General features: G+C 35.6%; 7 protein-coding genes, 1 long non-coding RNA gene and 1 other non-coding gene across 24 annotated transcripts in view; 6 read left to right on the plus strand and 3 right to left on the minus strand.

Moving 5' to 3' along the window:
* The window catches only part of mctp1a (multiple C2 domains, transmembrane 1a), a 256,389-nt gene extending 234,731 nt beyond the window's left edge, over positions 1-21,658 (minus strand). For all 4 annotated transcript variants that reach the window (XM_068221519.1, XM_073951401.1, XM_068221518.1 and 1 more), the window contains exon 1: positions 21,403-21,658. In XM_068221519.1, the coding sequence (XP_068077620.1) occupies positions 21,403-21,444 (42 nt within the window). In that variant the 5' untranslated portion in view covers positions 21,445-21,658. The remainder of the gene's footprint in view (positions 1-21,402) is intronic.
* Positions 21,659-48,557: 26,899 nt separating this feature from the next.
* Positions 48,558-54,593, plus strand: LOC141385603 (uncharacterized). The gene is made up of 3 exons (XR_012406347.1): positions 48,558-50,121; positions 50,659-53,477; positions 54,185-54,593. It is a non-coding gene; the product is annotated as an uncharacterized lncRNA (long non-coding RNA).
* A 46,031-nt stretch (positions 54,594-100,624) lies between these two features.
* Positions 100,625-137,007, plus strand: fam81b (family with sequence similarity 81 member B). Of its 6 annotated transcripts, XM_073951405.1 has the most exons (10): positions 100,625-101,528; positions 101,670-101,723; positions 101,811-101,862; positions 108,305-108,507; positions 111,662-111,780; positions 116,558-116,687; positions 121,837-121,943; positions 131,497-131,632; positions 132,857-133,052; positions 135,124-137,007. In XM_073951405.1, exons 4-10 carry the CDS (start codon positions 108,310-108,312, stop codon positions 135,246-135,248), a joined length of 1,011 nt encoding a protein of 336 aa, XP_073807506.1. In that variant the 5' UTR covers positions 100,625-101,528; positions 101,670-101,723; positions 101,811-101,862; positions 108,305-108,309; the 3' UTR covers positions 135,249-137,007. The 6 variants fall into 6 exon arrangements, with proteins under 6 accessions (XP_073807506.1, XP_073807508.1, XP_073807510.1 ...); XM_073951407.1 differs by lacking the exon at positions 101,811-101,862 and having other exon boundaries at positions 100,652-101,528; XM_073951404.1 differs by lacking the exons at positions 100,625-101,528; positions 101,670-101,723; positions 101,811-101,862 and adding an exon at positions 105,490-105,539.
* Positions 100,839-101,477, minus strand: zgc:194908. Its single transcript, NM_001135983.1, has one exon. The coding sequence runs from the start codon at positions 101,406-101,408 to the stop codon at positions 100,881-100,883; it is 528 nt and encodes a 175-aa protein (NP_001129455.1). The 5' UTR covers positions 101,409-101,477; the 3' UTR covers positions 100,839-100,880.
* Positions 136,656-189,551, minus strand: skic3 (SKI3 subunit of superkiller complex). Its single transcript, XM_002662098.7, has 41 exons — positions 189,499-189,551; positions 189,203-189,303; positions 188,045-188,188; positions 187,849-187,940; positions 186,889-186,964; positions 186,629-186,772; positions 186,416-186,514; positions 186,217-186,325; positions 182,608-182,748; positions 182,267-182,368; positions 182,056-182,180; positions 179,681-179,767; positions 179,202-179,305; positions 178,986-179,106; positions 177,180-177,359; positions 176,891-177,015; positions 173,946-174,196; positions 172,114-172,216; positions 171,779-171,961; positions 169,017-169,161; positions 168,848-168,926; positions 168,685-168,746; positions 167,560-167,616; positions 167,400-167,468; positions 167,235-167,309; positions 166,061-166,202; positions 164,343-164,436; positions 163,655-163,732; positions 163,412-163,536; positions 160,940-161,063; positions 160,615-160,839; positions 159,231-159,303; positions 159,065-159,118; positions 157,419-157,530; positions 151,393-151,521; positions 149,570-149,694; positions 148,350-148,514; positions 145,121-145,273; positions 141,035-141,165; positions 139,823-139,952; positions 136,656-137,513 (listed from the first exon to the last, which is right to left on the minus strand). Exons 1-41 carry the CDS (start codon positions 189,542-189,544, stop codon positions 137,436-137,438), a joined length of 4,758 nt encoding a protein of 1,585 aa, XP_002662144.4. The 5' UTR covers positions 189,545-189,551; the 3' UTR covers positions 136,656-137,435.
* trnas-uga (transfer RNA serine (anticodon UGA)) lies at positions 172,561-172,643 on the plus strand. Its single transcript has one exon. It is a non-coding gene; the product is annotated as a tRNA-Ser (tRNA).
* Positions 189,552-189,818: 267 nt separating the features above from the next.
* Positions 189,819-218,743, plus strand: nol6 (nucleolar protein 6 (RNA-associated)). The gene is given in 26 exon segments (NM_001161511.1): positions 189,819-190,006; positions 191,833-192,060; positions 192,148-192,264; positions 192,358-192,534; positions 193,860-194,028; positions 195,159-195,293; positions 196,581-196,744; positions 198,357-198,477; positions 198,569-198,627; positions 198,718-198,819; positions 200,298-200,413; positions 201,616-201,793; positions 204,853-204,975; positions 205,060-205,208; positions 205,390-205,465; positions 205,572-205,712; positions 205,807-205,924; positions 208,604-208,758; positions 208,864-209,027; positions 213,791-213,943; positions 214,491-214,588; positions 216,157-216,281; positions 216,378-216,467; positions 216,555-216,755; positions 216,861-216,962; positions 218,257-218,743. Coding segments are annotated over 26 exon segments (3,462 nt in total). The 5' UTR covers positions 189,819-189,955; the 3' UTR covers positions 218,407-218,743.
* Positions 218,744-220,641: 1,898 nt separating this feature from the next.
* Positions 220,642-288,358, plus strand: part of arsk (arylsulfatase family, member K) — a 183,928-nt gene continuing 116,211 nt past the window's right edge. The window contains exons 1-9 of one of the 7 annotated variants that reach the window (XR_012406016.1): positions 220,642-220,675; positions 220,805-220,973; positions 221,107-221,236; positions 221,333-221,492; positions 223,692-223,974; positions 225,503-225,674; positions 225,752-225,976; positions 228,320-228,535; positions 231,875-232,203. Coding sequence is in view for 4 of the 7 variants with exons in the window: in XM_021476254.3 (XP_021331929.2) it covers positions 220,863-220,973; positions 221,107-221,236; positions 221,333-221,492; positions 223,692-223,974; positions 225,503-225,674; positions 225,752-225,976; positions 228,320-228,535; positions 231,875-232,149 (1,572 nt within the window). In the remaining 3 variants the exon portion in view is untranslated. Of the gene's footprint in view, positions 220,974-221,106; positions 221,237-221,332; positions 221,493-223,691; positions 223,975-225,502; positions 225,675-225,751; positions 227,178-227,947; positions 228,536-231,874; positions 232,554-288,358 lie in introns of those variants that run through there. The other 6 variants (NM_001077157.1, XR_012406015.1, XM_021476254.3 and 3 more) reach the window with 6 other exon arrangements.
* cert1a (ceramide transporter 1a) lies at positions 234,563-287,170 on the plus strand. Of its 2 annotated transcripts, NM_001017914.4 has the most exon segments (18): positions 234,563-234,706; positions 238,414-238,548; positions 249,334-249,450; positions 263,968-264,075; positions 264,180-264,318; positions 268,908-268,991; positions 269,430-269,587; positions 275,949-276,041; positions 276,131-276,217; positions 277,353-277,442; positions 277,756-277,833; positions 277,920-278,015; positions 279,578-279,710; positions 279,846-279,916; positions 282,141-282,269; positions 282,372-282,501; positions 283,500-283,637; positions 285,961-287,170. In NM_001017914.4, coding segments are annotated over 17 exon segments (1,863 nt in total). In that variant the 5' UTR covers positions 234,563-234,619; the 3' UTR covers positions 283,628-283,637; positions 285,961-287,170.

Below are 288,358 nucleotides of genomic sequence, written 5' to 3' on the forward strand. Positions count from 1 at the left end.
CCCCTTCTCTTTATTTTGGCTTATAAAACTGTATTCTTTTATTTTATATTGACTTCAGTATGGTGATATTGAACGTATCATTACAACTCCACTAAACACTGATGACTATGGTAGGGATCAAAAATAGACTAACCTTTTAAAAGTAATTTGAAGCTTTACAAAGTTTGTATTAGATATCTGAATATTCCACCCAGGCCTGCTCCAAATTTGTCAACCGCTTCATTTCTGCCATGAAAGTAACTGTGGTGAATTGGTTAGAAATATCTTTGCCCTAAGAGCATCTGATTCCTGCATTGCAGTGCAGTGTAAAAACAAACATGCTGTGGTAGTAGAAATAACAGAAGTTTAAATAATGTTATTAATTATTTAAATATGTTAAACATATTGTCAAAGCCAGATGAAAACCTGGTTTGTGCAAAGCCACTACTTTTCAGAAAATTTAAAAAAGTAGTTCATTTTTCCTATCACTTTCCTAGACAAAGACACTGGTCTCCTCCTCATGTGCATAAAACATTAGCACTGCAGACATTCTTGAATAATTCTTGAACAGAACTTATTGTATTAAATCATTACGTTTACCCTGTAATTTACTCTATAAATACATAAATACATAAAATGTATTTAATAAATACAATATCAAAATATCTATCCTTTGAAACCATTAATAATTGTAAAAATAAACAAATATTATAAATAAAATGGCATTAACATTACTGAGATTCTATAAAGCTGTCATGCCGAGGTTAGGGACAAATAGGGCAAGGATCTAATTGTGGTTTAAAAAGTGTATTGAACAAACACATGAAAGTAAATCAAACAAAGGACAGGGTCATCCAGGGAAAAAAACATAAATCCAAACACAAGCACAAGTAAGGACAATGCCATGAAGGACAACGCCAGACAAACAACAATGACAAGACACACCTGAGAAACATGAACAACAAAGACTACACAGACCACAACATGGTTGACAAACAAGAAATTAAAAGGTGCCATAGAATAAAACATACATAATCTATTTACAAATATATATATATATATATATATATATATATATATATATATATATATATATATATATATATATATATATATATATATATATATATATTGAATATATTGAATAATAAGACTTCAATATCTGGAAAGACATACTGTTTGTAACCCAGGCTCATTCTGAAAACGTCGCCCTATATACATTTCTGGAGAGCGCTAAATACGTTCCAAGAGGTACATTTTTACCATATTTTCAGATTTTACCACATTTTCAAACTGTTATTTACATGTTTATTTTATTTTTTAAATTCTGTTTTGGTCTTAGCCGGGAAAGCTGTCCATGTGGAGTAATGCGAACACTTTCAACTATGGATCACAGATATATTTAAGTTGTTTTCGTGCCATTTATTCAATGCTGCGCGAACAACTGCACAAAAACAATCCTTTAACGTTCGAGGTTACTAAAGTAACCCTTCGTTCCCCGAGGAGGGGAACGGAAGCACTATAAGTGGATTTGATTTGTAAAATCCACGCATAGGGAGGTTCGGTTCAGAAGCTACTCGTCTGAAAGAGTATTGAACGGGCCAATTAAGAATGAATTGGCAGCGCAAGCCTGCGCAGGTGAGCGGCATAAGCAATCAACTGAGTATATAAGCTCACCTGGCGCCAGCAGACGCTATCCTTTTTAAGCTGAAGAGACTTTCAACAGCTAAGGGACAGTCATTATGGCGACGGAGTATAGTGCTTCCGTTCCCCTCCTCGGGGAACGAAGGGTTACTTTAGTAACCTCGAACGTTCCCCTTCGGGGGGAACTTCAGCACTATAAGTGGATTTGATTTGTAAAATCCACGCATTGGGAGCCCATTGAAAGCGCCATAATGACTGCACCTTACCAACACCCCCGATGAGGAGATAGTCAAGCAAGCGTGACGCACCCGCATCATGGGGGGCGCGGTCCTCCAACGTGTCCCTGGCCCTAATTTATCCTACTTCAACAGAAGTTTTACGGATTTAGATATATTTTTTGGGAAGTCGTGAGCATCTAGATAATTCTAGGAAATACGACAGTACGTTGGGAAGCGTGCAATCCCGATAGGGAGGACGCTGCGGAGGCCATCCGTTACCCGAGGGGGGATAGATGGCAGAATTTACATATGGACTAGCCCTAAAAAGGGGGAGTACGCATAGCAAAAGAGTGGTTAGCGGGGAGGGAAGACACGGGTCCGCCCAGGGGGGGGACTTAACCGTGGCGGAATAAGCATATGGGATCGCCTAGTGGGGATCACGCATAGCAGGCACCTTTACCCAAAACGCGGGCTGACCAGCGGGCAGACCTACAACGTAGTGGGCCAGCAAGTGACTCCTCCGCTGAGTCAGTGCTGGGGGCCACGGAGGAATCTGCAGGGCTCACCTGACGGGGAACTTTACTGACAGATAAAAAGGCGCACGTATCTCCGTGTTAGGGAAAATGGCGCAGCAAGCGTGTTTCAACACCCTACCGAATTGTTTCCTCAATCACCAAGGGTTACCTAATACCCTTGAGGAAACCGGCTCCACTCGCAGATTGTAAAACCTTGCAAATGTGTTGGGTGTCACCCAGCCCGCAGCTCTACAGAAGTCTGTTAGAGGGGCGCCGCGTGCGCGCGCTCGAGAGGATGCGAAACTCCGAGTGGAGTGCGCACGCGCTCTCGGGGGACGCGGCTCATCTCGGCTCTGATAGTGAAAGAAAGGCATCCACAATCTAGTGGGAACTTATTTCGGTACGGCACTTCCCTGCTGCCGACCGTTATAACAGACGAAGAGCTGCTCAGATGATCTAAACTCTGAGTGCGGTCCGGATAATACGCAAAACGCGAACTGGACAATAAAGAAGGGCTGGGTCTGCCTCCTCCGAGGGCAGCGCTTGCAGGCTCACTACCTCGTATTAAAACGGAGTGGTAGGAACCTTGGGCACATATCGCGGGCGGGGTCTCAGGACGTGAGAGAAGCCAGCCCAATTACAGGCACGAGTCACTGACCGAAAAATGCCTCCGGGTCCCCGACCCTCTAATCGATATCAACGCGACTAGCAGAGCTGTCTTCAGGGACAGAAAGATACTGAGTCGAGGATCGAAGGGATCTGACGCGGCTTGTGTAGCGAGGGCGAGATCCTAAGAGGGCATGAGAGGGGGCGGGGTGGATTAATTCGCTTAACGCCCCTGAGGAACCGGATGATGAGGTTATGCGTTCCCACGGTGCTGCCAGCCACCGCGTTATGAGAGCGGAGATGGCAGCCACGTAACCTTGAGTGTGGAGGGCGACAGCCTGCTCTCCAACTTCTCTCGGCGTAAAGAAAGCACAACGCTGATCTGGCAAATTACGGGGGTCTTCTCAGCGAGAGACACACCATTCAGTGAATAGACTCCACGTCAGGGCATAGGCGCGCTCGGGGAGGGGGCTCTAGCCCGAGTGACAGTATTAGCCACCGCAATCGGAGGTTACCTAAGTCTTCCTCGCGTCTAAAATCTCTTCAAAGATCGGCGAGGGTGCCAGGTGGTGCCCTGTCCCTGAGAGAGTAGGTGCTCTCTCGAAGGGACTGCCAGGGGAGGGCTATCGCGAGGGAGAGCTCTGACATCCAGGTCCGGTTGAGCCAGAGGGGCGCAACCAGCAACCTGTTCCTCGTCCTCTTCCTGACCTTGCACAGTAACTGCGCGAGCAGGCTCACTGGGGGAAACGCGTATTTGCGCGTGCCCCGAGGCCAGCTGTAAGCCAGTGCATCCGTGCCGAGAGCACTCGGTCAGGGAAAGAACAACTAGCAATGAGCGATCTCGGGGGAAGCAACAGATCGATCTGGGCTTCCCCGAATCGCGCCATATCAGCTGAACAGACTCGGGGTGGAGTCTCCATTCTCCAGGACGCAAGGCTGCCGTGAGAGCGCATCGGCTGCACGGTTGAGCTTGCCTTAATATGAATGGTGTGCAGCGATTTCAGCCGCGGATGACTCCAGAGGAGCAGACGGCGGGCGAGCTGAGACATGCGGCGAGAGCGCATACCCCCTATACGGCTGATATACGCCACCGCCGCCGTACTGTCCGTCCTGACCAGCACGTGTTGCCGCTCCAGCACCGGAAAAAAACGGTGGAGAGCGAGGAACACTGCCAACAGCTCCAGGCGATATGCCAATGCAACTGGGTACCTTTCCACAGGTCCGCAGCCGCATGCCCGCAACGCACAGCCCCCCAGCCCGTGTTGGAAGTGTCTGCTGAAACGACAACAAGACTGGACGCCTGTTCTAGAGACACCCAGGCCTGTAGGAACGAGGGGTCGCTCCAAGGGCTGAGGGCGCGGCGACACAGCGCAGTAACAGAGACTCGGTGTGCGCGCGCGTGCCATGCGCGTCTGGGGACTCGATCGTGAAGCCAGTGCTGAAGTGGTCTCATATAGAATAATCCGAGCGGCATGAAGCGGCTGCGGATGCCATATGCCCCAGGAGCCTCTGAAATAGTTTCAGTGGGACCACTATTTTACTGTCGAGCTCTCTCAGACAGTACAGCATCAGCTGAGCGCGCTCTCCGGAGAGGCGCGCTGCCATGGTGACCGAGTCCAGCTCCAGCCCGAGAGAAGAGATCCTCTGCACGGGGGCGAGTTTGCTCTTTTCTCGGTTGACCTGAAACCCCCACAGGTGGAAGTGCCAGAGCACTTTGTCTCTGTGCATAATCAACTGCTCTGAGAGAGGGCAAAAATCAGCCAGTCGTAAAGAAATTGAGTATGCAGATGCCCGCGAGCCGAAGGGGCGCTGAGGCACCCTCCGCGGGCTTGGTGAGGACCCGCGGAGACAGAGAGAGCCCGAAGGGGAGGGCTTTGTATTGCCAAGCTCGACCTTCAAACGCAAACCGCAGAAACTGTCGGTGGCGAGGAAGAGTGGAGACATGGAAATACGCGTCCATCAGGTCTAATGCTGCAGACCAACCCAGAGGACGAACGCACCGGAGGATGCGCTTCTGCGTGAGCATTCTGAACGGCAGCTTGTGCAGGCAGCGGTTCAAAACGCGCAGATCTAGGATTGGCCGTGACCCACCGCTCTTTTGGGCACGATGAAGCGTGGGCTGTAAAACCCACTCTCCATCTCGGCTGGAGGGAGCGGCTCGATTGCATCCTTCGCCAGGAGGACAGCAATCTCCTCTCGCAAGACAGGGGCGGACAGGGGGCTGACCCTGGTGAATACACACCCGTGACTTGGGGGGCCGTTTCGCGAACTGAATCGCATAGCCGAGTCTGATTGTGCGTATGAGCCACCGCGAAGAGCTGGCCCGCGCTAACCAGGCAGGCAGAGCTCTCGCTAATGGACTCATCGCTACAATCGCTGACGTACCAGCAGTGGGGCAGCGCGGAGTGGGTGTGCTGATCCGGGAAGCTCGCGGGTCCCACGGAAAAGCTGGAGGTGAGATATTTGCTCTCACTCCAAACCCGAGCTCCGGAGGGGAGGCTCGAGGGGTGGGAGAAAGGAGACCGTCCTCCCAGCGCTCGTGAGCCACTGGCGAAACGCACCGAATCTGCAAGCTAGAAAGCATAGCGTCCCAGACTGGCAGATTTCGGGCTGTCACATCTGGGGAAGTAAAAAGTGCCCTTTCATAATGTTTTCATGGCAGTAAAAAGTGCCGTTGGAAATGGGGCCCCGCCCTCCAGCGGGGAAAGAGCAAGTTTCCTCTTCTCCAGATGGCCTGTCCCAGGGGCGCTTCGCGGTCCGTTGCCGGACTTAGCGGCGTTCTGGGCAGGGGGGCTGCCTGCTTCCGAGGTGCCCGACGCGCTCGCTTCGCCTGAGGCGTGTGCGGGGGCGGAGCAGCTCTCGTAGGCGGGCGCCTTCGGCGAGGAGCAGGTATGAATGGCACGGCGGGCGGAGCGGGCTACGGACCGCCGATAAGACATCACCCACCAACTGCTCTCTCACCGCCTTGAATTCCTGGGTGAATTCACAGACAGTGTCGCCGAACCTGGCTGGGGATATGGGGAAGTCAAGAAAGCGGACTTTGTCGACTTTGCGCATATCAGCCAGGGGTGGCGCTCCTGGACCACTAATGTGGACATCGTCCTCCCCAACGCACACGCAGCGGACTCAGTAGTCCGAAGAGCTAAGTCGGCGGCGGTGCGAAGCTCGTAAGCCTGGGTTGGACCCACCCTCGTGCAGCTCGGCCAGCGCCTGCGCTTGGTAGCGCTAGTAGGTGGCTATCGCATGCAAGGCGGAAGCAGCCTGGCCCGCAGCTATGTAAGCTCTAGCTCCGAGGGAGGTAGATAACTTACAGGCTTTGGATGGGAGACGAGGCGGATCCCGCCAAGAAGAGGCGCCGCGCGGATTTACCGCCATCGCGCACTCAACCTGAGGAATCGCCACATACCCCCTGGCTGTTTCACCGTCAAGAGTGGTTAGGGTGGAGGAACACGCAGCACGAGCAGAAAAAAGTGCTTTACATGACCGCGTGAGCCTACTGTGCACCTCCGGGAAGAAGGGAACGCCCCTCTAGTCGGTCCGGCCGCGGAGCTGGGGGATAAACCATCTCCAACCCACGGCCGAAGCAGCCCGGGAAAGCACGGCTAACATGTCTGTTTCAGGATCCGTAGTGACAGCGCTCACCAGCCCGAAGGGGGCGAGCGGGTCTGGATCATCATCGGACAATGAAAGCCCACCCTCCGATGCCGCGGTGGACATCTGGTCTCCGGTGTCATCGGGCGTAAGGGCTACCATCTGTTAGACGGATCGCTTCCCCCGCCCGAAGCTTGGATGGAGCGCTTAGAGGAGCGGGAGGTCCGCGGGCCCGTGGGCGACGGATTATCTCTCGCTGAAACCCTCAGATCTGCCCGAGTGCCCGCTGCAGAGCAGGGGACAACTGGGGTGGTTCACCCTTTTGCAAAGGCTAACCGCGATCTTGCGCAACAGTCATGGCATCGCAATGACGACATGAACTGCCCGCGAGCAGCGCATTAACATGCTGGACCCCCAGACATGTAACGCAGTGCCCGCGCCCATCATCCGAGGACAGGAAACCACCGCATCCAGAAACGCACAGTCGGAGCGCCGTCCTGATAAGGACGTGCTGCACGACTGTGTTGCTCTTTCTGTGAAGTTTGCAACTTTATACGCACCGCTCTGGAGGACCGGACCCAAAGAACGCCAGGCAAGGGAGAAACCCAGCTCGACCGTCTGCCACTGCGTGTACACACTCTGGACCGGGAGAATGCTCTCGTTCGCTCAGAATCGCTGGTCACAGCAGGAGGAACCCTCATCGACTCGATCAGAAAGTCTCTGAAGCGAAAAGGATAGCGTCTGCTGGCGCCAGGTGAGCTTATATACTCAGTTGATTGCTTATGCCGCTCACCTGCGCAGGCTTGCGCTGCCAATTCATTCTTAATTGGCCCGTTCAATACTCTTTCAGACGAGTAGCTTCTGAACCGAACCTCCCTATGCGTGGATTTTACAAATCAAATCCACTTATAGTGCTGAAGTTCCCCCCGAAGGGGAACTGTTGATACCCTGCTGAAAAAAAAACAGCTTTAACCAGCCTAAATGGTTTAGTTCGTTGACCAGCCTTGTTTTAGAGGGGTTTTGGCCATTTCCAGGGGGTTTCAGCTAAAACCAGTTAAAACCAGCTTGACCGGCCTGGTTGAAGTTGGACATATCTGGTTTTGGCTGGTCATCTAAAGCCAGTCTTGAAATGGTTGAAACCAGTCTGGAAATGGCAAAAACCTTTCTAAAACAAGGCTGGTCGGCCAACTAAAACCAGCTAACCAGCTTAAGTTTAAGCTGTTTTTTTCAGCAGGGTAATGTGTCCCTGTAAATGTTTTTCAACTGTAGTGTGAAAAGAAACAAAAGTTGGCAGTCTCACATCACGTAACAGCATTTGTTTTACATGGAAAATGCAGGCAAATAAAATGCTGAGGCATGTATTTGCGTTTTTTCGGAAATATAGCCCTGGGCACGTATTAACATTGAACCTGGGTAGTAGAACTATTGAATACACAAGACATGTATTGTTTTGAATGTAACGGTTAATATGACGAATGAAGCCACAGTCAGTGAATAAGTGAGAAGTTAAATGTGCATTTTACCCTAGCTTTTAACAGTATGCCCTTGTGCTATGACAAATTATTTGATGATCGGTAACATGGCTGCATTTTATCTTTAAAACGAATGCTACATGGCGGTATGACGACGTCCCTTTTCTCGCTTACCAGCTGACCGTTTACCTTTGTATGGATGGCTTTCCCGCTGTGGCCAGTTTGTCCAGTTAGCTATGTAACCATGTACATCGGCAGATTTAAGATGCAGATAGGAGTTGACCATGAAGATGGGGTTCGAGTCTGGCGAATAACAGTTCCAGAAAACAGGTTAGACAAAAACAAAAGCTAAAAAGTAATATAAACAAATAACAGTGAGAATGTGGTAAAAACTAAAAACGTGGTAAAAATCAGGTGAGGGCTTTTCTTTTTTGTGGATTGGTATTAAAAACTGTCGATTGGGTTAAGAGAAGTGGGTGGGCGGGTCAATCTGTGCTTTTGAAAACACTAGGTTTAGGTAAGAAAAAGGATCAGCGACAGAGATCTCTGGTAGAGATATGTGAGAACAGCAGTCTTGAATGGCAGTCAGGAGAGTGAAAAAGTATACCCAGCGGCCTCTGGTGGATTTGCAAAAACAAAAAATGCAAAAAAAACATAGCTCCTGGGACGCATTTGGTGCTCTTCAGAAATGTATATAGCGGTACGTTTTTAGAATGAGGCTGGGTTGATTTTTAGTCAATGGTCACACCGACTTCATGTAACACAATATGCAGGCACTCAGATCAGGATGCTGAGTCTGAGAAGGAAACTACAGGTGAGGAAGGTCGCATTGACCCAGAATAAAGCTGAGCAGCAGGGAAGCGCCGCAACAGAGAGACAATCCATCCCACAGGCCAACACAGCTCCACAGGACAAACACGGCTGGATCTGACACACATTGTGCACATGAATACACGGACAGAGATAAAGAGAAAGGTGTAAGAAAAGAAATGTGTTACAGAGGGGGATGTGAGAAAGATAAAAAAAAAAAATCTGTGTACCGAATAGTCACGGCAAAGGATTCAGTCCTGAAATATCAAGTGCAAACTGTGGTGTGCTGTTATTGAATTCATGGATGTCAAATGAAAGTTTGTAGGAAAGATAAAGGTCACACAGTCAAATAAAATATATAGAGGGGTGACCTGAGAAAATGTCCTTAGCTTCTGACAGGAAAGATAGGAATTTTAGAGTGAGAAGCCCTTTAGAAAAGACATACTGGGCAGCAAGGGACAAAACCTTCCTGAGTGACAGCTAAAACTGTACAACCAAGACAGGTGAAACAGAGAGAGTGACAGAAGAGATGAGGACAGATAGAAAGAGACAGACAGCACTGGCAGACCTCCAGCGTGAGAGCGACTATGAATTTTCAGACGTGTGGGTGACTTATAAAAGTGTCATGTTGTTGACAGTGCACAAAAAATGTGTATGTCACAGCACATATATTTACCCATGCAAGATGTTTCATTAAATGCTTGACATCTGCTAAATGAATTTATGCTAAAATACATTTACTTTACATAACACATTGATCTGAAGCGTCTAATCTATACAGCCCAGGCTCATTCTGAAATTGTACCCCTATGTACATTTTTAGAGAGTGACGAATACGTCCCAGGAGCTACATTTTTTGCAGTTTTTGTTTTCACGAATCCACCAGAGGCCGATGAGTACACTTTTTGAGATCTCAAATTTCACTCGCGAGAACCATTCGTGCATGCTGTTCTCACATAAATCCACCAGAGGCCGCTATTACAGTTTCTGTGTGGAGTTTGCATGTTCTCCCCGTGTTCATGTGGGTTTCCTTCGGGTGCTCCAGTTTCCCCCTTAAGTCCAAAGACATGTGGAACAGGTGAATTGGGTGTGCTAAAATCACCATAGTGATTGAGTGTTTGTGTTTCCCAGTGATGGGTTGTGGATGGAAGGGCATCTGCTGCATAATACATGTGCTGGATAAGTTGGCGGTTCATTCCACTGTGGTGACCCCAGGTTAATAAAGGGACTAAGCTAAAAAGAAAATGAATGAATGAATAATTTAACTAACTATATGAACCCTCACTCCCACCTAAACACTAGCTACGTTTTCATCCACCTGTTTAATGCGCATTCTGGATATGCGCATTAAAAAAAACGGTTGATAGAAACACCAAGATGTGCATAGATTTTGAAAATTCACATGAAAATAACTGAGTACGATAAACTTTTTCTTTGATAAGAAAAGATGCATATAAACTAATTTTACCGAACAAATTCCAGTATGTGCATTAAACAAGGTCATGTGATTTTGTTATCATGTGATGATAAAAATGTGTGTGAATAAACAAACCAGCAGGCTGAGCACATTGTAAAACATCTGGGGCCTGTTTCAGTAAATAGGATCAACCAACTCAGTGTTTAAACTTGAACTCTGATTTGACTTACTGAAAGATTAAAAACTCAAGTTTTCGGTTTCAGAATAGCCGATCTAAGTTGGGTCAATCAACTTTGGGTAGACCAACTCAGAGTTAAGCGCGCACACCGCAACTATAAAAAGGCATTATCAATGGAGCGCAGATATTACAAGTGACTATGGTAACATCTTAAAACAGAGATCACTATTTCTTTCTCCAGCTGAACTTGATGTGCTCATGCAAAGTTACAGCAAATATGACCATATATTTTAAAAAGCAACACCATTACATCAGTGAAACAGAAACAGTTAGTGTGGGAAAACAGCTCAAGTTAATGCATTATTTTACATTTAAAGTATTTAAACATTTAAGTATGATAAAATAAATAATGTTATGTGTGACATTTGTTAAACTTATTACACACGTTTCCACTTTTATACACATTGATCAGTTTTAATAGATTTAAAAGTGCACTTGTGTCTGCCTTTTTTATTGATCAAGTGATAGAGGTTGATAGGATTTGCTAACATTTAGAATGTAAGCAAAACTAAACAACAGTTTTTATATTAATCCCAATAATAGTAACAGTACATTTCCCTGTTGAAAGTCAGTTAATTTAAGCTAATTATTTATTTAAAAAGGACAAGATATTCTTATATGTGACTTTGTTCTTTGTGTGACTGAAATGTAGGCAATAGCTATGTTTCCATCCAAAAATATTTATTAAATGTATGTGCAAAACTAGAATAACGAGTAAAAGATGTGCAAATAAAGCTGCGTTTCCATCCAACAAGTCAAAGAGAACAAAATTGTCACTTCCTGATTAAACGGGTGCCAAATATCAACAGTAAAAACAGAATTTACTGCGGTAGAAGAAGCTGCGTCAATCTTTTCTTTACTTAATAAAAGTACTTGCGCCTCAGAAGACAATGCTGACTTACAATGAACGCGTGGGGGCATTTGAAGCCATGAGACGCAGAGAACAGACACTCTTAACATGCTCCAGATGCTCTGGAGGTCATTAATAATACAATAACATTAATACGGAAACAGTTAAGGGATTTTAGAATGAATGAACAAAACAACATTTAAAGGGCCATGACACCCCCCACTTTCGGTTAAAGTCTACTTCAGAATTTTTTCAAAAGATGCATGATTAATGGGCGTGGAGCTCCACGAGCATCAGGCAGGAGGGGGCGTGGCCAGCAGGGGAGAAGGGGAGCGAATAACTGTTGTTGACAGTTAGCTCACAAACTGAGACACAAACCGTGAGGAGACACATGAGTTTATAGTTCACAAAGTTAAAATGCAAAGAAATAAACAGTAATTTAATGCCCTGCTACATTTGTTATTCGTAATTTCATATACACAAAACCACAATTTATATCATTATAAAGACAAGTGTGTTTATTTAAACACAATAAATGTGGATTCTCACTCGATCCCCGTGTCTAAATTATAGATCTTGAATGCAGACTCAGTGCAGCAGGTCTCCTGACCTGTCTTTTTTAACCATTAGCCCTGCTGGTAATATAGAGGATTTAGGCAAACAGCAGCACGGCGATGTGTCTGAATGTGAACGAACTCCTGATAAAAGTCAACGTCCACCATTCTTCAATTCTCGCACTGCTCTCCCAACAAAAATATTTGAAAAAACATGCAACAAACCCCGTGGATCATAGAAACAAACACATACGAGCCTTCATGAACGGCTACGTGACGTTGGTCTGTGTCTCACAGCTTGCTTGAAACTGGCAGGTCTGCCTTCGGAAAGCAAGTGCTCTCATGAATAATTAAGCAGCCGGCTCTTCTTATAGGATAAGAAAACTCCGCTATGAATAATAATGAGAAACCGATGCGTCATCATTGCACTTGCAGTACTGCGCTACGTCGCCGATTTTGATCCCGCCAAAAAAATCATTTTAAACCCAGAAGCTGAAATTAGCTGACAAAAGCTCAAAATTATCTAGTTTTCCCCACAATTAAAGCTGACAGGTGCTAACATTGTCTTAACTGATGCTCAACACACACAAATCTGTTATAAAAAAAAAAGTTCTCCAGGGTGTCCTGAACCTTTAAGATGTGTTACAGTGTGCTCAGCCTGCTGGGTTGTCCATTTACATACATTTTCGTCATCATATGATCTCTTATAACAAACTTTTTATTTTAATGCACATACTGTAATTTTTTTCAGTAAAATTGTTTTCATCGTAGTTTAGGCGCATCTTTTCTATCGAATAGAAGTTACTTCTAATCATTTATGTGCGTGTTTTTATGCACTTTTAAAAGTTACGTGCATTATGACGTTTCTATCAATTGTTTTTATGCGCATCTCCAAAATGAGCATTAAAATGTATTTCTAAAAAGGATCCACCGTTTCAGTATTGGTGTTATTATATTATTAATGACAATCAAGAGCGTCTGTGCTTCCCGTCTCTAGTCTTCAAAAACCCTCACACGTTCATTGCGTGTCTGCGTTTGTCTTCTAAGGCACAAGTAATGTAATAAATGAAGAAAAGATAAATGCAGCTTCTCCTATCACAGCAAATGTAGTTTTTTACCTTTGGTATTTGGCACCAGTAAATCAGGAAGTGACAATTTTGTTCTCTTTGACTACCTGGATGGAAACGCTGCTGTTTTCACATGTTTTATGCGATAATCCAGTTTTGTGTATAAATTTAATTATCATCTTTGGATAAAACTAGCTATTGTAATGTAAAACGCACATTGTATTGATCACATTTTAAAATCATAACAGTTTGAAACAGTTTGCACTTTCTTACATACACACTCTTTCGCCTCTGATTCATCTACTAGTATTATGTGAATTACTATGTTTGTTCTAAGTGTTTAGAAGCAAAGAAAGAAAGAAAGTCATAAACATCCAGGACAACATAAGAGTGAGTAGATGATTACAGAAGTTTCCTTTTTAGGTAAAATAACCTTTTGAAGAGACCTCATTTGTGATTTTTCTTTCATACAGTATGTGATACTCTGTAGTCGAGTGTAATCTAGACCATGCCATGGACCAACCTTTCCACCCCCACAGCAATCAACAGACTCACAGCAATCACAGCAAGCTCGCAGCTGATTGGCTACTGCACGCTGATCTATGAGAGAAACGCCACTACAACCTTTTTCGCTGCACAGCTTTACCGCACAAAACAAACACGGGATACTTTTACAAAGATTTCAGATTAAACATCAATAAATGTTATGATCGCTCAAGTGTGATATTGCTTTTGTACTGTATTTCCAAAAACAAGTTAATATCAAATAGCTGACCTTTTAGAGGCAATTTTCTCTGGTTGTTTGCTTATTTTTGCTGTGACAGTGAAATAGTTCAGTTACAAACTTGTGATTTGCTGAATTGGAACGCAGACATGTGATACAAACAGTGAATGTTTTACTGCTCTGGAAGTCTTGGCAGATTACTGAACTACAACCGATTTCTGCATTATATGTCCATCAGAGCAGGTACATTAGACAAACTATTAAAATGCCAAATAAAATGAGTCTTTTCTATCTAAATACATACAGGCAGATTATCAGAAGAAAGGACGGAGGGAAGGAAAGAGAGACTGTGTGGAAGGTGAGACAGGGTCAATCCACCTGGAGAGTAGCTGTATATCAGACACATGAATTAATAATCCCAATGCCAAATCTAGTTATCAGACTCCTTCTCTATGAGACAGAGATGGATTTAGCAAATTAATTAATTCATCCTGAGAATAGCACTCACATTAGCGTTTTCTCTCTCTCTCTCTCTCTCTCTAGTTTTTAAAGCATTTGTAAGGTCCAGAGTTACAATAGACTTTAAGTATTACAAGGCCCTTAATAATGTTGAAACTTTTGCACAACAGTGGTGTTATGGGGATGCTGTTTGTAATGTGGTGGAAGGAGAGTTGTGTTTTGATTTGACGTGGAGTTAAATTTGTGAAATGAAAAACTGATGTAATAAAGTCTTTTTGTAAAAAATCAAAAAAAATCTCTCTCTCTCTCTCTCTCTCTCTCTCTCTCTCTCTCTCTCTCTCTCTCTTCCACTATTCTGAACAGAAGGAAATCTTTTGAAATCTCTGCCCATTTGTATGTGTCTAAGTGTGTATGTGTAAGTGTGGCATAATCAATACTGATTCATAAACAGTGGGAAAGTGACAGACTAGATTTGCAGCTCCTCGGAGACTCTGTTACTGGTGATTAAACCAGACTGTTTTGAAGCATCAGCATTTTTATATTTTATAAGTCTGTGGTTTTGAACAACAGTGGACCGCAGATACATTCAACCAAGGCTCATAGTGATTACGTACCCCTATATACATTTCTGGAGATTGCCAAACACCTCCCAGGAGCTACGTTTTCTTTAAAGTTTTTGTTTTTGCAAATCCACCAGAGGCGGCTGTGTATGCTTTTCAGATCCAAATTTCTCTCACGAGTGCCATTGGTGCCTGCTGTTCTAAAGTAGATCCACCAGAGGCCGCTGTCGACTAACTGACTTACTGACTGACTGACTGACTGACAGATTGACCGATCCTTCCACCCTCCCCTTTCTCTAAATCCAATCAATAGTGTTTTAAAAACCACTGATTGGCAGTGATGGGAGTAATCACTCACTTTCCTAAACCCAATCGCAGTGTTTTTAAAAGTAACACAGAAAAAGAAATGTCCTCGCCAGATTTTTACCACATTCTCAACTAGGGTTGGGTGATGTCAACCAATTTAGTGTCTAATGTGAAACATCGTGATGGAGAATGGCATCGACATCATAGGCTTTGGGGGGCGGGGGTGGAGTCTGTGTTTGACAGAGTGCGAGCGATGTGTCTAAAGAGCCAGGAGGGACTTATTTGAGAAGGGACTTATTGCACGATTTCTTTGACCAGGAGGGAGACACACAATTTCCAGGAGATTGTCACTCGTTTGTGGGCGTCCGGGAGTCTCTATGCATTTGTGGGAGACTCCCTGAACTTCTGGGAGACTTGGGATGTCTGAATATCACGTTTAACAACTATAGTGAGACACGATTCAGCGGTACATCATTGATAAACTATCTGACGTGTACTGCTCATTGGAGCTCAGACAAGCGCAAGACAGTGTGTGTGGCTGTGTATGCGTGTGGTCGTGTGATTTCCATTTTCAGCGGAAGGAGGGCTGTTCAGAAATGCTAGGTAAAACACGGTGTGTATGTGGATCATTTTCGTTCTAAAATGGCATTTTAACAGTAAGACGTATTAGTGTAAACCGGGTCTAAGTATGTATTTTTCGTGAGCGGGTTTGCGACGGGGGCGGGGCGGAGGATCGGTGATGCTAGCTCAGCATCATATTGTTTATGAACTATCGACGATGGATGATGGCATTGTCTATCAGCCCAACCCTATTCTCAACCTGTTATTTAATCGAAAGTCCGTTGATGTACATGTCGAGCTAACAAACAAACTGGTAACAGCGGAAAAGCGTCCTTTTGGAGGTAAGCAGTTAGCTTTTAAGCAAGAAAAGGAACGGCGTCATACCACCCCATAGCGTTTGTTTTAAATACGAAATGCAGCCATATGTAGCTCTGGCTACCTAATTCACGATCTCCAGCTATGTATATGGTACTAAATTTTCAGAATGAGTCAAAAAGGTATTTAACAGAAAAAATCAATGTTAAATACAAATGATGCAATGCACAAAATCCTAAATAGTTAGGAAATAAATATTACTATGCAAAGGCCATGACGTTCATAATACTTTGAGCAATAAGAGCTATTAGCAAATAGAAAAAACAGGCCAAAATCAAGTTTACAGCTTATGAAAGCTACTTTTCAGAAAAGTTAACTTTAGTTGGTAAACACCTTCCAACTACTATTGGTCTATGATGATTATGTCATGCGAAGAGGTTTTCTGCGGCTCCGCCTGCTTTGATGTGGAAATCTCCTCAGTTGATGCATATTCATTTTGATGCTCAAGCTGCTCTCAGCATTGAAATGTTCTCTCAAAGTATAATCTCTGCAAAGGCATTTTATAGTCTTTAAGAACAAAAAAGAACTTCACTGTGAGTATTCAATTCTTGGTCCTAACAGGATTTTAATGTGGGCGGAGTTAATGAACCCTGTGCAAGGCACCTAACCCCTAATTGCTCCCTGGGCGCTGGAAGCAATAGCTCCAGGTGTATGTTTGTGCTTTCACTCTTCACTCAAAAATGAGTAGGTACTTGGATTAAACATGGATTAAAAGCAGAAAACCAATTTCGAGTATGGGTAGAGCCATACTTCACAAAGGCTCACTTCACTTCAATTTGTAAAGGCCACCATTGTTTGTGTGTTTTGAGGGTTTTCACTGTGTAAACAATTGTAAATTACACAAAGTTTTCCACAGGCACACACAATTCTTATGAAATCATATAATATAATATCATATCATATGATATGATATATAATATCGTATCATATCATATCTTATATCATATTTAATATCGTATCATCATATCATATCATATATAATATTGTATCTTATCATATCATATATAATATCGTATCATATCACATATCATATCATATGGTATCGTATCATATCATATCATATAATATCGTATCATATCATATCATATCATATCCTATCATATCATATATCGTATCGTATCATATCATTTCATATCATATCATATCATATCTTATATCGTATCGTATCATATCACTTCATATCATATTATATCATATCATATCATATCATATATTGTATTTGTATTGTGTCGTATCATATCATTTCATATCATATCATATCATATCATATCATATCATATCATATCATATCATATCATATCATATCATATCATATTATATCATAGGCTTGCTTTTTGTTTAATCTCCAAAAAAAAAAAATGTTTTACAAAACTCTGGACTGCCTAGATCATTATTTATCAAAACAAACAAAAAAGAAAGAAAAACTTTTCCCTTAGAATAGCTATGCCTGGGTCATTTAGAAGTTGAGTGTTGACAAATATACTAAAATACCTGTAATTCATAAATTAAAACTCCAATCTTGAAGTTGGAATGCCCCCCATACACCATTTGATTGCAAATAAGTGGCAAAAACGTAATGGGATCTGCCTATATTTGGTGTTTTAAATTTTTAAAAGGTGAATAATGCTGTTTTTTATTCTAATTTACTATAAAATAATAACTAAAACAATAGTTCTCTTTTTTAATTAAAGCAGTTACAAATTGTTTAATAGGATATTACCACTTTGTAAACTTTCAGGATGCACACCTTGTATGTCTTGAAAATATGAAATTGATTTTAGATTTTTTTAAATTCTGACTTCATTTTAGCTATTCAAAGATTATTTCTCACAATACCGATCAAGAAAAACAACTCATTATTCTCTCTCTCTCTCTCTCTCTCTTTCTTTCCCCTTGGCTCAGAACAAATATACAGTATCACACTTGAGGCTTTTTCCCTGTAGACAAACTCACACTTTATTCACTTAATTTGAGTTATAAAATCCTAATTAGGAGATATAAACTTGCATTTGTGAGGAAAAAACACATCAGGATTGTTCAACAAAACAATGTTCATAGTAATGGGTTGAAATAATGTGTTTAATACTGCTTTAAGGCTAAAGGGATAAAATACAACCCCTATGCAGTATATGTGATTAGACCTATAGATTAGCTATGAGTATAGCATGTTAAAATACGTATACGTATAGTATATACATTAAAACGTATAGTAACCATAGCCATTTTAATGCACAGTAACATTTCTGTTTAACACTGGGTCTAAGGTGGTCTTTAAAATTATTTTTAAATTGTGTAGTTTAATAATTCTTTATGAAATAAAACCCATATACTGTAAATGTGTAGTACCCTGCCCTTTTGTAAATGTATAATTTATTGTAACATTGTTATTTAAGCAAGATTTCAGAACACAGAAAAGTGTATCATACAGTACCTCGAAAAAAATGTATACGTACAATATATATATATATATATATATATATATATATATATATATATATATATATATATATATATATATATATATATATATATATATATATATATATATATATTATGACTTTTATATTAGAACGATACAAAGCTTTGGACAGAGTGCACAATGACATTTTTAAACATTCGACTTTCTATGAAATGTATAGTATGTTTTTTAATTGTGAATGCTCTACCAATCACAGAAAAACATTGTTTCTCTTCTGCATGATCCTGATTTGCTTGCAAAACCAATAACTTGTTTCAAATTCAAAATATCCACAGCATGCTTATATGAAATATGACTCCTACTGCACTACAGCAGTGGATCACTTTTTCATAATCTCACATTTTTGCATATTTTCACTTACAATTTCTTCAGTTGATTTGCTTACAATTTCAGGTTAAAATGATTAATAATAACCCATCTGAAGGAAACAAATTAAAAGCCACATCGGCTTCATTCCAACACCTAGACATCCATCATCAAACACAAAATCTAAATCCTGCAGTCTGGGGTGTTTCCTCCACATGTGTAGCATGAGAAGCAAAATTCCCTTTGAAATGTAATAGACCCTTTTCACATTTCTGGGTTTCTCGGTAAAGGAAGTAATCAGAGTTTGGTAAACTTAGAGTGCAGTCAATGGGAGAGTACAACAAATATATTTTTTTACAATCCTATTTGCTGAAATAATAAAAGAAAAACACCACAACGGTGTTATCAAGACTTTCAGAAAAAGGAAAAATAGTGTGAGACTGATGCCGGCAGCCAGAGAAGAGAATAACGTCAAATTTACTTTCAGCCCCATAGACGCTGCATTAGAAACACCTCACATAAGCGATAACTCGTTTTTGATAGATTTTTATGTTTTTGATATAGTACATACTGTACATAAATGCATTTACATGTTTTTTTGTTTTGTTTTGTTTTGTTTTTTAAATCAAAATATTAAAAACTTTCAAGGATTTAAGATTATGATGCCCGTCAAACGTCATGTGAAAAGGGTCCATATACAAAATGGAAATGCTATATTTCAAATGGCAATGTTGTGCATTTTCCAAAATGTGGTGCAAAATGAAAATGAAAATATAAAATTTACATTTTCCATTTCCAACCAGTTTTAAAATCTAAATTACAAACTAATTTGATAATGATTTAAAGTTGCAAAATTAGACTGAAAATGCAATATCCAAATTGAATTCATGTGTGCAACACAGCATTCAACAGGCCAATTAACATTTAAAACCATTCAGAAACTGAATACCGTATATGCAATCTAAGGTTTTTGTTGCACAATTTGCAAATCGCCTCGTCCATATTTACCAGAAATACTGCCAAACTGCAGAAGTGTTTAAAAAAAAAAAAAAAAAAAAAACAGGTCACTTGCACGCGAATCGCCATCTTCCCTCACCTCTCTCTGTCTCCTCCACTTTTACTATAACTTTGGCTCAGAATGCATTTTGGATTAGGCTTGGGCGGGATCCAAATTTTGATTCCCTATATTACCTCGTTATGCGGTATTATCGTGCATTACAAAACAAGTATGCCTAATTGTGCCTAAACTCAGGGATCCCCAAACTTGTTCTTGGAGGTCAGGTGTCCTGCAGATTTTAGCTCCAACCCTAATCAAACACACCTGAACAAGCTAATTAAGGTCTTACTAGGTATACTTGAAACACCCAGGCAGGTGTGTTGAGGCATGTTGGAGCTGAACCCTCCAGGGCACCGGACCTCCAGGAAAGAGATTGGTGACCACTGGCCTAAAACATTCAGAAACTGAATACCATATACGCGACCTTAGGTTCGAGAAATTTACGTCTCTCACGGTCACCCTTTTTGTTGCACATTTTGTAAATTGCCTTGTCCGTATTTATTGCTTCTCCTATCTCGTTCAGTCGAAACCCGAAATACTGCCAAACTGCAAAAGTTGTTTTCTTTTTCGAGACCTGGTCACATAGTGTGCAACTCTTGGGACCACATTTTAGGCATTAAACAAATTATATTTAACATTTAATCATTGTCCCATATATAAATGCATTGTTTTTTATGGTGGTATAACGGTACTAAACTGATACCATTGCTATTTTTTGACCATACTACCGTATTGCCGCCCAAGCCTGTTTTGAATAAAACATTGAATTTTGCTACAAACAACCCACGGTGCAATGCTGCAAATGCAATCCTACTTTTCCTATTGCTAAATGCAATTAAGGCAAATAATTTAATTAAATTACATTTTGACTTTTCTACCATTTCTGCTTTACACACATTAATTCAATGTGAATATTACATTTTCAATGTAATTTTGCAAGTTAAAAAGCATTAAAATTAGTATTAGTAATTTGTTTTTTCCTTTTGCAGCCTAACTTTGCACGTGCCATGGAGAATGCAAATTTAAATAAAGAAATGCATTGCTACTTTACATATTGCATTGCCATTTTGCATATTACACATTTCAAAATGCATTTTGCAACTCCTATTATGCTTCCAAAGGTGCAAATGCTTCTCACTGGGCTTTACACAGGATGCCACCTCCTTATTCTGCTGCTGTTCTCCAGTAATCAGCTGTCTGAGTGGCTAAAAAAAACAACAACAGCTGTCTTTATGAAAAACCCACACACAAACAGTAGGAAACCCCTTTTAGTTTTTTCCTTCTCCACACCTCATCCCTCTTTTCTCACTCCTTTTGTGTCACCCATCCGTAACAACCCTCTCAAGTTCCCAACACACGCTCATGGAAACCAAACACCTACCCAAGAATAAACACAGTCCCTAGTGCAAACAAACCACAGAAGCATTTCCACAACTGCTTACATTTCTCAAATGCAAAAGACTTTTCCGATTACCTAATGCGGCTGAACGCACCGACGTTAACACAAGATTAAAGTCCCCATTCATGCCACACATGTCACACATAGCACTCCATCTCAAATACATTCATCACAGGCGCCGCTGAAAGAAATGGGATGTAAGAGAGCATACATACAGACAAGCTTTGTCCCACGGAGGAAAGCGAGAGTGCTAACATCCAGCCACGGTGATGAAGTGTCCACACGCTGTTCAGTCTGCCTCTGGTTTGCTGCCCCTGGATGAGCGAAAGCCCGCCTCGCACACGCACATATGCATACAGTGCACGTAGCAAGCAGCTGTCAGAAGAGACAGGGAGGTTTTTCTGCTGTACTTTCCAAGCATCTCACAGAAACACCACGAGCCTGCTGATTCTGAGAGAAACTATATGCACTAGACTGTACTGTAAATTCACAGTTAAAGTGCTGTTATTCAGGGCTCTGGGGATGAAGTTTAATGAGCTGCTGCAGAGCATTCGAGGGTCAGAAAGCCACTCTGCTGTGTCTCAGAGGACATCTGTCACCGTTTTTACCACTCCTGTCCTCTTTTAGTCCTCATCACTCTTTCATTTGATTTCCTTTTGCTGCTTTGTAATCTCTGGAAACCCCACTTTTCACCTAATGTTTTTGTTGTGCCTCTTTGAAGCAGCCAGAATTGACAGTTCTGTCAACATTTATGAAGATATCAAGAAAAATGACAGTTTATATTGACTCTATATTCTTTTTATTGTATATGAAGGGTCAAAGAAGTAAAAAAAAACAGTTCTTTACTGGCAGTGATAGTTTTAAATGTATGTAAAATATGCTTTTTTATAGTTTTCATTGGTCTGTATTTGTTGTGAATGAAGACATAAAGACAGGGGGTTGGATCTCAACGCAATTTTGAGAGAATGGTTAGACAGGCAGAGTTGAAAACTAGCATAAGGGCTTCAAATTTTACCCTAAGAAATGGGAAAGCACTATAACACCTGCACACATCGTCATATGTCATCGTGATCTCTTACTTCATATGAGATTGGCGACTGCTGTAGTTATTATTGTTTTGGTATAATTTTTATCTTCAAAAAAATCACTGAAGGCAATATATAATGTGGCAAAAAGACTGTAACTGTACTGTTTACACTGTGGCCATATTCATCAATGTAAACGCACGAAAACAACATTAACATTATACCGGACACTGTAAAAAAGCTCATTTACAGCCACTGGACTTTTCAGACAAGTTATTCTAATGTCATCAAGTGTTGATCTTTTTTTTTTTTAAGCATGATGGTAAAACACCAAGGCGGTTATCAATATATATAAAAACATATGCTTGTTTGTTTTAAAAAATCTTGATAATACCAAAATACTTATTTGTGCATCTCTAGTCTTCCATATGGAGCCATGCTGCCGTTGTAGATGGTACCCCTTGATTTCGAATGTAGTCCTAAAAAATCCTTCCCCTTAGCCCTACGAAAATTAGGACACCCCTACCCCATCTAAGGTCTAAGGGGTAAAATTGGGATTGGGCCCATATAAACAATAAAAAAAAGTTAAAAACACAGATTGGCTAAGAAACCGCTTGGAATTGTAGCAACATTAACAAGTAATTTATTTTAACTAACAAGTATTTATTGTACAAGTAATTAATGATAATGCCCTGTGTGTCACCTGTGTATAATCAAGGTGAATTTAAAACTGGTGTGTGAAGGCAGGGTATAATGGGGTATGTATTTTAGGTGACTGACAGTGAGTGTTCTTCAGCGATCTGCGAGTGCTGCATTGCTGGTGATCACAACTGTATTAAGGGTGCTGTATGTAAGTTTTTGACTCTTCTAAAGTCTAAACCTCCCATAATAAGTTTACGCATACACATTACAAACAATGTGAGCACTGAAGTGAGCATTATGAAAAAACAATGTTAAAGTGAGTTATTCTGCTTAAAAAATGTGCGTTAAGTGCCAGAACCGTTGCCTTTGTTTTGCTTGTTTAACCCACCAAATGCCAGTTTAGCCAATTATATTTTAGCACCCCAGGTTGCCTCAGTAAAAAACATTCATTCAGTCAGTCAGGAAGGCTTTCAAAGTGTACGTCCGCAATCGAAATGCGACATCCAGTGGACAGTAACAGCCTACAAAATGAGACGCAGGTTCAGAGTTCCACATGAGGTTATTTATTAGCAAATAATATGAATATTACAAGCATAAACATTAGGTGAGCAGGTTACATTGTAACCCTGTGTCCTAACAACACACTACGTGATGAGATTTCCAGTGATAAGCAATTTGACTGTTTGGACCAGATGGAAAACGACTTGTTTTAAATACAGCCATTCAGAAGCAAAGACTAGTGCACTTACTGTACACCAACGAAATGGTATGGTTTATTATCTACTTAGATTATAAACTTTATTATCTTGAAAATAAAATGTACTGTTTGAAATTGAACTTTAAAACTGTGAGCCAGTGCAAACAACAGATGTCAGTGAATAAGCATGTACATTAAATAATGTTAATGATCTATTAATTAATACATAATAAACCTATTTAACATTATTAAATGTAGATGTAGATAAGTCAAAGTTTAAAAGTTACATTTCAAACGATTTATTCTATTTTCAAGATCTGCTGCTGCTTTCAGTAGTATGGCAATACAAATTAATATTAGCATTTAACACAACAGCACAAGAGGTGTACCTGAGGTGATAATTGCAATAGTTTCATGTTGTTCAGCTGCAAGAAATAAAAGCCATTTCTAAAATACAAATTTGAGGTGTTGTTTAGAAAAAAAAAATTCCTTTTAATATGGAAAATATTCCTTTTAACGTGTGCCGTTGCTGTTATTTAGAACACAATTTAAATCAGTCTTTAGGCTCGATAGTAAGACACACTGCTGTTAGTGACATCAATCTAGCAACTTGCACTTGCATGTGTTTTGAAACAGGTGTGCAACACCTAGTTCAACCACTGGGTGTGAAACTTACATACTGCACCTTTAATATAATCAAACAAAAATTACATTATAAATTCACAGTGAACAATAAATTCAGTCACACACGCAAACATGCACATGACACTACGATCAATTTGGCCTGTGATAACAAAACAACTTACAAAACTGTGCTTATTCATTTTTCTAATGTTAAATTAATAATTACTAACTAAATATTAATATTAAAAACTATTTTTACCTTTAAATAAATGGCCAAATAAAAAAATGGAATTAACATAGCATGCATATTTTTTTATTTGAAATGTTTGTTTAGCAGTAGATGGCAATAAACATTACATATAGTGAGAGCGGTTACGACTGAAATACACATTTTTGTTACGCTGCTGAGTCTAATGGCAATATGTTGTTCTGCCCTAAGTAAACACGCACCCTGAACTGTCATAGAAGAAAAGGCAAAGGTGAACAAAGTAATTTTTACAGAGGTTTTTTGGCACACAAACGTGTTCTGAGGTGTTGAATGGTTACAGATAAACCACTGAAGTCACACAGAATGTTTTAACAATGTTTTAGTTCATTCTGGACTTTTTGCATCTCTGGTTTACTGCAGTACTGTGTCACGTTAGGCGTGATCAAAACAGCAACAAAACGGGAACAAAAGAAAGCGGATTCAAGTGCAGATTTTAATATATTAAAGTGCAAAAAAAGTGAACAAAAATCCAAAAATATCAAAGTGCAAAGTAACAAATAAACAACAAAACAAGAAACTAAGACAGATAAACATGAACTAGACTAAAGCAAGATACGAGGCAGGATCAGGAACAACAACTAGGAAATACAGACTTACTGGTTACAAGAAAGACAAACGACGCGATGACAAACTGTGGTTGAATGACTGAATATATAGTCCTGGTAATCACGGAGAATGGAGACAGCTGTGGTTGTAATCAATGTAAATGACAGACCGGGTGTGTGCACGAAAGAATGTATGGAAATGTAGTCTTTATGGGCGCTGTAGTTTCACTCAGTGTCCACTGAACTACAGCGCCCTCAGGTGGTCACTGACAGATGTGACATTACCCCCCCCTCTAAAGAGCGGCTTCCAGACAAGTTCCCAGAGGGGGGGCAGAGCGGAGCAGGAACAAAGGGAGGGATGGGAGGACCAGATCAGGGTGAGTCTGTGGGTCAGGCACCTGGCAGGAAGCCAGGGTGCAGCCGGGGAATCCGTCCCAAAAAATGGTAAGGGCCACCAGGGAGGGGCGGGAGGGATGACCCACGGAGGATCCGTGGATGTCTCCGATAGAGAGCAGACAGGATTACAGAGACAGCACGATCAATGAAAATGCTGATGACATTAATTCCCATGTGAACACAATAGTCAATGTCTGTTATCATCAAAATATGTTCATATATTGTGTGATGTGTAGTTGTCATGCAATAATAATTGCCTATTTTATACTTGTTAAAATGAGAGCTTTTAACCAAAATCACAACACATGCATAAACATAAACTTGTTCTGATGTTCTTGAACTTGGAGATAGAACATCAGAACTTATTCCAAATGAGTAGGAATCTGCACAAGTTTAATGACCAAAGCCATTTTTTATAAAATTCCTTATAACTTTAGCTACAAGAGACTTTTTTTACTGTTTCATAGACTATAAATTTGAGTGACCTATTCCTATATCTCTTGTGTCATACATACTTTCAGAGCTATTCCTTTAAAGTTACAGATCACGCAGAAATGACTCTGACTCTGTAATGTATTTTATGCAGGCACATAATGACTGGAACAAAGGTTAAACAAAGGTGAGCCAATGTGGTTCGTTGGATTTGGACTTATATAAAACTATTCTGGGTTGTACTTGGTTCTGTCTGCACAAGCGAATGTGTAGCTTTGTAAAATGAAAAGCTAGTTTAGTGAAAGAACATTGTCTATTATTGTTTATAACTGGCATGATTATTTCTATGGAGGACCAGGAGTGCCAATTAGAAATCGAAAGATTGAAATTATCAATTTAATAATTGAATCATTAAATTGTGTATAAAATAAATCACAATTTAATTAACAAATAATGGACAAAAATTAGACATAGTTAAATGTGTTTATTTAATTTGTGTCATTTAATGCATTTATAAATAACTTTTAAATGTACAACTAAATAAAACCCTTTCTAAATGTTTATTTGAATCATGTTTTAAAATGCTGATTGATCAAACAATAAAAAGTGTATTAATAAATATTTTAAAATGCATTTAAATGCACAATTTAAATAGCTTTTTAAAAAGGCATTTGCCACTTGTATTTCTTATTCTTTTGCTACATGCTTTTCTCAAGTTAGAAAACAAGTAGAGTTTAAAAAAATGGCATTAGACAGCACATGTGGAAGCAACCAATCAACTATTGCCTCAATTTGAGCTAAACCCTCTCTCGCGCGCATTATCATTGGATATATAGTCCTGGTAATCACGGAGAATGGAGACAGCTGTGGTTGTAATCAATGTAAATGACAGACCGGGTGTGTGCACGAAAGAATGTATGGAAATGTAGTCTTTATGGGCGCTGTAGTTTCACTCAGTGTCCACTGAACTACAGCGCCCTCAGGTGGTCACTGACAGATGTGACATTACCCCCCCCTCTAAAGAGCGGCTTCCAGACAAGTTCCCAGAGGGGGGGCAGAGCGGAGCAGGAACAAAGGGAGGGATGGGAGGACCAGATCAGGGTGAGTCTGTGGGTCAGGCACCTGGCAGGAAGCCAGGGTGCAGCCGGGGAATCCGTCCCAAAAAATGGTAAGGGCCACCAGGGAGGGGCGGGAGGGATGACCCACGGAGGATCCTGCAGAAAACACAAGGCAGGGGAGTCCAGGAGAGCCAGCTGGAGAGGCAACTGGACTGGAGCCGGCGGGACTGGAGGCAGCTGGGCTGGTGCCGGCGGGACTGGAGGCAGCTGGGCTGGTGCCGGAGGGACTGGAGGCAGCTGGTCTGGTGCAGGAGGGACTGGAGGCAGCTGGTCTGGTGCAGGAGGGACTGGAGGCAGCTGGTCTGGTGCCGGCGGGACTGGAGGCAGCTGGGCTGGAGCCGGCGGGACAGGAGGCAGCTGGGCTGGAGCCAGCGGGACAGGAGGCAGCTGGGCTGGAGCCGGCGGGACAGGAGCTGCCAGAGCAAAGAGCCCGAGCGAGGTCGGTAGAGCAAAGAGCCGGACTGAAGCCGGCAGGGCAAGGAGCTGGGCTGGGGCTGGCAGGGCAAGACGTCTGGGAGGTGCCGGCAGGGCAAGACTTCTGGATGGTGATGGTAAAGCCAGGAGCCGGGCTGGGGCCGGCAGGGCGTGGAGCCTGGGTGGCGCCGGCAGGGCGAGGAGCCTGGGTGGCGCCGGTAAAGCCAGGAGCCGGACTGGAACCGGCACTGTACTGCGCTCTGGGGCTGGAGCCGACACTGGCGAGGGCTCGGGGGCTGGAGCCGACACTGGCGGGCGCTCGGGGGCTGGAGCCGACACTGGCGGGCGCTCGGGGGCTGGAGCCGACACTGGCGGGCGCTCGGGGGCTGGAGCCGACACTGGCGGGCGCTCGGGGGCTGGAGCCGACACTGGCGGGCGCTCGGGGGCTGGAGCCGACACTGGCGGGCGCTCGGGGGCTGGAGCCGACACTGGCGGGCGCTCGGGGGCTGGAGCCGACACTGGCGGGCGCTCGGGGGCTGGAGCCGACACTGGCGGGCGCTCGGGGGCTGGAGCCGACACTGGCGGGCGCTCGGGGGTATGCGCAGTCCTCTTCCTGCGCGTCCTCCGTCTGGTCATCTGAGTACTAGGAGGAGCGTTGTAAACTGGAAGAGAAGCATGCTCTGGGACTGGAACCGACACTGGCGGGCGCTGAGGGACTGGAGCAGACACTGGGGTTTCACAGAGTTCCAGGAGCCTCTCCAGAGGCTCAGAGAAGGGTGGTCTCCGCACAGCCCGACGCGGATAAGTCCGCAACTTCAAAACAGCTCTTTCCCTCCCTCCCGCAGATAGATCCGCCGGCCTCGAGAACAGATTTTGATTACCCCTCAGGCCTCCCTCCTGAGGGTTCTGCTCCACCAGGGTGATTGAGAGAGGGGAGCCAGAAATCAACAGTGCATGTTCCATAAAAAGATAAAAGCTCCACTCCTCCTCATATGTTGGCATCTGGGAGCGGACGGGTTCTAAAAGTCCTCCCCGAAAAAACATCATTAGCAGTAAATCGCTAAAAGTACTGCTTGGGGCCAGATCCAAAAACTTCTTAACAAAACGTTCAACGGAGCGGTTACCCTGCTTTATTCGCACTAAAATATTATCAGCTGAATCCATGTTGATCGCGTCGTTCTGTCACGTTAGGCGTGATCAAAACAGCAACAAAACGGGAACAAAAGAAAGCGGATTCAAGTGCAGATTTTAATATATTAAAGTGCAAAAACAGTGAACAAAAATCCAAAAATATCAAAGTGCAAAGTAACAAATAAACAACAAAACAAGAAACTAGGACAGATGAACATGAACTAGACTAAAGCAAGATACGAGGCAGGATCAGGAACAACAACTAGGAAATACAGACTTACTGGTTACAAGAAAGACAAACGACGCGATGACAAACTGTGGTTGAATGACTGAATATATAGTCCTGGTAATCACGGAGAATGGAGACAGCTGTGGTTGTAATCAATGTAAATGACAGACCGGGTGTGTGCACGAAAGAATGTATGGAAATGTAGTCTTTATGGGCGCTGTAGTTTCACTCAGTGTCCACTGAACTACAGCGCCCTCAGGTGGTCACTGACAGATGTGACATACTGTATATGGAGTATGAGAAAGCTCTCGGATTTCATCTAAAATATTTTATTTGTGTCCTGAAGATGAGTGAAGGTCAAGGAATAGCATGAGGGTAAGTTATTAATAACAGAATTGTCACTTTGCGGTTAACTATCCTTTAATTTATTTCATTTAGCAGATGCTTTTATTCCAAACAACAAAAATAATCTAATTATAAAAACTGTAGCATTGTCAGTGGCGTGAGCTATCTAACACAGAACACATGGCAATTGTTTTTAATAAAAAATAAAATAAAATTTGGAAAAAATAAGTAGAATAAAATTCAAACAGGAAATGGTAGCATTAGAGATACATCTTTAGCTGGCTGTATAGTGAATGACTTTAAAACTGTGAGACTGAGGCATTCCATACTGTGATCAGATCTCCTGTCTATTCTTCCATAATGTTCCTATTCATCAGGAAAACACAGAATACTGCATTGAGTAATGCTTTCTCTTCACCTGTCACTATCTGCTCTGTGCATGTGGATGAGCTGCCAGAGCCTTGTGCATGTCTCCGATAGAGAGCAGACAGGATTACAGAGACAGCACGATCAATGAAAATGCTGATGACATTAATTCTCATGTGAACACAATAGTCAATGTCTGTTATCATCAAAATATGTTCATATATTGTGTGATGTGTAGTTGTCATGCAATAATAATTGCCTATTTTATACTTGTTAAAATGAGAGCTTCTAACCAAAATCACAACACATGCATAAACATAAACTTGTTCTGATGTTCTTGAACTTGGAGATAGAACATCAGAACTTATTCCAAATGAGTAGGAATCTGCACAAGTTTAATGACCAAAGACATTTTTTATAAAATTCCTTATAACTTTAGCTACTAAAGACTTTTTTTACTGTTTCATAGACTATAAATTTGAGTGACCTATTCCTATATCTCTTGTGTCATACACACTTTCAGAGCTATTCCTTTAAAGTTACAGATCACGCAGAAATGACTCTGACTCTGTAATGTATTTTATGCAGGCACATAATGACTGGAACAAAGGTTAAACAAAGGTGAGCCAATGTGGTTCGTTGGATTTGGACTTATATAAAACTATTCTGGGTTGTACTTGGTTCTGTCTGCACAAGCGAATGTGTAGCTTTGTAAAATGAAAAGGTAGTTTAGTGAAAGAACATTGTCTATTAATGTTTATAACTGGCATGATTATTTCTATGGAGGACCAGGAGTGCCAATTAGAAATCGAAAGATTGAAATGATCAATTTAATAATTGAATCATTAAAATGTGTATAAAATAAATCACAATTTAATTAACATATAATGGACAAAAATTAGACATAGTTAAATGTGTTTATTTAATTTGTGTCATTTAATGCATTTATAAATAACTTTTAAATGTACAACTAAATAAAACCCTTTCTAAATGTTTATTTGAATCATGTTTTAAAATGCTGATTGATCAAACAATAAAAAGTGTATTAATAAATATTTTAAAATGCATTTAAATGCACAATTTAAATAGCTTTTTAAAAAGGCATTTGCCACTTGTATTTCTTATTCTTTTGCTACATGCTTTTCTCAAGTTAGAAAACAAGTAGAGTTAAAAAATGGCATTAGACAGCACATGTGGAAGCAACCAATCAACTATTGCCTCAATTTGAGCTAAACCCTCTCTCGCTTGTAAATGAAACGCGCATTATCATTGGATAGAGCTAAAACCATAGTTCATTTTAGTGGAAGTTTAAAGATCAGCGAAGCGACATATATCAGGGCAATATGAACATGTTTGGGGATGGTTCGTTGATGATTTATTAGCTTCAGTTGATTTCTGTAGAAGAAATTCTCATCTGGATTATCACTGTATAGAATAGTTGAGGGGTGATGGTAAATCAAAAGTACCCAGTCTGGGGTGCATTTCCCAAACAACGATGTAACTGGTGGCTAAACTATCATAGTATGATGCATTGTTTGGGGAAAGAATGATGAGTGTTTCCCAAAACCCGTAGTTTCTCTGTCGCAGATCCATTGTTTATACCACGTTAGTTTAACGTAAAATGCCCATAATGACGCTCTAAACAGGGTGGTAACAACTTCTTTAGAGAAGAACCCCATACATTTTTTGTGCATATTGTGTTGTTTTTCACGCATTAAAAAAAAAATATTATATTAGTTTTGGTAAAAACATGCACTCGCTTTTTAATTTAAATAAATGTAAACGGCTCATTTAGGACAGTTTCCTTTACAAATATTATTGAGAACATTACATATTCTATTCTAAATTAACATAAAATCACACACAAAAGCTAACACACATTCTAATGTCATATATAAATTATATAAATAAATGTTAAAAAATGAAATATATTAAGAAATGAAATGTAATATTTCCTATTTATTAGTAAATAAAAATAATCATACTTTATTAGGCTACAGATAAGCTACTTAATAAATAAGCTACTATAAATTAAAAACATTAATGTATGCTGTTTTTTGCTTTCACAAGCTTTGAAGACTGTAACTTAAGTTCTGCTTTTAAATAATAGGCCACATACAGTATAGCTTTCACCATGAACTATGACTGTGTTCCAAATGATTTCAATGTTTTCAAAGTGCACAGCGAAGAGAGCAAAATTGTAAACATGAAGATCTAAATTGAGCTGTAAAAATGCTTTGAAAGCAAACTACACCTAAGAGTGATAACTTTAATGCTTTATGTTAAAAAATCATTACAAGTATAAATGTTAGAATGTTCTAAATGGATAGGGCATAGGGGGATAAGTGGGAATAGAACACAGCCAGGAACTCTGTTTCTAACTACAGCTCCAGGGGTGTAGTTGCAAGCATAGAAGTTTACAATGCAGTTTGCGAATGTTCATTGGAACGACAGATTTGGGAAACACCAAATCAACAAACTATGTTTGTAACGACACAACTTGCGACCTTAGTTGGCAAACGATGGCTTTCAGAAATGCACCCCTAATCTGAGCACAAATACTGCTACCCCATTCTGTCATTATATATATCACAGCCCCACACTGTCTGATGATGAAATATTAAATAATAACGAAACAAATAACAAAGGGAAGCTCCAAAATAACAGGATTGTCGAGTTTGGTTTATTTATAATTATATTTCATGAGGTACCACAAGGTTCGGTTCTCACGGTAGGTCATCTATTGCTTTCTGTTTATAAGACTTCACAGTCAGAAACATGTTAATTGCATCTATTGCTCCACATATGACACTAAGAGATCAGTTATGACTAAGGACTTTCTCATATTACATTTAAGACACTTGGAAAAAACATTGAAAATATCATAAAAAAAGAACTGTTAAATGGTAGGAAACCAAATATGTTTAAAAATAGCTTAGGCTAAATTAAAATAGCATAGTGTTAGGTAAATCTTGCAGTCTACTTTTCATCTAGACAGTGATATAAAATGTGATTTAGTGAATTTTGTTACATATTTCAATTTATTGTCATATATTTGAATGATGTTTCTTATTTAGAATTTAGAATAGCTTCAAAATGTTACACAATAGACATAAAATTAGACTTTTATAAATATCTTAACCTGTTAGCCAGCACTCACTTTTAAGGATTTACACCTACCTAACATTAAATAGTAACAGTTTTTGACTCCAGTTAGCTACAAACAAAAAGTATGTATCATTGGAAACAAGACACTGAGCTTTACTATGGTCCATCTAGAAAGTTATACATTATAATAAGAAAAAAATGTGTACTATGTCTAATATTTGTTCTTCCATATACAAACAGATGAAATCAGTCATGCAATCACCTAGGAGGTTAAAGTGATGCCTATATTTTGATGTCCAGCACATACCTGAACTTTTTACATCAACAATTTTCATGGCACTGTTTATTTCCAAGCAGAAACTTTGCCTTAATGTACATAATTACAGCTATTTGAAAGCCTGATCAATAGCGTTAATCCCAGAATCAGCAGTTACTCATTGGAGCTTCAGTAAACTGATGCCACCGTAATTACAACTTTTATGGGCCTTGAGTGTGTGCACGATCTGTAAGAGGCCATTAATCACCATTAATCTCTGATCCTCGGCACAGGTGTTCTTGAGCAAATGGATTGCTGTAGAAATGCCTCCACAGAGAGAGTGCGGGTCTCCCACATTATGAAAATGGGTCAGCCGTGGTGCATGGAAAAACCCACACCTATGACTCTCACTGGCTGAATGTGAAAGAAATGGAGCGACTGAAATTCGTACAAATGGAGGTGGTTTGGTAAATCCAAGCCACTGACAAAAGAAGGTGTTCAACTAATACATGCTGCATTTCAAAACGTACTTTGTATGATAACAAACCTAATATTATATATAACAAATGTAAAAGTGCCATTGAATGCAATGATACAAAATGTTAAAGAGGACCTATTAAGCTTGTTTTACAAGATGTAAAAATTAATCTCTGATGCTTCTAGAGAGTGAAGTTTTAGCTTAAAGGCTTTAATATAAGTTGTTCCGTTTTGGTGACTCTCACTTTAAATTCAAATGAGACTGTACTCCCAGCCCTCTTTCAAAAGAGAGTGGAGCTACAAACATCTATGCATCAGCATACAGGCAGATTCTAAACAGGACTAACATTATCTCAGTGAAAAACTGAACAAGTCAAAAAAGTGGTTCATTTGTGCATCATAAAAAGGGCCAGATTAACAAAAGGGCTAGATGGGGCTGAAACCCCAGGGCCAGGGAAGGAGGCCCTTGATTGGCTGAAGAATTCATTTGTGCTATGATGCCAGGAAATGCCTCTTTGCATTATGCTTTTGCTCGTCAATAATGTGAAGTATTCCTTTTGGTTTTCAGTGCTAAACTGGGACTCAGAGTGACTGTAGCCTAATCAGAATATTAAATAGCCCTGTTTTACTCACCCATTCGAGTGATCATCCACTTAAAGGTAAGCTAACCAAGCTCATCATAGAACAAAAATTTTAATTCAATCACTAATATCATTGATTGATTTGTACATGCGTAGTAACAGAAGTTGTGACAGGCAGAATTATACTGAATGCATAACTGAGTGCAAACTGAAGTGCAGTCTCGGCTGTGTGGCAGTTACAGCAGAACTTTAAAAAATGGTAATCCTTCCATCACACAATATAATCAAGACAGTGTGCGAACAAATAAAATAGCCTACACAAACAGTAATAAAAATATCCATCTTTGCGGAGTATGTATCTCAAGTAAATACACTCGGCTGTGCTTTACAGTTAGTCTAACTGTACTTTTTTGTTTTTATAAATGTTTACTTTGTCCCTTTTATGAAAACGACAGTAGCCTAACAATATAGAATAAGGAAGTACATATATGTACCCAATGTGTTATTAATCTTGGCCTGATCATAAAAATCAACATTTATAATGCTTCTTTGTCATTCACATTACCTACGACAGGTATAGAGCGAAAACACTAATGGCGGACGGCTGCTTCTCACTCAGGGCAGTCGATGCTAATGAGAGAGAGATTGTCATTACTTCTCTCTCCAATGGCATGTACAAATAGAGAATATCAATGAAAGCGTTTCTGCAGACACCATTAGAGGCTGGATATATTCACATATTTTTGCCACACAATTGTGTTCAAACCCCTTTGTAAAACAGATTTTTGCATAATAGGACACCTTTAAACTGTTTGCTAATATCCAAGTTATGTGGTTTAGGTAAGTCCAAAAAGTCTCAGGAAATGAATGTAAATGTAAAGGTGTAAAAATTTTCCGAAAGAAAGAAAAAAAAGAGTCTGCTCAGAGTCATTCAATTGAGTTACTATGAATTTGATACATTAGCAGTTAAATTGTGATGTATGAATGAAACATTGACCCAGGAAAACTTGAGCCTGCCCTCCCCTTCAAGAACTGCAAATTACGGAGAATAGGATTGAATCATGACATGAAAATGAGTGATCATTGATGACTGTAAGATGCCTAGAGCTTAGCAATCTACCCTACAAAGCAGGATTTATTATGTTTGAGTGGTGTTTGAGGGGTGTTTAAGGCTAATTGTATGAAATTTCAAAGTACCAAACTTCTAGTATTGAGCAATCCCTAAAACCTGGTTTTCATCCTATGGCACCTTTAGGGTGGCATCAGTGCAAATTACCACTCAAAATTATGCAACACTTCAGTATAGCAGTACAACATACTGCAGGGGTTTGGCCCACACTAGTTATCACTGAAAAATAAGCTATCAAAAGCTTTCACTTTTGGTGAAACAAGTCATGTCTCATTTTATGATTGTACAGTATAGTAAACTAACAGTGGATGGAACTTCTTTAATATCTCAATTGAGGATTCCCTCTGACTCGCATCACAAGAACAGAGATTCAGAGAGCCGTCTCCACTGAAGCACTCTTATGTAATGCAATCAAATTTTCATCATGCAGAACTCAAGTGTCCTCTCTGAATCTCCAAATGTCAGTGCTGTTCGTCATTTGGTTGTGTTGTCTAGCACATCCACCATATGGCAGCTCATTAAGTCAGGAAGATCAAAGGGAAGCATCCTGTAGTGTGGAACAGAGGAATCTTTGGCACTGTTCTCAAGGTAGACATTACACTCATAGTTCCCGCCAGCTCACTGCTTGATGTGTATCAAAACCCAGCTTGAAAAACAGGTAAAACATTTCTTGTGTTTGTTGTTTGAACCATCCACCATTTATGATTGACTCATTTAAATACTAATGAAGCATTTCCATCTACAAAGCAGAATGAAAGTATTTATCTTTCAACACTGACGTGATTGAATCACAAAATGATAATCCCTTAAATAATATCTGATAGCCATCTACAATTTACACTGAAATTTACTATATCAGTGTCCACTGCTTATTCTGCAGCTAATCAGATTTTAACACTGAAAAAGTGTTCACTTTAAACAAGTCCAGCAACACATTATCAGAAACCATCCTCTGCATCTACTGGCAATAGCAAATACATACATGCTCTGGAATAGCAGTATGTGTAGCAAATGTAGGTCCCCGAAGACTAAATGCATTATTTCAACCCCAGCTCATTCTGAAAACGCACCCCTATGTACATTTTTGGAGAGCGTGAATTACGTCCCAAGAGATACGTTTTTGTGCAGTTTTTGTTTTAGCGAATCCACCAGAGAGCACTTTTTATGGTTTTTCACAACTCAAATTTATCTTGTGAGTGCCATTTAAAACTGCTGTTCTTGCATAAATCCATCAGAGACCACTGTCGACTGACTGACTGACTGACTGACAGATCGACTGACCCACCCTTTTTCTTCCCTAAACCCGACCAATTGTGTTTTCAAAAGCCCTAGTTGACTAGTGCCCACCCACTTCCCTAAACCCAACCGGCAGTTTGGAAAAAAAAAAACCTTCACCTTATTTTTACCTCATTATCAGATTTGACCAAATTCTGACCTTGTTATTCACTTTTATTTGATTTTTTGGCTCTTGTCTTACCTGCTTTCTAAAACCGTTCTTCACTGGACTTCTCTGAATCGTAAGTGTGTCAACGTACATGTCGAGCTAACTGGACAAACTGGTAACATCGGGAAAGCCGTCCACAGAGAGGTAAGCGGTTAGCTGGCAAGTGTGAAAAGCATTATAGAATTTCTTTTAAAAACAAAATGCAGCAGTACATACTGTAGCTCTGACTCCATAATTCGCCAGAAATGTATATAGGGCTATGTTTTCACATATGTTGATTATTTATATTGTCATAATATTATATGATTATATATATAGACTAACAATCAAAATCAATTTTTGTTTTTTATTATTATTATTGTTGTTGTTGTTGTTGTTGTTGTTGTTGTTGTGCACCTACATTATGTAGGCCTATCCCACCAAGCATTTTTGTGTTTAAAAACATATGGATGTCCAAATATAGATGTCTTGACTAAAACAAGGCTAACATCTAACAAAATAGACTAGTCATATCAGACTAGTCAGTAATCATGCATTTCTGTCTATTTGCTGACTAATCTATTTTTTGTACTATTGTTAGATGTCTACTAGATTTTCACTGACATATTTTCTCGTTTCTTTTATCCAAGAATTTAATGTTTGGACATCTATCAAATGTCTTTTAAACACAAAAAAAGTCTGTTTTGATATCTTTAGGGGGAAAGTACGGAAGTTATTAGTTAATTGGACAGCAGCTGGTGTTGTGCCTTGCTGTCTTCACATCTAAAAGCTCATTCAGAAATGACAACCTGAAAAAACTAATTATTAAAAAAAAAAACATGCACATTATAAAAAACATTTACAATTACAAAAAACACCAGCAATTAAAAAAAAGATCTTCACAATGCAAACAAACATATTATTAAAGTGTGCCGCATTTTCACACAATGCAAACAAATTAATAAAACACAATGCATTTTCTCACACCACGAACAATTTACGTAAACGTGCTGCATTTGAGAGAGAGACATGGAGAGCTTTTATTAATTTGATCTTTTTCTCTGAAGCAAAGTCAAATGAAACTGAAGAAAACATTGTAGTATCTGAGTCAAAATAGGGTTCAAGGTAAAATTTATATCACTCTAAAATAAATTGTACTTGTTGTTTCTTTATGGCAGCAGCAGTTTGGACCCAATCTCTATATCTGAAAGATCAGAATAAGAAACATGGCCTACAATGCCATTACATCACATTCTCTTTTTATACTCGTTGCCAATCATCGCACAGTTTCCCGTTCATCACTGGCTGTGCTCCCAATTAATACTTGATATGGCCGGAGCCTTTGCACTTTGAGCCATGAGGAGCTACAAAGTCAAGTTTGTAGGTACTGCTCCAGCAAGCCTTTCAGTGCACTCTACAGATTGACCTATCTGCTTTCAGGATCTGTTAAGTACAGGGGTATTCAATTAAAGCTACAAGAGGTCCCATTCTTTCTAACAATGGTCTGGGCAAGCAAAGACAGCTATTGCATAAATACTTGCTTTCCCATTGTCAATGGCAGCTCTCAGTCGTTACAGTAAGCAGTTTATAATTTAGTTGTACAAATACATGCTTCAGCTTACATATTTGTAATAACGCAAAAAGTACTTGCAAGTGCTGTTATCAAGCATTCTGCATAATTTCACATTTATTTTATTTAATTTGTTTCATATTTAATTCTTTAGTGATTTAGAGTTATAATATTTTGTTTTAATTCAGCATAAATCTACTTATGAATGCAAATGTGTAATGATTTCATATGGTGATATTTAATAAGGTATTTAATGTGGGAACTCGTAATATTTTTATTACTCTTTTATGAATAGAATGTTTTTTTTTAAATATAGACTTTTTTCTGATTCAAAAAATAACGGAAAAATGCATGGACCTGCTGGGATACATCACATCCGGTCGCATACGATCTAGTTGCAGGAGTTCAAATATTTCAACGTATCCGTAGCTCAAATTGGATCTTAATTTTCTGCATACCGAGATGATCGGAACTCCACGCAGCTTCTGAACTACTCTCTATTGGAAATGAATGACTTCCGGTCTGTCGCTTGTTGCTTGTCGTGTGCAGTGGAAAGGAGGCCTAACTTCAGCAAAGATCAACTGGAGCCTCAACAAAATGCATCAGCACTCTTTTCAAACGGCAAGAGACTGTAAGTATCAAAATTAATCTCGGTAACAGATACATTAGGTATCATCTTAACCAGGGGTTTCCAAACTTTTCAGCCCGCGACTTAAAAATAACAATGCCAGTGACTCCCAATACCCCCCAATATACAGAAACCTTGCATGCAATAGCGCACACACAGCAATAGACCCAAGTCTATTCTTCGTTAATTTTTTTTTATGTATGTTACTGCTGTAAATGTGCCAGAAAGGTTAACCTGGTGATATAAAATCAATCTATTGCATCCGACACTATTGCTGTGTCTTTAATATAATGTAATTACCCCAGGGGGTATTGGCAATCCAATAGAACTAGTAACTATAAGCTTATATAGTAACTATATACAGTAGTTTTAATAAAAGTTGTGGTTTAATAAAAATAAACTGATTTTCGGAAATCACCAGGCGACCCCCCCTTCATTGTCCCGCAACCCCTCGGGGGGTCCTGACCCCCACTTTGAAAACCATTAACCTAAACCTTATTTCAAAGGTGTTTTTTTTTTAATTTTTTTTTTATGAAACTGATGTTTCCTTCAGGCTGAAGATCTGCTAAATATCAAATACTGCTATAACATCATGTTTGTATTCTTCACTCTACTGCCTTTTCTTATACCAATTGAATGTGTGTAATTGTTAGATTATTAAGTGTTTAGTGTAGTTAATGAAGCCTTATTTGTATCACACTTGAAGTTGTCCATTATTTGCTCATAACTGGTGTGCCTAATCCTGCCGATTTTGCCACATGCTCTGTGTAGTTTTATAATTTAACAAGGTTATTTCATATGACCCATAAATTTATGTTATTTTAACAAAGAACACTTGACCCAAAGATATCAAGTAAAAGCGTATAGCTTATGTAAATATTAAATTAATTATAACTTTATTCATTCATTCATTTTAGTTTTGGCTTAGTCCCTTTATTAATCAGGGGGCACCACAGCAGAATGAACTGCCAACTTATCCAGCATATGTTTTATGCAGCAGATGCTCTTCCAGCAGCAACCCAACACTGGGAAACACCCATACACTCTTGCATTTACACACATACACCACAGCCAATTTAGCTTATTCAATTCACCAATAGCACATGTGTTTGGACTATGGGGGAAACCGGAACACCCGGAGGAAACCCACTTTCATGATCATCAGTATTCTAACCACCAGAGGTCACTGCTAAACACTCACACAAACATAGGACTACAAACCTGCTTGAAATGGACTACATATTCAGTCATGCAACCCACACACAACAGGTTCCTGATCCTGACTGATTGCATACACATAGCTGAGGCTGCTCAAGTACTGATTACTGATTACACGCACATGCATACAGCTCACATTAGCAGCATTTCCACTATCGGGCCAGTGCGAGCCAGGGCTTTAATCGGGCCGGGCCGGGCCAATAGCCCGGGAGGTTGAGAAATGAGGCCGAAATCATGTCGCGTTTCCACTGACTGGCTAGTAGCTCACAGCGCGTCACGCAAACTCTTCATTTAAAGTGTAATTTATAAATTAAACCACGTCATATAAAAACATAAACATTTGTTTGAGGATATAGAACACATTTTGTGTTTGGACTTTTCCCCAATGTGTTTAAGGCTGCGATGCGCAGGACTGGGTGACAGAAAAAAAGGTATAGGCTAGATGCTTTCACTCACCCAAATAATGCTCTGTTTGCGCGATTTGATTAATATCATCGCATCCAAATACTTTATAAATATTATTTCAAACCTTCTCCGGTGTTTATTGTTTTTAGAAAATATCTAAAATCTTTTTTTTTTTTAGATAGGTCTTTGTAAAATGAAAGTTAGGCTATATGTGGCATTAAAACGGTTTGATTTATGTATTGTATATAGGCTACCTACATTGTTCTAGCTAGCTTTTGTTTATTTTATATTGGTTTATTTATTTAATGCGATTTTATTATATCTGTCTTTAATATGGTGTAAAGATTATTATGTGTTATTGAAACATAAAGGAGGACGCAGCAAAGAACGTCACTATAAATTAAAACTACTTTATTATTTTATGCAACAGCCTTACATTTAAAAGGGAAACATAAGGGTGATCATACGCAAAAAGACCCCAGACCATAAGGCTAGATGTTTTCTTTCCCTTATTTATTTATTTGTTTGGCGCATGTACTCATGTGCGATCAGAAAACTGCCCGCCTCTCCTTTCACTCCGCCCCGAAGCCCCAGCTGGCCCTCCTTGGCCCAAGGTATTCGGCGGGCCGAAAAAGGCCTGCAGCTGGCCCCAAGAAAGCCCCGCTTTGGCCCGATTAGGCCCCGGAAACGCCACTGGCCTTGGCTCGCCCTGGCTCGCTCGCTTTAGGCACGATAGTGCAAACGTGGCTATTGAAACACTCATGGCTGAGTCTTGTTATCTGCTACAGTGATACTACAACGCGTTTCCTTTGTCTGCCTTTGCAGTGTTTTGATCCGTGCCTTGTTTATTTATTTAAGCCTGTTTGCCGCCTGCCTTCTGACCATCTGCCTGCCTTTTGACTATGACTCTGGATTACCCTTATACATCTGTTTGCTCCTGTATTGACCACTGCTTGCCTGACCATTCTAATAAGCCTGCATGTGGATCCTCGCCTCTGTTGTCAGTGTCATCCCCTGGTTACACCCACGCAAACACAGGGAGAACATGCAAACTCCACAAAGAAATGCCAAACGACCCATCCAGGGCTCAAATCAGCCACCTTTTTGCTGTGAGGCAATTGCGCTACCCACTGCGCCACCGTGACACCCTTAATAATAACTTATTATGATACATTATTAATGATTCCCCCTTGAGCTAGTTTGCTACAAATAGTTACCTCCCTTTCTAATATTATATACAATATGAGTACAATAATGTTCTCTGTGCTGTACATTCAACCCATAGACACACAATGCAAATGAATTACTGTAAATTTCTCTACTTTCCATAAGCAGATGGATGAATTGAAATCACTTTCTGTGGTAATGGACAGCATGCCACATACAGTAGGATGTCAATAGAGCTTAAGCTGTGTTTAACCCAGAAAATTGCTTTAATATGCTGTAGCCTATACATTATATGAACAGTGTAATGCCGCACATACAAACATGCTCAAGCAAAACATCCTACTCCTCTCTGAGGAGAAATTTCTCAGACATTCATATGCACACCCACACAAAACATATCAGTTGGTGCTCGTCTGGATTTTTGCAGAAGGTAGGAGTGCACGATTCATCCGAATCAGCAGTGCATTTGTTTAGTTTTTATATAAATAAACAGTAATACACAGCATTTCCAATAAATGAGACACTTCGCTGCAGCTATTCAATTCTCAAAACCCATTTAAACAAACATGTGCACATTGCTTTTTCTCCTTTAGGCTTTCTTCATTCTCATTTACCATCAGAGCTCCTTATAAATTCATTAAATGTCTTGGTGCAAACGCTAGGCTAGAAGCTGTCTTTAGTTGCCAATAAAACCAGCAGAGAGAAGGCAGTATCATTTCCTGTGGTCCACCTCCTGCAGGTACATGATGATATCAGTGTGCTCAGAGATAACGTCTGCTTCATTCACTGCGGATGATGCACAGGGAAATGGCAGATCCAGCACACTGTATTCTGAGAGCCTCTTATCCATAGCAGGGCTCGAAATTGCGACCATTTTGGTCGCATATGCGCCCGAAAATTAATCTATGCGACCTCATAATATATTTGGGCGTATTAGTGCGACTGCAGATAATGGTTGTAGTGCGACCTGTTTTGATTTTTTGTAAAAACGTGCTGAATCGCTCTTCCCTGCCGCTATACTGGTTCATATTAGCTGTCATTCACTCACGGTATTGCGCTGTCAGATGACAGGGAAGGAGCTTTTATGACCACGGGAAATGCAAACGGCTGAAGAGTAAAAACTTAAAGCACACAGGTTTGCAAACCCCACCTAAAATTGAGGTGCAGATGAGAGCAATCATGACACGTCACGTGGTGAATAATGATCCGCCAGCTGAGATCAATCGAGTACGCGCTTCTTGGAGAAGGCGCCCGAATCTCCATGCGTCGCATTCACTGCGTGTTCAGCGCAAATGTCCGCTAAAAGTCAAATCTACTACTGTACATATCATCGCCAAAGCAGCTCGCCTTTACTAAGTTTACACTGAAACTGCGTCTCATAACAAACAGCGGTATTACGCCGGTGGTATTCGCAAGAATCTTGCGCTGCCTGCTCATAAATTGGGTCGGCTGACTCGCCAGCTTTTCCACAAACATGAAAAGACAAAAGACTGAACCTTTAAATTGACACAAACTGAAACCAAAACTTTTAAAGAGTGATAGAAGTGAGACTTACTTTCTTTCTTTTGTCTATTCTTTTTTGAGGTGTATATTATTTTTATTTTTATTTTTTATTTATTTACTGATGACTGCTTTGCAGCTTTCATCATTGAATTGAATGATTTATTATAATCTTTTGTTTGTTTTGTAGCAGAAATATTATTTATTAAATTGACATGCATATAAAAACAGCAGTACAAAATAAATATTTCTTACTGCAATGCTTCATTTTTGTTTGATGCAAACTATACAATTATTTTTCATAAAGTAACAGACTTTTTATAGCAGATAACCTACATTCATGCACATTCAAGGCAGTATCATAATGAGAAATGTAATTCATTGTTATTATTATTGTCATTTTCATCATCATTATTTTCTATGGCCTAATTATTAGACATTCATTTTGGATTTATTGCACACAAATATCAATGTCTTCGCAGCATTAGTTAGATAGTTGTTTCTGTTTTTTGTCAGTCCTATTGATGTTGTTTTAAAATACAATAAATCCTTTAAAAAGCAATTTGCAGCGGTGCTCATTCAGTTTTGGCGGGTGCTCCTAAATTTTTTCTGGTGCTCCTAAATTTATTTTGGTGCTCCTAAATATTTGAAGTTGGGAGCACCGGTGCTACCAAGTAAAAAAGTTAATTTCTAGCCCTGATAGCTGTCGGGCTGCTGTAACTTGAGGATTTTAGTAGATATTTTACATGGTTTGTTTAAAAAAGGGCTGCATGGTAGCGCAGTGGGTAGCCTTACAGCAAAAAGGTCGCTGGTTTGAGCCTCGGCTGGGTCAATTGACATTTCTTTGTGGAGTTTGCATGTTCTCACTGTGTTGTTGTTTTACTTTCACTTTTAGTTTGACGGCAATCTCTGTCAGGAGCTGTCGTCTGTTTGTTTTATTTACTGATTATAAACTGTTAGGTTGTCGGTTCTCCGCCTCCTTCTTTCCGACAGCCAGGAGGCCGTAAATTTCATTACACTCATAAAAGTTAAGAGTACTCAAACAAAAATAACGTAGTATGGCTTCAATAATGCACTTGAGTTAGAAGCAGTGATAATTTTACAATTTGCATTTAACTTAGGGGTGTAACGGATCACGATTGATCCATGATTTGTACAGACCACATGCTTCGGAACACACATGACCTGTGGGTTAATACATTTTTTTACTTTACTAAATTTGTAACAATGGCAGAGAGATTGCCTCTCGCGTCATTCAAATCACATGTGTAAAAGCATTTAGGAGCATTCTTGGAAAATATAATGATAACAGAAGAAGTTGTGGTAGGTTTTTGGGGATGTGGTGGGTTTCTTGGGTTATTATAGGTGTTTTCTGCCACTACTTGTTAAGACTGCAATAATGCATTCATTCAAATTATAAATGATGATGATTTGCATGTTTATTATTCCTTCGAATCGCTGCATTCAAATCTGTGCTTGAAAAACATGAATTTCAAAAAAGAGATTGACTCTTTAGTCTTTTGAGTTAGTTACAAAGTTACAAACAGTCAAACAACACAGAAGTACTGGGATAACAGTTTATAGTTTAGATAAAACCACTGATATTTATGGTAAAGGTTAAAATCACGTTCATATTCATTTAACGCAAAAAAAAATTAAGTTGTAGGCAGCAATTACATTATTTAACCAAAAGGTGGCAACAACCAGCCATCAAAAATATGCCATTGAATATGTCTATAAAAAACGATTCGTCTAGCAATGAAACATGAAGTTTTATGAATGAATTACTGAATCATTTATTGAAAATATGACCAAAAATATATATGGGTAGTACAAATTTTGTTAGATTACTACATTAAGCGTCATCAGCAACAGTAGAAGTAACCGTGAATTTTTAAGAGTACATTGAACGGTACAAAGAATATGCATTTTTTTAGTATAAAGAACATTTTAATTTTATAAATACATTTTTCTCCACCATTAGGGACCCTTTATGTATTATAACAGCTCTACTAAAACAAACAAAAAAAATTTATTCTTTGTATCGTTTAATGAAACGTTCTTTATAAAACCCTAAATAGTTTGCTGTATATGCATACAACTCAATATAAACTAACCGAAACCAACCTAAGGATTAACAAGATACAAGTTCTCCCAATGGTCACTAATGCTGCAGAATTAGACATCACACAATTTATCCAGTTAGGTATCAAACGCTCTTTTTAAACTTGTCTACCTGAATGTCAGCTGTTTTTAAAGCATCTTTAGTTACAGATTGGAAAAGACAGCCTTTGACAACTTTACTTGCCCCCTGGCTTAAATGGGTTACAGTGCGAAACAAGAGGAGAACGTCTGACTCATTGAGCAGGAAAGCATCAGATATCATACAGTCTGCCAGCCTGAATCCTGCCTCACTGCATGTGTTTGTATGTGTTTGTGTTTAGTGGGCTGTGAGTGAGCATTCAGATGCATGTGCCTGCACTCTCTCTCTCTCTCTCTCTCTAGGTTATACTAATGAAAGTGGCATAAGAAATAACAAGTCTTCTGCCATCTGCACAACCTCCACTTCTACAAACAATATTCTAAGAGGATCATGTGCAGCTTTCTCTTCTTCTGCTGTAAATATCAGCACAAACGCACAAAGATAGCTCTTCATCAATACCAAACAATTCTTAATGACTCATATAATAATGGACTCACAAAGTAGCAAATATTCTGACATATATGCCACCCACAGACATTTATAAAACAGAATTTTAAGAGTCAGGAAATTGGGCTGTTAATAGGTTTGAGAGAAAAAAAAACATCAAATCTTTTCAAGTATATAGTGTGGTACATGCATCCCTCATATATCTGTATTATATGTCAACATTAATGTGAAAGTAAGGAACCACCATTTAAGTTACTTACACTGTAGACCCATGCTGCATCCCAATTCACATACGCCCTAAAAGTATGTATTTTTTTTGTAAAGGAAAAGTTTATACTTTTGATTGTGTAACAGAAGAGTATGCAAGCTTTGGGACATACTACTTACTCATTAATTGATCGCTTTGTTGCTTAGTTATGTCCCCTGCCAATTATTTCGACACATTGTCCACGTGTTTTTCATATTTAAATACCTTCATTATTGTAGATTGAGCAGCAGGTTAATCTGCCACTCGAGAGTCTTTCATGCAGAGAAATCTCCTCAGGTCTTTGGATATTTATGCATTTAGATGGTAATGTCCAAACATATCTTGATATTAGTTTACATTGTTGTTACAGATGAAATATACCATGAAAAATGTGGTTTAAATTTGTTCCAGTTGGCTAGATATTGATTAACAGTCATTCAAATAACTTCACCAAAGTCTCTCTACTTGACAGTTGGTCTCGCGTGTCCACCATGTTTGCAGTTTGTTTATATTTTTATTCAATTTGTAGTTCTAATTAAATTCTCATCAAACGTGCAATGTATTGTGGGCAATATTAGCAGTTAGAATATGGGCACTTCTTGTCACAGAACCCAGCCTGTGCAAATAACTGAAGAACAAAAAATCTGCCATTTTAATGAACTACAAATGCCACCATGCACTTCTCTCATTTTTTTTAAATGCATGTGCAAGTAAAACAATATAAATTACACAAAAAAAAAATTAGTTTTTCTCTAAAGAAGTAGCTACTTCAGCCCGTTTAGAATATCATTTTGGACTTTTTAAGTTATAACTAACATGGTTCAAACGATGGATCTGCTACAAAGCAACTAAGGTTTTGGGAAACACTCCTCACTACATCATTCTTTTCCCTAATGATGCATCGAACTATGATAATTTAGCCACGAGATGTCGTTGTTTGAGAAATTCACCCCAGATTGATAATGACATGCATTAGATTGCTTTCCCAATGTTGATGATAGACATGGCAGCTTTTTGAGCAATGTTGCTGGGCAACTTTGAGAAATAATGCCATAAATGAGCAATCAGGGGCAACTAATTAGGACAATGGATACAGATACAGATAGTGTTGCCCATTCTTAAAGTAGCCAAGCAACATAGCACAGCAAAATCGGGCAGCAACACTGTTCAAAAAGTTGCCATGTGCATCATATCAGCAAAACTGTTTATGCAAATTTAAGACAAAATTAGCCGTGTTTAAAATAAAACGTGCCAAGACAGACATGTTTGCACATTATTATGTGTATTTGTCTGTTTTAACACACACACCCAAATCCCAAAGCATAATTCTCTTGAACAGCACTTGACATTACATAACATTTGAGAGCAAGGGCATCCTTACACTGTAAAAAATCCTGGCTGCATTAATTTTTTTTAAGCTGAATCAAGTTAACCTTATAAGTTCATTAAACCTTTATTATGTTAAACTGACTTAAAACAGCTTGCGTAACTTATTGAACTTAATAAGTTACAATGAACTAAAAAACATATGCCATAATGACTAGTTGTTCATATACTTTTTTACAATGTAGTTGCTGATGGTAGTATGTGTAGGGAGAAACAGCCCTATGTTGATCTTACTGACACCTTTCAAAAAAATTTTAAAAATATATACTAATAAATATACTATTAGTTATAAATATACTGAGGTGATAGTGGGATAGATAACATGGTAAAATACGTGAGAATTCCAAAAAAACAGGAGGGTTGACAGATATGGTGCCACACTGGAATCACTGCAGTATAGTGAAATTGTGTTGTCTTGTTTGTTGACATTCAGACAAACCATGATTATACTCAGTGTATTTATGAATTGTTCTCTTAGATGACAGGCATTAAAGCAACGAAAATATCAGCTGATAAATTTGGGAAATCATATTTGAATTAAATTACTTTAGATGTAATTTATTTATTTGAAAAATCTCATTTTTAATTGAAAAAGACTTCAAATCTGAAATACAAGTTAAACCCTTTGTATTTTTCAGACATTTTTAATCATTGCAAGAGCTTGCAGACAAAATCCCTTCGAGAATACTGTAAACAACTTTTATGTAATTTGTTTGATGTTTACTTTAAAAAGAAGCTTATAAATTAGGAACATGTTTTATGCAAAGAAGCTTACCGCAGAAGAAAATCTGTAACAGAGCCAGCAATAAACTCAGCATACACGTTATTTTAATGTATTGGTTAAATAAAAATTATATTGTATTAGCATTAAATACACAAGTTTATTGCATTGCATGCTTGAAAAATAAAACTTTTCATTTTTAGAGGGTACATACTGTATGATTATAAACAACTGAAAGCAAAATGATTAGCCCCTCTTTGAATTTTTAACTCTTTTAAAAAAAAATTCTCAAATGAGCGTGGCTCGGTGGCACTGTGGTCGCCTTACAGAAAGAAGGTCGCTGGTTTGAGTCTCGGCTGGGCCAGTTGGCATTTCTGTGTGGAGTCTACATGTTCTTCACATGGGTTACCTCCGGGTGCTTCAGTTTTGTTTTTTTAGGGCGAGACAAAAAGCGAATGACAGACAAATAGAGGGAGAGTGAGAGCGAGGGGAGACCAGCAAAAAAAGAGAGGGAGAAAGCACAAAAATACAAACTATCATGGACCGTAACAAAAGCAATACAGAAAAAGAAAAGCCCTCACCTAATTTTTACCACGTTTACAGGTTTTACCACATTCTCATTCTGTTATTTACTTTTTCTTTTCTTTTTATTTTAGCTTTTGTTGTTGTTTTATCTGCTTTCTGGATCTGTTCTTTGTCAGACTCAAACCCCGTCGTCGCGGTCAACTTCTCTTTGCATCCTAAGTCCACCAACCTACAAGGCAAGCTACTGGACAAGAGAGATTTTAGAGAGATAAGCGTTCAGCTAGTAACCACAAAATACCGCCTCTTATCGTTTGTTTTAAAGACGAAATGCAGCCATACCTACTTCTGGCTACATAATTCGTGGCCTCCAGAAATGTATATAGGGCTAGGTTTTCAGAATGAGCCTGTGTTGAAATTATGATGTATATTGTCATCATGACAAAGACAAAAGAAATTAGTTATTGAATGAGATATTGAGATTATTATGTTTAGATAACTCTGTTAAATATTTCAGGGAAGGGATAATTGTTTTAGCTTACATATGTATTGAACCTTGTTTTGCAATGTGAAAGTGTGCGAAAGTGGTTTTTGCGATTGCCTTTGAATTTCCGATTCAGTTGGCTAAGGCAAAAATGAGTAGGAATAATAAAAGGATAAAAACATTTAAACTGCTTGCTGTACAAACTAGTGTGTTTATGACTATACATGAAAAAGGAGAACTGCATGAAAAAATTATCAGTTTGCAAAATCAGAAGCTTAACAGGCTGTTTTTAACTTCTAAAACACAATGAAAGTGAATTAGACCGGAAGTCTTAACCCAAAAAGATTCCATTGGCTACGCCTGCTCATACATGAAGAATAAGAATAACATGTAAAACAAGCTTGCGCAATTGCCTATAAGACCCATGCTGTTTGTGTCTGTCTGGGCTTCTTTCTTGTGCTGTCCACAACGGAAAATGCAAGACTAAGTGTTAGAGCATACATGGCGAACACCATCTGCTTTGTTGTGTTTTTGGCTGGAAGCAAAAGCGCATGGCGAGAACACAAATACACCAAGTTAGTTGCTTTCAACTGAAAAAATCCAATGCACTTTTACAGTGTTGATCGAAAATTATGCTATAATCTTAAGTCAGACAAGTTTCTTTAATGTGACAAATTTTAATATATACAGTATTTTGTAGGGACAATCCTCATATACCTTGCTGTACTTGAACCTCTGTTTCAGCAACTACATTAGACCAGATATTTAATCACATTCTAGTTTCAAATCCAATCCATTTGTTAAACCTGATGTAAGTGATTACAGTCTCTGTTTGCAGGCATTTCAGTTCAAATGAGTAGAGGCTTGGATCCAGAAACAGTATTTCATACAGAGCCAGCTAGGTGGCCCCAGGCCCATGGAAGCAAAGGAGGGGGCAATTTTTTTCCAAGACAGTCCAGTATTTCAGCTGTACCACAAGTACCGCCTAATCAAAGGTAGGCTAATCAAGTTCATCATATAACAAAAAATAAGATTCAAACACTATTCATTATTGATTTACATTTAGTAAAAGAGAAGCCGCTGGCACAAACGGAATCATGCTGAATGGCCTCATAATTGCCCCCCCCCCCCTGAGGTCTGAGGTTTTGTGCTCAAAGCACCCGGTGACTGCTGGAGCTTAAACACAGGCATATCCTAATGCAGCACATGCTAGAGTGTGTGTATGTGTGTGTGTTCAAGTGATGCGCGTTTTCAGCGGTGTAGTGTGGATTGAGAGCTGTTCAGAAATGCTTGCTAAAATGCCAGTGTGGACGTGGATCGTTTTCATCCTAAAATAAAATAAGTGTAAACGGCACTTGAGTATGTGTTTTTGGCAAGCGGGTGGCTGCTGCGACAGGGACGGGCGAAGAATCGCGATGCTGGGTCACATTGTGATGTCTATAGGCCATCTGCCGACCCAATCCTAGAGTGACGCGAGTAAGTGGTGCTACCCAGTGGAAAACTTTAGTCACGTACAAGAACTGACCAATTAGCTTCATATTTTGTATAGAACACACAATTCACTAGACTAATTATCTCAGACAATCACTACATTCATCATTCATTTATTTTCTTTTTAGCTAAGTCCCTTTATTCATCAGTAGTCGCCATAGTGGAATAAACCGCCAACTTATTCAGCATATGTTTTACCTTCCAGCTGCATCCCATCACTGGGAAACATCCATACACTCTCAATCACACACCTGGAGGAAACCCACACCAACACAGGGAGAGCATGCAAACTCCACACAGAAATGCCAAGTGACCCAGCCAGGACTCGAACCAGCAACCTTCTTGCTGTGAGGCAACTGTGCTACCCACTGCGCCACCGTGCTGCCACAAACACTACAGTGCTTTTTAATTTTCTCCATAATTAAAACTTGCATCAGAGGTTCAGCAATGTTTTGTCATCTTGTCTTCCTCTGAGAAAAGGGTTGATGGTTGCCAAGCACTTACCCCGGGTTGCAGAAAAATGGTCAAGTATTGAGCGGTCTGCAGTGATAAAAAGGTTGGGTACCACTGTCTTAAAGGGAAAACAATGCATGCATGTTGTGCACAGGTTGTCAGATTCTTTTTAATTAATATGTTTTTTATTCTATAAAAATTTTTGCATTAAATACACAGTTGACTTGGATATATAAAACATAGCATAAGTTAGTCAACTCTATTGAAAGCAAACATTTTCAAAAGTGTCCTCCAATATTTAATAATCAAATAGTAGAAAATTAGATCATAATAATTTGCAAATGAATAATAAAAGCATAAAAATTATAAGGTATACTTGGGAGATGGGGTAATAAAAATGGCAACCTTGGGTTCTTAATCAAGCCCTAATTCCACACATCACAGTTTAGCAAGCAAATGTAACCAAAACATTGACTTCTACTTGGTTACCTATTAACACCTTGAAATGATTCAGCCTCATTTTACTCTTTGCAAAGTTACTAAGTGCCTCCAAGGAAAAAGTGTTTCATTCCTAATCGCTGTATGATCAGCTTCATGCAGGAAGTTTCCTCACACCTCCATTAGTCATACAGGGGAGATGATTGTGCCGTGGACTGAAACACAACCTTAACAAGCCTAATCATAGCATCCCTCCCTCTCTCTGCAGTCACGACCACATAATAGGCCCGTATTTATAGACGTGAGCTGCTCCTCCAGAAGTATTTTCCTCAGAACAGATCTGAGCCGTTGTCTATAAGCCATTGTCTGCCTTAACAGACAGAAATCAAAGTGTCAATGGCAGTTTTCAAGGTCAACGAAATTATAAGATTAAGAGATTCTCTATTGGAATTCACAAATTATGTCTTAAATAGATGCTCTGCACAGTTAAATTTAATTAAGTAATGAAAATTGTCATCATATTATTATACTTATTTCAAGCCAAACCTATGTGGCTTGATTTCTACTGTTACTGATTTCTACTTACTTCTGTTACTGGTTCTGGAATCTGATTGGCTGATAGCCGTGCAATATTCTAAAATCTCAGCACTCGTACAGCCTCTTCATCGTTCTGAATTACAGCAGATTAATAAAATCACTACAGTTTGACAAATATTGCAGCTGTTGGACAACATAATGTACTTTTCAGGGGTTTTTTTTACTTTTGAGTGTAACAATGCAGTTTAATTATAAGAACAGTGCCTATTTTAGATATTTATAATTTCTGAGCGACAGCGTGTCGGCATCCATCAGCTAGTCATACTGAGCAGAGTAAAGACAATTGGCAACAGAGACCGCATAATAAGCCCTTAGAGAAGAAAAACTACAAACTACAACTGATCAAATCATTATAAAACAGGAAAGTGGCTTTCTAAGTCGATATCTCTCTTTTCTATGTGTTAGTGGTGTATTTATACCATAGCAATCTGGTTTGGCTTTTTCAGGGTTAATTATTGTAAAATCCCGATTGCAACAGAGAAAAACTGGGACATCTCTGCAGACTGATGGAATTTCATGCTGTTCAGCCTTATAATTTTAAAATGTCAGCCACATCACGTGTTTTTTCATCACTTTAGACATTACACTAGATAATCATTCAAACACTAGCTCTAAAATCCCGCTTGTGAAGTAGCAACGTTTTCTGCTGTTCTGACGCCAGCTGCAGATGTGAATGAATGGCGGAAGAAAGTAGTTCCTCATACAAAAGTGTTTTTAGACATTTTTGATTATCTGTTTTATATACACTTAATATGATTATGCCGTCAAACAATTGTATTAACTGGCTGTATATCGTGTGTACGCCTCCCACCAGTGCCGATATACAGCCATATCACACTGCTACTCATGTGATATTGCACTGAAAACAGTTCTCTGCAAAAGACACAACAACACTGCCATTCAGAATGACACTACATGAGCTAATAGGCCAGTTACATGTGCCACCTGGCCAAAAACCTCAATGGTTAATTGTTAACACTTCAATCAAGATGTAAGCACTATGAAAAGACCACTGGTGAGAACCTGGAGAGGGAGGTTGAGAGTAAGAAAAGTGAGAGGTAGGGATAGAATAGGTAGAGGACTTCATGCCCAAAGAAGACAAACACTTTCAAATTAAATCAGAGCAAGTTTAGTAGATCATGTCATCAACTATGGGTTAACAACAGAGAGTCCAGCCAAACATGAGTCGTTTTACTGTCGTATCTGTCATCCGGACTTTTAGAGAGGAGAACAGTTATGTAAACAAAATTTCATGTAGTACACATGTAGTATACCTCTTGTCATAGTGTATTAGTTTGATTTTGATAATGCTCTGTGTAGTTTCTGTTGCAGTACTTTAATTTGCAGGATATAAGAGCTATTTTGCAGTTTGGGTTTTTGGGTTTGTGAATTGTGTTAAGTATTTTGATAAAACCAGACAAATTGAAAAATTGTGTGCTAGCAATTGGAAAAAAACTGTAAGCGAGTTAACCCTCTCACAAAGTGAAAATTATTTATAAACTAATTTCGAGAGGATCACATAATTATGATTGCTTGCGGCTGGTCCCGCATTGTCCAATTTATGATTCCCCAATCAGACGATTCCTAAGCCACTATAAATACCCAAAGTCCCATCTAACATCCATCTTCATTTGAAGAATCCCCCCTTTAACCCCTACTCCTCCTCCTTTTCTAGATGGGTGACACGGCAGCCCAGTGGTTAGCACTGTTTCATCACAGTAAGAACGTCATTGGTTCTAGTCCTTACCAAGCCAGACAACGTTTCTGTGTGGAGTTTACATGCTCTCTCTGTGCTTACATGAGTTTCCCCATGGGTTCCCCGGTTTTCAAAAACAAGCAACCTAAGTTAATTGAATAATCCAAATCAGCATCATAGACATGCTCCTAGTAAGTAGTTATCTCTTAAGAGCAATCTGTTCATTAGCTACTACAGCCGGGGAGTTCTCGAGATCTACCTGAGCTTAAACTTCCCTCTCTCTCTGCAATTGGGGGGAGCCCCAGGCTCGAGGATCTTATGAGCTCAGGGCTCTCTCCAGAGACAGCATGCCAAACAAGTTTATAATCAAACATCAGCTAAGTGTGGACTCTTGAATCTAGTAAAACAACAAAAAAAATTTAAATAGTGAAATATGAAATTCTCCAATACAAGAATACAAGTCTTTTGGAGAATAAAATAATGAAATAAAACCCTAAATGCATATCTTTTTGACATATAATTTCAACTATGTAGACATGCAGTATAATCAGTTACAGTTGCATTTTGCCACCATTTTTTTAGCATCTTGCACCACAAAAGTGGACTTTCCAACTGTAGTTCAACTTTGAAAAACATTTTGATATTGTTATATTTACAGTTTAAAGACAACATTAATAAAAATGATAATTTATTTCACAAATGTATTCAAAATATGGTTTCAATCAGTTTATATCTCAGTTGCTACAGTTTCCTACTAGTGATGGAATGTATTTGATTAAAACATGCTGAGTGAACTCATTAGTGTTCAAAACACACTTAAGGGACTGAGAAAATTTAGTTGAGATTAGGAAATGACAGTAATTACATTTATGCCATGTTTGTTAATGATTAGCATAGATCCTCTGTGTGTGTGTGCGTGTGTGCGTGCGTGCGTGCGTGCGTGCGTGTGTGTGTGTGTGCATGCTTGCATGCGTGCGTGTGTGTGTGTGTGTGTGTGGCGCATCTTGAAAAAAAACACTAATGTTCCCCTTAAAGCACAATGCATGCTTTTCCCAGAACACATAATGTACAAACCCAACATAAACACACTAACAAAATATGCACCATTAGAATGAACATAACAATGCTATGATGTGTTGAATGTGTTGATTCAGCTCTACTAGAGGCGCTAATTTAACGTGTTTGTTTCCCAAGTTCGTTTAACCACATGGGAAAACTAGGTTGCTGCTGAAAGTGGTGTTAGTGTACCGCTATATACATTTCTGGAGAGCACCAAATACCTCCCAGGGGGTATTTTTTTGGAGTTTTTGTTTTCGTGAATACACCAGAGCCACCCAACACCCCCACCCCACCCCCATTCCCTGAACCCAAGTAATAGTGTTTTCAAAAGCACCGATACCAGTAGTTAAAAAGCATGGCAAAAAAAAAAAGCCCTCGCCTCACGTTTTTAGATGTTACCACATTCTCACCCTGTTATTAACTTGTTTATTTTATTTGTTGGCTTCTGTCTTTGTCTTACCCGCTTTCTGGAACCGTACTTCGCTGGACTTGAACCACGTCGTCGTGGTCAACTCTGCTCAGTGTCTCAACGTACATGGCAAGCTAACTGGACAAACTGGTAACAGTGGGAAAGCCGTCCATACGGAGGTAAGCGGTCAGCTGAATGTTTTTAATATTTTTGCGGGAGATTGACGCAAGTGGCTCTCTGTGTGAAAGCAGAACAACCGTGATGTGCAGACATTTTTCCATTTTGGGACCCTGGCTTTCGTGGCCATCCATCACCTTGCAACAGCTGTACACACAACAGCAGCATGATGATGCAAGCGTACTGGGGTTCAGAAGGAAAAAAGAGGGTGTGAACACAAACCAGCCGAGAAGGTGACAAGGGGAGACAATCAAACTTGGAATCGGTCCATGCAAAAGTAAGAAAAACACCATAAAATGTCAAGAGTTTGTAACTAAGGAAAAATTTTAAATCTGGCTACATTGAATCTGATATATCCAGTGTTCAGATATTTGTGAAAGAAATATGTTTAAACATTTATTTTACTATATTTACCTGTGTTTAAATAAGTCTTCCTTTCTAGTGGTTCCACTATCCCTTTACGGCACCTACATTTTACTCTTAAAAATTGTACTAATTTTAAAAACAAGGCATATAATCTGCATTACACAATATTATTAGCATAAATTAGAGTGGAATGAACATTATGAGGACACGATAGAATGACTAGAAATTATTTGGCTGCATGGGAAACTCCTGAAGTTTAATTTCATGCTCTGCTACATTTCTGTCATTCAGACTTGAAAGATGTGGAAACGCGGCATCGCCCTCATTTAAGTAAGTCAGGAGAAATGTGCTGGAGAATCAGGGAAAGAAGAATAGGACAGATGGCAGTGACGTGCTGAGTCAGGAAGTGAGTGAACAGACTGGATTTCTTCACTTATGCTTTAAAAGAATACTTCACTCATACAAACACAAATGTATTTGTAATCAATGGCTATGCTTCCATGCACCCTCATAATGTGATTATAACTGTAAAACTCCCAAAATATATCGATAGAAATGTGGTTTGTATTTGAAGTAGATTAAAACCATGACTAGTAACGTGAATAAAGAGGGTAAAATAACCACACTTCTTAGCAGAAAATCTGAATGATTATATTACTCTAACAAGGACCATAGAAAAGCCATAGAGATAAACTTTTTTATTAAAAAGCAGTCCAATTCAGAGAAAATAGGAAGAGAAAAGCTGTAATAATTACATTGGATATATGTGCCTCAGCCTGCAGTTTTGCATAATGTAATACACATTGTCCTGGGTACAATTTGAAACCTGTTTCAGATGACAAATCCGCTAGAGGGTGCTGTCTACATTTTTGAGAATCTGAAAAATTTAATTTATGGTATTTTGTTGTTACATTTCAGATACAAGTCCTTCTTTTTCTCAAATCCTTCTTAAGTCCACAAGAGGACAGGGCTTGCCATACAGATCACCCTGACCTAAACGCAACCAATGTTTACAAATGTACGGTAACTGTAAGAGAAAAGTGCACTGCAGCCACATACAGTAGTTTTACCTTGATTTTACATTGCTTTTTCGACTTTAAACCCATGCTCTGAGTCAAGTACACCACACAAAGTGAGCTACAGAGCAAACTGACCAAGCCACAAAATTTGTCCATAGGAAGACAGATAGGTGATGCAACCGATAGTCTTTTCTTGAAATTTGCAGCAATATTTGTGACATGTTTGTCTCTTAAAGGTGTAGTATGTAACAGTATGTCACCCAGTGGTTGAATTAGGTATTTCACCCCGGTTCAAAACACACATGCAAGAGCAGGTTGCCAGATTGAAGACACCAACAAAAGCTGATTTCAACTGCAACGACACACAATAGAAGGGATATTTTAGATATTAAAAGGAGTTTTTGTTCTAACCAACACCGGAAATTTATATTTTAGAAACGGCTTCTATTTCTCACAGCTGAAAAACAGGATAAATGACATTGATCATCTCAGGTTCACTGAATGTGCTTTATTTTAATTCAGTGTTAAATGCTTATAACGTGGGTTTAAATGCATTTTACAAGACAATTATTGCCATACTACTTACAACATAAAACAGCAGCAGATAGTTCACCTCAGATCTTGAAAATAAAATAAACCTTTGGAAATTGAACTTTAGAACTGTGATTCAGTGCGAAACAACGCATATCAGTGATTTAGCATCTACATTGAATTATGTTAAAGAATTAATTTGTATTAATAAGATTATAAGCTTATCATTTTGTTGAAGTGCAGTAAGTGCACTACTTTGTGCTTCTGAATGGCTGTATTTAAATTTCTGTCTTGTTTCGTCTGGTGAAAACATACAAATGGCTGCAATTCTTCTCATGTAGCATGTTGTTAGGACACAGGATTACAATGTAACCTGCTCACCTAATGTTTAAGCATGTAATATTTGTATTATTTGCTAATTAATAACCACCTCATGTGAATCTGCATCTCAGGCTGCTACTGTCCACCAGAGGTCGAAGTTTCCATTAAAATTATCATGTTGGGTCCTAGTGTCTGCCCCATGTGAAATGTATTCAGGGGCTGCTGTTATACTAACCAAAAGTATTAAGTTTATTGTTTTATCAAAGAACAAATCACCAGCTGGGGTCATATTGTCACATGTTTTAATTTATTGTGAGAAGCTAAATCTCAAACCTGACCCTGTAAATTAACATTCAAATGAACATTTCTTGAAAACAGAGAACAGAAAATATATTGGTTTCAACTCAGCCAAGTGGAGCTAGAAAATATAGGCAAAACTCCATAATTGTGCATCTCTATTCCCTACATATTTAACACGGTCCAAATCAAAGAAGAAAATAAAGGTGAGGACCTTTGTTTTATATGATAACACTTTTTTTCTGGAATAAATCTTTTCTAATAACTATTTTGTGAAATATATTGTTATCATGAACAAAATACACATAAGGTAAAATAGAATTTTGGTCATACCACCATGAGTAATATTGCAGTTTTGCACAATAAAAATACATTGCAGTTTTAGGTGTCATAGTTATTAAAATCCAAATTTGTTATTGTTTACATTAGTTAATGCACTCAGAGTTAACATTGTAACAATCAACCTTATTTTCATTAACTAATGTTAACAAATACCTAAAAATGTTTTAACAAATATATTGTTTATTGTTTGTTTATGTACATATACTTTATTCACAGAAGTACATACTAATACAAGCTCATTACAAATAGTAATAGTTTTACAAATAGCACTTAACCATAAAACATGTTATTACTCGAATCTGACTCATGCGTTTTTATGTCAGTGTCTGATGTAAGTAATCAGAGGTGATTAAACCAACACCTCACACCTGCCTAGATACTACAGCACACCCACACACACAAACACACACAAACAATGAGTACAAACAGAACAAAAACAAATATATCAGTGATAATTTGCATATCAGACTGCTGTGTCTACAAGGTACTGTCTAGAAGTATTTGCATTGAAATAATAAAACTCAAATTAATACATTGCGTACAGATAAAGATTTACAGGGTACAGGGTACGATTTAAAAATTTTCTATTCAAATCAATGTCTCTCATGCTCGCAATTATTTATGCATTGAAAAGCATGAACAAGATTTCATTTTTCAGTTAATAAAACTTAACAACTCTGTCCGTTCAAAGTTTTTTTGATGACTTTATTAGTCTTGAAATATAGCACAATTACTTGCATACTGGCTTTATTGGTTTTATGGTTTTATTCTGTCCTTGTCCTTTTTGTCATTGACAGCCATAGTTACACAAGTTTTACTAAAGTTTACAATAACATTTTACCAAGAAAAATACTTGTCTTGGTCTTAAATTGGTAAATACGCGTTGATAATATTAGTCATTAGCAAGTAAACATTGAAAATATTTGCTGACTACTGGCAACATTTCTTAATGACTATTGACTATGACCACAAACATAAGCATTAAACTCATGTTGTTTAGTTTTTAATGGCATTCCAAGCAATCATAAGAAGATTGCACTTTGGCAATTAGTTGCTTTTAATAACACTGTTGTAAGGTGTGGTAGTTCTGATTAAAGCTTTTAACAATCTGTTCCTCACTGCATCTAAATTAGCAACCATCTGAATGGATGGTGAGCTCTTTCACATCCAGAATGACAGCGCAACAACCAGAGCATGTGTCTTAGATGATAAGACACTGCATACTACAAGGAAGGACAGATGATATCACTTTTCCCTAATTGAATCTCAATTCTGTGGACAAAAGAACATCAACAATACAGCAAGTGTCACGTCAGTGTTAAAGGCATTATATCTCTAATAAATACTGCTAATTAAGAGTACTTTTGTAAAACTCTTCTCCCATGACATTCCCAACACACTGTACACCTCAAATGTATTAAAGAACATGAATGTGTTCATATCCAGAATTTCCATATGCGGTAAAAAATAAATGTTAAGCACACATTTAATCAAAGTGATGGTTACACAAAATGATTCTGTGATGAAGTACGTTTAAATTTTATTTTTTTTACATTTATTAGTTTAATTCAAGGCATTATTATTTTAATAATATATATGGAGTTGATTGCTATGGTTATAATAATTTCCTTGAGTAAATATAAAATAATAAAAAGTTACTCGTTGTCACAATTGCTGGAGAATTACAAATCTGTCACTAATAAGAACTACAAATCCCGTTATGCACCTCATTCACACACCAGTTCTGGTTATCTCCCTGATTGCACTCACACAAACGTTGCAGGGTCTTGTTATTGTAACACCACAAAGCATTTTTTTTTCCTAGCCGTCTTTTTACCCTCTGCCTTGTTTTATTGTTTTGTTGTTTTCGCCGCCTGTCCTGAAAATTTGCTAAAGTAGTTTCTTGGCTACAATTCTTAATTTCCTAAATGTTTCTATTGCCCCCTGTCTTGACTGTTGCCTAAATTAATTAATTAAATAAATTGCACGTGGATCCTCAACTCTGTTGTCCAGTGTCATCCCTTACACTTGTAATGCTGTCACTGTGTATTGCGTAGCAATAATTGTGGTCTCAAGTTTGGTAAAGCACCTGATTACTTCTGTTATGTAAATTATATATATATATATATATATATATATATATATATATATATATATATATATATATATATATATATATATATTCTTTTGAGATTAGTTTAGGCCTTTTGACGCCCCACATGAAAAAAAAAATGTCACAGTATATGAGTTCACATACTGTAGTATTTTAGGATTGACCACATGATGGAAATTGTAGAATAAATGTAGATTTTACTGCAGCATACTATATTTTTAGCAATAATAAATTGATATATTGTAGTAAGTACTGCAGAATACTTTATTATTTACTACAGTGAACTAATCTAGTAAAATATTCTATAATGTGCCATTTTATAGCATTTACAATAGATTTTTTTAACATTTACACTTAAATGTAGACACCAAGGACTGTAATGAACTAATTACAGTATTTTATGGAAAACAGAGTTACTAAAGAGGAACAGTGTGTTCTTGTGTACATTACAATGAACTAAAATGATTTACTAAATTTTTATTATATTAACTAAATTATAATATATTTAACTAAACTATAATTATATTATAATAAACTGAAATTACTTTTTAGCAGAGATTTGTGGCAAATCTGACTGGCTAAGTATCTGATCACCAAACTGAAATGTCAAGAACAGTTACATACAATTGCTAAACTAAGATCTGAAATAATGACATAAATAAGTATTTCATTCATTTTCCCTTGACTTAGTCTCAGCTTTATCAGAGGTTGGCACAGCGGAATGAACTGCCAACTCTGTCAGAATATGTTACACTGTGAGGCGACAGTGTTAACCACTGAGCCACCGTGCCGCCCTAGGAAGTATTTCCTCACAGAGAATGCTTTTTAAGACACCATGCTCTTGGTTCTTATTTATTTACATACGTATGCTGTCAGACTGTTGTATAAATGAAATATCACACCCATAGTCATGCAACATGGCTGTATATCAGCACAGATGTAATTCCCAACTGTCTTATCACATGCTTCTTAAGAGACACATCGCACTCCTGCTTGTGTGAAATTGCTCATTTATAATTGTATGTGCCTGCTATGTGCTATTCATCTGCAATGTTGCTAAAGATTGATGTCACTTTGTACAATCTTCATATTAGATTTCTGCAAAGATAACAGATTTCCCCGCAGAACATGCAAGCAATTGCATTTTCAACCATATTATTAATGGTGATTGAGTGAGACATGAATTAGTGTACTTGTGTTATGAGTGGATGGAATTTAAGCGTCAAAATACAAAGTAGGATTTTAGTGTTGCCCAACAGTTAAGCATAGTTAAGAAACCTAAATATATATATACACTGTTTAAATCAATGTGCCTATGTGCTACCCTTTACTCCTCTAGGTATCAGTGGGCAGTATACAATTAATGCTTTTATTCATAAATTGTGCTTTAAAATGATTAAAAGTGAACTTATATCATGCTGCATATAATTTGAAAACATTTTTAATTCCATATATAGTTCTACCATTTGGACCAGAAAACCAGAAAATTGTCTGAATGATAAAAATATAATCTTTTATCAATTTCTTTAAATATTTCAAAACTTACTTCTGGATTAGTAATAGGTATTGTTAAAAAAACTAAATTTGGACAACACTTAACTTTCAGATATTTCAAATCTGCAGCAACTGCGTGATGCTATCATGTCAATATGGACCAAAATCCCTGAGGATTACTTCCAGTACCTTGCTGAATCTATGCTACGAAGAATTAAGGCAGTTCTGAAGGCAAAAGGGGGTCTAACCCAGTACTAGTAAGGTGTAGAGGAGAGAGAGAGAGAGAGAGAGAGAGAGAGAGAGAGAGAACCTTCACAAGTGCTAAATAAAGTAATGGATCTGCCAGTCTACAGTGAATAGCAGTGTGATTTACGTATAACTTTAAATACACACACACACACACACACACACACACACACACACGCACACACACACACACACACACACACTACAATAAGGCTTAATCTGTGCTCGACATTTGAAATTACAGGTTAATCTCTTGATCTGTCCCCTTTAAAAGCCAAGGCCAATGTCCAGCACCAGACCGACAATAAAACAATAAAAAGGTCAGTTATGTGAACGTCTGGGTTTGTGGTCATTTATTTTCTGTCTAAAGTACAATCCAATCTGAATAAGGACTGCAAAAATAAATATCAAACAACAACAGTTTTAGAGGCAAATGAAAATAGTTTCTGCTTATCAATGTCTCGCTGCTTAAAATAAGAAGCAGGGTGATTCATTTGTGGTTTTGCAGAAAAAATAATCTGAAAGCTTGAGAAAGGACTTTGTACTTTTCCTTTTGTCAGATGAAAAGTCTGCTAATTAGCATTATCAGTCTCTGAAAAATAGGGCACGAGGCAATATGCAGAGCAATACTTCATTTTTGCATAAAACAGAGACACTCTGGAAAGTGATGAGAAATCATCAACCTACAACCTGTGATCTATTCATTCATTCATTTTCTTTTCAACTTAGTCCCTATATTAATCAGGGGTCGCCACAGTGGAATGAACACCAACATATCCAGCATATGTTTTACCCAGCGGATGCCCTTCCAGCTGCAACCCATCACTAGGAAACATCCATACACCCTAATTCACATGCATACACTATGAACAATTTAGCTTATCCAATTCACCTATAGCGCATGTCTTTGGACTTGTTGAGGAAACCGGAGCACCTGGAGGTAACCCACGCAAACACGGGGAGAACATGCAAATTCCACACAAAAAGACCATCTGACCCAGCCAAGGCTCGAACCAGCGACCATCTTGCTGTGAGGCAATCGTGCTACCCACTGTGCCACTGTGACGCTCCATGACCCAACCAATGATTTGCTATTTTGCCACATGTATTGATCTCTAGTGAGCATACAATTCCAACTGTTCAACATATGGTTGTGTGTCTAAAATAATTTGCTCTGCATGCTGTCAGCACTTTACATTGAAACACAAACACACACGTCCTTGGATAAGATCGAGTTTGCATGCATAACCAGCTGGCCGCCCTTACAGTATGAGCCCATTTTCTGCTCTAAATTGGAAATCATGCTCTTGGAAAACTAGGGAAGGTCCAGATGGAGAGTTTAAAGACAGAGTAATAAGATCTGCTGCTAAAAAAACACATGAACATCCTCAGCACACAACAAACCTCTGTGCTACAAAGCGAAGAGAGAGAAATAAAATAAATTCATTCATTAATTCATTCATTTTCTTTTCAGCTTAGTTGCTTTATTAATCAGGGGTCACCACAGCGGAATGAACCACCAACTTATCCAGCATATGTTTTACGCAGCGGATGCCCTTCCAGCTGCATCCCATCACTAGGAAACACCCATACACTCTCTCACACACACTATGGACAATTTAGCTTAACCAGTTCACTTATGAAGCATGTGGTTGGACTTGTGGGGGAAACCGGAGAACCTGGAGAGTTTCAGCTTAAAACACCCATCATATTATCCTTTTCTGTCAATATACAAAATAGACCTGATTTAATGTCCACAAACCAAGATTGAATCGTCTTCTTTTATAATTGTACTGACATGTGGCTGTGGTGATAAAGTAAAGACGGTAAAATCGATGTAATTCATTACAAACATGCACTGTTGTAGAAACGTTTCAAACTTGTAAAACTCACTCTTGATCACATTTGATGATGATGGATGATCAAAGAGAGCTGAACACATCTTTTAATCCCAGTTGCTTTGTGCACGTCCTGTCTAGAATATTTGGGCCAATGAATTATGTTGTTTTAGAGGTGTAACAAAAATTTTATTTTTACAATTTTTGTCTTGTTTCTAGTCCAAATATCCACATTTTAAAGTGAAAACAAGATTATTTTAATTACGGCACTGGCAGATAATTTAGCTTATTTTAAGGAAAAATTGTTCATTTCTTCTGAAGGTGCAAACTAACTGGGAGGAAAACCGACGCCAACACGAGGAGAACATGCAAACTCCACACAGAAATGCAAACTGACCCAGCCGAGGCTTGAATCAGCAACCATCTTGCTGTGAGGTGATTGTGCTACTCACATGACGCCTATATTATTATATTATTACTTATATCTTGTGGTTTTATCATTTTTGATGTTGAAAGCCCTTTAAATCTTTAAATAAAAACAACAACTACAACAACAGAAACTTAAGTCATATGAGTTTGAACAAACATGAGTCTGAGTTCTTTTTTTAGTGAACTATGCCTTTAAATGTTGTATGAGGAAAAGCCCTGGCTCATATGTTGTGTCATGTTTAATCAATGAGCCTTCAGTGCATTTTTCAGACAAAACAATCAATAATTCAAATGAAAAGGCTTAAGTCTAAGAACAAAAATAGACAGATTAATGCAGTTCTGGGATTTCTGACACTACAGTGAAAATCACATGGATGGTTCTGGATTATCATTAATAAAGTCACTCCATAAGTCAAATATATATATATTAAAAAGTCCTGATAAATTGCAGTTCTATGGAAGATCCAGAAGGTGGAGCCAGAACTATTCATAAAGAGCTGCCTTTCTCTTTCAGTGATGAAACTCCCCATGATGAAACTAAAGCTGCTTTAAGTTATACATGCTCAGAGGATGTGATACTGCATCATGAATATTTAAAAGCGAAGCGAATGGTCTTACTTAACTGTCTGATTCTGACATGCTTGAATTAAGCATGACAGAGATTTGGAAACTGAAAATGAGCTTACAAAGGGACAGAATAAGGAAACATTATATAATATATGCAACATTTGTACTGCTCAGTTCTCACAAAAAAAAAAAAAAAAAAAAACTTAACCCTTATGTGCTGTTAGGGATGTTTTCATCTGTTCTGGGGTTGATTTTGAGTTTTATTTCAAATCTTATTTTGACTCTTATTTTGAGAAAATGCTTTGAAATGTTTTACGATACACTCTGGGCAAATTTACTAACCTTTTGCTGTTCATTTGAATTGAACTGCTGTAAAAATGCATCAGATTAATATTTTATTAAATTTTTCTTTGCATAAATCTGTTAATCAACATCAGTCCTGATCAAAACTACTAATTTGTTTAGAGAATTACAGGAGTTTAACTCTTTAATTGCCAGATTCATAAATGATGTCACTGATTTGGTGAAAATTGTTGGTTTGGTGAAAAAACACACAAAATCACATATTTTCAATATAAAAAGTAATTGTGGACTGGATTTTTTTTTCTTTTTTATACCTCAACATGTGAACGATTAGTAACAACACTGCCTTTGATGCATTAGTTGAATTATGCATCAAAGGCAAAAAATTAACTAATTAATCACACTTTTTTTGAAAATATTAATCACGATAAATCACATTAAAAAGACTGAAACTTGTAATTTTGGCTATTCAAATGTAAAATTAATGTAAATGCAAGACAAAAACGTTTTAAATTCTAAATATAATTCATTATTAGAATTTGTGTTTAACTTGTAACACAGATTTCTTCATGTAAAAACAATCAATGCCAATAAAAAAAAAGTTTGATTTCCAAGTTAGATTCTAAGCGGACTGCAAAAAAATGCCAAAATGCAGGCATTGCAAAAATGGAAAATAATAATAATAATAATAATAATAATAAAGCATTAAATACAAACAATTGTACTCATTGAAAAGTTGTATTGCTGTGAGTTGAGAACATTAATTATAAAGCAGAAACAATTTTGCTTATTCCTCCTTTACATTCAGACAGTTGCTAAGACAGTCCAGTCTGTTGACATTATCAGGGGACAATGTAGACCTTTTGTTTTGAATGATGTGAGCGGAGAGTGAAAACACGCAGGATCACAAGCAGGATTAATGAATCAGCTTATGCATGTAATGGAAATTAATTTTTAGATAAGCTTTATATGTTAGAAACTTGTCTAAGACTTATTATTACATATGTGTGTATCTGTGTTCTCCATATGTTCATCATAAAACCTATGTGTACATTTTTATAGATAACTATATTTCTTTAGGTGAAAGCTTTTTCATTATCCTAAGAAGGATGTGTGGTTGTTATGAGCATATCGCACGAACAGCAGAAGACGTCTTACGTAATTGTAGATGAGGCCTTATTGGGAGTTGACCTCGTAAGCAGTAAAAACTAGATAAAAAGGTGAACACACTTTGCTTTAGTATCTCACTCTGCAGAAACTGTTGTTGCTGTATGACTGTGATCTTCTTTATAAAGAATAAAACTTGTAAAAGACATCCCGGGTAAGACTTTGTTTCTTGACCACTGAGAGAGCCTCCTTAGAGAAAATAGCCACTACATGCATTTCGGTGCCTAACTTTGTGGCCACTGGTGCTGCGACAAGGATGAAAGAAGCATCAAGCCTTACATCACTTGCACTTACAGGTACGCGTTGAGTCACACCAAACCGCGCGCACACAAACAAACACACACACCATGCAGGACAGCGCAGCCTAAGCGACTCCCTTCAGATTCAACACGCATGATCGCATTCATCAAATTTGTTTAAACTAAGCGTTCTTAAGTATGGTTGTATTTCACAAGGATTCTGACACAACAACACAAAGCAGGCACTTTACAAAACTTGCGATATAAGGAATGCGCTGACTTTGACAGCTCTTGACTTCATCTGGCACTTCATTTACATGGACACCAATACTCCGATTTTAATATGATTAAGATAATACTAAGGAGTCTACCATGTAAAAACAGCGATTTTTGATTACCTTAAAGGACCACCGGGTCACGAAATGCTGAGGTTTTTCTTTCTGTTGGCCATCAGTATCAAAATCCATTAAAACAAAAGTCAAAAATTAAAAATGAAACATGTGAAATAGATGGAACTCTGGAGGAAACTTTGGAGAGCCTTGTAATGCGACATTATTATTTTATACTGAAAATTGCCTTAAAAAAGTGCTTCCTTGGTCTTATTCATATTTCTTTGCATGTTAAACACACCACTGCCACAACAAGAAAAAAGAAACTACAACTGTGTAAATTTTTTTGAATGCGTTAATTATTTCAAATTAATCGCATGCGTTAACGCACTAATTTTGAAAGCACTAGATGTAACATAAAATTCTAATGTACATCAATGATGAGGGGAAAAAAGCATTTAGAAAACTTACTGTTTAAATGACCTCCAAGCTAACAGACAGGCTAAAATCCATTAAACTCGTTTGAATTTCACGGAGCCTTAAACTAAGAGGGATTAAAACACACGGTTTAATTAAATAACTTGTACATGCTCACACTCCACACAGCCACAGTTTGACATTTATAACAATCCGGCTTCACAGCTTTTACACGGGGCAGCTCTAATTACAGGTTATCGGAGTAAAACAGACTCGGAGTGTAATCTGAGACCTGTGTGTGGGACATCACTTCAGAGCTTCGGCTCACTACAGTCTGAAGGCAGGTATTAGGGAGGAAAGCACAAGCACTAGATGACATTTTACTGTATATAGAATCTGTGCTTGTAACTGCTACATTTTATAATTGTGCTGGAGGATGTCTTTATGTCTGTGGGGGTGGTATGGTGGTTAAGAGTTGGTCTGGTAACCAAATCAGTATGATAGTCAAATCTGTACTGGTCATTTATATCACTAGAACGTTCATGAACAAATTCTTTAATTTGTAAGCAAGTCTGTCCTTGTAATTTTACTATAATAGCAAGGTTATAAAAAACATTTCACTTTTTTATAATTTTCAAGGGCAACACACACACATATAATAAATATACCACTAAAAACACTAAACATAAGAAAATTTGCGATTTGTGATTATGCCTTAAAGTCTCCCAAAGATGGGTTGCAGCTGGAAGGGCATCTGCAGCGTAAAGCATGTGCTGGATAAGTTGGCGGTTCATTCCGCTGTGGTGACCCCGGATTAATAAAGGGACTAAGCCAAAAATAAAATGAATGGATGAATGAATTATGCCATAAAAAGGCTTGCATTTATTTCTTATTTATCCTAGCTGCTACAGTTTTGGGCTTTATGCTGACACCTATTGGTGTGGAGGCATAATAAAATCTGTTTATGTTTGAGAACTGGCTAAAATCCCCAAGAATATTTACTTCATATAAAGCCTTTGTTTTACTGAACTGTAGTTCAAAAGGAACTGTACTGCTCCTTTCTCTCTTCTACTACAGTGATTCAATGTTTGAGAGGCATATTGGTAAAAAGGGGAATTCACATTCAGTGGTTTGTGTCCACAAAGTTACCAACATTTCACTTTCAGTAATTTCAGAGATGTTGATTTCTGGTGACACGAGTAGTTAAATCTAACTGTTTAACAAAAGATTGGATGGGTGGAATTATTGATGCTCATTTCTAATTTTGCTAACCGACAACAGCTGCTCGTTAACAGAATATTAACCGTTAACTAATCAGATTGTTATCAAATCATTATTTTATTAAAAATAATAATTGAGGTGTCATTTATTTCTCACACATTAAATATAAAATTTTAAAATACAGACATATTTTAACATGCAAACATATTAACAACAGAACATCGGAACAGAACATCTTCATGCACTTACAGTTTTTCCAAAAGCATAGAAAAACAGAAAAAACTAAATAAAAACAATAAAACAATAGTCCTGCCCTAGATATTTTTCACTTAAATGACAAATTTAGATTACAGGATGAAAACACTGACTGAATCCTTTTTAAGAACCGGCATAGGCTGTTTCTCCCATCATACTGTATGTTTTTTTTTTTTTTCCGTCAAATAAAAATAGCAGGCTACCTCAAATTGATCGATCTATGGAATACATGCATTTAATTAATGTTCCGCTGTTATTCTTATGCCACAAAACTCTGTCAACATTTTTTATTAGAAGTCATTAAAAGATTATGTCTTGAGCATATGATTTAACCTTAAAGCTTCTATGCTTTTATTTTTCTCTCTCACTTGCGGTTCATGTGATGAAAGACAATGACAATGCGCACATATGTTGACGTTTTGTAAAGTATAGGCTACTATAGCATATAACAACTTTGTTGTTTACATATGACATTGCATTAATTTGCATACATGTTTTATAAGCTGTAAAATGAAAGCCTCAGTTTGGTGCAGAGTTATCATTATGCAAAAATCAAGAAAATCTTTGGATTTGTTTGCTTTGTAGATTATGTAGGCTATATTAAAACTTGGATATTTTATAAGAAGTATTAATAATTGTAACAAATTTCCAAATGGAGAAAAGGTTGGTTTGTTGGTTGTACACAATATCATCAATAACTTGTTTGTTGTGTTTGTGAGCGGTGCTGCAGCACGCTCTGATGGAGAGAAAATCCAGACACTCCAACGTGTGGCCGGCTTGTTTCCACATTTCAGAAAATTTTGTTTTGCAGCTTCTTACTCCAACTGTGCAAATAAACAGAAGTGTTTATGATGCAGATCCAGGACAGAGGCAATCAGCATCAGCGCTGGTTTGGTATTAACTCGTCTGTGTCCAGCAGCCTTTCGGTTAACGGTGAATTGGTTATTATGAGGATCCCTAGGTGGAATGCATCATATTTATAGTTTCCAAACTCTGAACAACCAAACTCATTTGAAGCTTATTATGTTATATAATTCTGTTGTGAAGTTTAGCACTCTCTGTACAATAATTATGTTATGCTGCCTCCCAAAATAATGAGAAATCAAAATGCAAGATTGCCCACATGCAATGTGTGTACTTTTTGACAGTTCCCTACCCATTATTTTTTCATTTACAATTTTCATTTATATTTACACATTTGCCACAGGCTTTGAAGCATGACTTTCAGTTTAATCTAAGTTATGCATTTTAAAAATATTTGTTCATTCTGACAGTATGATAACCTTGGATAATAATACCATGCTTTTACAGTATCATGATTACTACTCTACACTCTCAAAAAAAAAAGGTACAGGATCTGTCACTGGGGCAGTACTTTTTCAAAAGGGTCCATAATGGTACCTTAAAGGTACTTTTTAGATACATGCGGGCACAAATGTGGACCTTTTAGGTACCACTTTGGACTTCTTGTGTACGAATATGCATCTTTTGAAAAAGTACTGCCCCAGTGACATCTTCTGTACCTTTATTTCTGAGAGTGTAAAATAAGTTCTTTTTAAAAGTCTAGGTAAAACAAACAAAAAATTGTTTTTACCAATTGAACACAATTTATTTAAAAAAAATGTATAATATTTTGGAACAGTAAACATGTCAGGCTAAATAGTTTGACTCTCTTGTTGCCTTCTCTTTTCATTAGTTTTCACTCTTTCACTGTGTCTTTACAACACATAAAAAATACAATAAAAAACGTACATATATCTTGGGAACGGTATAACAAAACATTGTAGCGTTATTAAAATCTTGAGTTTTCCAAACTGCAGTAACCGTTGAAACCGTGAAACCCATGATTACGCAATATACAATATACAAATCAAGATACACAAATACCAAATATATTAAGTTAACGAAAGGCTACATTATGTCGTAATTGCTGTAAGGGTACTAATTTAGTAAACATTTCAGTAAAAGAAGTGACATCATGCTCTGTAGAAAATGCAGGCTTCCACACAATTTATTCATGTTCTCCCAACACAAATCGATTAAGTTAACACTTTTAACAAATAAAAGTAATTAACAAATAAAAGTAAATAACAAATTTATGTGGATTGAACAAAAAAAATTAAGTTGTCCCAATAAAAACATTTTAAATAAGTAGTTTGAACGAACAAAAAAGATATATTTGTTTTTGAGTGTGAGGAGTTGGCACTACAGTCCAGCACAAGTCCTGTTTGATAAAAAAAAAAAATTATTCATGCATCTTGGTTAGACATTTGCAATGCGTTATGAGGCGGTTGCTCTCACTCTCAATCCTCTGGCATACGTTATGTGGTGAATGCCCTTCCAGTCGTAACCCAGCACTGGGAAACATCAATAAGTTCTCTCATTCACACACACACTCATACATTAGGGCCAATTAGTTCATCCAATTCACCTATAGCGCATGTCTCTGGACTGTGAGGGAAACCCAGAAGAAACCCACACGAACATGGGGAGAACATACAAACTCCACACAGAAATACCAAATCCACAGCTAGGACTCAAACCAGGTACCTTCAGCAGGTTGAAAATGCAGCTGCCAGAGTGCTTTTTACTACTAAGAAAAATGATCAAATTATTGTGGTTATGTTGGCATTGCATTGGCTCCCTATTGGACACAGACAAAATCTTATTGACTACTTACAAAGCCTTGAACATCCACTACATTTGATTAATTCTGGACAATTAGATTACTCCAAAGAATATAAAAATCACTGTAGGCGGTAGATCCTTTTCATATTTGGCTCCTAAACTCAGGACAGCCTTCCTAGCACAGTTTGGGAGGCAGACACATTCTGTAAATTTAAATCTACTTGCACTAGCATACACATAAAACCAAAATGCAACACTCTGAAATCTAAAAATCCTTTAGAGGGTTTGGGTTGCATTAAATCAAGACAATGTAACCAGGAACTCTTCCAAAAAAAGACTCTGCAATTTGAACAGCAGTGTTTCCTCTAGGATTTTTTTTCTACTGTGGTTGCAAGCCTTTTACACAGATCTTCCAACTACCTATGGCGTTATTTCAATGACATATGTCGTAAGCACATTCATCTAATATGCTTATGCTGTAATCTCTTTGCTTGCATGTCAATTTCATTCTTGCGCTCTCTAACAAATGCTGCTGAAGTGCGATTTATGCCGAGTTCAGACTGCATGATTTTAGCCCCAATTTAGCCCTAAAGGTTTTGAGAAATCACAGACAAATGCCTGAAATCACAGGCAAATCGTGAGTGACAATCATACAGTTTGAAGTATCAAAGATACGATATGAGAGAATCATGCTGCGTGAATTGAGTTTTGACTGAAAATAACATCAGTGAGATCAATGAGGGAGCAGCATTCACTTGTGTGTGTTTACCTGCAGGCCAGCGGGAGGTTGAGAGAGAAGTTAAAAGTACTCATTTTCGGTTTATTCGGACCAAAGAAATGGAGGAAAACAAGTGGAGGTTTGACAGAAGCACCAGTGTCTGTTAGACGTTTCATACAGAAAGTTAAAAAAGTTGAGGAGAAATTGCTAATTCCCTTAAAATCCAGGTGAGCCAATATGTACATTTTCTACCCCATTGAAGGCTTCTTTATAGTTATGTAGTTAATAACAAAAGATATACTACGTGTTTTTGGCTGTGAGACGTGATTTGGACAAAGTTGTCGGCAATTCTTCCTATTGTAAAATCATGCAATGTGAAAGGCTCTGTTGCCGATCTATCTTGCAGTGTAAACAAAGCAGCGACGAAACGCTAGCCCAGATAGTCATGCAGTGTGAAAACATTTGTGACACGACTACTTTGAAAATCATGCAGTCTGAACTCGGCATTAGTGTGTTTATGTATCGAGAATGTCTCTGTGATGAGGGAGCAGGGCCGAGAGCTGTGGTAATGTGGTAATATTTTAAAACTGCGTCGGTTCTCCGCCTCCTTCTTCCCGGTGGCCAAAGGGAAGTAAACTTCTTTACAGTCTCCAACAATTATTAGATTTGCTAGGAATATTTATGAATGTCTCCAATAGACCTACTGAAGGGCATTGATGCATCTTAAAGTAAAGTGAAACGGCCATAAACTCCAGCAAGATAAAGTAATTTTATGCAGAACCATAGACCTTTATCTATAAATAAAGTATAATTAGGGAATCTGTTCATCATAACTGAAAGCTACATCGTGTTTGCTGGCCTCAGGCATTGCGCAGCACTGTCAGTCAGTCAGCATCCTTAAAGGGTTAAACAAATAACACACAGCACTGCAACGATTACAGAAACGTTTGCTCTGCTTTATATCACTTACATTTTAATACATTTTGGTGCGATTATTAAAAAAAAACAGCAACAACTGAAGGGTTTTAAATGAGAAGCTCCAAAGTAGCTGTAGTGGGAATGAATTTTGATTTGGCGCCCCATGCCACGGAAGAATGAATGTGGCGGAAACACAGTAGCCTAATTAAGAGAACTCATGACCAGTAATCTAACACCAGAGCTAATTTAATTCCAAACAAAACCCATCCAGTTTCACATAAAACCACACCCGCATTATAAATATCATACATGAGAATGACATCAACAAAACTCATTTATTTTCTCATGTCATAAGCAATAAAGCATCGCAGATAGACTCTCTCTAGACCTTCCTTATAGACGTTTTCAACACAGTATGTAAAATCTGTAGGATGTACTTGTATATCAACAGCTACGTGTTATTAATGTGTCTAGTTGATGTGATATTTGCTTGTCTCCATACTAAACAAATGGAGTTTGCATGCATTTAAGCTTGTTATCTGTCTTGTCACCAACCATTTCAAGTGCCATGCTGCAAATCATGCTGAAGCCTAAGATACAGCATAAACACAAGCAGGGGACTGTTTGAATGCAACTATCAGAGCAAACTGAATTAAATCGAAATGTAAAGTTTTCGACTTTACCAAACTATGGTAACTGCCAAATTACTACCCTTCTTGTATCTGATTGCTATTACGTCCTGAGACGTATCTTCGGTGGGCACAATTTGCTTTGTTTTGTTTTTCCCTCTATCTCTCTCTGTCTGTGGATGCGTCCGAAACCCCATACTTCCATACTATATAGTACGCTAAAATCAGTATGCAAGCCGAGTAGTTTGCCCGAATTCATAAAATTCGAAAATCAGTAGGCGAGAAGTACCCGGATGACTTACTACTTCCGGCGAGATTCTGAATTGCGTTTCCCATGCACGCTGCGCTATCCCATAATGCCCCGTGAGAGAATTCATGAATGGAAGTGAGGCGACGCAACTGACGCACGTAGGTCTCGTGACCATGACAAAATGGCGGATGTAGTACGTCCGAATTCCATTTATACTTTTCACGTTCATACTGTATAGAACGTACTTTTCTAACGGCCGAGTAGTACGTTTAAATTCAAATGCAGTACCTACTGAGTAGTAGGCGGTTTCGGACGCAGCCTTTGTCTCTCTCTCCCTGCAGGTAATTGTGTCCACCTGGTAGTGATCATTAGATCTGTCCAGCAATTGGCTGTTGGAAGAGGAGAGTATTTAACCTAAGCTGCATCACAAACCAGTGTTGGTGGTGCGGTTCAGGGGATGAGCTTTTCTTCACATCGTGACCTGTTGTTTACTAGAGCTTTAAAGATTTAATTTAGCTTAAGTAGCTCATTTGTGTTAGGCTATTGAAGTGAAACTTCTACTATTAATAATATTCTTGATAACATCTAACAACACACCCAAAGAGAAGTGAGTCTGGTTGATTTATTTGTTTATCTTAATTTTGGTATTAACCAAATAAATAACCACAGATAATAACCATTTATTATATGGTTAATAAAGGGGTGTTTATATTTGCAGTATGCTTTATGTATGCATGTAAATGTTACTACATTTATTGCTGTTTGAATCCACATTTAGGCGACGCAGTGGCGCAGTAGGTATTGCTGTCGCCTCATAGCAAGAAGGTCGCTGGGTCGCTGGTTTGAGCCTCGGCTCAGTTGGCGTTTCTGTGTGGAGTTTGCATGTTCTCCATGCATTCGCGTGGGTTTCCAGGTGCTCCGGTTTTCCCCACAGTCCAAAGACATGTGGTATAGGTGAATGTGGGTAGGCTAAACTGTCCGTAGTGTTTGAGTGTATTTGTGAATGTATGTGTGGATGTTTCGCAGAGATGGGTTGTGGCTAGAAGGGTATCCGTTGCGTAAAAATGTGCTGGATAAGTTGACGGTTCATTCTGCTGTCGCGACCCCAGATTAATAAAAGGACAAGAAAATTAATGAATGAATCCACATATCAGCATAGATGTGTAGTGAACTTGCAGTAATCTCTCAAATGTAATAAACTCAGACAAGTTCTAAAACTGTCACTAAAATAACTGTGATTGTGAACATGAAAATAATAAATGGTCAAATTAAGTTGTTAAATTTAAAACAAAAGAGAAGCAGATCGGTTTGACTGTACAGGACAAATACCTCACACTTGCGGTGCTAAATCATATGCCATCAGTATGCAAAAGGATGATCTGCACACAGGCTGCAGGTGGGAGAGATTTCTGTGTGGGGGAGGGACAGATGGCATCACCTGCAGCTTAAGAAGAGTATACAGTTTGGACACATAAGTCTATAAAAATCTCCAGTAACACCAAAAAAGTCGCTAGATTTTGCTTTTTTTTTTTTATTTGTCACTAAGGGGGTTTGAAAAGTCGTTAAATATGGCAACAGAGTTGCTAAGTTGGCAACATTGGTTGGGTTAGGGCTAGACATTAAGAAAATACAATTAATGGGAAATTTAATAAATTATAGAAATGATTATTAACTTCTGCCACAGCCGAATGTAAACTATAACTGATTAACCATGTGGATGAATAACAGCCAACTAATAGGTGCAAAATATATGGGCCTACTGGCCCATATCTATCAGTTGATTAACAGTGATAAAGCCCGATCAATTGAGTGATTACATTCAAATCGGCTGAATTACAAGGTTAATGATTTGGTAGAGGATCAGAAGCCTGACACGCTCCTTCCCATCACCTAACAAATAAACATTATTATACCCATTATGCCAAAAGTAGCGGTTTACCTATGGGCACATACCCATGTGCAGGTTTCTGTGTTGCTCGTTTATCAAAATTAGTTTTCATATAAAATCTTAGTAGTGTTTTTAAATATGTTATTGTCTGTACATTAAGCTATTTCATATTTCTGGTTTGACTAGAATCATGCAAATTCTACTGACATAGGCTACTACTCTAGTACTCTCATAACAGAATATTAAACTCCACTTTATGCAAATTAGTTGGAGTGGGACATGCTGTCTAATATGGTTGAAACTGAGGTTGAGTAGGAAGTAAAAACCAGAAGCACAGTCTGTGACTGTCACTTCAAAACTGGTTGTTGAAAAGTTAAATTTAAAATGATTTCTATGCTTATCTATCAACCAGACATAATTTATTTAAGGTTGTTCAAGGACATGAACAAAAGAGATGCTTGTTTTTTTAAAAGGTTTGCCTCCATGTGCGGGTCACAACCTTGCCATAGAAAAATAGTTTGCTAATGTTAGTGTCTTACAAGAACAAAAGTCATACACTGCCAATAATTCAGCTTTTGTGTGAAGTGCAAATATCAAAAAATCTAAAAGAATGAACTCAAAATTAAGTGAGTTTTTAATTTAAACAAGCAAAATAATCTGCATGATGTAAGCAAAATAATCTTGTGTTAATAATCTTTAAGAATATTTAGATTTTTTTTAAGAAAAACTCAAATAAATTTGGCATTATTTTCTAAAAACTGGGTAATTTTGTCAGTATATATAACTGTAAATATAATTTTTCTTGGTTTAACCAATTAATAAAGGGCAAAACAGGAAAATGTGCAAGTTTCATTCGGTTTAGTAAACGTTTGCACTCCAATATGGCCAATTGATGATGCGTTGTGAATAGAGCTGGACGATTAATCAAAAAAAGATTGCGATCTCGATTCGACTGTACACACGATTCTTATTCAGCTTTTCGATGATTCAGCCAATAATATTTTCACGGTCTTTACATTGTTTTATAAACGTTGCTCAGCAACATAGACAACTCCAAATGGCATTAAACGTGTCACATACTGTATTCATAAGGTATTATTCACCCAAAAGTGTAATTTCTGTCTTAATGTAATGATGTATTCAAGGTTTGATTAATACCGTGAGGATGCGCATGTGCCCACCAATGATGTCTACTTTAGTAAACAGAACCAGCATAAACTGTGAATAATAATGGATCAGGGAAGGGGGCAAGTTGGAGCACTCACTCTGATCTCCAGGGCTCTACGTTTGGTTTGGGAAATTCCAAATTGAGTGAAACCGAAAAGTGAAACCGAAAGTTTGCACCTCACTTGAACGTTCATATCGCATTTTAAAGTTATGATTACGACAAGCATGTGATATGTTTTTTCTTTTATAGCGAACACAAAGTCTTGTGTATGAAAATAAATGCTTACTGGGTCAGTATAACTACTCTAGCCTATAATGTTGAATATAATGCGAGAGGGAATCTGATGGGAAAAATGTTTCATTTTACCAGTGAAATAAAAACTTCTAATAATGTTCTCAATGACAAATGACAAGCATATGTCTCAAACTTAATAATTCAACTTTAGAAATATGAATAGTTGTATTCTGATGTCATTACATTGCTGTGAATTAACAACCAGGACATTTAGTCTGTTCAAGTCTATACAAAATTTAGCATTTTAACCAACAGTAGATCTACACAGAAGGCCTAATCCTATTGTTGTTGTTTTACTATATGTTTATGAAATTAATATGTACCATATGTTTGAATAATAATGATCCACTCATGTTAACCTTCATTTTACATCTACAGAATAGTGAGAAAATCGTGATCTTGATTTTAGGCAAAAGAAATCATAATTCTCATTTTATCCAGAATCGTGCAGCCCTAGTTCCGAACACTATTTTTTTCTGCTTATTTCTTGTTTATCACTGTAAGCTGCTTTTACACAAGCAATATTATGTAATGATATGTGACTTGACTTCATGAGGTCAAACCAAATACATTACGTAGACTTTGACATAATTTAATGAATTATGCATTATTTTGAAGATATCTTTTTAATAGAGCTGGTTTTCTTGTGCAATTTTTGAGAACTTAACCCTCTACTGCACGGCGTAACCATATGGCAACATGATACTTATATTCATTTCCCTGCCAATGTTTCTTTAAGACCAACATATATATATATATATATATATATATATATATATATTTTTTTTTTTATTATTATTATTGGGAAGAGAAGACCTTAGTGTAGCCAATGATGTGCTTTGGTTAAGTCACATGACATCCAGTGTTTTTCTGTAGCAAGATTTCTGACAGACTGGCGTTTTTTGTGAGTTGCTAAATGCAAATGTAAACGTCTACAAAAACAAAGGATCAAATTATGTCAGATCCACAGAAAAGTCTGAAACATCACCTCCAGTAAGTTATGATGACATATTCATGACTAGTTTTTTTATCAAATTAGTTTTTTATATATCGATCAAATGTGTGGGTTACCAAATGGCAACACTGTGGCGCTAGCTAGCAAGGTCAGCTGTAAACATTTAAGTTGTAACAATAACAACATGAATGCTGGTAATATAATGTTGATTAGTCATGTGGTAATGGCATTTGCATTACGGATAAAATCTAGTTTTAAGGGCAATACTACTTTTGAATAGATATCAAATCAGGGAAAGTGAAACAAATCAATAAGTGAAACAAGAAAAGGACAGAACTGGTTCTTCCTGCAGATGAAAATGAGGATGAGATGGGTTTAAGTAACCATGAGAATGATGCAGACTGGACATTTGATAGAGACAGTTCAGGTAAGTTAGCTCAGATGCAGATAAGACAGCCGTAGTATAGGATATAGTATAATCTATATAAACATAGTAGCTGCATTATTCTGATGCATCGGGATATACTAGACTTGTTATTTATTTGTTATAATATTTACTGTATGTTGTACATATGATAATACAATGTTATGATTGTTTTCAATAATATTCAGTGAGATAATGCAATAAATAAAAGCTGTTGGAATATGAGTAATGGTAAAGTATGTAACGTTGTTATTTATAAGTTTTGTGTAAAAGCTCATAATGCTGCAACACCAATTCAATTATTTCAAACAAAAAAAAATAATAATTATAAGGAAAGTTTTACATTTGAAATTTCTAAGTTAGATCCACTGTTGGACGTTGTTGCTATATGGCAACATATCATATTTATTTTTACAGCACTTCAAGTTGAGCCATTTTAAGAAAAGAAAATGCGTGTAGTAGAGGGTTAACTGATCTGCTTAAAACAGTCTTGAGTGTTTGTAGAAGATTAAAGGCCTTTGTTAAAAAGATTTTTTTTGAAGACAGCAGAAAACCTGTAACCATTGCCTTCTATAATACTTGTTTTTACAACCTTGGAAGTGTCACAATCACCAGGAATCTATTCCTGGCATATCGCTGATAAACACGCAGATCGCTAAAGAATTACAAATCCGCTGCTATATGGACTACAAGTTCCAGCCATGCACCGCTCACACGCACCTGTTCCTCATGAAGTAGATTACACTCACTAACGGCTGGAATCTGATTAGGAACTTATAACAAGGACTATTTATACAGCACGCGTACACACACACCAGTGCTGAGTCATGTTTTACTATTTGTTGTCTTTTAGCAATCTGGGTGTTTAGCAGTAATCTGCCAGGATTAGATCGCTGGTGATTGTGACAGCAAGTCAAACGTTACAGGTTTTCAGTATTCTTCAAAATAATTTCAACAGAATAAAGAAACATATAAAGGTCTAAAGCCGGAATTATCCCTTTAAACTTGATTTATTGCAATATTGTACTGCGCATATTTATAATGTTTGGGAAAATAAATGCTATCACTTTATTTTTATGGTACATTTAGGACACTTTGTGGATTTGTTGTTAAAGTTACATGCTAACTAATTCTCTTTAAAATTTTACTATAAGACTGGGAATATGGCTTGGGTTTGTGAAAGTTGGTGTGTACTTGCAAAGTTGTTGATGGAACAGTATCACCAGATATTAAGCAGATACTGATAGTGATAGTGATACTCTAAGAAGAATTAGTCAGCATATAGTAGCTATGGAACAAAATGTGCAATAGGGACTATAAAAATAAAGTGACACCAAATAATTGTGATCAATAAATCAAGTGTTCTTGCTTTTTGTCACATTGTTTATGCATTACTGAAGAGAATGTGAAATTGGTGACGTGTATTGTAGTTTGTAGTGTAGTAATTTTGACTTTAAGGTATCTGTCCACACTCAAGTATGGTTTCCACTTCATCAAATATTGCAATAAACACAACCTACAGTCCAAACTACATGCCTTTCGATGATGACCCAAACTATTGAATGATTTTATTTAATGTGTGTTTTGTAGTCTACATTTCAACATGATTGGATCATTCTTCTCAATGGCTAAGCAAACAAACATGTGCCTGATCACATCCACATCATCATGTGCTCTAGTTTGTGTTCCACAAACAAACAGTGTAATATGGGCGTTTGTGAAACCAAGTGGAGCGTCTCATCCATCCACACAACTACTAATTGATGTCCAGTCTGCCTGAATAGTTTATATGGATCGCATTTTCCTCTATGCAAACATACTCAGCCCTGTGCAAATGAGATTTCACACAGCAGTGAACAGGCCTGCACGCAACCAGCATTTAATTATACTGTATGTAGACAGCTGATACTAGTTACTGTAGCTTAAGAGTGTCTCCTTTTCATTCCCTTCTTTTTCAGTCTTTCTATTTTTTTTAATGAGAGTAAATTAAATGTAAAAGGTATTTTGAAAAATTGCTTTGCATAATTTTAAAAAAGTGAGAGGAGGACCTCATACACCTTGACCCAAAAACACAGCAATAAATTTACAACCACTAAATCAACATGTGGGCATTAAAGATGCAGATTAAATTCATGTTTTTACAGTTATTTTATTATTCAGAGCCCAGACTAGCACAGTTTATTATTTTACAATTATTTATACACTGATGACCAAGTTATGTTACATTTAACTGTTCAATTTCTGTACTTGAATGCTGTTCGATGTCACAAAAAACTATAAAGCACTATTTATTTATTTTTACTTGTAATTTATGGTAATTTATGCATATGCATTGCATAGAAAAATACTTGATTATCCCAGTCAAAATCTAAGTCTAAATTAATGAAATATTTCTAAATATAGTTATTCAAACGATCTGGTAAAACTATATTTATATTGCAATATATAATCTGTCAAAGCCAAATATTGCAATTAGGGCTGGGTCGATAGACGATGCCATCATCCATCACCAATGGCCGACAGACATCATGATGCTGAGCCGGCATCGCCCCAGTCGCAAACCCTCTTGCGAAAAATACACACTTAGGCCCCGTTTACACTAATATGTCTTCATTTTAAAATGGCATTTCAGGACAAAAACGATCCACATCCACACAGTGTACACACACTGTATTTCTGACGGCAGACACGTGAACAAGGAGAACTTTTTTCTCGTATTTCTGACGCGCTTGAACCACATGTGACAGATTATAACGGCTTTAACAGACACATTTCTAAGTTGTGTGTCACAAACACACTCTGTTATCCATTAAAAACATTATTGAAACCCATTTTCGGAGTGCAAATTACCAGTTGTACACGCTGTAAACGGAAGTTTTTAGCATTCTACCAGAAGACGCTGGTCGCTATGGCGCCTTCCATGCAGCAGCCATGAAAAAGGTCTATACATGATAGAGACCTGTGGAAAAAGTGATTGACAGGTGGTCGTTCTTGTGTAACTTTATTTATTTATTTGGTTATGGGTAAAAGAAAGACCATGCGGGACAGGTAGTTGAAAAGGTAGGCTACAAATAATGAATTTGTAATGAATTAATTAATTGTTCATAAATAATTAATTCACCACCACCTATGACAATGATACTATTGTCCATCGCAATGTTTCACGTTAGAGAATGTACGATGTCAAATTGGTCAACATCGCCCAACCCTATTTGCAATGTTTGATTTTTCCAATATCAAGCAGCCCTAATTACAAGTAATTAAAGCAATATTCCCAAAGGTTTCCTCCACCGCAGCCTGACTTCTAAAATAAACAAGTTATCAAATACTGTAGGTATGACTCTCTTATCAAAATCTTAAATTAAATATGCTACTGAATTACCCCATTCCGCCACAAATTCAGTCACCCATCAGCAATGCTTTTAAAATGTAATTATTTCCTCCAAATGGCACTGCCACATTCACAGCTTCTACAAAACAATGAGCAAATCCTGATCTACACTACAGCAGACACACACACTCACCCCCACACACACAATAGCTTGGCTTTAACACTTACACACTCCATGCTGGATTGATACGCTCCTCTAAAACACACTGCAGTTCTGATGACAAAGGTAGAAAACCAAAAAACACGTTATCCATTAGGTCTTCATAATGCCAACTGAACACAACTAGCCATCACTTCCTTTTATAGAATACAGCTCATGCACATTCATTAATCTATTTTAAGACAGAACGTATTCAGATGAAAAGCATTGTGTGTGTTTTCATACAGCCTTATTTGCAATAGCATTCAGATCATCTCTTCTTCATAACTGCCATTGAACTGCAAATGTTCGAGCTGAATTAACATGTTAAAGCGTTTAATAAAGAGCCGCTTTATATTGTAAACATTCACTCCCCACCTGTTCTTTTTTTTTTTAACACGCTGGCCTGTACCATCCACCAGACATCAAATTAGTCATATGTAGCTTTAAATTGTTTTCTTCAATGCAGAATAAGCCAAGAAAGCCTTTTATGGTGTAATTTGTTAGTCACTGTTTGATAAAAATGAAAGCATAGAGGGGGGAAATGGTTTTAGAGCATGCAATATATGTGTTTTCAACAGAGCGACAAAAGAAGAGCTCTGAGCAGACTAATAAACATACATTACCAAGAAAACAGGACATTGTTTTGAACAAAAACAATTCTACATTCTAATTTATAATTAAATAATAACCATTATTAAGTGTTTGTAAGAACTACATTAATTTGTATATAGAAAGGCAAGTTTAACCTTTTATTTTGACTATTTATATATTTTTTAATTCACAAAAACAATTACAGAGTAGCTTAAAGAGCGCCTATTATGAGTTTTGAAAATGAGCTTCCATGCAAATAAAAACATGCAGCTGAGGTTTAAATCTGAAAATGCACCGTGTTTAAAACTATTGATTCTTTAATGAAATAGTCGACTCAGAGTCGAATAAATGAATCGTGTTGGGTTGGGATCTTTTGCCCGAATGCGTCAATGACAATATGATACATCACCAAATATGTAGTGTCAGATCGGTATAACGTGAACTAGGGCTGCATGATTAATCGAAAAAAGATCACAATCTTAATTCGACCTTACACACGATCTTAATCCAGTTTTTTTACGACTCAGCCAATTATATTTTCAAGGTCAGGAGAGAAGCAGAAAGGCAGTCGCAAAAGTCTTCACAGAAACATAAACACCTTCAAAGGGTGTTAAAAGTGTCACATACTGTATTTATAAGGTATAATTCACCCATAAATGTAATTCCTGTCTTCATGTAATGATGTATTTGCGGCCGCGAAATCACACGTGAGCTGACCATGAGTTAGCGAGAACATGCGCATGCTCGCAGCACGCCAATGACGACTACTTTAGTGAACAGAACCTGCATAGGCTGTGAATAACACGTAATAAAGTTGTAAATAACAATCAGTTTTTTTCACAGAGCGATCGTTTGAGAGCCGCGCTGAAAGAATGATTTGCATGTGTGTGTTTTATCACAGTGACGGCAGCCATGAGCCGCACTAGGAAGTGAAAATTAAACTGGCCGCACATCATTTAAAAGATCATAACGCATTTTTTAGTCATGATTACGACAAGCATTTGATATGTCTTTTCTTTCATAGCTAACAGTGTTGTGCATGAAAATACATGCTTTGCAGTTATAATATAGCTACCCTAGTTTATGTAATGTCGAATATAATGCAAAAAGAAATCTGATATTGACAAATGACTGATTTTACCAGTGAAAACAAATGGTCTAATAATGCTGTCAATGAAAAATGACAAGCACATGTCTCAAACATAACAATTAAATTTTATAATTACAAAAAGTTCAGTATTCTGATGTCATCTTTTTACTGTAAATTAACAAACAGGACATATTGAAAGTCTGTTCAAGTCCACCATAATAACTGTACAAAATGTAGCATTTTAAGCAACAGTAGACCAACACAGGCTTAATATTATTATTGTTGTTGTTTTGTCATATAGTCACTTTAGAATTATAAGGTTCTATCTGACATTTTTGTAAAAAAAAAAAATCAGTTGAGTTATTTAGTTATTGACATATTCTTATTAAATGACAACTTATTGTTTACATTTTAAGACTTGAAAAAAAATGTTGCACACATACTGTTTGCTCTATGGATTGCAAAAACTTTGAAGCTCTATATATCTTAAAATCATTTAGAACGCAGATAGAACCTTATAATTCCAAGGTGACGATATGTTTGAAAATTAACAATAATAATAGCCTACTCATATAAACCTTTATTTTACATCTAAAGAATCGTGAGAAAGAATTTTGATCTTGATTTAAAGCAAAAAAAATTGTGATTCACATTTTAGCCAGAATCTTGCAGCCCTAATGTAAACACGCCTTTCCCTTCAGACAGCAGTGGAGTGCGGGAGATCATGGGACTAATCAAAGTTCATTTTATATTAAAGTTCATTTTCACAACAATACCACGGTATAGACAACCGTGTGCTGTTTTTTCCTGTCATTTTTCTGATGATTGATTCAATAACCTACACTGCAGCGAGGGATTCGTCGGCCATTTGTTATTAAAGGAGAGAGCAGCGAAGACTACTTATGACTTTGTCAGTAACTGTTGAAGTTTATATATACCAGTTTTTTCTTCCTCCGCATCATACAATGAAGGTCTAATTAAAATTGCTGCCCTGTTTTCTGTAGTTTGCAAAATATGTGTTTAATTGTGTGGTGTAACTTGTAGTTGCTCTGCGTGGCCTGTAATCAAATACCTGTATCCCTCAGGTTAAATCTGAATGGGGCTATTCACATATCAGGTCCAAAACCATGATGAAAGTGTGACACATGCTTCTTTGGACTTGTGGACATGTGTGTGGATTTTGTGCTACCCACTGCGCCACAGTGCGGCCCTACCACTATAGGTTCACTGCATAATTCTATCTAATTCATTAATTCATTTTCTTGTCGGCTTAGTCCCTTTATTAATCCAGGGTCCCCATAGCAGAATGAACCAACAACAAGTTTTTACGCAGAGGATGCCCTTCCAGCCGCAACCCATCTCTGGGAAACATCCACACACACATTCAAACACACATATACACTACGGACAATTTAGCCTACCCAATTCACCTGTACTGCAAGTCTTTGGACTGTGGGGGAAACTGGAGCACCCGGAGGAAACCCATGTGAACGCAGGGAGAACATGCAAACTCCACACATAAACGCCAACTGAGCAGAGGCTCGAACCAGCGACCCAGCGACCTTTTTGCTGTAAGGTGACAGTACTACCTACTGCATAAATTATTGTACTTACTATAGTAATACCATAGCGCCACTGCTTCGCCCATAATTCTATCTAATATGAAATAATTGCAATTGAAAGATGCTATATGCTGCCATGCAAGCAAGCAGAGATATATATATATTGTTAACCACCTGACTGATTATTTAAAATAATATTATTATCGGTAACACCTTATTTTAAGATGTCCTTGTTACATGTTGCATGTATTACTATAGTAAGTACAATAATTTATGCAGAATTACTTATAGCTAACCTTAAACCTAACGCTTATTCTAACCATAATACTATATTGGGCTGCACAAAATATTGTTTCAGCATTGATATCGCAATGTGATAATTCGCAATAGTCATATCGCGAGTGTATGCAATGTTGAGTTTCTATTATAATTTATCATCTGCATGCATTTTTGATTCTTGTAAATGTATAATGACATTAAAATTATTCAGGTTTAAGAAATGGTACCACTTGTGGCCTCAACTACGATAACATTTTATTGAATTATTTTTATTTTCATCATTTACTTACTTTACTTAAATACTGTTAGACTCGGGAAATGATAAAACCCTTTATTTCAATTGTCTCATTTTCTTGATCGTATTTGTAGATTGTAATGTATGAAAATATTCACAACACATGCAAATACAGAAATGCACTGCAAATAGCACAGACCACAACACATGTGTCGTGGTACCCTAAAATGTTTATAGAAAATAATTATAATTCATCAATCTAATGACATATGCATGAAAATACAATAAATGCAAATACAGAAATACACTGCAAATAGCACAGACCTAGGGCTGTGTGATTTGGGGAAAATATATAATTGCAATAATTTTTTTTTGGCGGATATAGCGATTTTGATTTGATTTGCAATTTAATTTTGTAGTCAAGATTTATCTTAATATTCTGTATCAAAGCTTCTTACTGTTGAAATTCAGTGACCGTTAAAAAAGAAACTGAAAAGATATTAACTAACTACAACATTTATTTAAATGTTTTTAAATATTCAGAAACTCTCTAGAGCAAACAGTAAACACAAATAAAATCACCATACATCAAAACAGGATGATAGTGTAGCTTATTACAAATAATAATAATTAAAATTATATATACTGTAAACAGAACACTCAGTAAAACTAATATGGCTTTCTGTAGCTTATGTTGTCTAAAAACAAAATAATTATCACAGATGCTACACAACATATCACGACATTCAACCTATGTCAACATTTGGCAACAATTCTGCAACAGCTCTTACAAATAACCTGTTTTTGTTTGGTGTCTGTGACTTTGAAACCAAGATATTCCCATAGTACCATGGTAATGATTTGAATTTCTTTGATTTGAAACCGTCTATTAATGCTTCTGAAGTGGCAGACACAATCATCAAACTCGTTTGCACTTTACTGTTTGTTTGTTTTTTTATTGCGGGCGTTCCACATAGTTCAACTGCACAATTTTGATTGGCCAGAACGAAAGTGTGTTCACTTAATTAGCTAGTAAGACACACAGATGTCAGTCACACTCAGATGGCAGTCACACATTTGCTCTGTGTGGGGGATATTAAATTACATATATTTCATATTGCAGCCTCTGGCATTTAGCTAATCGCAATGATTCATTAAATCACACAGCCTTACACAGACAACAAAGAAAATGTGTCAGGGCCGCAAAAAATTTATAGATTGTTTATTAGATTTAATGGAGATGCAATCCCATTGCACAATCATCCTAATCCATCTAACATTATAAATTATTCCCAAATAGAGATATTAAGTTATCTGGTAAAATTGTGTTCATATCGCAATATATATTGCAAAATAAAAAAATATCAAAATGTTAGATATTGTACAGCCCTAATAATATGTACATGTATATATTAAATATTACTCAGTAGTTAAATAAATAGACTGTATAAAGCATATTTAAATAAACTGTTTACATTAATATCTGACGTAAATATTAATATATAAGCCTGTTATGAATATAAACCAAAAAAGGAGACAATTCAAATAACAAAAGAAAAACACTGTAACACTTGACTTGAAAGAAAATTACCCAAGATGTACAGTTGAAGTCAGAATTATTAGCCCCCCTTTGATTTTTTTTCTTTTTTAAATATTTCCCAAATGATGTTTAACAGAGCAAGGAAATTTTTGTAAACAACATTTTAAGGACAAAACTTTTAGCCCTTTTAACCTAACATTTTTTTTTAGATAGTCTACAGAACAAACCATCGTATACAATAACTTGCCTAATTACCTTATCCTGCCTAGTTAGCCTAATTAACCTAGTTAAGCCTTTAAATGCCACTTTAAGCTGTATAGAAGTGTCTTGAAAAAATATCTAGTCAAATATTATTTACCGTCATCATAGCAAAGATAAAATAAATCAGTTATTAGAGATACATTTTTTTAAACTATTATGTTTAAATGCTGAAAAAGTCTTCTCTACGTTAAACAGAAATTGGGGGAAAAATAAACAGGGGGGCTAATAATTCAGGGGGCTAATCATTCTGACTTCAACTGTAAATAAACATTTCTTTCAAACCAGCATTTTGTTTTAGTCCTATCTACTACAGCCACTGCTCATCAAATAAAAAAACAACAACTACATTTAAGATAACAACACTACACAGTCCACAGTATAGATCTAGAAAAACTCCTGAGTCATTCGAGTTTGTGCATCTATCTCATTCGGTCAGGTAATAAGGATGTTACTCTGTTATTTCTGCTCCAGGCGATAGAAATACTACAGTTTGAAGCCAAGCGGGCTCAGAGCAAATGTTCCACTGATGTTGTGTCTTTTGCACATTTGAGATCATTTCCTATAAGCCCCAGAGACAGGATGTTGATAGAAAACTTTGATGGTTAAGAGCATTCACACTGATGATCAAGAGTCACAAATAAACCCAACCTATTGTGGTTTACCATCTTTGTGTCAGGAAATGAATCTCAAACGCAGAAAATAAACCGACTGGAGTTGTTACTCATAGTACATTGAAACATTTGTGCCAACAGAATTGCACTGCTAAAGCTAAGCCAGCACTGTTTATTGTAACCATTGAAAAATACAAGCTTGATGTTTAAATCAGACTAATGAAAGAAAAACATTCAAAGACCACTGCAGCAGAAACCTTTAACAAAAATGAAGGTAGCCTACATGTAGTAGTGAAGATTCATTAGCCTTTGAATGACCCACTATATCCATTAGCATGTGTGTCAAAACATCAGAGATGATGTGGCTTCACAGAAACTGTATTAGGCTATATAATGAATACTGTAAGGCCATGAGTAAATTAAAAAATACTTTTTCTCAAAACAGTTTTTTCTTTAAAAAGCTGAAAATTTTTTTTTTTACAAAATGGCATTTCAAGTCAAAACACAGAATCCCAAGCAAGCTAAATTGTAGATGATTTTAATACTAGCACTGCGTAAATGAGCAATATCACACGAGTAGCAGTGCGATATGGCAGTATATTGGTACTAGTGGGAGGCCTACGTTAGCACGAGCCCGCAGGCTGAGTGCCTTAGTGTCCGACCAGTGACAATATACAGCCATATCGCACTGCTACAAGTGTGACATTGCGTTTATACAACAGTTCAATGACCTAATCATGTATATAAAAAAGAAAAATCCAACATGGAGAGTCTAAAAGTCATTTGTATGCAAAACTACTTTCTACCGCTGTTCATTCACATCTGCAGCTGATGTTAGATCAGCAGAAAATGTTGCTAATTCACAAACGTCACTTAAGAGCTAGTATATGAATGATTCTCTAGCATAATGTCTAACGTGATGAGAAAACAGATGATTTTGCTTACATTTTAAGATTGTAAGGCTGAACAGCATGTAATGCCATCAGTCTAGAGACATTTCCCAGTAGGATATTTCTCTGTTGCAATCGGGTTATCACAATAATTAACCCACAAAAAACCAAATCAGCGCAATCACTACCAAATTACTGTTATGTTTGCGAAGAGTACAAACAATAAACACATGAGGGTATTTCTTCTTTCTTTTTACTGAACAGGAAAAACAGGAGACTCATTAAAAACAAACAGATGGCCAGCCAAAAAGTAACTCAGGGTTATACAAAGAATGGCCAACACATACATACATACATTGCTGATATGTGAGTCTCATCTCACACTCAATACACTACTATTACCATGGTATAAATACAGCACTACAACATACAAAAGAGAGAGAGAGATCAACTTAGAATGTCACTTACCTGTTTTATAATGATTTGATTAGCTGTAGTTTGATATTAGGCCAATCTTTTCTCCTCTAAGGGCAAATTATGCTGATGCTGTCACCACCTTGTGACAGAATGTCTTTCCTCTGCTCAGTATAACAGGCTGATGGATGCCAACGCGCTGAATCACCAAAATTATAAATATTTAAAATAGGCACTGTCCTTATAAATAAACTGCATAGTTGCAATCTAAACAACTACATTCTTGCCTAAAAAGCCTCAAAAGTACATGATGTTGTCCAACAGCTGCAATATTTGTCAAACTGTATTGAGTTTATTGATCTGCTGTCACTCTATGTGGGTGGAATAATACATAAGGGTGATGAGGCTTTACGAGTACTGGCATTATGAGAATATCGCATGGCTATCAGCCAATCAGATTCGAGAAACAAACATAACGGTTCAATACAATTACTTACACATCTGAAACTGCTTTTACAAAACTTTGCAATAAACAACCAGTTAATATTATGTAATTTTACATTATATACAAAGTTTTTGTTAGCTTGCAATAATTTAATATAAGCATTGCTTTAACGGTGAAAACAGTTTCATATGAAATCTTTGAGCAGACAGTAGAACGATTTAGTGCTTTTGAATTAGTTTGTTAAATGAATGATTCAATGAATTATAAATGTATTTCATACAGCAGTGGTTCTCAAACTGTGGTACGTGTACCACTAGTGGTACGCAGGCTTCCTTCTAGTGGTACCCGGAGGAATGAAATATGTCATGTACATGCTACACACATTTTAACATTTATCAAAAATTATCTACATGACATACAGCCTATATTTCTGAGGTAATCTGCCACGTTTTTTTTTTACTGTGCAGAGTTGTAGCTGCTTTACTGGGCCTACTACGCTATTGTATTTCAATACTGCTCATTTTGGTGGTACTTAGAGAGACCATTTTTTTCTGAGGTGGTACTTGATAAAAAAAAGTTTGAGAAGCACTGTTATACAGTATTTAGAAATCCAAACACTGTATAAATTTGTTTCTATTAGTCACATTAAAAATTACAACAAAGGCTCATTTTGAAAACGTAGCCCTATATACGTTTCTGGAGATCGCAAATTATGGGGATGGGGGTTGGTTATGATGCCATTTCTTTTCCAATTTACCAGCTGACCGCTTACATTCGTAAAGACAGATGTATTTTCTGTTGTTATCAGTTTGTCCGGTAGCTCAACATGTATGTTGGCAGGCTTAAGACACAGAATGGAGTTGAGTGCGGCAACAGGGTTCGAGTCCGGTGGAGAACGGTTCCAGAAAGCAGGTAAGACAAAAACAAAACTCAAAAAATAAATTAATCAAGTAAATAACAGGATGAGAATGTGGTAAAATCTGAAAACTAGGTAAAAAACTAGATTAAAAAAAAACGGATTAATTGGTGTTCAAAGTCCCTCTATCGGCCCCTTACGATCATGGTCTCCCAATCATCCCCATCCACCGAATTGGCTCTACCACTGTCTCTCCACTCCACCAAAAAGCTGGTGTGTGGTGAGTACACTGGCGCCATTGTCCTGTGGCTGCCGTCGCATCATCCAAGTGGATGCTGCACACTGGTGACGATGTGGAGAGACCCCCCCTCATGATTGTGAAGCGCTTTGGGTGTATGGCCATACACAATAAATGCGCTATATAAATATACACATTACATTTTAATGTAAAGTTCTTTGAGTGTACAGCACTCACATTAAAAGAACTAGACATTAAAAGAACTATATTAATTAATTAATTTAATCATTTATTACTTGTTTTTGACCCTAACTTACTTTACAAATCCATACAAGGTGCAGGTCAGAGGCCATCAAAATTAGGTGACCGCACACTCTGTTAATAAGTTTCTTAGCAATGTTTCGGCCACCAATTACCTTTTCCAATGTATGCTTTCTTGCATGGTATAGAGAGACATAAATAGACACAATTACTCACAGGTGTGAACAATTTCAATTCAACCTAAATAATTAACCTTAAGAGAGACAATTATACGAACATCAAGAAAATAACATACTCCTCCACTTCACTTTTCACAATATTAAGTTCACTTTTTCCAATAGCATTGACATATCGATATGGCACACTGCATCAGGCATTTGGAGTATTTTACAGTATTTTATTTATGTATCCAATTAGCCTCCCCTCTCCGAGACACCTTTTCGATTCTTGTACATAATGAAGAGGGGTAATTGTATGGTTAAAATCAATAACATGTGCAGCTATAGGATAATTTACTATGATTGTCGACAGTAAGTTGACTTGAGTTCTTGACTTATTTTTCCAACATATGTATTAATGCAAAAGAATGTAATGAGGTAAACAATTATCATTATTTTGCCATTTAAAACCCCCTTCATGGAAATGGTTATAGGTTTACCTGTGTGAAGATTTTTAAATGTTGTATAATGATATCTATAAATATACTGACTACATGGAGGCTACTATAATTTACAGCACAATGCCATAAGTTAATGAGTCTTGTGATACAATAAATAACCATAAATAAATCACAAGATTAAAACCACACATAAGTCACAATTTCTGTTACAATACACATTCACACAACTGGTAATAAACAAATATAGCACTGCAGACTAAAAAACTAAATTTGTAAAATAACACAAAATATTCCTACATCTAATTCCGCTTTTTGTAAAAGAATTTACAGTACATGGGCAACCCAGAAAACTCCACTTTAAACGTAAAAAGTCACTTTATTAAACCTGAAGAGCTCAATTTTAAATATTTTAAACACATGAATCACAAGCTACTGACAATTTCTGTAAAAATATGCATTTACACAACTTATTGACTTTTTTACTGTACCTGTAATATTTTTTCTAACTGTGTAAAATTTAGGCCTTTTAAAACTACCAGTATAAGATTTGTTCAAAAAGAAAGTAACCGGAAATCAGCAGTTATATATACAGTGGGCGGAGAGAGCTTAACGTGCTGCAATTCAGAAAACCAGCCCAGGCTAATCTTGAAAAAGTACCCTATATACATTTATGGAGAGCGGCAAATACGTCTTAAGAGGTAAGTTTTTTAGCGAATGTTTTCATGAATTCCCAGGGATGGGTTGCGGCTGGAAGTAAAACATGTGCTGGATAAGTTGGCGGTTCATTTCGCTGTGGCGACCCCCGATTAATAAAGGGACTAAGCCGAAAAGAAAATGAATGAATGAATGAAAAAGTTTTCACGAATCCACCAGAGGCCACTGTGTAATTTTTTTAAGATCTTAAATTTCTCTCACGAGTGCCATTTGTGCCGCTGTTCTCACGTACATCCACTGGAGTCCGCTGTCGACTGACTGATTTACTAATTAAATGACTGACAGATTGACTGGCCCACCCACTTTCCTTTTACCACGTTTTACCACATTCTCACAAGTTATTTAGTTGTTTATTTTATTTTTTTGGGATTCTCTTTTTGTCTTATCTGCTTTCTGGAAGCGTTCTTGGCTGGAACTTACGTACATGACGTACTAACTGGACAAACTTGTAACAGTGGGAAAGCTGTTCATACGAAGGAAAGCAGTAAGCTGGTAATCAAGAAAAGGAAAGGCATCATCCCACCCTGTAGCGTTCATTTTTAAGACGAAATGCAGCGATACGCTATATTTCGCGAACTCCAGAAATCTATATAGGGCTACGTTTTAAAAATGAGCCTATGTTAAAGTAAAAACACATGCTATTACAAAAAAATCTTAATTTTAATCTTAACACGTGCTGCAAATCGTCACAACGCAAACACATTTTTAAAAAACTGCATTTGCTCACGACACTTTCAAATAGCACCGAACACAATGGAAATATTTCAAGAGGACCCAAAAACATGACAGACCCAGCTAATTAGGTTATGGTTTTTTTGACTAAAATACAATAAAAACAAAATACAAAATAAATAAAATAAAATACAAAAGACAAGGGAATCTGGATATTAAAATAAACAAACAAATAAACCTTTCAAAGATCACCTACAACTTCAGTGAGCAATAGTCATGGCACAGCGGCATTTTTTGGTCCACTTGAACCATTTCCATTGTGTTCCGATGTTTTTTCAAACAAAGGAAGATCTTTTCTTATTTGCTGACATCTTTTTTTAATTGTATGTGTTGTCTTAAATTGCAGCATGTCAAACTCTCTCAGCCACCGTACTTATAGCCTTAATCAATTTTCCCTAAACTTCTCGACCAAAATAGTCCATTATGAGTGGATGAAAATGAAAAAACACCCCACTTACTGTACATAGAGGCATAAGTAGATGATTTAATTTAAATGTTATTGTTTTTTTTATATCTATAACTACTTGTATGAACCTAAATGGACAGCCTTAATATTTAAAGACTATGCAGCCCTGACACTATTAAAACAAGTCAGCATTTTAGCAAAAATTATTGTTGTCTGAAAGCCAGAAAGTATTGGCTGCCAGGTGCCAGCAGCTTCTTCAACTCACAGTCGATGGCAGAAACCATCATGATGAGGTAATAAAAATGTGATGACGCGACACAAGAGCTGTAACGCTTGTACACGCACTTCACTTATGACCTTATGTAATCTGTTTTGCTCCAAACAGAAATCGAACAGATAGATATCTCTATAATTCATGAGAAATAAGCTCCATATCTGTTACATTTTCAAAACAGCACGCAGAAGAAGCTCGGTTTGACAGTCAGGTATTATATAATTGTTATAGAGGAAAAGATATGGTGGAGGGTTTAATTATGGATCAGGCTAAATGGGTCACGGATTCTTTCACTGCCTTCACAGAACTTCTCGAACCACATACTGTATCATATTTCATGCACAGATTTGGATCTTTCCATTAAAGTCTTCATATGAGAAACCTAATTCAAACTGCATATAAGCAATATGAACCTTGTATCCCGAGGCAATGGTGGACCCTTGTTACTGAGGCAAAAATCCTGTAGTGAAATAATTCTGTGCCTGTTATTTACTGATAAATGCTTGTTTGCCTATTGGGGTTTCCACGCACAGACCTGAAAGTCATTTTCCTTGACAGTATTTTAGCAATCATGTTGTAAGTTTGCTATCAGCTTTTTCACAGATTTACTGGTTTTGATCTAATCAGGTCAAGCTAGACGTCGATATAGTCTGATTTGTTCACGATTCAATTTAGTTGATTCAGACAATCATTTACAATGAACTGCAAGCAGTGGTTTCTCACTATAAAAACCAAAAGAGTGGTTGTTGATGTGGATATTTAGACGGTATTTACCTAACAGTCCATTTGTTCCATATATTTTATCAGCAAGAAAGGACTGGAAGCACCACTGGTACATTTAATTTAACCTAAAAGATTACATTTAAATGTTTAAAGCATACAGTCAAACTAAAGTTGTGAGTATGTATTGTTATACTGTATACTAGTAGTTATGCATTACATTTTAGATATAAGGACGCTTACCAGTTTTTAGACACACTACCTGACAAAAGTCTTGTGCCTATCGAAGTTTTGAAACAACAAATAATAATTTGACTTCTAGTTGATCATTTGGTATCATAAGTGGCTTATACGAAAGTCAAAGGCCTCTATATTATGCTTATTTTTAGTAAATAAAGTATGTTCATGCCTTAATTCATAATTATTTAATTAGGACAGTAAGGTCTGACTTGCTAAGACAAAAGTTCCTTAACAGGAATAATGTACAGTAAATAATATAAAGTCATGGTGCAGTGGAAAAGGTATTAATATTGTGTATAACACCCATGAGCTTAGAGGACTGCATCCATACATCTCTGCAATGACTCAAATAACTTAATAAAGCCATCTGGAATGGCAAAGAAACATTCTTGCAGGACTCCCAGAGTTCATCAAGATACTTTGAATTCATCTTCAATGCTTCCTCCTTCATCTTACCGCAGACATGCTCAATAATGTTTATGTCGGGTGACTGGGCTGGACAATACTGGAGCACCTTTACCTTCTTTGCTTTCAGGAACTTTGATGTGGAGGCTGAAGTATGAGAAAGAGCGCTATCCTGCTGAAGAATTTGCCCTCTCCTGGGGTTTGTAATGTAATGGGCATCACAAACATCTTGATACCTCAGGCTGTTGATGTTCCCATCTGCTCTGCAGATCTCTCGCATGCCCCAATACAAAATGTAACCCCAAAGCATGATTTTTCCTTCAACAAACTTGACTGATTTCTGTGAGAAGCTTGGGTCCATGTGGGTTTCAATAGGTCTTCTGCAGTATTTGTGATGATTGGGATGCAGTTCAACAGATAATTCATCTGGGAAAATCTGCCACTTTTCCAAATTATCAACTAGAAGTCTAGTATTATTCGTTGCTCTTACAACTGGGATCGACAACAAGACTTTTGTCAGGTAGTGTAAATGCTTAACCAAAACTAGTTGACTTTAGAAACTAGCTAATGTTAACAAAGATGAATAAACTCTGTAATAAATGCATTGTTTTGTGTGTGTGTTTACAATAGCACAAGAATAAGAAAATTATATGCTAAAATTTTCTTTTTGTTTTTCTTTCCACAACAAGGTCAATTTGAAAGTCAGTACTTTAACCAGTACTGTTAACAAGAGAATTGCTTTGAAATGCAATATTGCTTTCTCTAGCTTTTCTATTGTCTGAAATATAGCTGACAAATATAGCTATTGCTTAGTAAAACACCTGACACCTTTCTTAATCCTGCACAGAAGTAATTTTCTAAACTTCATAAAGTCCTGTTTATGCTGAGCTCATATAGCATTAATAAAATATTCACTGTGTGACTGCTGATTTATGGTTTCATTTTTTTTCCTGTTAATTAAAATTTGCCTGAAGGCGATAATGCCTACAAGGTGACTGTCACCGTATGCAGGCAAGAGAAAGCAGAGGCTTGGATTCAGGGAAGCAGATTTACCACATTAACAAAACCACTTCTCAATAGTAGAGCAAAGAATTTAAAAGACCACAAACTCAGAACACCATGACCTAGTATCTTAGTAAGTAACCTGAAAAAACAGTCCACTATATCATCTAGTACAATTTAGTACAATACATCTGACTAAATTAGTCAATTATCAGAAAACATATCAGCACACACTAGGAAAGTAAAGCAAATAGGAACTATACATACACAAAAAAACACACAAAATAAGAGTCGACAACTGTTACAGCTGACCAGCTTCATAAAAAAAGCATGATTTTTTTTTACGTTTTTCAAAGAAGTATATACTTTCAGTTGTGTAACTTTTGCCATTTGCGTTCAGCCATTTGTTTTGTAGCGTGTAACTGCTTCATTAAGACAGATGGTGTCATTTCATACCTCATTTATATGTGAAGTCCGTTAAACCACAAGAGCTGCTACTGTACGTGTTAATAATACCAACAGTTAAGGTTTCATAAGAAACAATAAAACTGTGTTATTATCCAACCTTGCTTTTAGGATACAATGGCGAAGAAATAGAAAAATAAATGCTCAAATTTGCATTAGTGCATTCACCTATGTCAAACTGTGAGAGAACTTACTATACAAAAGTAATTTTTTCTGTTGAGACATGCCGGGCCCACTCAGGAAAGTTTGGGAGTCACACTTACTAAATGTGTGAATGTCAAACTAATCCTCATTTCTTTTAAAGAAAATCACACTTTATAAGAAAAAAATGGGTTTGCTTCCAGACATTACAGTAAGGTTACATTTGTTGGCATTAGTACATTGTGAAAAAAGTTCTAAATAGGTGTCACTCATTCATTCATTTTCCTTCAGCTTAGTTCTGTATTTATCAGGGGTTGCCACAGCGGAATGAACCGCCAACTATTCCAGCATATGTTTTACGCAGTGGATGCCCTTCCAGCTGCAACCCATCACTGGGAAACCCATCTGTACACACTCATTTACACTCGTACACTACAGACAATTTAGCTTATTCAATTCACCTGTACCACATGTCTTTGGACTTGTGGGGGAAACCGGAGCACACGGAGGAAACCCATGCGAACCTGGGAGTCTTCAGAAATCACTCTAATATTATTATTAATAATAATAATAATTGTTATTATTATTATTATTATTATTAGTATTAGTATTATTATTATTGGTAATAGTGATAAAAGCAATTATGAATGGATTATTAATTTCATTTGAAACTACATACAATAAGAAAGCAGTTATTTAAATTTTTTTATAAATATTTAACTTTTTTTTTTACATTTAATAAATGTCACCTTGATTAACAGAATAATTTTCCTGAAAAAAAAAACATTACAAAAAAACCTGACCCCAAACTTTTGACCGGTAGTGTACATACATTCATACAACAATCACATAATAGCAACACTCTTCAAGCCAACCAAAGCCAAAGCCAAAGAATTAAAAACATAGCCCCATACATATTGCAGCAGATCGTTCTTAACAACAGCATCATTCACATCAAACAATGATCTGATTTAATACAACTGCAACTGGGATAAATGACTTTTTATAAGCATTTTTTCAGGCTCTAGGAACTTTAAACTTAAATCCTGATGGTAACATTTCAAAAGCTGATTGAAGGGCATGCGTATTATCTTTAAAAATTGTAAAGATCTGCAGCAAATGTTGTTTGTAACCAGTTTTCTTATTTGCCTGATTGATCATTTGCAATAATTTCTTCTTCTGTTTAAGTGTTGTGTTACCAAACCATGAAACAATACTACAGTATATGTGAGAACACCCTCTATTTATGATCTATATGCCGTGTTTAAAGTCTGTGTACTAACATCCAAAATTTTCAACTTGCGGAGGAGACTGAGCTGACTAGCCTTCTTATAAACAGCCTCTACTTTACAATCAAAATTCAGTTTATTGTCATTAATTGTGCCAAAATACTTCAAATTTAAGACCTGCACTACTATTTCTATTTATGGTGACTGGTTTATAAAATCTAGTATCTGCTACTTTTCTTTGACTCCCCAGACATAGTTCTTTTGTTTTTCGAATATTAAGATGTAATGAACATTTGCCTAGCCAATCTGTGATGCTATTAATACATTTGAAATATAAGGAGCTATTCATTTCTTCCTGACAGGAAACCAACGCCAGATCATGGGCATATTTTTTTAAGAGTGAGATTATCATCATTTTACCCTCATGTGGTTCCATACCTCCATGAGTTTTCTTTTTTCTGTTGAACACATAAGAAGTTAGAAAATTGTTGCAATTGACTTGTTTTTAACATGTTTCAAAATTACTTACTGTGTGTTCAACAAAAAAAGAAACTCAAACAGGTTTGTAACAGGCGAAGGGTGAGTAAATGATGACAGCATTTTCAGTTTTGGGTGAACTCTTGGTGAAGTTTGTTCCTTGCCACTGTAGCCACTGGCTTGCTTGGTTTGGGACTTGTGGAGCTGCACATTGATGTTTTTTAGCAGTGAAAATTAAACCACACTGAACTGAACTAAACTGAACTTAAAAATCTAAAAACAGGACTGACATGTCAAGACTTCTATGTTAAACTGCTTTGACACAATCTACATTGTAAATGCGCGATAGCAATAAACATTGAATTAAATTGAACTATCCTTTTCAGTCATGGGATATTTAATAGCATCAGACATTTACAGGCCCGTAGGGAGTTTGGTGAAAGGGGTGGTTCTTTGTTCTCAAAAGTAAATCTTTTTGCAGTTATGCACCTCATTTTCTATTTAATTAGGATGTTTAATACTGTAATTTAGGGTGATTTTTTTTTGCTGGATTAGCTTATCTGATAGTCACACTTTTTGATGTACCAAAAACATTTTCTAAAGATTTAGAATAAAAAAATATGAAAAATAGGCTACTTATTTTTAAGCTACTTTATGATGTATCACTAGGGGGGAAAATAGCAATCTGTTAAAAGTTTTAAATTTAAAACTGTGGCCTCAGAATTTTTCCATAAGTATATTAAAAATAAAAATTAAAAAATATTAAAAATGTAGAGCTTCACCATTTTTCTAGCCTCTCTTGTAAAAAGGTGCACTTGGAAAGTCGTGGATAACAACAATAGCCTAATTAGTATTAATATATTAATAGCTTTGGTGCTTCAAATCTTTTTATTGATCATTGTTTCTTTGAAGAATAAGGTCCAAGATTTAGAATAAAAGTTTCTCATAAAATGTTTTCTCTATAACAACAATACAGTGAAAGTTAACTTAACTTGCAACAGATTCTGCTTGGTAATAAAGCCTTTTTTGATGTATTATTTTGATAATTTATGATGGCATAACAGTCAAAAAAAGGACAAATTAGCTCATGTATGGAACAATACTGGACCTCTGTACGTGGGGAGGGGGGGGTCTTCTGATCCATCGGAACCCCCCCCTGGCTACTGGCCTGATTTATGATCTACTCTATAGACCATTTCAATGTGGTCATGTCATTGACCCATGAACATTTCCTGTTTGTTATCAAACTATTTCATAACTGTAACACCACGCAATTCAATCAACTTAATATCAAAACAACTTTCATAACATTATTTATTAATATGTGGCTCTTTTTGGATTCTCTGAATATATTAAAAAAAATAAAAACGTAAAACAGGAAATACATTCGGGCCATTTTTTGTTTTTTTTGTTTTTGTTTACATCCCTCAAAATAGTCTATTAAATTAAATCTGATCCAAACTGTGTTTGTAGTGCACTATATTTTTAAAAATAAAATTTAAGTCCCTTATCTGATAATAAATAATAAAAATCTAAGAACTGTTGTGGAAATGTATTGTGGGAATCCTGATGTGATGAACAATACATGTCTCTCTGCCTATTCGAACTTCTAAGGGGAAACAACATAATGTGATCACCACAAATCATATAGTTAAAAGTGATTGCAAAAATGTCTGAGAAAAGAGAAGTTAGTTTATAATAAGAATAGCAAATCATACTATATGGAACCATACAGTGTGTAGTGTGACACGTGAGTGAAAATGGTGAGTATTATAATAATGCACTGTAAACCTCTTACTTACTCTACTACTACATTTGTACACAAAAGAGGAAGCAGCAGCACCACACATTGACAGATCAGTCAACACGTTTAATGTCAACTGCTGTCTAAACCAATAACCCATAACCCAACTAAAGATGACAAGACAATATTCAGTTTTCGAATTAGAAAATGAAGAGATGTTGCTGTTAAACTTGATATAACACGAAAGAAATGTGAAGCTGAATCGATTTCATCTTCATTCAAAAAAAGCACACACTCGGGTCACTTTCTGATCACCTTGTGTTTTAAAATCACTTCACTCTTACCAGGTCACTGGCGTTTTTAGCAAGCTCGTCCTCGCTGGATGCTGCCGAGTCCACCACCAGCTTCTCGAAGCACGACGAGCCCAAGGACGAGCTCTTCTGCTGGGACATCGCCAGATGGGAGACCAGTAGCTTCGGACTCCCATGCGCGGATACGGAAATCTCCGGTTTACTGACTGACGCTCCATCAGTAACGGCCAGCGGTGAGATCCCGAGCCCTTTAGCGGCGCCGGAATCCGGCTCTTCGCACAGAGTTCTGGTCCCTGCGAAAGCCGGAGGAGTTGAGCAGCACAGATTGGGCTGCGAGGACGAGAAGACCCGGTCCAGGACCTGTTTCTTCTTTCTTTTAAACATCCACAAGCCGCTTTCTTTTTTAGCATCCGCGCTGCGTCTTTCGGATCCCAGTTTGGGGCTCAAAAACGGTTTGGTCTTCTCTTGGAAATTCCTCCACATTCTCCTCTGGTAGGACGATGACTGCGGGTCTTTGGCGCTTTCATCCTTGTGTTTCTCCTCCATAGTTGCCGTCCAGCAGCAGCAGCGGCGGCAGCAGGCTGTCAGCGCGCGGAGCGCCAGAGACACTGAAGCGCGCGGGCGAGCGCACAGGAGCGCGTGCTCTTGATCACCGATGACACTCAGGCACTTAAAACACATTCACTTTATCTGGATATATGTGTCGACACTTGTGACACAATCTAAAGTGTTTTCACAGCTTCTTAACATTTAAGTCTGCAGAGATACCTTATTATCTGTCCAATTGTTTGTTTGTTTTAATAAAAGAGCTGTGTGGTCAGATCTGAAGAGTAGTCACGGACGAGGATTACCTGAGAAAACGTGAATGTGTATCTGATTCACTCTTTAATGACTTAATGACCTGACAGTAACCCAAGAAAAAGCCAGTACACCAATATATAATTGCAGAGTTGAAAGATACGCCTCCCTCTGGTGAAAACCCGTCATTATAAGGAATTTGGTGAGTGTATGGATGACATTATATTACATAATGTGTAATAGTCCTATACAATCCATTTGAGATACTAACTTGTGCGTGTATTGCTGTAAACGTGCCGCTAATAATAGCAGATACAGCACTGGAAGGATTTGTCGTGACTAGGCAAAAAAGAATTCAGCATTACACATACAAACAGACAACGTCATCAGTGTGTTACAAATACACTTACATGATGCTGTAGCCTTAACATTACAGAAATACAAATATATACATTTTAATGGAAGAAAAAATATGAAAACGGGGAAAAAATAAAAATAAAAAAATAAAATAACATTATTAAATAATTTTGGGCGACACAGTGGCGTAGGTAGTAGGTAGTGTTGTCGCCTCATAGCAAGAAGGTCGCTGGTTCAAGCCTTGGCTGGGTCAGTTAACGTTTCTGTGTGGAGTTTGCATGTTCTCCCTGCGTTCGTGTGGGTTTCCTCCGGATGCTCTTTCCCCCAAAGTCCAAAGATATGCGGTACAAGTGAATTGGGTAGGCTAAATTGTCCATAGTGTATGAGTGTAAATGAGTGTGTATGGATGTTTCCCAGAGATGGGTTGCAGTTGGAAGGGCATCCGCTGCGTAAAACATATGGTGGATAAGTTGGTGGTCCATTCCTCTGTGGTGACCCCAGATTAATAAAGGGACTAAGCCGAAAAGAAAATGAATGAATGAATTAAATAATTTTAACATGATTTTTTTCTTATAGTCTACTCTGTAAGACAACTTAAGAGTTAATAAGTTGGCAGGCTTAAACTGTATAAATTTCATATTCGCTTTTGTTAATATTCCTAACAGCTGCCACACAAATAGAATTTCTATTGATTTAACAGGAAAGGAAGAGCCAAGACCACCCGCGAGCAAACCCACTCATGTGTCTGTTTAACCCTTAAAGACCGAGACAGCCGCCCGCGGCTAAAAATAAGTATTGCTCTTAAATGTTTAATAACTTTTGATCCGCTGATCCGATTCATACAATTCAAAGATTGGCATAAAGAAGAGAATCTCAGCTTTCCAGTGCTGTATCACATTACATTCGCGGACTTTCAGAGGCTCCGGAATCAGTGCGGTTACGTCATCAAAATTTGTCAACGCTGATTTGACAAAGAAACGCTCGTCACTGTGTCTCAGGACAAACCAGACATCATACATTGATGCATTGACCCTCCTCCATGCCCAGATTGGTTCAAACTCGCTATATCACAACCAATAAGCATAGGTTTCACTTTTGTTTCTGGACCAACAAGCTTTTTGAACAACACGGAATGAGAAATAGCCATACATTTATGCGCGGCTAAATAAAACGCAAAAAAAAAGTTTTGCATGAAATAATTCTCATACTAAGTACTTTTGCATGCACAGCAGCACAGAAAGATGACAAAACAGTGACACAGCAAAGACGAACTGCTGCTCTTGCTGTTTTCAAAAGACGCAAATGAAGGTGCAGCTGTTTGTCTGCATTGCAGACAACCATATCCAAATCCAAATCCACAGACAACCATATCCATGCTGGCACATAAAACCTAAAGATGTTCCATATTGAATCTAGTTTAGTTATATAACTATTTATAGTATAGTAAATATTTATATCTATTTTTTACTGAGGATTTGCACCATGTTTATTTGGACTTTGACACATTATTTATTATTTTCTTATTTTTTTATTTGTTCATTGTAAGTGGTGTTGTTTATAGTAACTGAAAATATATTATTTGGAAAAAGTGAAATTTGCTCCACTGTTCTATTATTTTTTAACATTTTTTTCTGTTTAGTTCATTCCCAGAACTTTTGAGCAAATACATTGTCAGTAAATAAATGCATTTTTTTCCCCCATAAAAAAACGCCTTGGAATAACATTGAAATAAATTGCTATAACTTGCTCAGGGAATTGTGGATGTAGACTAAATTTATTTTGGAAGTATAAAACATCATGGCATGTATTTCTAAAGAAAGAAAAACAAACTTCATAAGGTTTTGTTTGAAATAACTAGAAAATGCCACTTTTTTTAAAAATCGTTTCTGGAAAATTCTGGAATATTTTTGTTTTTGTTAATGTTTTTGGACCAAAAAATATTTTAGACTGGACCTTTAAATGATACAGATTGAAACTTCAGGTTCTCCTGTTTAAAATGATATATGACACTTGAGGCTGACTGCTAAAATAAAAATAAAACTGCTTTTTAAAAAAATAATAATATAGGCCCATTAGGTGCCCACAAAATACCTCTAGGTCTTTAAGGGTTAAAGCTCTTAGAATTTCACAATTTATTTAATTATATAAGGTTGTAACAGTTGTTGTAAAGACATCACAATAAACTCACACACATTTTTTGAAAATGTGCATGTTATTGCTGTCATAGTATGCACATTAAACATTATAATATATATAAATAATTTTCATTTAAAAGTGTAAAAATCCTGTAAAAGGTGTTAAAGTTTTTGATTACAACTAGGTTTATAGTTGGGTCCGTGGACAGAAAAAATTTATCAGTATACTGTAAAAACAAAAAAAAATATGTGACAAAAGTCATGATAAATGTTTTTATTATACTTATTTTAATACGTTAATCAAGTTTCAACTAAATGTTATGCAAAGATTTTTTTAATACTTAATAAATTAACTTAATTAACTTGACTTTGTCCGTTTAATTGATCAACTAAATAATGTAAGGCAGCAAGAACAGTTTTTTTTCATGGACTGAAAACCAACAGAAATTGAAGAAACTGCTGTTGTTAGTCTGGGAAGATGAAGTTCAGGGTTGTGTGAACTGGTTGATAACATTTTCTAGGAGACCACAGCCTGTCATTTAGACTGAACAAATTATTGATAGTTGTGGAAATATTGTCAAACTTATCTGAATTATTTTTGTTAATTGTAATCAATTGATATATCTTTCTATCCATGCTATCTATCCATGCTATCTTTTCTATCCATGCTATCTGCCATTATGAAGATGAATTTGTTCTGACAGCGATTAAACACCAATAACTGATCTATTGTAGACAGAGAGAATTTCTATAGTGTTTAAACTTTGATAATATGAGACATTTTGCAGGTGTATATCTTTTGTTTCAACTGGTATTGATTAGAATATCAGCATGCACATTAAAACATTACTTTACAAGTTTCTCTAAAGAGACCATGACCACTTTGCTTTGAAACATGAGAATACTGAGTACTATTGCATAATAGATGTGTTACAATTTACAGAATGGAAATCATTAGTGGCACTCTGGACTGAAAATCTCTTGAGAATGAATAAAAAGTTTAAAATGTCTGACCTCTTCAGTTTCTCAATTCTTAAATATGTTCTAATCAAATTATAGCATATTTATAGGCCATCATCCTCCTGAAATCAAATCATCCTTTGCTTAGTGAGTTAATAATAATAATAATATATATATATATATATATATATATATATATATATATATATATATATATATATATATATATATATATATATATATATATATATATATATATAGACAAGTAGATCAAAGTTTTAATACTGTATATATAAGTTATAATACTGTAAATTCAAATAGTCTAAGCTGTCAAGTAAATGACTAACCTCTGTTAGAGCATTACGTGGGGTAACTAAGAGATCAGAATAAACAAACATATCACAGACTACAGAGAAACAGCTCACAAGTAAGTACCGTTTGATTTTGTAATGAATTACATTTATTTTTATATATGTAGCGCATAATAAATTAGATCAGCAGTTTGTGAAATACTTGGGTCAGGTTCTGATACCAGCTCATCTGCCAAATTTAGTCCCTTAAACCCAATGTTTCCTAAAGAGGAGGTCAGGGGTCACTTGGTGATTTCCAAAATTCAAATTAATTTAGTTAAACTATTAGAATTGCCATATTTTAACCATAGCCCACAAAAGATAAAATAGTAGCTTTTAATAGGAAAAAACAACAACATGCAAATGAAAAGCCATCAGCCTTTAAATTATTTTATTTTCATGGGATCAGTGTGTTTACGTCAGATTAACAACACAGCAATAGGCTCAGCTGCAGCAGATTGATTTTATAGCACCAGGTTAAACTCCTTGACACCTTTATGGCAATCCAATACATTAAAAAATAAACACAGGCCACAACTGAACATTGAGAATGATCTCTGATTGGATGTCTCCAAAATGAAACCAAGAATAGACTTGTGCTGAACAACATTGTGTCCACCAGTCTGTTTAGTAGAGTTTAATATTAAATTAAACAAATGAATAAATAACTATAAAAATGAAATGGATGTTGGACTGTTGCACTTTTTTTGTGTTGTTAATATGCTTGTGTTTATCAAAGCCTATTGTTGTATGAGCAACATTTGCAATTTTCTAACCACCTAAGAGAAATTTGGGGGTTGGAAGTCACTGGCATTGTTATTATAGGGGTTGCGTGCTGAAAAGTTTGGGATTTCCTGACTTAAACCACCTTTCTAACTTCACTGATGCTCAGTTTAAAATACAGAAGTTCTGTCTTGACTATGTCTACAAGGCCTAAATAAACTGAGTTGCTGCAATGGGATTAACTTATTAGATAATTTGCATTAATGAGTCGTTGAGTTGTACACTGTTAATGATTTTTGCACTGTTAATGAATTTAACTGTAATATGAACTGTATTTTACTGTAGGATATTTATGCAGTATGTTACTGTATTTTAGAGTTGCATTGTTAAAATTGCTGTATATTTTACAGTAAGGATATATAATACTGTACATTTATTGAGCAAGTAAAATAGTGCTGTAAATGTAAGCACATTATTTGTGCTATAATTTATTTACAGTAAGTTACAGGCAAACTGCTGCCAGTAAGATACTGTATATTATACAGGAAATTGTCAACAGTGTATATACAGTACTGTTGTGTATAGGTATTACATGGAGAAGATGGCTTATAAGTACCTTGCCCATGTCATCATTTTTTAAAGGCTCATACAGAGTCATATTTTTATTTTATCTTATTATTATTATTATTCAGAAAGTAAAAACGTTGGGTTGGGTTCAGGAATTTTGTTGGGGAAGGGCGATACAAATTACATTTAAAAGTCACGTTTCCACTGTCATGTCTAAAGCAAACTAGCCAGTGGGAGCCAGGGCAAAACGGGGCTTCCTCTGTGCCAGCGGCCAGCCTTTTTCAGCCCGCCGAATACCTTGGGCCAAAGAGGGACAGTGGAGTGAAAGCAGAGGCAGAGCTTGCCCGAGTCTGGTAAAGATGGCATGCAGCCATTACAGTAGTTTTCCAATCTCACACAAGTACATGCGCCAAAAAATAAATAAATAAATAATAAGGAAAAAAAACATACAGCTGTTCATTTTAAGATAGGCTATTCCATAAAACACCTTATAGGCAAGGGGTCTTTTTTTGCTTAAGATCGCCCTTATGTCATTTAAATTTAAGGGTGTTTCATAAAATAATAGTTAAAGTAGTTTTAATTTAATAAGTGATATTTCTTTGATGCATCTTCTTTGTTGTTTCAATAACGCATAATAATCTTTACACCTGCAGCAGCCAGTAACTTTCATTTGTCAAATGTTTTTGTCAAGTTTAAAAGGTGTGTTTGTGCATGAAGCGTGCGCGTTTAGGATCTGCACTGCAAGCTATTGGCCCGACACAGTGGAAACGCAACATAGTTTCAGCCTCACTGCTCAAGCTTCCGGGTTATTGGCATGACCCGGCCCGAAAAAAGCCCTGGCTTGCACCGACTGGAAATGCAGCTATTGTATTCAAGTGTGTTTTTGTGTGAGAGACAGAGGGAGGTAGAAAGAGATAGGCCAAAAACAACACATTTCAACTGCAGTGAAATAATACACCATTACTTCTGTGGTCATTGTGGCTGTTATGATGAATACACATATTAAAACAATAAATGCTCTATCAAAAGGATTCACCTCGTTTAAATGAATATTTTATTCATGAGTTCATCAGGGTGAAACAGTACTCAGAGGCACATAATCAATAGTTGATGTACTTAGCTGGAGCCCTTGAGTTATGCCCACTACATTTAATGCGATGTCGGAGAAGCAGCAAAGAGAACACACACACTATGTTCCTCTAGCTTCAAAATGCATTTAATTCTGCTTCATTTTGACAACACGACTCTGTACTGTAGTTTCTTTTACTACATACAGTATTCCCAGATTAAATCAGCTACTATATAACATCCAATATTAAATGACATAAATCAAGTTCACATAACTGTGAAATTTGCTGTAACTGCCTGTAATATCTGTTTGATGAAGTTAGTCTTTCTGAAGACTGGCTCTAGGCTTTGAAAATAAAAATTCTTTACAGCCATATACCTGTAACACCCTGTGAGCTTGACTTATATTGTTATAAAGGCCAAACACAACAGGCTAGCAAATGGGTTTTAGTTTTGTGATTGTGTTTTGTTTTAATGCATATAGGATACATGGAGAGACGTGTAACCAACCAGGAACACACTCTAAACAGTCTACTGGAAAAAGCCATGAAGATCAGAGACGATGTGGTGACTGGTCTACATGCAGCTCAGGGTTCAGCCCTGATGGAGTCATCTGCTAGAAAACTACTTGAGAACCACATCCAGATCATAACTCACATTGTCAAGCAGCTCAGCAAAGACATCCAGGTGCAAATTGGTTTATGGATGTTCTAAGAATGCACTTATACATGCTTCCTTTTTCAACTCGCTGGTTCCACGAGTACTTTTTCCTATAACTTTTTAAGCCATGAGCAAAACCAACAAGCTACAAGGAGAATCACAACATTTTAAACGTTTAATTTGAAGCAGATAAATATTGAATTTAAACTAAAAGACTACAGAAACTACAATCCCATGAAGCATTGTGTGACAGTTAAATAAAAATGACAGCAACATATAAAACTCTATTTAAAGTTGCTTTGTATGTTAGAAACACCATTTTTAAAGGTGACATTAGATGCACATTTTAGTTTAATATATATTTTTTTCAGTTAAAAATATTTTTTTATTTTTTGTCTATAATCAGAGTCTGAAACTTAATTTAGTTATTTTTCAATAGTAGAGTAAATAAACACTAATTTACTCTGTCAAAACCACTTTAGTGTTTCTTTAAATGACAATGAGCTACTGCACACCCTGCCACTCTCTGAAGCTGAATCATGAATGGTTACTGATCCTTTCCTGATGTAGCATACGCTGTTCACCACACATAAAGCACTCAGTCAAGCCTCAAGCTTTTGCTTCCTTCAGTCTAAAAACTCACATGACAAACTATTTCAATCTGTTTTGACATTACAATAACAAATCTGAGATTGCATAAAAAGTTATCATAGCAATTGACGTTGCAGCCTGCCATTATCAATGTAAAATGTATTCAAACAGTATACAGTACATATACTAAGTGACATTGCTGGATTTAAATGTTCAAACACAACTTAAACTTACTGCTTAAACATTGCAGGAGCGTTCTGAGCACCCGAAGAAGCAAAAAGTCACAGCCCAGGCTCATTCAGAATACAGTATGTACCCCTATATACATTTCTGGAGAGCGCCAAATATGTCTCAGGAGCTACTTTTTTTGCAGTTTTTGTTTTTTACGAATCCACCAGAGGCTGCTGTGTATGCTTTTAGATCTCACATTTCTCATGCGAGTGGCATTCGCGCCTGCTGTTCTCACATAAATCCACAGAGGCCCCTGTCGACTACTGAATTATTAATTGACCGAGTGATCTCTTACCTGCTTTCTAGAACTGTTCTTTACCAGACTTGAACCCCGTTACCAATTAAGTCCGTCGACATACATGTCGAGCTACTGGATAAACTGGTAACAGCTGAAAAGCCATTCCTATAAAGGTAAGCGGTCAGCTGGTAAGCAAGAAAAGGAACGGCATCATACTGCCCCCTAGCATTAGTTTTAAAGAAGAAATGCAGCCATACTTATTTCTGGCTACATAATTCGCGATCTCCAGAAATGTACTCTATATAGGGTTACGTTTTCAGAATGCCTGCTCACAGTTTTTGTTTTTGCAAATCCACCAGAGGCCACTGTGTACACTTTCTTGACATTCTCAAATTTCTCTTGCGCATCGTCTACTCACATAAATCCACCAGAGGGTGCAATATACTTTTTAGCAAACCAGGCTAGGTTGGTGTCGACAGACTGACTGACCACCGCCCTTCTCTAAACCCAACCAATGTGTTTTCAAAAGCAATCTAGAAAAAAAGCTGCATGATTTCACCACATTTTCAGCCTGTTGTTTATTTATTTATTATTTATTTTTTGTTTATTTATAATTTATAAAACCGTTCTTGGCCAGACTTTCCCTGTAGTCAAGGTCAATTCCGCTTTGCATCCCAAGTCTGTTGATGTATGCAGCGAGCTACTGGGCAAACTGGTAACACCGGAAAATCCATTCACATGGAGGTAAGCGGTCAGCGGAAGCACAAATAGGAACAGAAGTTGACGGCAGTGTCACATTGCCCCATAGCGGTCATTTTAAAGACGAAATGCAGCCAGACAAACCTCAGGCTACATAAGTCGCGCCTTCTAGAAATGTAGACAGGGGTACATATCCACAATTGAACCTGTGTTGATAACTTTATTACTCAAAAGCTAAAAAACTAAAGGCGCCATCATTAACCTCTTTGCTATCTGTTTACAAAAAAGTGAAGAATATTTTATCAATATTTTATATTTTATCAATATTTTACTGGGCACATTAAAAGATCACATCACAACATCACAATAGGCATGACATTCAATCGGGTCAAATGATGGCACATATTTGCACTTTCACAGTTCTTAACAAATTAGCTTCATATTTTCTTTCAACACTTTTGACCAATAAATGAACAAAAATTACAAAAATTAAAATTTTATGTGATGTTACCGTTAATATACATTTTTTTCACTAATATATGATAAGACGCACCTTTAAAGTACCAAAATGTACCCTTTAAGGAGAAAAGTTACCCTTTCTAAATGGTATCTGTCCAGCGACTGTTTTTAAAATGTAATGTTACAAAAGATTAAAATATATCTAAATATAAAATATATAAAAATATATATATATATATATATATATATATATATATATATATATATATATATATATATATATATATATATATATATATATATATATATATATATATATATAAATTATTTAAAAATGAAACCCCATCTGACTATTTTAAGTCCTAGCTGAAATGTAAGTTACCACAGTCACTTGTAAGTTACCACCGTCACCCCCCAACCCCCACACCTCACCCCACCCAGGTCTAGTCTAGTTACATTGCTAAATTGTTAGATCAATGGCTCCATATAATCGACTGACCCCAAAGCTTAACATTTATTTTTAACGTGAAAGCAAAAATGTAACAATGCTTGATGAGTGAGGTCTAGTTTCTGTGAACATGCCAGCAGAGCCATTTACGTGATGAGATACATTATGCAGGGTATGTGCATAAAAAATGAATGAATCAAATAAATCAAAGGTCAGCAGCCAGTGCACCAAAAGAGCCTTTTTTAGTCCCTAAAGTGTGATGATGTAACCACACAGGCTTAATAGAAAGAAATTATAAAACTGTGAGGCCTATGTCTAAGGGCTGAACCACGTTTGTTTTTCCTTCCGAAATTACAAAATGGCGATGCATTTGTATTATCAAATTTAGAACAGTTTGCGGACAAGAGACACGTTTGTAAATAATTGCTCCATTATAATGGAAGATTACTGAAGTCTGTGAAGCGTGGTGAGTGATCTGCTGATATGAGCAATCACTCAATCTTCTGTCTCCTCAGGTGCTGGAGGCCCAGATTATGGAGAGAGACAACCTTGCTGCGGGGACGACGTTCGCAGTCAAGAGCTTGGATCACAAGAACATGATGGGTATTGGAGATCTCAGAGGCAGAGTGGCAAGGTCAGAAATTATACATCATCATTTTATTTTAACTCTGTGACCTTCATTTTCTAAAAAGAAAAACGTAAAATTTTAATTTCTAGTAAATTTGTGTTTTACTGATATTTTTACAGTGTATATTATTTTTTTTATTGCATAAAAACAATCTGGTGACACTTTAGAATAACAATCCGTTATAACTAGCTAATAGTCTATTAGTAAACTGTTAGTTAATGGGTTATAAATGACTTATTAAATAGTAGTTAATTTTTTGTTAATTATTTATAACAATGCCTTATAGTTAGCCAATTGATAACTTACAAGCTGTTAGTTAAAAGGTATTAATGACTTGTTAACTGTTTTTAATGATTTATAACTATACCTAATAAATTAGTAATAAATCATGAACAAGCTGTTGGTAAATTAAACCTTACTAAAGACTTGTTAAGTATCAGTAAATAGTTTATATATGTTATTGGGACGTTATTCTAAAGTTGCAACTATTCTTCATTTATTAACTTAGGAAATGATAAATAGTTGCAACTTTAGAATAACGTCCCAATAACGCACATAAGCTAATAACTATAACTTAAGTACTTTAGTTATAAGTTAAGTACTATAGTAACTCACACTTTACAAATCAGTTGTTCCTAGTTTGTTTACTAATAACAACAGTGAAACTTTTGTAAAACTTTTCTAATTAAAGACATTTTTATTTTATCCTTATGTTGAGCACAAAAAGTGCCCAAACCCTTATGGGTCTATACATTAAACACAATGTTCAACATTTCATCTGTTGAGTTTTTTTGTGGTAAAACAGCACACAGAAAAGCCCATGAGTGGAACAAGGTAAAGGTACAAAAATCTTATATTTTAAATATCACATCAAAGTTCTGTAGCTTAAACTTGTTTCATCCATTTGCTGTTCTACAAAGTTTCACTGGTATTAGTAGATGGTAAACAAACTATGAACAACTCATCTGTAAGGTGTGAGTTAGTATACTGGTTAAGTGTTAGTTAATAACTTATGTATGTTATTGGGACGTTATTCTAAAGCTGCAACTATTCCTCATTTACCAACAGTTAATAAATAAAGAATAGACTAACGATAGAATAACGTCCCAATAACATACATAAACTATTAACTGATACTTAACAAGTCTTGAGTAAGTAGTTTACTAACAGCTTGTTCATGATCTATTACTAATTTATAAGGTATAGTTATAAATCATTAAAAAACAGTTAACAAGTCATTTATAACTTGTTAACTATAACAGCTTGTAAGTTATCTATTAGATATCTGTAAGGCACAGTTATAAATAATTAATAAACTATTAACTATTATTTAACAAGTCATTTACAACCTATTAACTAACAGTTTATTAATGATCTATTAACTAGTTATAAAGTTATTTTAAAGTGTCACCAACAATCTAATACATAATAATCTTTGTGGGATTCTTTACATTTACAGTTATTTAGCTGTATTTATTTGTTATTAATAAGTCATCACCTTGGAATTGTAAGGCTCTGTCTGCGTTCTAAATGATTTTGATATTGAGCTTCAAAGATTTTGCATTCCATATAGCAAACAATACGTGTATAACAGTTCTCTTTCATACATTAACATGACAGAGACCCTAACAATCAAAATTCTTGTACATTCGCAAATTGGCGTGAAAAGCAATCCAAATGCAGATTGAAGCTTCTAATTCTAAAAAGTAATTTTCAGCTTGGAATTATAAGGTTGTATCTGGCAGTCATTTATTGAAGCATTACTTTTCAAAAAGTTCAATCACAAAAAAATATAAACTGGTGTTATAACAATATGTTGATGCTTGAGAAAGTTACATTTTTGCTTTCTATAACATTTATTTTATGTTTTAGGATGAATTTTTTTTCTTGTTTCAATTAAGCATAAGACTGTGCTAAATCCTTTGTCCAGCGGTGTTAATTTTATGTAACTAATATGGTCATATTTATTTAATTATATGCTATATATGAACTGTTGAATTATATTTATTGAATTATATGCCCCATGAACTACTATAAATTAAGTATTTACCCTTCAAGGCTTAGTATCAAATATACAGACTTTTCTCTATAAAGAAAACAGACAATGAGCAAATGAGTTTAATAAACACTGAAAATGTTTCACTGACTATATATGCACAAATAAAAATAATTCATATTTAATATATACATTTTTTTAATAACTGTCTCTTTTTCAACAATGTAAAATTAAACATTTCGTTTTAATGTAAAAAAAAACGCATCTAAATCATCACATTTACACATATCTTCTCAGTTTCAGGTTACTTCTCAATTTTGTTGACTCTGATTTTGTGTTTCTTTCTGGTCTTTCCCGCTGTCAATGGAGCAGTCTAGAGAAATAAAAAAAGAAAAAAAGAAAGCTGATCCTGATTGGTTCTCATGCATGCATTTGAAATGCTGGTTGGCTCACAGAGAGAACCTTACAGAACCAAGCTAGAGTTTGACTTTGTAGATAAAACCTTTTTTTGTTTTTAAATAAAAAGTCTTAAAATGTAAACAACTTATAAAAACATCACATAATGAAGATAAGTTGTTAATTAATAAAAATTTGTGAATAACAAAATTTTGACAAATGTCAGATAGAACCTTATAATTCTAAGGTGACAAATTATAAATATATATTTTTTCTTTACTTTCTTTAATTTTATTTTAACCATTATTTAATTCATTCATATTTACTTTATTTGTATTAATGTTTATTGAACATATTAATTGAATATTTCTATTTTATTTTAACCAGTCATGTTATTTAATCAATTTATACACTACCTGACAAAAGTCTTGTCGCTTATCCCTGTTTTAGGAACAACAAATAATAACTTGACTTCTAGTTGGTCATTTGGTATTAAAAGTGGCTTATATGACAGACAAAGGCCTCTAGATTACTCTTATTTTACCAAATTAAAATATGACCATACCTTGATTTTTATTGATTTAACTAGGTAGCTTAGACAGAAGTCTTGTCACTTCACAAAAGGAATAATGTACAGTATATAAAGTCATGGTGCATTGATAATAATGCATTTAATTAATATTGTGTGACCCCGCATGAGCTTGGAGGACTGATCCATACATTTATGCAGTGACTCAAATAACTAAATAATAAAGTCATCTGGAATGGCAAAGAAAGCGTTCTTGCAGAACTCAATAATGTTCATGTTGGGTGACTGGGCAGGCCAATCCTGGAGCAGCTTGACCTTTTTTGCTTTCAGGAACTTTGATGTGGAGGCTAAAGTTTGAGAAGGAGTGCTATCCTGCTGAAGAATTTGCCCTTTTCTTGTGGTTTGTAATGTAACGGGCGGCACAAATGTCTTGATACCTCAAGCTGTTTATGTTGACATCCACTCTGCAGATCTCTTGCATGCCCATAATGAATGTAACCCCAATCCCATGATCTTTCCATTACCAAACTTGACTGATTTTTGGAGAATCTTGGGTCCACGTGGCTTCCAATAGGTCTTTTTAAGTATTTGTAATGATTGGGATGAAGGCAGGTAGTGTATACATGATGATTTTTTTTACTCTGTGACCCTTTTTGTTTTAATATTTTTGTATTTTGTTTTATTTTATTTTAATTTGATAGTTTTATATATTTCAAAACAATTAAAATGTGAACATAAGAAAAATCATGTACATTTTTTCATTTTATTTTAACCATTATTTCATTCATTTATTCATTAATATTTACTTTATTTATATAAAGTTGATAAATGTTTAAAACATAATAAATTAATAATTTTATAATGAGTCATTCATCCATTCATATTGATTTAATTTTTTTGCACCAAAGCAATCAAGACAATTGTTTATTTAAACCAGTAATTTAATTTAATTTAATTTAATTTAATTTAATTTAATTTAACTTTATTTTATTTTATTTTATTTTATTTTATTTTATTTTATTTTCACTAAAGCAATCAACATTTTAACATACGTTATAAACTGCTATTTCATTTTTCCCCATAAGATTTATTCTTGAATGATTGTGACTGCTCTTTTGATCACATTTATAACAAGGCTAAATATTAGACGTTCACTTGTGTGTAAAATGTTTTTTTCCCAAACAACCAGTTTAGTGAACATATTAGTGAAATGTTTTGTGATGTATTTGTTCAGTTGAGTCTAACATTTCCATGAAATGAGTGTGGCAGTATATGGAAGACAGAGGGTCATTAGTGGCTTACGGGCACAGGAACAGTGCGCATGATGAGATGTTTGCTGGCTACACAGCCTATGACCACTCTAGAAGGCTAACATCCACCCGCTTCACACATTAGCATTAAGAGTATTCATTAGATCATCTTTGTGGAATGAAAAACATCTAAATTGCCCTTGCCTAATGAGCATAAACAAGATTTGTGGTGATCTGCGTCATTCTGCAGTTGTAGTATGCATCACGTTTTTTTGAATGGAAGAAAAAATGGCCTTTAAGATTTCCTAGAAAAAAAAGTCATGTTTAATGAGAAGAAGAACACAGCCCATACATTGTTGCTTTTTATAGTCTAATTGACAATTTTGAAAGGTACAGTAAATGGTATAATTTTTATGCACACAAATTTACTCCAGATTTGCTGGATTTGTTAGGTATGGCTTAAGTAAAATGGTAATATTTGCTTTTATAACAAGCTCTTTTAACATTTCTTTAAATTTTGAAATATTATTATTCAGAGCATTTTATCTTATCCTAAAAACCATTTAAAAACACATTAACTATTTATAAAAATATTAATTCCTTTTGTCTTAGATGTGATGCCAGTATTGCTAAACTGTCATCTGATGTTGGTGCTGAACAGCAGGATATCCTGAAACTCAAGCAGGAAGTGAATGAATTACACTCTAAATTGGAGCTTAAGATGAAAGACATGGAGCTTAAGGTGAGAGTTCGATGACCAGGCTATTAAACAACTTGTGAAATGTGCATAACAAAATGGGTGGCAATTTATTTTACAGTACATGTACTTAAAGTCCAAATCCAAATGTACAGTGTTTATTTTTCTAGCTCCTATTGTTATTCTTAAAGTAAAACAATTTATAGAATATTGTAAGTAATACAGTTAGAATACATCAGGTTATGTTACATAAATAGCTTTTTCGATGGTGTATCGTGATTCTTATCACAACTATTATTAGCATTACAAAACATAAAGACACGCTATTCTACATGACTCACAGATGATTTTGTGTGGAGTCAATCTAGGGCCATATATACTTGCAAAATAAATAAAATTTAGCAAACAAAACATAAAGTATTGAGCCAAAATAAATTAATTAATGCAAATCTCCAAAAATCGCAAAGCGAAAAATACATTTTTGAGAAGTAAACAATTAAAAATAAATAAATAAATAAAGAACTGCAAGGGGAAAATGTAAAAATTACATTTTGAAAAAAATGAAATGCAAATTAGATTCATTCAGTGCAAAAAATACTAAAATATTTGCAATTTAAAAAAAAAAACATAAATATTTGTAAAACATTTATTAGCATTGATTTGCTTTTTAGTCAACCGTGAGTTTGCGATGCTGTTTTCACTTTGTTGCTGTTTCATTTTGTGGCCCTGGTTTGACAAGAGGGCAGAGTCAAGGAAACTTGGGCAGTTACTGCATGCCTGGACCTGCCTCCATTCAAGCGACGTCATTACCTGGACACACAGTATCATCGTGGTGGTCTTACAGCCCAGTAGGCTTGGGCCTGCCGAAACGCCCAAGTTCCCTTGACTTGTATAGAGTTAATCTAGGACCATATATATTCTTGCAAAATAAAAGAAAGTTTTACAAACAAAAAATAAAGTAATGAGCAAAAATAAATAAATTTAAATATTCAAAAATCGCAAAGCAAAAATACATTTTTGGGAAATAAAAATTAATTTTGCTAACTAAAATAAAAAACTGTAAAGGGTAAATTAAGTTTGAGGAGTAAAAATGAAGTTTGCAAATAAAAAAGAACTGCAAAAACAAAATCAAGCAGTGCAACAAAACCTATTTTGCAATAAGATAAAAACTATATATATTTGCAAAACATTTTTTATAGCATTTTTATGCCTTAACAAAACCCATCCAGTCGGTTGCAATATTCATTTTGAGTTAACAAGGGTTGAACTTGGGCATTTACGGCAGGCTCAGACCTACTGGGCTGTAAGACCACTACGGTAATACTGTGTCTCCAGGTGCAGGCAGGTCCAGGCCTGCTGTAACCACCCAATTTCCCTTGACTATTTGACTCTATGTTTATGGCATCCACGCTCATGTAAATAAACCAAATAAACATAATACCACTTGTAACATCCATGGTTGTTGGAACTATAACAAAATGCAATTAAGGTAAAAGTATTACTTACCAAGAATTTAGACGATTAATGAGTTTATTTGATTCACTTCACGGCCTCCAACATCTGATCGATCCCATGATTCCATTAACGCAAAATTAAAATATTCGCATCTCAATTTGACCAGCATTTGACACCGATTGAGGCACAATTTGCAACAGTTTTGACCTTGGTTAGAGCGAAGTAAAAAAAGCTACTCTAAAAAATGTATCTGTTTAGGTAAATCCACTAAAAAGTATTCTTTAATCAAAGTCTGACCATTTGTTTCTGCATTTTGAGAGGCAGTCCTTCTGATGACGTCAACCTAGTGGTTTAGTAATAGTGATATATATTAATAGTAATATGTATAGTAATATTCTCATCCACACCTACCGTCAGTTTGCTATTAGGAATTATGTGCAAAGTGGCCCCACCTCTTACTTAATATACTGACATAACAGTTTCAGCAACGCCCATTTCATTTGGACTTTAACATACTTATAGTGTTATAGTGAACTAAACTATTAGGATATATAAGCTATCCATATATGGGCAGTGGCGGTTCTAGTATTGCATGGCACCCCATATATATATATATATATATATATATATATATATATATATATATATATATATATATATATATATATATATATATATATATATATATATATATATATATATATATATATATATGCTGCCTTGGACAATCTCCCATATTGCCCATAATAGTACAATCTACTCATGTTAAGCATAGGCATATACTATAAAAATATGCTAACATGTAAATGCTAGAAAATGGTAGTAGCAAAGTCCATGCTAACATCGTGAGCTTTAGCCATGTGTTAAATACATGCTAGACATGTTAAGCTAGCTTTGTCTTTAACGTTAGATAATAAATTCATGACATAACAGATATGTAGCTCTTACTTGCAATGTGCTAAATTAAATTAGCCATTTAGCATGTGCTAAAAAATGTGTGGGAAATGTCTACAATTCGGTTAACAACACAAAAAGTTCTACATGTTAGAAACATGTTAGTGACATGCTAATTCATAACAACATGTTCAAAAGTGTCATTTAAATTTTACAAACATTGTTTGTCCATATTTGACCCAATGTTGGGTTAAAAAAAAACATATACTCAAAACGGGACTGTAAATATTAAGGACTACAGCAAAATGTTTTTAAAAATGTCAGGGTATCATTAAGAATATAATCTCTTAAAAATGGGTTTGTTTTAAACCAAATTTTGGTAAAATATGAACCAACTCCACACTTCAGTTAATTTTGCATAAAATGTATAACCCAACAATTAGATTTGGTCTAAAAATGGTTTAAGTGTATTATCACCATGGGAAATATTCAATATATTGCCTCATTTCTTCAGGAAATTGGCGTGTATCTTCTTTTATTTTCCTCTACTTGCTAGATATACAAAAATAACTTGTGAGGAAGCCAGTGTGTGCATTAATGTAAAGTTGCATCAGATTCGGCCCAAACCTCTCTTCTATTGGGGAACTGCAGCGCTGTCATCCAAAAAAACCTGCTGGTGACTGTGTGTGGGATGAACAGTAAATCACAGTGATTGCAGTGCATTAGCTTGGGGAACCATAACGGTAATTGAAAATGAAAGGGGACGAGGAAAACCCGAGCTAAATACACATGGGAGTACTAGCTTTCCTTGGGTGTTGATGTCAAAACATGCCAATGCACCTTCTCTGACAAGTAATTTACATTTGTATGAAACATGTTTTTGTTATGTTTGGATAGTAATGCTATTTTATTTATTTATTTATTTTTTTTGATAATCAGAATCAGAAAAACTTGGGACAGTAAAGAAAATGCAAATAAAAAATGAAAGTAGTGATTTTTAAATGTATTTGTTTTTCATTGCAGACAATATGAACACAAAATATTTCATGTTTTGTCCGGCCAACTTCATTTCATTTGTAAATATACATCATTTCCTGTCATTCAGACAGGAGCAGTTTAGGGCTAGTAATCAGGATGAATTTGTCAATTAATAATGTGATTTGAAACAGGTGGTTTCAACAGGTGATTGTAATTATGATTTGGTACAAAAGCAGCATCCAATAAAGATCTAAGCTAAACCGCATACTTCCATACTATGTAGTACTCTAAAATCAATATGCGAGTCGAGTAGTATGTCCAAATTCAAAAATCAGTATGCGAGAAGTACCTGGAAGACTTACTGTACTACTTCCAGCGAGATTCTGAAGTGCGTATCTCATGTACGCTGCACTATCCCATGATGCCCCGCGAGAGAATTCATGAATGGGATTGAAGCAATGCAACTGACGCAGGTAGGTCATGTGATCATGTCTAAATGGCAGATGTATTACATCCGAACTCCATTCATACTGTATAGAATGTAGGAGTAAAGAGAGGCAAAGGATTGCCAGTTTGCCAACAAATATGTGAGAAAATTATTGAAAACAATTACATTTATTTATTTAAATTATAAAAAACAATGGTCCTCAAAGAAAGATAAGAAGAAATTTGGATATTTCGCCTTAAACAGTGCACAACATATTTAAAAAATTCAAGGAATCCGGAGGAATTTCATTGCGTAAAGGACAAGGGGTGCAAGCTGAAGCTGAACAATCATGATCTCCAATTCCTCAAAAGGCACTACATCAAGAATCATCATTTATTTATTATTTATTTATTTATAACATCACCACATGAGCTCATGTGGCAAACTACTTTGACAAACTTTTGTCAAGGCTACCACAATACGTTGTTACATCTACAAATGTCAGTTAAAACTTTACTGTGCCGAAAGGAAGCTCTATGTTAACAATGTCCAGAAGTTCCATCGGCTTCTCTGGGCTCGGAGTCATCCATACCATCACACAGTAAAAACATGTACTTTGGTCAGATGAATCAGTATTTCAGGTATTTTTTGGGGGGAGAAATGGACACCATGTGCTCCGGACCAAAGAAGAAAAGGATCATCCTGACTGTTGCCAGCAACAACTCCAAAAGCCAGGGCATATCATAGTATGCGATTGTGTCAGTGCCCTTGGCAAAGGTAACTTGCACTTCTGTGATGGCACCATTAATGCTGAAAAATACATTTGTAGCACAATATCATGCCTTTTTTTCTAGGTACACCCATGCATACTTCAACAAGAAAATGCAAAACCACATTCTGCACATATAACAAAGTCCTGGCTGCAGTGGAAGAGGATACAGGTACTTGACTGGCCTGCCTGCAGTCCTGACCTGTCTCCAATAAAGAACGTGTGGTGCATTTTGAAGCTTTTGAAAACCCTGTACCATTGCCTGACTTAAAACTTGTTTGCAGGAACAATGGGACAAAATTACACCTGAAACACTTCATCACTTGGTGTCTTTAGTCACTAAACGTCTTTTAACTGTTGTGAAAAGGAATGACAACATTACAAAGTAGTAAATGTTTCAACTTTTTTTGTAAATGTGTTGCAAGAATCAAGTGTTTATTAAAAAACGAACAAACAAACAAATAATGAGGAACACGTTAAAATGTTTGCTGTATTGTCTGTAATAAAATACAAGTCGAAGTAAATTTAAAAATCTTTTTTTTTTCTTTTTTGTGTTTTCCATACTGTCCCAGATTTTTCTAATTTGAGGTTGTATTTCCAATCGATATAGAAGAACAATGTAAACAATGTGCAGAAATGACTGTTGCTTCGTAATGTATTGTCATTTTCAGCTGTCTCGGGACGTAGGAAAACTGGAGACATCCCTGTCAGAGAAGCTGATCTCTCAGAGAAACACCATTGCAGATTTACACAAGGAAATTCAACTACTGGATGTAAAGTAAGAGCAACTGAGAACAATTGCATAAACTGCTGAGAAAAACATGCTGAAAAATTTTTTTTCCAGCAAACCAGCAGTCATTTGTCAAAACGTACCATTCGTCAAAATCTAGCATATGCTAGCGGTGGTTTTCAACATGGGTAGTCTTAAGAAAGCTACCTTTCTTCAAGGCTGGGCATAACTCATTTAAGGTCTAAATTCCAATTTAAATCTAAAAAGCAGAGCTTGGTTAACTGAGAGAGTCTCAGCATTGTCTATGCAACTCTCCTTCTTAAAAAAAACTAATTTGTAGCTAATAAATATTTTGAAGGTTTATGAAAATTCATCTTTAATATAGTAAAAATGTTTCTTAGCATATTCATTATTTAGTATGTTGGCATATAGGCTATTAACACATGGTTGGACCTATTTTGCCTTTAGAACAGCCTTAATCCCTTGTGCCATAGATTTAACAGGAACTGGAAATATTCCTCAGAGATCTTGGTCCATACTGACATGATAGCATCACACAGTTGCTGCAGATTTGTCGGCTGCGCATCCATGATGCGAATCTCCCGTTCCACCACATCCCCAAGATGCTCTATTGGATTGAGGTCTGGTGACTGTGGAGACCATTTAAGTACAGTGAACTCATTGCTATGTTCAAGAAACCAGTTTGGGAGAATTTGTGCTTTACATAGCGCGTTATCCTGCTGGAAGCAGCCATCAGAAGATGAGTACACTGTGGTCATAAAGGGATGGACATGGTCAGCAACAACACACAGGTAGGCTGTGGCACTGACACGATGCTCACTTGGTATTAATGGGCCCAAAGTGTGCCAAGAAAATATCCCGCACACTATTACACCAACACCAGCAGCCTGAACAATTGATACAAGGCAGGATGGATCCATGCTTTCATGTTGTTGATGCCAAATTCTGACCCTACTATCCAAATGTCGCAGCAAAAAATTGAGACTCTTCAGACCAGGCAACGTTTTTCTAATCTTCTATGGTCTAATTTTGGTAAACCTGTGTGAATTTAGCATCAGTTTTCTGTTCTAAGCTAACATGAGTGGCACCCGGTGTGGTCTTCTGTTGCTGTAGCCCATCTGCATCAAGGTTGGCTCTTCTGCATACCTCGGTTGTAACGAGTGGTTATTTAAGTTACTGTTGCCCTTCTGTCAGCTGGATCTCAGTAGATCAGCAGTTGCTGAAAAACTCAGACCTGCCTGTGAGGCATCAACAACCATGCCACGTTCAAAGTCACATAAATCATCTTCCCCATTCTGATGCTCAGTTTGAACTGCAGGAGATCCTCTTGAGCATGTCTACATGCCTACATGCATTGAGTTGCTGCCATGTGATTAGCCGATTAGAAATTTGTGTTAACGAGCAGTTAGACATGTGTACCTAATAAAGTGGCTGGTGAGTGTATAATATTAGCAAATAAATTGACATATAACTAGCATGTTTAAAATATTTTTTAGCTTAACATGTCTAACAAGTTGTGCTTTTTTGTTTATTATTGCGTGCGTGTTTGAACACTGTGCTAGCATAAATTTTGTGCTATACATTCTAGCTCTTTCAATGTTGTTAGCTTGTGTCTAACACATATGGCCATTCTTACCATGAGTAAGATTGTTGCTTTAGATTAGAAACGTAGATGACTAGACAATTAATATCACAATTTAAAGGTACAATTCACTCCAAGTCATTTATTTCAAACCTTTAATCCTTTACTTCAAACCTTTATGAGTTTCTTTCTTTTGTTAAACAAAAGAATGCATTTTTAAGAAAACCTGTAACCATTGACTTCCATAGTATTTGTTTTTCCTGCTATGGAAGTCAAAGGCTGCAGTTTTTCAGCATTCTTTTGTGTTGAACAGGTATGGAGTAAGTAAATTTTAATTTTCTGGCTGAATTCCTTTCAAGTTTAAATGAGTTAAAATTACTTACAAATATTGCAAACTGTAATATTATATCCTTAAAGGTGCAGTTTATGTTGAAAGTCTCTTCACATTCCAATAGTAAAGTAAATGATTTAAAAGTATTGACATGTATTTTTATTTATTCATTCATGCATGTATTTTCTTTTTGGCTTAGCCCCTTTATCAATCTGGGTTCGCCACAGCGGAATGAACCACCAACGTATCCAGCATATGCTTTCGCAGCAGATGCCCTTCCAGCTGCAACCCATCTCTGGGAAACAACCATATATACTCATTCACACACATAAACTACGGACAATTTAGCCTACCCAATTCACCTGTACCGCATGTCTTTGGACTGGAAACCGGAGCACCCAGAGGAAACCCACATGAACAAGGGGAGAACATGCAAACTCCACACAGAAATCCAACCAGGCACGTGCACACATAGGGCTCAACCTGTGCAGTGCACATGCCCTTTTTAGTCTTGGATAGAAAGTGCCCCCGCGACGCGGCACACCCTCGGTCCCGCCCTTCAGTAGGCGCGCGGCAACACTGCTCTTAAGTACGCGCGCGACAACACAGCTGATCAGAATGCGCGCGACAACACCGCTCTTCAATATTGCACGGCACAACAAACCCCCCCCCCCCCTTCAAAAAATGTATTCTGCAAATGCCCTTTGGTCTGTCTCTGCATGGGCCTGAATCCAACTGACCCTGCCGAAACTCAAACCAGCGACCTTCTTGCTTTGAGGCAACAGCACTACCTGCTGCGCCAGCATGTCGCCTTATGTATTTTTATAATATGGGTAATGCATAAGACTAAAAAATGTTAATCCAATTAAATATTGTGGGGCCGACATTTCCCATGATTCTGATCAGTAGCTCAAACTGTCTGTCAGCAAATGCAGATTTGTACATCTGCTCAGCCGTTCACACAGATCCGTCGTTTGCGAGAGAGCAGTAAAAACAAATGCTGAATCAAAACTTGTTAAAATCCTGAATCAATATTGGGAGTTAGTTTTGCATGCTGGAGGAAGGATGACACCATGGCTGAAGTATTTCTGTTAGACGGGTAATGTTCTGTTTTAAAACTATCTTAGTCACGCAAAGCTGATGTAGATTTTGTTGATTTACAAATGGGTTATATGCACAGAAGTGTTGTTCAGCCACTGAAATTTTCCAGCAAAAGAATGATGTGACTATTTTTAATTTCATAAGGGACCTTTTACAGCATTGATAATTTAGATTTTATTTAGTTTAACAACATAACAGAAGTAAATAATCCTATTCCACCTAGCCTGCTTTACTGGGGTCAATTTTATATTCACATTGGTTCATTTAGTCCACCGGCCAAGCACCATAGTCGTTTTAGGACAAACCGCATGAGAGAGTGAGACCAGCGATCAATGCATGAATGAAATATTGCACATTGTGAAGTTTCACAAACTAATTTCGAGAGGAGCATGTGATATGATTGTGCACTTCTGGCCACTCATCCGTAATAATCCAATCAGAATGATCCTAGCTTAATATAAATGGATCACTTTCTCCTTATTGCTCTATCTTTTTTGGAAGAATCCCCCCTTCCACCCCATCTCCTCCTTTTTCTCCCCTTCTAAAGGGGGAGCGATCGAGACCTACCTGATCTCGGATGCCCTGATATGCTTCTAGACCGGGCGGGAGCCCTGGGCTCAAATATCTCCGAGCTCAGGCTTCTCTCCCAGAACAGCATGCCATTGCTATAAATGCCAAGCATATCCAAGTGGGAACTCTTGAAATGACAAATTTTGCTAGCTACACAACTGAAATATGCTAGATATAATACAGTTTTTCTTTTGGAATTGTAGTATTATAAAGAATAAGGTTATAACTGGGGAATGACATGTCATCTTTAGGTGCGCGTTTGTAATATCAGGAGATGTGGCTTTGGACGGCAGGGGAGGGACTGTGTTTATACTAAAGGATTAGCATTTTGGCAGATCACCCACTGCACCTTTAATATATTAAAGTAATATATATAATATAACTTTTAGGTTTTAATAAAACCCTAATAAATTTTTTATATATTTTTGCACAGCAAAATTGCAAACAATTTACACAGATTTTTAGGTTTGATTTGGCACAAAACCTTAAGCTAAACAGCCATTAATCTTGTAATTAAATAATGACAAGTAAACAATTACTTTGTTTCTTCATACCATACAAAGATGTTTTTCGTTACCATGAAAAGCTTCATTAAGTAGAAATCGCACATTGTTTTAAAGCAAATATACTGTAGAAATATGCTTCAGTGGGAATGTTGTACAGTGCTTTATTTATTTTTGCTGTACTCAACAACAAAAAAAAGACACAAAAAAAAACATTTCAGAACCAAATGTGACATGTCAAGCTGGAATAAACAGAAGCATGACATTTTTTTATGTATTTATTTTTGCTAAGCAAACATTTTCAATGTGGTTTGGTCTACACGACTGCAGCGAATGTAATTGACAAAACAAACAAGACTCACACCTGTCGCAGAAATCCAATCTACTTTAGGTCCCTATAGTTACCTGCAATGAAGTTTGATATGTGTAGGGCACTCGTGAAGCGACCTGACAGCCCTGACACCACTTATTTCCAAGCCTTCCCACCGGCCAACTCTATCGAATCTGCTGTCAGGAGGATTTGTTCAGTCGAGACTGATGTAAATAGGAACCTCGTGAAGTGCCATGGTTGTTTTGGCACCGCATACCTCCCATGGGGAACCAATGACTCACCAGATCTGCGTCCAAATGCCAGCCTCATGTCACATGAGCACGGTGGCATGTGTAGGGTGATGCTCTCCATCTCTGTGACAGTATTAGCTCCTGACTGCACGCTGGAGCACAGATGGCATCTTCAGCGCTCTGAAATGAAGCATTGCCCGTGATCCCAGCGGAAAACGTATTTTCATGGTGTGACAGAATCACAGCAATTGGCTGGCTAGGCTTGGGCTGTTATGTAATAGTGGTGAGTCAAGGTAGCCCACGGTGACTCATGAAGAGAAGCATATGGGCCAAAATAAAATAAACACTGAGAATGAGGCCAGGAACTATAATACAGGCAGAAAATGTGAGAATGATGTCTATTAGATACAATTTAACCTTTATCGAGAGAGGTCAGGGCTAGTTGTCACAGTTTTTTCAATGCCAGTGAGCATTAGTCAGGGGAGAGGTATTTTTGAATGTACACTCAATAAAAACAAAATCACGATGAAGTTTATTATTAACTGTTTGTAACCTTTCAATTTTATTTACTTTGTCAGTTTTGTCAATCTAAATCTGCTAAAATATAATACTATTACATTTAACACTGTCGCAAGAAGGTCGCTGGTTTAAGTCCCAGCTTGGTCAGTTGGTGTTTTTGTATGGAGTTTGCATGTTCTTCCAGTGTTTCGCATGGATTTCCTTCGGGTTCTCCAATTTCCCCCACACTCCAAAGACATGTGCTAAAGGGGAATTGGATGAACAAAATTTTCCGTAGTGTATGAGTGTAAATGAGGGTGTATGGGTGTTTTCCAGTGTTGGGTTGCAGCAGGAAGGGCACCTGCTGAGTAAAACATATGCTGGAATAGTTGGCAGTTCATTCTGCTGGGGCTACCCCAGATAAACAAGGGACTAAGCCAAAGGAAAATGATGAATGAATGAACGGTATACTTAATATTCAGGGGCAGAAATGATGCACTTCCATACTCAACACATTAGATTTAATTCAATGTGTTTAAAATGAATAGGAAGAGTTTAAAACACATGAATCCAAACACACATAAATCCAATTTGGTTTATTCAATTCACCTATAGCGCATGTCTTTGGACTGTGGAGAAAACCGGAGCACCCGGATTAAACCCACGCCAACACTGATAGAACATGCAAACTCCACACAGAAATGCCAACTGACCCAGCTAGGACTCCAACCAGCGACCTTCTTGCTGTGAGGCAAAAATGATAACCTCTGAGCCACCATGTCAGCTGCAATCAGAATTCATACATTTTATTTGTTGGGCCTAATTATTTTATTTTATTTTTTTGAGTGTAGAGTTATAACTGTGTAATTTTTAAAATAAAAATCTATTGAAAATATTATAAAAGAATTAATGTATTAAAGGGCACCTATGATGAAAATCATGTCTTGTAAGCTGTTTGGACAGAACTGTGTGCAGCTATTGTGAGTCCACAGTCATATTGGAGTGATAGAAACACAACAAGACTCTTTTTTTTAATTTCCTGACATCAAAATAGGATCTAAATCCCTTTCACTTTGAGGCTCTCCACAACGTGACATGGTAATGTGATTTCCCAACAAAATCTCACGACAATTCGTAACTTTTTGATTTAGTGGCTAGTTTGTATCAATTCGTACGATCTAATTCGTAAAATTTTAGTACGATTTGCTCATCCCCCAATTACGGTTGGGTTTAGGGGTGGGGTTAGGTGCCACGCCTCCTTTTTGAGGAGATACAATTTCATACGACTGAACTCATACGAATTCATACGAATTAGCCACTAAACTAGAAAAACGTAAAATACTTACGTTTTCTCATGAGATCATGCTGGATTTCCCCACCCACCGAATTGGTTGACAGCCGTGTATTAACATGTCTTCGTATAAACGTGTAATCATATCAACAAGACAGGACGTGTGCAAAGCAACTGGGATTAAAAGATCTGTTAAGCTCTCTGTGATCATCAATCATCATCGAATGTGATCAAGAATGAGTTTTACAAGGTTAAAACGTTTTTAAAACGGTGCAAGTTTGTAATGAATTACAGCGATTTTATCGTTTTCAGTTGATCACCAGAGCTGCATGTCAGTACAATTATAAAAAAGATGCTTCAATTCAGTTTTGTGAACATTAAATCAGGTTTATTTTGTACATTAACATAACATATCCATACAGCAGTGGATATTAACGTGGAACCTGTCACATTTGTTGTGCAAAAACAGTGCAAAGTTAAACGCATGCACTGTGTGTGTGTATGTGGGTGTGAACTGTGTAAGGACATTGTGTGACTCATCATTGCAGAAAGGCTTGAATCAACCAGAACAAATACATCAAATAATCATTAGGACAGTTCTTACTGTAGTATTTCTCACAAATGTTATGTGAGATCTACTTCCTTCATGTCTGTCATTATGCTGTTTATCTGATGCAGCCGAGGCGGAGATTGAGGCACAGTCTGACAGGCATATTAGAACAGTGGGCGGGGAGAGCTAGCATTAAAGAAACGGGCAACAAAAGCAGCTACATTGTGTTCAAATAAATAATAATCTGATGGGTGTTTCGAGCTGAAACTTTACAGACACATTCTGAAGACACTAAAATACGTGCCCTTTAAGTTGCTTGTGGTGGAGACTGATTTGAGAGAGCAAAAATAATAATACCAATAACACACCTTATCTGAAGATGTCAAATATGCATATCTGTATTCAAAAAAGTGGTCATTTTATACATGAAAAATAATAGTTTTGGGTATTAAGGTATATGATAAACATCCCAAATTAATTGTGAAATAATGTTCCATCATCGTTCAGATTAGAAGATTCTGTATATTATGTAAAAATGAAACAACAAACTTGTTCTAGGTATTACTTTCTAAAATTAGTAAATGTTTTATAATATAATATTTAAAATAGGGCAGTATGATGGCTCAGTGGTTAGCACTGTGGCCTCACAGCAAGAAGGTTGCTTGTTCAAGCCCCGGCTGGGTCAGTTGGCATTTTTGTGAGGAGTTTGATGTGTTTGATGTTCTCCCCGTGTTGTTGTGGGTTTCCCCTTCCCATAGGTGAATTGGATGAAAAAAACTGGCCGGTATGTTTGTGCGTGTGAATGTAAGAGCGTATGGGTGTTTCCCAGTGCTCTGGTGGGGCTGGAAGGGCATCCGCTGTGTAAAACATATGCTGTAATAGTTGGCGGTTCATTCCGTTGTGGCCGCTCCTGATAAATAAAGGACTCAGCTAAAGGAAATTGAATGAATGAATATTTAAACTGCCAAATAATTAGTATCTTGGGGCTGCACTGTGATCCTTAATTAAAGTCTTTCAATCAAAATATGATCAAATTTAATTGAAGTTTCCATAAAAATATTCCTGTACTAAAGATTCTGTTTTCTAAAAAACTATTGGTACACTTAATGCTATTTAGTGGGTGTCCTAAATCATCATAACAATGTAGGACAGCCAATTATTAACTGATTTATTATATGTCAAATTAAACAGGACAGATAATAGGAAGAAATAAAGCTGTATTTTACTTATGCATTAAAGTTTAAAAAATGTGGGTGATACTTAAATACAATAAGCTTGTATTAGTTAATACAGTTGCTCATTGTTAGTTCATGTTAACTCACAGTGCATGAATGTTAACAAGCATGTATTTGGATGTAAATAATACATTAGTAAAAGTTGAACTATGATTATTAAATGCTTTACAAATGTTGTTCATTATTAATTCATGTTAGCAAATACATTAAAGAGCCCCTATTATGGGTTTTTGAGAATGACCTTCCATGTAGTGTGTAACACAGCTCTAAGTGAAGTGAAATATCCAACAAAGACTAAAATCTGAAAGTGCACAGTGTTTAAAACGAATGATTCAATTATAAAAGAGCCGACTCATAGTGCTTTAAAATAAATCGTCTTGATAACAAGTGTTTAGCCATTTCGGCATGATGTCGATACGAACCTTAAGCCCTGCACAATTGTTGTGTGCGCAAACCAGGGAAAATTTGTGGTTGAAAATATGGGAGTTTTCCGGGAAAAATAACAAAATGGGTGGGTGGTTGAAGATGGGTCTGAAATACGGGAGACTCCTGGGAAAACAGGAGTGTTGGCAGGTATGCTCACATATACACTATGCACTTTGACTACTTCAATAGAGTAAAACGCCTAGCGCGGCATATCAATAATGTCTTGTGCTTAATTCTGTCGACTAATCGCAACAGGCAGTCGTCGGTCCAATCGGCGCAGATTAGCTTCACACTAAGGAGAGGTTTGGGAATAAATGAATTGCTGAATGATTTACATGGGAGTCGCTGAGATAATTAGGTAAAAACAAATGCTTATTATAAGTCAATGAAAGTGTTTTTTGACCTTACACACATATCAGCCTGTTGTTGGAGACACTTAAAACTAAAATGTGCAACACAATCTCACAGCAATTCGTAACTTTTTGACTTAGTGGCTAATTCATATGAATTCGTCAGATCTAATTCATACAATTTAATACGATTTGCTCATCACCCAATGACGGTTGGGGTTAGGGGTGGGGTTGGGTGCCACGCCTCCTTTTTAAAATCGTACATTTTCGTAATTCGAACTCATACGAATTAGCCACTAAAATGACAAAAAGTAAAATACTTACGTTTCCTCGTGAGATCAGGCTGAAATATGACCTTTTTTAATGTATAATAGGGGCTGTTTAACTAAAGAACCCTTATAGTAAAGTGTGACCAAAATATGATGCTTGAATTGTATCTTATATATTGTTTAACACCTTCATATTATAGCTTTTTTCATAAGACCAATAGCAAAGTCAATTCATGCACAATAAATATAATAATACCTTAATGAAGGCAGGTATTATAATGTGTAGTGTGCGTATTTGTGTATTTTTCTACAGGAGCTCTAGTGGTGTAAAGGAGGTAGAGGAGCAGACTGTGAGATTGAGGAAGTGGTTTGAGGAGCAGATGAAAACCGCACTCCAGTCACACACACAGAACAGCCAGCAGCTGCAGACACTACTGCAGGACAGACTGGTAAACACATACAAACACATTTGTGTCAATGCACAATTCCCAGTAAATGTAACAAGTGAGCAATGAATAATACGACACAGGAATAACAGTTGTGGTCTCTAACTCAAACTGAAGACAAATGAGAGTACAAATACTTACATGAAGTTAATTATAGTCGAGATCAAAATTAGAGAATAGCCAACAACAATTCTATAGTAATATCTGAATATAGAAGGGTTCTGTTTATTACAGTGCCAAAGCATTTCCAGCGCAGGAAAATGTTGAGAATCCCAGTGGGCAATCGGGTAAACTCTGTGACGAAGATTTTTATTTACTAAACCTATATGAAGACACATTTGATTGGGTGATTGGAGGGCCCTATGCATCTGCCATTATATGTCTTTGAAAACAGGTGACAGGTTAAGGCAAAGGGGTCATAAAAGAGCGACTTGGGGACACAATGAAAACCAACTGTGTCAGAAAAGCATGAAATGTATACAAAATATTCTCAGCGCACTCAGAGAGAGAGAGAGAGAGAGAGAGAGAGAGAGAGAGAGAGAGAGAGCACGTCACATATGTGGTTCCTCCACTCACGTCTTTCGGTGGATAATTTCAGATTTGTTATTTTTTTTTTTTGTTATCCTCTTTGATTCAAATATGGTTTGCAAGCATCCCTCACAGCCTTTCTTACTTTGTCCTTCCATTTGGTCATGTCGGCTTACATTTTTTTTTGCAGCGGACTTGCCTTTTAATGTCCTCTTAGTGGACATTAACATTCAAGATGCAGACTCTTGGTCATGCGAAATATCCCCTAATGTTTCTGTATACAAAGTTCACACATACAATTAATGTCACATGGTTATCTAATTTTTTTTTTTTTTTTTTTTTGCACACACTCAAATAAGGAAATGGCCAGCTAATAGCCCTGTACTAAACCTGACTGAAACTTTCTGGAAAAACCTTATATCAAAGTTATAAACCAACTCAGTGGGACTGAAGAAGAGTGGATCGAGATGATTATAAAGTGTGAAAGAGTAGTGTTGCAATTTTATTTTATTTATCTTATTTCTCTTATTTTCATCACTGTGATAGTTGTTTCTTGAAGTGCTTTTATGGAAAAAATAATAAGAAGAAGAAACTAAATTCCTACAAATTTTAAACAAAGAAGATTATTTGTCTATGTTGAATTTCTCTCATCTATATCCACATTCAAACTGTTATGATTTCTATATATATGGGGCATAGGTGGAAATGGAAGGCAAGCAGAAAGAGAACATGGTTATTCTCTCTGGTCACCTGGAGAGGTTTGAGGCAGCGCTGGAGAAGGTGCGATCAGCTGACAGGATCAAGCGCTCGGAGAGCAAAATCTACAACAAGATGAACATTCTGGAGAACAGCTTCAGAGAAGACCTAGAGCAGATGAGAAGAGAATACCAGTCAGGTGAATCGAGCATATAAGCATCTCAATTATTAAAAACATCCTTGATTATACTACAGTTATGTTGACAAGTTTGGCTCAGTATTGGTAAATGTGGTTTAAAATACATGTATTTAATCACAAATATAAAACAAACTGTAATAATTGTGAAATAGCATTATATTTATATGTAGCTGTCCTCTGCTTAGATCGTTTTTATTGTGGAAAGATGCACTTTACCATTATTCTGAGTGTCAATGAATTTTCTGATATATTTCTAATATGCAAATTTGATGCTCAAGACAAGTTTATTTAATCATTTGCCATATATTTATGTTTTGTAATTGCATTACGGGACCTTCAACTTTGCTCCATCAACTGTTGATGTTGAAAATTTAACTGCAGTTTAACAGTGTTTTTATTGGCATTGATTTAAATACAATGTTTAACAAATTATATATATATATATATATATATATATATATATATATATATATATATATATACAAATGTTAATAAAAGTAATTATGTTGAACTATTTACTAACAAACATTGACAGAGCAAAGATCAAAGCCAATGTTGCAATTCACAAGAATAAATACAAGGAAAACACGAGTAAATCACATGCTAAAAGAAGCTTAATATGTTTTACTGTGTAGTAGATACTGTAAATGAAACACTAAAGAATATCATATACCTTTTTGTCCAAGTTTGGCAGCTCTCTAGCACACATCTGGTCTAGATCAACAAATTGAAAGCCTAAATCAGAAAAGAGCAATTCCAGTGTTATGGGAGAGACATTAGCAGCAAAAACTGGAAACGTAAAATTCACAGAGATCGCATGTGACCACAGCATATTGAATATTGTTGATATTTTCCAAAACAACTAACCACAGAGTTAAAAGATTAGAAAAATATGAATCTGTAAATGCATTTTTTGTATTTTAAATGAAGCAAATTAAACATGTCATGGAAGTGATTAAAAAAGTACACGAGTTTACAGTACACAACATACACTGTAAGAAAAGCCTAAGTTCCACATAATTCTTTCATGTTGTCTCAACACAAATCCGTTAAGTTAGTTTAATCGTTTTTACAAATTTATGTGGATTGAACAATTAAGTTGAAAAAAAAAACTTAAGAATTGTGTCGTTTCAACTCCATTTAAATGAGTAGTTTAAACAAGAAAAAAAAATGTTGAAAGTGCAAAAATTCTATAAACTAAACTGCACAATCCTAAAGAAAGAATACTAATCAAAAGGATAAGAGTTGGCTCTCCATGGAACAAATTAGTTTTATTTGACATTTTTGATTTTATGAGAAAAAAAAGCTGTTTTGGAAATGACATCTGTCCATTACGGATGTGAAGTCAGCACTTGTGTGACTTTGTAAATCCCAAAAATAGTTTGAAAATGCTGAGAAAGACATGAGTATTTTTTATAGTACTGTAAAATATAGGAGAACCAAAACAACTTAGAAAGGGTTCGCTATTTTGGTAAACTTCATATTTTTTATGGCATAATTTTGCATAAAATTGCTCACAAGCAAACTGAAAAAATAGCTGTTATTATGTTGTTCCTCAACAGCAGATTGGAAATCTTGCTTGAGCAGCCTGATATGCAAGATCATCCAGTCTGAGTGGTCCAATTTATCTCTCATGTGGCAGTTTTTCCAAAGCTGTTTGCATGGGAAATGAAACTGCAAACAGAAAACAAGACTCCAATTGGGACTCTAAACGCCTTTTAGTATCACTTAAGGTTTAACATAATGGCAAATCTGCTGGATGTCTTCCACTCAAGGCAGATGTGACATTTATTAGTTCATCCATATTTCCTCCATCTTTGAAAAGAAAAGTCACAGATTGACAGCCTATGATGCGTTTCAGACATTCAGTACAAAAGACCAAGGCAGCATCAATAAATGGAGAGCAAAGAAAAGAACAACCGTTGTAACCCAATGCCTCAGATCGCACAGTACATGACTTTCACTTTCAAATTCTCTTTGAGACAACGGACGGAAGACAGATGATGCATTATAAATGAGACATCTAACACATACAAGTTACTGAAGGTGAACTCTTGATTCGATTTGCCAGGGTTCCAGACTGTTCACGATGCCATTGAATCTCTGAGACACATCAGCGACACCAAAGCCAAGCTGGACAAAGAAGAGCTGCAGAGAGACATTAGAGAGATGCAGAGAAATATGGAGAAACTCTGACTGGAATATTATTTTAGAAGACATACAAGGTACACCTGCTTATATCTTTTCAACCAATCACCTGGCAACTTTATTCATTCATTATCTTGTCAGCTTAGTTCCTTTATTAATCCAGCTACTTATCCAGCACATTTTTACGCAGCAGATGCCCTTTCTGCCGCTACTCATCTCTGCAAAACATTCCCCCACACCCACACACACACACATACACACCCACATCCACACACAAACCATAGACAATTTAGCATACCCAATTCACCTGCACCGCATGAAAACCCAAGCGAACGCAGGGAGAACATGCAAACTCCACACAGAAACGTCAACTGAGCCAAATTTTAAACCAGCGACCCAGCGACCTTCTTGCTGTGAGGCGACAGCACTACCTACTCCGCCACTGCGTCGCCCCACCTGGCAACATAATGCATGTAAACATGATAAAGATGATCTACTTATGTTCAAATAGAGCATCAGAATGGGGAGGATATGTGATTTAAATGACTGAATGTGGAATGATTGTTGGTGCCATGTATTTCAGAAATTGTTCAGAAATCTCTAGGGTCTACAGAACGTGATCTCAAAAATAGAAACTTTTTAATGATACTAGCTAATATGTGGGTGAAAATGTGTCTGGTTGATTAGAGGAGAATGACTGGTTCAGTAGAAAGAAAGCTAACATTAGCTATTGGTTTTCATCCACGTTTTTTAAGCAATATTCCAGTTTTGTAAATAAGTCTAATTAGATTCTTTGGATGGAAACACACCTAGTGACTCAAACAACTGCTGGTTACAACCGAGGCCTGCAGAAGAGCATCTTTAAACACACAACATGTCAAAACTTGAAGCAGGTGAGCTACAGCAGCAAAAGAGCAGCCCACCTGTGAAACTGAAACTAAAAGTCACAAGGGCTTACCAAAACGGAAGCTTGAGAAAGACGTTGCCTTGTCTTGTTTCAACAGTTCAGGATGTTAGCGTCGTAATGCTATTTGAGCACACAGCCTACCTGATCATTGCTGACCCCATCAAACCAGGAAATAACAAGGTGAACCTTATGAAGTAGCTGGTGAGTATGTGATAAAATATTTAACCTGCCTGAGATCACCAAAGTATGATTCAGCAGAATGTGGGCAGATGGACAATACAATCAAATAAGCTCAAGATTAAAAGGAAAAAAAAGGATTTATCCGGTCTCATTGAGGTCCATTCCTGCAAATCTCTTTTTCAAAATCAGATTCTGAGTGAACAATCATAGCTGTTGAAATTCAATCAAGGTGCAATTACAGCAAATCCAAGATTAGATGTGCAGTACTCTATACTGAAAGACAAGGAAGATGAATTATTCAGTGTTTGTCCGCACGTCCCTAGGCCAGTATTGATTGTAACGGACTCTAGAATAAACAAACAAGATCCTTTTTGTTTTCCTTTTAATTTTCCAAGCCACCAATACTTGCAAAGCATAAATACTTGCAAACTCCATACTTGCAAAGCATAAATATTCCCAGCATTATAAACCATACTTATTTTTCATTTCCCTCATGTTCCTCTATGTGCTTTAATACTTCAGGACACACAATGGCTTGCAGTGGACTGCAGGTCAGTTGTGCACAGATGAGTAAAGGAAATGACAGCAGAAAAAACCGAGGGTCATTCATTCTGCCAGTGTTCCTGTAGGGCAAAGATAACTGTGTGTCGGATAAAAAGCAATTCATTTTAATTCTTGTCTTTTCTGCCCACAAACTGAAACACTGAAGAACAGACGACCCACTGCTGCATTTTCAGATGTGCCAAATAGGGATTTTGGATCAGAAGCAGTGCTCCTATAGAGATAGAAGTGCTTCTAAGAGTTATACAATAGATATAATAGTTACAGTTGTTTACAGTCAGCTGAGCCCTGTAGCGTTACTAATTATGAAGAAAGTCTGTGACTTAAGGGAAGGCACATAAAAATAATCATGAATCATTCATGTCATGTTTTATGTCTCAACGCCCATGTGAGTGCTATACAATAGGTATAGACTAATTGAATGATGATAAACTGCTGTTAAAAGAGCAGCACTTAGCAGAGATTATTTGCACATATTAAAATGTCCTTGGTAATGTAAAGCCTTCCGATTTGTAAACACATTGATCAGTGAGTAAACTGCTGCTACTGTAAGATGATGGTGAAGCGTCTGAGGATGGTGGAGTGTCTCAGCTGGATGGGTAGAGGCGCCTGTGAAAATCCACTAGTCTGCTGTCGCCTGCTGCTGTAGCCTTCACCAACAGAGTCTATAAGACCAAAACATAAAGCTAGTGTTAATGTTATTTTTAAAAAGTCCATATTATGCTAATTTAAGTTTATTTAACGTATGTTAAATTCAAGTTCATTGTGTTATTTTGGGTGTCTGCCTAAAACAGTTTTATTTCCTGTGTTTTGAATTATCTGAATTTATTTAGCCATATCAGATTAAAAACAAAGGTAACTTCCTTTATGAAAGAAAGCACAGAAGCCTGGTTCAGAAGATGGATGAAGGTCTCAGGACACTTTAACATTTTGAGAGTGAGTAAATAATAACAAAACCTTCGTTTTGGGTGGTTAACTACTGTCTCACAATTAGCTTTAAATAAGATTTTGTTTAAGCACAGTAGAAAAGATTAAAAGTGTGACTTTTTTGAATAAGTATTTAGTTTTTGAAATTATATTCATTATTACTGAACTTATAAACATAGGGCTGGGAGATATTATAATAAAATAAACGCGTGTTAAAAAGAATCTTAAACTTGTTAAATAAAATGTTACAAAATGTGCGCAATGGTAAAAGTAGATCAACATCTGTAAGGTGTCATCAATAATGATACAATAAACCTCAAACTCTGTAAACAAAACTAATTTTGATAATCAAATCTAGAGCTTTTAAGTAAAGAAACTAACCATCATTATTCAAACACACTGCAACATTACAAATTGTGAAGTTGAATGACTCTTTCAGATGGGGTGCTAGTGGCTGGGATGAACAAGAAAAGAAACCAAAAAGCCAAACCAACATTCTTACATCCATTTTTAATTTATAATGTCCTCACTGCTGCTATACGGCACTCGTTTTTGCATGTGTTGTTATTCTGACCTGAAGTGACAAGCGCAAGTGCGTGGTTTCCTTCACCATTTTTTAATGCCGTCTCTCGTAAGTAGTGACCATCAACCATTTTCTCAGAGGACGACCAACGGATAAACCATTGCTGCAGCTTCGATGCAAGTTTACGGAGAAAAGTAAAAAGCAATGTTTAGGACTGCTGTGCTGGTCTACCGTTATTACTGAAATTCCATACAAAGTGTAAGGCAGATTGGTTTGTTCTACTTTTAAGTTCCAATTTTTTTTAACTAGGTGTACCTGGAAAATGCTTGTGTGGCACATGCCGCTTGCATACCCATTTGCTCCCATGTGCATGATGTGCAAGTCACGCATCTCCATTGGAAATAACAAGCTTATTGACATTCCCCAAGGCACATGCTCAGCAGTCTATAGCCTTCATGTCGAAACGTCATACTGAACTTTTTTTTATCGTTATTAACAATGGTTTTCAGCAAATAAATATCTTTACAGATTTTATTGCCCAGCCCTATATGAATAGATTCGTTTTGCAGTATAATTGATGCACAAACATGTTACTGGAGCTTCATATGATTATACACAACTTGTATACACACAAAATAGTTTTTGGAGATTTATATTATCACCACTGAAGTCACATGGAATGACTTGACAAGGTTTTTTTGTTACTTTTCCTTACTTTGAATGTCTCTATTGCTGTCTGTGGAGGATGAGGAAGCTCTCAAATATCTTAATTTGTGTTTTGAAGTAAATGAGGGCGAGTAAATTAATATTAGGATTTTTATCTTCTGGTGAAATAACCCTTTAGCCTCAAATTTGGAACAAAACTTAATTAGATTTATTAACGTCTACCTTTCTAAAACATTTTTCTTGAAAAAAAAAAATTGTTGTGATTGGTCAAGTCTTTAGCCATAACAGAGTTTCTGCTCCAGAGACTTCATTAGCCATTGTATGGTAATACTATACTTTCCAGAATATAGTTTATGTTTATGAAATGTGCTGCAACTTATATTCCAAAGCAACTTGCATAAAGCAGCATTATTTTTTCTTGCATTCGATAAAAAAGCAGTGCCATCTTGACATTGCAAAATTACTTTAGACTGTATGGAAATCACTCACCCAACCAGCTAGCGGGTGGGTGGTAGGCAAATTTGTCATGGTGAAGTAGACAAGTCGCAGATATATTGCCAGGACTATAAATTATGTGTTTCATTCGAAAAATGAATCATTCTCTTTGTAAGGACTTTTTGTGTGATTCTAAATTTCTCAGCTCTCATCAAAAAAGTACATACTTTTAGGACGTAATATAGGTATGCGAATTGGGACGCAGCAACAGTTTAGGCAATTTAATATTTAATTAATGAATAATGAAATATTGGTTGAACCGATATATTGGTTGAACCTGAGTTTTCAGCATGTTTTATTGCATTAGAATTAAATCTGATGAAAGAAACAGCAAGAGTAGTGCAAGAGGATGCAATTGCTCACATCAATCAGCTCCAGGTCATCTTTGGCATGCAGGTGGCGCAGGAGGTACCAACGTGCCACTGATGCTATTGTTTCAGATCCACCTAAGGCTGAAGCATAAACAATCCTCTCCAACAGGCGACGGGTTTCCCTGCAGAACAACAAACCATAATCAATCTGATCCTGACCCACTTTAACCTCTGTTAGAGGAAGGTGACATCTTTCTTTTTTAACTTTTGTGTGCTGTTAGGGATGTTTTCATCCACTCTGAAGTGATTTTAAGGCTTAATTTGGCCACAACTTTCAGCAAATGGAATGATTTTAGTGGCAAATAATATTTCGACACATATTTTGGGAAAACACTTTGGAAATTTGTAATAATTCAACAATACACTCTGGGCACACTTACTACTCTTTCGTTATGTTAGTGGCTGTTTTTGCTTGATCTCCATTATAATGAAAATGTTTGTTTGCGAAGCCATGACAGCATATAATCATGTGTTCTTTATTGTTGTCGCTTTTTCCTGTTGGAAAGAGGTACAATTTTGTCATTTTTACTGCTGATCATCAAATGCAGTGCAAAAATGCTTAGCTCCTGGTTTAAACTATATGGAGTATAGTGTGTGTGTGTGTGTGTGTGTGTGTGTGTGTGTGTGTGTGTGTGTGTGTGTGTGTGTGTGTGTGTGTGTGTGTGTGTGTGTGTGTGTGTTTGAGAGAGTGCTTTGTGCACTTATCTTGATATGGTTGAAAAAATCAAAAATAAGCAGCACAGCTCTCAAAACATAGTACACGCAAGTGTATTCATGCACACACTATGTTTTGTTGTTTTACTCCATAGAACTCCATATAAAATTCAGAAACTTATCTGCAAAGACCTAACTAAAGGGTTAATGATGAAAACTGATGATCAACAGTAAAAATTTCCAACAGGAAAAACACCAACAAACAAGACTGCATGATTTTTTGGTGTCAAGGCTTTGCAATCCAAAAATATTGTTATAATGAATGTAAATGGGGCGATAAGTGCCACCAATATGAAAGGGTAGTCAATTTGAACAGTACATAAGGGTTAAATATAGTTAATTAACAATGCAATGCCAAGCTAAAGCAAACAATGTAATGCAAACACATGGTACAGAACAGGTCAAACTGATCTGACATGTTGATTCGAATACCATGGTAACAATTAATACAACACAAACACAAAAGAGCTCTATTTTTAAAGTCTTCTACCTGGCACCCATCTTCACGGAGAACTGCAGTAAGGCTTGAAAAAGGAGAGCGACCGGTGATTTGCTCATTTTTAAGACTTCACCTGTGGCTTCAGAAACCAGATCCTTCCAATCAGAAACGCCAACACCTGCCTGTAACCAAAAGTGAAGTTGGATATATTTAAGTAATGTTTACTTCAGTAGTTTTGGTGTATCAACTTTATGAAATAGAATGAGTAACTAGAAACAAAAGTCTTATAAAACAAGAATTTTAGATGTATTTTAGCTGGCACAGTTCAGACTAATATATGACTGGAGTCGGGATACGCTGAAGGCTCACACACTTTAATTAAAAGTAATGAAAGGCGAGCCACAAAGTGTCTAATTCAATTTAACAGGCAAAGCTGCAGTCAGCTAAAATAAAGGCAATAAGCTGACAGTTAAAGACGGGAGGAGAGGAGGAGAGACAAAATAAAACTAGAGGGAGAAAATGTGCAAGAGAGAAGCCTGAAGGCGCTGTAAGGAGATTAGCCCAAAATTATTGTCCTTTTTTATTAGCCATCACACAGACACTAGAAGCAAAAAGCAACGGAAAAAGTCACAAATGTGTCAAATTTGTAACGTAAAAAGTATTTATATATTTGCCTATGCTAGTTATTCGTTTTGAATAAAATGTTTATTTGTCTTTTTGTTAGAAATTTCTAATAAGAATATAATTTAGTGTTCATTCGGAGAAAATGAAAATAGTTTCATGAAGTAAAGTAATGAAGTAAATTACTTCACAAACTCTCACTGGCAAGTTTATAAGGTACACCTTACTAGTACCAGTTTGGACTCCTTTTTGCCTTCAGAACTGCCTTAATCCTTCATGGCATAGATTCAACAAGGTACTGGAAATATTGCTCAGATATTTTGGTTCATATTGACATGATAGCATCACACCATTGCTACAGATTTGTCAGTTGCACATCCGTCATGCAAATCTCCCATTCCACCACATCCCAAAGGTGCTCTATTGAATTGAGATATGGTGACTGGAGGCCATTTGAGTACAGTGAACATTGTCATGTTCAAGAAACATGTTATTCAAATAAGCATTATCCTGCTGGAAGTAGCCATCAGAAAATGAGTACACTGTGGTCATAAAGGGATGGACATGGTCAGCAACAATAGTCAGGTAGGCTGTGGCATTAACACGATGCTCAATTGGTACTAATGGGCCCAAAGTGTGTCAAGAAAAATATCCCCTACACCATTACACCACCACCAGCAGCAGGATCCATGCTTTCATGTTGTTGATGCCAAATTCTAACGCTACCATCCAAATGTTGCAGCAGAAATTAAGACTTATTAAAAAAGGCAAAGTTTTTCCAATCTTCTATGGTGCAATTTTGGTGAGTCTGTGCGAACTGTAGCCTCAGTTTCCTGTTCTTAGCTGACAGCAGTGTCAGTTAAGTGTCTTCTCCTGAGTGTAAGGTGTTGTCTTCAGCTGCTGTAGCCCATCCGCCTCAAGGCTGGATGTGTTGTGCGTTCAGAGATGCACTTCTGCATACCTCGATTGTAACAAGTGGTTATTTGAGCTGTTGCTTTTCTATCATCTCGAGCTAGTCTGGCCACTCTGGCATCAACAATGCATTTGCACCCACAGAAACGCCACTCACTGGATATTTTCTCTTTTGCAGGCCATTCTCTGTAAACCCTAGAAATGGTTGTGCATGAAAATCCCAGCAGATCAGCAGTTTCTGATATACTTAGACCAGCCCATCTGGCACCAACAACCATGCCATATTCAAAGTCACTTAAATCACGTTTCTTCACCATTCTGATGCTCAGCCTGAGCTGCAACTGATCGTCTTGACCATGTCTACATGCCTAAACACATTGAGTTGCTGTCATGTGATCGGCTGATTAGAAATTTGTTAACCTTATAATTTGTACCTTATAAAGTGGCCGCAAATGTCTATTATTTTAGACACACATACTGCATTATATTTTTCTTTCTTCTGATATTTAAGGACTATAAACATGGAACATTTTATACTGACTAGTTATTTTCTGCAAAAACATGTACACACTTAAGGGAAATCTAGAGCACCCATTATAACCAAGTGTTTTTATGAAATTTTTTTCCGCTCATAAAGGATGTAATTATCTGATAGAAATAATCATTTAATATAATAATATAACAGTTCAAAAAGTTCAAGTTCAAAAGAGCATGTATTTGAAATTAAAATCTGTTTATAGCATTAAAAACTTCTTTCTTGTGCCTTTTGATCCATTTGTGTCCATGCAGAATATAATCCTTAAAACATTTCAAATCATCGTACTGACCCAAAACTTTTGAACAAACTAATTTAACTTTCAAAGTTAAATGAACCAAATACATAAGTTTAAACACAGAGTTATCTGACAAGATTTAGGTTGACTGTGATGCATGTCTGAACTGATCTTGATCTTTTTATAGCCATTTATCCGTCTAGACTGTGTTTCATGGAGATCTCATGAGTTCTGTTGTAAACTGCGTCCTGAATAAACCGTTCGTCTCTGTCTCACAGACCATTAGGACAGGATTCAGACTGCAGCTGTCATATATTTGAGTTTGAAATCCCACAGTAAACACTTTGGTTGTGCAGAGTTTGAAAGCTGTCTAGAAGAATTATATAAATAGATTTTGAATGACGTTACTTAAGCCATTTTACACAAGTCCCATATCATGAAACTAATTTCTCCTAATTTGGTAAACATTCTAAATTAAAAAAAAGTAGGACAGTATAGATACAGAGGTCCCATTTTGATTTAATTCAATTTTATTTATTTATGAAATCTATTCTTAGTTTGTCATTTGATTTAGCGAATACAGATTTATAGAAACAATATTGCTTTCTTCTTGGTTTTTATTACGATATACAATATTATGATTATATTGACATACTTTCACAGGTGTAATAACAAAAAGAACTCTACTTTTTTTATTCTAATGCTTTATTTTAAAACAAAACTGAAGGCATTATTCAGTTAATGTCAGTAAGTATTCACCTTATTCTTCGCGTACGAGCAGGAGCAGTCATTTGAATCTTTTTGGCTTAAGACTTCCGGTCTCATTCACTTCCATTCATTTTTAGATGTTAAAACAGCAGGTTCTGATCCTTCAGCTGCTTGATGTTGCAAATTGACATTTTTTGTTATATTTTGTAATATTTTATATTTTTGCTATGTTTGTATAATCATGCAAATCCTTGTTTGTAGAGCAAGTAGTTTGAACATTTCCTGGGATTTATTATTCCTAGTCATTTCTTTAATAGGCAACTGAATCAGAAACGAGCGCACTTCCGCATTGAAGAATAAGGTCCATACATTAACCAACATCAAAAGTGATAAAAAAACAAGTCTTTTACAGAACTTTGGTTAGTTATTAATTTTGCTGAGATTTATAAAATTTTATAAAATAAAGTATTAATAAACATTAACTAGATAAATGTACATAATCTACAAGTAATTTAACTTTAGTTTTATCTGTTTGTTTAAATGAACTATACAACAATTTGAATATTATTAAAAATGTATTCAGAAAGTTTTAAAGTTTCATCGATAAAAAAATCATATAAACATATATCATAATCATACCATTTATATTGTTTTAGTGAATTTAAACTACTGATATAATACAGTGAATTTCAGTTTAGAAATACTGAATTAGATTTAATTATTTAATTTTAATTAGCCACCGACTTGTAAATGAAAAAAAAATCAAAGCTTTTGAGAATCAATACTGAACCGTCAATAGCCCTGATTAAAACTGTTATGCATGTTTAAATTTACATTTAGTCATTCTATATGATATTAGTGAAAATTGGCATAATTCTGCTATTGACATTTCTAGAAATAAACAGTAAATTCCAGTTCATAAGTGGTAAATTATTGATGAAAAAAAATCAATCTGTACACAAAACTTTTCAATAGAACAAGTTACATAAAGCAAAAATAAATAAATTGATTCACAGCTTTAAAAAATCAATATTGAATCAATCACATGTCTTATAATTACATATGTCTGATGAATCTGTGCATTTTGCTTAACATCCCAGTGAAATATTAATCTGTTACTCACCAAACATGGTGTCAGTGCTAAAAGTGAAAGTCGGAGCAGGCTGCTCATCTTGCCGCTGTGGTCCCCAAGCTGAGAGGCCAGCTGAAGACTCTGTTTATAAGCCACCGAGGCCTGAGCCAGCAGACCCTGAGAGCGGTAAACCTCAGCCAACCACTGAGGAAACAATAAGATTAAATCAACAACTCTATTTATCACATATGTAAACTTTTGTTAAAGGGATAGTTTACCCAAAAATATAAAAATGTATCAATTATTCACCCTCAAGCAGTACAAAACATTTATTGAGTTTCTTTCTTCCGTTGAAGAATGAGCATAATCACAAGGTACGCTACACTACAGTATGCTACTGTTAAACATTGCTGCCATTTTTTCCAATAAAGTTGTCAGTTCTCATGACAAATTAAAAAAAACTATAGTATCTTAAATTTAATTGAATGAATTATATATACAATCTTATAGAAGTATATATAAAACCTTTTAAAATGTTTCCATTTTTCACTGTAAAAACTATATGCTTGTTACCACATTTGATGTGGTGTGCATTGAAATAATAACAGCTTTTGAGATTTGAAAATTACACCCCTTAAAATTGCAATTTCGGTTTAGAAACGATTAATTGGGCAGGCCTAGAATAAAAGATTGAAGAATAAAAGGTGCAGCCTTTTTGACTCTTCTAAAGCCTACAAATGCCATAAAATGTTTCTTGTTTATCTAAAAAAACGCTGCTAAAGTCATATATTCTGAGAATGTCTTTTATTTAACTTCAATTGTTTTGTCAGAAAGTCTCAAAGTATGCGCCCATGGTCGAAATGCAACCTCTGGTGAACAGTAGCAGACTTCGAAATGAGACGCAGATTTGCAGTGATGAGCAATTTTTCTGTTTGCACCAGACAAAAAATGACAAAAAATTAAACACAGCCATTTAAAAGCACAGAATATGCACTCACTCATAAAATTGTAAGGTTTATAATCTAATTAATAAATATTAAACCTCTTTAACATTGTTAAATGTAGATGCTCAATCACTGATATGTGTTGGTTTACACTGAGTCACAGTTCTGAAGTTTATTTTATTTTGATTATTTTAATATTATATATTTTTTTCAAGATCTGATGTGAACTATCTGCTGCTGCTTTCAGTAGTTTGGCAATAAATGTCATGTAAAATGGCATTCAAGCTCACATTGTTAGCATTTAACACTGAATAAAGCATACAAGGTGTACCTGAGGTGATTTTTGTCAGTTTTCTGTTGTTTACCTGTGAGAAATAGAAGCCGTTTCTAATATATATTAATTTCAGGCGTTGGTTAGAACAAAAACTCCTTTTAATATGGAAAATATTCCTTCTATTGCATGCCGTTGCTTTTATATAGAACACAGTTTAAATCAGCCTTTAGGATCGATCCTCAGACTTGCTGCTGTTTGGTCCTCAATCTGGCAACCTGAGTTTGATTGTGCTTTGATCCAGGAAAGCAATCCTAGTTCCACCACTGGGTGCCAAACTTACAAACTGCACCTTTAACATTTTTGGTCAATAATTCCATGTAAATCTATCTCTTTTATCAGTATAAAATATTTGTCAATTTCACTGAAATATCCTACATTATTAAAAGGAACAATCCAATTTTTTTGAAAATATGTTAATTTTACCTGCAGTTAAACAGGCTTTAACAGTGATCATTTTATAATCCATTCAGTTAATATCAGGGTATGGCAGGACCCTTTTAGCTTAGCTTAGCATAGGATAAATCTCTAAATCAGATGTGACCATTAGCATCTCGCTCATTCTTTTTCCAATTACAATAATTTTGTTATTGGAAATTGTATTTCCTAATTTTCCTAAAGCTTGACCCTTTTGTAGTTAGATCATGTTTTAAAACAGACAAATAATAAAAAAAAAATGCTTTTTTCTAGGTCGATATGGTTAGGAACTATACTCTCATTCTGCTTTAATAATCAAGAAACTTTGCTGCTATACCATCTTGTATCAATGCAGATCCAATGATTATTATGTTATATATATATTTCAGCAACTGGCAATAGTTCTCAGCGAGGTAACTAGATAACAGCGCTCTGTAATACTGGTGCGCTAGCTGCAGTCATAGATGGCAGCAAAGTTCCTTGATTATTACGCCAGAATGACAGTATAGTTTCCATACATAAAACAACTTGCATAATAGCAACTTTTTCATTTTCTTTTGGCCTTAGATCATAATGGTCTTATCTAATTCAATGCTTTATGCTAAGCTAAGCTAACAGTGTGTACTAAATAGGCTAAATTTAATCAAAACTGGTAAAATGCAACAGTATAACTCTATGTGACTAGTAAAACTCTATGTGAGCCTCAGGAATTTAGATTGTTCCTTTATAGCAGGCGTGACCAACCCTGTTCCTGGAGATCGACCCTCCTGCAGATTTTAGTTGCAACCCAAATCAAACACACCTGCCTGTAATTATCAAGTGCTGTTCAGGTCCTAATTTAAAGGGTTAGGTGTGTTTGATCAGAGTTGGAGCTGAACTTTGCAGGTAGGTTGATCTCCAGGAACAGGGTTGAGCACCCCTGCTTTATTTACCTTATTCTCCGCATTCGAGTGGGCGCTGACATTTAAATCTTTTTGCCTTGAGACTTCCGGTCTCATTCACTTCCATTCATTTTTTGACATTAAAAACTGCTCATTACGCTGCTTGATGTTGCAATTTTATATTTTCTTATTATATTATTGTTCTTGGTCTGTATAGTCATGCAAACACTTGTTTGTAGAGCAAGTAGTTTGACCGTTTTCTGCCGTTTATTATTCCTAGTCATTTTTCCCATAGGCGACTGAATCGGAAGTTCTAAGACAATCGCAAAAACAGGCGCACTTCCGCATTTTAGAATTAGGTCAATAGCATAGGTCTCAAACTTGATTCATGAAGGGCCGCAGCTCTGCACAGTTTTGCTCCAACCCTAATCAAACACAGCTGATCCAACTAATTAAGGTGATCGAGACTAAAAGAGAACTTTTAACAGGTGTGAGTTGGAGGTGGTTAGAGCTAAAATGTGCAGAGCTGTGGCTCTCCAGCAATTGAGTTTGAGACAATTGCTTTAAAAGGTTTCATAAAATTAACCTTAAACATTCAGACCAAACCTTTGGATTAAAACAGCAAAAATAAAAATCTTTTGTCTACACACAGTAAGAAAATCAGTCGGACCCCTTGCCCCATTCAGTGAAATAGATTGTGTACGTACATGCCAGGCGGCCACTGATGTGTGATTGGCCATGACAGCAGCACTGAGCTGATCCAGCACTGCCGGAGGAATGCAGCTACCAGCCTCAGACAGCAGGAGGCGCTCACACTGAACCTGCCTTAACATCAGGAACACCACAGGATGCTCTGGAGAAACACTCAGAACCTGACAGAGCAAGAAAAAAGGTATATAAACCATTAAAAGTGCAGAGTAATAAACTATACATAATGTAGATGAAAACAATGTTATCATTGTTATGAATTTACCGCTTCTCGATTACATTTTTAATACATACATTTTTACATTTTAATGGTCGCAAAGTAATTTTATATTTAAAAGAGATGAAATAGATTGAAACTACATTTGCTGCCTATGAAAGATGAGGAAGCTCTCTGACTTAATTGAAAATATCTTTATTTGTGTTTTAAAGATAAATGAAGGTCTCAGGGGATTGGAACAACATGAGAGTGAGCAATTAATAACAGATTGAATTTTTTGGGAGAACTAATAGCTTTATGTCTTCTGGCGGTGTAAATTTGTGAAGATTTTCTTGGCTCAATTTAGGACCAATTAAACAATGATTAAAAAGAATTGCTGCGGACCATGATGCAAAAAGTTAAAGCAGTTCTAAAGGCCAGTCAAGAAGTCAAGACTATAAGTAAATCAAATCTAATCAGACAATCTTGTAAAAACTGGTAACATGGTAAGTAAATAAATAAATACTACTTAAATATTTTCTTACATGTTCACTGATATAAGACAGCATATTCAGACTACACTGTACTTTTACAAAACTGGTTAATTCAGATAAATGATTCCTAATCACGTTCATAAAGGAAATACTAAAAATAGTAACACACTTTAATAAGCTAATCAAGATAGCAGGATTATTAGAAGTTTCCAGAGAGGAGTTTTGGGACATTTTAAACCTAAACTCTACAGGACATTGGCCCATAAGCAGCACAAGTAGATACTCCTGCACTACAGATACACTCCTAGTGTAACAGCGCTAGTGTTTTGAGTAGACAGATACAGCCACAGGAGATACATTGGACAGACAGTGCCTTGTTTGCTATGGAAATGGGTACATGGTTCTGCTCTGAAGCCCTAGAACAGGACAACCTGTCTGTGCCTGAATCAGGCAGGAGTGCCACATAAATGGGGAACAGCATAGCACTCACACAAAGAGAGAGAGTGTGTGTACATGTGTCGGTTTGTACCTGAGAGCAGAGAGCCTCCGCCTGGTCATACTGGCCGCTCAGTTTGAGTCCAGTCACAGCCTGCTGCAGCACCCACCCTTCCAGAGCCTGAGCCAAGAGCCCGTCCTCTCCCTGCAGACCCTTCACTGAGAGCAGACCGCACACACAACACAGCTATTAGTTTTGTTTATTTTTCTTTTAAACACCTTTAGCACATAATGTGATATTTTGCATATATCAAAATAAATGAATGAATGGATTACAAGAAACTATACAATTAACAATGTTAAAATTGTTAATATATCAAAATATGCAATAAAAACATTTTAAATTAAAGGAAACTGTCAGTGTGTCTTTGTCTGATAAACAGCACAGTGACAGACGTGAAGAAAGCAGATCTCACGTAATGTTTGTGAGAAATACCACAGTAAAAACTTTTCCAATGATTATTTGATGTATTTGGTGTAGAGTTAATTTAAGCCTTTATGTGATGAGTCACACAATGTCCTTACAAAGTTCACGCACACACATCAGACATACACACACAGTGCACGCATTTAACTTTGAACAGTTTTGCACAGCAAATGTGACATAATACATGTTAATATTCACTGCTGTATGTATATCAGTTATGTTAATGTACAAAATAAACCTGATTTAACGTCAACAAACCGTTACTGAAGTGTCTTCTTTTATAACTGACATACAGTACGGCTGTGGGGATAATGTAAAGACAGTGAAACTGCTGTAATTCATTACAAAGATGCACTGTTTTAAAAACGTTTTAAACTTGTAAAACTAAATCTTGATCACATTTGATGATGATTGATGATCACAGAGAGCTTAACATATCTTTCAATCCTAGTTGCTTTGCGCACGTCCTGTCTTGTTGATATGATTATATATGTTACAATGAAGCCATGTTAATACGCTGCTGTAAATCAATTCGAATGGGGGATAAACTGCACTTCTTTGTGACGTTGTGGTGGGCCTCAAACTGGGAGGGATTTAAGTCCTATTTTAACCTCAGGAAACTTAAAAAAAAAAAAAAAAGTTATTGTGTTTCTATCAGTCAGATGTGATGGTGGACACGTTATACCTACACACAGTTCTGTCCAAATAGCTTGCAAAGGATGATTTTCATCATAGGTGCCCTTTAAATTAGAAAATTTCTAAATTATAAAACGTATTTGAATTTTTGAGCAAGATGCTAATGGTCTAATCTGATTCAATGATTTATGCTAAGCTAATTCAAAAATGATAAAACTCAACTGTTTAACTCTAGGGATCCTGTAAAAGGAGCCTTAAAATAGTGTAGTGTTCCTTTTACACAAGAAAAGAATTCTACAATACATTTAGAAGATTTAATAAACAACCATGTGTAAGTCTTGGTATGACCTTGGTATGAATAACACCTTGTAAAAATAACTTGGTCATACATGGAGTTAAAATTCACAAAACATATTCTTTTTTACACTAGGATTTAGATCATAAAACTCAATTTTGTGTCATTCATCCCATTCTATCTCCCACATGTCACTTATGCAAAACGTTTATGACAGGCTTGAACAGAATTTAACTGGGTGAAATATTCAAGTTAAGAGCCCATTTTTGCACCGATATCTCAGGACCAATGTGACCTGGAACCCAGCAAAAGAAGACACTGAAGTTTTTCTTGGATTAACAATCTTCTTTGCACATAACGTACAGACTTTTAAACATATTTTTAACAGCACAAACAGTATGAATTCTCTTTTATTCTCCCTAAAGCTGCCTTTATTGGAAAAATAGTGTACAAACTACTGTAATGATGTACACAAACTGAACACTTAGTTCTCACTGACCTTTTTCAGACACCAGGGCCATGTGTGCCCTCTCCAGATCTTCTCTGTGTGGGGTGGAGCCTGTGAGGAAGCATGCAGTGTTCTCTGTGTGACAGGCAGCCATTAGCCCCGCCCACCCAGCAGGATCATCTGCGTTTGTCAAACAGAGAGAAAGACAGAAGACACACAGATCAGTCTTACACTGAATCACTGTCATCCTACCTTTGACGGAGATTAATATTCCATTTGGCTGATATATTGGCGTCTCCTCTCTCCACTTTTTATATCTCTGAATATAGTCTTGGCACTTACTTTTGCTGACTCCTGCTGGCGTGTTTAATGCAGAGTTCTCAGTATCCAAATGGAACTTTTTCATTATTATGGTTATAGAAGTTTGTGTTCTGGCCAAAACTGTATTAACACGTTTTTGAACAAGAACACAAAGCTCATTACAACAGTTTGACATAAATCCTCATATTGTTGCGTATTTCAGGGTTCCCACACTTTAAAGCCAACAATCCAATCAATTCTGAACAGAACAAAAAAATGTCCCGCCCTTTATATATTATTTTATTCCTATAGAGAAAAATAGACAATTGCATTTTCTGCTGAGCAATGAAGTTTTAGACATTTCAAATGTTGAACTTTCAAAAAAAACTTTCAGAATTGAGCACAAGAAAAAATCCAATCTCATCTCTGAGGACCCTCATTATGCATATGAGTGGTCCAGAGACAAAGAAAATCTAACACTCAAAACTTTGCCATGAAACCATTGGTCAGTCAGTAGAAAATGGGTGTGACATGACCCATAGTTAAAATCCATTTTCTCCCCTGATTCTGGGCAGAAGGTCTCGGAAAAAAAAAGTCCCCAGAAGTGCCCCTGAGGGGGCAGACTGCGCTTCTGTACCCACGTGACTCGGCTGAGTCCACGTTTTCTTGTTTTTTGGCAAACTAAACTCAGTTCAAAGTTTGCGTCTCGCGTATCCTCCAATCTGCATCGCAAGCTACAACCATCAAGAAAGGACTTCTTCAAGGACTCCATCTTCCAACACATTAGAGAAACTCGCATAAAGACAGAAAGCCCCACTAAATCCAGGTATTTAGTTATGCGTAAAGCTGTGCCCCTTATCAAAAAGGTGTTTTTATCTTGGTGGTCCTTAATAGTTGTGTGGAACTGAGGTAGATTTGCTATTCTTTCATCTAAACTCTTTATTTTCTCCCTTGCTTTCTTTTCTATGTTTTGTACGTTTGTTTGTTATATGTTAGACTAGTCAATAAATCAGGCTATAACCACATTAGATTGTTTTTGTTTGCCTTACAGAAAAAGTAACTTAAATGACAGATTTTGCTACAAGCTGGTTTAAGTTTACTAAAACTTGTAAAATGATTAATCTACTTCACAAGAAGTAGTTATAAATCCCTTTCTAAATAGATAAATAATTACAGAGTTTGCTCAGACGAGCGGGTAAGGTCATTGTTATATTTATTTGGTCAAATTAACTATAAGTTAATTCAGAATATTAATAATTATCAATAACTCGTTATTATTGAGCATTTTTGTCATGATGACAGTAAATAATATCTGACTAGATATTTTTCAAGGCACTTCTATACAGCTTAAAGTGACATTTAAAGGCTTAACTGGGTTAATCAGGTTAACTAGGCAGGATAGAGTAATTAGGCAACTCACTGTCTAATGATTGTTTGTTCTGTAGACTATCAAAAAATACAGCTTAAAGGGGCTAATAATTTTGACATCTTAAAAAGTTATTTTTTTTTTTAAACTGCTTTTAAACTTTACTCTAGCCAAAATAAAACAAATAAGACTTTCTTCAGAAGAACAAATATTATCAGACATACAGTGAAAATTTCCTTGCTCTGTTAAACATCCTTTGGGAAATATTTAAAAAAGAAAAAAAGATTCAAAGAGGGGCTAATAATTCGCACTTCTGATGTATTAATTCTGATGTTTGATTCTTCATGACTCACATGACTTAAGAGCTTTGGTGTAAACAAATACTGCACATTCATTAATACTGTCGTTTACATAATGAGTAATGTACAAACAAAAGAGCTAATCATCACACGACTACAGCTTTGAGAAAATGGGATTTTGATAGAAATATGGAAACTTGAGCTTGAGAATTGGGATTGCACATGCCAATTGGCTTTAGCAACCAGAAGCTGAAACTATTTTTAATGCTTTCTGAGCACTTCATTAAAATAAACACCATGTTTTTGATCATGATCTGCCATTTTAAAACATGTTCTCTGAATGTCCGTTTGTCATGCAACTTTTGCCACATTCAAGCAGATTGGATTTAGTCTTGCATGAACCAAATAGCTGTTCAGAGACATTACAAAAAAAAGGCTCCTTTCTACTAGATCTACTAATAGACCACAGAACTAATGATTCTAGATCTGGGGTTTTCAAACTCAGTCCTGGAGGGCCGGTGTCCTACATATTTTAGTTCCAACCCCAATTAATCACACCTGAAACAGCTAATCAAGCTCTTTTTGGGTAAACTAGAAACTTCCAGGCAGGTGTGTTGAAGGAAGTTGGAGCTAAACTATCCAGGACACCGGCACTCCAGGACCGAGTTTGGACACCCCTGTTTAGATAAACTGGAAATTATGATTTGTTTTTGTCTGTTTAAAATAGAAAGATTAAGAATCCCTTAACATAAACCAAGTAAACCAATCTAAACACTAAACCAAGTAACATTTCATTTACTAGACAAAGAATCATAAAAAAAAAGTTACAAAATAAAATATTTTATTAATTTGAATTATAATTATTTTAAATCGATTTGAAACTTTTTTTTAAAGAGCAAAAGTGCACGCATTATGTTTAGATCAAACTGCTGTTTTGAAAAGTTACAGTTTGACATACAACTTGTGTCTTTTTGTCATTTGGACATTTCCACATTTAAGTAGACAGAATTTAGTCTTCAATGAAACAATCTAGTACTGTGGTCTACTATTAGTCTGGTTTATGGAATTATGGCCTCTTGAACACTTATTTCAGAATTTTGTAGAGTTAGTGCCATTTAATTATTTAATTTTGCCAGAGAAAATAGCTGCATGATTCTGGGTACTCTGAGAGAGATGTTTTCATTGTTTAAAATTAAAAGAAAAATTATGATTCTCTTACAAACTAAACAAACTAACATTTATTTTAATAGAGAATGATAAAAACATTACTGTGTATTAAGGGAAGTGTATTCATAAGATATTTTAATTATTTGATTTTATTTTTGAAATCCCTCTGAATTAATAGCTCAATATTTGCGTAGTTGAAAAGATCTAATACTGAAGCTAACTTATAAATAAGCATGACATCTGCTCTCTCTGGATCAATGACATAAGAACACTGATATCAATGTTTGTTGTGATCATTACAGCTAATATAACAGCTAAAACAGATCATGCGACTGTTTGAATTGAGATCTTGTTTTTGTTTTATTAATCCTGCAGCTCAACCTCAATAACTGATTCTGGGTGTGTAAAATTATCTGGGGGCTATTCCAGAAAGCAGGTTATGTGACATACACGGGTAAGTTTGAGAGTAAGTAGGTGGATAACCTCAACTTTGGTTCCAAAATCGTAGGTAACTTCTGGGTATGTTAAGTAGCCATAGCAACTTACTCTCTGAAGATAACCTGCTCCGGAGCAGGTTATGTTCAGAGAGTAAGTTGCTATGTTTCAGAGTTTGTCTGTTTCAGAGAGTTTACTGAGCATTGCGTGCTCTTTTGATGAGAATATTTATGGATGTGGACACACAGATACAAGTTTTTTTCGTTGTGAGAGGGTTATAAGTGCATAGTTTTTTTCATAACCAAATTCATAATGTTAATGTATTTAACAAACCTTTTTGAAATCAAATGTGACAAACCGCGGGTCTGCGCTTACCATGAAAAACATTCAGTGCAGCTCTTTGTATTCGCGTCAGGGCATTTTAGGCAACTGTACAATGTGGCAGTAGGACCACCTGTACAGTATGCCTGACACTGAACTGTTTTTTTACACTTTTGTACAGTTCCTTGGTCATACATTACTGCGTATCATTACACAGATGATACAGAGCACGGGAATAGCGTAGTGGACAGTGCGTCAATAAAGAACAACGGAGCGCACAACGGAGCGAGTTCGAATCTCTCTTACAGATCTTGTGTTTTTTCTCTCCTTCTGCACCCTCACATTTTTCTGTATAATATTATAAGTGGCAGCTTTGTCTTTTGTAGGAAAATATATCTTTAATTTAAGATGTAGGACGTCATTCTTATATATACATTCACGCACACACACCTACATTTTTTAATATAATATTTTTTTTCAGGTTTTCTAAATGCTATTGTGTGCATTAATTGCAGCCGGTTTTAAAGCTCCATCAGTCACTAAAGGACACTGATAATATAAAATTTGTCCAAAGTATAAGTGTGCAGGTATACAACTTAATTTTCTATCCTTAATCTTTTGGTGTTTCAACTATTAAACTCATTACTGCTTCCACTTACCAGCTCATCACACACCCCACCTCATCACTATGTTGAGGCTAAATGGCTGATTTTCAGGGAGTAATGATTCAAGTGTATAACACAAATATAGTAAAAAAAACTATAAAGCAAATGTTGCTTAACACAATGTTTATTTTATTATATTTGTATTATAAAATAGAATCATTACTGGGCACTACATTGTTACTTGCTGGAGGACAAAAGATACCCTTTTCTGCCTTATACGATGACACCCTACCTGCAGCCTGACCCAGAGGAAATCTCAGTGACCCAAGCAGACAAAACAGATGGAAGAGTGCTAAAAAATATAATTAGTCAAAAAACTATGTTCAATCAAATAGTTTGGTCTGATCATTTCTTCATTTCCTGAAATAAAATGAATGATTTTGTACACTGCTTTATACACAAACCTTTCAACGTGCAACATATTTTTCATATACATTTCTCACCTTAAGTTGATGCTCATGTGACTTTATCTTTGAAGATGGACCTTATACAGCTACTTTAGAATTTAAATATGTAGATAAAAGATTTTGTGATCCAAGAGTAATATTCAAATATGGAAAAGTGCAGAAAATTCTTACACTGCTTGTTAGTTGAGGCAGAAGGAACTTCTTCTGCATGCAAAATAAAAATAACCTAAAGCTATCTGACAACAATCACTTACAACAGTGACAGAGTGTGTGGTTTAAGTCAAAAACTCAACCACTGAAAAGCCTTTATTATAGGACACAGCAGTTAGACAGGCCTCTTTCTATTAGCTGCGTGTCAGAAAGAATATTCTAGAGTGTTAAATAAAGAGCTCCAGTAATTAAATATTACCTTTTATGATAATGTTTCTGTGTTTAATGACGTTGGACAGAGTTCTAGCTCCAGAAAGATTACAATTTCTATAAGCCTTATTAGTCAATACACATATTGTGGCCTTAAGAAATTAATGGCAAGAAAAATAAATGCATGAATGGTTACACAACATACTCAGAAAGGATGTTAAAGAGTAGTTTAATTTATCATTACAATAAAATGGAGGATGGCATGTGTAATTTAATGAACTAAAAAAAATTCTTATTTATTTTTTATTTTCTTATCTATTTATTTATCTTATTCTATATTTCTTTCCTTCGTTGAAGCAGATGTGTAATCTCTGTGTTTAAAACCTCCAGCTTCGCCTCTGTAAAGTGCGTTGCCCTTTTTTTCTCACCGTGACTTTCTATGGTGACTCGTGAATTCGGCGATCTATTGAAAATGCCTTCAGGTGTGTGCCGTGCACGCGCATTAACCCGCGGTTATCTTCAGGAGGTTGATTAAACTAACTCTTGTCACCTGTTTTGGAACCAACATACTCGCGGTAAGCAGGTTTTGGGTAAATCAACCGAGAGTTTAGGTTTTAGCAGATGGTAAGTTAACCCAGCTTTCTGGAATACCCCCCTGGACAATTTCCATGAGAGCAACCTGAATATTTTTAGTCAGATGCACAACAGTGATACACAACATTAGTGAAGGACAGAGGAAGACTGGGGATCAGTTTACCTGGGCAGAGCAGCACGGCTCTCTGGATTGTTTTCAGAGCGTTGTGTCTTCTGTCCTCACCAGAGTGCCGGCCTGAGGCTAGTTGATTCACTCCACTGTACAGTAACGCCCTCTACAGATGGAAACATTTCAGCTCTTACAAACACATCTTTACTTTTGACTTCATCCACAAATGTTAAACTGTGTGAAATCAAAAGTTAATTCATTAAAAAAAGAGGTTTTCTAGAAATCTTCAATCAAAGTCTGATCATTTGCAACTTGAAGTTGTAGTTCTTATTTGTTGACGTCAGTTTGACGACTTCAGCCACAATATTCTTAACCATACTGCTTTTAAGGTTAGTTTGCTGCAAAAAAAAATTATGCGCAAAAAGAAAGGCTGGGCCTCTACTCAATTGTCCATTTAAAGGTCCTGTAAAATTAAAATAATGTTTTTTATATGTTTTAGATGACTGATATAAACATCCAGAGCTTGCGTTTTGTCAGTTCCATCTGAACCAGGCGAGCCAAAAATGTTTGTATGAACGGACAAAAACCAAAAATCATTGAGAGCTGTGGGCTGGAGGTAAATATACTAAACTATATTTCATTAAAGTTGCCATAGATAATCTCCAGCTTTGTTCATAATATTTAAAAATATACAGAAAATATTACTTTATATTACCTATTGCAGTATATTTTTTACAATTATAACTCATTACAATAAAAACAAAAACAATCACATTTATAGCAGTGGAATCATTGCTGAATACACTAGTCAAGCAGAATCTGCCTTTACTTTCATTTGCTCACTGATGTCTCTGCATTGTCTTCTATCAGTATGTACATTTAAGAAAAAGTCTAATTCATTTAAAACATTTAATTTCAGTTTTTTGTAGCTTTGCAATAAAACAAACAAACAAACAAACAAAATGCTACATTAAATTAGAAATGATCTTTTAACACTCCATATCATTCTCCTTCTCTTTTCAGATGGGATGAAGGGCCAAATCAAAGGTTACCTTGGGCCAACCTTGGCATGGGGGCCCTATTTTGGGCATCTCTGGTCTAACGTTTTATTTTTTAAATATTTTTTTAGAGGTTTGGTTCTAAACTATTATCATGATATAGGACAGTGGAGATTTCATACAGGAAAGCATTAAGGGCAGAGAGAAGGGAAGGATCGGCAAAAAATCTTGAGCCAGGAATCAAACTCAGGTCACCATGAGCACTTCTGTGCTATATGTCGGCATACAGTACCACTAGGCTATTAGTGCCGACTGGATCAACATTTTTTCACTTCACGTCATTCTTCATTTTCTCATCAATAATTCACTAATCAAATGCTCTTTAGTATCTGACATGCCCTGCCCCCTTTAAGACGTTTCTCAATTGCTTGTCAGTCGATGCGCTTGAGCTCAACCACTCTCATTGGCAGGGCTGTGATAAAAAAATAAAACGCTATTGGCTGTTTTTTTTTTAAAGGGGGGAGCTACTCTATGTCCCATCCTCTTCTCATGTTTCAGTTAAGATTGATTATAACATTGAATAAAAAAAAATAAAATAAAAAAAACATTCATTCATTTAAAAACAAATCACAGGACCTTAAAGTTAAAAGTACATTAACAAACTGAAATGAAAGTCTCAGCAACTTCAGGACTTTAAGTTACCTTTCCAAGTGTCAAGCTGGCTTGACATGCCACATTGCCGGCCACAGCACCTCCCTATGAAAAAATGAAAGATAATCCATCATTTATGTTCAGTGCTTTTCTAATAGATGAACTATAACTTTATGTAGGTACTGTAGATCTTCTGAAATTTAGTGTAAATGCTCACATCGGCTTTATTGGGGCAGTACTGTGGGACCAGTCTTGAGAGAAGAGCCCAGAGTGATGGATTTCCTGGGTTCCTTCAACACAAAAGATGTAAAAATCCATATAATTAAAAAAAAAAAAAAAAGCGTGCGTCAGAAGAAAGAGAGGCACGTTTGCGTTATTTGACTTCTGGGTTAATGCAATGATTCATAGTTTAATTCGATTAAAGCGTCTTCTCCTTAAGAGCGCTCTATTTAAAAAGAAGGACATTGAAAGGTCACTTGCTTTTGCACAAATAAAGAAGAGCATTTAATTTAATCAAAGTCCTCAATCTTCCACTCAACTAGACCAAATCAGGCCAGATAAATGTTCGATAATTGAAGTGTCTGAACTTCAGCTCAACAGCAAACCAATTAATTTAGTCTATTTTGATCCGAGTCCAGCTCTAAGCAGATTTGCAAGTAACAATGGACCATTTAAAAAAAAGCAAAAACAACAAAAAAGTAAATCAAAAATAATAATAAAAAGAAAGCAACAAAATAAAATAAAACTAAATAAAATTATAAAAAATATCTGTATTTACAAAATAAAATATAAAAGTTAAACATTTGAAAATCTAAAATAAAATTTAAAAAATCAAAAAGTAAACAAATTCAAATAAAAAATAAATACATTTGAAAAAGTAAAATACAAAACAAAATAAAAACAAAATAAAATAAAAAAGTAAAAAAATATTTAATTAAAAATTTAATTAAATAAATTTAAAAAAGTTAAATAGACAAAATATAACAAGAAAATAAAATAAAAAAAAATAAAAAAAAAACAAAAAAATTACATAAAAAATAATTAAATAACTTTGAAAAAGTAAAATAAAAAACTAAACAAAATAAAATTATGCAAAATAAAATATAGTAACAAAAAAAATTAAATAAATTTGAAAAAGTAAAATAAAAAACTAAACTAAATAAAATTATGCAAAATAAAATAAAAAAGTAACAAAACAAAACAAAAGATTAAATAAATAAAAATAATAATTTAATAAATTTGAAAAAAAGTTTTGAAAAAGAAAATCATATAAAACAAAATGTTTGTCAGTATTTTGACAACTGAAAACAGGTGTGCTGCTTAGCATTTTTGTACTATTTTTATTACAAATAAAATACAATAAAATATATATAATTCAAAGTCATTTATATTTTATGTTAACAATTGTGCTGATATGCAGTTTTACACAAAATCTCAGCAATTAAACATAACACAATAATCCACAAAATCTATGAGGATCAAAATTCCTGGCCACTGACACTTCATAATGGTTTCCTTGGCATTGCTTATCACATATAGCTTAATATATTATATGTATTTAGGATAGCAGAATCATATTCTAATATAATATTACCCTGTACCTGTGTATAGCCCTGGAAGCCTCTCTGTGAACTCCACTGAAGTTGCCCTGCAGGGCCAGCAGAGTACAGGTGAGCAGACAGCGGTCCTCCACAGCGCTTCCTGCAGGCTCTCCCAGCTTCAGCAGCTCAGTGACAGTAGCACTGGCCAGAGTGACGTCTCCATGAACCAAACCCAGAGCACACAGACACTGCAGGCTCTCCTGGACCGGCTCTTTCAGCATGGAGCTACACACACAAGCATGAACAAGAGCACAAAGGATGTGCTTTTGACCACTGAAGCAAAGAATGTGTTATTTTGATACGGCCAGTAGAGTAGTTGGTTTACCATTTAAAGAGCAGTGTTTTGGCATGATCCATGCTGCCCAGCTTGTGTTGAATCAGGGCCAGTGCTGTGAGTATATAGGCCTTTTCCTTCTCAGTTGACGCAACCACAAGGGCTTTTTCATAGGCTGGAAAGGAGCACAAAAATACAGGTTTACATATTTTTTTCGTATTTTGGGCATGATTTGAGAGTATAGTGCTGTTTAATGATTATTCGTGACTGAGAACAAAATATAAGTGCATGAATATATCGAGTGGAGGCCAGCTAGCAAAATGCTATGCAGATAAACCTCACTCCTCTGACCTTTAAAGGTGCTCTAGCGACAGACGTTAGAGGCCATGGTCTTTAGTCTCCTTGTTAGAGCAACCGACTCCCATGCGAAGAATCGCCAGTTCGTTTCCAGATCAGACCAGGTTGGGTACAGTAGGACTGGTGGGTTACTTGTGGGGGCTCGTCCGGGACGGAAAAGAAGTTTAGGGGAGTGAGTGTAACGGAGGCCAGCTAGCGAAGTGCTATAAAGGTAATACCTAACTCCTTTGTCCTCTAATGGTGCTCTAGCGACAAACGCTAGAGGCCATGGTCTTTAGCCTCCTTGTTAGAGCAATCCATAGATATATACACTAGATATCGCATATGTACCCTGAGTATGCGTCAATAGTGCCGCCATATTTGTACAGTGCTCCCGGGATGAGTGTCATTCAACCGCACAAGTCAACACGTTGTATTACGGTGAAGATGCTGGACTTTACGGTTGTACGGGTGTAGTTACAAGCAAACAAAGAAAACAAAGCACAAAGGCAAAACATTTCATAGGTAAGATTTAGTTTTTTACGTTTTTGTATGTTATGAACTTTTAACAGGTAACGTTATTGATGATAACATATACAGTCACTTACTGCATTCACAATGAGGCAAAGTAGCACCAACTCACACTAAACACTCGACTTAATGTTTTATTAAAATAAAATCAGCAAACAATGCAAAAGAAATATGACAACGAGATGCTGCGGTGCCAGAAACTTATATTACTGTCTGCTAGTGAACGAGTCGTTCATAACGGAGATTTATTTACAAACAAATCACTCCCTCCGTCAGTATGAGAACTAAAAGCAGGTGAGGACATGTGTTTCAGGACATGATTAGATCAAATGCAACAGGAAGGGTGGATAGTGTATTTCCATACACAAAAACAGAAGCTTTTTGTCAGGAATGCCTGTGCGATCACTTATCCATCAATCTAGAAAAGTGATGTAAAATAATAATTTTCGTAATTTATAAAAAAAAAAAATTGCATACTGGCCTCCGGAAAAACTCCCGATCATAGATATATGTGTAAATGTGTATATCTCTTGCTTTGGATGGCCACAGTCTCCCTGTACTAAAATGGTGGCTCTATTGAAGCATTCCTTCTAATAGATAACAACAGGGTAGGCGACATCTAATGTGTATACCTATGAGAGCAATCGACTCCCATGCGAAGAATATCCAGTTCGATCCCAGCTCAGACTGGGTTGTGTACAGTAGGAGCAGTGAGTTGAGGGGGGTTGAGGGGGTTGAGTTTAACGGAGGCCAGCTAGCGAAGTGTTATGCAAAAAGGTAAAATCTCTCTCCTCTGACCTCCAAAGGTGCTCTAGCAATGCTAGAGGCCATGGTCTTTAGCCTCCTTGTGAGAGTAACCAACTCCTTATGCAAAGAATCGACGGTTCGATCAAAGCTTAGAGCGGGTTGGGTGCAGAAGGCTCCAGATTTGGCTTCAGTACTGTCTAATCTAATGTATATGCACAAATATAATTTTGTATAGCTTCCTATTTAAAATATGAGTTTAAAAGACAGATGATTATTTGAATCTAATAAGCTTAGTTTACAACATTTACATTCTACTAACAATAAATCTCAAATATCAGAAATGACAACAGATTGTTAAGATTAATTCACTTGCTTGATAGATTTCACTAATTAATTTTCCTTCTGCTTAGTTCCTCATTTATCAGGGGTCGCCACTTACCTAACAGATTTATGTATTTTTAATTTTAGGTGGTTTTTGTAATGCGTTTTGTCTTTGGTAAAATTATTTGCAAATCACATCTTTAGTGATTTTGCAACCAATAACACCGTCTTGTCCTAACAGGTGGATTTAGAGGGTTTTGCATAAAAAGCCCAAGTGGATTAAGCTAGTTGAGGAAAAAGAAAATTCACCTTGTTAAAAACCAAAGAGTTGTCTAAAGTGACATTTACGAAAAAAATAATTTATTATTTACTAGACAATAACCTTCTCATTACATATAAAAATGAAACTGCTGAACCTAATCAGAGAAGCCTGATAGAAAATGATCATTTACAAGTAAAGAGGTCTGATAGATTTAGAGGGTTTTGCATCTGAACTCTTCATATACAAGTTATTTTTAAATAGCTTTTATTTTGTATCCCATTAGTCACAATTAATCGTTTACCAGAACTATATCAATAGCCACTCACCCTGAATGCTCTCTGGCAGGCGACCGATTCTAAAACAGGCGAGCGCCAACCCAATGAGATCATGCAGCTCCTCTAGTGGCGTGGAGCAATAAATGCGCACTGCTTCTTCCCACTGCCCATCATCACTGACAGCCACATTTTAAAATAAACATTATTTTGCACTGATAATGCAGATGACATTCTTATAGACAAAAGGTTTATTCTGATTTTCAATATTCGGTTATAGACAAACATATAGTTTACCTGAGGGCACGTCCGTAACCCCTTAGAGCAAAGCTGAGCTTGTCTGTATGAAGAGACCCCTGAAGCAGCTCAACAGCTCTGTGGAGAAAATAATAAATCCACTGAGAAAATTTGTAATAATATTGTCTAAATCAGTGTCACAAATATTCAGCCGTGTAATATAGGCCAGGGGCTTTCAGGGACCCCGTATGAGGCTGCCAGGGGATCAGTGGAAATATTTCGAGAAAAATGCTAAATTAAAAAAAAAAAAAACATTATTTTATAAAGTTTAATAAAGAAACAAATTAATATAGCTGGAACAAAACAATAAAAATAATAATAATAACATCCATAAAATATTTAAAATAATATTTAAGTATTTAAAAAACAACTCAAGATTAGATTAAAAAAAATCACATAATATTTAACTAATTAAAATTAGTATAAAATTAATAATAAACACAGAGGGGAACTAAATATTAAAATAAGTAACTATAAAAATGTGTAAAACACAATAGAATTATATGTAGAAAAAAACATCTCAGCATGAACATTGTCTTTATACAAGAAACTTTATAGTATTTTTTCTAATAAATAAGATATAAATGTCTGCAATATTAAAAAACCAAAGATTAACCATTAATATGAAATTATGTCAGGTAGCCTAATTATCTTTTTTGACATGTGTAATTAGCTAGAAAGGGCAAACCTGTGATAAGCCTCAGTGGCCTGTTTCCTGAGCTGCAGGTGTGTGTTCAGGTATCCGAGCATGATGAAGGCGTCTGGGTCTGTCTGAATCCTCTCTGGTGTGAAAAACAGAAAGAACACTGAGCTTCATTACCTCTCTTCATCTTTCAAATTTGTCATTGTCACATGATTAATTTCCTAAATATTCAATGGGAGACACATTTTTGAAATGCGTCTAGTCGTTACAAGTCATTCAAATCATTCAAGCCATAATGGGATTTAAACCATTTCCAGCCTAAAGACGCTTTTATGAACAAAGAGGGTGGTGCATTATTTGAATTATAATATAATAATATACAATAACTATTTGCTCCATATTCAAAAAGCATGCAGATTTTTTAACATTGCGTATTACAGTGCATATAGTACCATTTCAGCGTATTTACCTACTTTGAAAGTTAAAGATTTTAGGATATCAATAGCATACTGGTTGCACTTTAATAATCATTTTATTGGGTAAGACATGCACTTTATTTTAGCATTGGGTGAAGATGTTTATGTTTTAATCTAATGCAGTTTTACTGTATTTATTCAGATTACACATTAAAGGGATAGTTCACCCAAAAATGAAAATTGTGTCATCATTTACTCATCCTTCACTTGTTCCAAAAAAGTTTGACTAACTTTCTTCTGTTGAACAGCACTGACTTCCTTAGTACTTTTGTTCCTACTCCAGATGTCAATTGCAGTTTTTTCACCAACATTTTTTTTAGAATTTCTTCTTTTGTGTTCAACAGAAAAAATAAAATATAGGTTAAAAAACTAGCATTTTTACTTACAATTACACTCCTAGGGATCTGATTTAACGATCTAGGCGAAGTCGAAAGCACATGGCACAAAAACATTAAGGCCATGTCTGAATCTACTTGCTATTTTAAAGACAGAAAAATAGACTCTGCATCCCAGCGCATGGTCTAACAGGGTTATGCTTATTCTCTTAATTAGTTATGGGTGTGTTTTGAGCATAACACACATTAAACCAACCAGAGTCTCGTCTTCCATTCCCTTCAAAAGTTTATTGCTCATTTGCTATTTAGATGGTGGACTTTGTAAGTGAAAAAACTGAACAATTCACTAGCAAGAAAACAGTTAAACAGACCATCTGCAGCGCAAGGATATAGAATGAGCCTCCTCCATTCGGCCTCTTTAATTTTAGTCTTTGCTTTACTCCTTTTCTTTACTCCAAACTGCACTAGAATTTGTTTGGAAATGACCTAAGATGAAATGAGATGAGCGCACCAGAGCACAGTGTCACGCTTATTCAAATTAACTGTTTCATCAAAGCAATCCCACCAGAGTTTGTTTTAATTAAACCAAACCTGCCAAGAGCCAAGAACACACCCTTAAGTCTTTAACACCTTAAGCCTGTTTGAACCGGAAGTCTTGTGGGCATCATTCCCTCATTGCAAACCCACGGTAAAAGAGGGTTTTAATATGCAGTTGCCATGAAAGCCCTCAGGTTGATATCAAATGAAAGACTGCCACTCTAAATGTGGAAGCAAATGGTCAGACTTTCATTGAAGATTACCTAAACAAACTATTTTGATCCATCTTTTCAGTAGATTAATTTGCATTTATTAAAGAGAGCTAGCAAAACAAATATCGTAAAATTTCCTTTCACATGGACTTTAAAAACCCTAACACTTTTTTTAATCCAGAGTAATGTGTCTGTGTTCTCACCAGTGTACTTGCTCAGAGCAACTTGAGCAGCAGAGACAGCGTTCATCTGGACAATGTTGTAGAGATACAGCTCTGAGTCTCTATTGCTCCTGTCCAGCAGTGTGGAGCAAACACAGTACGCATAACCCTTCACTCCTTCAGTCTAAACAGAACATAAAGCAATCATTTGAACATGAAGAAGAAATGATATACTACAATTCATACCTTTGTGGTCTTTTTTTAAAGCAATATCTCATTTTATCTATCAAGGCTGCAATAAAACAATCAAAAAGGACAGTCGAGACAAAATGTTTTTAAAAATGCTATATCCAAATAATGTTGTTGCTTTCTATAGTACTTAAAAGAAAAAAAACTCACTGTATTTAACATAGACAAAATCAGCAATATAGAATGACTTCTGAAGGATATTGTGACACTGAATGGTGGATATTTAGGGCTACAGAATGCACCCTGAATATACACTATATACAACCCCAAATCAGAAAAAGTTAGGACAGTTTGGAAAATGCAAATAAAAAAAGTGGTGAATTCCGAATTTACTTTGACGTATTTCATTGCAGACTATTTGAACACGAAAATTTTCATGTTTTGTCTGTATATATGTTTATACAGAGTTCACTACAACACTGGGTGTTATTTTGGTTTCAGAATGAATTTGAAGAATCTTTGATCTACATTACATGCTGAATGCTAATACGTGCCCCTGGACCTCAGAGATTCATATGAAAGCTAAAGAAATAAGCTTTCCACTGATGTATGTTTTGCACAGTTAGGAAAATATCTGGCAGAGATAAAAATATTTGAAACCTGCAATCTGAGTAAAATCTAAATACTGAGTAAATTGCCTATATAATAAATCTGCTAGCAATGCATATTACTAATTAAACATGTAATGTTTATAAAATATTTACTGTATGAAATACACTAAATGTTTTTACAGAAAATGACCTTTACTTAAAATTCTAACAAACAATAACAAAATATATATATATATATATATATATATATATATATATATATATATATATTTTTTTTTTTTTTTTTTTTTTTTTTTTTTTTCCCATTTATTGTATTCATGGTTATTCCCAAAAACATACCAGTTCAACATAAGACTGCTTTTAGCAAAGCCCAAATATCGGAATGATTCGAAATATTTAGAAATTAGTACACATACATGAGTGCTCAGTTCTGTGGTGTGTCTGAAAAGATCCATTGTGTCATAACTGCCAACTGTCTCAGCAATGAGGGCCTGTGTAACGAGAAAGATGTTAGATATGTTGCGAGTAGACCACTGGATTTTATATTAATTTTTGAACTTGTCACAAGTCTAAACAACTACCTGTCCGATCCAGCAATTCACATAAAGGGGCTCTAGAGACTGAGCAATCTTAAAGGCTTCATGAGAAAGCTTAAAAAAAAAAAAAAAAAAAGAAAAAAACGACAATTAGAGATTATTAGTGTGAGTGTAATTGTCAAGCTAATCCCTTAACCAACCTTACCTCTATATTTCCCTTCTTCAGATACAAAGCACCAAGGTTGGTCCAGGCTACCACATTCTGAAAAATAACCAGGAGATACAGTTATCAGCCCTCATGTCAATTTGTTGTTGTTGTTTTATTTTATTATGTTGTTGTTTTAAATTATTTATTAAGTGATGTTTAAGAGATGCAGTAAAAATCTCACGGTATTTTCTTCTTCCGAGAAAAGTCTTATTTCTTTTAGCTAAATTAAGCTGGAATAAAAGCAGTTTTATTGTATTTGTAAAAATTTAAGAACTATATTATTAGCCCCATTAAAAACACTTTTCCAATAACTTATTCTAACTTGCCTACACTGTAAACCATATCTGTATATTAGCAGTTTTCCATATTTTGAGGTTCATGTTTTTATTTTTTCCCCTGTTTATTTATGGCTTTTGAATTATATTCTGGGACCTTGATCTTTCTGCCATCAACGTTTAACCATGAAAAGTTTGAAAAAGTGACTTTTATTAACATTTTAATAGTTTAAATTGATATATTGTCAGGCTGGTGTTATATATTATACTACAAAAGCCACCGCCAGTACACCTTCTTCTATTTTACAGACTTATTTCTCAAGATTTTATTTATTATACATTATATAAACTTCTAAAATAAAAGTCACTATGTTAAACTTTTTCAACAAGTTTGGATTGGAGTTCAATTAAATTGAATTCAAAAGTCAACAGAGCAGAGATCAACATCTCATAATGCAATTCACAACCGTATATAAATGGGAAACACTTGTCAATCACAAAATAAGGAAATAGTTAACAAACAGATGCTTTGAGTGTAGTTAACCTAAAAACCTAGTTCAGTCTTTAACTAGCAATTTAAGCTGAATAATAGTACCTGGCAAAATAACTATTAAAATATTATGTACTTTCATCATGGCAAAGACAAAAAAAAATAGTTTTTAAAACTATTGTGTCTAAAAATGTGTTAAAAATAATAACATATCAGTTAAGACACTAGGGAGTTATTTTTTAAAATGAAATAACATTCACAGGAGGGCTCATCATTTTGACGTCAACTCTATATTACTTGCATCAACACAAATGTTTAAAAAGTAAGCAAACTGTTCCCCTTTCTTGCATCACTTACGTTTGGCTCCGCTTTGACTGATTTGATGAAGCTGTGTTGTGCAAGTGCAAAATTTTCAATTCCTAAGATTGTAAAACAGAATATAATGAACACACAAATGACCAATCACATTGTAGTTATGTAATGCAGATTAATTCGATTATGCACATCTGATTGTGTTTACCCTTTGTCATGGCTACCACCCCGAGGGCATTCCAGTATGTGTGATTTGCACTGTCCAGCATGATTGCCTTTTTCACACACTGTCAGAACAGTGACAAAATCACAGTGACAGCCTGTTAAGACTCATACTCATGAGATCACTATGAATTCAAAAAATTCGGGTTAAGTACCTGAAGGGCTTTCTCCAGCAGAGCCTGGGGATCCTCCTCAGGATAATGAGAGCTGAGCAGTCTGGATTGATGGTAATAGTTCAAACCCAGGTCACACCACAGACTGGGAGCTTCTGGCATCAGCTTTAATGCACGACCAAAACACCTAATAAAATATAGGTTCATTACAGAATGAGGAAATTATTAGCATTTATTCGTTTATTTTTGCAGTAGGCATTATTTCTATTCATTTGTATTTTTATTTATATACAGTATCTAATTTATATTTCTTTCCATTTTTCCAGTCTTCATTTTAATAATTAGTTCAATATGTTTTTGTATCTTTTCCCAGAGATGGGTTGCAGCTGGAAGGGCATCTGCTGCATAAAACATATGCTGGATAAGTTGGCGGTTTATTTCACTGTGGGAACCCCGAATTAATAAAAGGACTACGCCAAAAAGAAAATGAATTAATGAATGTTTCTGTATCTGCTTAAATAAATACAAGCAAATTCACAAAGTTTGTCCTTGATTATTGGAAGAAATAATTTGATTTTTATTTTATATATTTAATGTATTTTACTTCTGTGATGTCAAAGCAGAGTCTGAGACTGTGTGATCGCTCTATAGTGGCAAAAGGTCAAAAGAAAATCGGCACACTGCTACTTTAGCTCTCAAAAAATGTTTAATGCAACAACATTTCGACCTGCATGTCATTGAAATATTGTTGCATCAAGCATTTTTTGAGAGCTAAAGTAGCAGTGTGCCGATTTTCTTTTGACCTTTTGCCACTGTATTTGTTTTTGAGAATCCTGCCTTTGAGAATCCCAGATGTGTGCACATTTCTGTTTTTTGATTACTCTTTGGTATTACATGATCCTTCAGAAATCCACTTTATAAGCCAAACTGATGCTCAATAATTGCTTCATACTCAACATTCTGTTCATACACATTTTCATTACAAAAAAACCATGACTTTTCCAGGACTTTCGAGTCAATATTCATGATCTAATGTTTCATGTAATGTCTACATTCATTAATTCAATTTCTCTTCAGCTTAGTCCCTTTATTAATCTGGGGTCGCCAAAGCGGAATGAACCGCAAACTTATCCAGCATATCTTTTTTTACGCAGCGGATGCCCTTCCAGCTGCAACCCATCTCTGGGAAATGTAATGTCTACATACACAAGGTAAATTATAAGAAAAACAAAGAATGTTTACATTTATTACAGCATATCATAAAACATGCAACAGTCTCTTGCGGTTTAATTAATTTTTTTTATTTATATAAAATAGATGATGGTTACACAGCACTAATGATGCGAGACCATGTTTTTGGCCAAGAAAAGAAGTAAAAATATCTAACCTCCAATCCAGTATACAGATATTTGTTAAACTAATTTTAGATAATGTAAATAGCTTGTTTAACTAGTATTAGTAGGTAAAACTACTTTTATTGTAAAGCAGCGATTACACTGCACTTTTCGCTCCATAGACTTCCATTCATAGGCATGCGAATGCGGCAGACTAGAAACGCAAGCACGTGCGCCAAGTTTCACATTCACTGCATTTAAAAGTTCAAGCTTGGTGAATTCTTACCTGCGAATCACTTGATTGGGTTAGACCAATAGAAGATCATTTAAAATAAGACATTTAAAATATGGAGCAATCGCTCAATTTATTAACATATAATCCTATTGTTTAATACCACCCCAGTTGCTCTGGATAAAAACATCTGCTAAATGACTAAATGTAAATGCAATTTCCAGGACTTTTTCAAAACCTTGTAGGTTTTTTTGTTTTTCCAAATCTTTTCCAGGCCTGGAAAATGCCATGTCAACATTACATGATTTTTCCAGGTTTTCCATGACCGTATGAAACCTGTTATTATTATCATCAATGCTGAAAACAACTGTGATGCTTAGTGTTTTTGTGAATGCTCTGAAGAATAAAAAGTTCAGGAGAAAAGTACTTGTGTTTGAGATATGAAATCTTTTGCAAAAATATATGTCATTACAATGACTTGAACATTTTGAAAAACTTTTTTGATCCACTTCAGATGTTCAAATATTAACACTTGGCCCCTATACACCTGGTATTGACACAATTTTGTCCTGATTACAAGTGGATAATCACAAATTTAGCAGAAAATTTAGAAAAAAAAAAGTCTTCTTATCATCTTCAATGATTTGTTCAAATGTAGATTGTATATGCTTATTTACCAATATTACATATTACATTCAAGAAATAGAGAAAAAATATCCATATTACCCTAATAGTAAACATTTCTGTTTACAATTGCCTTATTTGGTGCAGAAGGGAGATTATGGCTATTTTAGCTTTAATGGCTATTTTATCGTAAAATAAGATTTCCTGATGCCATGTCTAAAACAGATTTTTAAGACAAACATTTTATAGAAATTCTACAGTATTTAAATGATTCCCCTTTAAAATGTATATTATTTAAAGTCTCTCCAGAGAAAAAAAAACGTTGTCTCTTTAATGTTGTTAACATTAAAAATATGGCATTGTAAAAATTTGAATTACATTTAGTATGATATTAGATAATATAAAACTATACTAATAAAATCCTGGGAAATTCCCCTTTAATTAAATGTCCAGGAGTACATTTAGTTTGTCCAATATGACATTGTGTATAAATAACCCCATCATGTCTTGAGGTAAAAGAAAAAATTGATTATGTTCCTACTAAGGACTGGATTTCAAAAAGTTTGTTATTTGAACATTAATCTGATGGGCAATTGTAAATGTATGTCTTTCACCTTTCTCCGAGAGTGAGGAGCTGTCTCTGGTCAAGTGTGTGCTTCTGATCGGATGGATCCATTCCACACAGAGCTCCAGGTACCAGCACTTTAGCCCGGTTTGGAGACACAGTTCTGGAGGCGGTGCAGGAATCACCTAATAACTTCCACAGACACGACAGGTCTGGCCTTTGCTTTACAGCTCTGAGCGCACAGAAGAAAACAAACAAAGAGATCACATCAATACTCAATGGATGACAGCCATTAATTACACCTTACATTGCTTGAAGGCTTTTTACAGAATGAGATGTATTCATTTTTTTCCAGCAGACCTCCATATTCACAAAACACTTTACCTGAACAGATAATGGATGGCGTTTTGTATCAGATCTACAGCTCTTCCATCAAGATAGTCATCCAGTGCACTTTTAGCCAAAGCTAACAAGCATTCACCAAGACCTGAGAAAGCAAAACACAGTAAAAAGTCTTTCTGAAGCACTACAAGTTTATATACTGTATGGAAAACACTGTACAATAATATTCCAGTAGTTACTGTGTTTATCAACATGGACAAACAATGAACAATACATTTATTACAGTATTTATTTAAGTTAGTTAATGAAATTAAAGTTGTTCAGATCACACTTTATTTTAATGTAAAACTCCAGCTATTAACAAACTAAGACTTTTAGGTCAATAAACTACTAATAAGCTACTTACTAGCTGGTTAATAAGGTAGTGGTTGGGTTTAGGTTTTGGGTAGTATTAGGGATGTAAAATAATATCAAACTCTATAAGGGCTAACCAAGATGGCTGAGTGGTTAAGGTGTTGGACTTGAGATCCAATGGACAGATGTCCTCGTGGGTTCAAACACCACTCCTGGTAGAAAATTTGTGAAACTTTATAAGTGCCAATAAACAGATAATATATTAATAAAATTATTCCCTCTGGTATTTATGTATTTATTATTTATTTATTGCCACATCAGCAACTTATGGCTATTTCATGGCAAAATGAATATACATAAACATATGACATTATAAAAACTAATTCGTATTACAATAAAAAGTTACTTAGACAAATATATATAATATAAATAAATAAAATATTCAAAGTTAAACATGAATGTTCTGTTCAATTTTTGATAAATAATTTAAGATTATTCCTGGTGGTACCTTTTTAAAAATGTCCATCAAAGTACTCTCCTTATAAATATTTTGTCTAATTCTATTCAAACTTTCACATTCCAACAAAATTAGTTTGATAGTAGTAGCAGCCTGGTAGTAATCACATTCAGGTGGGTCTTAGTTAAAATGTCCAATCTAGTTGAGATAGTTTGATCATCCCTGGTCTCAAAATTATCATTTGCAAAGTGTCTTTTATTAATTTTCAGGTTAATTTCATGTAATTTATTATTTATGCAGTTGTCCCATTCTCTTTGCCAAGTTTCGATTATATAATTAATTAATAAATATTAATTGTGGGTGTCAAGTCCTCAGGAGGAATTAAACATTCTGTCACTTTCAAGTAGATTTTACTGCTCCATCTGGATTCCCTCTGGTAAGAGACATAGAGTCCCTAAGTGTAGTTTGATCAATACAAGAAATTCTTTGTACCCGTTTCATTGAGTTTGTTTAACAAGACTTTATCATAATTATTATTGTTTGAACTACTGTATTTTGTACTGTTTTTATTGTATGTCTGCAGCAATACGGCAATCCCCATGACTCTTTCCAGTGGGACATGCCTGAAACACCTCCCTAGGTAGGCGTTTAGGAGGCATGCAAAACAGATGCCCGAGTCACCTCAGACTTCTCTCGATGTGGAAGAGCAGCAGCTCTACTCCTCTACAGTTCCTCCTGGGTATCTATAAGGGTGCACCCTGCCACCTTGTGAAGGAAACTCATTTTGGCCACTTGTATCCGAGATATCGGAGATGTATGTCGGCGCTTAAGAACTTCTGCAGCGAGCAGACACATTCACAATGAAGTTTAGCAACACCTGACGTCATCCATTTAAAGTGAATGGGAAGCATTGACGCTGACTGTATTTTAATATTGTATTGGTACAGGTTAAACTATGATTAATTATTGTTCATTCTTACTTCATGTTAGTAAATGCATTAGCTAACATTAATGGAATATTATTGTAAAGTGTTTGCAACGTTTCTGCAGAAATCCAACAAACCTTTCAGTGCTGGCACATAGTCCTCCTTCTCTAAGATTTGCTTGTATTCCGCGGCGGCCTCTTTAAAGCGGCCGAGGATTTGTTTAATGGCAGCGGTCTGATAGAGGCTGTAGATGGAGGTGGGCTGCAGTACGTGGGCTTTATCGAAAGCTTTCAGGGCAGCGGTGAAGCTCCTGCGATTTAGGTAAGCCTCGCCTAAACATTCCCAACAGACCCAGTCCTGAGGATCAGCCCTCAACGCCGCCTGCAGACTGACACCACAGCAGAATCATGAGTACATTTCAAATACTTAAAAAAATATAAAACAAAACAAAACAATATTAATAATTGTATTTAAATGTGTTAAGTACAGTGGTGGAAAGAGTACTGAAAAGTCATACTTGAGTAACATTACTTGCTCAAAAATGTAGTGCGAGTAAAAGTATCTGTATCTAAAAAGTAGCCCTTTTCAAAACTATTCAAGAATAGTGAGTATTACACAGTGAACTGTTGTTGCCTTTACATGCGATTTGTGTGTGTGTGTGTGTGTGTGTGTGTGTGTGTGTGTGTGTGTGTGTGTGTGTGTGTGTGTGTGTGTGTGTGTGTGTGTGAATGTAACATTCTGTAGTGCATTTAGTTATTTTTTAAGGCCATTTGGCAATTTCAGTTATCATATAGTAAACATCCTTCATCTTCTTATCAGTTACATGATGCAGTCAGAACAGTCTTTGGATCATTGCATGTAAAGATTTTGCACATTTTCTTTGACACTTTTAATGCTTTCAAGTGGTTTGCTGCAGTTGTATAATTAATCAATTAAACATGATTAATTACAACAAAAAGCGTGATTAATTTGTTAATTTTTTTTAATCAATTGGCAGCCCTAGTAATTTGTTACTTTACACCACTGGTTAAGTATTGAATAATTTAACCACCAAAATTTTAAAATGATAAAGTAATCTTTTGAGACAGGAGTGTGGACTTCTATTAAGCATTAGTTATGTGATATTCCAAAATGCGCATACAAATCTATCTATCTATATCTGTCTGTCATTGTGAAAGCTGCTTTATTATATTGAAATCTTTATAAGCTGTTTATTAAAAAAAATATATTAATATAATTGGGCGTCACGGTAGCGAAGTGGGTAGCACAATCACCTCACAGCAAAAAGGTCACTGGATCGAGTCCCAGCTGGGTCAGTTTGGTCATTTCTATATGGAGTTTGCATGTTCTACTCGTGTTCGTGTGGGTTTCCTTAGGGTGCTCTGGTTTTAAGCTAAATTAAAACCAGCTAAAATAAGCTTAAGTAAGCTAAATTGGCCATAGTGTATGAGTGTATCTGAGTGTTTACTGGTGTTTCCCAGCGTTGGGTTGCGTCTGGAAAGGTATCTACTGGGTAAAACATATGCTGAATAACTTGGCGGTTCATTCTGCTGTAGCAACCCTGATTAAAAAAAAAACTTAGCCGAAATGGAGATAAATGAATAAATAGTAATATAATTATTAAAAATTATACATTTATATATAAAATTTATATTATAAAATTTGACATTGACAACACTTTTCTTGCTATGCTAGTAGTACAAAAATCAGTAATAATAAAATAAAAAAAAATAATACACTAGAGTCAGTGTTAGAGATCATACATCTCTAACACTGAAGTTACACTGTTGAGTTTCGTATAGATTTCCAGACTGTTTTTGTTTTGTTTCTGTTATCTTTGTTGTATCCTTATCACACCATATTGTATGTTGTCTTGATTATTTTATGCAAAATTTTATGTAAAGCTATTTATGTGGATTCTGGTCTGTACTAACCTTTCATACTACTATGGGATTGGAAATATAGTTATTTTGCATCTGTTCACCAAATTTCTATATAACTGAGCTACTTTTTGTTCACTAATAATCATGTTCATATAAACACTATAAATGAGAACTTCTCCCTCAATCCCCGGGTCTGAATGCAGACTCAATGCAGCAGGTTTCCTGCCCTGTCTATTTCAACCATTAGCCCCGCTGGAAAATTTAGGCGAACACAGCAGCACGGCGATGTGTCTAAATGTAAACAAACTCCACTGATAAAGGACAAAGTCCACCATTCTCCAATCATTGTACTGCTCTCCCAACAAAAATGCTTGCTGCACACAAACAGTTTTCTGTATCGGCCCTGAAAGGATTAGGAAAAAAACATGCAAAAAACCCATTGATCATGAAAACAAACACATACGACCCTTCATGAACGGCTAAATACTGCATGCTGTGGGTCCGTGGACATGGTTTCACCTAGTCATCAACATAGAATAATTAAGAAGCCGGCTCTTCACAGAGGATAAGAAAACTCCACTATGAATAATAATGAGAAACGACGCATCATCTTTGCATTTGCAGTTTTGCGCTACTTCACCGATTTTGATCCCTCACTAAAAATAATTTTAAACCCGGAAGATGTTTATTAGCTGACAAAACCTCAAAATTATGCAGGTTTCCCCACAATTAAAGCTCACAGGTGCTAACATTGTCTTAACTGATGCTCGACACACACAAATCTGTTAAAAAATTTTTCAAAAGTACTTGAGGGTTTCATGAACCTTTAAGGTGGTTTAACCTTATGTCCCTGTAATTCAAAACACTTAAAACCATATTTTATCATATTTAATATATATTAAATATGTAAAATATATGGGAAACATTTTACATCTATATCCTGATTGGCTGCGATTCAATTTTAGGAATTGACTTGGAGTTCACTGTTCGACTTCTAATTGCCAAAAGGATGGAAGATTTGATTTACTACTAATACATTTTTTTTGTAAAAACCTGTTAACATCTTGCATCATTATAACTGCTAACGTTACAGTTGCTTTAAAAAGAGCTTTTAAAGTATCTGCTGAGCACACCACCCTGGGCCACTGAAACAAATCTTATTACCACTTAGGCCTTACAGCTGACATCAGTTCACTTACTCTGCAATGGCCTGTTGATGCTGGCCAATTTTAAGGTGGTAGAGACCTCGTCTCATCCAGGCCCATTTAGCAGAGCCAGGAGTAGCTCTCTCTGTCACAGACTGCAGAACAGTCAGCGCCGAGTCCTAAAGATAGGGAACATCATGAAGCAAATTAACCTTGATTTAAATGAACCTATTTTCTGCAATGTTAAACTTGTATCTTGATGAGAAAAAAAAGATGCAAATGATACATTCAAACGGACTGCAATGCATTTTTACAAGACAAATGCACTTCTGTCTTCACTCACCATGTCCCCCTGCTCCATACTGAGATCTACAGCAGCTGCTCCGGCTTCAGCATCAGATGGATCCAGCTCAAATGCTCTTTTATAGCAGCCTCTGGCTCTGCCCTGGTCTTTAGCCACCTCTCTGTAGTAATGACCCAGAAGGCGAAAAACTGAACCAAGATAAGGATCCAGTTTAGCTGCCTTAAAACAAAAGAAAACAAGAAATATATTTATGATCATCTTCTGGTTTGTGGCTAGCTAGGGAGTTCAGAATAGTTTATTCGTTTTTGTTTTCCACTGAGGCAGGTAGGATGGTTAAAAATAGCTTGCAGTCTCCTATTTTGGCCAAAAAATTCCATCATCAGTGATGTGTTTTTGTTAAGAGCCTTACTATTCTGAATAAATTCTTCAATGTTTGTTATTCCCTTTAAACATGTCATTTGAGTTTGCCTGGGGTTCCGGGTGACATTCTTGTAAAAAATGTCATCCTTTCATGGTAAATGAAAAGCTTGAGTATTTATATCATTACAGTTATATTAAATAAATTGCAAAGTATTTCATTCAAGTTTATTTGTTTAGCACTTTTTACAATAATTATTGTTACAAAGCAGCTTTACACAAGGTGCACATTATTGCATTACAATCAAATTCAGAAAAGTTAAGGTTATTAGTTACCATAACTTTATTAGTTACTTTAGTAGTTAATAACTTTAACTAACTAATAACTAATTATTAGGGCCAGACAGAATCTGCAGACATTTTTTGCTATTCTGTGCAGAATATTGTAAAAAATCTACAGATTTATGCAGAATGATTTTGAGTGTATCTTAACTAAAAACCTAATATATGAAATAAAAAAATACTACATTTTTGACTATTATTTAATGTTTACATTTATTTAGCAAACAAATTAAGTGACTCATATAATATATCTACTAAAAGACTTTTAGTCTTTTATTATTACTTTGCAAACTGCATTGTAAGTAAATCATATGAAAATTTTTATATTAGTCAGTAATATTACTGAATTTAATTTAAAAATTGAAGAAATGTACATTTACACACAACTGAATAGACTCAATAATTGGCTGAAAATCTGCAGAAATCTGCAGATTCCGTGTGGGACGTGTGGTACCAATTACTAATAACTTTAACAGTAAAAGTTATTAGATATAAACATAGTTAACCTGGAGTTATATAGTATATAGGTTGCGTCTAGTAATCAAACATTTGAAATATTTTTTTTTAATTCAAAGGGAAGAGAATCTTCTGAAGTCTACATAAACATTGACCAAAATAATTTAATGAAGCGGAACTAAATATTCCAGTGGAACTAAAATAGAAATGTGCCATATTACGTAAAATTTATCAAATTGAATTATACTTAATTGTTCATTCCATTAACTGAATGCACAATATTTAATAAAATGTGAAGATTGTGTTATTTTTAGCTTCTGTCATTCCCTTATGAGGACATTGCCTAAATTTTAATTTAAAACAACCCATTAAATTTTAAGTTTTTTTTTTTTTTTTAAGGTAGCAGAACTTTAATAGTCCCAAAAGTTTGGGAGAATTTTTTTTTTGTTTTTTTGCTACTATTTTTGCTACTTTTTTGCTTAAAAAAAATTTTACTTTTATTTCAAATATTGCTAACAATTAAATAATAGTTTTTGATTACTAAAATTATATCCATCAAAATTAAAAAATATATTTCAAACAGAAAATTAAAAAACAATACATAAAAACTAAAAGGAAAAACAAAACAAAATGTGGGGGAAATAAATTATATTTACCAGGGTCCTATAAAAGGATTTTAAAGTGTCTCACTTTGAGTAAATGAGTTTTGCTGCGGTCTCTTCGTATTTCCTCTCCCATGTTCCAATAAAGGGACCCGAGCAGGAAGAACAGTTCCCCACTATCTGGACTTCTGGATAAAGCCTCTAGAAAGCTGTGTAACAGAGTGAGAAAATAAGTGCCTGGTGGTTACACCCAAGTTGTTTATGATATATGCATGTGTGCGTGTGCATATGTGGAGTTTCACACCTCTCCTCAGCTTGTTTGTGCTGTTCTTTAGCAACATGTAGAAGTGCTTTCAAAGTGAGACCATCCACAGATCCTGGGTGAGAGCTCAAAAGCTCAGTGGAAACCTGCAAGAATCATTTCATTCCAGTGGCATTATTGCATTAATGGCATTATTATGAACTGCTTCGCTTTTGGAATATCCAATTTCTTAAAGGAATAGTTCACTAAAATGAAAAAAATAAATACTATTTACTTGTTCAAAAAAATTCAAAAGAAAATATTATGAAGAACATACAGTAGGTAAACAAACTAACTTCCTTAGCATTTTATAGAAGGTATTGGCGATCATCATCAACTTTTAGGTTAACAACATTCTTTAAAATAGAAAAAACGTATTTGAGGATGAAGTGCTGAGTAAATTTTCATATTTATAGCTATCCCTTTAACATCTATTGTTTTAATAAATAGATAAAAAACATTAGGAATGCAGTTCTGTTTACCTGAAATGCTTCCTCCGTCTGGCCTTTTTCCAAGTAAGCTCTTCCTTTTAATGCCAAAACCACTGGATCATTTTTGGCATCTGAAATCTAAAAAGAAAATGAAACTATATAATTTTATTGTGTCTTTTAAAACAATGCTATTAGAAATATATGTTTATGTGAAAAAGGTTTACATCAAAGTATTAACCAGAACACCTGCTTGTTGCACTGATAGTAACAAAAACTAGTTATAAGTATAATTTGTTTGAAACTAATATTTATACATCATATGAAATAAATAAGCTTTCCATTATTATATGTTTTTTTTTAAGGATTTGACACTACTTGAAAATCTGGAATCTCTGGGTTAAAGAAAATCATATATTGAGAAAATATTAATACAATGCTTAGCAATGTAAATTAATAACCGAAAATTGAGTTTTTAATATTGTTATTGTAGGAAATATCTTCACGGAACATGATCTTTACTTACTGTAAAATTTTAATTATTTTTTTATAAGGTCTTAAAATGTTCACCAGAATTGATTAAGAAAAAATCTGTCATTCGGACCTATAGACAAATACCAACCTTTGTCACACGGGTCCCCGGTAGCAAAAAAAGACCGGCTGCAATGGCAAACATGTCGTTTTGTGTGGTAGGATGCCAAATTTAACTTAACTTTTACCATACACCACACTGCTTTAATGCCAACTGCAGACGTCTTTGGCTAAAGGGGAGCTGAATAAAGTGACAAACCTAATTAGAAATGCTGGACTCTGCAGTTCTCATGTTTTATCAGGTAAGTTCACGCTATGCTGAATCATACACGTTACTCGTTTTAGATTGCAACAATGATTTCAGCAAAAACAGTTACATATGTTTAATTAAACTGCGGACACTGAATGCTAAGAATGAAACGTTATTAAGGTAAAGTTGGTTTTATATTCACACATTCATTCAGTGACAACTTGTAACACTCCCTATATTGTTTATCATGGCACTTTGAATATTCGGTCTGAAATAACCTGCAAGTGCAACTTGAAAACAACATTAACACTGTTTATTTGACTGTGAACAATGTACTTGGATAGTCATTGGCTGCTAATATGATTTCGCTATTTAGAGTTTGCAAAAAATACTTTTATGAAATTATATTATAAAGGAGAAAGTCCAAATGTGCAAATATAAAACCAACTTTACCTCTATGTGTAAGTTCACATACTCTGCCGTACAGGTGTAGTTCGCTGTCAGAATGCATTTGTTTTGCTTGTTGATAATTAATTACCCAGGCCTTGAATAACGTTAGCTCCGTCTTTTTCCCTTTTCTTTGGCCTGGCAGAACCTCGGTTTTTAGCACTACATAGTTTTGAATCTGGTAATCATGGAAGATTATTTCTGGCACATGACCACACAGAACAACATTGTTGGCATCCAAAGACTAGTAGACCTTTAACTTCTCTCTTGTAAAATCACTTGGAGCTTCAATGAGATTGTATATTTCGGGCTGGATGCTTGGTCATTTTGTGGTATCCAATATCAATTGGGAGGGTGCTATCTCAAATGGACCTGTCAGACAAACGCTGCTCACTTTAACGTTAATTTTGCCGAATCATTGTGCTTATCACTGGGTGACAAGGTTATAATATGCTGAAAGCATTATGTAAATACTACATATAATATGTAATCAATATATCTTATTTCTAAGACAACAACAAACTCTGTAGAGCATCGAATGTCATTTCCTCGCTTTAACTGCTAGTGCTCCCGTTTTTTTTTTTTTTTGCCATTCCCTTGCACGCACATCCTGAATGTTTACAAACATGGTAATTCTTCTATACAATGTATTATAGGTTATTAATCAGCACTTAACCAATTAGATTTGGACTGGATCTGACTGAATAAAGTTATCAGATAATGACACCTACAGTAGATGTACACTGTGCATCAAAATGTGCTTGTCCTTGTTTTTCAGAGAGGATCTGAAACTCCATGTGTGAAACTTATCTCTCCTTAATTCTGAACTGTAACAGTTAATGAATAATTAGTATATTAGAAAGATCTCTGATGGATCATAAGACATTGTGAAGATTTGAGTAACGGCTACCGACAATTTAGCTCTGCGATTATAAACATATTGGACATTTTTTAAATTATAGCTATTATAAACAATATTATTTTTCACTTTTATAGTATTCACAATGTTTGAGTTTAAGTAAACACAGCCAAGGTCAGCATAACATCATGTTCTAACTACATGCAGTTAAAGAAGTCTTCTCACATCATATGTTGTTAAGACACGGTGTAAGAAAGTTTTTCAAAAATGATTTAGAATAGTGGTGTACATATATCCCTATTTTAACACTGCAACACAACATCTTAAACCATTAAACTGTACCAGTGCAAGTATCTGCAGAGCTTCATCAGCATCCTGTTCTCGTCCTGTCTTCACCAGAGCTTCTAGTTTCAACCTCAGGAGCTTTTGAGTCCAATCATCAGCGTTCCCCACACTCGATTTTAGCCCTGAACAAATGAAAAGGAACATATTTGAAAACTGTTTTTAAGTGCAACTGACTTGAGCAGTTAGCTGTGAATCATATAACCAGTACCTTGACTGGAAGATATGGCACTGTCAGAGTATTTATGCATTTTTAGCTGAGCCAGGGCAAGATTATACCAACCAATGATGGAGAAGCGCATACGCTTCAGTCCTGCAGAAAAAAAAAAACACACAACAAATAAGTTACACATATTTTTTGTAATTTTCACTGTATACCTAGGAATTGCAAGGAACTTCATTAATGTTGTACAGTTAAACATGAATTTAAGTAAAAGATTTATTGAAACAACTTTTAATGATCAAAATGCATTTGGAGAATTTGATATAATGAATTTCTTATAACCTTAGTGCTCCATTCATTCATGAACATCTGAGTGTTTATGAACTTACCCAGACCAATATTTTTGATGGCATCCTCATATTTTTTATCCTGACAAGCTTTAATACCGAGACCAAAGTGAGCATACGAGTTGTTTGGATCCAGTTCTAAGAGACGCTTGAAACAGGAAACAGCTTCTTCACTGCAGTCACCTGACAAGAAAATCAAAAACAACATTTATTACTTATCATTTTTAAATATGGGGCATATTTTTTTATGTTTTACGCTTTTAGATGCTATGGACCTCTAAATAAAATCCTAATCTTGCTTAAAGGGTTATTTCACCAAAAAAAAATAAAAAATTGTCATTACTTACTCATCCTTTTCTCTTCCCAAACCAGTTTGAGTTTTTATTTTATATCATACAAACTACAGGACTGTTTGCTGTCGAGTGTGACACGGCAGGGATGAGAATCAGCACCTCCAAGTCGGAGGACATGGTGCTCCACCAGAATAAAGGTTGTTTGCCATCTCCAGAATGTAATAAAGTCCTTATCCCAGGTGGAGGAGTTTAAGTATCTTGGGGTTTTGTTCACGAGTGAGGGAGGGATGGAACGTGAAATTGACAGGCAGATCGTAAAGTGGCAGCAGTAATGCGTTTGATGTACTGCTCCATTGTGGTAAAGAAGGAGCTGAGGCAAAAGACAAAGCTCTCGATTTATTGGTCAATCTACATTCCTACTCTCACCTATAGTCATGAGCTTTGGGTCATGACTGAAAGCACAAGATCTCAGATACAAGTGACCGAAATGAGTTTCTGATCCTCCACATTGAGAGAAGTCAGCTGAGGTGTCTCGGGTCTGGCATGTGTCTATGTCTCTCTGCTGGCCTTGGAAATGCCTGTGTCTGGGGAGAGGGAAGTCTGGGGTTCTCTCCTGAGAATGCTACCCCCGTGAACCGGCCCCGGAAAAGAGGATGAAAATCAATGAATGAATGAAAAAACTACAGGAGTTTTCTGAGAGAAATAACAAAACGGGAGGGTGTGAAATACAGTCTTCCAGGAAAAATGGCAGGTATGCACAGAACCCAATTAATGTCACCAATTAAAACTGCTTATTTCTCTGTATTTGAACATTCTTCATAACATTTGGGATAATTGAACTACATAAGTTAGTCAGATAGGATCATTCTGCTCTGGCGACCCCTGATAAATGAGGGACTAATCCAAAGAAAAATGAACGAATAGATGGATGAATAGATGGATGAATGAATGAATGAATGAATTGTAAGAAATGATTCTGCCTCGGCCCAACTTCTACTCTAAATGATGTATTGATGTTCATTTCCCAAAAGTGATGAATTATAGAAGAAAAGAGAAGTCAATAATCTGTTGTCTCTGCATGATGACTACATCACGACCAAATGGTAACGATTGTAGAATGGGGATGAGTGTGGTGCGCAGATCTCATCAATGGTATTGAAACTGCTTTAACATAGAGAGATAGAGAGAAAAGCTGTGTCAACAGCCAAGGAGCTACTTCATTAACATCTAAAGGCAAGTCTGAAGGCAACATCTAAAACAGTATAAAGGTTTGAGTTTAAGAATGTTCAGGGTTCATTCTGAGTTTTAAAACGGTCTTTTAGAATGAAAACGATTCACGTCCACACTGACGTTTCTGAACAACTCTCCATCCACAATACCCTGTTGAAAACGCACATCACGTGACCACACACACACACACACACACACACACACACACACACACACACACACACACACACACACACACACTCTGGCATGCCCTGCAGCGTATGTGGACATGTAAGCCCCTGGCAGTCATCTACCCATATAAAAGCTGTGCATGTCTGAGTGTTCATCAAGGATCTACCGTTGGATCTAATCTCACTATATTTGTTAAACGTGATATTTAATTCATCTTGTTATCTATATCTAACAACATATTCCCCGACTTTTGTCTTGAATCTATTACTTGTTCTCAGATAACGTGTTTTGGCTGAGCGCAAAGATAAGTTAATATATTAATTTATGTGACCATGTAAACTGATTCTGCACAATTGACTGATTGCTTGCATTTATTTCATATTCTGTATAAACTTATTGTACGTTATACTTTTTTTACAACAAAAACTGACAATTTTAATAAGTTTGTGTATGTCTGTATGTGGTGTAAAACTATGAAACTTACAGTCAAAAACTGAAACAATGTCAGGATATTAATGATTTCAAAAAGTTGTATAAATATATATTATTAAAGGAATATAATGATTAAGGTGATTGAAGAAGTATAAAATGAGAAAGGTGTGATGAAATTTTTATTAATGGCTATGTGTAGTACTACAGTATGTATTTTTTGGGGGGGTCTACGTTACAAAATGTAAAGGTGCAAATGGAATCAAATAAATAACATGTCAAAGATGCCAAATAGATAAAATATTTATTAAGTAATGTAAAAAGAAGAGATAAGTAAAATGAGAAAAAAGTTTAATATATGAATTATGTATGTGGAAATGGGGTGGGAAAATAATAGGCTTGTGCTTCATCCCACTCCATTTTCGACCATTTTGAAATGTATCTTTTTAGTGCTGTCAAAATTAGTGCATTAACGCATGCGATTCATTTGAAATAATTAACGCGTTGAAAAAAAAATAACGCAATTAACGCAGTTGCAGGATTTTTTACCTCCTGTTGTGGTCGACATGTGTTTAACATGCAAAGAAATATGGGAAAGACCAAGAAAGCACTTTTTGAAGGCAAGTTTCAGTATCAAACAATAATGTCGTATCATTAGGCTCTCCAAAGTTTCATGCAATTCCAGGTGAGTCATTTTTAAGTTTCGACTTCTGTAACAATGGAATTTGATACCGCATGGCGAATGGAAAGAAAAACCTTCGCATTTCGAGACTTGATGGTCCTTTAAGGTAATCAAAAATCACTGCTTAATGGTCGACTTTTAATAAAAGTATTATCTTAATTAAATTAAAATCGGAGTATTGGTGTCCATGTAAATGTACTCAGAAAGAGTAAGATGAAGTCGCGGGCTGTCAAAATAAGTGCATTCCAATGCCTTTCTACATGAGTCCTCCATGTTTCATTATGTTTGACGTGTTTCCTCCATAAACACAACGAAAGCGTATGCTTTGTGCTGTTGTGTCAGAATCCTTGTGAAATACACCCATGCTTTAGAACGCTTAGTTTAGGCAGATTTGATGAACGCGATCATGCGTGTTAAATCTGAAGGTAGTCGCTCCGGCTGCTCTGTCATTGCGGGCATTATGTGTGTGTGTGTGTGTGTGTGTGTGTGTGTGTGTGTGTGTGTCTGTCTGTCTGTGTGTCTTTGTCAGGCCCGTGCACAGAGCACAGACCATAACAGGGGCAGGTGCTCAACGCGATCGCAAAGTGAAGAGCAAGTGCTCTGGGGCACCTCGACCAATGAGGGCCGAAGGTCAGTGGCTCTAGCCACCAGGCCACCCCCCTGTGCACAGCCCTGGTCTGTGTGTGCGCGCGCGAATAAACATCTTCACTGAGATTTTCTACTTCCTCATTTCTTTCTTACAGAATGAATGAATGAATGAATGAGTAAAGTTAGTTTGGACTTGTTAAACTCATTATTACACACAATGCCTTTATCTTGTTTTTTTCTGTAGGGTAATAAACTAACCTGTTTGGATGTAGTGCTCACTGAGGGCCTCTAGAGGGTATGGGTGTGTGGGATAGTGGGACAGGGTGGCGTCACATACTTCCTTTAGCTTGGCCACCTCATGAGGAAGCTAAACGGCACAAAACATGCAACATTCGAATTGTTCCAGTCATTATTATTGTACGCATTACTGCTTTTACACCATATACAGCTGGCTGACCTTTGAAAGACATTTAATGTAATCCTGCGAAAGGCTCCTGTGGGCTTCACTGGGCACATCTACTGTCATTTGTAAAGCTCGTTCAAATGCAGATATCAGCTGTTGAGGAAAAAACACTAACACTGTCAGCTTTATGAAAAATGTAAGTCTTGTATATTTTGTATTTCTGGGTGAAAAAATAGAGTATTTTATTTGAATATGAGAAATTCTGACGTGCTGCTGTGTTTCATTGTCCTGGTCGTCAACAGTGTCCTGCAGGAGTCTGGTCATCTCCTTCCACAGCTCCAGCAGCTCTGCATCCTCCAGCCCTTCCTCGTCCTCTTTCACCTGGATTAACCTCCGCCACACTCTGGCCACCTGTGGGTTTGAAAAATATTGTGCAAATTTGAATAATTAAAAGATCAGCACAATTTTGAACCTTTAAATCATTTGCCGTAACATTAGGATTTTATTTATCTTTTTGTAGCTCATACCTGTAGATAGTTCTTTTCTGACTGATAAATCTCCACCAATTTCTTTGTCACTTCGAAACATTTTGCTTTGTCTGAGCTGCAAATGCAAAAAAAAAAAAAAAAAAAGAAACGGGTTAAGAAGCAAATGGTGCCCAGTGCAGTAGAGTGCTTTTATTTAAACATATATTTATTTATATATGAACAAGAATGTGAATGTTCTGTCATCATTTTCATTTGATAATGACACCGAAATGGGACATCTTGTTTTATATCTATAGTTTGCATTGAAACAAGTATGTGATCATTGCCTTGTAATGGATTTTGGATTGATATATTATTAGACAAAGATAATTGCCACGTTTTTTGGAAGAAAAAAAAGATGTTGCAACAAACATGGCAACAAATGACATCTAAGAAACCTCTCAAATTATAATATAAAACCCAAAAATTGTGATTGGGATTTTTAATACCCAGATGCCACTTACTAAAATAAACAGCGTCTGGATACAATCAACTAATTTCTTTAAAAAAATAGTTGGGATCACTACAATAATTAAAGAAAATAAATAATTCTTGATTTTAATTATTTTTAAATATTTACAGTGAAGTAAAATCTCTCAAAAATGATATTCTTGTAAAATAAAAATTCTAGACATTCTTAAAAAACATATAAAAATAAATAAATAAATAAATAAATAAATAGTGCTGGGCAGAGATTAATCACATTAAAAATAAAGGTTTGCTTTGAGATATTATATGTGTTGTATATATTTATTATGTATATGTAATACACACAGATATATAAAAACAAAACAATGTTGTTATATAGAAATTTATATATAAATTTGTATGCAAATTAATTTGAATGCAAACTTTTATTTTGGATGTGATTAATAGTAGTTAAGCACCACTAATAATAACAATAATAAAAAAAATAAAGAGGAACAAATGTAATTTGCCCTTCAGCATTAGAGCACTTACGTTTCATATAGCGTAATGAGTTTCTGGTAAATCTTGGGAAGCTCAGCTTTGAAATCTGCTTGGTCACTTTTTTCATACAGATTTGCTAAACCCTGTGAAAGAAATACTCATTTAATATCTTCAATACAAAATTAAGACGTTTAAACAAACTGCCTTAACACAAGATTTCTATTAAAGTTAAATCAAGAAGACATACCTGCCATGCCAGCAGCTGCTCTGGCTCGAGCTCCGATGCCTTTCTGTATGCAGTCTGTGCTTGATCCGGCTGCTGGAGCTCTGTGGCTGCCACTCCAATAAACACCCAGGCATTATAGTTATTCTTCTCAAGCTTTAGAACAGCCTGAAGTGGAGAAATAGATTTGACTTGAGGAAGACATTTATAAATTCAGTCAATCAAGAGAAAGGTATAAATTGAGGTAAAGTTAGTTTTATATTTGCACATTCGTTCATTTGTGTCCCAATATTGTTTGACGTTACCATGCTATTTTGAATAGTTAATTTGAAATTGCATGTAAGTATAACTTCAAAACAACATTAGCACTATTTAATTGACTGTGAACAATGTTTCATTTTTATAGTCATTGGCCGCTAACACGGTTTCAACTTTGATTTGACATAGTTTTTGTAATTTTATGTGTGTTTATGTAGGTATTTTATACACTCATCGCCCACTTTATTAGATACTACTCGTTAACACAAATTTCTAATCAGCCAATCACATGTTAGCAACTCAATGCATTTAGGCAAGTAGATTAAGACGATCTGCTGCAGTTCAAACAGAGCATCAGAATGGGGAAGAAAGATGATTTAAGTGACTTTGAATGTGTCAATGTGTCATGGTTGTTGGTGCCAGACGGGCTGGTCTGAGAATTTTAGAAACTGCTGGAATACTGGGATTTTCTTGCACAACCATCTCTAGGATTTAGGAGAATGGTCCGAAAAACAGAAAATATCCAGTGAGGGGCAGTTCTGTGGGCGCAAATGCCTTGTTGATGCCAGAGGAGAATGGCCAGACTGGTTCGAGCAGATAGAAAGGCAACAGTAACCCAAATAAACATTTGTGTGAATGAGTGTGTATGGGTGCTTCTGAGTGATGGGTTGCAGCTGGAAGGGCATCCGTCGCATAAAACATATGCTGGATAAGTTGGCTGTTCATTCTGCTCTGGCGACCACAAATTAATAAAGGAACTAAGAATAAATTAATAAAATAAACGGATTTTTACATTTTATTATCAAAAAGAAAGTGCAAATATAAAACCAACTTCACCTCAATAAGGGAAAAGACTGATAACTTTCTCAATGTTTGCTGAGATATTGTTTACTTTATGCTGACAGGTGGAAGAAAACAACTTACCTTACAGTGCTTCAAAGCCTCTTTAAACTCTTTATTTTTAATGGCTTCTCTGGCATTTTTTAGCTCGGCTTTCACTTCTTTACTGGACATTATTCTCTGAACTGAAATAGTGACAAAGACAGATGTTAGTAAACATTAGTTAAAGATGCCTACAGTTATGCATTTAAACCTATTTAGTAAATAACAGAAACGTTATCATTAAAGCGTGTGTAATTAAGTAAACAATAATATTAGCACACTTATTTACAATTTCAAATTGTGTATTTCTAAACCCTTAAAAATAGAAAAGCACATACGCCCGAACTTGGTTGCTTTCCATTCAGCAAGCAGGATTTGGCGCATGCGTACCTCGATGCTTACTGTGACGCCATAATGTTGCGACCACCGTTGTGCTTATTCCTTTAACGATTTAAATTATTTATATATTCGGGTCTGAGTGTTGAATTTATTTATTTATTTACAATTTAAAAGGTATCAAAATATTCGAATATGGCTTGTGTTTATTTTTTTCTATAGAGACGTCCAGTGTACTCTCAACCAAACGTTTTGTTTAGAGGCTGAACCGAAGCTTTACAGCCAATCACTGAAAGATTTCTCGTTCAGGGGACCAATCAGTGAATTCACCAATGCAGCTGGGTTTTAGTGTGTCCCATGCGTTCTCCCCATGTGAGCGACGTGTTGAGTAGACAGACGCTGTAAATTATTGTAATATTTGTATTTTCAGTTCTAAAAGGTTGCTGTAGTTTTTTCAATATGAAGAAAAAGAGAAAGGATTTGACTTTAACAGAAGATACGATTCCTGAGGTATGCAGTTTCCTGATGGCATCTTTTAGCAGAGCTTCATTACTAAAATGTACTTCTTGCTAATTGAAATAACGTTAGAAATCTCAAATTTCTATATATTTACTGTATGTAAGCTAATACCTAAGCTTAACTTGTGGTATTTAATATATCATATTAGCATAACTATATAACTTGTAATATGTAGTATATATTCTACATTATTATATTCTACAACATTTCAAAAGTGATTCTAGATGAATGTTCACATTAATTATAGATTAAAAACTTTTGTTTTGGTCCAGCAAATATACCCTACCCTATATTTTATGAAAGATGTAGAGTTTTATTATTGACCTTTTTTACGTTTTTCTTATGCTGTAATTCTATGATTTTAGCTTACTGTATCAAGGTATATTATTCAACCAATACAATACAAATTTTCATGTAAATTTAATATTTACAAATGCTATTTTACAACTCGCATGCCTCTTTTTCTTTCAGTGCTTAGGAAAGAGAATAAAATGTGCAAAGAATTAATGTCAATATCTAAAAAACAACTAAAATGGTTGCAGTATTCTCTTGCTTTAACATTTTGACAATGCATACAAATTATATGTAAAACTTATATGGGAATGTCATATCAGAGATCATCGCTAAGGATTTTTTCTTCTGGCCCCATCCAGCCATGGGTTCACACAATTTTTACTTGCTGTGTGAAAATTTTCATAGGCCCCACAAAAATTAGAAGTTATATGCACCTATTTGAAATAATGTGTCAAAAACAACGTGTGAATCTAGAATTTAAATATTTTACAAATGTTAATTTAAAATCTGCTAAATTTAAAGTGTTTTGAAAACAAAAAGAGCAGTGTGGAAAAAGTGCAGGTATTTTATTGCAGTTTTAAATTATGTAACAAGAAGTGGCTGACTTACCAAACTGACACCAAACTTTTTTTTTTTCATTTTTAGTGTCGTGATGTACCCTTGTAAATCGTTTTTTATTTTCTTTTAGCCTCATAATTTTATGTTTCCGCCATGTTTCCATCTCTTTGCTGTACTGCTTTTTTTATCAGTTTACAGGAAAACATAACTTGCTTACAACATCCAATCAGATAAGAGGAACCAAAAAACAATATGGTCTTTATAACATCACAGAGAAAGTTGCATTTAAAGGCTTAAATGCACAAACTGTTTCTTGATTCTAAGACTGTATTTGCATGCAATTGACATAGTCGCAGAAAAACCAAACTCTAGTGACAAGTAGGCATGGGACGATAACAGGTTTCAAGGTTTACCGCTGTTTGGAAAAGTCAAGCTTTTAAAACTGTCGGAATTTTCCTAAAGTATGTGTAAGGTTTTTTTTTTATTTTTTATTTTTATAACTAATAAAGACAGCAGAAGTCAATGTTTTTAATTTATTTAGCCTGACATGTTTCCTGTTCCAAAATGTTATAAATATTTACTAAAATAAAATGTATTTTGTTAAATGGGGGAAAAAGTTTTTAAAATTTAAAAACATTTAAAAAGAATGTATTTGTGAGCATGTAATTACAATAACGTAATACTGTGCAACCGTGATATTTTTTCCAAGGTTTTCTTACCATCAGAAAATTATACCGGCCTATGCCTAGTGACAAGGCAGCACTGGCCTGATTGGGCCAGTAACGATCCTGTCTACTGTTCTGAGCGTCTCTCACACTGGCTCTGGGTCATAGGGCAATCCTTATTGTTGTGTCCTGCATATGAAACTGCAAAAAATTATATTTTAATGATGTGTTGTTTTGTGCCTACAAGTCTTTTTCTTTATCTAAAATAAAGTAATAACAACTGTAACATCCCATCAACAGACGGAAATACCAGAGAGCTCTCAGATGGAAGAAGCAACGCAGAAAAAGACTGGAAAACTAAGGTTTAAGGACCCAAAACGAAAAGCAAAGGACACTTTGTCAGATGATGGGGTCTTACGGCCAGTCAAGCTGTCCAAGAAAGAGCTGTACAAAGCCCCCACAGTGGAGGAGCTCAACCAGCTGAAAGAAGCAGAAAATCTCTTCCACTGCAGCTTATTAAAAATGCAGGTCAGAAATTATGTTATCTCTGTGTTATGTTAGTGGTATAACAATTTATTTCAGCTTTACTAATCACTGATTGATGTTGTTGTTCAGATGGAAGAACTGCTGAAAGAAGTGGCCCTCAGTGAGCACAGAAAGAAGCTGGTGGACTCTTTTGTGCAGCAGGTTACAGAATTCCTGGACTGTGTGCCTGAATCTGAAGTTATGGAGGTCAGAAATGATTGAAACATTGATCCTTTTTTTATTTTTGCTAATCTGGTTGCAGTTAACAGCAGTATCTGTTTTGCTTTCTCTTATCTGTAGTTAAATGATGTTTCTTGGTTGTCAAAAGTTGAAGTGCCGTTCTTCCTCGTTCCTGCGGCGGCAACAGGTAAATTTCACATGGAGGCTCCAGCATCAGTCAGCCTGGTGGGCAGTTATCCACTGGGCACCTGCATCAAACCTAGAGTCTGTGTGGACCTTGCTGTCATCATTCCTTCTGTAAGTTATATGTTCTACTTGTCTTTTTTTCCTGTCTATATTTGCCAACTGTTGTCCAATGTGATGTACACGAAAATTGTTTTTATTTATTTGAATTATTATCTCATTAGATGACTCCATCCTGAATTATTGTTTGTTGTGACATCCATTCACCCATCGTTCTGTTGACATGTCAGAAAAAGAAAGTTCGAGAATCTTGTGAACTTCCCTTCCCATATGACATGAATGCAAGTTATCAATGGATTTTAATGTATTAGCAATGTGCCACCCCTTAACTTTCATCCCTACATTGTGAACATAGACATGAAAATCACATGTTCAATTTCAGTGATTGCCGTACTTCAACGCATTGGTGCATATGTTCAAGCTTGGTCTTATTTTAAGTGACCAATCTTGTCAGATTTTAGCTAAATTGAAAAAAGTTTAATAAAACTAAAGTTATGTGGCTTCAAGTTTATAAAAATCATAAAACAATATATGTATATTGTATTGTATTTACAAATATATGAATTTTTACAAAAAAATTGTCAAAAATTTACAGAAAATTTAAATAGCCAAACAAAATATATTTCAAATTTAAAGTTGATATCTCAAATAATTTGCCTTTACTAAATTCTGTTTGACGCGATACCACATATCACCACCAGATAAATTTTGTTTTCTATTAGTTGCCATATGAGGGTGCCCCCCATTTCTGTGAATGTTTCGAGGTATATCAACAATATTCATTATTTTTGACAATATTTATAAAATAGTATGGGCAGTATTGTGGGTTTGATTAGAATTTAGCCCGTAAACAACTTTTAGATGAGGATTGCTGTAGCAAAATAATGTATTTCGAATGTGATGAGTATCCTTGTCACGAATTAATAAATAACTATAGCTCTTAAAAATCTATCAAAATCAGTCACTAGATATAGAAGCTACAAATAGTTTGAATACAGTAAATGGATTTTGATCTCTTTCCAACAACATTTATTCCAACGTCATTATTAGATTAGGACTTATTTGCAGTATAGTGTTATAAGTTTAAGCGTCCCATTTTCAAAAGGGGGTAATATTTATCACAATTAGTTAGCTGCTCTTTCCACAGAGTAAACTTTTTTTTCATTTGAAATATACCAGTTTGCAGCATAGCACAAGTTCTCCTATAAAACTGTTTTAATTGATCAACTTAGAACGTGAAGTAATTTAAAACAGCTTTTGAATCATGGGCAAGACTATCCATCAGTCTACTCATCCATCCATCTAATTATTTCTTATCTAAAATCCTTTTTAAACAATTGTGCATTAATTTGGAGTTATGTTGTGTCTTCTCTTTAAAGTCTGTTTTACACCCAATGGATGCCATTAACCAGCGGTATCCTCGAAAGCGAGCGCTGTATCTGGCAGGCCTGGCGCAGCACCTTTCCTTCTTGAAGGCTGTGGGTTCAATGAGCTACTCCTGTCTCCATGGCAATCGGCTACGCCCAGTCCTACTAGTCAAACCCTCAGGTATGACAGTAGCTTGTGGCACTTATCATATTCATAACTTCGTATTGTAGTTTGTGTTACATTGACTTGCAAATGCTTTCATACAGAGCAATTTACATAGACATGAATGTGCATGTACTGGGTCTGCTGTTCATTTTGGCAAATCATTTTGGCTACCAAGTTAATTGGTGTTTTGCAGACACTTTTTTCACACACACTTAACTGAACCAAGGTCTTTATAGTTTAGCATTTTTTGTTTTCATTTTGATATATGCTGTACAATTCAGTTTAGTTTTAGTTTGTTTCTTTAATGGTTTTGTTAGTTTTAGTGTTAATTTTGTGAACAAATTTGTATTTTTTATATCTTTAGTTTTAGGAATTATAGTTAAGCAGAATTGCACTGCTTGCACAGCTTAAATCAGGGGTGTCCAAACTTGGTCCTTGAGGGCCGGTTTCCAGCTCCAACTTGTTTCAACACACCTGCGAGGGTGTTACTAGAAAGCCTAGTAAGAGCTTGATTAACTAGCACATGTGTGTCTGATTGGTGGCTGGAACTAAACTTTGCAGGACACCGGCCTTTTAGGACCAAGTTTAAGCACCCCTGACTTGCAATTACTCTTGTGCAAAACTTGAAAAAAAAAAAAAAACTTGAATAAATGTTTGAACAGACACTGAACCGTAAACCACACAAATGCAACTTGAATAAATAAAAGTAGAAATTACGACAAACTTTTTTATATTAAACATATTGTATGTAGTTAAACATGCTACATTTACATTTATTGGCAAATTAAGAAAATGTTTTTTTGTTTTTAAAATCACCATCTACAGGCGTTTCTTTAAACAGCCCCAGGTCAGATTTTTTTTTCGCCACAGAATTTCTGCTAATTAAGTTTGAAAGTGTTTTTTATTTTATTTTTTTATTTCTGTTCTGTTATTAATTTGGTTTGTGTAATCTTTTTTTCATTTATTCAAATTTTTTTTATTTTATTTTTCAGCCAAAGAAAAATTTGAGCAATAGTTTTAGTCTTTGTGTTAGTTTTCATTTACTAAAATAACCTCTCTGAATCCACATAGAAAGGGATGTAGCCTGAGAATTCAGAATTTTCTTAACCTAAACTCATTATGTAAACTTTGTGTCTGCCCTTTAGGTAAAGATGGGGATAAGGTCACATTGAGGATTCATGCCATTCCCCCACCAGACTTCCTCAAACCTAGCCGTTTCCATCCTCGGAAGAACAATGTTAAGACTGAATGGTTTACTGGTGTTGCCAAGGAGGAGCAAGGTAATGTGGAAATATGTGAGGTCAATCATTTTAGGGGCTGTTTACACCTTGTCAATTCCTGCATAGTTTTTCTGATTGGATACCTGTCTGATTGTGAAAAAAAGCAGATGTAATTGGCCTCTGAAATGCATTCGAGACATATAAATCTGATGGCTCAAACCACTTCAGGAGGTGGTCTGTAACACATTCCAGATGAAAATGGATTGGTATACATCCGGTTGTTGAAACCACATATGTAAATTTTGAAAGAGCGTGTTAGTTGTATAACAGCACATTCAATAAGGAACAAATTTCACATATGACCATTTGTGATGTTTTTTTTTTATTTGTTTATTAAGTTTTATTGTCAAATTATACAGTTAAAATAATATCAAACGCAGGCAGCAAACAGAGTTGCGGCACACACCTGTAGCCTATTACTGTTAATGGAGAGGAAATGTTGTACACCAATTAATTGAACCTTTTACAGTTTTAAATGAGGTCTTCACATATCTGTACGACAAACATAGATGTTTCCTTTCACCTGTAATGACAGTAATCATGGAGCCCATCTTGTGTACTTGTGATGATGTTTGGAAATAGGGTTGCAAGATATTGGAAAAAATTATATTGCAAGATTTCTTCTTTTCTGAGACTTACAAGTACAATATCACCAGACAATTTAAATGGCTCTATTTGGACTGATTAGGAGATTTTGTAGGGGAGTGAATCTGCATAACGTAAAATAAACAAATCGCATGAATTTTAACTGAAAAGACAAGAGTCAAACTGTCTTCAGACACAGGACTTAAATAATCTAATGTACAATTCCACGGTATAAATTTAGTGCAAATAATTGAATATAAATAAATGTTAAAGCTACATACATTGTAATTTCTTGTGATTTTAAAACTTTTTAAATGCTTAATAGTCAAAAGTCTTGATAAATTTTCAAACTATTGTACCTGATCCACTATAATCCTGACTGGGCATTGCACAGGTCACGATGTGACTGTTGTAGATGTGTACATTGCATTATCAATGCTAAAACGATCTATTGTGTAGCCGTATTTGGTTCATGAGTGAAGCACAAACCCTCCTGTAGCCTACTTGTAAAATCATAAATCGTTATTAGGATATGAGATGACTTCTATGATGATGAGATTTTTGTCATATCGCCCAGCACCAATGTTTAGCATCATCCACTTGTGATCGCATCCATCAAAGCACATCTTAATAACAGCTTTAAACTGGGTTCTAATAATATTACGATTCACTCTAATAATTCTGTCATTTTTAATCTTGCAGGGGTTGCTGGGCCTGCTACTCCTCATTATAACAGCACAGTTCTTGGAGATCATCTGCCACTGTCACATCTTCAATTCCTGTCGGCCGTTAGTGCGCAGTGTCCAGCTTTTAGAGAGGGTGTGGCCCTTCTAAAAGTCTGGCTGAGACACCGAGAACTGGACCAGGTAAGACCACACTATAAAGGCTGCAAGGACATCACTGTATGAAAATGTAACAGCTTGTTTGCACATTTGAAATTAAATAATAATAATTGTCATAAATAGTAGGGGTGTAACGGATTACAGTTGATTCAGGATCCGTACAGATCACAACCCATGGTTTGGCCCGCTAATTAATTTTTATTTACTTTTTAACTTGTAAATTAATCCTAGTTTTGTAACAATTGCAGAGAAATCGCCTCCCACACCCTTCAAATCGCATGTACAAAAGCATTTAGGCTTTCCTGTAAAATATAATGATGACGGATGAAGTTTTGGTGGCTCCTAAATAAGGTTTCTTAGGTTATTAAATGTATGTGTTTTCTGACATTACTTGTTTAGCACAAATTAATGCATTCAGTTGAAACTGCACAATTAAACATTAAAAGATTGGGATTCAAATATACACTCAACATAAATTGTAATTGATGGTGATTTTATTAATCCTGCGATGCACTGCATTCAAATCTGCATTTGATCAAGAGAGAGTCCAGTTAGTTGCAAAGATAAAGACCATCAAAAAAAACACAGAAGTACTGGAAGAACAGTTTATAGTTCAGATTTAAACACTGGTGTTTATGGCAAAGATTAAATTCTCCCTTTAACTTAAACCTGTTGAAATTCGTAGTAATATAATTGTTTTACCAATAGGTGGCGACAAACAACCATCAAAGTGTTACTGAATAGTTCTTATAAAAGATACATCTAGTAGTAAATAAAACTTGAAGTTTTAAGAATGAATTATCAAATCATTAAATGAAAATTAGACCAAAAATTAAATCTAATGTGTTGTACTGGATTAGAATGTTAGATTTATAAATTTAGCATCATCAACAACAGTAGCAAAGATCCTTTTTCACAGTATTGAATATTTAACTTTTTTTTTTATTCAGCTGGTTATTTCTTGATTTTTTATTTTTATAAAAAAAAAATACAGGTTCTTATGTTTGTCTAAACCAAAAGTTATGGAAATAGTTTTAAGTGCAAGTAGAATGTCTACTATAATGTTTAAAATGGCTTTTGTGAAAATAAAATGGCAAAATATGGGTTCATAATGTTGCATCACCATTCGGCATAGCAAATATCTTTATGTATGAATGAAACTACATACTTTTGTTGGTCTGCATTTATTGAGTATCAGAATAAGGGAGTATATTAGTGTTTATTATGTTTTAAATGACTACCAACTTGCTGACAAATGGGTAAAACCTAGTTATTTGAAAGATAGTTACAGTATAAAGATTTAAAATGACAGTTAATTAATTAGCACATTTGGAGATTCGCTGTAATCATTCCTCTTTTAATATGTCATTAAATGATTATTGTTCTAAAAATGCCTGACAAGATTTTTTATTTCGGTATTTGAACTGTTGTTACAATGAATGGCATCCTAGTGGAGGTGTTGCATAGTGTGTGAAATTTGATTTTGTATAAAATCAAATCAATTCTTCTGGCTGATAGTAGTTAGATTTTTTTTTAATGTATTTTAGGTAATATTGCATTTTTTTATGCACATTTAAATAGTATGAAGTATGAAATGTGTTAAATCATAAATTCAGTGTTTATGTTCTCTCATTAGGGTGCAGGTTGTTTTTGCGGCTTTCATGCATCGATGTTAATGGCTTATCTTCTGTCCACGCACAAAGTGGGCAAAACCATGAATGCCTACCAGCTGTTCAGGAATGCACTGCACTTCTTGGGTAAGAGAAATCAAAGTATAGTTTTTTTTATATTGATATTTAGATGCGTGTAATAATCATTTATGTCTGCTTTTGTCTTTTGCATTTTCAGCTTCCACAGATCTGACTGAAAATGGTATCACGTTGGCTAAAAACCCAGACTCTAAAGCGGTGAGCAGAAGCGGTCATTGATTGTTTCGTTTAATCAGTTTTGTCTTGGTTACATCACTGTCTTTTTTTTTGTCTTTCCTTATGCTTCAGCCCGCACTGCCAGAGTTTCATGCAGCGTTTTCTGTAGTCTTTGTGGACCCTTCTGGGCATCTCAATCTGCTTGCAGAAATGACAACTTTTACCTACAAACAGGTGAGCTTTGCTGTAGTATTGGCGCAGCAGTTGTGTGATATTTACTGTCCAAACAGCTTTCAATAATCCGCATTTAATAAAAATGAAACCTGTTTATTAACCATATAAAAATAAATGTTAGTATAATCAGGAATTTTCACCTGTACAAAAACTAATAAGGGATTTTCTACATGTGTAAGTATTATTTGACTTCACATCTGAAATGTCTTTTGCTACAATATGAAATGTCTGCAATTACTAAAAAGGCAAAAAGAAAAAAAAAGAAATTATTCATTTGACATGAAATATGCATAAATGACGAGAAGCATTATTCAAATTATTAAAATTATAATAATAAATAATTAATATTAATACTGATAATACTAAAATATTACAGATTTTGAGACTTTATCATATATTTAATCGATTAAATATTTTAGTGGCAGTGAAATTGACCTTGAGATTTAACAAGGAAAAATGATTAAAGCAATAAAGAATTAGCAATCACAATAAATTTCTAAAATGAAAAAAAAAAAACTGTAAATGTAAAAATAATACTATAAAAGTGTTTTATTAAAGGGATAGTTCACCCAAAAATGAACATCATCTCACCGTTTACTTTCACTCAAGTGTTTCCTTGCCATTATAAATTGCCTTTTTTCTGTTGAATGCAAAAGAAGACATGTTAGAGACATATATGAAACCTACCTCCATTAACTTTCATTGTAGAAAACAAATACTTTAAAAGAAGTCATTGGTTACTGGTTTCCTGCTATTTCCAAAATTACTTATTTTGTGTTCAACAGAAAAAAGCAACCCAGGTTTATGACAAGTGAAGGGTGAGTAAATGTTGACAGAGTTTTCAGTTTTGGTAGTACTACCCTTTTAAAGGGGGCCAATTATGCCCCTTTTTACGAAATGTAAAACAATTTCCTTAGAGTATGTGAAGTTTCACATAGCTCAAACCACTGCACAAATGTTTTGTAACTCTTTGAAAGTGCCCCTTTTAGGCTTTGATCCTAATTGTGCCATTTTGGTGACTGTTGCTTTAAATTCAAATGAGATTGTGCTCTTTTCAAAAGAGGGCGGAGCTACAAATGACAATGTGTCAGCAAAGTGTTACATTCAAAAACAAGACTGAGGAAGAGATCACCATTAATAGCTTTCCCCCTCTGATGAAATGTACAAAGGGAGAGTGTCAATCAAAGTGTTTCTCAAGGTTTTATTAAAAGTCAAAGTTTGTCTGTAAATAAAGATAGTAAAATAAATGAATGTTTAAAACTAGAGGCTGGTAATATTCACAGACTGTTGTCACACAACTGTTTAAACCCCTTATAAAAGTGATTTTTGCATAATAGGTGCACTTTAATGCTAAAATGATTCAATTAATACATTTATTAAATTATACAGAACTGGTGGAATGTGTCATTATGATTTTTTGACGTTGACATTTTAATTATTTTGCATCTATAATCATAATTTCTGATTTTGTATGTTAGATTCAGCATGAGGCATCACTATCATTGAAGTTCTGGGATGATCCAACAGTTGATGGCTTTCAGACTCTGCTCATGACGCCCAAATCCATGATCAGAACATACGACAATGTCTTTCAGTAAGTGTGATTTATCACAGACTTGGGTTTGCTCTTCTTGTCTTAAAGAAGTAGTTCAGTCAAAAAATAAAGTCAGCTGTTAATTTGCTCATCCTCAGGCTATCCTTGATGTACAAATCAAATCAAATCACTTTTATTGTCACATCAGCAGCAGCACGTGTGCTATGTTGAGTGAAAAGCTTAGGTGCTGGCTCCAGACAGTACAAAACACAGATAGTGCAAATACAACAACAGTGCAAAATACAACAGCATACTCCCAAAAACAAAACAAAAAACAGGACAATGTAAGATTGACAGCAATATGTACAATGAATAGGTGTCCACATAGTTGTAGGCAGTGTTGTTTTAAGTATGGATTGGTTAAAGTGCAGTGCATGCTACATATTGATGGTATGCAGTGAGGGGTATGGAAGAGTCTGTGTGTGGTGTGTTAAGTGTTCATCAGCTTGATAGTCTGATGTACAGTAGGTGACATTTTGTTTTTAGTTGGATGTTAAAGAATACTTTTTGGATGTTAAAGAAAACTGTGGTCCTTGATAAAATGCAAATCAATGGTTGCAGACACTTAAAGGCTGCATTTACACTGCATGGTTCAAGTGACCCAATTCAGATTTTTTTTTCTCCCATGTGGTGTAGATTGGATATGGCCCACATATGTGTAAGCAGGAACAAATCACATTTGCTCAGATCAGATCTAGGTCTCATTCATATGTGGAAATGTATTCGTTATAAATAGGATATGTGCCCTTGGGTCTGCAGTGAATTTTTATCTGTCAATGCGAGTTATGTCATTACATACAGTAGCGAATGACACTTATTTCAGAACAGAGTTCTGCACCAGTCCCAAACCTTAAATCTCATATGCAAGGACAAAAAAGCTGTTATATTGTCATGTAGTAGCACAAGATAATGCATTTAAGCATGTTGACGAAAAAGAGCGAGTGCAACATCTGACCTGTGCAAGCAATATAAACAAATATAAAACTATTGCATACATCACAAGCATAATCGCACTGCATGGACATGACATGGAATGCCTGCTGATTGAAAAATTCTAGATTAAAAGATTTTAAACCTAACTTTATCAAGCTTTGTTTATACAACATTAAACATGGGTGGCCTGAGGGTGAGGAAATTGACAGTAGATTTTCAGTTTTGGATGAATTGTCCCTTTTAATGCATTCATTACTTTCTCTTTTCAGGCTGGGTGAGCTGGTGAAATTGCAGGCTTCTTGTAAGAAGCTTTCACTCCTAAATGAGCTCATGGACCACAGTGGGAACTATGTCCAGACCGCACTTCCCTTTATTTTGTCCCTATTGAAGCGAGGCCTTGGAGAAAGAATCCATCTTTTGGTCCATTCACTTCCTCCTGACCCTGAGGTACATTCATGACTGTTGACGCCAGACAAAAAGCATTACATGCTTGGTAGCCGGATTGAAACATACCTTTTACCCAAAGCACATAAAAAGTTAACTATATGCAAATTAAATTTTTACAATATTTTTTTATTATTATCTTTTTTAAAACTTTTTTTTTTCAATAAGTCAAAGTAAAGTAAAACAAAACAAAAAAAAAACAAAACTGTTGAAATAAATACAATTAAAAATCCTCTATTTCTCTATGATATTCAGGAGCCACATGCACACACTGAGCATGACATTTTGTACTGTATTGCCAAAGCATTTTAGTTGTATAAAATATGTAATATATTGGCGTCATCAAATTAATAAAATATACAACAAATGAAAAATAAATTACAGTAAAAAAAGAAATAAAAACAGACAATATCTGTAAAAATTATAATAATTACAAGAATAAAACATGTAGATTATTTAAATAAGACAAATAAGTTGATTAACCATTTCTAATAGTTTACATATATTCTGCAGCCAGTAAAGATGTAATTTTGTTCTCTCCGGGTATTCAGTAAAGTTTTTCTGAGTCATTTAGATGAAAGAAGTAATTATTTAATGTCTCTCTTACTCTCACGCTGTGCACATAAAATGGATGACAGCTCTGAGATGAAAGTAAAACCAAATCCCATGAATTTTAGCAGCTTTAGAAACCCCAGCTGGACGCAAAAAGGTGCGGGTCTCTGTGCGTCTTCAGAGCATGTGAGACTGTCTGTGGGAGTGTTGACTGTTCTCGCACACACATAACGAGCAATACAGAACGGGTAAAAGAGAGAAGATTATCTTCTACTTAAATGATTGCAGATATTTGTTTATTATGGGCGGATGCAAAAAAGGATGATAATAATAATAATAAATATATTTACTAAATATACCATTAACATACCTGGGTGGCCCGCCGAAGTAAAGTCTATGTGTGGGACGCATCATCTAACAAATCATATGTGATTATTTAACAATGTATGAGCTGGAATTGTCAAATATATCTTTCACTTTGCAAATATCAAACAAAAATGCATTTTGAGTGACCAAAAATTTGAGTTAAAATGCTCCTATAAGTAAAGCTATGAAAGACTATAATTTCCCTGGAGTTTTAATTTTAGTAAGATATGATATTAAGCATTTCTCCTTGAAGATAAAGTGCCTTTTTTCAGAATATCAACATGTAATTGGGATAAAAAAAAATCTAGTATTGATTTTATTCAACAAACAACAATGCAGAACTAAGCCAAAGGTGCCATGGTCCATTTATAAAGACATAGGATCATAAAGACATATATTTTTTGAATGAATGATTCAACAAATCAATCTTTAAGAAAGGAGCTTGCTGCCACCTACTTTACTTACAATGATAAAGGCATATTTATGTATCTATGATGCACCTAAGCTTCCAAAAAATGTGTTTATTATTGTTGGTTATTTTTTTCAAAACTGTATGCACATTGTACAATAGCCACTGGTTTCCACTATTGCACCTAAAATAAGCGAGCCAGGGCCAGTCGTGTTTCCATTGTTACTTCCGGGGCCTGATCGAGCAGCCAGTGTCCGGCTTTTTTCGGCCCGCCGAATACCTTGGGCCAAAGAGGGCCAGCTTGGGCTTCAAGACGGAGTGAAAAAAGAGGCGGAGTTTGCCCGAGTCTGGTAAAGATGCTGTCATTACACTAGTGTTCCGATCGCACACAAGTACATGCGGCAAACAAATAAATAAATAAGGGAGAAAAAAAACATATAGCTGGTCAGTCTTAGATAGGCTATTCCATGAAATACTTCATAGGCTGGGGCCTTTTTGCTTATGATCACCCTTATGTTTCCCTTTTAAATGTAAGGCTGTTGCATAAAATAATAAAGTTTTAATTTATAAGTGATATTTCATTGCTGTGTCCTCCTCAATGTTTCAATAATGCACAATAATCTTTACACCATATTAAAGACACAGCAGCCAGTAAAGGTTGTTAGGAGTTTCTGCATGATACATGCGCTTATAGATGCCTGTATGTGTATGAGAGACCAGACAAAAGAGCACAGCTCTGTTGATGCCGCGAACGGCTTGCTTTTTTTTTTTTTTTTTGGAGATAACACAAAATAAGAGTACAACAGAAAGACATAAAACTTTACAAATGTAGGCTCAACACAATAGTGTCATATCTTGATAAAATAGCCTAAGCTTTATTGAAATAATTTAAAGAATTACAAATAATGGGTATAATAAAATCACATTAAATAAATAAACCAATATGAAACAAACAATGTAGGTATATACAATACATGAAATAAATGGTTTTAAAGCCATATTAAACTTTCATTTTACAAAGGCATCTCTGAAAAAAAAAGAATTTAGATGTTTTTTTTAAAACAATAAACACTGGAGGAGGTTTAAAATATTATTTATGAAGTATTTGGATACGATGATATTAATAAAATCTGCAAATACAAAATGTGTTCTATGTCCTCAAGCAAGGACATTTATGTTTTTATATGACGTGGTAAAATTTAAAAATGAAATTTAACAAATATAATGAATGAAGACACACAGGCCTGTGCATAGACATATCATGTAATGCTGTACAGTAACGTGACTTTTGTTTGTGCCAGTTGTCTTCATTTTAATAGTTTTGTAATGATGTGATGGTGTGCTTTATCTGCCTGCCTGATTTCTGCTGAAGTGGGTGGGTTGTGTGACGTTTGATTGCGGGGACGTTCTGGGGGCGGGGTTTGCATGACACACTGCGAGCTACTAGACAGTGGAAACGTGACATGATTTTGGCCTTACTGCTCAACCTCCCGGGCGATTGGCCCAGCCCAGCCGATAAAAACCCTGGCTTGCACTGGTCCGGCAGTAGAAATGTGGCTATTGATAGGACTGACTTTCACTAATGTTAGTTTTGCTAACAAATGAAAGCACATTTTATTACTAGATTAAAAATGATACCGTTGCATTTACATTTTTTCCCCACCATGGCAAAACCAAGTTTTTATATAAAAAGTTTGTATACTTCAGTTTAATCCAGTGTAAATGGTTCTTGCAGTGGTCGGTGAAGAGTCCTCCTCCTAAACACAAGGACCAGTCACCGCTGAACATTGGTTTGCTGCTGAACCTTGAGCATGCACTCTCTGTTCTTGAGAGAGGACCGCCTGCTGATAACCCCAAGGTAAACTAGTCTGCATATGTTCAGATGTGTGTGTATATGTATATCTTGCAGTTCATAACTCCTTTGTGTTGTTGGTGTTTAAAGGCAGCTGAGTTCAGGCAGCTGTGGGGCTCCCGTTCTGAGCTGCGGCGCTTCCAGGATGGAGCCATTACTGAGGCGGTGCTTTGGTCAGGAAGCAGCGCCTGTGACAAGAGGCTCGTGCTTCTGGAGATCATCACTCACCTGCTACATCTGTAAGTGTCTGTTCTGTGCATATAAATCCACTCTAATACATTATAGCATAGGTGTCAAACTGGACTCCTGGAGGGCTGCAGCTCTGCTCAGTTTTGCTCCAACCCTAATCAAACACAGCTGATTCAACTAATCAAGGTGTTTGAGACTACTATATTAAAAAAATATTTTCCCCTGTTTTAGTCATGCAGACATTCCTCACTCGTGTGTGAGATTTGTTGGTGGACAACTGGATGATGTCATTAAAGTTAACAAAGAGGTACTCCATGAACCAAATGCGTTAATAAATAAATGTGTGTGAGAAAAACCTGTGGATTGCTTGATTGCACTAGTAGTTGACTGTTGTTGTTGTTGTTGTTCTATAGCTCTGCACTACAGGCGAGGAGGAGAGTCTGAAGGTGGTTCAGTCCTATGATGATCTCAGTCGGAAGCTCTGGCAGTTGGAGGGTCTGCCACTTTCCATCACATCAGTCCAGGGTGCCCACCAGGCCTTAAGATACACACAGGTCAGCAGCCACCTCCTCCGCTGTGTGGATTTGTGTGATTTATTCATGCATATACTTTGATTTTCTTTCTTTTTGTGTAATTTATTCTCTACAGGTTTTCCCACCAGTCCCTGTGAGGCTGGACTATTCATTTTTTGACAGAAAAAAGAATCATCTTGGACTGGTACCAAGAGAGGACAAACCTTGCCCTACTTACATCACCCCTATTAAAGGTACTGTATTCAGATTTTTTTTTACTGTCATAAATATCTTGAGTGTAAATTATGGAACTGAAGCATAAATTATACTGTTAAATATCTAACTTCATAGTAAGAGTTGCGGGTATGATATATGAAAGTAAATCTTTGGTCATTATTATAGATCATTAATTATGTTGGAACCTTATATTAATCATATTGTCCAATATTAAAATAAAATTGTCTAAATTAATTGCAGACTTAAAGATGCCGTATGTATGTATTTGACTCTTCTAAAGCATATAAATACCTTAATATATTTGCATGAGAAATATTTAGGAAACATGATAAGTGAACTTTATTGTTTATCTGTAAAACAATGCTTAAAAGTGCAGTAGGTGATCTGCCAAAATGCTAATTTGTTAGCATATTAGCTTTGGACGGAAGGGGGGGACTGTTTCAAAGCCACACCTCCTGAAATTGAAATTTCATGTCATTTGCCAGTTAGAAGTGTATGTAGTGGTTGGCTCTGCGGCGTGCTGGAATTTCACTTATTACTAAGCCATGCTTGCATGTTATTTCAGAGCGAATGTTCAGAGTAGCGTGGTAAACAATATAGGGAGTGCGTCAAAGGCTGTCATTGTTCAGAAATGACCCAATGTGAACATAAAAGCAACTGCCTAGCTTTTTTGGCTTGGCAGAATAACGGTATTCACTGACGTTTTGTTGTTAAGCTAAATATAAATCTACATTATCGATGCTGTAAAAGGACCTTATGAAACTGAAAATTTTTGCATCAATCTTTTACCGGAAGATTTCAGTGGCTGAACAACACGTCTGTGCATATAACATTAACTCATTTATAACAACAACATTTGCGTCAGCTCTGTGTGAAGCTAAAATAGTTATAAAACAGAACATTACCTATCTAACAAAAATACTTTAGCCAAAAGTAACTCCAATATTGATTCAGGATTTTAAAAAGTTTTAATTCAGCATTTGATTTCACCACGTCTGTGATTGTCACGTGTGTGCAGCAAGTGTCGTGAACGTGCCACACTCATTCAGACACGTTAATGGCAGATATGCGTGAACAGCGATGTGCAAAAGCCCAAAATTGCATTTGTTGACAGACAGTTTGAGCTACTTATCAGAATCATGGTAGATGTCGGCCCGCCAATATTTAATTGGATGAACATTTTTTTAGTTTTATGCGTTACCCAGAATATAAAAATACATATAAACACATTTAGATCATTTACTGTAATCATTACTATTGGACTGTGAAGAGACTTTTAACCAGCACAACAAAAAAAGTTTCTGGAGACAATCACCTACTTTACCTTTAAGTTAGATATTCTGCTTTGAAAATGTGTTTTTTTGCCAGAACGTATGTCTTTGTGTTGGTCCCTTCAACCTGCCCTATGCCACTTTATCCAATTATATTTCAGCACCCCGGGTTGCCTTGTTGGAAAACGGCATATATCACTCATTTATTCATTCATTCATTCAGAAAGGTTCTCAAAGCATGCCTCTGTAACTGAAAATGCAACCTCGAGTGGAAAGTAGTCTCCAAAATGAGTTGCAGATTTAGAGTTCCACATGAGGTGGTTATTAATTAGCAAATAATATAAATATAACAAACGTAAACATTAAGTGAGCATTTTACATTGTAACCCTGTGTCCTAACAACACACTACGTGCGGAGATTTGCAGTGATAATTCCTTTGGCAGCTATAACACACAATTTTCAAAGTTGTGTGTCACAAAAACACTCCGTAATCCACTCAAAACGATATTGAAACCCATTTTCGAAGATTATACGTTGTAAGCGATGTAAACAGAAGTTCTAAACATTCTACCGGAAGACGCTGATCGCTATGGCGCCTTCCATGCAGCAGCCAAGAAAAGGTCTACACTGTAAGAAAATATTCTATACACATTGTGTAGAAAAATACGTACAAAAGAGATCAATAAAATTGTTTAAATTGCCGATTATGAACCGACAAACAAATGTTTTATTTATATGCTTTAAAATAGTATTCAGGAAACAGTTCAAAATAAAACAATGTCATATAATTTAAGAGAAATTTGTAGTTTAAAAATGCAAAATCAAGAGCTGTTGTAAAAAATAAATTTATATCTGTCAAAAGGATAAATAATGTATATGGACTAAATGTGATGAGGAATTAATTAGTTTTTATTTCACTTTGTAAATTTGAGAAAATTAGTAAATATAAGGTGATTTAATATTTAGATGGCTGTGAATGTGTAGTCAGAATAATGAAGTGTGTTGGATTTTGTTTGTTTGGAATAATATGTGTACATGTTTAAACTTGTTTAATGTACTTATGTTTGTTCTGCATCATCAAACTTTGCAGAAAGCGTTATTCATTAGTTAATTTTTCATATAAGGGAATTAATAAGCAAGGCTTCGACCTACAGTAGCAGTGGTCATATATCTAATTTGTGAAATGATGGCAGTAATGGGTAAAATAAAAAAATGATTGAATTAAGTTATAAATGATTTTTTTACTAACTTGAATGTTACTATTTCCTAGAATAGCAAAGATGCTAATGGATTTGTGCTAAGTTCTCATTTTTGCAGCACTCTATTTTGGTGGTTGTTTGTTGTGCTTGTAGCACAGCTCTGCACACATGAGTTATTTGAACATGCTGTTTTTTTTCCTTCCCTTTTGTCTTTTGTTTCTCTAGTCATTGTTCATATGGAGGGAAGTGGAAAATGGCCTAGCGAGCAACTGGCTATACGCCACATCAAAGCTGCCTTTCACATCTGCTTGGGTGAACTGCTTACCAAGCACCACAATTACAAATGCCATGCCAAACCCAACTATGTGGATGTATGGAAGGTGATTTTGTTTTACATATGTGTTACCAATTATCATCTGTCCTAAAAGAGTTATTGAGCACATTATTTATTAATATTTGATGTATGCATTCATTTAATCAATTAGGATGGACTAGCCTTCCGTGTTGAAGTGGCTTATCACAGAGAACCACACATCTTGAGGGAAAGTCTGACCCCTGAAGGAATGCTTATCTACAGGGACAATGCTGAGGCCCAGGCGCTGGAGCTGGAGACCCAACACAAACCTTTCCTCACCAGCACCTTGCATGGGTATGCTAACATTATCAAGTACAACACAGTTTCTTGATTTAGCCAAAGACCATAGCATACACATTTAGCATAGTGGCTTGAATAAATCTTAAACTTGACCAGGGTGTTTTCAGGCCCTTAAAAAGTATTAAAAAGTCTTAAATGCCATTTTACAAGGTATTACATTTTGTATCATTTTTGATTATACAATGTATAATTGTATGCTAAAATTTGCCTGAATTTAATCTGCCAATAATGGGTTGCTGTTTAGCTAGCTTATGAAATCAATAAAATCCTTCTAGATTTGCTGCTTTGTTTAATGCGGTAACCATTTTTCCTGCTCTTCTGTAGATGCCCCTGCTGAATTAGCATTTTTATTCATATGCAAAATTATTTTTATGTTAGGATTAGTATGATTTGCTGTCTCTGATAATTAGTAATTGGTTTAACAAGTAGAACTGTTTAAACAGTGCTAAAGGGCGATACATATGCAAACACTTCATAGCCTAATATTAATACCCCTCAATGTTTATTTTATTTATTTATTAGGATAAACCCCATGAAATGTACCCTTTGTCATTCAAGGGAGTCCCACAATTAATCACAATCACACAATATAACACCAAAATACAAAATCAAAAAATAAAATTACACAACATCCAAAAAAAACATTATCAAAAGGAGAATTAGTATACATAAACACACATATTTTAGGCTTGCCACAATAGACGGGGTTGACTCTGTAACCGTTTTTAAGACGCAAAACCAGTGACATGACTTTTCCAGCATGACACCGTCCCCTCGTTTGTATGTTTTTTAAGTATAAATTTTTTAGAAAATATTTATTTGAATTAAATAGAAAATATAATTCTAAATAATTTACTTAAGACGAGAGCATGCACTATAATTACAATCTGAACATAGCTACATTGCTTCATATTTCATGTATCACGTGAGGAGAATGAGAGGAGTTGAATTTACAGAAAGAGTATGGCTTAACGGCTATATACGCTGCCAATAGGCAAGCCATTCAAAATATATCATTTTACTGTGTACTGGGTTATAATGTATAATACAATAAAAACTAAATGGAGCATGTCTCACTGTCATTTGAAACATGCAATTACAACACACCAGAGCTGACAACCATGCAGTGTGTAAACTTACAGGGGGATGTTGGACAATAGTCATACTGTGCACCACGTTATTGAACTCCAATATCTCTGAGGGAAATTGTTAACAGATAGCCAGTATTAACTTGCGAGGTTTTACAAATAAAAGGTATTTTAAAAAGGAACAACACCCAAATAACAAAACAAATAAAACTGGTCCCGTGGAGTGCAGCACTTATTCTTGCATGTGTATGCTGTGTGGTGTGTATAGCACCCTTATGCAGTGCGGGTTGGCGATTCCCACAAAACTGAAAAGTGAAAGTATAATACGCATGCATTTAAAAGCTATTTAAAAGCAGAAAAAAAGAAGAAACCCCCACGGTGAAACCGGTATTACCGATGTTGTCACATGTCGATTAACCGGTGGGGAAATTTCCTCATCGTCACAACCCTAATATACATAGTACAAAAGGATATACTGATCAATGAATCACATTGCCACGTAAATATTAACATCCTCAGGAAAAACAAGTACAGTCCAAAGTATATGACAGCAAAGTTTGCTTAAACACCCTAAATGATGCAGTCTGAACAGAATGTCCTACTTGATAATTTAAGAAACAAATACTAAATGTTGTTGTAAATAATAAGGATACTTAAAACGAATACATTTAAATATTTAAAGGAAGGTTCAGAATCAAGCCACACTCCAAGGTATTTAATCGTATCAACTTTACGCAAAGAAGTACTGTCATTACTAGGGATGTAACGGTATTGTAAATACCGTCATACCGCAATATTAATTTTTTTCGATATTACCGAAGTTGCATTACTCGGTAAAACTATAGGTCTTCTGAGAAAATTTGCTCAGGCGAATGAAGCGAACGGGAGGTAACGAAAACTACAATTGCCATCAGCCCATGCTTGACCATCATCCCTTGCGGTCTGTTGTTGCTACAGATCCAGTAATGCGGAAATGGAGTGTGCTGCTAGAAGCGGGGATGAAAAGAGCTGGAAAACTCTAAAGCAGGTCGCACACCAGAAGCGCCGCTCGGCGCCGCGACACAGCGCGTACATGACAGATTAAAGTATCGCACACCAGACGCGCACATTCGAATGATATTTAACATGAAACTAATCAGATGGCGCTCTGTGGCGCGGCTGAAAAATGAACTGCGTCCTGAGCCGTCGCCGGGCGCCGCCGACAGCCGCCGACTTGCGGCGCCGGTGTGTGTATCCTGATAGAAACCTATGAGTAGAATTCTAAAATACGTGGCGCTGCGCGGCGCGCCGCCGAGTGTCGCTTCTGGTGTGCGACCTGCTTTACACGCACAGTTCAGTCCTGCATTATCTCCGTGTAAGTTCAGACTTCGCAAGTTTGATCAAGGCTGCAGTCTCTACTTCTCAGTTTGATATGGAAAAGCAGATTATACCGAAGACACGGGTAAATCTTCAAAGGGAACAGTGTACTTTATAACTTCATTCACATCACCCTGGCTTCGTTGTTTCACTTTCTCAACAATAAAATGTAAACATGATTTAAGGAACTGCCTTTTTCATTTTAATATTAGCAACTTAACAGACAGCAGAAATGTTGAGGCGCCGTGCTGCATGAGCGTCATCTTCAATGTGTGGATATTTATAACAAAACGGAGCCGATAACAACACTGCCTCCTTTCAATTTCAGTGAAAATACGAAACACAGCCTCTCTTTTGCTGAGTATCAGTTTTAAGAATCGATAATGGCCATTTTAAAAGTATAACATACAATAAGTTTTTACATTATAGGAAATAAAGGCGATCAGTCAATATACAGAATGTACGTGGTTACATTAATCATTAACTTATCTTTGCACTCAGCCAAAACACGTTACCTGAGAACAAGTAATAGATTCCAATGACCAAAGTCAGGGAATATGTCGTTAGATAAAGACAACAAGATAAATGAAATATCCCGTTTAATAAATATAGTGAGATTAGATCCAGCGGGAGATGCTTGATGAGAAGTCCGACTAGCAGAGCTCTCATCTGGGTAGATGGGCTGAGTGTGATTAAATGTTGAATGTGATGAGTTTTCAACAATACTAAATTGAAACTTTATTTTTTTACATGGTTTAATAATTTTTTGTTATTAAAATTGAAGTTCCTGTTTCAAAGCTTACAAATAGATGGCTAATTTGTATGTCATTGACACTTTTGGCACTTTTTTGGAGTATTTTCATAAGTTTTGTTTTTTCCTGTAAAGGATTCAATAAATACCGTATCGTGACATTCATACCGAGGTATTACCGTACTGTGAAATTCTGATACCGTTACATCCCTAGTCATTACATATTATGTAATAGGAGTACCTTTTTGATTTATGTTTTTGCCTGGAAGTTTTTGCCTTAGTTCTATAAAGCACTCTTTTACAATCTAAAAGCCAATTTTGTAAGAGATTAAAATCATACTGAAGGAAAACTGAATTTGTAAAATATCAGAATCTGACACGTATGACGGTATCATAGTAGGTGGTGCTTTATTACTGAAGATGCTCCTTTAATGCATTCTATTATGTTCAATTATTTTAAATTACACATCCTATTAATACTGTAAAAACATACCTGAACACTACATCTAACAATTTTAAGAGAACTGTTTTAAGTAAAATTTATTATTGTCCTTACCCCTGGCATTGTTTGTGTATTTATTTATTTTATCTATTTATTATATTTTTTCCTATTTCTCCTTTTTTATATATTGTTTATATTCATTATAGCAATAATAAATGTTACCTCTATGGAATATAAGGTTAATAGAGAAATAATGTGCAACATTATATTTGTCAAAGGACAGTTTATGTGCATGTGACCCCACTGGTCTAAGAGACGCTCTACAAAGAGGCAAAAGATCGCTTGATTGAGATTGAGATCTGAGGAATGAGGTTTACGCAATCATCAGCTGGCTTTTGTTACATTAGGGCAAATATATGTCCAAAACATCATTTATTCATTTTAGGCCTTGTCATAATCCTTTTGTTAGACTAGTTATAATGTCCAAGACATTGATATTAATTATAAATGCTACTTTTGTGCCATTATTAAATTTTTCCTTTTAAAAATCTGCAATCTATTGCTTTTTTTTTTTATTTGCAGTTCCCGGATGTAATGTCGAATTTCAACAGTTGAATTTGAGCCACTAAATTTATGGAAGCAAATTTTTCAACTGAATTAAATATTTGAATATTATACTTTATATTTTTAAACAGAACTGAACATTTTGAAAGTGAAATCTGGAAGTTGAGTATGAAGTATGGAATTTAAGTATGAAGTTGTGTTTTGAATTGAAGTATTCACAGCTTAAAGAAACAGCTATATTAAATTTCAGGACTTAAAATTAAAAACCCCAATTATTCAAGTCATTTAAATGCAAGCAATTGTTATTTTTATTTTTATTTTTTTAATTAGTGCTATTCAACAGGCTTTTTATGTCAATACTTTGGGCATTGGTTTTGTTCCATAGATTTGTTTGTTACAGTCAGTATTTAGTAAAAATGTTGTAGGTTAAAATGTCGCTAACATTACCGCTTAAAATCAAAAAGGACATGAGGCCTTAAAATGAATGTATAAAAAGAGTCTTAAAAAGGTCTTGAATTTCACTCATTGTATATACCCTGTTGATATTACATATTAGGCTCCAGCAGCAGCATGGATGTTTCGGTGCTGTTTGCCGTCTGGCGAAACGCTGGTTGGCGTCACAGTTCCTTTTAGAGGATGTCCGAGAAGAAGCAGCTGACCTGATCGTGGCTTCACTGTTTCTACATCCTGCTCCCTTCACTCCGCCAAGGTAAAATTGTCTCCTGGGTTGTTTATAGTTAAAGGCAACATTATTAGCTCTCCTGAGACATTTTATTTCTTTTAAAAATATTTCCCATGTGCTGTTTAATGTGGAGAATATTGCTATCAACACATTTTTAAACACAAGTTTTTTATATTTAAATATTTTGGTCTTTGAAATATATTTTGGTCTTTGCCATGATGAAAGGAAATCATATTTTACTCTTATTTAGCAAGATGCTAGTATTCAGCTTAAATGCATTTAAAAAAATGTACAGGTAATTTGGCAAGTCACTGAAAAATATGTCGTAAATGACCAATAATGTTGACCTTAAATTATATGTAAAAATATTCCAGCCAAAGTAAAAGAAATAATAGTTTTGTCCCAAAAGAAAGTAGTTAGTAATTAAAAAGTTAATATGAAAATACTGTGAAATTTCCCTTGCACTGTTAAATTTCACAAAAATTAAGGACTAAAAATTGAGGGATAATAATTTTGCCTTCAGTGTATTTATTCATAATTGTATACATATACGGTAACACCATGCCTCTTTCAGCTCCCCTCAGGTGGGATTCCTTCGCTTTCTTCATTTGCTTTCTTCTTTTGATTGGAAAAACAACCCCCTGATAGTCAACCTTAATGGAAAGCTCACAGGTAAGCTCCACTTGGAGTATTTCATCATTGATCTAATTTGTAATCTATTACAAAAGCTGACGACTTGTCAGCAAGTTATTGTTTACTTTACAAAAAAGCAGTTTTTGATATATTAAGTCTGCAGAAAGCTTCTATCCATTATTTAATGTTTTGATTTTTTGCTAAAAAAAAAAAAAAGGTGATGCCCATCTTGCATTGGGATTCTCTTAGGCCACTCTTTGATTCATTTCAAGGTTCATTACAGTACTTAGATTTTTTTTTTTCATTGAGAACATTCATGTCTATGAGAGGAAGAGATATCTCTAATACCATTGGTATTGTTGTTGTTTAAAAAAAAAATAGGGATGTCCCGATACAACATTTTAACTTCCGATATTATACCAATGTTGCAGCCTTCAGTACTAACCGATACCGATACAAATCCGGTACAATAATCAGCACAAACGATGAATACTTTACTTTTACCTATTTCATGGAGTGGAATGTATGATCTTCTAGATCAAACTAAGAACAAAAGTCAGCAACAGTAAGTATGGAAGAAAACAACTAATTTATTAAGTATTGGTTGCATAAATGTGAATTATTTGCATAAGATTATATAAAAAAGAATTAAAGAATACATATTAGGACCCTGAAAAATATCTTAATTGAATAAACAAAAATATATTTTTAAAGTGCAAAATACTAATTAAAGGTCACTTCAGTTATTTATTTTATACCATCAGCAAATGGTAGAAACAGCTGAGAGCAGGAACATAAGAAAAAAAGTATTGTTAATTGAACAACTGCAAAAGGTTGAGTGTCTAAATTTTCAATTTCACACACAGCTTCTTGATGAATTTTTGATCCAGTTTCGAGCTGGAAAATATCTGTCACACTGGGCAGCAGAAATAAGGAGTTATTGTTATAAGTTTTTGTTAAGTAAATAAAAATGTGCAGAATGGTTAGTACAAACATTTACATGATCAGATCTACTTAATCTGTGTTTGTATCATAAGAAGATTATGGTTGTAACAATGTTCCCAAACAAACCATTATTAATTTTATAATAATATATATTGCACAAATTATCTTTAACATAAATATACTAGCAGTAGCTGGATTAAAACACACATTTTTTCCACAGCACATAAAATAATGTGACTTTTAAGAATAATTTTATTTATCAAAATTCATTTTATTTGCATAATATATTGCACAGATTCCACCCTACTGCCCTCATGGGAAAGTACAACAATGTAAATAGAGACAGAACTGCAAACTCATGTGCAAAGCTGACACTGTTTATCAGAGCACTTTCTCTTTCTGGGCTTTTTAAAGAAGAGTTAAACATGGGAAAGCCTCTAATTAAATTTTCCTTCTGCCCAAAAGTAATGCAATCTAAATACCTACATTCTCACCTAAAAAAAGGCCTCAAAAGTACATTATGTTGTCCAACAGCTGCAATATTTTTCAAACTAATTAGTTTATTCAACTGCTGTCACACATTAACTAATAGCAGAAATGATCATCCTACTAATCATTCTGATCATTGCGTAGATACTGAAATGAGTATTTTTGTGTTTCAGTTGCTGACACCACAGATATAAAGAATGAATTTGTGTCTTCGAGAGAATCTCTTCCCACCATGTTTATAGCTACTCCTAATGACAAGAAGGTCTCCATCTGGACTAAAAAGGTTCCTTCTGTGCAGGTTTGTAGATGTTCTTAATTACACTTTTTGACCAGTTATAATATTTGGTATATTATACAGAATACAAACATGACTGGTGTTGTCTCCTCCACCCAGATGCTCCAGCGGGCTGTCATGCTGGCAGCAGAGAGTCTGCGTGTTTTAGAGAATCAGCTTATTGACTCCAGCCAAAAACAGGACGTTCGGGTCAGTTCCTCAATATTCAACCTGGATTACGCTAATATAGGCAACTGTCAGCATTTTGAGCTCAATGTTTCCTTTCTTTGTTTCTAGGTGGTATTTCGTCCTCCTCTGGATGCTTATGATGTTCTGATCCACCTCATTCCACAGCAGGTTCCTCTGTTAGCTAAAGCTGTGGATGCTCCTGCCCTCAGTTTCCAGCAGGGCACTTTTAAAGGAGAACCCGCGACCTCAGGAGGAGCTCTGCCAGTCATAGACTACAATCCAGTCCAGCTGTATCTGTCTGAGCTCAGGGTTTGTGTGGCTTTCAATTCACTGTTTGCTCAGTGCTGTCACATTGTTTAGATACAAAATTCAATCCGATCAATCGTGTACCAATTATTAATTTCTATTTTTAAGGATGCATTTGGAGATTTGGCTCTGTTTTTCCATGACCCATTTGGTGGAACCGTGATCGCTGTACTGTGGAAGCCAAATGCCTTCGAGCCACGACCTTTCAAGGTTCCTCAATTATATTTTTATCTTGTTTTTACTATTAATATAGTGTCTGAAGTCAAACTACTTTTATTATGCTGTATTATGTCTTTTTAATATAATTTAATTTTTTCGTTTTTTTATTCAAGTTTAATATTTTAATTTCCTTATACTATGTAATGTGGCTTGAGCTCTTTTCTCTCTGTGTCTGATATGATTTGTTCAATGATCTGTCTAAAACCTGCTTTTCCAATCATCTACTACTAAGACTAAATGAAATGGAACAGCTGCATGAATGGCAAACTATATGAAATCAACCCGAATATACATGAAAGACATTTTTCAAATATTATTTTTGAGACCAGGGATGAACAGACCGTTTATACAAGATTACCAAATGCTGAACTGGTCACACTAGGTTGGCTCATTTGTGAGTTACTGAATAATAATGCTCTACCAACATGTAATTACTGACAAGCTGCTCTCACCATAGAACATATTGCATTCGAATGTGAACGTTTAACTGTCATTTTCTTTATAAAGAAAACACTTTGATGGGAAGAATTTGAAGTTACTTATTAAATATTGAATTGAAAAATCATATGTAACTTTTAATAAACGTTTTTGTGAATTTTATTTATATATTTGTTTTTGTATCATCTCTTATTGAAATATGAAGTTGTTCTTATTATGTAATGTTTTTATGTATATTGATTTTGCCATGAAGTAGCCATAAGTTGCTAATGTTGGCAATAAATAAACAAACTGTCCAGAACATATCTGAAGTTCGTTCAGATCAGGATTTAGCTCAGTACTTTAAAAAAAAAAAGTGATACAAACAACAAAGATTTGGCCAGTTTTAACATATCATGTCCTTATCTTTAGTAGTGAACACAAAGTGTCTCCTTGACATGCTGAAAATGCACACCAGAATTTTACATATTGTGAGCAACCAATGAAGAGCATTGACCGATCTGTTACAAACACCTTTTTTCTTTTGGGGGGTAATAACTCTTATCAATAACTTTAATCTTTGACATTTTCCAGATATTTTACATTCACAAACAGCGGTAATAAACATTACATAACAAGAAATGAAAAGTTAAGATGCAAAAACCTGAAAGTGCTTTGTGAAATTTTCTCAGCCTTCTTTTTTTGTTCTTTTCTTTCACTGTAAAGGCATAATACATAATTTTAAAAATAATTTTTGCTTCTAAACTCTTCAAATATCCCCCTTTAAAAACTTAAGTGCACTTTACGTGATTGTAATTACAGTTAAAGTTTTTACCACTTCTTGACTCTGTATTCTTTCTGTTGTCAGACATCTTTAATGAATGCCCGGCGTGTGGAAATGAACGGAGATGTGGCAACCGTGGTGCCAAACTTAGAGGCTATCCTGCAGGATTTCCGCATCATTGGGGAGGGACTCGTCAAAAAACTGGAATTACGGACAGAAAAATGGGTTGTCTAGGGTCTGGCAGTGTTTTCTGTAGAAACAGCTGTGCATCTGCAGTCTCTGTGTGTTTACTTGTAACATTAAATGTGCTCAGTTCGCTTTGATTAAATTCTCAGCATCTGCCTTTTAACATTTTGTTTTATTGGTGTATTTTGATAACAGGATTTTTCCCTTTATACAATAAGTGTGAATTACTTTTCTGTGTAATTGAGACTGAATCCACCTCTGTAAAGAATGAAGCTGTTATATTATTCATCATAAATGAATGTCACAAGAAATGTCATTATATCCCAGAATCATAATAAAATATGAATTTATGAATTAAATAAAAAAAATGTCAGGATCATAAAAACAGAAATATGCTCATATTTTAGGACCATACTTTTTCCACTAGGACACTGTGGCATTATTGAGCCAAAACAAAGACACTGAGATGTTATAAGGTAAAAGTATGTTCGTTGAAACAGTTCATGGTACCTTTTATTCTGAGACTATAGCACTGTCTGAGAGACTGGGATCATAAGTGTTCAACACATCTACTGCAAAATAGAAAGTGAACAAAACAATTGGGGCTGTATTTTCTCCATCTGAAATGTATATGTATATATATATATATATATATATATATATATATATATATATATATATATATATATATATATGTATATATATGTATATATATATATATATATATGTATATATATATATATATATGTATATATATGTATATATATATATATATATGTATATATATATATATATATGTATATATATATATATATATGTATATATATATATATATATATGTATATATATATATATATATATATATATATATATATATGTTTATATATATATATATGTTTATATATATATATATATGTTTATATATATATATATATATATATATATATATATATATATATATATATATATATATATATATATATATATATATATATATATATATATATATATATATATATATATACACACACACAAACACACGATTCTCACCAAGGCTACATTTAAATACAAAGCTAATATTATAAAATAAAGGTTAATAACGCTTATATGATACAAAGTATTTGTTATTTTACTGAATGTAGTAATCACATTTAACATTTATTTATATATATATATATATATATATATATATATATATATATATATATATATATATATATATATATTATATTTGTGTATGTATATATATATATATATATATATATGTATATATATATATATATGTATATATATATATATATGTATATATATATATATATGTATATATATATATATATGTATATATATATATATATATATATATATATATATATATATATATATATGTTTATATATATATATATGTTTATATATATATATATATGTTTATATATATATATATATACATATATATATATATATATATATATATATATATATATATATATATATATATATATATATATATATATATATACACACACACAAACACACGATTCTCACCAAGGCTACATTTAAATACAAAGCTAATATTATAAAATAAAGGTTAATAACGCTTATATGATACAAAGTATTTGTTATTTTACTGAATGTAGTAATCACATTTAACATTTATTTATATATATATATATATATATATATATATATATATATATATATATATATATATATATATTATATTTGTGTATGTATATATATATATATATATATATATATATATATATATATATATATATATATATATATATTAGTTTTTTGTTTATTTATTTATTTATTTTTTTAGATCAGTAAAATGATCAAGTTCAATAACCTGCTGAAAAAACAGCCTAAGCTGGTTAGCTGGCTTTAGCTGGTCGACCAGCCTGGTTTTAGAGAGGTTGGCCATTTCTAGGCTGGTTTCCAGACATTTTCTGGGAGATAATCAGCTAAAATCAACTTGACCAGTCTGGTTTAAGCTGGAAATAGCTAAGACCCCTCTAAAACGTGGCTGGTCCACCAGCTAACGAGCATAGGCTGATTTAAGCGGGGTTTATTTTTATTTTATTTATTTATTTTTTGTAGGGATGGCCTTTTTATAATTTAGTTAACCGTACAGTGCACTTACCATACTCGTATATCCTAATTGACAGTTTTAGGGAACGTATGTAGTTATTACTCGGTATATTATGACAATGACACGTATAATATGGACATATTTTGGACAGCGTTTCACGCTTTATAGCAGTATCCGGTAGGTGGCGGTATGTATCTGATTGTTTACGGAAAAGGAAAACATGAGGTGACTGTATAAAGCAGAACTTGCAAAGTTTTTAAGAATAACTATTTTAAATGATTCAAGTAAGCTCGTCCTTCTGTCATGTTTAATGTGCGGTAATAACACTAACATGACCGTTTCTCGCTTTCACAGCTGAAAACTTCATCGTTATAAGTAGTTTTTAAGGCTGCTAGCGTTTGGATGCACAAACATGCTCCGTGTGTTTGTGCTCTTGATTTTTAACGTGAACGCTTACTGCATGTATCTGAACTGGACATCACATGACAGACCAAACATAGTCATGATCATGTCTGACGCCTTCGTAAGTCTCTCGATTTATAAGTTATAATAAAACTGAAATTCTGGCTGTGTTTCAACAGAGAGCTGCCTAACTAATAAGCAGAATGTAACTTGTTTAAAGTTATTTCAGTATGTTTGTTTTCCTGTTTGTGTAGGATGGTAGGTTAACCTTTCAACCAGGCAATAAAGTTGTACAACTCCCTTACATCAACTATATGAGGGAATTGGGTTCTGTTTTTCTGAACTCATACACAAATTCACCCATCTGCTGTCCGTCCAGGGCAGGTAATACGCTGCCTGTGTATAGTAATGTTTGTGTAACTACATACAAAACAGGATTAATCATCAGATAATCACGTTTATGTACTTCTGTGTTGGCAGCCATGTGGAGTGGACAGTTTGTGCATTTGACACAGTCCTGGAACAACAATAAATGTCTTCATCCCAATGCCACAACATGGATGGACGACTTAAGAAAGAGTGGTTACCACACTCATAGCATGGGGAAACTAGACTACACCTCTGGCCATCACTCTGTCAGGTGACGTTTATGTGGATCTGAATATATGTTAAAGGGATAGTTCAGCATGTCCTTAAAAATAAAAACTTCCTCAACATTTACTCACACTCAAGTGGTTTAAAAGTGTTTCTTCTGTTAAACAAAGCAATATATTCTGAAATAGGGAAATGGTGACTTAATGAATTTGTTGTCTACTTATTTAAAATGAGTTTAAACACAATTTATTTACATTTACACTTAAAATTTTTTTTAAAGAACTTTTATGTTCAATCCACTTAAATTAGTAAAAAAATAATAATAAATAAATAAACATATATATATATATATATATATATATATATATATATATATATATATATATATATATATATATATATATATATATATATATATATTTAATTTAATCGATTAGTGTTATGTCAATTGTGTGTGAAACCCAGCATTTTTTTTTCTTTTTACAATGTATGAACAAAAATACAAAGAACATCAATGGTTGTTTTTCTTCCGACATTTTTCAGTATATCTTCCTTTGTGTTCAACAGATGAAAGAAACTTAAACAGGTTTGGTTCAAGTTGAGGATGAGTAAATGATGGCAGAACTTTTTTTTTTGGTGAACTATCCCTTTAACTTTCTCTCTCTCACACACACATACATACATAGATGTCTCTTATCCTAAAGGCTACATTTATTTTATCAGAAGAAAAAGTTAAAGTATTGTTGTTAAAGGTTTTTTCTTTTCTGTTGATTTAATGTAATATGTCACACTGCAAAATAAATGTTTTTCTTACTTGGATTTTTGTCTTGTTTTTAGTCCAAGAATCTATAAGCATTTTCTAGATAAGCAGTGTGGTTGATGAGTAGAACATGTTACAACAAAGTTATAAACACAATGCAAAAAAATCTTACTGTCTTATTTCGTATCTTTCGTATTTTCCTATAAAAATAATATTTTGTCAAAGTGAAAACAAGATTATTTTGCTTGGTTTAAAGAAATACTCACTAGATTTTGACTACATGTTTCTGAAAATAAGACAATAATATAATACCTCCTGATTTAAGAATTTTTTAATATATTAGGACTAGAACAAGACAAAAACTCCAAGCAAGAAAAGCATTTTTTGCAGTGCATTTATTTCTGTGATGGCAAAGCAGAATTTAGTGTCACACAATCCTTGGGAAATAGCTGTAATATGATCATTTGCTGTGGAAACTTTAATTTATTTTATATCAATGTTAAAAAGTGTTGTGATACATAACATTATTTTATATATTTGACACATATTGATTTATTCATCTTTAATGGATAGAAAGTTCAAAAGAACAAAATTCATATGAGATGGAAATCTTTTGTAACATTATAAATGTCTTTACTGTAGTCAATGAGCATGTACAATGACAGTAAGTCATTCTTCCAAAAAAAGGTTGTTCATTGTTCATGAGTGGGGGGAGTGCAGGGGGGCTTCTCCTAAAGTCCATCATCATCTCCACTGTTTTGAGCGTGTTCAGCGTGTTTATCTGCATCATAAAGCCAGCTGCTCCACCTCCTGTCTGTTTGCAGGCTCGTCACCGTTTCGGATGAGGCTGTTAATAGTAGTGTCGTCCTCAAACTTTAGGAGCTTGATAGTGGGATCTTTTGCGATGCTGTCGTTGGTGAACAGGGAGACAAGCAGTGGGGAAAGAACACATCCCTGGTGGCCACCAGTGCTGATGGTGCAGCTGTCGAATGTGATTTAGCTCTAATCCTTTTATATTTTACTGTTCTTTAAATCTTTAACATAGTCCAAATGTCTTTGAACTGTGGGGAAAACCAGAGCACCCGGAGGAAACTTGCAAGAAAGAGCATGCAAACTTCACAAAGAAGGGCCTCCTGGTCCAGCCGAGACTCGAACGTGTTTTTCTTGTAAAACAGCAATGCTGCTAACCACTTATTGATGCCATCATGCCCCCCTTTTCTCTGTTTTGTCAACTTTGATCTAACACTAACAATCCATTTTTTTATTTTCCGTTTTCAAGAAACAAAAACACATAATTCCCCCTTCTGGATTGGATGTCGCTTTAGATAAAAACATAGGTCACAGTTAAATGATTAAATTCAGTGAAATAAAATTTTATAAATACATAACCGTACATATAAATAAATAACTGGTAGAACATTATTGTATTAGGCAACCGTCGAAAAAAGTATCTTGACACTCTTGAATCTCCTGAAACTCTTTCAGTAATCGAGTGGAGGCCTGGACCAGGGATGTTCCTTTCCTGCTGAGACAGGAGGGCCGTCCGGTCACAGATCTTGTGGGTGATGCGTCCACAAAGAGGGTGATGATTAAAGACTGGACCATCACTGATGCTGCTGTCCAGTGGATACGAAACACTACAGCATCTCTCACGCAGCCGTTTGCACTGTACCTGGGGCTGAATCTTCCCCATCCATACCGCACCGACTCACTGGGACCCACAGCAGGAGGCTCTACTTTCCGAACCTCCCCGTATTGGCTAAACAAGGCAGGTTGCTCTTCCTATAGTAGAATTAAGCACTGTTAAAATAAAAAAGTTTACTCAATGTCAAATTGTAAGGCAACTTAAGTACGGTGGTTAACTGAAGCACATTGCCTTACAATTTGAAATTTGTCATTTTTTTACGGTGAAGGCATAGCTCACCCACAAATAAAAGTTCTATCTTTATTATAAAGTTTCAAATACTGAAGATATTTTGAAAAAGATTGGTAAGCAAACACCCACTGGTACCTGTTGACCTTCTTAGATATAGGACTCAATTAGTTTGATCAGGTGTTTAATAAGGGTTTAAACTTAACTGTGCAGAGCTGCGGCCCTCCAGAAACTGAGTTTGACACCTGTGCTTTGAAACATTATATTTGAATCTAAAGAATCTGAAGGAGTAAAACACACTGTCAACTTTGTTGTTGAACAATCTGTTTTGTGGATTATTATTTTAACATTTCCACAAATGGGCAAGCAGGAATGCCATAAAGAAATTTGATACATTGCAATATGTGCAAACTACATATATGACATACAAGTTCATGTCTGGATTTCACATGTATATTTTATGTAGCATATATCCAGCATATACTGTATTTCAAAATGTAGCAATCATTATGATTTACCTATGCTTTTTTTTTCAACCATTGGAATTACAAATATGTTCATATATATGGCAATATATCAGATTTATGTTTGAGATAAAACCATCCCGTAATCTAGTTATTAAATCACTCTTATTTTACACTTTATTATTTGTGTGGCATTTTTCTACATTTTTGCTGTTTTTAATTAACAACTATTTTTCATTAAGTGTAATAAAGTTGGAATAAAGTAAAACATAAATATTAGATGAGAAATTTAAACCATAAATTATACATATTAGAAATGTTGCAACTATCTTCGCAATCTTGGCAACTAACTGAAAAATGTGGAGCACTAGTGTTACAGAAATGAAATTAAATAAAATGAAATAAGAGTGACAAATATTTTAAAAACTAATACAATTGGACAAAAAAGCCCTATACTAAAATAAATAAATAAATAAATAAATAAAGCTAATTGTATTAGTTATAAATGTATTAGTTTTAAATATATATGCTGAAATAGTATTAAATTAACACTGAAATAAAACTATGTATATTATATTTATATATTGTGTTGTTAATTATCACTGATTTTGTCCACCTGGTTTATTGAAGTCCATTTTTTAAAGGATCTTTAAAAATGGGATTTCAACTTACATTACCTCTTTAAGTTTACATCTCACAATCTTTTAAGAATGATGACTTTCTTTATTACAGTTTAAAGTCTTTAATCAAATTTTCAGAATTGTGAGATGTTAATTTTTAAATCTATAGTTTGAAATTCTTAGCAAAAGATTGCAAAATCTTAACTTAGTGTTCTGAGAAGAAAAGATGGTATTGTGAAATGTTAACTTGAGATTGTGAGAAAGGGGATGATTCATCATTTTTATTACATACTTGAATTAATTCCAGTGTCTTCACTAATATCTCACTTTCTCTCAAAGGTTTCTTACAATCAAGTGTCTGTTCCAAAGTGGCTGCGGTTTAAAGATATGCACCCTGTGGATTACTACTCAACCGTCACTAAAAATTGCAGTGGCCACTTCACAGAAGAAGAGATCAGAAACATAAGAGCCTTTTATTATGCGATGTGTGCTGAAACAGACGGCATGTTGGGTGAGCAGCCAGAGCATGTCTAAGTGCTGTTTTGTCTGAGTTTGATGTGATGACGTACAATCATTGTGTGTCTGCAGGTGAAGTAATGGCGGCTCTCAGAGACACTGGCTCGCTGAACAAGACAGTCGTTCTTTTCACGTCAGATCACGGCGATCTAGCCATGGAACACAGGCAGTTTTATAAGATGTCCATGTTTGAGGGCAGCTCTCATGTTCCTCTACTTATAATGGGCCCAGGAGTGAAGTCTGGCTTTGAGGTCAGTCTACCGGTGTCACTGGTAGATATATATCCTACTGTGCTTGGTAAGAGTGACATTAGTACTAGTATTAATATAATATATTGGTATATATGTGACATTTTTCAGCAGTGATGGTTTCCCATGTGATTTTTTTTCCCATAAAGTTTTTGTTTAAAGGGTTAGTTCACTCAAAAATGAAAATTCTGTTATTAAATACGCACCCTCATGTCGTTCCAAACTCATGAGAAAATTAGTTCATCTTTGCCACACAAATTAGGATACTTTAGATGAAATCAAAGAGTTTGCCTGATCTTTCCTCAGACTTAAATGGACCTGAAAAGTCCAGAAAAGGAAACTTCAGACTTCAGTAGTTGAACTATAATCACATGAAGCTCTAAGAACACTTTTTATACACCAAAAAAGCTGTGAAAATCAATTTTTTTACCAATGCCCTCTGTATCAGATGCACTTTTACTTTGGGCTGATGACGCTAATAGCAATACATCATACTGCCTGTAGTGAACAGCACCCTGATTATAATATTACAGATTATATTACCCATTTTTACATGCCAGTGTTTAATGAGCCTTTGTCAAGTGTGTTTTTTACCCACACTTAAAATGGTCGTTTGTTTTTACACATGCAAGTGCACACATTTTAAGTGAGGAGTGAAAGCAAACACACAGTGAACACATTCTGAGAGCAGTGGGCAGCTATTGCTTCCTGCACCCTTGGAGCAACTCAGCAGCACCTCAGAGAAGTATCGAAGATGGAGAGTGAGGTTCGTTCACTCCGCCTATCTTCAATTCCTGCCAGGACCAGGAAAACAAATTTACTAAGCCACACCTGCACTGTAACAAAAGATTCTCTCGGCTAGGTGCTTTTTCTTTCTTTCTCAAAATTTCAAGCAGGTTTTCACTCACTGAGGAGGGGATTTGAATCTGTTCACTCTGACATAAAACCAAGATTATTGAAGCATTGCAGTGATTTTCCCTCATTTTCTAATATGATCATGGAGCTTAGCCAGTTTGCCAGGAAGTGGTTGTTCTAGTACTTCCTATTCCCAAAATCAGTTTCTTAACAGATTCCTCTGCATTGCAGGCTGGTTCTATGACTGAATGTTTTTTTTTTAGACGATACAGATTTTACCTGTACTTTGGTGTGTGCCTTTCCAAATCTTAATTCATTCTTTAATTTTCCTTCGGCTTAGTGTCTTTATTCATCAGGAATGACAGTGGAATGAACCGCCAACTTCTCCAGCATATGTTTTATACAGTGGATGGCCTTTCAGCTTGAACTTAGTACTGGGAAACACCCATACACCCTCACGTTCACACACACATACACTATGGCCGATTTAGTTGATTCAATTCACTTACAGTATATATGTTTGGACTGTGGGGGAAACCGAATTGCCAACAATTTAGTCACATCAAAGTGGCAAAACATATCAAAGATTATTTAGGGAAACTGAATAATCTGAAATGGAAACCTGAGCTCTTTTTAATGCCTCAAAAAATTAAGTAGTATGAACACTTTTGCAAGTCACTGCAAATGCGTTTTTTTACTCGAATCCCACTAATCAGAGCTGATGTTCCAAAGGAAAATGATGGGTAAAAAAGATTTTGACCAAAATTTTAAAATTCAGCCAAATTGTATAACTATTATACTCTTACACAAAACAAACACTGACAAAAATGCTGCTCAAAAACAAACTATTTGCAAGGATTTAAACAAGAAAATTGAAATTAATCGATAAATAATACCGATAAATATCATGATATAGTACAATTTCTGTACAGTCAATCAGTTATTAGTTTATATATATATTGACCATGAGTAAAGGACTTTCTTTTTCATATTTTAAAGTATATACTCAGAAATATACTCCTACATGTAATCATATTTCTCCATTAGTTTAGAACTTCAGGCCAAATGTTTGTCTGAAAATGTAGAAATATAAAATGCATTTGAATGAAACATAAAACCGTTTTCAAAAATGAATGCATAAAGGTGCAACTTGAAAACAAAAAAGCTAAATAAAATGCAAAATGTAAACTGCATTTTCAAGATTGCAACTTTCTCAATGCGGTTATTAATGTTTCTGTCTGCATTCTCGTAATGGTGTTTTTTCGCTCATGTAAATCATAAAAAAGTATTCACCTAAACAACGTATTTTGTGACACCGCAAAAAAAAATGATAGAGCATAACATGAAACAACACTTTTTATTTTGTTCACAGAGCTATAAGAAATTATACAATTTTATCAACATTATGCTCTCAAAAAGGTCTGAATAAAAACTTTTCAAAATCCTTTTTATTTTTTTATGCAATTATTTGTTTGTTTTTATGAATTATGACCTGGCAATATCATCTGTTTCCATCTGCTTTGTGTGTTTTTGTTAGATCTTGCTGGTGTTCCACAGACAGGGGGCCTCAGTGGTCACTCGCTGATCCCTCTGATATCTCGAGTCAGCATTCATTCAGCTGAGCCTCATCCTGCCTGGGCGTTCAGTGAATATCATGGTTGCAATGCCAACACCTCCACTTATATGCTGAGAATTGCTGAGTGGAAGTATATCGCATATGCAGATGGCTTGAACGTTCCTCCTCAGCTCTTCAGTGAGTTTCATCTGCTGAAATTAGCTCATAATATTGTGCTCAACAAGGATCTGATGTCCGTGTTATGATTTATACAGATGAAGTCCAAACTTTTAGCCCTTTTTTTAAGATTTCCCAAGTGCTGTTTAATGCAGAGATGTTTTTCAACACATTTTTTTTTAAATGCAATAGTTTTAAAGGGGACTTATTATGCCCCTGTTTACAAGATGTAAAATAAGATGTCCCTAGAGTGTGTGTATGTGAAGTTTTAGCTCAAAATACCTGACAAATAATGTTTTATAACTCTTTGAGACTGTCCCTTTTAGGCTTTGATCCAAATTGTGCTGTTTTGGGGACTGTCACTTTAAAGAGGTGGTCCACTATGATATCATATTTTTTAAACTTTAGTTGATGTGTAATGTAGCTGTGTGGACATAAACACCATCTTTGAATGTAATAAACTCAAAACTTAAAGTTTAATGCAAAGGGAGACATTGGCTTTTACAGAGTTAGCTTAGCAAAGCCTACAGCGAGTTTGGGTCTACAAAAAAAATACAACCTGGTTAGTGAGATCACAAATGCTTCAGATTACGCGCAATCACCATGCGCAATCCCCCCTGAGCAGTGAAGGGGCGTGGTCAGAGGTTCTGTAATCTTATAGCGGAGAAAGCTAAAATGCCATCCAAATGCTGCTATTTCCACAGAGCTTGTATTGTTTCTGTATTTGGGCTTCTAAAGGACACGACACAAAGAGAAAAGTGCTTACAATTTAGTGCTTATTAATTATGTTCCAGAGAATTTAAAAAATATATATAGCTCTAGCATTTGACAAAGGACAGCTTCCAGAATCTCTCCCAGTTTAGTGCTGGATTCAGCTAAAACTCCTTAAAGGAGGAGCAGCTCCAACCATAGTAAATAAGCTGTGGATTGTAAGCCACAACCTGTAAGTATTTTTATATGTTAAAATTGATCAACTACATGCATAGTTTCTAGCGCTAACGGTATGTTGTAGCAAGGATATAAACAAAGATGCAAACAATGTGAAATGCTGTTTGGCACTGTTAACAAGTAGGCTGTAGGGGAATTACCAACCTACGTCACATGGGTTCAACCGTGCATACCAGTTGCAAAATAAGACCGGTTACAATAGCAAACATGTTGTGTTGTGCGGTAGGATGTCAAAATCGAAAGTCTAAAAATAGAAAACCTACATTTTACCATACACTATACTGCTTTTTATGCCAACCGCAGACATCTTTGCCTGACAGCCATCAGAAGAGCTGAATGGAGTGAGGACTTAATTAAAAATGCTCGACTCTGCAGTCTGCATGCAATGCTGAATCATACACATTACCTGTTTTGTTGCAGCAATGATTTCAGCAAAAACAGTTAAATATGGTGAATTAAACTGCGGACACCGAATGCTTAGAATGAAATGTAAAAATCTAAATTCACATACCCTGCCGTACAGGTGCAGTTCGCCCTCAAAATGCATTGTTTTGTTTGCTGATGATTACTCGTTCCATTTTCTTTCCTTGAATTTGGCAAGGCAGAACCTCGGTTTTTAGCACAACATAGTTTTAAATCTGGTAATAATCATATAGCATTATTTCTTGCACATGTCCACACAGAACAAAATTGTTGGCATACAAAGACTTGTAGGCTTTTAACTTCTCTCTTGTAAAAACACTTGGAGTGTCAATGAGATAGTTGTATATTTTGGGCTGGATGCTTGGCCATTTCGTCTTATCCAATATCTATTGGGAGGGTGCTATTGCAAATGGACCTGTCAGATGAACGCCGCTCACTTTACTGTTAATTTTGTCAAATAACTGTGCTTATCACTGGGTGACAAGCTGTTATAATACGCTGAAAGCATTATGCAAATAATATATATAATATGTAATCAATATAACTTATCTCTTTACAACAACAACAACAACAAACTCTGAACCGCATCGGATGTCACTGTAAATGCTAGCGCTCCAGTTTTTTATTTATTTATTTTTTTTCTGCAACCTCCATGCACGCACATCCTGAATGTTTACAAACTGGTAATTTGTCTATTGATTCATATTTATCCATCAAACCGCTGTAAACACTCACAATCTTTTCTAGCGCTGCTGTGTATCTTTATGCAGAGGCTTTCTCTGCATTCTACTTCTCAAATATTGAACTCGCAAAAGATATGTGACAGATATGCGTTTCATATTACTTAGAAATGACTATAACCCGATTATATGTGAAAGACACTTTTATTTTAGAGGGCAGTGTGAGTTTCATCTTTGTCCTCTTCATTTTCTTTCTGATTCAGGCTCAAACTGATATGGCATATCAGTGATATGATAACAGCTACCCTGACTAGTAAAGGCGTGACGCTTTTTCTGGTGACGTGGAGCCGTGACTAATCAGTGGGCCTTTAGAGGAACTAGGAAATATACATGTTTTTATGTTAGCTGAGTAGCTGTATTAAAGATACATGAAAAAAAACATGATTTTTTTTATATAAATGAAGCATAAGCACACATTGCTTTGCATCTTATAAACACAACCGAGCTTTAAAAATATATTCTGGGCCACCCCTTTAAATTCAAATGAGATTGTGCTTATTTCAAAATAAGGCAGAGCTAAAAATGCCTATGTGTCAGCATAGTGGCAGATTCAAACTCTAATAGCCGACAGCTGTTTCTGAATCAGAACTGTTTATGCTAATGAGATAGAGATACTAGTCACTAGTGGGCAGGGTGTCTAATGACACCTACAAAAGGAGAATGTCAATCAAAGTGTTTCTGCAGACTGTTTTTATCAAGTGTGATTATAAACAATAGAATTAGTGAATATTTTCCATTGTGGCCTGATATATTCAATGACTGTTACCACACAACTGTGTTTAAACTCCTTATAAAAGTGATTTTTGCATAGTAGGTCCCCTTTAATAACTAACTTCTAATAGTTAATTTACTTTGTTTTTGCCATGATGACAGTACTTAATATTTTACCAGAAATTTTTGCAAGATACTAGTAATCAGCTTAAAGTTTGATTTAAAGGCTTAACTAGGTTAATTAGGGAAGTCATTGGACAATAGTGGTTTATATGTTAAGATTTTATCTTAAGGGGGCTAATGATATTAAGTAAAATATATATAAATTTTAAACTGCTTTTATTCTAATTAAAAATAAAACAAATAAGACTTTTCTAGAAGAAAAATTATTATAAGAAATAGTGGAAAATTTCCTTGCTGTGTTAAACATCATTTAAGAAATATTTGAAAAAGAATAAAACAATTGCCAGAGGGCTAATAATCTTTTCTTATATCACAACTGTCCTAATTTATTGACTTTGCATTTTCTCTCCAACAGACTTGTCCAAAGATGAGTCAGAATTGAGAAACATTGCATCACAATTCCCTGATGTTTGTCAGGATTTGGACAAGTTGCTACGATCCATTGTGGATTACCCCAGTGTTTCAAAATCTGTTCACCGCTACAACAAGCAGCAGTTTCTGGAATGGAAGCAAAGTCTGGGGGACAGTTACTCTCAGGTCATAGCCAGCCTACGATGGCATGTTGACTGGAAAAAAGATGCCAAGTCTTATGAGAGAGATATTGATGAGTGGCTGTTAGGGTTGGACTGACCATCCGGTTTCTGTCTTTTCGTTTTACATGAAATTCCGGAGGAAATGCGGATAGTGTGATGATGCAATGTCATTAATCAAATTAAGTGCTATAACATGAGATCATGAAAGGAACATTCAAAAAGCAACACTTGTAAACACCTTAATCATATTATTGTCTTATTCAGGTAAAGGCAAATCATTCCATTACTAATATCCATGTAAACAAATATTCACTGTGGTCTGGTTTGCTACCCAGACAGTGTACTTGAAGCACAGTTTGCATTACATAAGGCTTAGGATAATGTCTGTGGTTGCTTAATTAGTTGTGCTTTACTTGTGAAATTACATTTCAAGATGTGATTTATCATGTTTTTAAAGATATTAATTTAATTATTTAAATAAATGCTCAACCCTTAGAACAATTAGTCTTTTACAGTTATTTTATATCTTAAGTATCAAGTCAACAGAGATAAATTCATGAATTTTAAAAGCAGCAGAGGTTGACAAAATGCTGAAAACACTTAGAAACTAGAAAAATTACAGTACTATGAAAAATACTGTACACTACAAATAAATAAAATAAAAAATACATAAAAAATTTAATAATGTAATTTGACTAATAAATTGTGAATATAAATGATGCAAAATAGGCTTAATTTTCTTTGTGCATATATATATATATATATATATATATATATATATATATATATATATATATATATATATATATATATATATATATATATATATATACATACACTGTATAGAGAGAGAGAGAGAGAGATTTATATATATATATATATATATATATATATATATATATATATATATATATATATATATATATATATATATATATATATATATATATATTTCCCAGAGATGGGTTGAGGCTGGAAGGGCATCCGCTGCGTAAAAACTTGCTGGATAAGTTGGCGGTTCATTCTGCTGTGGCGACCCCGGATTAATAAAGGGACTAAGCCGACAAGAAAATGAATGAATGAATGAATATATATACTGTATAGAGAGAGAGAGAAAGAGAGATTTATATATATATATATATATATATATATATATATATATATATATATATATATATATATATGTATTTTTTTCCTTTTCTTTATTTAAAAAAAATATTGTTGTTTATTTTATTTTGGGATGAAATATGACCAGACACAAAATAAACTTTATTTTATTGTGGCAAAATGAAATTAAAAACATGAAATACAAAATTCTAAAATTATTTTATTATTGCAAAATAAAAAGGAAATACAAAATTATAAAAGAAAATGTGCAAAAAAATTACCTTAATTTTCTTAGTGCTCATAAATGCTATTTCTGCTATGACAACTACTAATAGTATTATTTAGAATCAATGTTATGCCCAGTTTTCAACTTTGTTTTAAAAATGTTTTATTTGGTTTTCTTACATTCAACAGGTCATTATACAATTTTTGATCAATTTAATTGTATTTTTGATCAATTTATTACTTTTGTTGGCAAGATTCAGTGTACACAAAAGCAAGTACATTGATTATTATTTATTATTTTGAAATCAGAATTTAAGCTTTATATAAACACTTATTATAATCTGACAAATAAGAAAGCTGTTAAGTGATTTAATGTATGCAAACATTTACTTTTTTTTCTTTTTCTTGTTTGTTATCAACTCCTGGCTTTTGTAAATTGTTAAATTTTAATTGTTTGGTAAAAAATAAAAAAGAAGAGGTAAATTTGAAAAAATATATATATTGTTATTATTATTAATATTATTACTATTAATGTCTTATGTTTAGATGTTTAGATTTACTTTTATTATTATTATTATTATTATTATTATTATTATGAATAATAATAATAATGTCTTATTTTTAAATGTTTAGATTTACTTTTATTATTATTATTATCATTTATTTATTTATTTATTTATTTATTTATGTATTTATTTATTTAATGCAAACCTAAAGATGATCAACAAGTGGAGGTGATTAGGATTATGGTTAGAAGAAGATTCTATGTAGGGTTAGATGAAGATTGTGATAAAGATATGTAATTCTTCTAACTACCGAAAGGGGGTGATATTGAAAAGCCCAAACTTTAAAACCCAGAAGATAAACCTGAAAAGTGTGTGCGTGCAGGCGACAACAGCCACGGAATCACAAAACAACATTGTATTTTGCAGGAGACGTGCAGTGTTGAGGTTTTACTACAATCGCAGCACAGGTCACGTGACTGGTCATTGTTTTGGAGGTAAGATCAAACGTGGACTTTCGACAAACTCGATCGATACACTGAACTTTCCGCTGCATGTCGTCATTAGTTTGATCAGATGTTGATACGGCAGTAGGATGGGCTATCGCACCTGGCACTGTTTACATCAGACCGTGAGCGATTTTCGAGTTAGTGTTTTGGATATCTAAACTCCCAAACGATCTAGACATATTAGGAACACGACTATCGCGGAGTTTTCCCCTCAGTTTTCCTGATGTCAGACTGCAGTTCCTCGGGTTCAGATGAGGATTTGGACCCGGAGTCTGAGCTGCTAGACGAGCTCGGCGGCAAACTCAGTAAGGTAAGTTAAGAAACACGAGACTACTGTAAAACAATACACCTTTACAACGTTTACTAGTGTGAAACTTTGTGTTGCAGATATTAAAGTTAGTTAACTTACTTTCGTTTAATGTGTGGCTAAAGCGTCGCAGCTAGCTGGAAGTTTTTTGATTGCGCATTTATGCCGCACCAATACAATCAAACACACGGGCGATGCCTGAAAGATAAATGAAATGACTTCTGAAAAGAATCGTTTCTGTGAAGCAGGTGAGCTATAGTGACTGTTGATGTAAAACAAATCGTAACTGATTCAATTCGAGCGGTCCTTGAGTCTCACATGTCCTTGCTTTCGCTTTAGTATTTTATTAAAACTTCAGAGGCAAGAAATGTGAATGGATTCACAGCTGAAAAAATCAAAAACAGTAGAAGCCCTCACAGAATTTTCACAATAAACCATTACAATTTGATAGCTTCATTCTTTCATATAATATCCATGTATATGATTGTTTTTTTATTTTATTTATTTATTTTTCAAATTTACTTTTTGAAGGTTTATTTATTTATTTAAATGAGTTGTGTTTAAACGAATGGCCTTTATCAAAATGTCATATAAGTATAGACTATATGTGTTTCTTTATTTGAATCTCAAAATATGCAAATGGCATTTTGGAATGCAACTACAAAACTTAACTAAATATCCTTCCTAATAATCCTACTATAAATTGTATATTCAAGCTCATGTGTGTCATTAAAATGCATCTATTTGCTATTTTGAAGCATATTGTAGTTCAACAAAGCACGACAATTTGCTGTTTATTTACACACACTTTTAGGCATTCCCCCTCACTTTTCACACTTACCCCTTTACATAATAAAACCATATATTAAGGTTTTTATTTAAAATGTTGGTCCTTGGTGATTCATAAAATGTAAGTCAAAGGCTTCTAGGTCTGCACAGTGTATTTTATTGAGCATGGGGATCACAATGTGTGTATCCACAATAGTTACATAGCAGGATTAAATTATTTATTAAAGCTCAAAAGATAACAACATTATTATTTTTTTTTTACAATGATGACCATGTTATTTCAGGTTTGATTGTTTAATTTCTGTACCTGAATAGTGTTAGATTGTTGTTACAAACCATCAAGCATTAATATTTCACGTTTATCTTTGCTCTGTATTTACACATGCTTGTAATTTATTACAATTTATGCAAATGCACTGCATAGAAAAGATTTGATCATCCTAATCTATCTAAATGAATGCAATCTTTCCAAATGGCTGTTTAAATCATCTGGAGAAACTATTTTCATATCACAGAAAATAATATATCGCAATGTCAGATTTTTAAAGTATCGTGCAGCCCTTATGGTTACCATCACTTTAAAAAGTAAAAAAAAAAAAAAACTAGCCAATGAAGGCAAAACAAAAGGAACACATGTGACTCCGGATCATATTTTAAATTTAAAATTTTAAAGATTTAAAATAAATGTGCATTGTTTAACAATATTTATCTTTGTTATTCCCTTTAATCCACAGTGCACAAGCTTTCTTTTACACAAATATTTCTATCAAATTTGAACCTACTACTAAATTGAGAATGAATGTGTTATTATTTTGAAACAAGATCTGATTGCGTTAAATTAACAAAAAGTTAGATTAATAATAGAAGACTAACTCATTCTTGTTTACTGAAAGGGTAAGGGAAACCAATTTGTGATTTATGTAAGAATGTAAAACATTTTAATAGAATGTCCATTTTAAAATAAGTATTTTTTTTTATTCAGAAAATGTATTAATAGATGTGTTTAAAAAAGTTTCTCTTAGAACAAAATTATAATGCTTATGTTTTTTTTGTTTGTCAGTTCAATTTTGATAATATATTGTATGAATGATTAATTTGAACTGTTTATGCCATGAATTTAGCCATTGTTGCTGACATAAATCAATAAATCAGTAGTTCCATGCTTTTGCATGTTTTGTGAGAAAATGCAGTGCGTTCTCTCTCTTTTTTATTTATTTATTTTTTTGCGTTTTGAGAATTTGCAAACTGATAAAACTCACTTTTCCTAATTTTCTGGTGTTTTTTGTAATTGCATGTATTCTTAAATTGCAGCATGATAAGCTCTATAGGCCACCATAGGAAAGGGTAGGAATAGGAAATATTATTAGTATAGGGCCTAGATGTTTTCATCCAAAGTTGTGAATTTAACATGTTCAAAAAAATAAACAGCTTTTATTCGATGTGTTGTAGAACAAAATCATCAATTGATGGAAATCTATCACAAATAATTACTATATTATTAATCTTACCTTTAGTTCAGTAATAGAAATGGAAAGAAATGCTACTGGGGAAACCACTGTAGCTCTATTTTTTTTTTTTTTTTTGCTAACCCTTTTTCCTGCCAGTACAACAAATTTTTATTTGGGGACACTTATTTGCTTCTACCAGTTTGTAAAGCTGATAAACAGTGATATTCATTTGTAAATGAGATGCGTCGCTAAATGCAAAACACAAAACCGCATTTGAAAGAAAAGATCTGGAAGGTGTTGAACCAGCAGTGTGCTTTACAAGAACACTGACCAGCTCTGTGGAGTCATTGAGAAATGCTTGAGTTAATTACAGAGCTCTCCAATACTAACCACTTATTAAACTAGTTTAAAGCCTAAAGACTTTTAGACTAGTTTTAACATTCTCCACAGCACTGAAGCAGAAAACTGCTGAAACGTGCAAATACAATTAGCTCAGAGGCTTTTTTGTTAAACTAATATAAATAGTATGAATAACATTTTAATCAAACTTTGGGAATCTTTGAAAGATCACATGAGCATAATCTATGTTTTGAAAACTAACAAATGCAAAGGTGGATTGAATTTCACTTCAGAAGATCTTAATGTATTATGAGGAATTATGATTGATATAAATTTTGTATTGCCTGTATGCTTTTTTATTTTACTCTCAAAGTTCTGGTAGATTTTATTAATCTCCAAGTCCCCTACATTTTGGATGGTCTTAGAGTGACCATGGTAGTTTTTATAAATCTCAAAGTCACCCACATTTTGGATGGTCTTCGAGTGACTGTAGTAGTTTTTATGAATCACCAAGTCACCTACATCTTGGATGGTCTTAGAGTGACCAAAATTAAATGGATAGTTTACCCAAAAATGACAATTTTCTCGGTATTGAATCTCCCTCAAGTGGTTTCAAACCTATATACTTTTCTTTCTTCTGTTGAACACACAAGAAGATATGTTGAAGAAAGCTGAAAACCTATAACAGTTGACATCTGAAAAACAAATACTATAGAAGTCAACGGTTACAGGTTTACAGCTTTCTTCATAATATCTTTATTTGTGTTCAACAGAAGAAAGAAACTCAGAAAAGGTTTAAAACAAGTAAAGGGAGAGTCAATAATGTTCATTTTTGAGCGTACTATCCCTTTAACTACAATATACAAAGATTCATTTTTATGAACTCTCTCTTTGTTTTTTTTGTTTTTTGAAAGAGCATTCAACTCCTATAAGTTGTGTTATGGAACTTAAACTAAACTAACCCATCTAGAATTGAATAATTACTAGGTGAAGTCTCCCGTTGAACTTTAAAAGCTTCAACCTTCAGCAATGTTTTATCTTTAAGTTGCTACAAGTTTGAGGGTTTGAGAGATAAGCGTAAACCACATGATATAAAGCATGATATGAGTAAACTATCTCTTTGTTCATCTCCAGTGGACAAACTACATTCATGGCTGGCAGGACCGCTGGATTGCGCTGAAGGGCAATATTCTCAGTTACTACAGATCAGCAGATGAGAAGGAGTACGGCTGTAGAGGGTCCATCTGTCTCAGCAAGGCTGTCATCACAGTAAGACATCCTGTTATATTTGTCTGTATGGTTGTCAAGAGCTTTTCTTGATTGTGGTATCTTGATTTCGCACTGATGCCAGTTGTTGATATGAAGAACAGTGTGAAAATATTTTAACTGTAAAGCTTCCTGCTCGTGATGTACTGTTTATCCATCTGCTGTAGTAAGCGGGAAGCTGTCCTACTTGTTTTGGGGGTTTCTCTTGAATAGCCTGATTGTTTCAATCAGGCTATTCTGTTGGACAGAAGAAGGTGAGGTTGATTGTAAAATACAAGGGTACTTTGAAAAGACAAATCATCCATAATAAACATCCTGCATGACCACGTCTCTACTTTTTTTTTTTTTTAGCCTTAACAGCCAATAGACCTTATGCTGAGTTCAGAATACATGGTTTTCAAAGTAGTGGCATCACAGATGTTTTCACACTGTCTGACTATCTGGGCTAGCGTTCTGTCGCTGCTGTGTTCACACTGCAAGATGTATCTGCAGCAGGGGGTTTCACACTGCATGACTTCAGAATAGGAAGAATCGACGACAACTTTGTCTTGGTCCACAAACTACGTCTTACAACCAAACACACATGAGAAGTGACATGTAAACAATGCAAGGTCACGTGGTATATATTTTGTTATTAACTACCAGAGGTGGAAAGAGTAATAAAATCTTCTACTCAAGTAAAAGTATTGTTACTTCCAAAAAACTTTACTTAATTAAAAGTAAAGTTACAGGTCTATAAATCCACTCAAGTAAAAGTAAAAATTACCTTATTAAAAATGTACTGATGAGTAGAGAGCAACTATTTCTCAAAAGGGACAAGGCGATATCTTTAATTAGTTGGTTTTCTTTGAATAAACAATCTTAATTAAAGACCAATAACAAAAGAACACCTAATTATTTAAAATATTTTTACAGATTATCCTATTTAACAATATAAACAAATTCACATCTACTATCCCTTGAAGTTGTTATGGCAACTATATACAATGCAATCATTTCAGGCTATACTGAATGCTTTGCCCATGTGTTTATAGTCTAACAAGTGCAACATTACATAAATAAATTAAACAGCAGATCAGAGGTATGTTTATACTAAGCATTCGAAGCTTTCCACGTGTTACTTATTTATTTTCTGTATCATAAAGTTCTATATTACACCTATAAGGGCACAGACATAGCTAAAATTATTAATGAGCCATATACAGGACCTTACCTTGTCATTGCTAGGGTTAACAGGCATTTTGCTGATAAACTTTCTAAAATCCGGCAATACATCCAACTCCAGCAACAGTAAATTGTCAAACTATTTTATTTGCAGATTATTTTTCTCACTCTGCTATTGCAGTGACTTGGTTTCTGGGCTTTTTTTTTTGCATTGCTTTTGTATATATGTATTTTTTACTCAGTAACTGATATGATTTCAAATGTAGCGAAGTATAATATTTTTGGAAAATCATACTCAGTGGTGTAAAGTAGCTAAATACAAATACTCAAATTACTGTAATTGCGTAGTTTTTCTCTGGAATTGTAAATTACTGAGTAGTTTTATAAATGTGTACTTTTACTTTCCCTTTTTTTAGTAAATTTTTAGTTCAGTATCTGTACTTTAACTCTACTATTTTCCTTCAACCTCCAGTCACTACTTTATTTTTATTGTCTATAGAAATTAACAAAATCAGTCCTGTCAAATCATACATAGATGGTAAATCGCCACATCAAACTGTTGGGAAGCGTTAAGTGTCCAAGAAAACGTCCAAAATCTTTACACACATTGACCCAGTAACTGTTTAGATGCATGTCACTGATGAGAAGATGACGTATGTATGATGACCGAAATGGCCTTAATTACCCAGAAGACAAAGGACGTCAACATGATGTAAGATTGACGTTGTACCCCAACGTCATGGACGTTTCATTTTATTTGGAAATCAAAATCAGGTTGAGAACTCAAAGTCAGGTCAACGTCAATATCAACGTCTAATGATAATACAGCTTGACGTTGTGTTGATGTTACCACTATGAAATCTATCAGACGCTGGATTTTGGTTGCCATACCTGATGAATAAATGTCAGTATTTGACGTCAATATGATATTGGTTTAAGATGTTGGCTTGACGTTGGATTTTGGTCACTTTCTAACAACTTAAAATCAACCAAATATCATCGTCATTTGAAGCCATTATTGGACATCAAAATATCTTTGTCCTTAGATGCTGGTTTGAAATTTTGGTCACCTGACATCACAACCTAAATCTAACTTAATATTAACACCTTATGACATTAGCTGCATCTAAGATGGCACTCTATACATCATGCACTTATCCACTATGTACTGATGCACTTACACACTCAACAGCATAGTATATGTATGTAGTGTCGTCCCAAATGGCACAATAATGTTTTTTTACTAAGCGGAAATTCAAACGGTTTCCCTAAAGACCTTTGACGGTCTCCAAATCAGTGAAATAAATGACCGAAGCATCAAATAATACCTGCCCTTAGTCTCACCGCATTCACCATCGGGAGGTGCTATAATTACTCTCGTAGGAGAATTTTGCTTTCACCATCCAAAATAAATAAAGTTATCCAACATGTGCAACCGATAGCTCCGCCCTTACGCTACATGAGCAAAGCTGCGATACTCTTGCCAAATTTACACTAGTTTTTCCTCCCTTTTTTGGGTGCAAATAGACAGAATAGAAGCCCTTTTAACTGGTCCCCCAAACTCCCCAAACTTTTTTAATATCAAAAATATAATTTTTTTTTACAATAATGGTTAAATAACCTATCAAGCCAAAATTCACACTACAATCAACTCACAGCAGCAAACCGACAAGTTCATTTCAACGGAGAGTGAGCGACTTTCAGTAACCTCCGTCTACGAGTGACACAACAAAGTTGAAAACTTTTATACAAATGAAGAATGAACCACAGACAATAGGAGCACCAGTAGAGCTCACGTGATCCTCTCTTAGCTCCTGCAGAGGCCGCTTGTATTCGCCATGCTGTAGACCTACTACAAAGTTGCTGCTAGTGGGATTAAGATTTTACACAACATATTTTACATTCTGATAACACTACATGATACCTTGACAGAATAGGCAGATACAGAGGAAGATACAGTAGCCAAAGAGCTTAAAGCTCAGCAATTTAAGAAATCACATGCAATTACAAAAAACGCGAACAAATAAGAAAAACGTGCTGCATTTTCTCACAAAACATGCAAATTGCACTGATCACAACGTTTCCCCGGCTATTTAGGTTAGGGTTACTTGAGGCTAATAGTATACAAAAGTCAAGGGAAGTGTGTAATCAGGATGTTAAAATAAATAAAAAACGTACTTTTCAAAGATCACCTGAAACTTTACTGAGCAATAGTCATGAGACAATAAACATTTCTCAGCTGGTTCATTCACCTTTTTGGGCCCTTTTGAAACTTTTCCATTGTGTTCCATTGATATGCATGTTTTTTTTTTTTTTTGCAAACCGATAAAGATATTTTCTTAATTTGCTGGTGTTTTTGTAATTGTATGTGTTTTCTTAAATTTTAGCATGTTAAGCTCTTTCTGCCACTGTAGGAAGTGGTAGGTATATAAAATACAATTGGTATTGACCTTATTCTTCAATCGTGGTTGTTTTAGAATTTCCGATTTTCCTTTGAGAGAAATGACTAGGAATAATAAACGGCAGAAAACGGTCAAACTTCTTTCTTTACAAACACGTGTGTCCATGACTATACATAAAAAGAAGAAGAATATAGTTGGTTCATATCTGTTTGCAACATCAAGCAGCAGCACAAGCTGTTTTTAACGTCTAAAAAATCAATGGAAGTTAATGAGACCGGAAGTGTCAAGCCAAAAAAATTCCAATGGCAGAACCCACTCATACATGAAGAATAAGGGCAATTGGGCCTACATGTTTTCATTCAAAGTCGTGAGTTTAACATGCTTAAAAAATTAAGCATAGTTTTCATCCCATGTGTTGTACAACAAATCTTCAGTTAATGGGAATCTGTCGCAAATAATGACTATATTTATAATACATTACTATTATTTCAGTAATTGACATGGAAATAAATACTACTGGGGAAACCACTGTACTGTTGCTTAAATTTTTTGATGTTGCTAACCTTTTTCCTGCTAGCACAGCAAATTTTTATTGAGGGACACTTTTTGCATCTAACAATTTGTAAAACTGATAAACTGACATTCTATTGTAAATGAAATGCGTCACCAAATGCAGCAAAAGCAAAACACAAAGCCGCATTTGAAAAGGGAAGATCTGGAAGGTGTTGAACCAGCAGTGTGCTTTAGAAGAACACTGACCAGCTCTGTGGTCCATTGAGCAATGCTTGAGTTAATTACAGAGCTCTCTCATACTAACCACTTATTAAACTAGTTTAAAGCCTAAAGACATTTCAACTGGTTTTAACATTGCTGTCATTCTCCACAACACTGAAGCAGAAAACTGCTGAAACATTGTGCAACAACAATCAGGTCAGAAGACTTTTTGTTCCACAAATCACCAACTTTTACCAGAGATTTACTGTAGTAACACAATCCATATTACAGTGCTATTTAATTGTCGGTTACGACAGATAGATTTTTTGATGTGTCGGGGGTGTTGGGGGGGGGGGGGGGGGGGTTATCAATATATCGATTGAGCATATATTGCAATGTGTGTATCTGCAATAGTAACATTGCAGAATTGGATTATTTATTATATTAAAACATATTATTAAATATTATTATATTTAAAAATACTTTTAAAATGATGAGTCATTTCTGTATTTAAATACTGTTAGATTCCCCAGAAAACCATGATGTAAAGTAATGATGATAAAGATAGTATACAGTAGTTCCTTGTTAATCACGGGTTACATTATAAAAATAACCCGCAATAGCCGATATCCACAAAGTAGTCAGCTTTATTTTTTACAATTACTGTAGATGTTTAAAGGCTGTAAAACCCCTAACTACACACTTTATACACTTTTCTCAGACAGGCATTAACATTTTCACACTTTTCTCCCTTGTTAGTAGTGTAATGTTGGCCATACACCCAAAACGCATCACAATCATGAGGGTGGTCTCTTCACACCACCACCAGTGTGCAGCATATACTTGGATGATGCGACGGCAGCCACAGGACAACAGTGCCAGTGCGCTCACCACACACCAACTGTAGGTAGAGTGGAGAGACTGTGATAAAGCCAATTCAGTGGATGGGGATGATTGGGAGGCCATGATCGTAAAGGCCGATTGAGGGATTTGGCCAGGACACAGGGGCTACACCCCTACTCTTTACGAGAAGTGCCATGGGATTTTGAATGAACACAGAGTGTCAGGACCTCGGTTTAACTTCTCATCCGAAAGACGGCGCCCATTGACAGTATAGCGTCCCCTTCACTTTTACTGGGGCATTAGGACTCGCATAGAACCTAGGTTGAGCGCCCCCTGCTAGCCTCTCTAACAGCAACCAAGTTTTCCCATGTATTCTCCCTTCCAGGTACTGACCAGGCTCAGCCCTGCTTAGCTTCAGTGAGTAATCAGTCTTGGGCTGCAGGGTGATAAGCCTGCCGCTGTCTTGTTTAAACAGTTCTGTTTTTTCCTCCTTTATGTTACGAACCACCAAAGATTCATTTATTCCGTAATGGAGCCCTACAGCCACATAACTTCCACCTTTCTTTAGCATGTCCAGAAGTCTAACTTTTTGTGCACTGGTTAGGATCTTCCTCTGCCTTTTGGGTGCTACCATGGGTGCCTTTGACAGTGTGAAATGTAAATTTCTTTACATTATGGGGTTTTTGGGGTGAAAACTTGAAGTACAGCACTTCAGAGCCACGCTGCTAGCTATTAAAGATTTTTGTCATTTTGGTGGTGGTGGAATGCTGAACGCATTCTGTTTTGTGCAGGAGACACAGCACAAAGAAGACTGATTGACATTCGTCTAAAGCCCATCAGGACGCAGAACACAAACAATGCACTGTAAAAAATAATAATAATAAAAAATAAAAAGTCAAACTGCGCTAAAAAATCTGCGAAACTATGAGGCTGTGAAAGGTGAACTCCATAATGCCGAGTGACCACTGTAGTCCCAAATTGGATAAACAACCTATGTATGCAACACACAAATGCTTGGCACATAAAGTTAATCAAATTTAATGCACTTCTCTGTGATATGGATAAAGCATATACTATTATTGTGATAATAGTATTATATTCAATATGTTGTGTATCTCTAGTAAAGGTTGTCGGTTTACCACTCTTCACCTCTGTTCACCAAGTGCAAACACAAATACACGGACACTGGGAGCGTTTCAAAGCCACGTCAATTAGCTGATCTGTCTATGACCTGACATATGGCTCGATGCAGCTTTAAAATGCTTTTGAAATGTTGACCATCCTGTAAAAGCCCTTACAATTTTTTTTGCACTGTTTTTATAATTGTTAATAGATCTGGACTCCAGTTTAATCTACAGTGAAATGCACTTCATTTACAAAACTTGTAATATCAATAATTTGGCATGTGCTCTACTAAATCAAGTGTTGGTGCCAACATCTGTAGAAGTTAGTGACACCGCTGCTAGTGCTTTAAAAGTTTGAAGCCCTGTGTATTTTCCTACATAATAAAAGACTTGTCTCAGAGCACACAGATGAGAGACTAAATAAATGCTGTCATGTTTTGTTGCATTTTTGGGAGTGTAATTTTGGGGAACTGTTCCGGAACATAATTTAACTGTATCAATTTGATGACAGACTTGATCTCTTCTTTGATATTGTCTATTTCCATCAGTTTTTTTTCTATGTTTTCTTATTGTGTTAAGAAATGGCCTCGGTCATAAATGTACTTTTTCATGTTTACATGCAGGGTTTTTCTTTTTAATATCCTAAAATGTTCGTTTACAAGGATGACAAGTGAGTTGAATCAACGTTAAACTGACTGGACTGAATAAAGGCACTACTGTCTTTAGTGTAAACTATAAAGCAGTTCAACAGAGATGCAGTTTCATAATTCATGAACTTTTAATTTTATGTATATTAATCAACATTAAACCAGAGATCTACATAACCATATTGTTATGGGGCTGCTTTAAAGTCGACATCAACAATTTCATAACTGATCCATTTTTAGCATCAACGCTTTCATTTTCCTCTCTAAACATGAAGATACTTTAAAACAACTTTTTAATTATCTATTGTGCTACATATATTAACAAGACCCCGCTTATCAGGGAGTTTTATTTTTATCAGAACTCTAACTTGCACAAAAGTTCAAGTTTCCAGTCAGCAGAGTCAAAACAATCTAGTTTTTGTCCAAATCTTGTAAAAACTAGTGTTAAACAATTGCTATTTTACTTTTATGTCAGTTTATTTAATTCATGTTGCTGTATGTCATTGAGCTGGACTTCTGCAAGCAGTGCAGGTGGTTCAGGTGCAGAGTTTTTGGCAGTAAAACTACATGGAAACTTCCAACAAAGCCGCATTGTAGCGCACCTATGTCTTTAGCTCGACACACTATTGCTACATTGTTCTGGTATTGAGTGATTTGAAGTAGTCTTGAGGATTAGAACAGGAGAGCAGAACGACAGGAACGTCCTGTGATGGTGCATATCACATAACTCATTGTGAAAAGAAAATCTGGGAGCAGTTTTCCTGTTCCAATAAAAATGAACGCGTGTAAAGAAAGTAAACCTATTCAGCTGTGCTGCCCTTGCTTCCACAGTGCTTCCATCCCAGAAGACGTCATGGTGTTTATAAAGGATGTTCTTTTGTATGGAAAAGTGAACTTGGTTAAAGATCACAAACAGTTTGTGTGTAGATCAGGATCTAAAATGTTTGTCAGAGTCCAGTTGGGATGCATGTCTGTGAAACCCAGGCTTTAAACAAGGCTTGAAAACCTTGGAAGTCTTTGAAGTCAGTCTGATCCCAGAGTCCCCTCTGGAATGTTTGCGTTTGGTTGATTTCAGTGTGTTTGAGGAGGAGAAGACAGTGATGAACTGATGATAACAGCTGTTTCTCAAAGACTGCTTGAGTTCAGAAACTCTTCTGGCCTTGATCACTGCTCTGTCTCTGATAAGAGCTGTTCCTGAGAGTAATCAAAATCGCCAGTCTGTCTCCAAAACTACTCCTATTATTAGTTATAGCCATCACCAATCACTACCACTTCTTAAAAAGCACTTAAAGTAAAATAGTGGCCTAGAAAAATGTATATATTCACCATTTAATAAAACATATTGGTGTTGTGTTGATTCAGAGTTTTTAAGTATGTGTAGTTGGTTTTGGAGAGTTTGTATGTAGTCCACACTCCAAAATGGCTGCTAATCAATTACAAGAGAGAGCCAGTAAGATTTTCTTTACTGATTATATTGTTTTCACTGTATACTATGTTTCTTTACATGTACATGTTTACACAGTGAAATAGAACCCACCTTTCATGATAAACTATACTTTTGCCATTAGTTTTTGTTTTTAAATATCTCAAAGGTGACATCAGATGCCAGTTTTACACAAGTTGAGGTTCTTATTACATAGTGGTCTAGAAAAAATGTATATCTTCACCATTTATTAAAACTTATTAATGTTGTGTTGATGTAGAGCATGTTGTGTGGTTGGTTTTGGAGAGTTTTTCTATGTAGACCACACTTCAAAATGGTTGCTAATCAAATACAAAAGAGAGCCAGTGAGATTTTGTTAACCGATTACATTGTCGCCACTGCATACTCTGTTGATATATTAAATTGACATGTTTACACAGTGAAATAATACCCAGCTTTCATGATAAACTATACCAGGGTTCACCAAACTTGTTCCTGGAGGGCCGGTGTCCTGCAGATTTTAATCAAACACACCTGAACAAGCTAATCAAGGTCTTACAGGTATACTTGAAACACCCTGGCAGGTGTGTTGAGGCTAAACCCTGCAGGGACACTGGCCCTCCAGGACTGAGATTGATGACTATGACCAGTAATTTTAGTTTTTTTAAATATCTTAAAGGTGACATCAGATGCCAGTTTGAGGTTATTATTTATTGCACTGCAGTCTGGAATACTTTATTCGAATTGGTCAGTCACAACATTCAAATGAATGTACAGATAACAATCCCTAAAACTAATACACGGGCTCATCTGGATACTACCACCCATCTTAACAGTCAGAAAATACATTCACCTCCATATTTATATTTATATTATCTGTCTTTGATAGTTTTGCATCTTGTGACTGAATAACATGTAGGTGAGCGAATGCTCCATTCAGTCATTTTTGTTTCTGTCAGCTTTGCTTTTAATTAAAGGATTAATAAACTAATATAGCTCAAAACAAATGTTTTTTGTCAATTTTTATATTTTGTTGAAATAAGCGTACATCCTATTCATCCAGGGGGCTGTTTTACCTCCTCCTTCGACTGTTTATAGGTAAAATTAAATCCTTGATAACAGCTCTACAACTAATGAAGTTTTGTAATGTAATGTGTATTTATATAGTGCATTTATTGTGTAAGGCCATACACCCAAAGCATTTCACAATTATGAGGGGGGTCTCTCTACACCACCACCACCAGTGTGCAACATCCACATGGATGATGTGATGGCAGCCACAGTACAACAGCGCCAGTGCAGTCACCACACAACAGCTATTGGTGGAGTGGAGAGATTGTGATACAGCCAATTTCGGGGATGGGGATGATTGGGAGGCCATGATCGGTATGGACCGATGGAGGGAATTTGGCCAGAATAAGTTCTGGTGCAAGTCCAGTTTCAGTTTGCATTAGGTTTGAAAAGCAATCTGGTGAAAAAAACGTGTTGTGCTCACACAAGCAGGCTTTTCCCCACTCTTAATGGGTGATTCCCTTCATGTATAAAATAAAGACATTTCACTGGTGCCTTTTCTAAATCTGAGATTATGTAGAAGGACTGCAGTGAGCCTTGACAATAAGAATATGAAGCAGGCTGCATGCCAGAATCGCATGCAAAATAGACAGAAATACAAAAAACAAGTCGGTTTCTCCTTCCAATATAATATGTTTAAGTTTACTTAAAATTATCTATATGTCACTTTCGACTGATGCTTTAAAATGATTAAAGGATTATGTATTTAAATAATTTTCAAAGTAAACATTTAAATTTTACCTGAAGTTTTATGAACTAATTTAGAGGGGAGCACGTGATACGGTTGATCATTGCCATGTCATTATTAATGAATTTTTCATATTTTTATTTAGGATTATAATATTACATATATAAAATAAATAACAAAATATAGTCATGTAACTATGCAAGCATATCATAGAAAATAGTAACTAACCCCTACCTTTAAATCTTCTTGTATTAATAATAACAAGGTGTTTGAGACATCTTTAATACTTGATCTGACAGTTAGACTCGCGTAGTTGACTTGACTCATGTATATTCATTTGCTAAAACTTCCAAGGTAGTACTTAAGCATGTACAAAACAGCGGTTTAGCAAATTGTTGAGCTGGCAAAGATGCAAGTTCTAAGATCTAATTTGTGCACTATACTTCAAGCTTATAGCTGTTGGTTTCCCCTAGATTTGTGTATGAGCTGGTCAGCAGTTTTTGTTTTACTGTTGTAATCTGCCATCCGCTGACCTATTCAATAGATGCAAATCTGTGGTTTTACGCGGAAGTTGTTAATCAGGAACAGCAGGAAAAGTAGCTCTAAAAATATGATCGTACACAATATTGATTACAAACTGCTCATACACTTTTTTTTTTCATTTTCCGACTAGTTTTTTACTATAATCTGTTATGTTTGCTTTCTCTTTTAGCCTCATGAGTTTGATGAATGCCGATTTGACATCAGTGTGAACGACAGCATCTGGTACCTGAGGGCTGAACATCCTTTGCTCCGACAGCAGTGGATCGATACCATTGAACTGCATAAGGTGGGTCCCTCAGAAGAAGCTATACAGTGGCCCTTGCTGGATAATCTGCAGCTCAGCTCAGGTTTCTGTCTGATAGTGAGTGATCACATTTGGGTGGCAGAACCTGATTGGGTGTTTTATTTCCCTTGTAAAAGGAGAGGAGGGTGTTGAAGGCTCATTGCAATGAAATGTGCCCTGCAATTTCTTTTTTTTTTTCAGCTGTCATTTCCTTGTGATGTCATTAGAGTTCATAAAGAGCCACTGTATAGTACTTAACTAGATTGTTCAGTTTAGGTTGAATCTAAATATGTGTACTTTCACATGTCCTGCGTACATTAGGCAATTTAAAGGGCACCTATGATGCCAAATCAACTTTTGGAAGCTGTTTGTACAGAACTGTGTTATTACACTGTCACATTAGAGTGATACAACAAGTCTCCTTTTTTTATTTCTTGACGTTAAAATAGGATACAAATCACATAGATTTTGAGGCCCGCCACAACATAATGTATGAGTGTGGTTTTCCTTGCCCTCTGAATTAATTGAAAGGCTTGTATAAACATTTCTGTGGAAGCAGAAATAAACATGTTCACAGAACAGGATTTGCAAAGAAACTGGGATTAAAAGGGGCCCTTTAACTGATCAGAAAGCAGTCCAATTTATTAAAAAACATTTAATTTAAATGGTTTAAACTGCCTGGATTACAATCAGATTGCAAATACATTTTATGAAGTAGTTCATACCTGGTATGTTAGCATCAGACTGCTGTCCATTCAAAGTAAACTGATGATATAATGCTCATGTTTTAGCCTGTAGGTTGTTTGCAATCACGTGGTTCCGGTGACACGCAAAATTCAGGGCAGGAAGTAAAAACTGAATGAGAGACAAAGATGAAAGGCAGTATTTTTGACATTTATACCATATTTAGAAGGAGATCTAAATAGAAAATAACCACATATGTTAGGCATGATCATTATATCATGAAGAGGGCTGAGTTTTCTACTGAACTAAAGTATATTTGCCTGTCATCATGGCGGTAGATACTGTATAAGCTATGTCGTATGAAAAAAATACTAAAGTGTTTGGAAGCATACTATAGATAATTACTTGAATTAAACTGTCGTAGTAATTATAGCTGTGGTACAACACGACTGTAGAAATAAAGAAATTCCAGAGGCTTCAATGTTCTGTGCTATAATTATACACCATCACAATGCATCACAGTTTACACTAATGTTACAGTATTTATTGCAGTTTATCAGTTTGCTATGCTACAGTATTCGGTAGCATTCATTAACAGAGTTGTACACACTATACACTTTACTATGTGATTCAAAAACATGTTTATTGTAAATTACTATAGTTTTTTTTCCTCATGCGGATATGTTTCAGACATCACGAAATAACAGATGAAAGCATACCAAAGCATGGACATGCACGTAGTCTTCATTATTATTTATTCATTTATTTTTGTAAAGGGGGAAAGAGCTTAAGTATATTACCTGTTTAATTTTGCATTTCTTTTTTTGTTCGGTCAATAAACTTACCATCTACAAACATTCACCGCTGCTGTTGCGCATTTATTGTTCACGTTATTGTTGTTTATTTCACCAAAACGCCAGTAAAGACTTGGATTATTGCAAGACAAGACTGAGATTTCATTGCAGCGATTACATGGCAGGGTACGTTATTTATATTCTCCTGGATTTTGTGCAAGTGTATTTGTGTTTGTATCTGATTATTATATACCACATTAGCATGTTTATTCACAGCTAGGCCCACACGGAATCTGCGCGCGCAGAATTCCGCAGATTTTCCGCAGAATTCCGCAGATTTCTGCTGATTTTTATCCCATTATTAATTCTGTTTATTTACTTGAGTAAATGTGTAAATCTGAATTTATTTAGTTTTTAATCAGTAATTTATTACTTTTTATTTATTATATTAAGGTTGTAGTTATGATACTCCGCTGGATACTCCCAAAATATTTCCGCAGAAATCCGCAGATTTTTACTAAAATTCTCCGCAGAGATAGCAAAAAACTTCCTCAGATTCCGTCTGGCCTTACACACAGCTAGTGCTGTATATAATCTTTATTAGTGCTGTCAAACAAATTATCACATTCAAAAAAGCTTGTAACGTTACTCATGGATGTATTGAGAATTTTTTATTACATGCCGCCTTTTCTTTTGTTTTTCAGTCAGTTTCTTGAACGTTTCCTCCTTCATAAGTACAAAAATTTGAAAGTCTATAAAAGCTGTTCGGCATTTCTCATTTTGGCTCATTTAAACAACATTGAACATTTTGACGTCCTGATAGTGAATCCCATGTAGAAGAATCACTTCTTCTCCTCCTCCATCTGAGACTCATGCGTCATTAATGACGTCATGTGAAAACAACCTATTCTTTAAGGGAACACTTTTTTTACACTCCCCAACAGTTAAACAGTGTAGTTTTACCATTTTTGTACTCATTCTCCGGGTCTGGCAGTTGTACTTTTTGTTTAGCTTAGCATAAATCATTGAATCAGATTAGACCATTAGCATGATATTAGGCCTGTGTGTAGGTCTACTGTTGCTTAAAATGCTAAATTTTGTATAGTCATCATGGTAGACTTGAACAGACTTTCAATATGTCCTGTTTGTTAATTCACAGTAAAATGGTGACATCAAAATAATTATAAAGTTCAGTTATTATGTTTGAGACATGTGCTTATTAGACCATTTGTTTCCCTTGTAAAATCAGACATTTGTGTTTATTTGTGTTTATCAGATTTCTTCTTGCATTATGTTCAACATTATATAAGCTAGAATAGCTATACTGACACTGTAAAACATTTATTCACATGCACAACACTGTGTTAGCTATGAAAGAAGAAACAAATCAAATGCTTGTCATTATCATAATCGTAAAATGCGATTGATTATTTAAAGGATGTGCCGCCAGTTAATTTTTTACTTCCTAGTGCGGCTCATAGCTGCTGTTCCTGTGATAAAACACACACATGCAAATCTTTCTTTCAGCTTGGCTGTCAAACGATCGTTCTGTGCAAAAAACTGAATGTTATTTACAACTTTAATATATGTTATTCACAGCCTATGCAGCTTCTGTTCACTAAAGTAGCCTTCATTGGCATGCTGCGTGCACGGTAGCTCGTGGTCAGCTCATGTGTGATTTTGCGGCTGCAAATACATCATTACATGAAGACAGAAATTACATTTCTGGGTAATTTATACCTTATAAATATAGTATGTTACACTTTTAACGCCATTTGAAAGTGTTCATGTTCCTGTGAAGTGCAACTGCCTTTATGCTTCTCTCCTGACCTTGAAAATAGATTCTTATTATTATTTGTTTTTTTCCAATTAATCGTTGAAAATTGGCTAACTTGCATCAATATAACTTACTTGACCACCTGGTGGCACTGGAAGCATGTGTCGGTTTGATGTTACCTGGTTTAGGACTATTTTCAGGCACTGCCCAATATCATTGCGCCTGTTTTAGCCATGGTACGGCAGCAAACTTCCGTATCTATTACACCAGAATGAGAGTTCCTAGCCATATCAGCTAGAAAATAGCAACTTCTCATTTATCATCATTCTTAGTACATGATGTACACTACAGAATTGTCAAGCTTTAAATAGGAAGCTTATCACATCTCTTGGGTCATTTTTGAGTGAGATGCTGATCTGAATCTGACACATGCTGGTCTAAACTGATTAAATGATAAAGTGCCCCCACCAGACTCATGTGATCTGCTAAATGGATTCAAAAATGGTAAAACTCAGGGGAGTGGCAAATGAGCCTATTTCCAAAGTGTAACTTTAATTTAGCCAAAAAAAAAAATAAAAAAAATTGCACACACACACACTTGGATGTCCGAATTTAAAAATCATTTCGTTTTTTGGGTAGTGGTGGTGGAACCCAATAATTCAGGTTCAAACAACTGTTGTTAAATTCTTGAAAATAAATCTTAAATCGATAGTTCACTTATAAATCTAGATTTGCTGTTAATTTACTCACCTTTAGGCCATTTCTGATGTGACTTTTCTTTCTTTAGTTAAACTTTTAGTTGAAACCATGCGGGTTGGTGAATCATCAAGCTAGTAGGTACTGGCACTTTGAGAGTCAAAAATAAAATAAAATAAAACAAATGTAAAGGCAAAACAAAATTAATATGCATATGCATACAGTGAGGTCTTATGAATTGAAACAATCAGCCTGTGGAGGAAATAGAACATTATTTGCATATTTTTTTTCTATTTTTAGTTCTGAAAAAAAAAGTCTTGGGTAGCTGTATTATAAACAAATTAACAGCTGAGTTTTATTTCTCCAACAGAATCTCATGACTTAATATCAGATAAATGAAAAGTTGGTTTAGGCTGTAGAATGTGGTTTGTATTATGTTATAAATATTAATTGTATATCAATAATGTAATTTATTAGTAACAATTTTAAACAATTATTTCCCTCAAGAAATTTTAAATAGGTTAAATGTAGCGATAAAATGAATACATTTTGTATATAAAATGTTACATTGTATAATGGAGTAAAAAAACCTACATTATTCCTATACCTTGATTTTTATATATAATCAAGATATACAAAATAAAGTTTATATATTTTTTACTCCATTATACAGTGTAACCTTTTTATGAGTCATCTAAAAAAAAGTAAATTTTATTTGTTTATTTTCAGATTTTTTCTCTTATCACTTTTTCTGTTAAGTAACTTAATTACTCGGTAAGGAATTTCTCTGACTCAATATTAAAAATCTTAATCTCAATGCAAATGCAAAATAAATTAAACTTTAAATTTTTTACACATGCATTTGTTTTATGTAATAAAAATCAACTCTTGATTTTAAACATCATGTCGGCATCAGTGGTGTAGTGGTTGGTGTGTTGACACGAGCACTCTGGTGCTCACGTCAACCCGAGTTTGATTTCCGCCTCCATATTATCGCCTGTGCTGATCCTTGCCCTCTCTATGCTCCCCATGCTTTCCTGTTAACACTTTCTACTGACATATACAATAAAGGTAAAAAGAAAAACAATTATAATTATAAACTAAAGTTATAATTAAATTAAAATTATAATTATAAATTATTTATAATTAAAATTATAAACAACATATTTATCAAAAACACAATACATTTCAAAGCAATGGCTTCATATTGCATATATTCCACATGCTATTATTCTTATTCTTTTTATTCCAGTCACTAGGTTCAATAGTACAAAAGACAAACCAATACAAACCACACTATATACATTAAAAAAGACATTAATGCCAATATTTTTATTAAAGGTGACTGAAAACGCACCTCAGTAAGCCTAGAATACGCCTATCAATAACTTTAAAATGCTATTCTGAGAATTTTCCAACCGACATTCAAACTTATAGATCAAATTTCTCATCAAAGAAAAAAATGATCAAACTCTTACACTACAAAAAAATTCACTTGCACTTCGCCATCTATGTTTTTAAGAAGAATCCTCAAACAACCATTGTATACGACCTGCAGCTTATGGAGACTTTTTTTTTTTTTTTTTAAATACCACAGAGGAGCTGTGTATAAAAAAAACTGCAGTAAGTTCTAAAGAGGTTTACCTTAACCTGCTCCAAACACAAATAAAACTTTCTCCCCAGCATATTTGCTTGAACATATAACTTTCAACACTCCCTGTCCATATTATTACCAACACTATGCCCTAAATATTTAACAGTTTTTACTAACATTTAAAACTTGCCCTGACAAATAAAAATCTGGAAAAATCATATCTCTTTGTTCTTTGGTTCTATATTTCATACTGTATAAACACTCTTTTATTAAATTGCACATCTTATTTCTGCCCATAATCTGCACAAACATTAAGCAGCTGCTGAAAACCTATCTATTTGGGGAAAAGGTAACCAACTCATAATGATTTAATATAGCATCACCAAGCACACAGTCAGTCCTACAATCACCTAATTCCTCAGACAATTAATTCATGTAGATAGGAATTTGTAAGTAAATGTAATTAAATTAGATGAAAATATCAAAGGTAAAGGTATTTATTTACAGTAAATACACTAGGCTTGCATCACATGCACATCATGTGCACCTGTCATGCTGCTATTGTCTTCTATGTTAATGCAGGAGCAGCAACTGCAATAATTTACTTGGGTTGAATTTTTAGTACCCGTGGTTTGCTACATTTGACAAACTTTGCAGCGCTGAAGCAATTCTGAGCTATCTGAGTGACATGTTGTGGCTATGATTCATTTGAATGAGGAGAAATGAGAGATTTATTGCACAAGTGAAGTCTGGTAGTGGTTTGCAGTGACGTATCAGGTCTTGAGAGAGATTTACAAAGGGAGGGTCCCGAGGAATGTGCTGAATTGAAAGGCTCTCGTATGTGCGAGTGGAGCAGAACTCAGAATAAAAGGAGTGGAGCTGTTTCTACACAGCTGGTGTTTGGATCCAGAAAAGGGCGTGTGAATATGTGAATATACAGTTGTGTTTATCTGACAGTGAGTGGGTGAGCTTGGCCATTTAGGCAGTTATGTAGCAGATATGTTTCTTAGAGTGTATCATAATTTGTTTTGGTTTTAATATTTGTGTGTTGAAGTCTGCGGTTGGTCTAAAAGAGACCATGTTAAGCTCTTTGCTTGTTTTGAAGGTTATTAAGGGCGTAAACTAAAGCTCTATGGAGTTATGAGAACTGTACGGTTTGTTTAAATGTTGAATTACTAAGTCTGTTTGAGAACATTGTAATCCTGGTAAACAAACACAGAAGAGCTACTTAATAATACAAATGTTTTAGTGCTGCATTGATAGCCACTTCTGCCATCTGCTGGTGAAGAGAGCTACTGCAGGTGTCATGTGACTGAAAGTCTGTTTGCATGACTCCAGACTGTGAGCCTTCCTTATTTCCTGAATGATCGAACTGTTCGTCCAAAAATTGCAATGAAAGATCACATCATTTTACTTTTTACGCTAAAATGTTTGCAGAATGTCTGTGATGCACTTTTCTGTTAAGAAAGGGGGGTAAATGCATAAAAAGACACTAAAAAGTCATAATTCATGGCTGTTCTCGCTATTGATATTTGACTGTCCTACACTACCTGACAAGTCTTCTCAGTTATAAGAGCAACACATAATAATTTGACTTCTAGTTAAACATTTGAAGTGGCAGAAGGTAGATTTTTCAGATGAATCATCTGTTGAGCTGCATCTCAATCATCACAAATACTGCAGAAAGACCTATTAGAACCCACATGGACCCAAGATTCTCACAGAAATCAGTTAAGTTTGGTGAAGGAAAAATCATGGTTTGGGGTTACATTCAGTATGGGGGCGTGCGAGAGATCTACAGAGCGGATGGCAACATCAACAGCCTGAGGTATCAAGACATTTGTGCTGCCCATTACATTACAAACCACAGGAGAGGGCGAATTCCTCCGCAGGATAGCGCTCTTTCTCAAACTTCAGCCTCCACATCAAAGTTCCTGAAAGCAGAGAAGGTCAAGGTGCTCCTGTATTGTCCAGCCCAGTCACCAGAAATGAACATTATCGAGCATAACTGGGTTAAGATGGAGGACGCATTAAAGTTAAACCCAAAGAATCCTAATCAACTCAGAGAGTCCTGCAAGAACGCTTTCTTTGCAATGCCAGATGACTTATTAATAAGTTATTTAAGTTGTTGAACAAATTGAGCATTGAGCAAAGTTAGACCTTACTGTCCTAATGAAATAATTACAAATCAAGGTATGATCATTTTATTTTGGTAAAATAAATATTGGTAATAATTTGGTAATAATAATCTAGAGGCCTTTGCCTTTCCTATAAGCCACTTCTGATACCAAATGATCAACTAGAAGTCAAGATGTTATTTGTTTTTTTCTAAAACATTGATAGGCGACAAGACTTTTGGCAGGTAGGGTACATGGTTCTCATTCCCACTTTCAATTAATGTACAATTAATTTCTTCTATTTTGTCATGGCTATATGTGCTGAATAATGCGTTATTCAATATGTGATACAATAGAAAGAAATGAATATAATCAACATACATTCATACTATTTGCATAGCATCACTGCAACTTCTGAAAGTGATCGGTTTTACTGTTGCATAGAACAAATCAGACATTTCAACAATATAAACATACAAAAACAAAGAAATATCACACAGATGATATAGTTTTAGCGACCTGAAAACATCAGGAGCAATCAGAAAAGCAAAAAATAGTTTTGTGAAGTTGAAACAGAGTGGAGTTATTGCTTTCTTGACATGGCTTGCTTAGTCATAAAGTGTTTCAGCATCGATACTAAAATCATTGCAGATTTTTGGATAAGAAAACCAGCATGTCCACTCTGCTTGGTTTCACAGATGTGCTTTGACATGTAACTTCATCACTGGAAATGAAAAGAGGGTGTGCTAATAGCAGGCACACAAAGATACTTGTGTATTAATTCATTCATTTGTTACAAACCATTGTGGAATGCATAGTGCAATATATGACAGAGTTTTCATGAGTCATTTTTTCTTGTTTTGTTCATTGTTTTCAGGGGTCATCAAACTTCCTCAAACATGCCCCTAATATAACAATGCTAGTGATTGGCAACCCCTACTATCCTCAGAGATGGTTATAAATATACAAATGCTGCATTCAATGGCTTATACACTCCAATAGAATTATATAAATACAAGTATATTGACAACAAGTAAGACTAGTCTAATTTTTAAGCCATTTAGTTGGTTTAATTTCAACATTATCCTTACATAATGAGATTGCTGAGCTGAATTTTTGGAGCACTGCAAGTCCATTTTTGGTTTAAATTTAGAGACCACCAATCAGAAATCATTCTCCATGTGACTTGTATTTACTTTTAATGTACATGAGTGCCGTACAGGTGTTGGAAAGATAGCGTAAAATCAGTCTGCCGCAAACCACACTGTTACTGTCTTGTTAATCCAATGTCCCAAGGGGTCAAAATCCAATGAATAAAAGCAAAAGACTGATGGTATTTTTTTTGCATTTTTTTTTTATATAACTTTTAGATATGATCCCAATATGGTAATTTTTGATTTATTCAAATATATTTAATTGAAAATCAACAAACAATCCCCCCACCCACCCTCAGTGTGCAACATACAGCATACTAGAGCTGCATGATATCGGAAAAATTTAACATTGCAGTATTTTGTTATGTTGCTGTATATATTGCAATGTTAATTTCACCAGCTGACTTGAATATCTCTAATAATAATTATATGTAAAATAATCCAGCGTAGTCTTCGTTGTATAAATAATTCAGTAAATGCATAATATTTGTTATTAAAGTTACAAATGGTATAGTTTCTTAAGGCTGATTTAAACTTCTGCGACAAGGGCATGTGTATGCTCCGTCACAGTCCTCTCGTGGTCGCATAGCCCTCGACTTAGTCGTCGCTGACATTGACACGCACCACTCAAAAAATGTAACTATACGTCACAACGACGCATAGGGCAACCTTTGTGATTGGCCGGCTTTGTAACTGTGACCACTGTGGGCGGGGTTGTGACCCACGTGAACCCGTTGGAGCGAGTGTTTACAAGTGTTGAGTCATGTGAATGAGCTCTAGATGGAAACTTTTGTTTTGTGTTTACCTTATGATTAATAAGCTAGTTTTAGCTACTTGTACATTAAGGTAGCTTTCAGAAAAAACAAAACACCTGCTAAGAAACACGACAAAGAGGAACATAAAACCCTACTCCCAGCTAGCGCTTCAAAAGTATTATTGTAGAATAGCAAAACAGTACTCAGAAGTATAAATGATCGACCACGCGCAAGACGGACACCTTGGGTCACGCCAATCACTCAATGCAGAAGTATAAATCAGCCTTTAGGCCTGAATGCTTGTAAAATTTGAATAGTATCAGGCGTCAGAAACATATGCAAATGATCAATTATAATCCAGTTGACTTAATGTTGTGAATCGTATGATGTGACTGTTGCGAATAATCACATTGCGATATCGAAGCTGACACAATATATTGTGCTACTCTACAGTGTACATAACATAATGCTTGATTGCCTGTATTATTGCAAAGTGTAAACAATATCACCAATCTTTAATGTGCTCCATTCATCTAAACGGAAGGACGATTTTAACATATTGTAAGGATTAACATAATATTTTTTTCGTAAAGCTGAGTTGAAATCATGTGAAGTTTTTTAAAAGCACTGTAAAATAGCATTGCTGTAATATTTATGCATATATTATTTGTTTATCTAGTACCACAAAAAAGCACTGCAAAAAATACAGTATATCTAGACTCATGTTCATCTATCACCTCACAATCTCTTATCTTAACCACAATGAAACTAATAAATCTGTTGTTTTGACCTTCCTCTTCTTCCTGTTCGCTGCGGCTTCAAATCTAAACATGTTATTTGATTCAGCAAGCAGAAGAGCGCAGTAGAGAGGCTGTTGTCGTTCAGGTCAGCATTGTTTATCGCGACTCCCTGTTCACAGAGGTGAGCTGGTATGTGTACATGTGTGGGTGTTGGCCATTTTCCGCTCTCAGGCGTCCAGCTGCCTGAATAATGCATGAGTGTATTCAGTCATCTGAAGAGGCTGCTTTAAAGCCCCGCACAGCACAAAAAAACTCTGAACCTATATAAAGGGGCTTGTTTGGATCTGGAACTTAGGATGCGGGTCTTATTGAAGACTTTAAATGCACTGGTCCACTTTAAGAAGAGCGCTGATCTGAGAACAGCACAAGAGAAAGAGACGAGCGCACACGCCCATTAGCATCTGAGGATTGATGCTCTCGCACATACACTTGAACGCTACAAAATTACACACCGACAAAGTGGCAGTCGAGGTTTCTGGATGATTAATGCAGATTTTATTACAGTTAGGTGAGTGCAGCGGGTGCTGCAGCTCTGGGAATTTCAGTGTCTGCATGGTTTCTATCTCTCTCTCTCACTCTCTCTCGCTCTCTCACTCGCTCTGTCTCTTACTCTGCTCCACATGCTTTGCAGACCCACACCCTCAGTCTCGCTGCCTTTACACCGCTTCAGAAACCCACTTCTTGTTACTTCTTCACATCATTACAAATGCTAATGTCTTTATCTCTCCATTAAAGCTGCCAAAGGTATGAAACTTCTCTTTTCCTTTATTCCTGCCTGACCATGTGCTTGTGAGTAGTCTGCAGTCAGAGGACTGGGGATTCTGGGAGTGTCCAGCAGGAGAATTTTTTGTCCAGAAAGTGACCCAAGCTGTCTGGGGTTTTCAAGCAAGAGAACTGGGAATTACTTTGGTTCAGACATAGAACTTTAAATTTTTGAAGCTTTTAAGGAAAACTAGGTGTCCTTGGAGCATCCAAAAACAGTACTGGGAATTCTTGGAGCAACCAAAGAGAAAAACTGGGAATTCTTTGAGTGTCCAGAGACGGAACTGGGATAATTTGGAGTACACGGAAAGAGAATAGAGAATCCTTAAAGTGTCCAGCCAGAAAACGAGGAATTATTGGAGCATTTTGAGAGATACCTGGGAATTTTTGAGTGTCCAACGACAGAACAGGGAATTTGTAAGCTAAAAACAGAAATTCTTGGAGTGTCCAGAGACAGAACTGGGGATCATTGGAGTGTACGGAAAGAGAAAAGAAAATCCTTGCAGTGTCCAGAAAAAAACTGGGATTTGTTGGAAAAGTCAGAGAGAAAACTGGGAATTCTTAGTGTGCAGAGACAGAACTTGGATTTTTTAAGCTTCCAAAGAAAACTAGGAAATGCTTTAATGTCTAGAGACTGTACTGACAATTTTTGAAGCACCAAGAAAGGAAAAACTGAATTCTTCAATTGCCCAAAAAGAGAACTGAGAATTATTGCAGTGTCCAGAGAGAGAATTTTAAAATCTCTAAGCACCCAAAGAGAAAACTTGGAGTGTCCAAGAAATTCTTTGAGTGTCCTGAGACAGTACTATGAATTCTTAGAGTGCCCAGAAAGAGAGCTTCAAATCCTATCAGTTTCAAGAGAGGGAAACATTACATTTTTAACCACCCAGAGAGCCTAAGAAATTCTTTGAGTGTCCCGAAACAGAATTGGCAATTCTTGGAGTACCTACATAGAGTACTACAAATTCTTTGAGTGTCTAGAAAGAAGGTATGGATCTCTTGAAGCCTTCTCAGAGAGAAAACTAGGAATTCTTAGAGTGTCCAGACGCGGAACTGGGATTTTTTTGACCTTCCAAAGAGAACTGGGAGTCCTTGAAGTGTCTAATGTGAGGACTGTCAATTCTTTAAGTGCCTACATAAAGAACAGGGAAATTTTGAAGCACCAACGGCGAAACCTGATAATTCTTGCTGTATCCTGCAACAGCACTTTGTATTCTTGAATTGTAAAGAGTGAGAACAGAATTCTTGAAGCACCCACCTTAAGCACCCACTAGGAATTCTTGGACTGTCTTGGGAAAGTACTGGGACATCTAGGATCATCTGGAAATCCGTGGTCATGGTGGGGCCAACTACTCAGGACTGCAGCAGCGGCTTGTCCTGCTTTGGCTGCTGGAATGGGCGAATGGTGGGCTTTAATACATTAGCATTTTTAACTCTAGTCATTTACTTGTTTCTTATCCCATACCTCACACTCACTCAATCATTCATCATGATTTCATGACCACTGACATCCTTTTGGTGAGGAATTCAATTACAGTAATCGCTTTCATTATTTATCGACTGGACCATGCAGGACTGAGACAGACTATTTTAAAGCTTTTCCTGAAATATGGTTGTGTAGCAGTTTTTATAGCTCCATTTGTAGATGCATTTAAATTTCTGCCCAATCTGTCATTGGCTATTAGTTTAACCACTTTGTGTAATGAAATCTTTCACAAGCTGAGTGTCAGCATTTTTACGGTTGATTCATAGGACTGAATGCAGGACTCATTCAGTCAGATTCGGTGTCTTCTGACCACATGGCTAAATTTGAATACTGATTCTCCTTATCTACCATTTAAAAGGATTGAGGACCATTAGTTCTTTACGAAGTTTGTCATGATCGTCAAGTAATGCATTTATTCAAAAATACAGTAAAAAAAAATAATTTAAATTACTAGAAAATGTAAAAGAACATCAATTAATAAAAACATACATCTAAAGTGTGATACTATAAATGCTTTTTTACAGTCACTTTAGACATTTTAAGTTTTTTTGCTAGAATTATTTTCTTTTAAAAGTATTAAGTACTTTTTGTATGGATGTGTGCATTATCAGACTTTCAGAATCTGATACAAGACTTTCCTTTTCTTGGAATGATACTGAACTGCATGTCGCATAATTTCCATCTATACCTGCATAGCTTCTTGTTTATCTCAGATTGCTCATCCTGACAACAACCTCCAAGTAACCGCACTTAGAGTATCTTGATACTGCTGTCAAATTGAGAAGGTGTAGAGGAAATTTTTGGATGTTTCATTTTATATTTTTTGTTGTCTTTGTAAAAGAGTCTTTTTCTTTTTTGTTAATGCAGCCTCTGTTACATTGTCAGGTGATATAACAGGTCAAATCAGCAGTGTGGTTTAAAACCAAGCAACAACAGTTTTGTTACCTTTATTCATGCCATTGTATGTCATTTAAAGAGACCAATTTGTTTGTTTATTCTTTTTTTTATTTGATTGTTAGGAGTAATTTGATTCAGAAGTTTTATGATGCATATTAATAGTTAATTGTTTTCTTCAGTGAAGATTTTAAAAATTTAAAGGGCACCTATTTTACCCTTTTTTTCAAGATGTAATAAGCCTTTGGTGTCTCCAGAATGTGTCTGTAAAGTTTCAGCTCAAAACATCTGTCAGATTATTTATTATATAATGTAGAATCTGCCCATTTTGGTGTCTGAGCACAGTGTAGCTTTTTTTGTAGCATGTGGCTTTAAATGCAAATATATATATTATACATACACGTGTGTGTATGTGTATATATGTGTATATATATATATATATATATATATATATATATATATATATATATATATATATATATATATATATATATATATATATATACACGTTTACTGAAACCTTGCAGCCATGGTGATTTTATTGGTTTAGAATAACATCAATTTTACTGTCTTTATTACAAACATGCTTTGTTTTAAACACGTTTTAAACTTATAAAATACATTTTTGAGGTGCAGCTAATCACAGAGAGTTGTAACATTGTTTTAATCCCAGTTTCTCTGCAAAACAATTTTTTTGGACGTGTATATGCGTTATGGAGACATGGCACCGGTCAATCAATTTAGTGGGCGGGAACAACCGCATTCCTACGTCATGATGGGGTGGGCCTCAAAATGACTATAAAATAAAAAATGTCATCTATCATTCAATAATTGACAATCTTATGCATTTATACAGCAACTTAATTTCTAAACAAGTTTCAGTATGGCTCAGTTCTGTCCATTTCCATCTTCAAATTGCACAGCTTCAACCTCAACACCTAAAGTTACCTCAGGAAGTTACCTAACTCTCTCTTTTTTCTTTTTTTTATGCTGTATTTTTTGTTCAGGCTGAGTCAGGCTATGGGTCTGAGAGCAGTCTGCGGCGCCATGGCTCTTTACTGTCCCTCACCTCTGCTGCCAGTGGCCTCTCCACCGCCTCCGCATCCTCTTTTAAGGTAAGCACCAGCCTCCACAGCTCAAACACCTCCACATTTCATCAAGTTAAACTTCATCTATATTTTGATCACAATTTAATTTCGATTTAAAACCTTTTGAACAGAAAGCGTATAGCCTGCAGGAGAAGCTAGCAGAGATGGAGACCTTCCGGGACATTCTTTGCAGGCAGGTGGACACACTGCAAAAGTATTTTGACAACTGCGCAGACACTGAAAGTAAAGATGAGCTCCACAGGGACAAAGGTGAGGAAAACGGTTTTGTAATACAGAATTCTTATTTAAAGAGTTTGGTTTTTTGCCATTTTATATCTTTTTTATTTTTTTGTGTACTTTGGCTGGGCGATATGACATACACATATCTTATGTCACAATATAAGTCATCTCATATCCTGATAATCATATATATGAGCAATATCACACTCGTAGCAGTGCGATATGGCTGTACTGTATATTGACATTGGTGGAAGGTGTGTATTTATCATCCCACCAGTGAAGATATACAGCTATATTGCATTGCTTCGAGTGTGATATTGTGTTTATACAACAGTTCGATGACATAATCCTTTATATAAAAAAGAAAATCAAGCACGAAGAGTCTAAAAATCTTATTATATGAGAAATCACCATCTTCCACTGTTGATTTACATCTGTAGCTGACCGTCAGAACAGCAGAAACTGTTACTACTTCACAAACAAAATTTTAGAGCTATGATTCTGTAGCGTAATGTCTACAGTGATGACAAAACAGGTGATTTTGCTCACATTTTAAGATTATAATTAAGGCTGGGCGATTAATCGAAATTGACATTCAGAATCTGTAATCGATTAAATTTTTCTTTGTAAATTTTTTCAATTACTTTGCCCACAGCTTGTGAGATCACGTGACCCCACTTGGTTATGTTACGTTATTCCATCAACATGTCGATCGTGGACAACTGAGCAACAAGTGCAGCTTGTACCAAAGAAAAATGCATATATACTGTAAAATAAACGTTTAAATAATCGTTTATTAATAGTTATCAAGCTAAAATCTTCAATTAATCGAGATTTTGATTTTAGGCCAAATCACCCAGCCCTAATAACAAGGCTAAACAACATGAAATGCCATCAGTCTAGAGACATTTCCCAGTATCTCTCGGTTGCAATCGGGGTATTACAATAATTATTCCCCAAAAAAAAAACAAGAAAAGCAGACACTACCAGATTACTATGGTATAAAAACAGCACTGCAACACACGAAAGAGAGAGAACGACTTAGAAAGACACTTACCAGTTTTTTATTGATTTAATCAGCTGTAGTCACCTCTAAGGACTTAATATGCAGTGTCTGTCGATATGTTATGGTGGAACATTTTGCTTAATCTCCAAAATTATAAAGATTTAAAATAGTCACTGTCCTCATAAATAAACTGCATAGTTGCAATCTAAACAACTACATTCTGCCCTAAAAAGCATCAAAAGTGCATTATGTTTTCCAACAGCTGCAATATTTGTCAAATTGTAGTAAGTTTATTGATTTGCTGTCACTCGCACACGCTAGCGAAGTAATACAGAAGGGGGAGGAGGCTGTACAAGTGCTGATTTTGCAGAATATCGCACTGCTATCAGCCAATCAGATTTGAGAGCCAGATAGAACTGTTGTATAAATCTTGAAATAGCACATTTTCTGTAAATTTTAATTTAAATAATTTTTAAATACATGTATCTTGACCACAAGGAAAGGACTATTTATTTTATACATTTTAAAGCATTTACTAAAATTCATATGCGACTTTTCTCATATTATTTAGAAAATTAGGGCAAATGGTTGATGAAGAATATAGAAATATATTTAAAAAATATTAATGAAATGTAAAAACAATTTAAAAAACGAATGAGTACAGACCCAACATAAAATATTGCTAAATAAAATGCTAAATGTGAACATTGTCCTTTAAGCATGCGACTTTCTCTCTGTTGTGTTACTGGATTCTTCCTTTAGTGTAGTATTGCGCTCATCAAAAAAGTGTTATAGTAAACAATATATTTTGTGACACCACGAAATAAGCGATAACATGAAATAATAGGCTTTATTTATTTTGTCAATATGATTTTGCACAGCTCAAAGTAGTACCATTTAGTATTATTATGCACATAATAAACTTAAATCGATTGTTCATTAAATTAGTTTTCTCACCCTTATATTGTCAAAAAACATCAGGCCTTTGTTTGTTTTTAAAACAAATGTGAAGATATTTTTAATGAAATAACTGAGGGACAGAAATGTCTCGGGTAAGTCCATGTAACCAACGCTTTGATATTTCATCAGATATGGTAAACAGAAGCTCACAGATTCTAAATTAGTTCACTGGAACCTGCAAGTTTTGTCACGGACCTCAAGCCTCACACCTGATCAGTTTAAAAGTAAATAAAAATCAAGATTGGAGAAAGTTTTGGTAACAAATGACCAAGTTCTTTTTCAAGTATGCTGGAAAAAATAACTTTATCCACTAATTTGGGATCAGAAGGAACAAAAAATCAGTAATATTTTCAATCGATAAGTCATGAAAACATATGAATCTTTGTTAATATAATGTTTCAGGTAATGCCAACTATTTTAAGTAATTTTATATATTGTATTTAAGATTCTACTTAAAATTGCACTAGTTTTAAAGGGTTAGTTCACCCAAAAATGAAAATTTAAAATTAATTACACACCATCATGTCATTTTAATTCCCCTTCATTTTTGTTCATCCTTGGAAAACAAATTAAGATGTTATATAAGAAGTCTGAGAGCTCTTTGACCCTAGAAAGACAGCAATGCTCCTGTGAAGTTCCGTCTGAAGTCCAAACCAAACCAAAAAACTCTGTAATCATACAATGTTTCAAAAAACTGTAAAACAAGCAAACTTTGTTCGCTAATGTCTTGCACATCAGGTCAGGGTACACATTTATTATGCAAAAATTCTGTAACAATGTCCAGAATAATCTAAGAGAGAAGACATTGGTGAACAAAGATGTTATTGGTGCACTAAAAGACTTCTTTTAGCTTTAAATGTTTACTTAGACCTGCGTGGACTAATGTTTGATCTCATTTCATTTACTACTGCATGCGCAGATGTAGAGGAAGGTATACACTTGCCATAGATATTTACATAAGATGTCGCCTGTGCTATTGTTGTTTATTGGAAGGAATGTGCCAATAGAGCCACCATTTTAGTACAGGGTAGCGCTCCTTTGAAATAAATGTGGAGGACTAACTATCTCACAGATCACACAGGCATGGAAATGTATCCTCCCTTAGGTCCTGAAACACACCCCCTCTCCTGCTTTTAATTCTAACAGAAGGAGCGATTAGTTTGTGAATGAATCTCCGTTATGAACGACTTGTTCATTAAGCCTACAATAATATATAGAAATAAAGTTTATAGCACTGCAGAGTCTTGTTAAATTTAATTTACATTGTTTGCTGATTTTATTTAACAAAACTAGCATAAGCCTAGTATTTTGTGCAAGTTGGTGCTACTTTTCCTTAAAGTCAGTGCAGTAAGAGACTGTATTATCAGCAGTAATGTTACTTGTTTAGCACAAAAGTTTGTAACATTAAAAAAAACTAAATGGTACCTATGAAATGTTCTGCCTTTCTACTTTTTCTTTGTTTGCTCATTACTATACCCGTACACAGTGCTAAAATCCAGCATCTTCACATTGGCTTTAGGATTGACTAGTGCGGTTGAATGACATTTGTCCTGGGAGCACTGTACAAATGTGGCAGCGCATGCTCAGGGTTCATATGCAATATCTAGACTAGAGTATATATCAAACTAAATCTAGGGCCATTTCAAACTATATGAGTGGCTCATCAAATGGTAAAATGTTTACAAAGCGATGTACAGTAATACTTTCAAAAATCACGATCACAATATATATACATCACAGACACCAATATTTTAACAATATTAAAAAGAAATCATAAATTTCTGGCCACCGGATATATATGACTCAATAAAATCATAGGTCTTTTGGTGAAAAGTTTGCTCAGGCGAATGGAGCGAATGGGAGGTAGCAGAAACTACAGTTTTCATCAGCCCAGGCGTGGCCATCATCCTTTGCGGTCTGTTGTCGCTACAGATCCAGTAATGCAGAAATGGAGGGTGTTAGTAGCGGCAAAGAGAAAGAGCTAAAAATGGTCGAACCTAAAGTGGGTTTTTAATCAGATGTGGGGAAGCATTTCCGTTTCTCTCAGAAAGAAACAAGAAAGAAGAAAAGGTGACAGAAAAGGGGTATGCAGGCACTGCCAGACTGTGCTGAAATACAAGTCGGGGAATACGACTAACATTATGGGGATTCTTTTAGTCAACGGGACAGCAGAACACAGCACACTGCTCAGATTGATAGTGACATTGACTTGTACCACCAAGAGACCTCTATCTCACTCATGGCTTGTCCTTTCGAGTAGTGTTTTTTTTTTTTTTTTTTTTTTTTTTTTTTACATGGTTTAATATCTTTGTTATTAAAATTGAATAATTTAAGTTCCTGTTTGAAAGTTTACAGATAGATCATTTGTATGTCATTGATCTGTTCAGTGTTATGGTAACCTGAACATTCTAGCACTTTTTTTTTGAGTCTCTTCATTAGTTTTGTTTTTCCTTTAAATGATTCAATAAATACGGTACCGTGCCATTCATACCGAGGTATAACCGTATCGTGAAATTTTGATACCGTTACATCCCTAATAAAGAATAATTTTTACATTTGAGTGAACGGGCTTTTAATGGATTGGTGCAGGATAAAACTGCTTGAATGTTTGTTCAGTAGATTCAACTTTATTTATTTATGTTTCGGTGGGCAGTATCTGATGAAGAAGAAGATTTTCCAACTTTGCGACCAGATGCCGATTATCTGCTCAACAATAACAACAGCAGCAAAGAGAAATGTAAGATTTTTTTTATTTTTTTTTAAAGCTTATTGTAAACAAAAAGCACATCTAACTATGCATAATACATCTTAATGCTTGAATGCTTGTGGTCCTGTCTGAATGCAGTTTGATTACTTGGCAAAGTAGACTTTCTTTTGTGTCATGTGATTACACTTTATATACCCTTTGATCCTTTTACATCTGTTGTATAAGTGAATGGTCGCACAATGCTATAAGCCCCAAATGGTTACATAAGTTTATCTGTTTAAAGGCTAAGTGCTTTTTACTCCTTTAATGGTGAAATCTTCCATGATGTCTATGACTGTTGTTGGGAAATAGCTTCTTTCATTCTGAGACTGAAAAGATTTCTATCTAGACTGATCACTAATTAAATCTGCATTAGTGTCTTTTATCAAAACACTTATTTGATGCTTATTTTACTTGATTTCCCCTCAGTGTTCTCTGTGAACACCCTCAAAGATCCTGCAGGCATCGATTTCAAGGGTGAAGCCATCACATTTAAAGCCACAACGGCAGGAATCCTGTCTACACTGTCCCACTGCATCGACATTTTAGTCAAACGAGAGGAGAGCTGGCAGAAACGACTCGATAAGGTAGTGTGCAGCAGACATTTAAAAGGATGTTTTGTCTAAAAATAAACTTTCTGTTATCATTAATTTTGCAAACCTGCATGAATTTGTCTAACTAGAATACAAAAAAGGACATTTTTGACAGTTTGGGGTCAGTAAGATGTATTTTTTAATTAAATTTAAAAAGTAATTTATAGTTCTATTAAACAGGGATACATAATTATCATCAAAATCAAATTGGGGATGTCAAGTTTTTATGAATTCTCTAAATTTGGTGAATGATGTTTATAACATTTATTTCAATATGTAATCGTTTGATAAGGTGTGGGAATGTAGGAAATCAGAAATATTTACATTTCGGCAAGGGGTAAAGGCTGAGGTAAAAAAAAATTTACATAAAGATCTGCCTTTTACTTCCTTTCCTTTTATGAAAAAAATCCGGGAGACTCCAGGATGTAAAAACAGATATAAACTACCTATACTTTTATTAAGTGCAAAAAAATATATGACTGGCCAACTTCAATTGAAACTGGACATTTTTATACAAAGATGACCACCTGTTACTTTGTATTTGCACAAATTGAAAATGAACTGATCAGTAAGAAACCTTCACTTATTCCCAGCTGTATTCTTGAAAAATGTATGTGAGATTTACTTATGTAATTTTTTATCTATTACTAATGTTATTTATTTAATTATGTAAGCTACTATTAGTGTCTTGGAATGTTTATATGTTTGTAAATTGCTTTAATGTAAAAAAACAAACAATTGACCTAAGCCACACCCAAAAACCGCCACCCAACAAATTGAGGCTTCGCAACCGTAGCTACGCCCAGGGGCTCTGTCGAGCAAGAGAAACAGGCGAAAGCGTTGTGCATATGGATTGTGTAAATCTGATACCTGGTATCCTTAAAGTCTGGACGGGGTGGTGGAATTTATTCCCTTGACAAAACCTAAAACCCAAGAGGAAAAAATGCCAGCGTGGATCAAGCTGTGTGAGAGGCGCTAAAGGAGTGAAGCTAAGTTGGTTTTGTTTTCGATATTTACATATAGTGATAGACTGACCGCAGTAACTCACCTCTTACCCTAAAAATATCTAAACTGTGTTTCCTACTAAAATACAAGGCAGGTTATATTTCCCCGGTGTCTTTTTCTTTTTTCCGCTTGATATCATGAGCACTGCTCCGTTTAAGCCCATGCCATAGTAGTCATACTAATAACAGTCATATTTAAAGCTACGGATATTTGAAATTACATATCAACAGAACAAAACAGAGATGTGATCACAAACTGAGCACTTGCGATCAGTATACTCATTATATATACTAATCTTTTCTGGTTGGGAAATCTATTTGTCCACTTCTGCTATTTATACGTTGACTTGGATTTCAGTGTATTTATTTCTTCCGCTTTACTGCCATTTAGAATAGAAGCTGGATAAAGAGCACACAAACATACTGACAGTTTACGTCATAGTTACTGTACACTGTTATGGGTAAATCAATGATGCTAATATTCGGCACAAATCCATCAGTATTCCCTTTCTGTGAATTATGTAAAAGCACTGTCCATGCGTGTTTTCTCGTCAGTTGGTAACTTTATATTTCATTGCACAACAATAGTCTATCAGGCTTTTTGGCTAAAAAGATTTGAGGTTAAATTAGTTATTATCAAATTATTATGTTATTTTATTATTTTTAAATTTCACCTCATCTACTGTGCATGACATAAGCTGTTGAATGGTCAGCGTATGAGGCGGCTAGGCTAACCTAGTTTCAATCTTGATTAAATTATTTTCATATCGGTTACTATTATGTTGTGAATATACCCCTGTAATGTATTCTGCAGTCCTTATTTGTCTGGCTTTCTCAGATATCTCACATGTTTGCAAAAAATGACATTATGTCCCTGGCAATGTCTGACACCAGCGCATACACACTGTAATAGATGTGCCAGGTACGAAAGCTTGACAGGCGTAGCAACTGTAACTAAGGAGGGTGGGGCTTAGCGAAAGGTTAATACTTGGGTAGAAACACATGTAAAATATTGTTGTCACGATAATGAAAATCGATAGCAATCGGTAATAGAATTTGTAAAAATTCAGTTTCCCACTAACATTTAAGTGCTATTGAGCACTTTCTTAAATAGTGCTGATTTGCCATTGTGTTCTCATGTTCAACAGAAATTACTGTGATTGGCTGTGAAGGTAATCAGTTCACCAAACTCACCACCTTTTACTGAGTGTAACCACAGATACAGGGACACTAAAGCTGTGAAAATTAGTCGATTTATCAGCGGATCACTGGTTTGTCAGCTGATAAATAGACCAGCTGATCTTCGCAGCTTTAAAACGCTGCAGTGTCCAATATTTCAGTGTCCAAATTACCGATTGGTATCGAATTCCAGCATCGTGACAACATGAATGAATCATGTTTTATAATAAGAGCTTCAAAATAACTTGTAAGTAAAGGATAATGTACATCTAGATGGTTGTTCTGCCGTTTTTTTGTTTTTTTTTTTATTGAAGGGCTTTATTCCGCTAGATGTACATTGTACCCCTTATTACATGGCTGCTTCCCACAAAACTAAACCATTAAACACAAAACACTTTTAAGTACTCTAAGGTCATTTAAAACTGACAAACCAAAACAGCACAATAAGTATTCAGTCACAAGATGGCACCAAACAGTCAACAACAGCATATATGAATATAGCCAAGATAAGCCTGCATTATTGTTGTTATCTAGGAATAACACACCTTGGAATGTCGAGATTAGCCAATCAGAAGCAAGTATTACAGAGAGAGATGTGTAATAAGATATCGTTAGCACTTTTAATGCAGTTTGCCCCTTAAGAAGTTCTAACAGACACCTGCTCTGCTAACAAATTGCCTAATTGCTCTGTTTAATGTGTTTGATATATATTTTTCTCCTGTGTAACTTTACTTTGCAGTTATATTATTCATCTATATATTTTAGAAAGCCAAGAATAAATTTTCATTTTGTTCCATTTTGGACATTCTTCGAAATATCTTCCCCTTTTGACTGTAAAATTGTACAAGTCTACAATAAAAAACAGTTTCAGTTTTATAGGAAATATTAATAATTTCTCATTTTCATAATAGCTAATGCTTTTTCCACAGTGCTGAATCCCCCGTTATTAGATAACGCATTTCAGCATCTTACAGCTTTGTCTGGCTGCTATTTAAATTCCCATACACTTCCCACATAACACCTTAATTTCTGGATGAGTCACAAATGCACATTCATTAAAACAAAAGTGCATCCAGTCTCCGGAAGCTTTGCATTCCTCTCATTCATGTCCACTCTATGTGGGAGCACGTCTTCAAACCACACGCCATTAGCGTTTCAGTGTAAAGCTTCTGCTGCCACTTGCCAGACCAGTTTTTTTTCCATCTACAGTCCAGCCCCCGGAATATATCCCGAGCCAGGAAGCAGCTTCATGAATTCCAGCCGCCTCAGGGACTAGGCGGGTGTGATTTTTCACTGTCAGAAAAGATGGACCTTTGCACTGAATGAAGCTTTTGGTGAAACTCCCAAGAATTCCTAATTTGAGGACTGTGATTTGTATTGTAGAGGATGACTACGGTGTGCAGTGCTTCCGTAGTGAACTGGGTATCTGGGTCTCTACGGAGTGCTAATGAAAACTGGATTCCTCTGTGTACTCAGAGCAGCTTCTTCACTGTAGGTTTGACATGCTTCAGTTGACCAGTTGTTTGCCTTCAGTTTGAAATGTCTGAATGAATGTGTTTTTAGACTGAATATATTTGAGTTGTTTGTGTTTCCTCTGTGTATTTTCTGGTGTTGTTGTTTGATTATGTCGTTTAGTTGAGTCACGTTTCCACCTTTTGATAGTTGTCGGGTGTTGTCTTGTGACACTTTAAAAACAGGTAAGGGTGTTTTAGTGATTCTGCCTTAACCACACCTCACAGTTTCAGAAGTAATCTAATTTATTATGCATTAAACTGAATTACTCCTTAAATGTCTTGTGTACAACACCCAAAGCTTCTCAAGTGAAGGTTTAACGCTGTACCTGATGTTTTGTTGACACAGCATTTGACTTATTTGCTGAGTTGAATGCTGGCTTTCTGTTGGCTATTCAAGCTAGTTTTCAGTATGGATGAAATTGGTTCCACCCTTTATTTAATGAATGGGCTTTCAAAGATGCAAGACACAATGGTATCTTTGGTGGCATCTGTAGCTGGAGAGACAGTTGAAGCGGGTGTGTTTGCTTTCACTGAAGTGTGAGGCTGGCAGAGGTCCTGCCTCATGTCATTGTTCTGCTGTGGATTCTCAGTTTAGATCCTGAACTGACATTTGTTTGATTTTGTTTGTAAGCAAACTTGAAGCTTAGTTTAAGTTCCTGAGGTCGAGTGATGAGGGGAGTGGAATGAATGAATGAATGAATGAATGAATGAATGAATGAATGAATGAAGTCAGTAATGCATGCAGTCTTGTTTTTTTTTTTTAAATAAGCACTTTTATGGATCAAAACTGTACCATTTCAAAAGATTTCTATTTTAAATAACTGCTGTAAAATGGCTACCATAGTAAATCAGCTACCATAGTAAGCTGAAGCAGCTTAGTTGTTTTCAGCATTGATTGAAGAAAACATTTATTAGCATAATTCATATAATAATATATTTATTAGCAACTAATCAAAAGCAGCAGGACAGGGTTGATAACAGCTCATCAGAGATCAGAAGGACAAGCACAGGTGTTCCCCAAGGCTCTGTTAGCTCCCTAATTTTGTTTACAATGTTTATTTATTCATTAATTTACTTTTCGGTTTAGTCCCTTTATTAATCTGGGGTCGCCACAGCGGAATAAACCGCCAACTTATCCAGCATATGTTTTTAGGCAGCGGATGCCCTTCCAGCCGCAACCCATCACTGGAAAACACCCATACACTCTCATTCACACACATAACTACGAACAATTTTAGCTTTAGCAATTCACCTGTACCGCATGTCTTTGGACTTGTGGGGGAAACCGGTGCACCTGGAGGAAACACACACGAATACTGGGAGAACATGCAAACACCACGCAGAAATGCCAACTAACCCTGCCGAAGCTCGAACCATAACCTTCTTGCTGTAAGGCGACAGCACTACCTATTGCGCTACTGTATTGTACAGTAATGTAATGTTTACAAAGTCATAATTCCAGTAACCTTGTAGTAAAATACTCAGATGACACAGCTGTACTTAGCCATTTGTATGAACACAGTAACCCCTCAGTTTACCATTTAGAGGTTGAAAGGTTTGCTAAAGGGTGCACTTTAAACTACCATTTTATTAAAATCAACAAAACTGAGGAAATAATTTTTGATCCAAAGTCAATTGGGAATCATTTACCTGTGTTTATTGACGCAGAGCCCATTAAACAAGTGTGCTCTTATAAATATCTGGGTGTTTATATGGATAGCTTGCATGCTTGGGTGCCACATGTAGACAGTTTTTGTTCTCGTGTGCAGCAGCGATTGCATTTTGTACAGAGATTACCCCTCGCACCAGATTTGTATTTTTGGGCATTTTTGCCTTTACTGTGACAGGACTGTATGAGGATCTGAAGCATAGTTGGAAATGGAGAGGGGAAGGGGGTTGGGAAAGGTTGGCACGTCAGGACTTGAAATTTTCCAGCACTGTCACCTTACATGTTGCTAGGCTACAAATTAATGCATTTTTATTCTGTTTGGTATGCATGTATGTATTTTGTGTCTATCTTTATTATTTGAATTTCTTTATTTCTTATTTAATTAAATGTATGTGATTTTTTTTTTTTTTTTTTTTATTTATTTATTTTTATTTGTTGCTGAACCCTTTAGTATTTTTTGTTTTGGTTTAGAAATCATTAGGTACTGTGTGGGTGGTATAAAATGTAAAAATGCAATTTTGGAATATAAATTCAATCAAAAACTCTAAAAAAAAAAAAAAAAAAAAGTTAACTACAGACACAATTACATGCCTTCAATAACATAAAATGCTTTTTTTTTTTTGTTTTACATCCAAACAAATCGTCTATCTTACTTGAGATTTGAGTAAAATATTGAACCTATCATCCCGTTATTATCCTATTTCCACTTTAGTTTCTTTCCTATTCATGGGTGTTTTCTTTAGTTTTTTAATCAAAAATTTCAGTCAAAACATTCATTACTTGCTTTGAAAACTTGTATTGTCAAACCACTGTTGGTTTGCACTTGGTCTACATCCATCCATCCCTCTATTTGTGTGTATATTTATGTATGTGTGTGTGTGTTACTATGTCCCCAAAACCTTCCACCCTGTTTTCCCCTGAAGATCTTTTGGAGTTCTTCGAGTTGTTTGCTGTATGCAGTAATGTGGAATTTTTGTTTTCTTCGAAAGGAAATTGAAAGACGAAGACGAGCTGAAGATGCTTACAAAGCAGCACTGACAGAGCTGAAGAAAAAGCCTCATTATGGAGGACCAGACTATGAAGTACGTTCACAACCTTTATATCTACACCGTCCTTTTAAACACACACCCTGACATTTTCTCTCTGATGCCTAATAAATGTGTCTGTGCAGGAAGGACCAAACAGTCTGATCAACGAAGAGGAGTTCTTTGATGCTGTGGAAGCTGCGTTGGATAAGCATGACCAAATCGAAGAGCAAGTAATAATTCAGGCTTTATTATTCCAGTAGAATGAATCATTTTGCAAACCAGTCTTACTGCAAAGGCATTTGTTTTATGTACTGGCAGTCTGGTACATGAGAAATAAGTACATACATATACAGTTGAAGTCAGAATTATTAGCCCCCCTGTTTATTTTTTTATCTAATTTCTGTTTAACGGAGAGAAGATTTTGTTCAACACATTTCTAAACATAATAGTTTTAACAACTCATTTCTAATAACTGATTTTTTTATCTTTGCCATGATGACAGTAAATAATATTTGACTAGATATTTTTCAAGATACTTCTATACAGCTTACAGTGACATTTAAAGGCTTAACTGGGCAGGTTAGGGTAATTAGGCAAGTTATTGTATAAAGAGGGTTTGTTATGTAGACTTTCGAAAGAAAATAGCTTAATGGGGCAAAGAAAAAATTTAAAACTTTTTATTTTAGTCGAAATAAACCAAATAAGACTTTCTCCAGAAGAAAAAAATATCATCAGACATACTGTGAAAATTTCCTTGCTCTGTTAAACATCATTTGGGAAATATTTAAAAAAGAAAAAAAATCAAAGGGGGGGGCTAATAATTTTGATTTCAACTGTACATACAGGGGCGTAGCAACCGGGGCAAGGAGTGATACGCCCCCCTTACATTTAGAAGCAGGTGATTAATAATTATATGCATGTAAACTTTTGGATCTCAAACAGCCCCCCAACCACACACACACACACACACACACACACAGCTTTAAAATGTCCGCTACACCCCTGTATGTGTATCTATCTATCTATCTATCTATCTATCTATCTATCTATCTATCTATCTATCTATCTATCTATCTATCTATCTATCTATCTATCTATCTATCTATCTATCTATCTATCTATCTATCTATCTATCTATCTTCAAACTGTTTTAATCTAGATCTATCGATCGATCGATAGATAGATAGAGTCTGCCAGAAATGGGTTAATTGACAGATTTTTGCAGCCCTAGTACCTGGTTTCAGAAATGAAAACCACTGTGTGAACACATCGGTGGACAGTGTTCAATCGAACTCTGGTGCAAACCATGCAACTGAACCAAATGTGAAAGCATCCTTTTATAAATCCTGCTGTCATGTTTTGCAGTCCCAGGTGGAAAGGAGCAGGGCATCTCGACAGATCTCGCTCACTCCAGACACCTTTTCCTCCATCAGCACTCAGAAATACTTGACAAAGGTAAGCCAGCCCACTTTAACTGACTCCCCCACGCACACACGCACACTCCTACACACTTGCTCTGTCAAAGCACATTGGCTTCTTCGTGACTGATTATGCAATTTGTCTCATCGCTGATGGTGGATGCGCTCTGTCAAATCTTTGGAGCTTTTGTTTTTTTACATTTGTAAAATTGCCTTTGTTCCAGTTCCTCTCTCTGAAATGTGCTTTACAGTGGCAGTCTGCTCTGTATTCTCTGGGTGATGATCAGATTTTAATTTCCGTCTCATTTCATTGAGCTCTTTCTCTCTGGCTTTCTGTCTCTTGGGTTCAGCCTCACAGTCACACGTCCTCCTTGTCCTCCGTCGACCTCATAAGTGCCTCAGATGACGTGCACAGGTTCAGTGCTCAGGTAGAGAGAGTTGGTGAACTTGACTTGAAATAATGCTTTAGTTGTCTTGTATACATTTAGTGACCTCTCGGTGGTTTTGTTCACAGGTTGAGGAGATGGTGCACAGTCACATGACGTATTCTTTACAGGATGTTGGTGGAGATGCTAACTGGCAACTGGTTGTTGAAGAAGGAGATATGAAGGTGAGAGGTTTATTGACCTTTAAAGGTGACTTCTGAAGCCGTTGTGTTATATCTTAGAATAGAAAACAGCATTCATTAAAATAACAATTGTTTTCATTTGCTGTGATTTAAACATAAGAGTCAATCCATCAAACATTGTCTAAAAAATGTTTAAAAACATGGCATCCACTTGCCACTTTATTAGGTACACCTTACTAGAACCGGGTTGGACCCCATAGATTCAACAAGTAACTGGAAGTATTAGTTGAGATTTTGGTCCATATTGACATGATCACAGTTGCTGCAGATTTGTCAGCTGTCTTGTTCCACCACATTCCAAAGGAGCTCTATTGTATTGAGATCTAGTGACTGTGGAGGCCATTTGAGTACAGTGAACTCATTGTCATGTTTAAGAAACCAGTCTGAGATGATTTGCACTTTATGACATGGCACAATATCCTGCTGGATGTAGCCATCAGAATACCATCAGAATGCTGCAGCAGACCAGGCTCATCAGAGCTTTTCCGATCTTCTACTGTCCAATTTGGATGAGCCTGTGCAAATTGTAGTCTCAGTTTCCTGTTCTTAGCTGACAGAAGTGGCACCTGGTGTGGTCTTCTGCTGCTGTAAGCCATCCGCATCAAGTTTGGACGTGTTGTGTGTTCAGACATGCTCTTCTGCAGATCTCGGTTGTAACAAGTGGTTATTTGAGTTTCTGTTCCCTTTCTATCAGCTGGAACCAGTCTGGCCATTCTCCTCTGACCTCTGGCTTCAACAAGGCATTTGCGCCCACAGAACTGCCGCTCACTGGAAATCTTTTTTCTTTTTCGGACCACTTTCTGTAAACCATAGAGATGGTTGTCCATTAGAATCCCAGTAGATCAGCCGTTTCTGAAGTACTCAGACGAGCCCATCTGGCACCAACAGCCATGCCACTTTCAGAGTCACTTAAATCACCTTTCATCCCCATTCTGATGCTCTGCATGAACTGCAGCTGATCATCTTGACCATGTCTACATGCCTAAATGCATTGAGTTGCTGGCATGTGATTGGTTGATTAAAAATTTGTGTTAACGAGCAGTTGGACAGGTGTACCTAATAAAGTGGCCTGTGTGTGTGTGTGTGTGTGTGTGTGTGTGTGTGTGTGTGTGTGTGTGTGTGTGTGTGTGTGTGTGTGTGTGTGTGTGTGTGTGTGTGTGTGTACTAATTAACCTAGCTTACCTAGTTAATATAATTAGTTGAGCCTTTAAATTGCACTTTAGGCTGAATGCTTGTATCTTGCAAAATAACTAGTAAAATAATATATGCCATCATCATGCCTAAGACAAAAGAAATTGGTTAAAATTAGAAATTAATTAAAACAATTGTTTAAAGTGTATTTAGGAAAAAATCTCTGTTAAACTTCACTGGGAAATGCTTGAAAAAGAATTACATTTCACAGCAGGACTATTAACTAACTAGTAATAACTAGTCTTCATAGTCGAGTCGTTCTTTTTTCCACTAGAGGCTGCTGTTGTTCAAGAATATGTTGGTCTGTTTGCTGTTTGGCCATTGTTAATACTAAGAAACATTTGTTTTTGCAGGTGTACAGGAGAGAGGTGGAGGAGAACGGCATTGTTCTGGATCCTCTTAAAGCCACTCATGCTGTCAAAGGAGTCACAGGTCATGAGGTCTGCCACTACTTTTGGGACACCGCTTATCGGAATGATTGGGAGAGTATGTTCATCTCAAAGTTTTTAGTTTTTTTTGATGATCTGTATAAGATCTTTATGTAATTAAATATACACATGCACGATTTTTTATATCATGTCAAAATATGTAAAAAATATTCACTATATTCCTTTTTTATAGCTACTGTTGAAAGCTTTCAAGTGGTTGAGACGCTCTCAGATCAAGCGTGCATCATTCACCAAACACTGAAGGTATAATATTTTACTATACACTATATGGATGCTCCAATTGATTATTAATCGAAATCTACAGTAGTCGCTTATAAATATTAAATCTACTTTCTTTTAATTTTCTGATCTGACAGAACTAAAATCATTCTGATAATGGTAAAAGGCAAGCATGTGCTGTCAAATCATCATTCTGTCTCATTTTCTGTCTGGTTCAGGTAGAATATTAGTAATGCTATTTACATAGTACATAGGTACAAGTCATACACCTTTATTAAAAAAAACTATTTGCTTCAACAGAAGCTCTTTTTTTTAGCAACCATTGAACAGTCTTTCTTAAGTGTCTTCTGAGTCTTGCCAGATTTCACTTGTAAAGACCAACAACCCAATTTCCATGCTGTAGAAGTTTATGTAAGGTAGAATACACAAAAAAACATCATGGTACATGGCAACACACTAGAGAAACAAATGTTAAAAATACTTTTAATAAAAAGTAAACTTTAAAACAAAAACAGCAGTTTATGCAATTAATTTTTAATTTAATTAACTCTCAGCATTTCATTCTTTATAAAGTGTAAAGGTTTGTGATGCAATGTTCATTCAGTATTATAATTTAATTAAAATATAATTTTGTGTGGACTAAATTAATTAAATTATGTTTTTTAATTTAAATAGATTTAACAGTTATAATTCATCCAAATTTTAAGGCGATTTTCAGCATTAATCAAGTCTACAGTCAAGTCTTAATCAAGTCACTTCTGATCAATTTAATGTATCCTTGCTGAATAAAAGTATTTATATCAGGAAAAACTGCTGTTCCACACTCAGTCATTTAGCATTTAGTCATTGCTTTTTTATCCAAGCGATTCACAATATTTATTTGTTTTTATTTTACTATTTTTTTTATTTATTTATTTACAGATATGTTTTTATTATAAGATCATGGTTCTCATTGAAGAAAGAAGTTTTTAGTTGCCATTTGAATGTTAACAGTGATTTTGCAGACTGTCTGTAACTGGAAAAATTGTTCCACCAGTCAGGAACAGTAAAATAAAAGGTTCTGGAATGTGTTTTAGAGTCTCTGTGATGGTAACACAATTCATCACTCACTGATCAACTGCAGGCTTCTGAAAGGGAATAGATCTGTAGCTTCTAGCCTGTGACAGTTTGGAGCCTGAGGCTGTTCTGTATGGAAGCATCAATAATTTGAGTTTGATGTGAGCTTCAACTGGTAGCCAATACAAGGAAATAAAGAGACGTTTTATGCGGGCGTTCTTGGGTTTATTAAATAGTCCCTCTAGGATTTGGCAAAGTATTTTATTTATTTATTTATTGTGATTTGTTGAATTTATTGCAAAATCAAGAAAACTCCCCAAAATTTTGAGTATGTCTCATGTATCTGTAATACACTATGGCGTCATCATGACACTGATTCACCCAAAGCAAACAAGATAATTCGGTGCAGTCTGTAGCCCTGATGACGTACTGGACCTGTACCAATTCATAGTAGACATTGTACCACCCTCTAAGGTAGCACCCATACTACTGTGACTGTTGGTTTTAGGGTAGAGGAGGTGTAGGCGATCGTCCATTACATGGGGAACCTTGTCCAGTACATTATTAAGCTGCGGGCTGCAGCAAGGACTGTCTTCACAACTGACTCATGGCTGTTGCTCAGATTTATGTATTTGTATTTTAATTTAAATATTAATTAAGAATTATTAGCCCTCCTGAATACCCCAACAATTTTGCTTATAATTTTGACTTTAACTGTCTGTAAAAACAACAACAATTTAAATTTAAGTGTGATTTTTTTTTTTTTTTTTTTTATAAGTTACAGAACCCAATGTCTGGGTGAAGGAGTAATAGAAATATATACAATAAAGACTTTTGTCTCTGATATTTTTTTTACAACAAATCAACACAAAATAATGCCTTAAGTATTGCCGAAATTTTTAAATAAAGCCACAGCAAAATCAGTTATTTTAGGCTGCAAAATTCAGAACAAAGTCTTACAATGTCCTGGAGGGACTGATTGAAGACCAGATAAGCTGAAGCATTTTGGATCATTTTTAGTGTCATAATAGTGCATGATGGTCCAGTCAGAAAAGCATGTTTTGGAGCAGTGCTGTAAATAATGTTTCCAGTAATTGGCCTGATCTGAGTACCCTAACATGTTGCTTATTGTGTGCTTTTTTCTAAAATAATTTTATATATCCTTTTTTTTTCCTTTTCTGCTCTTTGACAGAGAGTGTGGCCTGCTTCCCAACGAGATGTGCTTTATGTGTCAGTTATGCGTAAAATTCTGTCCACCAATGAGAACGATCCAGACACCTGGCTGGTCTGCAACTTCTCAGTGGATCATGATGGTTATCCAGTGAGTTCCTGCTTTTGAAGCCATTTTTGATGTCATATAGCCTTTTTACTGCAAGCATATACACACAAATTGTACGTCAGGTTACTTTTTTCTGTTTTCCAGCCTTCTACTAGATGCATTCGTGCCAAAATCAACGTAGCCATGATTTGTCAAACACTAATCAGCCCACCAGAGGGAGACAAAGAGATCAGCAGAGACAACATCATCTGTAAAATCACATATGTCGCCAATGGTGAGTCTAGCAGTGCGATAATGGTGGTTACCACACAAAATACATATAATTACAAAAAAAAGAAAAACAAAACAGAAAGAAACTAATCTTCCGGCAGGGTTCTTAAAAGTGTATATGCTAATGTTCAAAAGTTGGGTGTCAGTGGATTCTTTTTTAAGCTGTTTATGTAATAAAGTATATAACAGTTACGGGTATAACAACTGCCTCAAAGTTATTAATACTTTTTTTAGGCAGAAGTAAATTCAGTATTATCAATAAACATTTTAAATACATAATGTTAAAAGTAAATATTTTTCAAAATAAACATGTAGAAAGTATTTTTTATTAAATTTTAAAATTTTTGATCAATTATTTTTCTTTAAGTGACCAGTTAACATGAACTACACAAACATTACTAATATTGCTTTAGCCACTAGCTCATGATGAATATATTTTCATTTTATTTTCATTAAGGTAATTTATTAAAGCAAGTTATTTGTAATAAAAAAAATAACAAAAATGGTTTAGTAAGCAATAAGAAGGTAAATGCAAGCTGCTCAACTCAGCAATGATAGCATAAACTGTTTTTTTTTTTTTTTTTTTTATCCCATATGCTCTAAGTAAATATATTTATTGTATTTGTAAGTCCCTTGTATATCACAAAAGAAAAGTGTTAAGCCATCAGCCATTTTATGAGTGAAGGAACTGTTGGAAATATCAGTTGTCCCTAAAAATCATACATTTATACTGTTTAAATCAGTGGTGGCCAACCCTGTTCCTGAAGAGCCAACTTCCTACAGATTTCAGTTGCAACCCATATCAAACACACCTGCCTGTAATTATCACGTGGTGTTCAGGTCCTAATTAATTGGTTCTGGTATAAATCTGCAGGAAGGTGGCTCTCCAGGAACAGGGTTGGCCACCCCTGGTCTAAATACATCAGAGTTTAGACTGTAAATTTACTTTACTAAATAAATCGTATAAAATGTGACATTTACTCTGGGTTTGTAATCCTAAAGTAAATCCTGGTGGTTGGGCCCCTGCGTCAGTCTTGCGAGCCGTAGCCAAGAGAGAATATCCCAAATTCCTCAAGCGCTTCACCTCGTATGTTGAAGTGAAGACCAGCAGTGAGGCCATCCTCTTCTGAACAACACGAGGTAACACACCAAACAAATCACTTTTTTTGCACTTTTAAAGATTTCATTTAGAGAACAGCCTACAGTATTTTGCAGTCTGTACTTCGTCTTATTTGAGGTTTATTATGCGCTACAGTATTATATGATAAAAAGGACACAGAAGAAAATTAGAGCATCTAGTGGTAATTTCCTCAATTATCTTACCAACCCTATTTTAAGGGTTAATTCACACAAAGGAATTGATTACTTACTATTTACTCTACCAAACCTTTATGTATTCTGTTGAACACAAAAGAAGATATTTAAAGAATGCTACTGTAAATAGTTTGGAAGTCAATGGTTACAAGTTATTTCTTCTTATGTGTATAACAGAACAAAGAAAATCAAACTGGTTTGGAAAAAGTATGGCTGGAGTAAATTATTTTTTATTTTTTGGGTGAACAAGCCCTTTAACTGGCAGTTAAATTTCAAAGTTTTTAGTTACTTTTCCAAGATGATGAGCTACTTTGAAGTGACTTACAGTCTGACAACAGCTTTTCAAGATGAAGGCCAAATTAAGATGAAGGCCACCCCTTTCACACATAAAAAGAAGTTGGTCATTTTAAATATGGGATTTTTCTGTGAACTCAATGCTCCAAAAGGCTGACCATCCACAAAAGACAAATGCACAAGAGAACAGAATAATGTGGAGAATCCTAATGGAAAATTGGTACTTAAAACAAGTTCATGTGAACTGAGGATGTACTGAAATGAAAATTCTGGGCTGAAACTAAAATCAAACATTCTGGATGCACTTGGGCCAAAACTGAAAATACATTGCAATATTAATGTTATTTTATTAAATCATAAAATTTAATAAAATATTAGCATAAAATATTTAAAACTTTTACATTACTTTTACTTTAAAAACCACAAGCCAATAAAATAGGCACATTTTAATGACCGTGAACAAGTTGAGGCGTTATTTTACTAGTGTTGCCATGACAGTGCAGTAATGGTACTGCAAGCAGCAGGAACAAGTATACTTCATAGGCTCATCCGAAAGCATAGGCAGCTGTCTTGTCCCGTAACTCTGGAGGCATTGTTTATTCACAAAGGCACCTTGTAAAATGGGTTTCGGGTAGACTTCTGAGACAACAATGCGAATTAATCATATATAACAAGTTTTGTTTTTTTTAGAGCGAGAACAGTGCTTTTACAGGTAGTTTGTCAACCCCACTCGCCTGTGTGAAGCGATTTTATATTGATATGGAGTGATTATAGAAAAGTGTCTGGTGCTTATGTGCAAAAACTGTATCAGTTAAAGTGTCAGAGAGATGAAAGTGTGTTTCCTACAAGTGGTTTGTCAAGCCCACTCACCTGTGGGATATGTATACACGTACATGAGCAGACTATCCACTGAGTGGATATTGAGTTATGAGTATTGAGAACTTTGTGGCTTGCAAGAAGATCAACTGCTGGAGATCGCAAATGACGGCAGCCTTTTAGTGGCCGTTTGCATATTCCATCTTTTCTAGAGTTCACACAAGTATGTTGTTTCCAATGGAGGTGTGCGGCTTGCGCAAACAAGTGGCGTGACACTCTCGCACCTTCCAGATGTGCCCAGTGAATAAATGCACCGAAAGTCATGTAACAAGAACTGACTGATCAGCTATAGCTTGTATGGAATTTACACATTTTGGTTAGACTAATTATCTTAGACAAACACCCAAACAATGCAGTCCTTTCCTGCAGATTTTTTTTTGTTCCGTAAATAAAACTTGTATCAGAGCTGTCGCAATGAGAAAAAAAAATGGTTGATGGTTTCCTAGCAACCTACAAACGCCGTAAAATTGACAATCCTTGACTGTTCTGTGGTGATTAAAATGTTGAGGACCACTCCTTTGTTCAGTGCAGACCGCCTTTGTGTGGAGTAAGCCATTGAAACAAATGGGTTTCATAGAGCATTTCTTTCTTCATCCTGTGTGAAAGCTCCTTCACAACGCAAAATTACTATGGCTTGGAGAGTAAGTGAATCCATGCTAGCTAGTGTGGTGCAGCATAGACTTTTGTTCTCTGCAGTTTTTGTCTTTTGGTCTAAAATTGAAAATGGCATTAAAATTCGATTAAAAACAGGCATAAATAAATGTAGTTTGGAGTTTTTCCAAGTTGTTTCAAATTAAAGGAAAAAAATGTTAATGCTTACACTTTGGGACAATATTCTAAACACCACAGATCTACTTGTTGTTATGAGGAAAAGTAATAATGCTGTTATAGTAATAAAGTTAGCGTGATAATGTTGCATATTAGAAACTTTATTCACAGCACATTTATTTTAAACTCTCATTTTTTTCCTCTTTTCCAGGTTCTCTACATTTACACATTGTTTCCTCAATCGCCTGACGAACGGCCTTATTCTCACTGATCCACCATCACTCCCACCATAGAGCTGCTCTGTCCAAGTGCTCCTGACACTCTTTATAAACCTTTTTCAATCTGCATTCATACAGACTGAACAGCAACAGTACACCAACAAACACACTAGACCCACATCACCAACACAATCTGTTCACATTCAAAAGGCCTTACTTGAGTTTTTCCCCCTTTCAGGGTTTTGTTAAAGTGTTTTACTTTTTGTAAATATTTGATCATAGTTTGAGTATGGTCTTAATTAAATATATACACTGTAAACTTGATGCCTTGATCCAATCTCAGCTGATCGTGAGTTTTCTCACTGGCCTTGTTAAATAGCCATTTGTCTTATGAAAATTAAGTAGACTCCAGACTTGAGATCTTTTGTACAGCTAGTCTGAATGTGTAACGACATGTACATGTGAAGCCATTACACATTTAGAGTTTTGTCATTCATAAATAATGATTTTGGCAAAGTGTACATTCATTGGGAACTGCTTGTATATAATTTAATCATGCTGAAAATGAAGAGGGTATTTTGTTCGGGCTATGAAAAGTTCGTTTTTTTTTTTTTGTTTTGTTTTTTAGAAATTGTTCACCCAAAAATGATTTAGTCAATTAGAATTAGTCATTAGAATCAGTAGATGTAAATGGCTTTTTCCTTAAGTAGAACATGAAAGAAGATTTTTAGCTTAAAATTGTGGTCTTTGGTGATTCATAATCTACCAGCAATTTCAGAGTCAAATGAATAGTTGTGGCTTAATATTATATTTAGGTGGATCTAAAGGTCATAATATTATAAATAATGTTCCTTCTCTTTGACAGTATGATTGTTTCTGTTCCAGACATTAGTGTATCAGCAGCAGCCATAAGTATTCATTTTATTTTGCCTGTTTTTGTGTCTTTGGCTCTCAAACAGTAACCATTGGCTAGCTAAACATCTTCTTCAATGTTCTACTGAAGGAAAAGTCACGTCTTAAATGCTGAGGGGAAGTACATTAAAAAGCATTTCGTTTTTGGGTAAACCATCCCTTTAAATTCCAGACATTTTGATAATAATAATAATGATAATAATAGTAATAATAGGTTTTAAAAGTGGTTTCACAATGACTTTCCACTTTTGTTTTGTTTGCTTAATAAACGGCTCAGCAATTATTAATCTACACAATGTATATGTAATTTTTGCAGTGCCATTTATGCTTATGAAAAGTAAAGACATTTCACAGGTTTATATTGCATAGGTCTAATTCATCATATTGGTTTTAAATGTGAATCATTAATGGTACATTCATTTTCATCTCTGACTTCAATTAAAGGTATAGCATACCCATGAATTGTTCGTGTACAGCAGTGTTTTTCAACCACGCTCCTGGAGGACAACCAGCTCTGCTCACAACTACAGATGCAGTTGATCATCTCATTAGCAGAAACTGAAAGACCTGTAATGGGTGTGTCAGACAAAGGAGACATCCAAAATATGCAGTTCTAGTGGTCCTCTAGGAACATGGTTGAGAAACACTGCTGTACGTACACTGTCATTCCAAACTTGATTTGCTTTCTTTTTGGAAAGCTATATATTATTATTATTGTTGTTGTTGTTGTTGTTGTTTTTGTTGTTATTTTCATTGTTGTTATTATTATTATTATTATTATTATTATTATTATATATGTTTTTTTAGATCAAGCTTTTATTGTTTTCTGTTTTCCCCCCCTCCATATTCAAGAAAATGGAAAGCAAATCAGTTGACCAACATTCTTCTATAACATTTGTGTTCTGCAGAAAAAAAGGAAGCCAGAAAAGTTTGGAATGATGTAAATACATAGTATAATTTTTGGTTGTTCTACTTCTTTAATAAAGAGTTCAGAGTCTTTTTTTTTCCTTACATAAGAAATTAAATCCATATATAAAACTACTCAGTTTATTAATATGAATCTTGCAATCATATTGTGTTGATTTGTTTTTCGATAACATGTCTAATAATTTTTGAAGGACCAGGAGTGTCACTTAGAAATAGCATGAGAAAACAAATTATCAGGGTAATAATTGAAGCATTAAAACGTGTATAAATAAATCATGGTTTTAATGAACAAATAAATAGACATATTTAAATGTGTTTATTTAAATTGTGTTTTTAAATGGCATTTAATAAAGCAATACAAATGAATGCATTTAAAAATAACTTTATAAATGTATAAATAGACAATTTTCTAAATGTTAATTTTTTTGTTTTAAAACGCTGATTGATCGAACAATAAACGTATATTTGTAATCCATTTAAAATGCATTTGAATGCACAATTTAATTAGCTTTTTAAAAAGGCATTTGACAAATGCTTTTCTCTCTCTATTTG

The sequence above is a fragment of the Danio rerio genome, chromosome 5 (genome assembly GCF_049306965.1).
Source record: "Danio rerio strain Tuebingen ecotype United States chromosome 5, GRCz12tu, whole genome shotgun sequence".
Lineage (NCBI taxonomy): Eukaryota > Metazoa > Chordata > Actinopteri > Cypriniformes > Danionidae > Danio > Danio rerio.

Coding starts and splice junctions, on each gene's coding strand:
- skic3 (XM_002662098.7), bottom strand. CDS start 189,544: ATGCGCCAAATCCTGCTTGCTGAATGGAAAGCAACCAAGTTCGGGC. Junction 157,531..159,064: donor CCAGCTTGACACTTGGAAAG/GTAACTTAAAGT, acceptor TTCCATCTGTAG/AGGGCGTTACTGTACAGTGG. Junction 137,514..139,822: donor ATGACCTGGAGCTGATTGAT/GTGAGCAATTGC, acceptor TTGGTCTTATAG/ACTCTGTTGGTGAAGGCTAC.
- fam81b (XM_009301797.5), top strand. CDS start 108,295: ATGCATATAGGATACATGGAGAGACGTGTAACCAACCAGGAACACACT. Junction 108,508..111,661: donor AGCTCAGCAAAGACATCCAG/GTGCAAATTGGT, acceptor CTGTCTCCTCAG/GTGCTGGAGGCCCAGATTAT. Junction 121,944..131,496: donor ATTCAACTACTGGATGTAAA/GTAAGAGCAACT, acceptor ATTTTTCTACAG/GAGCTCTAGTGGTGTAAAGG.
- zgc:194908 (NM_001135983.1), bottom strand. CDS start 101,408: ATGGAGGAGAAACACAAGGATGAAAGCGCCAAAGACCCGCAGTCATCG.